Source organism: Globicephala melas, chromosome 4 (assembly GCF_963455315.2).
Source record: "Globicephala melas chromosome 4, mGloMel1.2, whole genome shotgun sequence".
In the NCBI taxonomy this organism is placed as follows: Eukaryota; Metazoa; Chordata; class Mammalia; order Artiodactyla; family Delphinidae; genus Globicephala; species Globicephala melas.
The window spans coordinates 68,057,627-68,343,859 of NC_083317.1; the positions used below are offsets into that span (position 1 = coordinate 68,057,627).

Sequence of the window (286,233 nt, forward strand, 5' to 3'; positions counted from 1 at the left end):
GTTTGAACATAAAATTAGCAGCTTTCACAACCATTGTTTATTATTGGGGCATTTGACTCTTACAGTACTAAATATGCATATATATAGTTCAACTGACTAATTGAATTTTAACATATGAAGCATAAAGAGATTTTTCACTTCAAGATTCATCTAGACATTTATAGTGAGTGTTATCTACTAACAATAAATCTAAATTGCATGCCCTGTGCATGTCACCAGAGTTGATGAGCTGATTGAAATACCGGTAACCTATGTAACCATGGCTGTAGCTCAGGTACAAGCTCGAGGGTGCTCTAAATGATGAAGTACACGTTCAGCTATTTATGTTACCGAACGAAGTCTGTGTGCCTGATGCACAGTGAGGGCAAACACCACCAAAATGTTGGAGTCTGGAGCAGACAAAGGTTTACGGCAGGGCCATGCAAGGAGATGGGTGACTCATGCCTTAAAAACCCAGAACTCCACGAAAGCTTTCAGCAAAGCCTTTTTACAGGAAAGGTGAGGGAGGGGAGTGGTTTAGTTGTTGCAAACTTCTTGGTGTCAGATCCTTTGTCCTTGAGGTCAGGTCACGGTCAGGTCACGATGTTCCTGTAAACCTCCACCAAAACAAATGTTATTTCTCTGTTTCTCTGTTCCGACGAGAAAGGGCAAGGTCCCTTCAACCTTCACCCTCCGAGGTCCAGGTCCTGGCTAAGAGGACGGGGTCCCTGCGGGGGCCGGCTACCCTGCCCGGGAGCATTCATCCAGCACCCAGGCTGGGTCCTCCCACCAGTGCCCAGGCCCGGCCCACCAGGCAGATCTCAGCTTGTGGCGCCCTCAAGGCCAGGTCCCCAGACCCTGCCCAGCCATCACCACTGAGGACGCCGGGCACCCAGGACCCAGCCGGCCCTCAGGCTTTTCATTTACACTGGAGAGAATCATTTGTGTAGGATCATTTGTGATCCTACACAAAATCATTTGTGAAGGAGTACATGTTGCGGCAAATACCAACAAGGCGAATTCACAGCTCACCGTCGCCCTTCTTTGAGAACAGCCCACCACAGAGACGGACCTGAAGAAACGACGGGTGACGTCCTTGCAGCCTAACCCTGACCTCTGGCCGCCTCCTAGGGGTAGACAACCGGTCTCAGCGTATCAATTTTTGAAACTTGAACGGAAAGACTGAAGCTGGTTGAAGCTGTTACCTTAATGGCAGTGTCCATATACTCCAGTTGCTGAGGCCTCCATGGACTGCGACCCATGGAGACTGTCACCGTTATCAGGTCGCAGAGCTGGGTCCTGGGCCCGGCCAGTGGTCGGCCGTGGCGAGGGCTCTGGAGCTCTGCGGGACACAGCCCTCAGCCTGTCCCCGGGCCCCCCAGCTCACCCACAGGCCCCGAGGCCAGGGGACACGGAGGGCCCCAGGTAGAAGGCCGGGATCCGCCTCTCACCGCACTCTGCCAGGAGAGCCCTGCGAGGCTGACTGCTGGCGGAGCCTGACCTCTAACTACTGCGCTAAGGTCTCACCCTAATGTGCGTGCACTCCACCCGTTACAGTTGAACTTCCAAAAGCAGAGGCTGAAGGCCAATTCACAGATTTTGGGCTGAATAGCAAGGTCAAAGCCAAACTTCAGTGACACACAAATACACATCATATGCATGTGTATCCACTGTCCACCTCTATCCGCCTCAATGAAGGGGAACTTGGGGCCCAGGAATCAAAAATGGGAGACTCTGAGGAAGACATTTCCCCAGGTTCCTGTGTGAGGACAGCGGGTTCAGGGTGCCTGGTTTCCCCTGAAGATGACCCAGCCCTGAGTAGCACAGCCGACTCTGAGACAAGTTAGAGGTGGCAGAGACAGGGCCAGAGTAACACTGGAGCATTTGGCTAGCACCAAAGAGGAAAAAGCACCACGTACAAGAATTTTTCCCAAAGCTCTAGGAATCACAGAAGTTGGTAGAGACTCTGGGCCCAACCCTGACATGACATAGGCCAGAAAACTGAAATCCAGAGAGGGAAGAGATTTGCTGAGGTCACACAGCTGGTGAGCAGTAAAGCTAGAGACTGAGCCATCCTCCCACACAATGAATAGGAAGAATGGCTACTGGAGGAAGATTGCTTGTCCAGCTGTCAAAGCAAGTTTGGTCAATATCCTCTCTCTCCAGACGATAGGCGCTAAATCAAACTAAAATTTAACTTTGAATATAGAGGCTTGAATTGTGCCGTGTGACTTTGGAACCAGGACTTGGAATCCAGCCTCTAGTCGGGGAAGCCCAGATCCTCACCCAGGTGTACTGCCTCCTGTCAAGGCCACCTGCCTGACCATGTGGGGAGATGATCTCTTTCATTGTTAATGGGCTCCTAGCCATCGATGCTTGAGGGTCATATTTGACCTGCTCAAGGACTGGGCTGTGAGACAAGGACCCTGTACTCTGGGTCCCAATAACTGTCTACCACATGGCCAGTGTCTGCCACCAGAGAGAGGAGCCCAGTTTTTGTTTGTCTAGATTTCACCTGCCCTGACAGGTAGAGGGGACCCAGCTCTACTTCCTCCTCCCAGAGAAATGAACCTCTCAACACACACTCTGTTCTTTTTCTCCCTCTAAGGCACCCCTTCCTCTGGAGTGCATAAGGCTGTATGCTCCCCTAAGTCAAGTCCCAAACCAATAGATCCCCAGCCTGGATCCTGTCTTTGTTTAGAGTAACTGACACTATGCAGCATATGCAGAAGGAGAGAACTGTGTCCCCTAAAGCCTGCATCCCTGAGATTCATGGTGGTGACAGTGAGAAAACTCATTACTTCAGTTTCATTCAAGCAAAATCCGTATAGTTTCCTTTAAAAAAAAAACACAAAAAACCAGTAGTTCTATGTGAAAAATTCAAATATCTATGTATCAAAACAGGCATAGGATCAATTAAGGAAATATTTAAATCTTTTTTTTTTTTTTTACCAAAGGTTAATATCTTTTAACCAAAGGTTAATATCTTCTACAAAGCAATAGGGAAAAGATGACCACCTAAGAGAAAAGGTACAAAATATCCTTCTTAAAAATAAGAAATGCAAATGGCCAATATGTAAATGGAGGGAAATGGTCACTCAGTAAATATTTTAAAAACTTAAACAATTACGCTTTAAAAAATTATCAAGTTGATAACAAGCAGTTGGACTGCCTGGGTTGAACCGTCACTGACTAGCTGTGTGACTTTAGGCAAGTTATTTAAATTTATTAAACCTCAGTTTCCTCATCTGTAAAGTGGGCATGGCAATAGTACTTTCCTCTCAGGATTGTTGTGAGAACTGAATAAGAGAAATGATCAGCACTTGGTATGGTGCTTGGAGGTGACAGCACTTATCAGAGTTAGCTACTAGCATTAGAAATAATGCAATGAGAATGTGCTGCTGGTGGCTGTGTACTCCCATCGGCAAGAGATTTGGCCACAGAGGTTAAGGGCAATCGCTTCTGGGAATTTACCCTAAGGACATAGAGATACGGATAAGAAGGTCCATAATAGCGTTCTTTGGTAAAGAAAAATTTGAAACAAATCATAGTGGTTTAAATAAATTATGATTAATTCATGTGAAGGACTGATACTTTTATGTAACAGATGGTGTGTGTGTGCATGCACACACACGCGGTGTGTGTTTTGCCATGACACACATGGGTTTCCACTCCACTGATGCCATTCCAGTCAAAAGTGGCTGGGCATGACCCGGGAATTCTTCATGACTGCTTGCTACAGACCTGACCAGTGCCTGACATATATGAGTGGCCCCTGTGAAGCAGGCACCCTGGGCCCTAGAACACTCTTGAACTTCATTGGCTCTACCAGGTTCAAGGGAATCCAAAACCCCAAGATCTAACACAGGCCCCTACAGGCTCTGGATTCATGGGGTGAATAGAAACTCAGTGAGGAATCCCCAAACTGCAGAAATACTCATTATGTCCCCTGAGCTCTCACTGACTGGGCTCCACCTTGGACTGAGGACACGGCTATTGCAGTTGAGCCAGTAAGCACAAGGGAGTCCAAGACACGAGGTCCAGGAGTGCTCCTTTCTTCCTCCTCCTCCCCTCCCCAAGATCCTCTACTTCCTCTACCACCGGGATCTCACACTTTACAGCCTGACCTACAAATAGATTTTGCTGCAAATCCTGTAATTGATCCAGCCAATTAAGTCAGGAAATTCCTCTCTAAACTTAACATGTCCATCAATCTCATCCAAAATGGTGGCACGGATGTGGTGGGCTGAGGCTTTGAGGCTATTTTGATTTAATCCAGCCAAAACTACAGAGGGCTTCCCCCACCTCACAGATTTACTCATTTCTCAGTCAGTTCTGGTTTTATTAAACTCAGCAATGTAAGCACCTCATAAAATAATCTTCATCAATACTCCCCTGCTGGACTCACACATTTCCACTGTGGAAGTGCTGCCGATTAGAGCTGCTAAGGCAATGGGCAGAAATCTCCCGTTGTATTGCCTTTGGTGTACTTGTGTCCCTACTTGTGAATCTGTGATCATCCCTCTTTTCCAACAAGGGTTTAGGGCAACGTGTGTATGTGGAGATTTACTCACAAATGGAAAGTTATCCTCTATTAAAGTCAAACTCTACTGGGGTCATCTCCCCCACCCTGAGAAGACCATCTGTCACCCCAGTGCACTGCTCTAATTGACCAGACCGGGCCAAGAGGAGCCCACACACATATGCACGAAGACGACGTTACATTTGGAGACTGGATATCATCTTTAATAATGCCACAGCCCAACATCCTTTTTGTTGCTGCGGCAGATTGTGATTGTGTGTGTACATGTGTGCGTTCCTGAACAGATGAGGGCCCAGCAGAGACTCCCACGCGGGTCTCAGCCAACAGCTCTGTTGAGCAGCAACTGGAAAGCCATCTCCACTGGCCTCCCACCTCCCTTCCTCCTGGGTCACCTTTCATGCACTCTGATTGAAAGGCCGAGGAATGTGCCAGCCCAGATTAAAGGACTTCTCAGCACAGTTCAGTCTCCAGCCCCCCGTCCTCACTGCCTCTGACCAGAGGGATGTCGCTGGGTAAAGCACAGACTGCTAGGCAAACGTGGACAACCTGCTCCAGCCTTGGTCCCCATGTCACACTGGGGCAGCACCACAATGACCCAGCCCTGGGCAGAGAATCCAGAACTACTGGGGTCATTTGACTAGTTTCTTTCAGAGATAATCAGGATGTAGCCCAGGCCCTTCCTGGGGCCAGCCAAAGAGGGGCACACTCGGCCCCTGATAGCTACACGGGCTGTCATTTCCAACCCAAACCTAAAAGCCTGCCCTCCTGCCATCTCCACTCTCCAATTCCCTCACACGCCTAGTAGGTCCACAGCCCAGACATGGCAGGGGAGATCAGCATGACGGTGGGTTCCAAGGAGGCCATGAGAGACCCGGGCTGAGCTGGAACTGCAGCCGTGTGCCAGCCTGAAGCCAGCCCTCTCCCCCATGGTCACCGCCAGCCAGAGCTCTTTGAAGCCAGATGGGACCCCACAAGGCAAGGCAGCAAGTTCTTGGCCTAGTGCAGAGGGAGAAAACCAAACTGGCTCCACCGTCCCACCTCCACCTGCTCTGTGCCTTAGGAAGGCAAGGAGCCCAAGTCCCCAGGATAGTGGTATCAGCTGTTGGGGAAGCACCGTTGTCCAGGTGAGGCCTCAGGCCGGAAGCTGTGTTTGTTCAGTGGACTCGGGTAGTAGGTGGTCGTGTACACATTGGTCTGCTGCAATGGGTAGAAGTTGGCTCTGTCATCGGGGATCAGGTTATTCTTATTCAGGGTCTGTGGGAGAAGGAAAGAACAAGAGAGGAAGGGGTGAAGGGAGAGACGGGGAAAGAGGACAGGCCAGAGCAAGGAAATCAGGAGCCAGTCAATGAGAGAACGTCTGGCTCCTGACACAGTGTTCTGCCCACCATGCCACTGCTCTCTCCCGAGTGCCCAGCCTAGTTATGTCCAGCGTAGGGCCAGGACCACTGCACCCTTCACCCTGCCCTCTGCTTCTCCGAGAGGACTCCCACCTTGAATTCCATGGGTGTGTACTTCTCATTCTTGGGGGCACCCCCGCCCTTGTAATGCAGGTGGTTGGGGGTGGCGGGATGGACGAGCGTGGACTCCTGGGACTGGTGCCGGCAGTGCTGGCAGTACAGGTACACCGCCAAGGTCAGCAGCCCAGAGCCCACGAAGCAAGAGATGCCTGTGGCCACCAGGTGGAGGAGACTGAACTCTGGGAGAGGGAAGAGACAAGAGGTAAGGAAAGGGCCACTGTGAAGACCCCCAACTGCCCCCCAATAGGAGGCTCTGAGACATAAAGGGAAGGGCTTTGAAGCCAGAGTCATCAGAAACAGGAAGGCTGCGTGGCCTGTCACCAGGGGCCTGTCTCACAGGACCACCTGTGGCTTGGGTCGGAGGAGGCAGCCAGTGGTGTGGAGTTGGGTGACTCTTCTTGAATACAGACTTGACCACCACTTCTTAGCTGAGGGGCATGGATGGAATTGCCCAGACTCTCCTACACGTGGTCTAAAGCAGTGCGGGACCTCAACAAGGTTTGTGGGTCTGGAGCGAGAAGTGGAGAGACTCCAGGTTTCAGAGTAGGTGGGTCTCCTCCTTGGGGAGGGGGGGGCGTGGATCATCATGAGGTGGGGCAGGTTCCTTTTACCTCCACAGCCAGTGGCCTCATCCACACTGGAGGCAGGCAGGATCACTGCAGGAAGACAAGCAGAGTGGGTGTAAGAGGCACGGAGGAGAGGACGTGAGTCCCTCCAGGGCGGTGTGTGTTGGTGTGTGTCTCGGAGGACCCCTGGGTCAGCGCCGACCTGTGGGACTGCACCTGGGGACCTTCATTTCCCTTGGTCTCCCCCCAGGCCCCACCTCTGAGAAAGGTAGGCCCATCCGTCAAATGAGGACGTGCAAAGGCCCAAAGTGTGTGAACCTCCCGCCCCGGTATTTCATCCTGCCCCCGCAGGATGCTTCAGAAGGGGAAGGAAGCTGGGGCTCAGGGCAGGAAGGGTTGGTGTGAAGGCGCTGGCTCCAAGACCTACCGGGCATCTCCCTGGAGGGGCAGGGGCGGCTCTGGCTGCTGTTTCCAGCACAAGTGCTGGGCCCGGGGACCAGCTCCTCGCAGTACCGGCCACGGCTTTGGACTCCATCCTCCGTGCACGCACTCCACTCAGACCATGGCGACCAGCCTTCTGTGTATTGTGGGTTGGGATGAGGTTAACCACCCAGACCCCCTCAGTGGGGATGCGCAGGCTCCGCATTGCTCCCCAGGCCCTGCCAGATGCACTTCGTACCTGGGCAGGCCTGTGTGGCACACAGCGCCTCCTCCGTGTGCAGCCCGAGACAGATGTCCTCGCCCGGAGAGGGGGCGGGGCTGCTGCAGGAACGGGTGCGTTGATAGTGGCCGCCACCGCAGGAGGCTGAGCATGGGGACCAAGAGGTCCAGCAGGACCAGGCACCCCGCACTGCAAGGCGATGGGGTGGGTGAAGAGGGGCTGCAGGTGCAGGCATGGCCCAACCCAGGCTAGGCCTCTCAGGGCCACACTGCCCTCAACATCCGCCCTGCCCCAGCCCTACGGTCCACTGTCAGGGAGTCCCCCTCCCCTCAGGGGTGGCAGGAGAAATGCAGGCTGCAGAGGGGACACCAAAAACCAACCTCGCCTCAAATCAAGCTCCTTGTTTAGCTAACCCATTAAAGGAGAGAAAACAGCAACTCGGAGGGTGAGGAAATGCCCTGGTCCCTGCGAGTAGCTGCCGTGTCCATGTTCAGGGCAGAAAATTGCTCTGGGGGCCCTGTACAGAGTTGGCAGGGAGTAGAGGTCTCCAAGCAGGAGTTAGTTGTAGCCTGGGGAGGCCTGGGAGTCTCCCCGATGGGGGTTCCCTGGGCGAGGGGTTCTCTGGGCCAAGATTCCTTAGTGGAGGGTTACCTGGACAAGCTTGGGGGTTGCAGTCCTGGTACTCGGCAGCGTCACCCACGCACGGCAGGCCCCCGTTGCGGGGCTCCGGGTTTGTGCATGTTCTCTTGCGGACGCGGAAGCCCAGCTCACAGTCTCGGGAGCAGGAGGTCCACGGGCCCCAGGCGGCCCAGCCCCCGCTCACCGTGTGCGGGGAGGTGCCCCCGCTGCGCAGGAGCTCCTCCACCAAGGCTGGGGGGGATACAGGGGGGCTGGCCTCAGCCACAGAGGGCTCCCACGGCGGCCCAAAGGCCTCCCGCCTTCTTCCAAACCGCACATCCCCTCCCTGCCCCCTCCTCCCCCAGCTCTCACTCCCGGCCCCGCCCCATCGCTCTGGGCCTGGGAGGGAGGGTGGCGGGTGGGGAGACGCAGGGCTGTACCGTCCGTGTCGCAGGCTCCAGAGCCGTCCGCGGGGCAGGTTCGGGTCTCCGTCCTCCTCCGGCCAAACTGCAGCCCGTGGGGGTCGGCCAGCGGCGCGCGGCACGTGAAGCGGAAGCGCTGCTCCTGCCGCGCCCCGCCCTGGGTCACGTTCACCGGTAGCCAGGGCGTCCACGGCGTGTTGCGCCGCACTTCGGGGCAGCCTTCATGGTTGCAAGTCTTGAACTCCTTCGGGAGGACGACTGGTGCTGTTGCACAGCCTCGCAGCCCCAGGCCTGTCCCGCGCTCCGCCCCCCGCCCCTTCTCTGCACTCCTCTTGGCTCGAGGTCCAGGCATCCCGCGCCCGCCCCCGGCCCGGCCCTCACCACGCCGCAGCCTGGGCAGGAGTTGCCGTTCTCACAGGCCCGACGCCGCGATTGCACACCGCTCCCACAGTGGCTGCTGCACTTGCTCCAGGAGCCCCAGGATGCCCAGAAGATGGGCACCGGGCAAGGCGTGTTTTCGTTACAGAACCTGACGGGGAGAGGGGGAGGAGTCGTTACTCTAGGGAACGGGCACCCCTTTCCCTATGAGAGGTCACTGAGATTGCGAGACTGGGAAAACGAGGGTCCACTGGACCACCTGGAGAATCCAGGCCACCTTCTAGGGGGCCCGGGAAGTCGGCGACCTCGGGGCTGGCTTGTCGCAGAAACCAACAGCCACGCCCTAGCTCACCGTTCCTCCCGGCTCTTGCCCACGCAGATGCGGCCCCCGTGGCGTGGAGCAGGGTTGCTGCAACTTCGCTGGCGGACCTGGAATCCAATCCCACAGGAGGTGCTGCATAGGGCCCACGATGACCACGGTGTCCACGCCCCGTTCCTGGTGGGGCCGGAGGGGATAGAGACAAATGACCCTCTGAGCTCTAGCTTCTCAGATCTAATCACATCTGCACAGGTGGATTTTGTATTGTTGTCAGGAAGTGCGATTGACAGGAGATAGTTCCTAACCAGGCCTTCTCAGGAATGACTTATTCATTCATTTGTTCACTCCTCAAACATGCATTGAGAGCCTTCTTCCATATATCAGGCTGTGCTTAGGGTTAGAGCACAAAGATATACCCACATGGCCTCTACTCGCAGGGGAAAAGGACATATTCTCTAGAGAAGGCCTTTGCCATCTGCAACCTTTGTTTCAGCCTTGTTGGTTGGCAGACCCTGGTATTCAAACCCATGCTCTCTCCCCCGTTCTACTACTGCACATGCTTTGCTCCAACCTCAAGACACCACCCACTCTTGTCTCCTTTGCCCCTAATTTTCAAATTTTGGCACTACCAATTACTGGCTGTTTAAGGCCGGGCAAATTACCGAAACCTTCTGTGCCTCATCATACTCTTATCTTTAAAGTAAGGATAATGATTGTATTCCTATCCCATGAGGCTGTGATGGTTAAATTAATAAATGTAGTGTATATAAAATTATTTTAAGAGTGTCAAGAATTATGGGTTATTTCTTTTAATCACTTTAGGGAGTCCTCAGGTAGTAGGCAGTGTGCAAGCTCTCTCTCTCTCTCTTTCTCTCTCTTTCTAAATATATATATAATATGATCTCATTTAACCCTCCCAACAACCTTCAGGGTGGGCACTGTAACCCTCATTTAGAGAAGCTCAGAGTGGTTAGGTAGCTACCACCATCCCATGCTGTCCCTCCTGTTTGGGACTGCAAGGCTTGTTGAGGATATGATCTGGCTAGGGATAACTCCCACGCCTCTTTGTATGAAGAGCACCGCAAGGCAGAAAGTTCTCTCCCACTGGAGTGGAAACTCTCCCAGGGCTCATGTTTCCTGCCCCAGACATCAGCCACCTGTCCAGTGCCCTGCACAGCCCTGAAGTGTTTTCTGTCCCTTAGTGCAAACAGCTGGCTGGGGATGCCCCGTTCCCTCCATCCCCCCCTCCCCCATTCCAAGGCCACCGCCAGCAAGCCCTGCATCCTCACATACCTGGAGCAGTTGGCAACGTGGATGGCTGGCCCCAGGCAGTCACAGCCCCCACAGCGGGGTCGGGGGGAGTCACAGGCCCGGGCCCGACACAGGCAAGAACCTGAGTTGTCCCCATCTAAGTGCTCACACGGTTGCCATGGTGACCATGGGCCGAAGCCCCCATCCCGAGTCACATTTCGCACCTGAAGACACACACCAGGAGCAGGACCCTGTCACACAAGGCAGGGGCAGGGAAGGTACAAGGTCCCAGGGCTGTGGGGACACTGATGGAGAGTCAGGGCCTGAATTCGGGGGAAGAGGTCCCTGGTGGGGGGTACAAAAGGGTTCTCACAGGACATGCTGTGATGTTCTGGGTCCAGAGGCTCATGTTGGAGCTGTCCTCAAGCGTGCTGCAACGTTGCTGCTTCCCGTCCCAGCCGCAGTACGGGTCCCGTGCCCCCAGGCATGCCCTGCCAGACAGAGGTCCAGAGACTCAAGTCCACTGCACTCCCACCATCACCTGCATCCCAAGAATACACCTGGACACTCTCCTCTGGGCACTTCTTTCATTCAGTTATCCTCCACAATAATAACGAAGTTCACTGAGTACTTACTGTGTGCCAGGCATCGTTTTAAGCACTTTAGAAGCATGAATTAACTCAATACAACAACTCAATGCAGAAGGTACTGTTATTATCTTCATGTTACATGGAGGAAACCCAGAGCCGACCATGGACTCACACTATGGTGCTCCAGAACCCACACACTTAGCCAAGAGATTACTGCCTTCCCTGAGTCTGGGTGCCCCACAGTCCTCATCTAGGGCCACAGGTGAAGATGCGGTGAACAGAAATCCAAAGAGGTAGTTCCTCCCTGCTAGACACCATGATTACAGTGATGGAAAGGCCCTTACAGATGAGCTGGCCCAGTGGTTCTCAACCCTGGCTGCACGTTAGAATCACTAAAGGAGCTTTTTAAAAAAAATTTCCTTCATTAAAAAAAAATAGTAGGTATTTATTTATTTGGCTGCGCCGGGTCTTAGTTGCGGCGTGAGAGATCTGTTGCGGAATGCGGGCTCTTAGTTGAGGCATGTGGGATCTAGTTCCCTGTCCAGGGATCGAACCCAGGCCCTCTGCACTGGGAGTGCAGTCTTAACCACTGGACTACCAGGGAAGTCCCTAAAGGATCTTTTTAAAAAATACTGATACATGGGCCCACCCCAGACAAGAATTTCTGGGTGGGTGGGCTGGGGATTTAAAAGCTTGAGTGGGGTGGGGGGGCTTCCCTGGTGGCACAGTGGCTGAGAGTCCGCCTGCCGATGCAGGGGACGCGGGTTCGTGCCCTGGTCCGGGAAGATCCCACATGCCGCAGAGTGGCTGGGCCCGTGAGTCATGGCCGCTGAGCCTGCGCGTCCGGAGCCTGTGCTCCGCAACGGGAGAGGCCACAACAGTGAGAGGCCCTCGTACCGCAAAAAACAAAAATGCTTGAGGGTGATTCTAATGGGAGCCAGACTGAGAATCACTGGGATCCACAAAACAACCTTTTCATTGTACAACGGAAGAAACAGTCACAGAGAAGGGAATAGGCGTTTCCCCAGGATCACGCAAACTGTACGTGGCAGAGCTGAGGCTAGAACCTAGACCTCCCCACCACACTCTTCCCCTCATGCACCCGCTTCCCAGCTGGAGGCTGTGTCTTACTTCACACACTGAGTGAACGTGAGCCCGTGCCTCAAAACACAGGTGCAGGGTCAGGGGACACCTGGGCATAGTCCAGGGTCACCTGGGCATCCACACGTTTGTGCTGCTCAGTGGTAGGACCCAGAGGCCAATGCACTGGCATCATAAGAACGAGCTCAGGCTGGGATGAGCCAGGGGTCACATCCCAGGTCCCCATTATTCCTAGGCAGATCTATCTCAAATGAACCCGGAGAGGTAACGGTTCACACGCTGATGCATGTCCCAAAGCCCCCACTTCTCATAACCTAGGCTCCTCTCCTCCCTTTTTACTTCTGACTTAGTCATTGTATCCTCTACAGTTTTTAACAACAACAACAAGAGTTAAATCTCTACTGGTAAGACTCCAAGGAGGGGAAAAACAATATGGGAATTGTGGAATCGGGATTTGCTGTCCATTGCTAAGTAAACAGAATATCAGATTCTGGAGCCTGAAGGAAGTTCCCTCCAATACCCAGAGAGCCCACTGCCAACCTCAGGGGATTCGCTGGGTCCCTTCTGCCTCCTTTCGCCAATTTCCACCCTCTCTGGCCAGGTCTGGCTGCTCTACAGCAGTGGGCCTGCTGCAGAGGGTCTAGGAGAGCACTGAGAGTGAGAGTGAGGCAGTAACTGGAGGTTAGAAAGCAGAAGAAGTTTGGGGTTAAGGAGGTGCTGGATGACAAAGAGGGTGGGGGAGCCCATGCGATGACATGAGTCTGCAGAGGGATTTTCCTTTGGCCAAAGGGGCTAAGGCTGCCCAGGGCTAAAGGGATACACAAAGGAGTCAAGGGGCTGCCCCTTTTGGTGTCTTCAGGATAGAATCTTTCTTTTCTCTTGAAACTTCAGGCAAAGTCACCTGTCAGGTGAGTTCTTTATTTTCAGTGAGTTCAATAGACCAAAGAGAAAAGAGGTTATACAGAGACCTTATAAAGAAGAGGGTGGGGCTTCCCTGGTGGCTCAGTGGTTGAGAGTCTGCCTGCCAATGCAGGGGACGCGGGTTCGAGCCCTGGTCCGGTAAGATCCCACATGCTGCGGAGCAACTAAGCCCGTGCGCTACAACTACTGAGCCTGCACTCTAGGGCCCGTGAGCCACAACTACTGAGCCCATGTGCCACAACTACTGAAGCCTGCATGCGTACAGCCCGTGCTCCGCAACAAGAGAAGCCACCGCAATGAGAAGCCTGCGCACCGCAGTGAAGAGTAGCCCCCGCTCATGACCTCGGATGAAGGAGGTGATGCGTGGGGTTTCAGTGGGTGACAGCCTCGCTGGACCCCAGTAAACATACCCTGGCCCACCTGGGAATCCAGAACACTCATCTGTTTCTCAAGACTATGTTTCCATTTTATTCTCTCAAGGACAATTTGTGTGAATTATACAACGTACGGGTGCTTGTATTTTCATTTGGGATCAATGGTTTGATTTAGGTGTGTTTCGCCAGCAAATACATCAAACTAGACATCATAGGACTGAATACAATACATGTGCAAAAGTAGTCTCAGCATCCTGTGGTTTTGAGGTTCTGCTTACTGGCTGACATTTGGGTCAAATTTGCTGCTAGCAGATTCAGCCAATCAGAACTCAGTAAAGCCCACTCCTGAGTGTATTTCCCTCAGTTCTCAGAAATGGGCATCAAACTCTAGAAGCATTGATACGGCACTTTATAAGCAACATAGATTAAATAGCTTAAAAAAAAACTAGCCATGACGAGTGATTAATAATAATAATACATACATACATATATATGATTCTATCCATCAAAAACAAATGTCTGCCAGTAGGGAGAATGGATGAGAGCAGATAATTTGAATTGATCTACACAGATAAAAACAGAAGATTCTGGAGGAATGCAATTTGCCTCATGCTACTTCTTTCATTTAGGGCCTAACCAGTTCTAGAACAGTTGTTCCCAGTCTTGACAACAAATTAGAATCTCCTGGGGATCTTTTAAAAGGCTTAAGCAAACGAAACAAAAATCCCTCCTATTTCCGGGCCTTCTGGACTGGAGTAAGTCCAGGCACCAGAGTCTTTGAAACACTCCTCAGGTGATTGCAATGAACAGTATTAGAACTGTTCCAGGGCCACTTTTGTCAGGGTTCTCAAGCCAAGAGATGAAGTGCCTTGTCTTTCCAATCCATGACAGGATAAGAAAAGAGTGAAGAAAAACACAGAGTAGATGCTGGCCCCAGCCCCTCACTCAGGATCCCTTGCCCTCAGCCTCTCCTGCTCACAGTTCTCCCAGAGAAGAAAGAGGAGACCAGATTCTCCATGGACACGCCTGCCCTGCCCTGCCCCAGTCCTGGCCGCCTGAAGGGACCTGCGAGACCCCCCTGGCACCAGCGCCTGAGCTCTTTTCTTCTCCACATTTGCTGCTTTTGGCCAAAGGCCACTCCAGAGCTTCGAGAGCAGAGAATATTCTTAAGAAAATTAAAGCTCCAAGCACAGGAGAGTGAAAGTGTCTCTGACTATAGGAGTGGGTGGCAGTTTAGAGTTCCTTTCATAAAAGCAGCCATCAGACCAATAATATATCATCATGTCTTTTTTACTGCAGTGTCTCAAGCAGCCATTACAAAAGGCAACAGGTTCATTTCATGGGCTCTAAAGCAGGACAGAGATGGATGGTGAAATGTGCAAGCAGGCGGATTCCAGCACTGCAGTAGCAAGGGTTTCACAATGGGAGCTGTCCAGGGTGGAGCTTGGGTGGAAGTGGCCATTACTTAAGATGGTAGTGGAACGGGGCCCAGACCCCCTGCCAGGGAGGGAGGTTGGGATAAGCTGGCAATAAGGGGCCCCTCCCTCCAGGGCAGCATGAAAGGCGTGCTGGAAGGAGGAAGGGGGCAGTTCTCCATGCATAAAACACCTGCTTTGTAGAGCCAGTCAGCCATTCACTCGCTCTGCTCGTCCTCCTGTGAGCACCAGTCTCTCTGGCCAGGCCAGGGTCCTGGTCGTGCCCCATGGGGCTGAGGTTTGCCTGAGTGAAAGGAGGGTGCTGGAGACAAGCCCCTGGATTCTGGACAGAGGAGGGGGCCTGAAGGGGCCTCTGCTTAACCACCCTCAGCTTCCTGCCAGCTTTGGAAGAAATGAGGATAGACGCAGGAAAGGTCTCTCATGGGACACAGTAAAACCCCGTGACAAACTGCCTCACAACAGCATACATTCTGATATAGTGTGATGGGCAGTTGGCTCCCAGACTCCCGGAGCGCACAGCTTGCTGGCAGCACGGGCTTACTCTGGTCATTTTAGAACTTTGCAGTAACGAGACCGCACATTTTAGATCCACCTATAGCTTTATGGCAGGGTTTCCACTGTACATATCAAGGCCTCTTATCCCAAACTCAGGAAACCAAAAGTATCAGACGCCGCACTGACCTCTGTCTACCTTGCTGTTCCACCTGGCCATGTTTCGCGAACTCCCTGTCCCCTGTCTGCAGCACCACGTGAATGGGGAAACGTCCGGCATTGTCCCTCCTCTCGTTCCACTGCAGACCCCATCACGTCATATCTGGCCTAGAGCCACAGCAGCTCACGCTGGCCAACCATCTGTCCCGAGACAATGCTGCTCGCCACTGTCTGATTGATCTTTGTAAGACACCTATTCACACTGCCCATCACACCACTCCCCCGTTCAAAGACCACTTCAGTGCCTCCAGTCACAGGATTCAAGTCAAAATCCTCCCTTGGCATTCTCAGCTGGCCTCAATCCACTTTCCAGTCCCATTCCCCACTCCTCTCCTGCACCAGCCTGCTCTCAGGCCAAGCAATCAATCAACTGCAGGATCAGTCATGTGTAGCAGGCCACTTTGTGGCTAGGGCTGGGCATGGCCCCCTGGTGGAGCATAAAAAATACTGGGACATTGGACTTGCCTTCGAGGATTTACAATCTCTTAAAGAACACGGTACATGTGAAAAGTTTAATAACGACACAGCAGTTAAAGAAGCACATAAGAGAGAAATGCCGTGCTTCATTGCCAAGCAGTGCTGTCTGTATTCAGCGTCACAAATCCCGAGACTCCAGAGAGCCCAGGAGACTGGAGGGCCCCTAAATGCATTGGCGGAGATAAAAAAGGAATAAGGACACTAGCTACCAATGATGACTCGCTGGACTAGGCACTTCGTGAGCATTATTCCCGATCCTTACAGCTCGTCTGCCAAAAGTAAATACCATCTGCTTTGTCACATTTCCCCCTATTTTCCCCAGAAGAAAGCCACAGCTCAAAAGGTTAAGTAAGTAACTTGCTCAATATCATATAGCTGGCAGATGACGAAGCTGAGATGGGGTCCCAGGTACATCCAATTCCACCACGCAAGTCCCTCCCATTATACCCCATTCTCTCCCCACATGTCAGATTCAGGCCAAGGTCTCTCTCCCCAGCCAGACATCTAGAGCCCTGAGGGAAGTGAGAGTGTTCCAGACCTATTTCATCTTGCCTCCCTCTTCTCACACCGACAGCCCCGTGAAGTGCTCTGAGCGTGGGAGGGCTTCGCAAACGTTCGGTGCTTTGCTGATGGAGCCCTGTGCTGGGGCTGAGGGAAGCTTGGGTATCTGCCCACTGCGCTCGCCTCCCCCCAACTCCCCGCTGTCACACCATGACCTTCTAGCCTCCTCCCTGGCCCTCCAGGCCTCTGATCAGATCCCAGCACACTCCGCCGGGGCTGGAAAACAACCCTTGGCAGCCTGGACGCCATTTGTCTCCCAAATCTTGAGGACAGATGGGCACAGCCAGGAGGTCCCGGTGTTGCAAAGGCCACAGAAGCCCACATGGCTGTGGCTATGCCAGCTAAAGGCCATTTCTGAATTATCTCCGAAGTGAACGGGTGCAGCTCAGGGTAGCCTCACATGCTTAGGAGTCTGAGATACATGTGCATTTGGCTTTGGAATAGGCTTTTGTTTCCCCCTTAAACGTCAATGTCATTATTGCCAAATTTGTGAACCCACCTGAAGCTAAGGTATGGAGAACTGATTGCAGAAGCTGTTGGGAAGACAACGTCCCATCTCCACGTGTTTCCTCACCTCCAACCCACCCATGCCAGGCCTTTCTGCCTCTTCTAAGTGGGGAAGTTACAGAAGCAAACTTGGGGCTGACTCAAAGTATCATCTCCTATCTGCCCTCACATCTGCATAGCAAGTGCTGTGATTTCAAAGATAAAGACCACTCTCTGAACTGAAGGGACTGAGAGTAAATCACGTGGTCTAGAGATGGCCACCAGGCCCTAACTGTGGGCTTGACAACAGGGATAACGACAGCCACCACCGCTTGCTCAACACATATATTCCCCAGGTGAGTGCTAAGTGGTTTCGGCAGATTATCCCACTTATCCTTCACAAAAACCCTGCAGAGATTTTATGAGGAGGAAACCAAGGTTCAGAGAGGTTAAATGACTTGTCCAAAGGCACACAACTGGAGATTGCGCCAGGAACGCCATCCCAGGACGACCTGACTCCAAAACTCCACCTCTTAAGCGCCAGCTCCCAGTGCGATCGGCAGGCATCTGCGTCTGGAGGCGCACCCGCCCGGCCGCCTTCCCGGCGGCGCCTTCCCGCGGCGCCCGCTCGCCTTCCCGCGGCGCCCGCTTACCCCTGGCTGCGGTAGGCGGCACACCTCTCCAGCGGCACCCGCAGCACGCCGTCACTCAAGCCCACGAAGAGTGCGCGGGCGCTGTGCAGGATGCGCAGGCTGCGCAGCGGCTCCCGGCGCCCGGGGGGCAGCACGTGCAGCTCCTCCAGGTAGCAGCCGCGGAGGCTGCGGCTCGTCGTGGACAGCGCCTTCAGGATGGTGCCGGACTCTGGAGGGGCCAGATCAGGGTGGCCTTAAAGGCCCCGGAACCTCGCGGCCCAGACCCTGCCGCTCAACCCCCTCCCACCCCAAGCGCCGGCGGGGCGGGGCGGGGCGGCCTCACCCGTGCCGATGTAGAGCACGTGGTAGAGCGTATCCTTGGCCTGCACAAGGTCCACCACAAGGTGTGAGAAGCGCACGCTGTCCTGGGTGACACAGGGCTCGGGTGTCACCGGCTGCACGGCCTCGCTCATCAGGAACAGGCGCTGTGCGTCCTGCAGGCTTCGCTCTGTCAGGTTCTCGTTGGGGCCCACCTCGGGCAGGGTGCCGCACTGCGGCAGGGAACCGGGTCACGCGTGACCAGCCGCCGGGCTGCCGCGGTCCCGTATCCCTCCTTCCTCGCAACCCAGACTCTGATTCTCCAATCCCTTCTCCCTGCCCCACAAAATCCCCCGCTAAGTGCCCTGCACCCTCTTCCAGGAAGATGTCTCATCTTTGGGAACTAAGGGAAAATGAGGCTGGGAAGACAGGATGAGGGACCTACCAGGGATGGAGAAGAGGACAAGGAAGATGAAAGGGGGGCTGGATTATCTAGAAACGGATCATATGAGTGTGGATAACAAGTGTCCTGTTATTTCATGCTGTCGCTGTAGGTGCCCCTCCCCCATGTTGGGCCAAGCCCTGCCTTCCTTCTCCCATGTCCCTATCAGCTCAAGGTTCTTATGCCTTCTAAACCAAAGCTGGAAGGCAACTACCATTTATTGAGCACCTACTACATTCTACAGACCACCTCAGGTGCATATCAACCCTCCAACGTATCTATGAGGTCGATGGTATTATCCCCATGTGCCAGATAAGGGTAAAGAGGCTCAAGGAGGTTGAGTGACTTGCCCAAGGTGACACAGAGAGGGCTAGATCTGGGTCAGGATTGTACTACTGAAAAGCCTGAGGTCTTACCCTGCTCCATTCTGCCTCCTGGTCAGGAAGTTGGATGGATATGCAAATCAACCATCTGCAGTTTTCTCTGTCCCATGGCTACTTCCCCTTCTCCACACTGGGGATGCTCACACCACCCATGGCTAGGCTCTGACCACTCCTGGCACTCAGAGATCCTCCAGGCATTAGTACCCATACTGGGTAGACTGCAAGCAAACTCCAGCTAAAAATCCCTGAATTCTGGCCAGATAGCTTGTGATTGCTCTCCTGATTCCCTACACTGAGTAGAGCTGAGGTCCACCCTCCCTGCCTCTCTGGAGGTGAGGGGTCATATTTAGAGATGGCTCAGAGCAGGCTCCCTTGTTCTGCATCCCACCCACTCTCCCTTCCTTGCTCCACAGTCTTGAGGTTACCACCCTCTTAGGGAACCATCGCAGACCCCACAGATGGGCATAGATCAGCAGGGACACATTTGGTGGTTGCACTAAGTAGTTGGGAATCAGCTTGCGGTTGGTAGTCTGGGGGAGGGTGGTATGTGAGGAGAGGGAAAGGGGAGGAGAAGCTGTACCTGGAAATTGGGGATGGGGTTGGTGATGGGGAGCCAGGCAGCCCTGGGGTTCTCCTGGTAGCGAAACGGGCCATTGAAAGCCTGAGAGATGGCACTGAGGTTGAAGGCGCAGACAGCAGATGCGGCAATGCTGTTTCTGAAAGGCAAGAGATGGAGGCATGCTGCCTTCCCTGGAGGCCTCGGCACCTTCCCCTTAAATCCCATGGCCAGCTGTCAAATCACAGCATGGCACAGCTCCAAGGCTTACTAGGCACCTATGATGACTCTGGTTCCTTCCGCACCACAGGGGTATCACAGAAGGAGGAACATGGTTTTCACACCGTGGAAAGCCTCCGGTAAAGAAAGACCCACTGATGAGAAGCACTGGTAGATCCTTCTGTGCTACCTCCTCATCCCCTTCGTTTATTCAGTGGGAGGGTCAAATAAAGTCAATGGTTTTCAAACATTTTAGTCCCTGGCCCACTGTAAGAAATATATTTTATATTACAGCTCAGTAGGACACATACATACATATTTGCAATGAATTTTCATGAAGCAGTATGTACCCTTACTAAATACATTATACTCTGATATTTTTATTCCGATCGATTCTGCTTTATTTATTTTATTTAAAAAAAAGAGGGCTTCCCTGGTGGTGCAGTGGTTGAGAGTCCGCCTGCCGATGCAGGGGACACGGGCTTGTGCCCTGGTCCGGGAGGATCCCACATGCCGCAGAGCGGCTGGGCCCGTGAGCCATGGCCGCTGAGGCTGCGCATCCGGAGCCTGTGCTCCGCAACGGGAGGGGCCACAACAGTGAGAGGCCCGCGTACCGCAAAAAAAAAAAAAAAAAAAAAAGAAAACCCAACAACAACTTCGTTGCCAAACCAGTAATCTATGCTGCAGCCCACCACCCGCAGCCAGATGACCTCTCAGATCCCTTTCAGTCATGGATTCAGACGTTTCTATGAGTCTGATGTGGGCAGTTCGGAGAGAGGATACCACTACACCAAGTGTTTCCAGGGCTGTTCTCTGCACTCAGTCCCTCTCCCAAATGTGTGCATTTCGCTCCCCTCTGCCTGGTCGCAGTCCCCACTGTCTCCTCCAGGATGCTGCACTGTCCCTGCAGCCCGTCCGGTCTCCTCTGATCCATTATCCACACAGCAGCCGGAGTGAGTGTTACAAAATGCACATCTGAGCTAGTCCCTGTCCTCCTTCAAACCCTCCAATAACATCTCCTTACTCTTAGGATAAAGATCAAAACCCTTAAAGCAGTCTACAAGGCCCTTCCAGGCATAATCCTCCCATGCCCACCCCTCGGCTGACTCTCCCGTCTTCACCTGCCAGGTTCCTGCCACACGGGTCTCCTCTCAGTTCCTCCAACATTTTTTCCCACCCCAAGCTTTGCACATGTTGTTCCCTCGGGCTGCAACGCTCCTCTCCCCTAGCTACAGGATAATTCCCAGTCATCCTGTAGATGTCACTTTCTACAGGAAGCCTTCCCTGATCATCGACCCTCCACACTGATCACAGCTTCCCTGCACACTGCCCTTTCCCTCTGTAGGATTTATTACAGTTAAAACTGGCCCTTCTCGAGAATGTAAGGTCCTTATGGGCAGAGTCAGGGCTGCTCTTGCCCACTGGTGTGTCCCCCATCCCCCTGACCTCCACCATGACAAGAACCTGGGGCATGGTGAAGGTGCACAATATATAAACAATTTGCAGTCTACACTAATGCTATTTTCCCTTGATGCGTCTGCAGTGACTCCTGCCCTTTGCTCACGGCTGCCCACCTTCTGCTGCTGACAGCGGGCTGGTCACTAAGTCCCCGCTGTCAGCTCATGGCCTGTGTGGGCTGTGCTGCATGTCTGTCCCCTGGCTTGGATGGCTTCTCTGCTCCAGCTTCCCGGCTTTACTCTCCTCCCTGTCCATCCCCTTAGACTATCCTTCCTGTAGCTAACCTGGCCCTCATCCAGTGCCTGCTATCTGGGGCCCTAGGTAAGCAAACTCCACTCTATGCTTCATATGTTTCTGTCCTTACAAAGAACCCAGCACAGCATCCTGTACAACAAATGTACTTCTTGGTCTCTGCCGCCCATTCAGCATTCTCTATAAAAAAATCACCTGAATGGGTCAGCCTTTAAACAGAAGAGGCTGTGGAAGGAGGGTCTCATGATCTCCATGAGGGTTACCCTTCCTCACACTTAGGAAACAAAAGGGGCTCTAATTCCCAGTCTGGGTTTTCCAGGGCAGTCGGGATTGCCAGAAGACTCTGATAGATTTAGCAGGATCATGGAGTCCTGAGGTTGGAAGGGTGAAGAGTCCCCTCTGAGCCTCCCCGACGGGAAGCTGCTGGACCCTCCTGAGGCTGCCATCCCCTCACTGAAGGCAGCCTATTTCCCTTTCATCACCAGCAAGTTCTTCCTTCCCGGAGCCACAATCCAGCCCCTTTTACTGTCTTCATATCTGGCCTAGGCCTGCCCGTCACAGCAACCCAGAACAAGGGCTCACCTCTCAGGAGGCAGCGAGTCACAAAATCCTCAGAGGACCCCGTGCAGAAGGCACAGCAATCCCCATTTTACAGAAAGAGAAACAAGGGCTCAGAGGGGGACCTGCCCAAAGCCATCAGGCTTCGAAGCAGTTCAGAGCGCATTCCTGACATCCGGGGTGGGGGGAGGGCAGGGACTCACACATTAGTGGTGAAGACCCCGTAGATGAGGTCCTGCTCCGGCAGGTGGAAGGCACTCTGCAGCTCGTTGTAGTAGAAGGGGACCTCACCCGGGCGGGAGCAGTTGAGCCGGGCCTTCATGAACGTGGTCCAAGTGTCCTCCAGCAGGAACCGGCCCCCCATGTCATTCTTGCACACGCGGGCCACCCGAGAGTACACGGTGCGTCCACAGTCATGCTCCACCGCATTCTCCCGCAGCAAGAAGTACGCGAACAGCCCGATATCATAGGCTGCTACAAAGTTTGGCTCTGGGGGCAGAAGAGGAACAAGGGGTGGGTCAGGCCAGGAGGGAGGAAGGGGCAGAGTTGGGAGTACTCGACTACTTCCATTTCCTCAGATGGGCATCCTGACAACCCCCCACCAGCTTGGTGACCTGGGGGCTCTAACCCTGTTCCCACCTCCAACGCAAAGTGCAGTTATAATAATAGTTAACATGGATGACTGAGCACTCACTGTGTACCAGACACTGTTATAAGTACTTTATATGCATTAACCCGTTTGGTCCTCTTAACAAGCTATGAGGTATATACTATGATCGTCCCCATATTACAGATGAGACCATTGTGGCACAGAGAGGTCAAGTACTTGCTCAAGGCCACACAGCTCGTTAATGGAGAAGCAGGGATTCAACTCCAAGGGGCAAGAAACTCAAATCACCCTCCTCCGATCTCTTCTTTCCCATAACCTTTCCTCCTCATCAATTCCTAACTCTTTCTCTCCCTTCGTAGCCTGCGCTCTATCTGCTCTGGGTCCTCAGGACATCTGTGATTTCATCCACAGTCCCTCTCCAACATGCTGTGGTCCTTGGGCGACCATCTGCCCCACTCTGGTTGGGCAGGAAGGAAACTGATGGGGGTCAGGGTGGGCTGGCTGGCTTAGGACCAGGGGAGCCCCCCGGGGCTGGATCTCCTTACCATTGAGCCACTTGGAGTTATACTGGGCGGTACGAAGCGGTGGCCTGCTGCCCAGGCTGCGGTAGATGGCGGGGTCCCGACCTGAGAAGTCGATGACCGTGGCTGCGTAGAGCTCCCCCTGGGAGGAGATGACGGCTGTGGAGTTGTGGCGCGGGTCGTAGGGGCAGCGGGCCACACCGTTGATCTTCTCCACGGTCCGGCTGAGGTTCCCCACCTGGGGATAATGGGGAGATGGGGCGCTTTTCCCCGAGACCCTGGGGCTGCCTGTTCTTTCCCCCCCAGAGTTTTGTTTCCTCCTGGGTCCCTGGTCTCTCTAGGCCTCTGCTTCCCTCCCCCTCCTCCTCACTGCCCACCCCACAGTCCCTCTGAGGGAGCAGCCGTCATGGAGGGGAAGGTGTGCCAAGAGTCAGGGCAATTGCCATAATTGCCTCACCTCTAAGGTGAGGTTGAATTTTGATGAACAACGAATAATTTTTTAGTGTAAGGATGCCCGCAATCTTGCCTGGGACATACTGATACTAACATACTGTTTGTTTTTTACCTGAAATTCAAATCTAACTGGGCATCCTTTTCGTTTTGGTTTTTGTGTTGAACTGACAGCCCCATTCCCAGGCTGTGCGCCTGAGTGAGGGAACCTCTTGGTGTCCCCCTCTGTCTGCCGGACGCTGCACAGCCCTCACCTGTCTGCTGGAGCACACTGGCGAAAAGGCATTTGTCCCACACATGAACACTTTCCGGCCAGTGACAATCAGGACTCGCACGTAGTTCTGACACTCCTCCTGAAGCAACAAAGGGGAAGTAATAGAGGGACGCGCTCTCCAGCTGCAGAGCTGGGTGTCTTTCCGTCACGCCACTGCACCGCAAATATTCGAAAGCACTCTGCTCCAGATCCACCGCACTCTGAAGCTGAGGTTGCACCTGTGGATGTCTCCCCTCCCCCCACCTCCCTCCCAGGCCGGCTCCCTGCCTCACCACCCACTCAGATGCTCAGGCTGCATCCTCGCCTGCACCAGGAGCCCCTGGCTCCTCCAGGCTGGGCCTCTCATGCAGGTGGCCTCGTGCCCACACGGTGCCCCTCCACCCCTACAACCACAAGCCTCCCGCCGGCTCTAAGCCAGGCCCCTGGCTGCCAAGGCCACGTACCTCGGTCTTCCCTTTGCTTTGGCAGGAGCGGCGCGTGTCCTCGTTGGAGGCCCACTCTGTGGCCTGTGGGAGGAGCACACAGACATCACACAGCTGTGCCCCTCACAGCCAGAGCAGGCAGCAGCCGTGGCTGGAGAGGACAGAGAGCTGGGAAAGGGCCAGCCACGGCCTGCAGGGTAAGGTTCCTCTCACAACATCCACGTGGACCCAGCAGGGCTGCCGGACTCCTTACCCCTAGACAACCCCTCAGCCCAAAACCCTCTACACCTGCTCGGGTCGGGGAAGCCTGGAGTAAAAACCGCCTTAGCCCACGTCGTCCCCATGCGGCTCTGGCCTGGGACCTCCCCACCCCTTCCTTCCCCAGGTTAGCCAAGGAACTTTGAGTGGCCAAGGACCTTCATTCCCACCCCAGGCCCTGAGTGGGAGATCGGAATTGTGCCTCCAGTATGTGCCAGATGTCCCTCGAATGAATGGGAGGCAGGGAGGGAGGAAAGGCTAGATCGGCCAATCTTAGATACAGGAGATCGATTTCACCTGCCCACTACAACGCTGCAAAGTTCTGCATGACTTGCCGCTGGTATGTGGTAGAGCAGAGATTGGAACCCACATCCCTGGTTCAAAGGCTACGTATTTTTTTCCTCTTCATCCCACTGTCTCAAGGACCTAGGACTTCCCCTTTCTTACTTGCTACCCTCGCCCCACCTCTGTACGGGCTGCTTCCTTGTTTCCCTGTAGTATCACTCATGCTCTATCGTGGGGTCATGTTTTGGGGACACAGCTTCCACTCAGGGACTCAAAGGACATTGCATGTTCTCCAGTGCCCAGGGCTTTAGGAGAGGGCTGTCCCCACCAGAAAATGCTGTTCCCCTTCATCTGCTCTGCTATACTCTCTGAGAGCCCTCCCAGTCACTGAAGAGCAGCTGGAGGGAGAAGTGCTACCCTTCATGTCCAGGCAGTGGAGGGAGAAGTGCTACCCTTCATGTCCAGGCAGTGGAGGGAGAAGTGATACCCTTCATGTCCAGGCAGTGTCAGTGACATTATATACTTCTGGGTCACATGTATAAACATGAACTGCCCACCTGTCCTGGGAGAGGGAGCCCTGAGCAAGCAGCTCCTCTATCCAAATGGGCAAACAAAAAAAAAAAAAAGAAAAAGAAAGAAAAACAACCCACCTGCTTTTAATTTCTAACAAAGCTCCTTCTAGGCGTGCAGTCACTGCCTGCCGAGCTCCAGGACCCAGGATGTGGGAGGGGAAGAGGTGCTGGGAGCCGGAGCGGCTGGGCTGCTCTCTGCAGTCCAGGCTGCAGCTCACCCACAGCCCCAGGGCGCCTGCCTGGTGGGGCAGTGGGAGGGCTGACTTCTGCAGACCCTGGATTTGGGAGCTGGGTGGTGAGTTTGGTCATGCCTCCATCAGATCGATGACCAGGCTGGGCTCATCCTGCCATGCCAGGCCTGGAGCTCAGGTCTCTGCTCCCAGACCTTGGAGAAGGGCAAATGACCCCTGGCATCTGGCCACAGAGCCATGGGCTTCTGGCCAGGAACAATGGAGCCATTGTCATACTCAACACCACATCAGCTCCAAGACTGAGCCTGATGTGAGAAGAAAGAGGGATATGAACAAGCAAACTCAGGGCCTCTGGGGGCAGAAAAGGGCAATGACCCACATATAATGCCGATGTCCAGGCCTAAAGCTCTGGACAGTGGGTGGCTGCAGGGAGACTGTGTGGACAAAGGGGCCTTGGGGTCCCTGAGCACTGGGGCACTTTAAAGGGGTCAGCCTTATTTCTAAGGGGGTGGGAAACCCATTGTGAGGGTTGGGGCTCATGGGGGACAGCTGTGTACAATCAAAAGGTGTAGACAAAGTCACATGGAGCTGAGCACCAGGACAGGCACTTGACACACCTCTCTCTTCATTTTACAGGTGAGGAAAATGAAGCTCAGAGAAGTTGAGCAATTTTCCCAAGGTCACAAAGCTAGTAAGCAACAAACCCAAGATGCAAACGCAGACAGCTGACACTAGAGCTAAGCTCTCTCTGTTACATCCTGCAGCCTCTCACAGTGAGTAGATTTCTCAAACCAAAAGTTAGAACATATGGCCTGAAAAGAATATGTATATTTATAATGACAACAGCACAGAACAGGCTTGAGTCATTTTATTTATTTTTATTTTAAAAAATATTTTTATCAAAATAATGATGCGCAGAGTTGAAAAAGTTAAATAGTATGAAAAAGTAATTTAAGAAGCCCCCAGCAACCGACTCCTCCCACACCCCAGCCCCATTTCCCAAGGAAACTACTTGAGACTCCTTTAGCTATTTTTCTGTATGTGTTTTTTTAAAAATCCAATTTCTCAAAAATATGTGTCATGGGCTTCCCTGGTGGCGCAGTGGTTGAGAGTCCGCCTGCCGAAGCAGGTGACACGGGTTCGTGCCCCGGTCGGGGAAGATCCCACATGCCGCGGAGCGGCTGGGCCTGTGGGCCATGGCCGCTGAGCCTGCGCGTCCGGAGCCTGTGCTCCGCAACGGGAGAGGCCACAACAGTGAGAGGCCCGCGTACCGCAAAATAAAAGAATATATATGTGTCAATCTCAGACTTCATCTTCTGACTTCCTGTTACGGAGGTGAAGATTTTTTTCCACTTACCCATCCCCATTTCTCCCCACCCCAAAGCACACATACATTTCCCCTCTCCCTGTCCTCCCATTATAATTATGTAATATTAATTATTTAATATTTTAATATAATTATTTAATACTTTAAAATCAACACCGGTATTTACTTTATTGTGAATGTGTGAAAATTGTTCACTGCTAGAACCCCAGACTAGAACCCCAGAGTTCACTGAATGTAAGACACCATCTATCGTAATAGGAACCATGAAGAAAGAAAACATACTGCCGAACTCCTTCATTACTTATATTTTTAAAGTAAGTTTATTGGAAGTGCTCTTATTTAGATATATATTTAATCAGATATTAATCTTGTGCACACAAGAAAGAAAAATGTAAGCAAAATTAATTAAATATTCTTAAACCTTCTCTGAATTCAGAGTTCATCTCTTCTGAATCACTTTTCTATTGTCATCAGTGCTCATTTTCTGTTGTTTTGTTTGTTTGCTTGTTTTAGACTATCGTTTTTTGAACCACCCAGGAGGCCAGTGATGCAGCAATTCTTCAAGAGTATTCCTCTCTGGTTTCCAGAATTTTCTTCCAAGTCATGGCCCCCATTCTGCAGGTTGGATGCTGGCACCTTCTTGATCTTACCAGCAGGTGTCCACAGAAGGTTTTCTGACCAACCAGGACTCCTAGTTCCTCCTCATATGATTCTAAAATGGTTTGTGGGCTGAGATATCAATGGGTGGCTGTTGCTGGGTGAGAACACCAGGAATAATGACCAAGTTCACACCTTCACAGGTAGAGACAACTCCATCAGGACTGTGGTCTGGCCAATGGTGACTGTAAGATGCCTTTGACAGAAAGACATGGCCTGACTTCAGACTCAGTAAAATGTGAAAACATATGCCTCTGAGAATCAATGAAATATACCTATTCTGATGAGGTATCCTTTCTTGACCAACTTTTTGTTTTTCCTGGACTGAATAATTGTCTTGATTTTCTTCATTGGCTTGTTTTACAACGTACCTATCACTGATTTTTCCCTAATGCCCAACAGTCCCTCTCAATATCATCTGCTAACTGTACACACAAATGGTTCAGATAACCTATTAATTCCCATTCTCTTCCTCCTGCCAGCCTCCAGCCTCCTGCCCCAGTGTGACCTGGTTGCTCTTGAGGTCTCCTGTTTGGCTGTTAACCTGGGACTTACCTCCACTCCTCTCCTGTTTGCTGAATCCTGTGTTTCCCCTTTCTTGAGTTACTTGCTTATTTTGGTAGAACACATCTCCAGTATCTTCCTATGAAAAGGAACATGGTAGATAAATTTTTTTAAAATTCTTGCATGTCTGATTCATTCTATCTTCATACTTCATTGATCATTTTGGTATAGAATTCTAAGTTGAAAATAATTTTCACTCAGAATTGTAAAGGCATTTATTCCTCCATTGTCTTCTAGATTCCAGTGTTGCTACTGAGAAGTCTGGTGTAATTCTTATTCCCAATCTTTTGTAGTGATCGTTTTCTTTTCCTTTTTCTCTTTAGAAAAAAAAGCTAAAAGCTTTTAGAATCACCTTTGATAACAGTATCCTGAAATTCACAGTGATGTGCCTTAGTGCAGGGTCTCTTTTGGGAACTCAGTCAGCCCTTTCAATGTGAAGACTCATCCTCTATTTTGGCAAATTTTCTTATGTTATTTCATCCATAATTTCTTCCTCATTTTTTTCTCTGTTCTCTTTTTTGTAACTCTTATTAATCCAATCCACTGTTGGCCCTTGTGCATTGATCCTCTAGTTTTCTGTTATTTCTCATTTTTTCTCTGTTTTTCATTTCTTTTTTTTGTCGTTCTAATTTCTGAGAGATATTTCTTCAACTTTATCTTCTAATCCTTCCATTCAATTTTTATTTCCCCAATCACTTTTTAAATTTTCATTTTTAATTTAATGTTTTATAAACAAAATATATTCTTATATCTCAGAAGATTCTAATTAGTTTTTAAAATTAATTTACAAAGTGTTTTCTTGTATGTCTTGCATTGTCCCTGTTTCTTACAGCTTCCTTCATTCTGTTTGCTTGTTTGTTTTGATCTTTCCCTTTCACTGTAGAGGCTTTCCTCAAATGTCTGGTGATTTTTGGCTATTGATATTTTAAAATAAATCATTAACCATTTCCCACTGAAAGGAGCCAAGGTTTCTTGGAGTAACGACTAATTCTAGGTCTGGGGCAGGAAATGTACAAGGTGAGCCTAGATATCTCCTCACACCAAATAGTAAGGAAGCAAAGACCACTAGGGTCATAGTGTCACAGGGCCAGGAGCCAATTTGAAGAGGCCCCCTACTGGCGAAAGATGGGATAGTCGTGAGAGATAAATGTAATAGGTTGCAACACCCACAATGTTTAAAGCCATGAGTCTGTAATAATAATAAAATTAAATTAACTGATCATCATTGACAGATACTTCCAAGCCAGTTCATTATTTGAAAACTGGTGAATAAAGACAGAGTATCAAAATATTTATCCTGCCTTTTCTATATGACTGTATCATTGGGTAATCAAATAGGAGATGAGGAGAAGTTTCTCCTTGTAGAAGTAGTCCGGCTAATATACTGTAATACCTAAAGAATTAATGGATCTGGGAAACAATCATCAATGGCTGCTAACATTAAAAAAAAAACAGAGAAAATCAGATACTATGTACCACCTAAAAAAGTACACAATAACACCTCTGAAGTAATCTTGCCAGAATCTAAACTAAATAAAGTCTTTAAATCTAACAATCAATTCACAGATGATACAGGGAACAGAGGAATACATTAAATTGTACCATTTGGATTACAATCAGCAAAGTCAGGATTGTGGGAAACACTATAGGACAAATGACCAGTTTTCTTCAATAAATAAATTGCACAAAGAGAGAAAAAGAAATATTGTTCTAGCCCCGTACCCCATCAGTGCGATTTCACCTTTCCTGGAATCTCCAAATTTGGAGGCTCACCAGTTGGGTCTTTAAAGAAAGGGTCTTAAAGCAGGAGGCATAACCCTCCCAGACTTCAGACAATACTACAAAGCTACAGTAATCAAAACAACGTGGCATTGGCACAAAAACAGACAGATGGATAAGTGGAACAGAATAGAGAGCCCAGAAAAAAACCCACACCGTAGGGTCAATTAATCTTTGACAAAGGAGGCAAGAATATAAAATGGGAAAAAAGTCTCTTCAGCAAGTCGTGCTGGGGAAATTGGACAGCTGCATGCAAATCAATGAAGTTAGAAGACACCCTTACACCATGCACAAAAATAAACTCAAACAGCTTAAAGACTTAAACATAAGATATGACACCATAAAACTCCTAGAAGAGAGCATAGGCAAGACATTCTCTGACATAAACTATACCAATGTTTTCTTAGGTCAGTCTCCAAAGGCAATAGAAGTAAAAACAAAAATAAACAAATGGGACCTACTCAAACTTACAAGTTTTTGCACAGCAAAGGAAACCACAAACAAAATGAAAAGACAACCTACAGACTGGGAGAAAATATGTGCAAATGATGCGACCAACGAGGGCTTAATTTCCAAAATATACAAACAGCTCATGCAACTCAACAACAAAAAAACCCAAACAACCCAATCAAAAAATGGGCAGAAGACCTAAATAGACATTTCTCCAAAGAAGACATACAGATGGCCAATAGGCACATCAAAAGATGCTCAGTATTGCTAATTATTAGAGAAATGCAAATCAAAACTACAACAAGGTACCAGCTCACACCTGTCAGAATGTCCATCATTAAAAAGTTTATAAATAACAAATGCTGGAGAGGGTGTGGAGAACAGGGAACACTCTTACACTGTTGGTGGGAATGTAAACTGGTGCAGCAGCTATGGAAAAAGTATGGAGGTTCCTCAAAAAAACTAAAACTAGAGTTGCCACATGATCCAGCAATTCCACTCCTGGGTGTATACCCAGACAAAAGTATAATTCAAGAAGATACATGCACCCCTATGTTCACAGCAGCACTATTTACAATAGCCAAGACATGGAAACAACCTAAATGTCCATCAACAGATGAATGAATAAAGAAGATGTGGCATATATAGACAATGGAACGTTACTCAGCCATCAAAAAAGAATGAAACAATGCCATTTGCAGCAACATGGATGAACCTAGAGATTAGCATAATGAACAAAGTAAGTCAGAAAGAGAAAGACAAATACCGTATGATATCACTTATATGTGGAATCTAAAATACGGCACAAATGAACATATCTACAATACAGAACGACTCACAGACATAGAGAATAGAGTTGTGGTTGCCAAGGCGGGGGAGGGGAGGGAAGGAATGGGAGTTTGGGATTAGCAGAGGCAAATTATTATATACAGGATGGATAAACAACAAGGTCCTACTGTATAGCACAGGGGACTATATTCAATATCCTGTGACAAAACAAAATGGAAAGGACTATGAAAAAGTATATATATATATATGTATAACTGAGTCACTTTGCTGCACAGAAGAAATTAGCACAACTTTGCAAATCAACTACACTTCAATAAAATTTTTTTTTAATGAAAAAAAAAGGGTCTTAATCTCCCTTTATTGGGGGAGGGGGAAATGGAGGAAGGGATTACTGTGTGGGATGGGACAGGAGATGTGGGTTCTGACCTCTCAATTTAGATAATTTCAACCATTTCCCCCTTTTAGCCTTGTACCTCATCCTCACATTCCACAATATCCAACACCCCAATTTCTGAGGCCTTCTGGGGAGTCATCATGCTTCTCTGGCATATCTCCCTCTGTAAAACTGTTCTGCTCTACTAAATTGGTTATGATTTGCTCCATCCATTTTCCACCTTCCCAGAATACATTTAATCTCTTCTCTACTGACATCTCTTTTGTTCTCTCTGTCATTGCAGATCTGTACCTTTTAAAATTTCTCACTGTCCTTTTAGTGAATTTTGTGAAGGAGTGGAGATAAGATGTGTATGATCAATTGGCCATGCAGAATGCCTTAAATTAGGACTGTCCCAGAAATTCCAGGACGGCAGTCTCTAGCAAAGAGAAACTGCATGGTTTTCTGGTATGGGGAGAGCAGTTGAGACAGCCAGGAATTGGATAATCTCCTTACAGACTCAGCAGCACCCCTGGACACCAGAGACGATGGCTGAACATTAAAACAGCTGAGCATTAAGTCCACCGCTCATCAGAGTTTAGATTTCAAAAAACTATGGAGCTGCCAGCTTAGTTTGGACAATGTGGAGACAACTAGAAAAGAGCTCAGGATCAGCCTCACCATCTGCCCAGGCGCAAACAAAGCCCCATGTGCATCCTGATGCGTATGTGCAGAACAGTCCCCATGTCTGCACATGCAGGACACGTGGCAGCCCAAGATCATACATCCATTGCAATTAGGCCTCCAGCCACGTCATCCTCTGGAACTGCTGTGGCACAGGTGGCTCATGAGCGCCTGATTGACCAATCCAAGTAAGCTTATCACTCAGCATCCCCCTGACACTGTCGACCACTCGCCACCTTTTCTTTCCCACACCAGTTTATTAAGTTACAGTGATAAATGACAATCACTGGTGAGCTGATTTGGTTTCCCCTCCCCTTCTGCAAGCACGGGCGTGCGCGCGCGCGCGCACACACACACACACACACACACAAACGCAGGCACGCATGCACCCTGCCCCCTCTGCCGCTACCTGCATCTCTCCTCTCTTGTTGCTTAGAGACTTGGAAGGAAGCTGGGTTTTTCTATTTTCCTTAAGGCAGAGTAGTTTACACAAATTATTTAACAGGGGTTAGGTACTTAGAAGTCCTTTTAATGGACACTGGTTTGCATAAACTGTTTGCATTTAGATTTTTCTTTAAGGGATGTTAATTATTTAAACTATCAATAAGGCACTGAGGTTTAAGTTTGGTTAAATCATACCCTGGGGCCACGTGGGAGGATCAGTTGTCTGTAATGGAGATTTATAACTGCGTGTGTGCACCAGGCAGGACGGAGAGTAAAGGAAGCTGGGCTGGGGAGCAGGGAGGCCTTGACCCTGTCTCCTCTTTTCAGCAAAGGGGTGCAGCTCATTTTTAGCACTTAGTTGCTGTGAGCCAATTGTGATAGCAGATGCTGTGGACTGAAAGCTTATAAACAGGAACCCAAAGCCCCAGACAGGGCAATGGAGGAGCGCTCAATGAAGTCCAGCTTTCATGGTCAAAAGGCAGGGCTTTCTCATCAGAGTACAAACCAGGAGACCAGAGGCTGAGGTCGGCCTCCTGCCTGGTCGAGGGGATGCTGGACAGCCCGCTCTAACTTCTCTCTCGTTCCCTCCTCTTTGTGGCTAGGTGGTTCCCCCTATGGTGGGGAGGTGGGGATGTGAACCTGAATTATATTTATTTATCTCCTTAGCTCTGTTACAAAGAATCCAATCTGAACTCCTGGAGTCAGGCCCTAAGAGACACCCTGGGAAGGTGGTAAAACCAATTCCTGGTGCAGCTGTGGCTGGTCTGCAGAAAAGCGTTCAGAAAAGCCCCAGAGGCCCAGCTCCTGCCTCAATCATGAGTGATAGAGCTGGCAGAAGGTACCTTCCCATGGCTGAGACCAGATCCACACGGAGCAGAATGAACCAAACGACAGGCCTCAGCTTCAAGCCGGAGGAGGGTCCTAACATCTGTTAAAGGACGGGACCCAGGACCTGCAGGTCAACTGTCAAGGACACCTGGGGAAGCCTAACCAGTTGGGCAGCATCTACAAAAAAGGCCTTAACATCCTAGAGCAGTGGTTCCTATATCTGGCTGCACAAAGGAATCACCTGGGAGCCTTTAAAAATCCCAGTGCCCGGCTGTACCCTAGAACAGAACCTCTTGGGCATCAGTGCTTTGTAAAGCTCCTCTGGTGATTCTAGCGGGCAACCGAGGGAGAACCAGTGTCTAGAGTCAGGCTAGCTCCAGTCCCATCCTGATTTATGCTACCCAGCTCTGCAAGCCAGAAACCTAGATGGTACCACTGTAGTCCAAGCCTTCGCTAAGCCCTCCAGGGCTGCCAGCTTCCCAATTCTAGGGGTCACCTTCACGCAGAAGACAATGTGCCTGGTGCTCTGTGGAGCCGCGTGATGCTATGATTCTGCCACCTGGAGATCATTTCCTTTCTTCTCTCCACCCCCACTCTGCTGCCTTAATTCAATTGTCCCCATCAATCACCGGGATTGTTGCCGTTTCTCCTAACGAGCTCCTCTGCTAATGCATTCTCTGCATTGGGCTGGGTGATCTGAACGCCAAATCTGTTCATGCCACTTCTCGCCTTATACCTCTTTGCCTTCAAAATAAAATATGGACCCCTCTGCTCAGCCATGAAGACCCTCTGTGATGTAGCCTCTCTCTCTTCCTGGGCCTCATCTCCTACATTTATCCCACTCCCACCCCATGATCCTGCCACACTGGCCCCCTCAGTGCTCCGTGCTATTTCACACCTTGTCTCCTCCTTAGCTGCCTGGCCAACCCCCATCCTTCAAACTGCTGCCCAAGGGCAGCTCTCTGGGAAGACTTTTCAGACCCTGCGGAGCCTGGGGGTTCCTCATGCCTCTGGGCACCTGGCACCTGGCACGCACCCCTTCTTACATGCTTCCCACAGCACTGCCGTTATTTCTGTGCATCTGTCTCTCTTTCCCCACTTTGGCCACTTTACTGTTCCAGAAGACTTTCATTTGCTGACCATGGGAACTTAATAAAAAGCCAACTTTCTCCTGAGCATAAGGCAGGACCCTTGGATCCACTTCCTCCCACCCACTTTGGACCATCTGTGCACTGGCTGCCCCCAGGCCCTGACCTGCAGGGTTTGGCATCTTGGCTTCATTTCCCATGGAAGTCACTTGGAAACTAGGCTCTGGCTGGGCTGCTTGTGACCAACCAAGCTGGCAGGACATGGGATGCTGCCTCTGGGAATTTACTCCACCTTGCTCCAGCCCAGGCCCCAGGAACATGTCCCATCCAGGAAAGGGAATCATTTATGAACTCTTATGTGCTTGCTCCTTCAGGCAAGACACAGAGCCTGATTCACCTTGGGATCTCAAATGCCTAGTACCGTGCCTGGGACAGCACCCAGCATATAGTAGGTATTCCATAAATGTTTGTTAATGTTTATTAATGTTTATTAAAAATGGATGAATGGAATTTCTTTTCAATTTCCCCTAGTTCTTCCTGGCTCCTCCTTTCGGATGGTCACACCTTTTCTGCTCCCTGTGGAGCACCTCCTCTGTGGCAACCAGCTGCAATGGCCCCTGGGGGTCTAGACCCAGGTGCAGCTAGAAGAAACTAGACCAGAGTGTCACACTAGCTCACCAAGGAGGTCTCCCCTTCCCCAACTGCCCTTTGTAGTGAAACACGATACCAAATAGCCCAGGCCCTGACAAACTCCTTGTACCATTCTCTAATTAGGTTCTGTGTATCACTCATCATCTTATCCTGGCTGTGCTGTGAGCCCTAGCGGCCAGACACTCTGCTTGTCTTATAGCCCCTCCTCCCCCAGCTCACTTTTTTTTTTTTTTTTTTTGCGGTACGCGGGCGTCTCACTGTTGTGGCCTCTCCCGTTGCGGAGCACAGGCTCCGGACGCGCAGGCTCAGCGGCCATGGCTCACGGGCCCAGCCGCTCCGCGGCATGTGGGATCTTCCCAGACCGGGGCACAAGCCCGCGTCCCCTGCATCGGCAGGCGGACTCTCAACCACTGCGCCACCAGGGAAGCCCCCAGCTCACTTTCGATACACAGCAAGTGCTCAAGGAACACTTGATCGCTGGAGACCAGCAAGCCTCCCCTGGATGCAGGAACTGAGGCCCTCCCCTCATTGACAAAGAGATGGCCTTCCTTTCTCTAGAATGTCCAGCCTCTGCAGAGGTGATATGGCATCTGTTTCTCAATCTGGGATAAATGTTCTGGATCCAGGAGTCCCATCAAAGTGCCTCCCAAAGCACTCAGGGAATGATGCTGGGGGAGCCCTTCTTGGCAGCAGAGAACAAATCAGTCGCAGCTCAGTGAAAACGCTGAGCTACAATGGGATCACTCAGACCAGGCTAAGAAAGGAACCAGGGCCACCCTTTCCCTCGAGGCCCAAACCCAGAGACCCTCCTGTGGATTTAGCAGCTGGACTTAGCATGACCAGCCGTTCCAGTTTGCCCAGTACTGTACTGGTTCTAGTGAAAGTCCTGCGTCCTGGGACCCCTCAGTCTAGGCAAACAGGAGCACCTAGCTCCTGTCCTCACAACGCAGGAGCCGTGCGTGTGCCCCCGTGTTTCTGTGGCCACGCCCCCACTTCCAAATATCTTCCCAGCCATTACCCCCACTGCCAGTGTGAGTCCACAGCCAGTGAAAAGAACACAGGGCTCCTGTTTTCAACCCTGGGGGTTGAATTCTGAATCTCACTCCTTGTGCTGCCCTGGCCCCAGCCCCCAAATACCAGGGAAATTACAGGGAAGGGAAGCAAATGTACCTGAAGGAGGGAGACATTGGCAAGGCTGAGTCTGAAGAGGTAGTTCCTGTGAAAACAGAAACAGAGATGGTAAGTCAGGCTGGTTCTGCAGGTAGGTCTCCAGGAACAGCTTCCTGGCTCCTGCCTCATGGGGTGCCAGGACTGGGTGCCGACTGCAGACGGCTGACAGTGGGCCGACCCCAGGGAGAGCTTCACCTCCATTTGCTCATTTAACCTGCACTGCCACGCCGGGAGTAGAGAGAAAACTCCATTTTACACAAGAGGAAACAGTTTGGGTAAATGGCCCAAATCACAGAGATAGTAAGTGCAGGATGTGGGATTGAAACCCAGACGCATCTGCTCCCAAAGCCCACACTGTCTCTGTTCCCCGCCATCCCAGCAGGCCCTGGGCACAGCCTCCCACACCCCCTTCCCAACCATGGAACCTGTTTCTGTTCAACATAAAGCCTCATGGAGCTCTTGTGGGGACCCAGGCAGGTCATCTTCCTCCTTCCCTCGGCCACCTCCCTGGCCCAGCCTGTCTCCTCTTGCCCAAACTGCCCCTCTGCCACTTCGTGCTTCCTCTCCTCCACATCGCCACCTGCACGGGGCTGCCAGATTCATCCTCCTCAAACACTGCTTTCATCATATCAGCCTGCTGCTCGAAAACCTTAAATAAGGAAACTTATATCCACACAAAAACCTGCACACGGATGTTTATAACAGCTTTATTCATAATTGCCAGAACTTGGAAGCAACCAAAATGTCCTTCAGTAGTTGCGTGGGTAAACTGTGGTGCATCAAGACAATGGAATATTATTCAGTGTTAAAAAGAAATGAGCTATCAAGCCATGGAAAGACGTAGGGAAGCTTAAATACATATTACTAAGTGAAAAAAGCCAATTTGGAAAGGTTATATGCTGTATGATTTCATTATATGATATTCCGGGAAAAGGCAGAACTATGGAGACATTAAAACGATCAGCGGTTGCCAGGGGGTGGGGTGGCGGCGGGGATGAACAGGCAGAGCACAGGGGACTTTTAGGGCAGTGAAACTACTAGGTATGTTACCCTAATGATGAGTACATGATAGTATACATTTGTCCAGACCCACAGAATGTACACCACCAAGAGTGAACCTTAAGGTAAACGCTGGGCTTTGGGTGATGATGATGTGTCAGTGTAGGTTCATCAGTTGTAACAAATGCACCTGCGGTGGAGGCTACTGGTGGTGAGGGAAGCTGGGCCTGCGTGGGGCGGGGGTGTCTATGGGAACTCTCTGTACCTTCCTGTCAAGTTTGCTGCCAACCTAAAACTGCTCTAAAAAAAAAAAGTCTTAATTAAAAAAAAAAAAAAGTATAGCTTATACTCCATTTAAAGTTATTATAAAATATTGGCTTTATTTCCCTGTGCTGTACAGTTTATTCTTGTGGCTTATTTATTCTATAGATAATAGTTTCTCTTAATCCCCGACTCCTATCTCGCCCCCCTCCTTTCCTCTCCCCACTGGTAACCAGTAGTTTGTCCTCTATATCTGTGAGTCTGTTTCTGTTTTGCTATATGAATTCGTTTGTTTTATTTTTTAGATTCCACATATAAATGACAACATTTGGTGTTTGTCTTTCTCTGTCTTATTTCAAAGGCATCAGGAGTCTAAAAACTACATATGTAAAGCTGGTGGACTCTGAATCAGGTGGAAGGATGGCATTAATGTCAGCTTCCTGACTGCAGTGTTGTATTATGGTTATGCAAGATGTTACCACTGTGTGGGGGGGAATGGGGTGAAGGATATAAGGATGCGATCTCTGTATTATTTCTTACAACTGCACGTAAATCTACCATTATCTCAACATAAAAAGTAAAACAATGATTCTCTTTGCTTGGAAAATAAGGTCCACACTCTTGTATACTTGCATATGTAGAGATTACTTTTGAGAGGACATGCAAACTCACCACAGGGCACGCCTCCAGTGAGGGGTCCTGCTTGGTGTATAGTGGGCTGGCCCTGCTTTTCACTTTTGTACCTTCTGAATGTTATACCATAACACATATCACTGATGCAAAGTAATAAGTTAATTTCAAAATTAAAAAAATAAAATGCATTCAGCCCAGCTTCTTAATAGCCCTGTGATGTTGGCAGCATCACATAACCCAGACTTTACGGATGAGGAAACTGAGGCTCACAGGTCAAGATTACCCAGGACAAGAATGCAGCTCATCTGGTCCAGAGCTCCGTCCTCGACTTGCCTCCTTTTCACGTGGCAAATGAAGGGGCGGGGTCACTCAGGAAAGCCCAGAAGTCAAGGATGGTCAGCTACACAGTGGAGCCTGGAGGCATCCAACCCAGTGACCATCCTCCCTCACCCCAGACCTGCTGAATCAGAACCCCTGGGGCGGAGAGCTTCTGAAAAACAGCAGTGCAGTTGGAGGTGGTAACGTGGGTTGGCAGAAAAAACTCTAGCCCTGAGGTTAGGGGACCTGGGTTCTCGTCCCCAGACTCTGTTGTCATCTTGTTTACGTGGTCTTGGGAAGGTCACCTTCCCCACTCCAGCCTCTGCTTCCTCATGTTGAAATCGAGGACAGTTGGATTAGGCCAGTGATTCTGAAACTCCAGTGTTCATCAGGCTTACCTGGAGCGCTTGTTAAAACACAGGTTGCTGGGCCCCACCTCCAGAGTTTCTGACTCATCAGGTCTGGGGTAGGGCCCAAGAATTCGATTTCTAACAAGTTTCCCAATGCTGCTGATGCTTCTGGTCCCACTGGAACAGACCATCTCTAAGCTCCCTTCCCTACCAGAGCTGAAGGTCTATGATTTTGAGGACTCTCTCCTCCTACTCTGCTCTGTAAAGTCTCTACAAGTCCTCCCTAGAGTGTATTACCCCTTGCATACCAGATCGGGGCAGTGGGGCTAACTGATATCAGGCAACAGGGAGGTGAGGTCCTTCATAAAAGAAGCACATGGCCCGTGTCCCATGTCCCAGGTGCAGGCAGCCAGCCAGCCAGCAGGGGGCTCCTGGGCACCTTCTCTGCATGGGGAGGACACCAGCTAGGTAGGTCCTGGCAGGATGGCAGGGACAGGGGCTGGGAGGTTCCAGCAGGCATTCCTGCCCTTGATAACTGCCAGACCCTGAGGAATGTGTCTTGCTGAGATCTGGAGGTCACTTCCTTCCCACCTCCCCGCACCCACCCATCCACTGCTTCCTTTTCTGGGGGACTGACATTCAGACACAGAGAGGGCCTGGTAGGGCGGAATAGGAGCCCAGGGTGAGGGTCTGCCCACAGAGGGTCATGCCAAATGATATTCCCTCCACTCAATTCGCTTAGAATTGATCCCCCAGTCCTGGCCCCAACCCTCCTGTACCTCATTACCTGGCTCCCACGATGAGCTGGTTTCTGGAAGGATCCAGAGCGAGCTGGGAGAAATCTTGGGCTCCAGGGTAGGTGAAGTTAGAGACCCATGGCTTCAGATCTGGGGGAGGGAGAAGCAGCCATTCGGTTACTGTTGGCCCAGGGGCTCCCAGCTGCACCAGCATCGGACCCAAGAACGGAAGGGCTGCAGTGAGGCAGAGGCACCCCGGAGATCTGGGTTCTGCCTGCCCACCTCTGTGAGCAGCTGGCTGGGGGACAGGGAGTGCGGGTGGCGTCACTGCTCCTGCTTTGTTCCCTAGCTCAGAGAAGGGCTCCACCCACCCCCTAGCTGCACAAAGGGACACCTGTAATCATCCTTGACCCCCCGAGACCCTCACCAGCCACGCCAAACATACTGGCAAATCCTGTCCGTTCTCTGAAATCCATCCATCTCGCCCTCTGCACCCTACTCCCCAGCCAAGCCACCATCATCTCTTGCCTGGACTGATGCCAACAGCATCCTAACTGGCATGGCTTCCACTCTTGCCCCTCCAGCCCATTTCCCACAAGGCAACAACGTGATCTCTCTAAAATGCAAATCTGGTTATGTCACTCTCTAGCTGAGAACTCTTTAATAGCTCCCAGTTTCCTCCAGGAAAAGTCCCAACTCCTTTGGTTTCTGGTCCACTGTCCTCCCAAGTAGAATGAATGCCTGGCACATTAGTGATCTAGTGATCCACTGAAAGAATGCAGCTTCTGCTTATACATTCCCCCTTAAACCCTCCACTCCAGTCACATTCAACCAGAACACAGTGCACATCTCCAGATCTATCCCACAAGAGCCCGCAAACCTTTGCAATTCTATTCTTCCTCAGTGGAACAGTTCCTCTTTGTCCCCGTCCCCACCCCACCTCCTCCAAGAAGCCTTCCTTGACTCCCCCACGCAAGGTGACGGGCTCCCATAGACCTCTTCTTGACTGCCATCAAAGCTCCTATCTCACTGGGTGTCTAATCTGGTAGTTTGCCCTGGGGGACAAGGAAAATCTTGCTTCTGGGAGCTCTAGCCTCCTCCCAGCAGCTGGCAGTATTTGAATGAATGTATGAATAATCGTCAACTCCCTTTTGTACAAGAAGCCTCAGGTTTTCAGACAAGACTCCACAGAGGTGGAAGGAATGGAGGGTGGGTGGGCAGTGCCCATCTCTGTCTCCAAGAAGACTCTTCCCAGCCAAGGCCAAAGTCTTTCATGGGGACCAGGTGGGCAGAGGAGACCTCGAAGCCCTCTGGATGGATGGGGCAGTGGTCTGGAGAGGGTACACCTGGGGAACAGTGCCCAGCTGACTTTCCCTCCAAATGGAGAACCACTTCCCCCATCTTGGCTCACAGCCCCTTAATAGCTCTCCTTCAGCTCCTTCTTCATGGATGTGAGGGAACTGACCAGTAAAGAGAGAAAGCTGTGGGGCAGAGGAACTTTCCCGCCGATAGGGTAAAGATGAGGGGAATGTGAGGAGGCCCTGAGATTTCTTCCTCACAGTGTATTAGTAACTGGCTCCCAGAAGGCCCAGAGTAGTGTGTGTGTGTGTGTGTGTGTGTGTGTGTGTGCACGTGCGTGCGCGTGTGTGTGTGTGTGTGTAATCCAAGGGAAATAAATCAGTGCTCATTATCCCTCCACTACAGAGTAAAAGCAGTGCTTCATTTCTGCACGGCAGGCAAACACTTAATCGCTCCCTGGAGAACTGAAGGTTTTGCGAGTTGGATGTTTTTCAGAAAACTGTGATATGGACGATTAAAAAAAAAGAAGAAAGAAAAACTGCAGCAAAATGAAGCAAATCCTTTGTGTCTGCCTCTGCCCTCAGCAGGTGACTATAGGTTGGCAAGAACCATCACGAAGTTGCAATGGCATTTGGGTGATCACAGTATAAGGAGTGGATGTGGAGTCGGGTAGGCCGGGTTTTTAGCTGACCTCAGGGCTGCTCTCAGAAATCCTGATAGGATGTCATGGTACCTTAGAGACTAAGCCAAGGGTCCTCCTTCTCCAGGAAGCCTTCCTGGATTATAACCTCTCCATCCTGATCTTATTTTGTTCCATATTCTCTCCACCCTTCGTGTTCCATTCATACTGCATGTTTTTGTCACTCTGAATGTGCTCATCTGTTTTCCGGGTGGGGTGTGTGTGTGTGTGTGTGTGTGTGTGTGTGTGTGTGTGTGTGTGTGTGAGGGGTTGCCATCCCCAGCATACTGGGTGCTCTCCAATAGTAGCAACTGGCTTGCACTTTAATCCCCTTCTTCCATTCTGACAGGGGTATTCCAGATGTGAGCAGCTGAACAGGGGAAGACGTGGCATGACTGGTCTGCGGCAAACCAGGAGAAACTCCATCTGGAGATGGCTCAGCTCAGCCTTCATTCCAACCCTTTCTTGGGGAGAAGGGAGAGGAAGAGGAAAAAGGGCAGGAGCCAGGAAGACAGTGGGAGGTGGGGGTGGAGGAGGGGGGGGCGGTCCCTTCCAGTTTCTGTCCCTCTTCCTTACCCCGAAGTGACTGACAAGGGCAAGGGGGAAGGGGCAAGGGGGGGAGATGCAGGGGGCACAGCGTGGTGATCCTGGGGGAGCTGTCTTTGGAAGGGAGCCAGCTTCCTCTTATTACACAGGCAAACAGGACCAGAGGGAAGGCTGTTGTTAAAACACCGAGCACGTTCTGAGCTCCATGTGCAGTGAACGCTTTGGACAGTGACTTTAAGAGAAAAATGACATTCTCCATGACGTGCCTGTGATTTTAATTATAGTCAATTCAATTACCCACTTTGTGGATTAACCACTGCCAGTGTGAACTCCATACTGGCTTCTCCCCGCCACCTCGACAGACCAAGCTGTGGCAAAAGGAATAACGTGCAGGCCGGAGAGAAACACAGGTGGATTCCCTTAAAAGAAGCCCATAGGAGAAAATTTAACCTTACAAAACAGAAGAACGTCTGTCAGATTCTGCAATTGGCAGCTCCTCTGGGGTATTTAGGGGTTATTCACAGATCAGCCAGGTGTCAGGGGAGAGGGAAACTCACAGCTACAGGGTTAGAAGCCTACTCAACTGTCAGAAGTAAAATGTAACATCCGGAAGCTGGGGGTTGGTGCCGGGCTGGATTATGGCAGCTTCTCTGGAACACGGCATCACCCAGAACATAGTCACCCAACGTGAATGGAGTCTCTAGTGTGTGCCCAGCAGAACTAAAGGATGCGGGGAGACAAGAGGACAAGCCCTCATCCAGGACTAACTGCACTGGGGGACCAAAGGGAGCGACATTTAAGGAACAACAGGGACATGAGTACTCAAAGGAAACTTCTTCACCTCTGAGGCCCCGCAGCGTCCAGCTCCGTGCCTGGAGTCAGGTATTGGGTCAGGGGCCCAAGAAAAATTTGGCCAATAGACAGGAAAACCCAAAGCCAACAGAAAGAGGGAACGGGTGAATTTTGGGGAGGCCAGGAGGCCTGAGGAGGAAAAACAGATATGACGCCCGTCTTCGGGGCTGTCAGTCTAGGACGGACCATCTCTGCTCACCTGGGGCTCAGGGGATTTCTTAGTCACTCTGTGTCAACTGCCTATGTCACTCTGGGCCTCATTCCTTCCTTCTGAAAGGGGGCGGGGTGGAAAGTCAGTTTCATTCAAGTAATTTACAGCTGAAGATCAGAAATGGTGTCAAGGAAGCCAGGCTTTCAAGGAACACATCCTCCACCTCTCCACCCTCCTCCCGTCACCAGCCAGTTTGTTCCAGTACAGATCCGCCTGGCTGGGTGACAGGGGTTTCCCTGCTCTCCTTCCATTGTCCATGGCCCCAGGATCAGCCAGGCCAACTGTGCCCCAGCAAAGCCCCTGAGAAGAAAGGGCTCATTAGGAGCTGCCGCAGGCGGCCCCCGCATGAGGACACGCTCAGGATTCTGCTCCTTCGTCCCTCCCTGCAGTGACAGCCTCCAGAAGCCATCAGAAGTCGGAGGGTGTGCGTGCGTTTTGTAGGTTTAAGGACATTACTAATTTGCTCTAATCCACTTAAGCCTTCGAAGCCTCAGATCCCAGCTCAAACAAGACAGCACGGAGAAGACAGCTGGAAACCCTCCTCCCGGAGACAGGAGCCAGCCCACAGAGGCCAGGAGCCAGATGTGTGGGAATCCCACACATCTGAAACGCCCCCAGTCTCCCCACCTCGCTGCCCCAACTCCTATCCATACTGCCTTCCCCACCCGCCGAATCCCACGCCCGCCTCGGTCTTATGGATTCATTTCTCCACTCTGGTTTCCATCTTGCCTCTCTCAGCTGGCTGTGTGGAATCACAGAGGATGGGCTGCCGCGCATCTGACGGTGGACGCACCTGGTCCCTTTGCGGCGGAGAATGGGAAGAGCCCGGGATGGAGTCAGGAGGGAGACATGGAGATCTGGCTCTGACAAGTCGCTCCAACCGTCTACACCTCAGCCCTCCCCATCTGTAAACAGAGGTGACAGCCCTTGCCCTGCCTCGCTGCCAGTGTTATTGTGAAGAGGAAATAGGATGGGTGTTTATCACTTAAGAACATGGGGACCCCTGAGACCACATCTGCAGATCCCAGTGTGAGCTCCATCATGGAGTGTCGACGTGGTCCTAACACCCCCGGTGACCACCAAACTGGCTAACAGGCTGAGGGAGAACGTGCAGGATGCGCCAGGATGTGTGTTTTGTTACGATTTTAGATGATCATCAAATGTATATACTAATTTTAGAAACTTATTGAGAACGTATGGACCCCTCAGAATATGTCCAGCGACTCCCAAACTCCAGTCTGGGAAAGACTATGATAAGACACTCTCATGCCCTTCCTTGACAGAAGGAGTTATTTGTCATCAAGGCCCCTTTCCCTGGGGGCTCCCAAGGCGCCGAAGACAGGCATCCCTGCAGCCATCTTAGAGCACAGGGAACCTTTCCAGAGATCTCTAGGCACTTCCTAATGAGCGAGTCAGCTTCATTCTTTCCCAGGGTAGCCAAGAAATAGAGCTTGTGCTTCCAGAAGAGCTGGAAGCACAAGAAGACCAACCAACCCTTGGCTACAGCACCCTGGGCATCTATAACCTCATTCTCCGGCAAAGGAATTCCAGAGAAAGACCACCTCCTCCCCCAGGGAAAAATGGATGAAGGGCCTGAACAAATTGTCTGGAGACTAAAATCAGATCCCTCGAGCCCATGGCTGCCCATCCTTCTTACATCTATCCCCAGAGGAAGAGTCTCCCGTACCCTACAAGAAATGACTTCCAACAGCCAGAGACACAAAGTCCTTCAGGACACAGTCATTGCAAAAAAGGACTGAGAGGGAAGTGGCTCTCACCTGCAAAGGCCACGATGGGGTGTTCCCTCAGGGAGCACAGCTGCTGCTCACTGCTGGGTTCACTGGCGACATCCTGGGAGCTGGCGAGGTGCACCACCAGCAGTGTGAGGCTGGGCGGCAGCAGGGTGACAGCCAGGGGTCCCGGGAACACCATGGTGGGCCCCTCTGTACTCCCAGCTCCTGGAGGCGGGCTGGGGGGAGACCTGAAATGCAAACACTCACTCTCACCACACACTCCCTCAGCAGTGCCCACCTCTCCCGATCTCCTCCGTGCCTGTCGGTAGCCCCACGGGATCTGTTTGTTTGTCTGTTTAAATAAATTTAATTTTTTTTACAATACTTAAGAGTTTGCTCTGCTCTAGTAATGTAAAGTTATAGATCATACCTTGAAAGCTAATTTCCCTTGTAATGGTATTCTGGACAAAACTGACAAATTATAGAGCTTTTTCTATTATGATCCCAAATGGCTTAAAATTTATTTTAATGATAAAGGTGGTATCTTAGGGATTTTAATAAATGGAGTTAGGACAAGTGGGTAGTCATTTGTAAAAAGATAAATTTAGATCCATAACTCACATCAACTAGGAAAAATTCCACTGGATGAAAGGTTTAAATGTTAAGGATAAAACCAGAAAAATACTAGAAGAAAATGTGGGCCGAATTCTTCATAACCTTGGAGTGGAGAACCACGACTCCAAATCCAGAAGCTATTAAAGAAAAGATTGACAAATTTAACTACATAAAACCCACAAACTTCTGCATGCTCCCTCTCTCCCCAAAACAAACATCAAGCAAAATCAAACGGCAAATGACAAGAAAGGGAAAAAGATTTGCAGTTCATGTCAGAGACAAGGGGCTAATATTCCTAATATACAAAGAATTCCTGAGAATTAAGAGGAGAAAGACCAACAGTCCAGTAGAAAAATGGCAAAGAATATAAATACAAACAGGACTTAAAAATATGAACGACGCTATTCTCACTCATAATAAGAGCAACACAAATGAAAACTTGGACTGAGATATCGTTGTTCACCTGTCAGTTTAGCACATATCCAAGTGAGATGACAGCTCTTGGTGAGGCAGTGGAAAAAGGGGCGCTCTCATATACTGCTGGTGGGTGGGCAAAATTGTACAACCCGATGGAGAGGGATTTGGCAACATCTGGCAAAACAACAGAGGCGTCTACCCTTTGACCTAATTCCTGGGAGTAAAGCGGTCACCCGATCCACAAGCTGTGATCAGTCTGAGATAACATAAATGAATTTGGAGAGTGGTTTTTAAAACCTTTATCGTAATTTGACAGAGCAAATTTTTATTTATTTATTTTTTTTGCGGTACGCGGGCCTCTCACTGTTGTGGCCTCTCCCGTTGCGGAGCACAGGCTCAGGACGCGCAAGGCTCAGCGGCCATGGCTCACGGGCCCAGCTGCTCCGTGGCATGTGGGATCTTCCCGGACCGGGGCACGAACCCGTGTCCCCTGCATCGGCAGGCGGACTCTCAACCACTGTGCCACCAGGGAAACCCAACAGAGCAATTTTTATGTCTATTGGATGTAATAACAAAATATGTGGACTTGTATTTTGCCTAGATTTTTTTTTTCAATTCACTCCTCAAGGAATTTGCTTTTATTGAATTTTACATAAGTATCCATCTGCGACAGATTGTAAATTGAAAGGGAAAACCTGCTCCTTCACCACAGTTAGTTAAGAAACAAAAATAGACTATAAGCGCACCTGCACACAGGCAAAGTGACTTATGCACAAGATTATTCCTTGTGGTATTTTTTGAAATAACAAAAGACAGGAAACAACCAAATATCCAGCAACTGGAGACTGCTTAAATAAGCCACGCTATGTCTTTGGAAGGGAATATGATGCAGCTCCAGAAAAGAATGGGGGTTTGCACCAGATCTTGCTATGGAGGAATCTCCAGGTATATTAAGTGAAAAAAGAAAGGTGCAAAACAGTGTAATAGCACCTTTTGTGTAAAACAAGAGGGTAGAGGACTTCCCTGATGGCGCAGTGGTTAAGAATCCGCCTGCCAATGCAGGGGACATGGGTTCAAGCCCTGGTCCGGGAAGATCTCACATGTCGCAGAGCAACTAAGTCTGTAGGCCACAACTACTGAGCCTGTGCTCTAGAGCCCATGAGCCACAACTGCTGAGCCCGTGTGCCCAGAGCCTGTGCTCCGCAATAAGAGAAGCCCCCGCTCACCGCAACTAGAGAAAAACCCGTGCGCAGCAACGAAGACCCAACGCAGCCAAAAATAAAAATAAATAATAAATTTCTTAAAAAAGAGGGTAGAAATAAGAATATATATTTATATTTGCTATATTAGCATTACGATACAATGGAAAAATAAACCAAAACTAATTCTTTAAAAAATGGTTACTTAAAAGTAGCAAAATGGTGATCCAGTCTTCTCAATATATACCTTTTTATTTTATTTTCATTTTTGAATATTAAATATGTTTAATACCTATTCAATAAAAATTTTAAAACCTTTTAAAAATTAGTGTTGGTTCCCTGAAACTTCTAATATGGAGCTGCCCAACGGTTCCTCTGGAGCCTGACCCAGACCCTCTGAATCAGTTCCCACCTCTTTCCTTCCCAGGGCCATCCAATGTGTCACCAAGCCCTGTTGATCCCACATCCCTCACATATCCTTAACCCACTCAGTGACCTCTTTGATGTCACTTTCATTATTTGTGAAGTGAAAGGTTGAACTAGATCAGGGATTCCCCGTTGGGATAGGAGCAAATCAGAATCACTTCCACTGGGGGCGGAGTCCTGGGGCCAGCAGGTAAGTGATCCCAAAGGTGATTGTGATGAGCCTCCCCAAGCCCTAGAGGCCCCTGGGTTTCCTTCATGCTCTTTTTGCTCCTAACCCCTCCTCTCTCTTCCCTCCCTACTGCCACTACTTACTCAAGGTCTGGAAAGCTACAGCAGGATGATTTTCTTCTTAAGTTTCTCACTTGTGTGTGCAACGGTATTAAAACCTATTACTGCATTGCTGCAAGGCTTCCAGAAGTACCCCAGTGACTACACCGTCCATGCACCCTTACCCTACCGCATCCTGCACCCCACGGGTCATTAGTCCCCAGAGCACCTCTTTCATTCCTTCATTCTCAGGCTCAATTCTGTCCCTCCCCAGGAGAGCCTGGCCATCTCTCTGAGCAGAGACCCTCTGGGAGGGAGATTTGGCTCAAACTTATTCCCTGAAGCGATGTTTCACACACTTGCTCACTAGAACTTATTCCTCAGTCCTAAGCTGGGTCCTTCCTGCTGCAAAGGGCTTGGCACTGCTGTCCTGTCCTGGGTGCCCATCATCTCCTTTCCTTGACTCTGATTCCTGGCCTTGGGGGAGTGTGGAATCAACAGGCAAGGCCAACCCTCTGGAGCCAGTCAACCTGAGTTTAAATCCCAGCCTTCTCCTTACCAGTTGTGCGACTCTAGGAAAAAATACTTAACCTCTCCCTGCCTTAGTTTCCCCGAATTGGGAGTGAGCATAACAATATCAACTCCCTCAGCAGTTGTAAAAGTTAAGGGAGTTACAGGTGGCTGTATCTGCGGGTTCTGCCTCTAACCAACCATGGATCGAAAATATTTGGGGGAAAAAAATTCCAGAAAGTTCCAAAAAGCAAAACTTGAACTTGCCATGCTCCCAGCAACTATTTACATAGCATTTGCATTGCATTAGGTATTATAAGTAATCTAGAGATGATTTAAAGTATATGAGAGGATGTGCATAGGTTATATGCAGATACTACACCATTTTATATAAGGTAGTTTTGGTATGGGGGCGCTGTTTCTGGAACCAATCCCCCATGGATACTGGAGTGTATTACCTTTTTTTGTTTTTTTTAAACATCTTTATTGGAGTATAATTGCTTTACAATGGTGTGTTAGTTTCTGCTGTATAACAAAGTGAATCAGCTATACACATACATATATCCCCATATCTCCTCCCTCTTGCGTCTCCCTCCCTACCTTTTAAAGGCCTAGAACAGTGCCCGGCAGAGAGTGAGCATCAATTAGAGCTATTCTGGTGCCCTGAAGGAAGAGAAGGGGAGGGGGGAAACACGGGACTGGGGAGGGACTGGGGAAATCCCCTTGCGCCCTTGCGGTGGATGCCTTTTATTCTTTCCTCCACTCTCCCTCCCCCTCCCTGTTCTGTGTCTGGACTGCATGGGGGGGGCCTCCTTCCCTCTGGTCAATGGGGGAAACTGGCAGATGATGGGGAGGGGGAGGGAGGGAGGGAGGAAGGAGGCAGCAGAGTGGGCCGCTGCATCCCTCCACAGAAGGTCAGAGCTCATTCCTGCAGCTTCTCGGCCTCCAGGTTTCCACAATCGCTCCCCACTTCCTCCCTTCAGGGTGGGGGTGTACTGCCCCCTGGTTATCAGCCCGAGGGTATTGCACAGTGAGCCTTCCCATATGGTTCCCCAAACCCTTCCCACACCTCTGTCAACAGTTCCTTTATTAAACTGGCCTCACATTTCCCAGTTTGCATGTGCCATCTGTTTCCTATGGGGACCCTGACTGATATTAACACCTAATTGTCAATGTTCAATGCATATGCAAGCATACTCTTTTTAGACCTTAGCCGGGGCTTTTCTTCCTTTGGCCTCTCAGGACATGGAAGGCAGTAAGGCAGCTGCCCTCCCCCCATTATTCCCAACCCTCCCCCTGCCCTACGCTTCTTTCCCAGGCCTCCCTGCCACTCCCAGAGTCCCCAGGTCTGGCCCTCTGCGTGGCCAGATTCTGAGTCCCCCCCCAGCCTGAATTAGGAGCACATCCTAGGCCCCTTCCTCTCCCCCAGACCCCAGGCCTAAAAATACCTAATTTCCGCAGCAGAAGTTCTGCTCACATTACGGTTTTCATGTAAATATGTCCTCCAGGTCCCTCCTGAATCAATAATTGCTAGATTAATATCACTCTGTCCATCTGGCCCCAGCACAGCACATCTGCGGCCTGAGGAGAAGGGAAGGGTACACGGCACAGGAATGAGGGCGGGAAGGACTGAGGGCAGAACCTGGATTCCCATCTCCGCTGCTCAGGCGAGGGAGGAGAAAAGAGGGAGAGAGAGCCCGAGCAGTCGATGGACATGGAAGCGGCTCGCAGACCACAGTCACCCAGCGACAGGCAGACTCTGATCAGGGAGCAGACAGGAAGAGTCTTTGTTCCGGTGAGGGTTCTGATCCTGATGCGGGGTGGCGGACGTGTTGACTTCGCAATGCCACAGGGGCCGTGCCCAGCCTATTTGACCACCACCTTCAAGGACCTCCTCTGCCCTTGGCAAAGAAGCCGGGAGATCCTAAGAGGGGTACAGAGGAGGGACAGAAAGAACCGGGTGGCAAGGGATGGGGCGGGAGCATGGGGTGCAGATGGCCAGGGCTCCGTGAACCAGGGCCTGGAGATGCCAGCAGAGCAGGGGCTGCCATAGTGAAAAAAGGAGGCAGTTAACCTCCACATCACTGAGAGGGTTACAGGGTCTGACCTCTTGAACCCTTTCTAGATCCTTGGGGTGGGCCCTGACTTCCCAACTCCCGAGAATTCCCCATCTTTGGAAATGATCTACGCCCCCATCCGCACGTTAAAGGGGTGGACCCTCAGCAGCCTTACACACCTTATCCCCGCCCCCCCCACCATAGCTGCCTGCACCCAGGGAAGTCACGTGGTCAAAACAGACCAATCAGATGCTCTCCCTGGCCATTTGGGTGTATGCTTCCCACCCCCAACCCCAGGGTCAAGTCAGTCTTTTCAGAGGAACCTGGAACACTAATGGCCCCATGGGGGCGCTGTCTTCCACCTGTCCTGTGGGCTGAGGAGAGGAGCAGAAGTCAGTGACCAGTGGCAGGAGAGAGCAGTCTCCCTGGGACGCTGCCAGCCTTCTAGTTCCCAGTTCTAGCCCTTTCCTGAGGTCTGACTACCTTCTACTTCCGTGAGCCACCCGCTCCCAGATCCTTGTAATCAAAGTCCCTGTTTTTGCCTAAGCTTGTTGGAGTTGTGTCAGACCAGGAGTCGCCTACACACTATTGCCTCTTGGGTGTCCATTCTTGCCCTCCTTCTTCCTAAAGGCGCCTGTGCATCACTGGGGGTGAGGTGGGGGCAGCTTGCCCTGCTCAGGGCCTGTCCTGGCCTTCAGACCAGTGGCCAGTGAGATGCGCAAGGAAGTCGCTTGGGGCCTGCGGGGACGTATCTGAGAAGGCTCCTTTCCCGCCTGGCCTGAAGATAGGACAGCCTTGCATCTTTAGGTGACCTCTAGCCACATGATAAGGATCGTGGTGCAGAAAGACAGGTGGAACCTGGGCTGTTGATGACAGAATCAGCTCTGCTCTGCCTACCGCCAGGCGTCTCTCTCATGTTGGACCATCACACTTCTGTGTCTGTTCCTTGTTTGTAAAATGGGGAGAATAATAATACCTCCCTCACAGAGTTGCTGCAAACATTGAATGAGTTATTTTGTCTAGTAGGCTTAGATAAGCACCTGCCACAAAGCAGATGCTGTATAAGGGTTGGCTATTATTATTATTATTGCATAATTCACTCCTAATTTAAGCCCTTTTTTTCAGGCCTCAGATATCATTAGCCAAGCACGATTCCTATTCCACACAGTTTGGTTTCTCATACCTACAACCAACACGCCTAAGACAAACAGAAATTTCTATTTCTATTATGTTTTTCTAGTCTGACGTGAAAATAATCACAGCATTTCTCCACTAGCAGTGCATAGCAGAGGTCATCCCACCTTCTTGAGGCTAGTAGAGTACCACGGAAAGTCTGGAGCTTGGGAAGCTGCAGGACCTGAGTGCAAATCTTAGTTCTGTCACCTGTAAAATACGGCTAATATGTCCTTGCCTTGGACAGAATGATTGTCACGCTCCCAGAACTAAGTCTAGCACAGAGTAGGTCTTTTATGAAATCCATTTGTATGAAAGTTTCATGTACATAAAACATTCAACTAGTCACTTAAATGTCTTCCCAGGTTCACTCATGCATTTGTTAATATGATACTTTACTGAGCATTTGCTGAATACCTACTATGTGCAGGTTCCTATATAGATAAAGGATGTGAGGGAGGTGGAACGTCACAGGATAAAAGTTTGGCCCCTACCTTCAAGGAGCTTACGGTTCACTAGAGGAGCGGAGACAGTTGCCCATGGCACGAGAAGTCACTAGGCAGAGACAGTGACCTGGACCTGGGGTCTGGATGGTAAGGGGTCACTGGAAGCCTGTACTTCACCCTGTCTCCAAGCGCTTGGCACTGGCACTGGGGCGGGGTGCTCTAGGAGAGGGGGAGGGAGAGCAGCACAAGCTGACTCTTGCTATTTTCGGAAACCCTCAGTGACAAGGAAAGCATTTTCCCAAAGCCTTGGCCAGAGCTTCTGTTGCCTTCTCTCCGGCTGCTGCCCCAATTCCCTGTGGTCCTCAATATGGGGTCACTGTAATGGTGCCTGGAGCCGTGTGAATGTGTGTGTGTGTGTGTGTGTGCGTGTGTGAGAGAGAGAGAATGCACACCCACGCGGACCGCCCCTTGAGACTCCTCGCCTCTATGGGACTTGTCCAGGGCTCATTTTCCCAGCTCAGATAGTGGGAGGAGGATTAGCTGCAACTGTGGGAGGGGATGAAACTGCTGACAGAGAGTGAAGGAGAGAGAAAGAAGGGCAGAGGGCCAGGTCTGGGGCTGTTGGAAGGCCCACAGTCCTAGAGGGACCTTTGCTCCTGTCTGGCTCTCTGGGGCGAAGGAGGAGGGAGACAGGGGTGGAGAGAGAGAGAGAGAGAGAGAGAGAGAGAGTGTGTGTGTTTGTGTGTGTGTGTGTGTGATGTATAACTGGGCCCTCCCTGCTTGCCAGAGCCCACTGCCCACACCTGCCTCTGGCAGGAGACGCTGAAAGGCCGCACTGAGGACCATCGGGTCATCCGCCATTCCATTCAGTTTAAGGATGAACGAGGGGGTGTCCCAGTTCTCCTGCAGGTTATGGTCCCACAAGAGATTGAAGCATGAGGAGAGGATGAGCAGGAAGCAGATTCCAAGGTGCCCTGGGAAAGGGAAGTGAGAGGATGCCAGTGGGATGGAGGTCTATATCCTCATGTAGAAGGTAGAACTCAAATAGGGCCTTGAGGGAAGAAGAGGAGCTCGCCCAGCCGTCGGGGCAAAGCGCATTCCAGACTGTCGGAATGGTAAGTGCACAGGCAGAGACTTGGCCCTTGTCCATCCTCGCATAATCTAGCGAGGCTGGAGAAATGGGCAGCAGGAGATGAGTCTGCAAAGGAAGAAGGCAAAATCATGGAGACTTTAGCATGAACCTGAAGCATCAGGAGGTTTTCTTCTGCTGAAAAGGAGGACATGTCGATGGTTTGGGGCAGGGGAAGGATGTGGCTGGATCTGTGCTTTGGAAAGTTAGGGGGCAGCGGGCAGAGGGTGGGATGGGTTAGAGCAGGCCACCTGTCTGCAGGACAACTCTGAGAAGTGGAATTAGGTGCACTCAGAGCACAGGTGGATCTCAGCCCCCACTGGCACCCAGTGGAGAACACAACAGCCCAACTGCAGTGGGTGGCCCTGCATAGAAGCCGGGAGGGTCTGGACGACCAGGTAGGAGGGACATGGGTCACAGAACTGAACCAAGGCAGCAGTGGAGACCACTCAAATTACTGCTGCAAGGGGGTTGTCTCCAGAGCAGCCAGGGCTCTCTTTTCATTTGACTGATAAAAAAAAGGTATAATGAGAAAGGAAAAGACAACCTATGACCTCGAATAAACGTGGCTGCTGCCTGTTGAGGTTGTGCCAGGCACTGTGCTAAGCTCTTTCCCTGCAAGATCTCACAGCAGTTTGGCAAGAAAGCTGAGAGGTGCCAAGAGATCACCATTCTCAGCTGCTGAGAGGAAACAGAGGTGAGCAAAACTGAGGAGCATGCCCAAGCTCCCAGCACCAGGTGATAACAGAGTGGGGATTTGAATCCGGGACTGTGTGCTGCAGAAGCCCACTTCTCGGCCACTCCACACACCGCCCTCCCACGAGGAGGACTGGCCCCAGCCCTCCTGGCACCTGCCGAGCCCTGGCTGCGTACACTCTCTAAGCAGCCTTTGGAGTTTCATTTGGTTTCCTGAGTCGGCTTCCAGACCAGGGAGAGCGCTTTCCGGCGATTAAGCCGACTTCCGGCCGCAAATCCGTCTCCTGTGAGTTTGGCTGTGGAGGCCAGTTTTTCCAGGTCCTGAGCGGCTCTGGAGAAAGACATTCCAGAGGTTGGACGGTCAGGGCAGGGTCCAGAGCCCCACACCCAGGGCACTGACAGTTGCTTGGCAGCCCTGGGCTCCAGCCTAGACTGGACAGCCAGGGGCCAGGGTGGGTGGGAGAGAGTGAGATGCTCCTTTCCGTCCCCACCTCAGCTCAGCCCTCGAGCCCTTGGGGACCCTCAGGGAAGGGGGCTCAGCTGCTTCTCCTTCCCGGGCCCCTCCCTCCTTGCTTGATTCAAAGTCTCCACTTGGCTGCCTGCCTGGGAAAGGAGAAAAAGAGAAGGAAAAGAAAAGAAGAGGAAATAGGGGGAACCAAGAGCAGGAAAGAATGCAATCTGCCTGCGGTCTGGTGGGGAGGGAAAGGTGTGGGGAGGGGGGCGCTCCTCCCTCCCCCTCCCCCTGCCCCTGCCCAGGACCAGGAATGCCATCTTCCCACCCACCCATCACTCACCACTTGGGGGGCAAAGCTTAGCCAAGCTCAGCACAAAGATAAAATTGAGATGCAGATTCCTTCCCATTGCTCTGAATAGAGCAGATTGGATACGGATTTCTCTCTTTTCTTCCCATCTAGACCATCTGGTCGACGGGGCCCCAGAGAAGGTTGGGACCAGGTGGGGGAGGGGCAGAGGCTCGGAAAGACTTCCCAGCACTTTCCAGCTCTGGAACCTGAGGGTGAGGGTATGGGATGCCACCCCCACCCCTACCCCCTTTCCCAGGGGCAAGTTCATTCCCTGTCTTTGCACTCTGCTGTCCGGGCTGGGCCGGGCTAGGCTGGCGTCTCCTCTCCTTGGTCTATTCCTAGCAAACTCCAAGTCATGCATCTGTCCCATCAGTGTTTGGCATGCTTCCTGCAGTCCCACCTGCATCCCCCTAACTGCAAGTAAACCTATGGGGAAGATAAAAGGAAAAGTGTGATCACAGAAGGTTTAATAGGAAGGGCTCTTAAAGATCATTTGGTTCAACCCTGTATTTTATAGATGAGGAAAGTGAAACTTGAGATTGGGCAGGGAGCTGGTGGGAAAACCAAGACTAAATAATAACAACAAAGACCATGTTATTATGTATCAGGCAGTGCTCTACGCTCTTTATATTATGCCATTTAATCACACAATAATCCTATGGAGCAGGTACTATTCTCATCCCCATTTCATGGGGAAACTGAGGCGCAGATCAGCTAAGTAACTCACATAAGGTCAAACAGGTAGAAGTCAGACCCAAACCCAGGCGGCCGAGCTCCAGAGCCTGCCCCTTGCACAGTCTCAGTGCACCACACAGGAAAATGGCATTATTGGACAAAGCCTTGTGAGCAGAGTCCGGGCCTGGAGGGCTTCTTGCCGGAGCTCAGGCTGCTCCGGCAAACATTTGCAGACGGGGAAAGCTTAAAAGTGCAGTCCACAGCCATTCTGCATTTATCATCAGTCTGGACTTGCTCCTATGAACAGAGTATGTCAACACGAGGTCAGGACTGAAAACTAGAAAGGGAATATTTACATCACTTTGCACAACAAGCAAGTGTGAACCTGGTGAGGGCAACTCTGTAGGGGACGGCATGTGGGTGGAGGCGGGCGGACCAGACACAGGAGGAGAGAACCTGGCATTCAGGGACACGCCACGGATCGGAACCAGGACCCTGCCTCATGGTTGCAGCGCAGCTTAAATGAAATAAGGTGAGCAGCATATTTGGTTCATACCTTGTCGGACAAGTACTGTGGACGGTGGTGGCGGTGCTCACCCTAAGGTGGTATGTCCATGAGTAGGAATTTTTTTCTGTTTTCCAAACATTCTGTAATATTTAATTGTTTTGGCAAGGAGAAGGAAACAAAGGAGACTTGCCTACTTTAATTGCTGGAATTAAATGCTAAGTATGTTGCCAAACGCAAATCAAGCTTATCTATTCATTAGAGCAGCCTCCTTTTTCTCCTCCCCGTGGGCAAGCTCCCCATGGAAATATTTTGCTATCAGATAGGCAGTTTCTGTATAAAATGACAACTGCATTTGAAAACATTCCTACAGCTCAAAAACAGCCCACGAATCCAGCTAAAGGCCTGGGCTTCCTTGGGGTTTCAATGACAGATCCGCTTGCTCAAAAGAAACCTTTGTGGGGAGGGTCCATTTCTATTCACTCACCAGAGCATGGTTCTCAACACCTGGAGAGGCAGTTCTAGAACCCAAAGAACCCCTACAGGAAGGTGTGGTGCTGATGGTCACCCACAGCGTGAGTGTTCCTAATCCCACTGACTTTAAAATGGTTAAAATAGGTTGGTGGGACTGTAAAACGGTGCAGCTGCCATGGAAAACAGCATGGCAGTGCCTCAAGAAAAATATAAATAGAATTACCATGTGATCCAGCGATTTCACTTCTGGGTACAGGCATACGTCATCGTATTGCGCTTTGCTTTGTTGTGCCTATCGCAGATACTGTTTTGGTTTTGCTTGTTTGTTTGTTTGTTTGAACAAATTGAAGGTTTGTGGCAACCCTACCTTGAACGAATCTATCCGTGCCATTTTCCAACAGCATTTGCTCATTTCATTTCCTCTGCTCTCTGTCACATTTTGGTAATTCTTGCAATATTTCAAACTTTTGCATTATTATTATATTTGTTATGGTGACCTGTGATCAGTGCCCTCTGAGGTTACTATTGTCATTGTTTTGGCTTTTTTTTTTTTTCTTTTTTTTTTCCGCTTGTGCGGCTTGTGGGCTGTTAGTTTCACACCAGGGACTGAACCCAGGCCCTGGCAGTGAAAGCGCTGAGTCCTAACCACTGGATCACCAGGGAACTTCCTGTTTTGGCTTTTTCTTTTTTTTTTTTTTTTTTTTTGTGGTACGCGGGCCTCTCACTGTTGTGGCCCCTCCCGTTGTGGAGCACAGGCTCCGGACGCACAGGCTCAGCGGCCATGGCTCACGGGCCCAGCCGCTCCGCGGCATGTGGGATCCTCCCGGACCGGGGCAGGAACCTGTGTCCCCTGCATCAGCAGGCGGACTCTCAACCACTGCGCCACCAGGGAAGCCCTGTTTTGGCATTTTTTAGCAATAAAGTATTTTAAATCAAGGTATGTACCATTTTGTAGACATAATGCTGTTGCACACAATAGACTACAGTATAGTGTAAACGTAACTCTCATACCCACTGTGAAACCAAAAAATTCGTGTGACTTGCTTTATCGCAATATTCACTTAATTCCTGTGACCTGGAACTGAACCCACAACATCTCCAAGCTATGCCTGTATATACCCCCAAAAATTGAAAGCAGGGACTTGAAAAGATATTTGTACACCCACGTTCATAACAGCATTACTCTCAACAGCCAAAAGGGGAAGCAACCCAAGTGTCTATCAAAAGATGAATGAATAAACAAAATGTGGTATAAACATACAATGGAATATTATTCAGCCTTACAAAGGAAGAAACCTTTATACACGCTACAACATGACAAACCTGGAAGACATTATGGTGAATGACATAAGCCAGACACAAAAGGACAAATATTGTATGATTCTACTCATATGAAGGGTAGACAGATTCACAGAGACAGAAAGTAGAATGATGGTTGCCAGGGGGCTGGGGAGAGAGGAGAGTGGAGAGCTGATGTTTACTGGGTACAGGGTTTCAGTTTGCAGGATGAAAAGAGTTCTGCAGATAGGTGACGGTTGAACAACAATGTAAATGTTCATACTACTACTGAACTGTACACAAAAATGGTTAAGATGGTAAGTTTTATGTTGTGTGTATGCTACCACAATTTTTTAAAAAAGAGCTCCTAAGATCCACGGGATTGAGGACCAGGAGATCCCAGGGGGTGTGTGGCTGACCCCCCAGCCCCACCCCAGAGGATCGGGTCTTCTCCCACTCTCCCCGCAGTGTGGCGTCCACTGCCAGACCCTCACTCCCCCGCAGGGCGTGCTTGCTACGGATCAGTGAGTGAAGTGAGCCCCCTACTGTCCATCGCACCTTGGCTACCTGGCTGGGGCATCACGCAGCCCAGTCCTAGGCGTGGGCAACAGGAGTTAGATGCAGACCCAGGACTAGCTGAAACCACAGGGGGCAATTCTGGGTGAGTCCCTGGATATCCAGTGAACAAGGCAAAAGAGACAGGTTAGGTGTGAGGCCTGACGTCCAGGCGAACCGTGCGCTGGCCGCTGTCTTCATTTCCTGTTCCTGCTGTAACCAATTACCATGGACCTGGTGGCTTCAGAGAACACACATTTATTCTCTTCCAGTCTGTAGGTTAGAAGTCTGCCATGGGTCTCACTGGACTGAAATCACGGTGTAGGCAGAGCTGCATTCCTTTCTGGAGGCTCTAAGGGAGGATCCATTTCCTTGCTTTTTCCAGCTTCTAGAGGCCGCCCACATTCCATCTTCAGAGCCAGCGAAACTGCCTCTCTCTAACCCTTCTTTGGTAGTTACACGGCCCTCTATCACAGCTGGGAAAGCTTCTCTACTTTTAAGGACCCTTGTGATCACAATGGGACAACCTGGATACTCCAGGATGCTCTCCCATCTCAAGGTCCTTAACTGAATCACAGCTGCAAAGCCCTTTTGCTACATAAGGTAACATTCACAGGTTCCAGGGATAAGGACAGGGATGTCTTGGGTGGGCCATTATTCTGCCTCCTACACCCACCACACGTACTCCCACCCAGTCATTCAAACGCAGCGAAGATTTCTGGCATCTGGAGACTCATCTGTGCCTGAATTTCTAAAGAAGGAAGAGAAGTAGCAGGTAAAAGATCACCATTAAGTCACCGCCACAGTCTTGGGGAGGAAGAAAGAGGCTACTGCTGAGGGGACGGCCAGGGAGCTCAGAGGCTGAGGGGGTGGGGAGAGAGGACCAGAGATGGGAGATGACAGCGCAGGGAAGGGGAGCAGTGTGTCCCCTGGGAAAGAAGGAGGTCACAAAATGCAAAGGGAACACCGCGGGGAAAGACCTTACAGGTGAACTGCACTCCAGACAAAGAAATTCATGAACACTGGCACAAAAGTTTTACCAAAGGGTGATTATTATTCACTTCCCCAAAGAATTTTCTAAAGCATTCTTCAAGTAATGAGTTCCACTGTGTTCTTAAAATAGGATTTACACCCAATTTTTCAGTAACACATAAAGGGATGCTTGTAAATCTATGGAAATGAAGTGAAACCAGTAACATCTGCTGCCTTCTGTGCTGGTGGCGTCTGAGGGAGCAGGAAGGAACTGCCGGTGGGAGGGACGGGCCCAGACTCCAGCCTCCACTTAATCCTCAGGCAACCTTCCCTCATTTCACACATGCACGACCCAAGGGTAGAGGTGAGGGAAGGAAAGCCACAGGTCAGGCTCTCTGACTCCAGAGCCTGGTTCCTTCTGCCTTTCCTTAGAGGGATTTTTTTGGAGCAGTGGAGCTGTGTGTCTGTGGCAGCAGCAGAAGCTACATCCTTCCTATGTGCACACAACCTGCTTCCCCATTTCTGGGATGATACTGAAATTTCCAGTTAGGGAAAAAGCCTTTCATTCTAAAGTTATTAGACAGAAGGCTCCAAATGGCCTGAAAGGGGTGAAACTGCCATGATGTAAATGGCTGACTTCCTGTCTCTTTGGGGAGTCAGCAAACACGCCACACCAGCAGGAACAAGGTCTTTGGCCATAGAGCCTGCTGGAAACACTCCTTGGGCTGCACAGCAGATAATATAGATGACAGTGCCATAAAAATCTTGGACCCTGGGCTTCCCTGGTGGCGCGGTGGTTGAGGGTCCGCCTGCCAATGCAGGGGACACGGGTTCGTGCTCCGGTCCAGGAAGATCCCACATGCCGTGGAGCGGCTGGGCCCGTGAGCCATGGCCGCTGAGCCTGCGTGTCCGGAGCCTATGCTCCGCAACAGGAGAGGCCACAACAGTGAGAGGCCCGTGTACTGCAAAAAAAAAAAAAAAACTTGGACCCTGTACCTACTTTTCTGTCATGACACTGTCCAGGTTCTCTGAAACCTCTCACTTGGCCGTAACTCTCATTTCTAGTTCTTTCTCCCAGATCTGTGATTCTCCAAGGCTCTCCTCTCAATCCTCTCTTCTCTCACTCTGACTGCTCTGGGAGGTCCCTGCTCCTTCCTCTCCAGGGTTTCCACTTCCACCCCAGCTCCATCACCTCCACCTCGGCAGCCCTACTCTTCTGGACTCCAGACCACAAGGCCATCTCCATCTCAGTGGCACCCAGACATTTCTACTGCAGCCTGCCCGAAATGAAACTGTCACCTTTCTCCCTTAACCTGCTCCTCCCACATCCCCCATTTCTGTCAATGGGACCTCCCCCAGCCCCACCCCCTGCCCCTCAGGTATCCTGACTCACATCTCAGCATTCCCAGATCCCCTCTCCCTCATCTCCCATGTCCAACCCATTGTCAAGTCCTGGCACTTGTACTTCAACACTGGATCCCAAACCCAGGGATGGCGGGCAACACATGAGCTAAGTGCACGGGGTGGGGTGGGGGTTGTGGGGGGAGGGACAGGGGCAGGGGAGGGGGGACAGGACATCCCCATCTGGACAGGACAGCTGGGACTCAGCTCTCCTCTTCTCCAGACTGTTGCCTTCCCAGGACAGGGGCCCAGATCCATGCACTTGTAAAGAAAGTCTGTGCTTCTGGATTTATGTGAAATTCCTTTATTTTTAAGTGCAAGCAATTACTTGCATTTTCGGAAATCCCGATGTGTGCAAAACAAAACTTGTCTGTCTGTGACCTCAGGGCTCTTTCCCCTTCAGTCTCTCTCCCGCTCTTCCTTCTCTCCGTCCCCAGTGCCAGTATGCCAATATGTCCTCACTACCTCCCGGCCAAGGGGACCACCTCCTCAAGGTCTCCCTGGGCCATTTTCTTCCATCTTCCCTCTGCTGATCTCAGGCCCCATTGAACCAATGTTGGGCTTTTCAGCCTTAGGGTCAGGCCCTCCAGAGGCGGGGAGAATGGTGAGGGTGAAAGAGACAGAGAAGAGGAGGCTGATGCCACTCAGGGTGACAGAGCCATTAATTAACAAAGTTAAACATCTGGTGTTTAATTAACACCTTCCCTCCTCTTTCATCCTCCCTCCTGTCTTCCTTTTCCAGGGACTCCCTGGTGGGTGAAACTGAAGCAGAAACCAGGAGGGCAGACTTGGGAAATGGGATGGGTGGTCCTGGCTGGAGGCAGGGCAGGGGAGGGGAGAGGAGAGATGGTCCCCGTGCGCTGAAGGGGAAGAGGACAGGCTGGGAAGAAGCAGCTTTGTGCTTCATCAGGAGTCACTCCAATTCATCCAGAAGTCTCTTTCTTTCTTTCTTTTCTTAAATTTATTTATCTATTTTTGGCTGCTTTGGGTCTTTGTTGCTGCGTGTGGGCTTTCTCTAGTTGCATTGAGCGGGGGCTACTCTTCGTTGCAGTGCGTGGGCTTCTCATTGCGGTGGCTTCTCCTGTTGTGGAGCGCAGGCTCTATCTAGGCGCGTGGGCTTCAGTAGTTGTGGCATGTGGGCTCTAGAGCACAGGCTCAGTAGTTGTGGTGCACGGGCTTAGTTGCTCCGCAGCACGTGGGATCTTCCTGGACCAGGGCTAGAACCCGTGTCCCCTGCATTAGCAGGTGGATTCTTAACCACTGTGCCACCAGGGAAGCCCCATCTAGAAGTTTCTTGAGCAGGAGCTCAGTGCCTAGGATTGCACAAGGAAGTCCACAGCTCTCCTGCAGCAACACTGCTGGTTGCCTCCCTGATATTCATTCCCCCATCGTCCTCGGTAACGAACCCCATGTTGCACAGAGTGGCAACGTTCTCAGTGCCAGGTGAGATGCTTCCCAACCTCTCCTGCAGTTAGGGGTGGCCATGTGCATAGTTCTGGCCAATGAGAACTAAGCAGGCAACTCCAGATTCTGGAAAAGTGCTGCTTTCTTTACAAGAGACTAGACTCAGCTGTCTCTAACCCCTTCCTTCCTGCCATGCAGAAAAATGCGATGTCCTGAGCTATAGCAGCCATTTCAATACTATGAGAGACAGACCAGGAAGACAAAAGGCTCCCCTGATGCTGCTGAGCCGGTGAGCGAAGACCAGCAGCTGCTGCCACCTCCAAACCTCTTGTTAAGGGATTAAATAAGTCCTTATGTCTAAAGTTATTTTAAGCAGTGTTTTCTGTTTCTTGCAGCCAGAAACATTCCTAAGTGATACACTCCCTCCTGCAGAACCTCTGCTTTCCGGAGAGATATCGAACCAACCCCTTGTTTAATTAGAGTTGAGTGAAGTCAAGAGCAGACACTGGTGCTCAGAGCATTTGCCAGCCTGAACTGCCCAGGACCTGGGATGAGGGACTGGACAATTGACAGCAGTGTGGGCCATGTCTGCATTAGACTGTGAGCTCCGAGGGGAGCCCTCTCATCACTGCCTCCCCAGAGCCAAGCACAGAGCTTGCCATGCAGTGGGAGCTCAGCTGACATGTGTTTGTGAATGAATACATAAATGGATGGATGTGCCACTTCCTGGCACAGGTGTCCCAGTGACAACCAGCTGGCAGGAAGGGACTGTCTAGCAGCTAGCTTGAATCTAACTGATTCAAGACCCATCCTTCTCCGAAAGCCAGCCTGGAATCCCTCTCCCCTTCAGAAGCTCCCCCATACCCTGTTCCTACTATGCCCACCTACCGTCTTATTTGGCAATAGATCAAACCTCCCCATTTGTTACATATTTGGCTCCTAGATTAGACTGAAAGCCTCTTAGGCATACGCCGCAACCCTTTTAAAGCCCCCACAAAATACCAGTGTCTTGAACACAGAAGATTGTTGATAAATATTTTCATTTGAGGTTGATGCTTTGGAAGGGTGCTAAGACGTTGATGATTTAAAGAGTTGTTCAGAAAAGAGTTCCCTTAAAAGGAATAGTTCCCTGATATCTGTAGTACACCTGAAATTTTACTATTAGAAATGGACTACTTTGACTAGCTAAGTCACCATAAAGTAAAACACTTAACCACCTTAGCAGCAGTTTGTATAATGGTAATAATAATAACAAAACGGGTTCTTAGTGCCCTCATGAGAATCCAATTAACATGAAAATTCATTTTAAGAATGCTTATTAAAATAAGCATTTAATAGTCAAGGAAGAATTATCCCAGCAATTAATCACTTTTATTTAAATAAATGTACTTATTTTATTTATTTATTTTTGGCCATGTTGGGTCTTCGTTGCTGCACGCAGGCTTTCTCTAGTTGCGGCGAGTGGGGGCTACTCTTTGTTGCGGTGCGTGGGCTTCTCATTGCGGTGGCTTCTCTTTGTTGCAGAGAACAGGCTCTAGGTACTTGGGCTTCAGTAGTTGTGGCACATGGGCTCAGTAGTTGTGGCGCATGAGCTTAGTTGCTCTGCTGCATGTGGGATCTTCCTGGAGCAGGGCTCGAACCCGTGTCCCCTGAATTGGCAGGCGGACTCTTAACCGCTGCGCCACCAGGGAAGTCCCTATGAGGAATTTCTTGAGTTTAATTAATGTGATATTTCATGGAGAGAAAGAGGAGAGGACAAATGTGGAAGTGGAAGAGCTCTGTAGCAGGTGCTGTTGGTGCCCTGCCAGACCCCCATTTCTGGGCCAGCGTACCCATTCCCCATCTCCTAGCAAACTCCTCCAGAGGCCAGCCCTTAGCCTAGGACAGTCTCCTCACGGAGACAAGCCTGGGAGACTAGTGGGCAATCACTGACTGATGTAGGAGTATAAAAGCCCAGCCCCGTCTCCGTGTAGCAACTTCTGTGGTGCAACTCTCACTTCAGGGCTCCCAGTCGGATCAGGCAGTCTTCCTCAATAGCACATCTTCCCCTGGCTTTGTCCTCTGCTCTGTCCTGCTTCCCTCACGCCCTCTCAGTTTCTTCACAAACACACTCCTAGCCAACCACTTACATGAGAATCTCACTCAGGCTCTGCTTCTAGGGAACCTGCCCGAAGACAAGCCCTTAGGAGGCCTTCGCACAGCAAGGCCGACAAGGAGGTAGGGGAAGAAGTGAACCAGGGTCAGGACCAAACTGAACATTTGTTTGGCCCAGGGCTCTGCCCCTTCACCATGTATGCAAAGCACAGTATGGGCCGGGCCAGCCCTCAACCCCCTCCAGGGCTGGAGCCTTGAGCAGAGCTGCCGTCTGCACCTTCATGGCCCCATGCTCTCCTGATCTCCAAGGCCCCACGACGTTTTCCTGGAAAGCTGTAAATCCAAAAATCAACTGGTCTCCACATCACCAGATATCAGGATGGGTCCCCAGGCACGTTTAGCCGCATAGACTCACACAGGATTAGCATAGAAAGGGCCTTGGGAGACAGTGTAACTCCCCTTCATACTTTAATCTGGATTATACGTCTGCATCCGTGTTCTCCCCTCTCATTATAATTGTGATAATTATGGTCTGCTTTATCCTGCTCTAAACCGTTTACACAGCTGGACAGATTTAGAAATGCACGGATGCTAATCCCCCTCCCTTGGCCCTTTTCTCAGGGCTTATCTCCCCAGAAGCAATGAACCTGAGTTAGAAGGGATGGTGGTCCTGGGGGTGACTTGCAGTGCAGTGGGGTGGGTGTTGAAAGGGCCCAGGTGCTCTGCCTCTTAGCTTGGAGCCGGGGAAGGTGGCTGTCTGCGTCCCAACCTCCCCTCCAACACAACTGGAAATACCAAGTTTTGTAAGAGAGGGCAGAGGGAAATCAGGTAAATTTGGAGCTTCCTGAGGTTAGTAATGCCTCGTGAGGACCTCTGAGGTCATCCTGTCCGTTCCCCCAGGCTCCAGGTAGGACAGCTCCTGCCCACGGCGGGGCAGCTGGATTTGGGGATGGGAGGGGTCACTTCACATCAACCGCATCTCTTACTGACCGCATCAGTGTCTGGCACTCATCAGTGTCAGGACATTGTCTTTTCTGCACCAGGAACCAATGCTTATCAAGGGCCCTAATAAATGCCAAGGGCCTCAAGAATTGGTGGAGGACACTTTCTGTCTCTTTGGGGACAGATAATTCCATGGTCTTCTGCTCACTGGTTAATACTTACATCTGAATCCATTTTCCTCACCAATGACCCGCAACCTGCCAAATCCCAGATACCAGATCTTCTGGTGATAATACCTGATTTCTGCTCTCTAATAATTATAATTATATCTAAGCTGTATTGTTTTCTTTATTCTATGACAGTGTGCTAATTGTTTTACAAATGTTATCTTATTTGATCCTCACCATATGCCTATAAAATAGGCTTTATTAAATAGACCTTTCACCAAAGAAGATATACAGATTGCCAACAGACACATGAAAGAATGCTCAACATCATTAATCATTAGAGAAATGCAAATCAAAACTACAGTGAGACACCATCTCACACCGGTCAGAATGGCCATCATCAAAAAATCTACAAACAATAAATGCTGGAGAGGGTGTGGAGAAAAGGGAACCCTCTTGCACTGTTGGTGGGAATGTAAATTGATACAGCCACTATGGAGAACAGTATGGAGGTTCCTTAAAAAACTAAAAATAGAACTACCATACGACCTAGCAATCTCACTACTGGGCATATACCCTGAGAAAACCATAATTCAAAGTCATGTACCAAAATGTTCATTGCAGCTCTATTTACAATAGCCAGGACGTGGAAGCAACCGAAGTGTCCATCAACAGATGAATGGATAAAGAAGATGTGGCACATACATACAATGGAATATTACTCAGCCATAAAACGGAACGAAACTGAGTTATTTGTAGTGAGGTGGATGGACCTAGAGTCTGTCATACAGCGTGAAGTAAGTCAGAAAGAGAAAAACAAATACTGTATGCTAACACATATATATGGAATCTAAAAAAAAAAAGTCATGAAGAACCTAGGGGCAAGACAGGAATAAAGATGCAGACCTACTAGAGAAGGGACTTGAGGACACGGGGAGGGCGAAGGGTAAGCTGGGACAAAGTGGGAGAGTGGCATGGACATATATACGCTACCAAACGTAAAATAGATAGCTAATGGGAAGCAGCCACATAGCACAGGGAGATCAGCTTGGTGCTTTGTGACCACCTAGAGGGGTGGTAGGGAGGGTGGGAGGGAGGGAGATGCAAGAGGGAAGAGATATGAGAACATATGTATATGTATAACTGATTCACTTTGTTATAAAGCAGAAACTAACACACCATTGTAAAGCAATTATACTGCAGTAAAGATGTTAAAAAAAAAAAAAGAAGAAGACTTTATTGTCTTTTGACAGGTGAGAAAGCTGAGAGGTTGGGTTGCTTGCCCAGGGTCACAGGATCTGGCCTCAGATCCATTCAAGGCTAAAGCCCATGTGCTTAGCCAGCCTGCTTCCCATCTCCTTACAGGGCTACTGGAGAGTCAATTCCCTCAGGAAGGAAGGAGGGGGGCTTGGTGCTCTGTCCAGCTGTGGAGGTGCAGAGCTGGGAAGCTTCCCGGGCCTTCTCCTCACCTCTGTCCCCAAGGCTGCACCCAGCTCAGCTCCTCTCCCACTGCCCAGAGCTTCTTCCCTACATCCCATCCCGTGCTGGGTTCTGGATCCATTTTCTTTAGCTCTCCTGGATGGGAATGCCTGCTGCTGTCAGGGCAATTGATCATTATTTTCTGTTCCAACACCTCTGCAGTGAGAGCTCCCATCTTGCTCCACCCCCAGACATCACAGCCCCTGGGTCCTCGCAGCCCTCCCGGAGTCCACCCGTATTTACACTTGTGGGGTAAGCAAAGTCCTCCGTGGCCTCCTGAGCTGCTTACTGCTGCAGGACCTGGTGCCACTGGCCCCTTCCGCTCCTCCACGTTAGCCATCCCTTTCCAGTCACTGCTCATCAGCTGGCCAACTGCGGAGGTGGCAGAGAGCAGCGAGGCAGATAATCCAAGGTAGCAGGGAATGTAAAAAATCATCTCTCTTTGGCTGTGGAGGGTATTTTTGGACCTACAGTTAAATGTGGGTGTGTGTGATGTGCTGGGAATTCACAACACTTCAAACCAAATCCTGAAGTGAAATCAGCAGAACCTGACTGCTGGGTTTAGGAATTAGAAAATCATCTACCCTGTTCCTATTTCCTGCTGGGCTGGGTAGCTCAGTGTCTCAGCTGACGTTCAGGATCAGCTGAAGCGGAGCTGCTGACTCTCTGGAAGACAGACCCACACCGTCCCCTGACCTGGAGCCGAGCTGCAAACTCGGATGCCGCTAGGGGCTGGGCAGCCACGTGAGTGAGGCCAGCTGGGGTAACACGGGAGGGCGTGGCCAAGTGAGGACTGGACCCCTCAGAAGGGCATGGCCACTCCTCAGGGCAGCTGCTGCTCGTCTCCAGCTGATGACAGGAGCCCAACAAAACACATCTGTGAAAGCATTTGGCCCACTGACAACCGGTTTGCAATCTCTAGCCCCATGGTCTCACACTTTAGCATGCATCAGAATCTCCTGGGGGGGCTTGTTAAAGTCGATTGCTGGGACTCGTGCCCCGAGTTTCTGATTTGGTAGTTCTGAGGCGGAGCCCAAGAATTTGCATTTCTAACAAGTTCCCGGGTGATGCGAGTCCAGGACCACACTGTGGGAATAACTGTTCTAGCCTAGTAGTTATATAACAGGGGAATCTTACACTTCCTTACCTTTAATATTTAATATCCCTCCTGTGTGAACTCAACAGGTAACCATGTCCTTAAGAAGCTGAAAGTCAGATGTACGCTGAGGAAGGATGGGCACATGTTTATGAAATGTCAACCATGCCTCAGAAGGGTTCTTCAACAATACCTTATTTAATCACTGCAGCATTCCTGCAAGGGAAGTGTTACTGCCCCACTTCCCTGCTGAGGATCTAAGGCATAGAGATGTTCATGACTTGCCCAAGGCACACAGCTAGTAAGTGACAGTTCTGGGACTAAGCCTAACTCCAGTGCCCATGCTTTTGCCAAGCCATCTAACTCCACAGAGAAACAAGTTCCCTCTTCAGGGCACGCCTTCTTTCTGGGGGTGGAGCAGAATAGCCTCCTCTCTGGGGGTCCTCTAAGTCTGTCCACTGGGGCAACTCTCACAGGAAGGGCTGGAACAAGAGGCAGAAGACACTATAGGCATCCTCTGCCTCCTTCTAAAGGGAAGGATCAACAAAGACCTGCCCAGTGGCTATGATTCCCAGAAGACAGGATGGGCCAACTCTGGGGCAGCAGTGGCCCTAGGAATGCCGTGCCTGAGGAAGCCACTCTTCAACAAAGCACCTTAGTCCTTGGCAATACAGCAGAGCAAGATGGGGCAAGTGTCTGGTTAATGTCTGTAAACTCCTAAGGAAAGGAACTTTGTCTGTTTTGCTCAGCCTATATCCCTAGCTTCTAACACATCACCTGATGTGTAGTTGACACTGAATTATTTGTTGAATGAGAGAATGACTGAATGGTGGAACAAAGGGTAGGGAATCTTTGCTCTTAGCCAAAGGGACTTTGGATAATGTGCCCACTCATGGCTGAAAGTCTAGACACTCATAAAGCAGCCAGCCTTGAAAAAGAAGATGTGGCAGGTGACAATTCTACTCCAAGTAATGGACTGGAAATGTTTTCCAAATCCAGTGTGGGCTGAGAAGCAAAGACATTAAGAGGTCCGCCAAGAGCTGACAAGAATAATGTCATGTTCACCTTTGGATCCCCAGCCCCTATGCGTGTTAAATGAATGAGTGAGAGTCTCCCATGCTGAATGCCCCAATGGGGACAGTTCACACAGTGCTGCAAGAGGGTGGCATGCCTCTGCGGAGGAAGCTTCCCCGAGGCTTTCGGGAGGGCGAGTAGGGCGTGGACTTGAGTGCAAAGGCCTGGCTCTCCCTGAACTAGTCAACAGTCACCCCCAGCGGGAGCAGTGCCTGGCACTGTGCTCTTAATCACCAGGCCATTGCCTCCCTTCTCTTTAAAAGAGGGATAACAATAACAATGACAAACACAACAATAGCACCAATAACAACTACTTCATAGACTTGTGGTAAAGATGAAAAGCTTGTTGACCCTATGAATTCACTGAGGGTCAGGCCAGGTCTGGGTCACTTCCCAATCTGCGTAGGTTTGAGAAGAGTCCCTCCCCCCTCCAGGCAGAAAGTTCTTCCACTATCTAACTTGCCTTCCTCTTACAGCAACTTCAACCATCTTACTCCGCTGTCCATGGTGACAGGGGCTAGGATGGCAGTTTGTGGGACCTTTCTACAATACGGGTTCTCCAGCACTCCCAGAAAACCAGCAGTAGCCGCCTGGCCGGAGTCATGCATTAATATCGTGTGTGCGCTGACTTAACGTACGATTTGTGCAAATCAATGCAACTCTAAACTACATGGTAACATGGGTTCGTTGCCCAGTGTGCAGCATGCCAGCCCTTTTCCATGCCATCCAGCACACTCCTGATCAATCCCCTCATTGTGTGCACAAAACTCAGCCTGGGCCAGTCATCCCCAGAACTGGAATCAAAGAAAAGTTGTTCTTGGACTATACACTATTTGGCATTATCTGTGCTGTGGTTTGACTTTATTCAGCTCTTCGTTTAATCCACTAGTTCCAGATGATCCCATTGATGCTCTTGGGCAACTAGGTCCAGCACTGGGGAGAGAGGAGTCAGTGAGAGTGGTTGGGATGCTGGGTTGGGTAGGTTGAGATGTCTCAGCAGAAAGGAGAGTGTTAGGGATCACGCATATTCCCTTCCCTGGATGGGCTCTTGCCATTCCTCACAACCAGGACCCCATCAGATCCCCTGTAAATTCTGCAGGCAGGTTGCCATCGCTTCCATTTAACAGATGAGAATTTGGAGGCCCTGAGAGGGGCCACAGATCCAAAGGTTCCGAGTGGGAAGTTGACCCAGATCTGCCCTCCCCACTGCATCCAGCTCCTGGACGCAGAAGCCTTTTCCCCAAGTCAAGCACTGATGCCTCACACTGGCTTCAAGCAACTTGGGGCTGGGAGCCTGAAATTAAGAGAGCCCCTACCGACCGATGACAGGTAATTCAGAGTGTCTACATACATTGTTTCAGAAATCTGGGAGCTAGAAGGGACTGAATCCCAAGGTCCCCAGAAAAACCACTCTTAACACCCTCTTTGGGGAGTGAGTGGCATTGTGACTAGGACAGGAACAAGAATCGATGGCTACTCACTCCAGTCTGGGTCCCAGTCTGGCCTCCCTGACTCCAGCCTGTGTTCAGGTTACATTTTGTCCTTCTCTCCCCTCCCACCCCCGGCTTCCCAGTCAGGGATGCCAAGCGGGCCTGGGCCTCCAGACCCCTGAGAGAGCCAGCCGATGAGCTTCCAAGTCCAGGGTGCATGAGCTGGTCCCGCTCAGCTTCTGAGATGCAGCCAGCTGAGGACAGGACCCCAAACCTCTGTGCTGCAAGTGTGTCTCCTCCCCTACCCCAAGGTGAGGAGGGAAGAGAAGGCCGGCTATAGAAGGTGCTGGAGTCTGCCCCTTTCTCCTTGTAGAGAGGAAGAATGAAAAGGAGTTGGGAGTGGTGGAGGGAGAAGGAGGGAGGGGTGAATAAGGACAGGGACTAGAAGAGAACAAGGAAAACAACAGTTCACCGTTAAGGAGCTTTTTTCCTTTTGGTTTATGTTATTGCTCTTATTATGGTGTTTGGGCAACAAATAAAACAGTGAAGGGATAAGAGGCTAGGGTCTGTGTCGGAGTCCTGTGATGCTGCAGACTTGGTGGGCTGCAGATTCCCAGGGTGGGCAGACAGCTTGGAGTCCAGTGTGGGGATGGAGGCAAGGAGGCAGGGAGTGATCCCAGGATTCCTCAGGTCCCCTCTAGGGTGTCCTACTGGTAGCCTGAGAGTTTCCATCACCAGGCTGTGTCTGGTGATCTGGGTCCTGCCAGCTCAGATTCCTGAACTTCCAAAACATAATTGTGTCCCACCTCCTCGGGATAAGGTCAGGGGCTATCTGGGAGACAACTGTCATTCCCCGAGCACACTACATCAGCGCCCAGATCCACCCGGCAGCAAACGTTGGCTGAGGGAAGCCGGGAGAAAGGGCTCGGGCACACCATCCCCCTTCTGTTCGCCACACATGCCTCGTGCTGCAGCCCGGGGAGGGAGAAGGCTCACAGGTGGTTGAGTGATGGGGCGGGTCAGCTGCCACAGAGACCAGGGTCCCGCAGCCCCACTGTCCAGCTCCAGCGAGAAGCCTTTCCGGGAACTGCCCCCCCCCCCGCCTCGCCGCGCCTTGCCAGCCAAGCCCCATCTCTCCTGCACAGAAGATGGGTCTGAATAAAGACAAGGCCTGAGGCTGCATCCCCACCACTGCCCCAAACACACCCTCAACCTGCAAGTGTGCATGCGCTGACCTGTGCACACGCACACCCGCTCAGAGGCCTGAGGTTCAGCTTCATTCCCATGCGGCTTCTCCTGCAGGTGCAATAACGGAGCCTCACTACTGCCTCAGCCCTTGGCACCTACGAAGCAGGTGACTGGTCCTTCTAGTTTGGGGGTGGGGGTGTAGGGCATGTGCTCGGGGACCTTTTAGGTGCACAGGCCGTGGGGCCTGGTGAGGGGCAGAACAGAGCTTTCGCCTTGGGCCAGCGGATGAGAGGAGAGGAGGGGGTTCTTTAAGAGAAGTACAGTGAGCTCTTTCTGACCCAGTATGAAAGCAGCCCTTCTTAGAGACAGAAAGATGGTCAAGCTCTGACAAAGCCCTTCTGGTGCTTAATGAATGTCTCTCTTTAAACCTGGTCATTGGTGCCAAAGCCCCTTAAGCTCCACATTCATGGAGCCCAGTTATAATAAGAATAACAGCTCACAGGCTTACTATTTGCAGGCATTTTTCTATAAGGACTTTATTACTCACTCTGCAGGTCTTGCCCCTCCCAAACCCCCATCTCCCTTTCCATCATGGAACTGCCTGGGCATAGACTGGCCACGGTCGGGGCCAGTTGGAGAAGCATCTGAAATGCAGGAATTTGGGGGAGGTGCCTGGAAGTATCCTCTGCTCAGGCCCAAGGACAGCAGGGACATAGAAGGGAGCAGGAAGCAATGCCATTTTTCTCCTGGAAGCTTTAGTCAAGTGGCTGCAGGTGTGGTCTGCAGGCAGCTGTGGCAGCAGAGCACTGGTCGGGGAGGGACAGAGCGTGGGTGCTGGGAGGGGGCAGGGGTAGGGGGTGTGGAGGGAGGCACAGCTGAGGCCCTGCCTGCCAGGAAAGCAGCCTCTGCCGGCCGGTGGGGAAGGAAAGTGGTGAATGCTCCCTTGTCCAGCCGCTCCTCTCCTGGCTCAGGCCTCAGCCCAGCAGGGGAAGCGCCGGGAACACTGATGCCTACCCGAAGACGTGGGGACCAAAGCAGGGACCTGCTGGCCTCCTCCTCCAGGCCACCCTCCCTGCCTTTGTGTGCGCACTCACACAAAACGCACAGCCCTGCGTTCACGTCCCAACCTGGGCATCCCTTAACCTCTCCAGTCAGTTTCCTCATCTGTAAGACCACGCAGGGCAGTGTGAAGATTAAAAAGATAATGTTTGCAAAAGCACACGGCACCGGCTGGCACCTAGAAAGCACTCGATAAGTGTCTGCCATTACTTTATCATCATTATTAGTGCTGTGATTATGCGCACCCTCAACATTGCTCACTCCAGATGCTCACAATAGCCTCCCAAGTACGCTCCCTATATCTTTCATCTCTCCTCTCCAATCCAGCCCACACAGAGCTGCCGGAACAACAGTGAACAGTGATGATTTGGTCCCATTATTCTGCTGCTAATAAGCCTCCACCAGCTCCCCACTGCCTACATGATCAAAACCAAATGCTCTTTCCATCTGGCACGAACTACCCTTCCTGGCTCCTCTCTGGCCATTTCCTCTCCATCCCCGCCTCCTCAGCTCATCCCCAAACTAGCTATCCCTCACGCACTTGCCCACCCCTGCGCCTGTGCTTCTACGATTCCCTCCACACAGAACGCCTTCTCCTCCAATGAAAACCTCCCATCCTTCAAGGCTCACACAAATACACACTCTCCCACGAAGCCTATTCTGACCCTGGCACAGCTAACGAACGGCTTCCTCTGCTGACAGACGCGGCACATGGTTTATACTACTCTCAGCACTTACCCACCCTGTGTTTGGCTGTGTATGCGAGGGAAGTGCTTCTAAAAGTGTGGTCCCTGGAGCAGCAACATCTGCACCCCCTGGAAACTTGTCAGAAATGCAAATTCTCATGTCCCAGCCTCGACCTACTGGATTAGAAAGTCTGGGGAGGAGGCCCAGTAACCCAGACTCTGATGAACTCTCAGTTGGGGAACCATTGGTGTAGGGTACCCATACCCTACAGGTGGTGGCTGGTACACAGAGAGAAGTGATGGGTTAGATCAGATCACCTGGGTAGCTTTGAAAAGATACTGCTGCCTGCAGAGATCCTGATTTAATTGGTCTGGGGTGGGACCTATGTATCCATGGTTTTTGCCTCCCAAACTTTTATAAGTATTTTCAAATATATAAAGCAGTTAAAAGATTGTACAGTGAACACCTGTATACCCACCACCTAGATTCCATCATTAACATTTTGCTGTATTCGCTTTCTCACATACCTATCCATCATCCCTCTATCCATGCATTCATCCATTTTATTTTTTGATACATTTCAAAGTTGGAGACATCCTACACATCATCCAAATACATGTAAGTGATTCAAAAGCCCTCCAGGTGTTTCCACTGTGCAGCCGGGGCTGCTCTGACCTCGGCTGGCAACCTCTGCCAGCCTCATAGCCTCAGCTGCCACTGTGACATGAAGATGATGATGGGTCATGATGATGCCTGCTCTGCCTCCCCATCGTTGCAGGATAGAAAGAGATCACACCTGAGAAAGCCCTTTGCAAAGGGCTTTGTAATTAACAGGAAACAACTGCTGACTCCAGGCTGGAAAGAGCTGTCATGGGTTGTCAAATAAAATACAGGATGTCCAGTGAAATTTGAATTGCAGATAAATGACAAAGAACTTCTTTTAGTATAAGTATGTCCCAAATATTGCATGAGATATACTTATGCTAACATATGTTTCATTGCTTACCTGAATTTTAAATTTCACTGGGCATCCTGTATTTTTTTTCTTTTTTTTTTTTGCGGTACGCGGGCCTCTCACTGCTGTGGAGCACAGGCTATGGACGCGCCGGCTCAGCGGCCATGGCTCACGGGTCCAGCCACTCCGCAGCATGTGGGATCTTCCCAGACCGGGGCACGAACCTGTGTCCCCTGCATTGGCAGGAGGACTCGCAACCACTGCGCCACCAGGGAAGCCCAGGGAATCCTGTATTTTTACTCGCTAAGTCTGGCAACAGGAGCTAAACCCTGTCCTGTGGAGGGTAGCTGGGTTGGGACCCTCCACCCAGAGCAGAGTCAGGTCTAGGCAATGGCACCTACTGGTCTGCCCAGTCAGCCTCTCTGGGCCTTGGAGCATGTGACTGCAGAGCCAGGGCTGGTGGGCAGGGCCAGGCAGGGGTCTGCTCTAAGCTGTCATCTGCCCACATGTGACTGTGGTAGCCAGAGCCTTGCATACAGCAAACCAGTGTATTAGCCAGGATTCTCTAGACAAACAGAAGTAGTAGGATCTATACCGTTGGCTATCTGTATCTATATCTATAAAGAGGGAGGAAGAGAGAGAGGTTGATTGATTGATTTTAGGGAATTGGCTTATGTGATTATAGAGGCTGGCAGGTCCAAAATCTGCAGGGTGGGCTGGCAGGCTAAAGGCTCAGGGAAAAGCAGATGCTGCAGTTCAAATCTGAAGGCCGTCTCCTGGCAGAAGTCCCTCTTGCTCGAGGGAGGTCAGTCTTTGTTCTATTCAGGCCTTCAACTGATTGGAGCCCATTCACGTGATAGAGGGCAATCTGCTTTATTCAAAGTCCACCAAATTAACAGTTTTAAATTAAAACTGGATGTTCTTGTTTCATCCAAAAACATCCTCACAGAAACATCCAGAATAATGTCTGACCAAATATCTGGGCACTGTGGCCCAGTCAAGTTGACACAAAATTAACCATCATAGTCAGCAAGTCTCAAACATTAGGGCACAAAAGTATCACTTGGGGGAAACTCATTAAAATGCAGATCCCCAGGCTCCACCCAGAGATTCTGATGCATTAGGTCTGCCACAGCACCCAGGAGGCAGCATTTTAACCATCATTCCAGATGGTTCCAATCCAAAAGCTCCATGGGCCCACCTTGGGAAGTACTGCAGTTGGACTCAATGAATATTTGCCAACTACAGGAATGCTGAAGGCGATAGTTGGGTGGGAAGGCGTCCAAGCCCGGGCTGGGCCACCCCTGCAAGACTATCCTGGGGGCTCTGGTGCGGGTGCGGTGATGGCAGATGGGGAGTCTGTCAGCTAGTGCTGTCCCTGAAGGGGATCCACAGCAGTGTCTGCAGACAGACACGGCAGATGTAGGGCAACACTTGTGCCTATACCAGCCCTGGCGCTAACCCAAAAGGCAAACCTCTCCTGAGCCCACTCGGACCCTGAAGTGCCCCTCTCTCTCCCATGTGAGTGGAGCTGGTGGACGTGCTCAGCCTCTCACAAGCCGATGAGGTCATGGCTCAGGAATCTGTGTGCAGTCGGTTGCCCCTGAAAAGAACCGCTCACTCAGCTGGGGAAAGGAGCAGCTGAATGTTCACAGGCCCGCGGGGGAGGCAAGGCACGGGCTGCGGGGGACCCACAGCATCCCAGACACCAGCGGGTTAGCACCCTTCCTTTCCTGCGGAAAGAGGAAAATCGATCCAGGACAGAAGCTTATATGACATAGCTTGTTTGTTAATGGACTCCCATAGACCATGGGTCAAAGTTATGTCCTTGAAAACCTTAAGAGCTAAATGGTACCAGCCTGGGAGTGGAGGGAGTTAGGCAGAAAGAGAAACTCAGTGGTTGATTAGGCTTATTTCCCAGCCCTGGCATCTCCCCGTAACATAGGGTTAGCAGGATGGAGGCCTCCGCCAGGTGGCCCAGAGTGAAGCTCTGCAGGGGTAGATCGGAAGGACGGGGCTTCATGCTGGAGGACTTATTCATCCTCAGTACTGTGCACGTGCCTGCTGCAGAGAATGTATGTGTTCCGTAAATGCACGTTTAGCTCAACTGGGCACAGGGCAGGAGAGGAGGCTGATGGCTATTCCTTCTTCCAGACTCTTGCCCCCTGATACTGTGTCCCGCAGCTCTGGGCTGCTCTGTTTCAGCCACATCAGTGAGATCACAAGGCTACCGTGCTCCCTTCACTCCTGTCATCCTGACCAGGTCCTGCTGACCTTCTTCAGCCAGCCCTGCAATTGACTGCACAGTGGCTGGATGGGGGTTCAGAGGGAGATGTGGGATACAAAGAACATCTTGAAAAGAAAGGCTGAAGGACGGGGACTCTGCAGCCTGGGAAAAGAACATCAGCGGGATGGGGGAGGCGGGGCGTGGGGTGGGGACTGGTGTCAAAATTCTCAAGACTCTGAAGGGCAGTCACCTAGAGGGGATGACCAGAGATGCCCATCACTCTACAGACAAAGCAAGCAGAGAGCGTGAGACAAATCAGAGCCGAAGCCAAGGGCAGGCCCGGGTCCTCCATCTCTTTTCTCCATCGGGCTGCCTCCAGGAGAGAACAGAAGCCCGCCCACAGCCCAGCATCCCCTGAATACCCATTGTGGCTTGTCATCCATGAACATTTCCACACTCTCCCTGAGTCTACTCCTATATTTAGCTTATGCCACCTCTGGGGGTTATGAGTTCCATATAAGTTTACTACCTGCTGTGTAAATAGCACTTACTTTCATTTGTGCTAAAGCTGCCTTTTGCCAGCTTCAAGGGCTGCCTGCCACCTCGTTCAGATTTCAGGGACTTTGGAGATCAAGTCCATATGTCACTTCAGCCACAGCCTTAATAGGCAGAGGAGATTCACAATCGGGATGGCCCCCACCTCACGCTTCCTTCCTGCTGGAGTCCTGGTAGACTTTCAATCTCACCTCAGACAGACGATCCCTTAAGAAGGAACACGGACCACATGCCCCATTTTGCCCAGGTCAGAACCAAATGCCAGGCTGTTTCCAACACCCTCAACCGTAACCGTGGCCGTTTGGCTGGTCTTTCTGTCCAAACCAGCGCACGGGGACAGAGCCGTTAGGGGAGGGTTTCCAACAGCTCCTGAGATCTGCTGGGCTGTGTCACAGCATTGGTAACTCCCAACTTGTGGACATGACTTTATGTATTTTCCCTGAATGTGCGGCCTTACACACAGGGGTAAAGCGAAAGTGACCCTTTGTTGGGCCCTACGCACCAGCTGACCTGACACTGCATCAGTTGGAAGTTTTTGATGTCATCTACCTTTTCTAGTGGATTCTGCCATCAGCTCTCCCACCCCAACCCCCAAGCAAAAAAGTATCATTTCCTTTCTGTTTTGTTCTTAAGCCAGCCTCTGACTCACGACACAAACCCTTGCGGTCCCAGGACGAGTTACTGAGGCACGGATCCAAGGGGCCCTGGAAGGTCTCCCTGTCCTGGGTGGGGACGCTGGCAGGGCAGCGGTGAGTGCACGCTCACCTTCCCTGTGAGCTCCGAGGCCAGGACAAGGCGAGCCTTCTGGCTAACAAGGCTCCTCCTGGAGGAGGGGCAGTGGCTCAGATTACTATAATTTTTAAATTGTGGTGAAATGTACATAACATGAATTTACTATTTAAACCATTTTTAAGTGTACAGTGGCATTAAGTACATTCACACTGCTACCATCACCACCAGCCATCACCAGAACTTTCATCTTCTCCAACTGAAACTCTATACACGTTCCACACGAACTCCCCGTTCCCCCTCCCCCCGGCCCCTGGTGACTACTATTCTACTTTCCAGCTCTACGAATCTGGCTACGCTGGGCACCTCGTATGAGTGGAATCACTCATTTATTTGTCCTTTTGTGACTGGCATATTTCACTTAGCATAATGTCCTCAAGGTTCATCCACGCTGTAGCATGTGTCACCAAATTATTTTTTAAGGCATGCCACCAGGTAGCATTTTGGGGGCCTGGTGAATTATGAATGGACACAGTTTCAGGAGCGGCCCCATCAATGTGGGCACATGCACACACTCGGCTCCTGCAAGTTCAGGCGTGTAAATGCCCACGTGCTTGCACACGCCCCTCCACATGACCTCCGCAAAGCTCAGAGGGCCGCCCCCCCACCCTTTAGGAGCAGATCTCAGACCTCCTTGTGCAGTAGAGACACCTGAAGATCTGGTCACACTGTGGAGACTCCCATTGGGCAGGGCACAGCAGGCGATGCTGGGCCAGGGGATGGGGCACCTCACAGGGCTGCTGCGTGTGCAGCAAGGGAAGGACCTGATGTCAGCCCGAGCTCCTGTGCAGCCAGCCTGCCCTGGACCACTTCTTGTGGAAACCAACAGGGGAAGGCTCTGTGGGGAAATTGGGTCACCATGACCCCGAGGGTACACCTGGCCTGTGAAAGTCAACTCTAATCCCTACCCCCTGCCCATCCTTCTCCCCCTGACTGACCCCTGGACAGTATACGCCAAGGGCAAGACAGTGTGCTGGGGGTCTGCTTGGAGGAGAGGTGGCCAAGCAAGGAGTTCTGGGGAACGAAGACAAGAACTCCAAGGCTGTCACACAGGCAGAGCCTGACATCGGCCACTGGGTTTCTGAGCAGAGACAGAGAGCACTTCTGGAGCAGGGAAGGCTCCTCAGAGGAGGTGGCACTTGGTCTCAACAGAATTATGACAGTAGATACAGAAGACGCAGGAAAGAGAGGTGTGACTTTGCAAGTCAGCCAAGATGCAGTGTGACATGCAGGGACGGAGAGACTCCGAGTCAGGATTCTGGGTACGATGCCAAGTGCTTTGCATTTAGCCATGTGACTGGCAAGTCACCAGGCCCTGCAGGCTGTTGTTCCTCATGTCAGGAGCAGGGCTGGAGTGATGGGAGAGGTGGTTGGGACCATGCTATGGAAGGCCTTGAATGCATTTAATTCAGGGAGAAGCTGGGAGCCATTCATGGCTCTACAGAGACTCGTACTCCCTTTAGCCACAGGCTTGTGGGGGCCAGGGGTCTCTCTTGACCTGTGCCTCTCCCATGAGTCTGGCCTGGTTAGCCTGACACCTCCAAGCTCCTCCTCATTTCACACTTTGGGAATTCCCTCCAATGAGTATATAACTCCCAGAAGAGTGTTTCCTCTGGCTCCTGGAGGGACTTATAGCACCCTCCCGGCACCGATTCACAAAATCAGGAACTGTGACTCTAAATAATTTATAAACATGTTAAATAAGACCAGTTCTAGCTTTGATCCCTGGGGAGCTCACTGTTAATACTTCCCTCTTTTAACATCAGCCTGAGCCAGACATCATTAGGAAGGGAAATCTCCGTCTCTCGCTTTTAAAAAATCATGTAGCTTAAATGGTTCGGGATTATTTGTGGCTTTGAATCATTCCTGCCACTGCTCCTTCCCATTACGGGGATAATTAAGAATTGACTATGGTCGGCAAAAAGTATTCGACAGCCAACTTTTTATTTGGTTTTTCAAGTGCCCCAGCCCTCCCTGCACCCCCCCTCAGTCTTCCCTTTCTCGTCCCTGCAGCCTTGTAGCCCAGGTCCCCAGGGGCTCCCCCCATGCAGGTCTGCTGCCTGTAAACACACTGGGGGCCCCATGGAAACCACACACTGAATGGAGGGAAAGCAGGGACACCATTCACTTTCCTCTTATTCCACTGCCCCATTTCCTCCAGGCACCTTGCCTGGTGTCCCTTGGGCCCGGGGCCAGAGTGTGTTTGTTCGGCTGCCCTGGTCACCCGGGAATGGGGTGGGCTCACAGCCCAGGCCTGTCCCCCAGCTGGTCATTCTTTCTTTCGAGAGTCACTCTCTCTGACCGGCTCAGGCAGGATTAGAGGCTTCAGGAAGAAGAGTGTGCCTCTGATGGCAGAAGGAGGGGTCCCCGACACTGGGTGACCTCCAAGGCTGGCCAGTCAGGGCGCTGTAGGATGAGGGGTCACCTGTCTCCATCCCCCCAACCACAGAGGCCCCTCAATCTCCTGCTGATCAGAGAAGGCCAGGGGCATCCCGCCAGCCTAATTCTTTGAAGGCAGCGCTAGGACTGGGGTCATCTTCATTTCCCTGCCTCCAATCAGAACTGCGTCTAAGTAGAGAATCCTAGAAATGCTTTCTGCAGCCTGACTTAAATCTCTTCTGCTGCAGGTTTCATGAATCATAGTTTGTTCTGGGTTCAGAAAGCTGAGGCCCCACCTCTTTTGTATAATAAATCACCATGGAGGGACTTCCCTGGTGGCGCAGTGGTTAAGAATCCACCTGCCAATGCAGGGGACACGGGTTCGAGCCGTGGTCCGGGAAGATCCCACAGGCTGCGGAGCAACAAAGCCCGTGCGCCACAACTACTGAGCCTGCGCTCTAGAGCCCGCAAGCCACAACTACTGAGCCCGTGTGCCACAACTACTGAAGCCCGCATGCCTAGAGCCCGTGCTCTGCAACAAGAGAAGCCACCACAATGAGAAGCCTACGCACCGCAACGAAGAGTGGCCCCCACTCCGCGCAACTAGAGAAAGCCCGCGCGCAGCAACGAAGAACCAACACGGCCAAAAAATAAATAAAGTTATAAAATCAATCAATCATGGAAACAAATGCACACCATAAAGGTGCACAGGAAGTCAAGCTACCTTTCGGGGGGGATTGAGATTAGCACACAAAGAAGCTTCTAGAGCAGCTGCCAAAGTCCTCTTTCCCGACCTGGGTGGTGGTATAAGGCACGAACCTTAATATAACCCATGACTAAAACAGCTATTTTGTGGTTTTCTATATTCGTTTTATAATATCTCAATTAAAATTAGAAGGAAAAACTACATCATCAGAGTGTCAAAACCTGTCAGCTGTGACATCATTCAGGGTCCCCTCCCCTGAGCCCTTCTTTGGGGTGAACAACCCCACCTCCTTCAACATCTCCTTCAAGGTTCAGGATGCCTGTACCAGATGGTTAGTCAAATCCTGTGACATTTGTCTCAAGGGAACCTTTCAGGCCAGGTGCTGCTGGGCCACTTAAAAGGGCAGAGGGCTGGGACTGCCTTGAGCTTCCGGAATAGGCTGCACAACTGTTTTCTGCTGGCTTACTAATAAAGTCTATACAGAGAGAGAATTTGGCCTGAGACTGCCTTTCATGGTAACCTGTAGTCAGGTGGGAGGAGGCCCATAGCCCTTACCTACCCCTGATGGTTGCAGGTACTGACGTTTACCAAAAAGAACCTAAGAATCTGGCAGGACCTGGTTGGCCAGGGTCAGATCATCTCAGCCCGGCACCAAGTAACTGCTCAATAAATGTTAGCTTCTGTGATGCCCTCCATTACCACTGCTGTGAAGGGGAGACAGGGGTGGTAGGGAACATAGCGTATGAAGGGAACAGAGGAAGGAGGAGAGAGAGACAAGGGCGGGTCACCCTCTGGTTTGGCCTTTAGTGAGACATTCATTCATCAGCCTCATAACTGGTCCTGCTGTGAAGAGGGATATAAATTAACAGCTGGCAAGGCTGATAGAAGCCACCCTTACCATCCTACAGTGTTTTGCTATAGAGGGGTTGCCCATAATTCTCCAATAACTTCCCCCCCTCTTCTCATTGGCTGCCTCCTCATGGGGCCCCCATAGGTTCTTTCAACACAGGGCCACCCCCAGGTATCGAAAGCTGCAGAGATGGGCCCAAAGCCTCAGAGTGGGCCCTCCCCTTGGGTCTGCTTCCCAACCGCCCCACACCCACAGTTAGTGAGATGCCGGACAAAGTGCTTGGACATCCCCTGACAACTCTCATTATGGCCAGGGGACGGATTCATCATTAGGAGGGTGTCTGGGTTTGCCATTAAAGTCCTCTTTCTTTGTCACTTATCAGTTGGGGACTGCCAATCTGCCCATGTCTCTTTATGTCCATCTGTAGTCTTCAGTTTGGACCCACGTCTGTATCGCTTTGTTCTCTCTCTCTCTCTGACGCTCTTGGGCTCCCCTGATCCAACCAAAAGCCATGGTGGAATTCTGGGCACATCATCAATGTTTTTCTTTGAGAATAATGACAAGGGAAGCTACATAGGAGAAAAGAGAAGGTAAATTTTATTCTAGATTTGTTCAGTACAGAAGATTCCCCAGGGACAAGACTGAAAACGTGAAGGCCCTAAAAACACATATAAGGGAAAAGAATAATTTTCTCCTCTGTTTGGTCCCAAGGACTTCTTTGAAATATATTATTTCAAATATATCTCTATATTCTGAAACTTTTTCAGAATGAATAACGTGTTTAGGATGGGGTGTTTGTACGTTCCCAAACCGTTTCTAAAAATTATGCAATAAGATTTTATGTTAAAGTGACATCAATCTTTTTGTCTGCATATACTGATGCATCTTGTTTGACATTCCTTTCTAAATGACCTACAGAAAAATCAATCGTTCCTAGGAATCCAAGTACATTTCCACTTATAAGTGCAGAGGAAAGTAAAATAAATTACTTCAGTCAAGTATGGGAAAAATTTTGTCCTCAGCAACTCAAGTTGTTAAAGTATTGGGTCCAGGGTTCGGAGGCAGATGTGTGGAGGGGTGAGAGCGTCACAGCGTTTAACAGAGCTACTAAAACACACACAAAACATGGCCCAGAGGCTCAATGCTGCAGACAGCAAGCATCTTTGGGGTTTGGGTCTAGAGGATGCTGGGGGGGGGTCTCCCAAGCAAATCCCCCCCGCCATGATGGCCATGCCATTGTATGGCTCCAATCTGTTCCCTAAGTCTCCTCCTGCATATGAAAGAAACAGACCATATTTGGGAAAACAGGGTGCAAATCAAGAGACAAATTAACATGTGAAAAAGGAGAGAAGCTTGTCTCAATCTAGGCAAATCTTCAGTTTTTAGGTCTCTGGAAAGATGATAAAAATGAAGTGTTAGAAGAATCAAAAATGACTCAAGGTGATGGCTCAGAGAATGGGGCTGATTAGATAAAGTTCTTCAGAGCAAATTGTGTTCAATGAGATTTAAAGATTTACCTCTCCTTTCTTTCCACGATTCCTTTTCTGAAAATAAGTGCTTTTCTGTTTCTCGCCAACACCAAGTCCAGAAAACATAATACTGTCCTTTGTCTTACTCTAAGTGTATTGTAGACGGATTCTTCTGTCAAGGTTCTGCCTACTTCTTAAAAACTGTCTGAAGAGAAGAGACGCTAGACTTCTGAAAGAGCAGGCGCTCTTATAAGGGGAAACTTGGAATTATTAGCAGAATACACTGTAACATACAATTTGATATACTCAACAAGCTAATTTCATTTTTTTTAAATCAATTACTCACAACTATTTTGATGTTTCGAAACAAAGGGACATCAGGTCTTGTGAAAATCACCAAAAAGAAAAAAGTGTTATACCTACGTTCATTTTCTTTCTAGTATTTGAAAAATCAATCTCTTTTCCCCATACCTCTAAATTTCTGAGAATGTTTAAATCCAAGATAAGACACTCCTGGTGCTCTGCAGAAGGCAGGAGGGGTAGGATGGGGCAGGCTTCAGACACATGTGCATGTATGGGTCCAGCTGTGCGTCTGTGTGTGTTGGCCCTCCCCCTCCATCCTGCAGTGCAAATGGTGGGTAGAAGGGAAACAAGGAACACACACACACACACACACACACACACGCGCGCGCGCGCACACACACACACACACACACACACACACGAAGGGGCATCCACTCAACCAAGAAAAAACCTCTCAGCTGAGGTTAACCTCATAACCCTGCATTTACTCCACCCTCTTCAAAAGAGATTTGAAATTCTTTCCCAAACTTTGCTGTGTTTTCCATGAGAATGGGGATGTTCCTGCATAAAACATGAGTTTGGGAGGGCACGGAGCAAGCAGGCTTGGGAGAGCCTTGGGGAGTTGGGGGGAGTGGGCAAGGAGAACAGAGCAGTGGGGGAAGGGAAGGCAGGCTGTTTTCTCAGGCTGCATTTCTTGCAGGCTCCTTGGAGACCAGAGAAAGGCCGGGAAAGGTCTCAGCTGGGGCCGGGCCACTCACAGAACCAGTGGAAAGCGGGATGCTGAACCTGACCTGATGGAGCTGGAGCGGAGATTTGAGGACCTCCAGGAAACTGATGCAACCATCTGCACCAAGGAAGGAGAGAGGGTTTGGGTGAGGGGAAAGGTCTAGAGGGGAGAAAAGCAGGAGAAAGGAGGAAGGCAGGTCCTCGTTGCTTAATAAAGCTTTCTTAATAAGGGAGAACGCCCTTATTAAGCACTGAGGATCGTGGCACTGTACCCGCTCTGGACCGCTGGTTCACGGAGGGCAGGGACAAAGGTTCCGTTTCTTTTGGTGTCATCACACAATCCAATCCAGCACTGGGCCTTTGCCATGCTGTTTTGTGAATGACTGCAGGTGGCCAGACAGGATTCTTAGTCTGTTATCAGCACCCCAGCGAGCAGGATTTAGGGGTCTGCAAGAGGTCTTCTCACTGGCAAACCAGTTATTAGTATTGCTTGAATTAACTCAGCGATGGGCTAAATGCCAGCAGCGGGAGCGAGATGTTAGGGCATTCTGCTCCTCTGGGGGGAGAGGCGTTGTTAAAGTCTCTGGGCAGTGCTCTCTCCAGAGGCTCTGAAAAGGCAGGCCCGTGTACGCTGCTGAGGGAGCACGTGGGGAGGCTCAGAGCAGGCATTCTGTGAGGCGGCTCGTTCTCAGGTCCGCGGTGATACCCTGTACAGGTCAGTAGATTGCCGGCCCACCTCTGCGGGCTCCTCCCTACGGGGACTGGGGTGGAAGCCACCTTGAGTCCCTTTCTGGAAAAAGCCAGGTATACATAGTGCATTTGTTTTTATTTTGTATTGTTTTTGTAATTTTGAGATGATGCCTTCAAGATAACTCGGCTGTGCTCCAGAATGTGGCTACTACATCTTTGCAAGTCACTAGTTAGTGCAAGGTAGGTAAGGATGAGATCAGCCATAAAGCTGCAGTTGGAAGGGGGCCTCCCTGAGATATTCTAGAGCTGTGGTCCTCAAACCTGAGCTGCAACGGCATCACCCAGATGATATGGTAAACACAGGTTGCCAGGCCCCAACCCCGGAGTTTTTGATTTTGTGGTCTGGGGGGAGGTCTGAGGACCTGCATTTCTAACAGGTTCTCAGGTGATGTTACTGCTGCTGGTCCGAGGACCACACTGTGCTTCCCCTGTTCTAGAACACCCCCTCCTTTTATACAGGTGGAACAGGCATCGGGGCTTTAATCGTAGAGCCAAGTACAGTCGTCCTTCAGATCGTATATAAATCAAGCACACCTCTCTCCATCCCCCATCTGTCCAGGTAGGGTCTACAGAAACGCCAGCCACCTGGGTCCCACTGGAGCGTCCAAATCGGCAACTGGGAGGAAGTGATCAGTCCCACAGAAGGACAGGCAGACTGCAGAGGAGGAGGAGGGGTAGGGAGCAAATGGACTGTGGAAACAACCCAGAGCGGAGACTCGGGGCACTGGGGAGCCTCCTGCCAGCCCTGGGGGACAGAGATTAGTGAGATCCTCCAGGACCTGGCAGTCTGGGAGCAGCCCTGCTGCTTCCAGCTGTGACTTGACCCCCCACATCTCAGTCATCTCCTGAAAGCTTTGGGGTGAAGCCTGGAAAGCTCTGCTGGGAGAACAGCCAGAAAGCCAATTAATGTGGACCTGGACTGGGCTCCCACAGCTGTATGAGGGCCACCGCGTCTCAATCAGCCTCCCCTAGACTGGAGCTCCTCGAAGTCGGAGGTGGTGTCAGCTAGCACAGGGCTCGCAAGAACTCGGTAAAAGTTGCATAAAGAACTGAATGCAGCCCTCCTGCTCCTGCGAAAGTGGGCTCTGCCTTCAGTATACTCCTCGCCGGGAGCAACATCTGCTTACACTTTCAGCATGAGTCTCCCAGGCTGGGAATGGCCTGTTACTAATTGGCACAGTATGGGCAGGGGTCCCCTTCTCCAAATGCCCTCTCCACCTCTCTCTCCTTGCCCCACTAGGCAAAAAATCTTTTCTGACCAGCACATGTTCTGACAAACTCAATACCCCTACTTGGGGGCCTGGGCTGGGGACACCCAGCCCTATCAGAAGTTCTCTTGCCCACCCATCCGGTTCCCAGGCTCAGAGCCCCCCGTTTCCCGGCAGCCACACAGGCTGCTGGCGGGCCAGAGAGAGCTGTGAGTTGGCGTTGCTGCCTGATGCTGCCCAGGTTCAGGTGGTGGGGAGAAAGGCCCCTGGTGCAGAGCTGCACTTGGCTTCTCCCTGTAAGCTGACCTTCAACTGGCCCAACAAGGCCCCTCACGGGCTTCCTGGTCTGTGCCTGGTCTCACGTACACAGATTTGCACCCTTTGTGGGAACACACGAGGGCTTCCGGCCCACTGAGTGACCTCTCTGTCCCTGTTCCACGCTAGGTGAGTCTCATGTCAGTCCCGGAATTTATATAAACCCAGGCCTGGCTCTGTGGGCCCTGTGCTTCTATATGACCAGCCAGCCCAGAACAGAATAGACATATAGTAGATGGGGACCCAGCTCTGTCCAGGGACCATGAAACTGCAAACCTCAGAGCATTGTCACAACACTCTAGGTTCAAAAGCTGCAGATCACAGAGCTGTTTATTGCCCCAAAGCTGCCCGGATCATGAGATTTCTCTCCCCTTCTCGAATGCCCTTCCAGTTTTTCAGAGAAAACTGGCTCCTTGAGGGAGACGGAACCAGGAAAAGTGGGGAAGGTCAAAGGCTCCCAAAGATTTGCTGGGGGAAGCAGATTCTATGTAGTTAGATGAGACCATGGAGACTCAGGGCCTAAAGACAATATGCTGGGGCTTCCTTGGGGCCCCAGGAAGGGGGCCTGGAAGCACTAGGTCCTGGAAGCACTGTGCAGCCACCTCCCCATCCCTGCTCTTTACAGGCCGTTCATTTGGGATTGTAAATTGACTCGCCGGCATCAAGCATCATTAGGAGATAAAAATTGCTGCAGATGGATCCCAGAAGGCATTTCAAAGCCCAGCAGGCTGATTAGGCGATGATCTGCTGCTTTGTGCCACCTGAAGCACCTCTCCGCTCTCTTCCACAAATCAGAATTTGCCCATAATTCCTCTGCAACATGAGGCTTCCTGTAAGTCCCTCCTCTGTGCTGGGGGGGCAGCGGAGCCTGACTTCTAGCTCTGAAGACAAGTTTCTGCCGAGTAGAGGGGAGGCATGGCCCTGCCTACTCAAGGAGAAAGGAAGGGCACTCCTTAGCCAACTTCTTCACCTGCCCCCCAGACTCACTGTCAGACAAAGGGATCCGAGGGTCTTTCTCTGTCTCCTCACTCTGGCTCCCATCTACACATATCAGGTCCTGAAACATCTCTCCGTGAAGCTCTCCTGGATTGGTGACAAGAGGTTGCTTCTCCTCTTGTTTGCTCTTCCTCGTTGCATTGGCCCAAAAGTTCATTTGGTTAGTGAGTACATTGTTCAATAAAATTCTTGGTGAAAATGAAAAAATATCATTTATTTTTACTTAAAACCGAACGAACGTTTTGGCCAGCCCAATATTTTTGCCTAAAAGGATGAGACAGAAGCCTCCAAGCAAGGTACAGAAGCCTCCTGATTGGCTTATTTCTTTACTGGCGCATAGCAGGATGTCTGTCTCACTCTGCATGCTCCCCAAGGCCGGGCTCATCTCATTCACTTGGTGTGGGATCCAGGGAGCTGCAAGTAAGTGCACGTGCATCACACACACCTCGGGTGCTGAACCCGCCCTGGCCTTCGGGGCAAACGTCAGGAGGGAAGAGCAGCGCCCTGCGGTGGGATGTTCCTTCCCAGACCTCATCCCCCACAGGTGGAGGCCTAATCCAGCACCCGTGAGCTTCACCACCACACGTGAACCGGGAAGATCTGGAAGCTGGTGGAGGCTGGAGAGGACTAGACCTGATCCTCAGCCTAAATTGGATGGGAACATGAGTGACAGCACAGAACCCAGAGCTCAGGTGTCTGCACTCCCAGGCCGAGGACGGGTGCACTTCAGTTGGCCATGCTGAGATCCAGTCCCATGAGGCCAAAGAAGAGACGGCAGCAGCAGCAGCATTAATGGGAACTAACATTCTCAACCGAGGTAATTTTGCCCCCATCTAAAGATTTTGTTTGTTTTTTGCAGTACGCAGGCCTCTCACTGTCGTGGCCTCTCCCGTGGCGGAGCACAGGCTCCGGACGCGCAGGCTCAGCGGCCATGGCTCACGGGCCCAGCCGCTCCGCGGCATGTGGGATCTTCCCGGACCGGGGCACGAACCCGTGTCCCCTGCATCGGCAGGCGGACTCTCAACCACTGCGCCACCAGGGAAGCCCTAAAGATATTTTTGGTTTTCACAAATGAAGGTGCTACTGGTAGGTAGAGGCCAGGGATCCTGGTAAACATCCTACAAGGTACAGGACAGCCCCCCCAATAATTATCCAGCACCAAATGTCAGTGGTACTGCTGTGGAGAAACCCTGCCCTAAACCCTACTGCTCCCCAGCCCCCCACGCCATGATTTCCGAATAATAAGATCAGAATCTCAAACGAGTCAAAATCACGGTCCTCCATTCCTGCCTTGGACTTTGGCAAGCTCCAAAGGATCAGGATATATTGGAAAAGTGGGGTGCACAGTTGTCCCCTACACGAACCTCTGGAAAGTTGGAGATATTCCCCAAAGAGAACTCAGAAGTCATCATGTTCAAACATACTCATTGTATGAAACTCATGGAGATATAAGCAAAGACTGTACAATCACAAGGGAGCAGAAAACATGATCACAGACACGTTTGGGATGCTACAAAGATGGGCATCCCTGTGAGTCAAAGGGAGAGTTAAGGGCCCCGACGGGAATACAGGAAGCATGACTTCGACCCGGCGTGCAGTAGCCTCACAGCCCTTCTTACTTCCACAGGAGCCCAAACTGAAAACATAGCCCTAACTGCTGAGGAGGACGGCTTAGACGGGGACACAGGGGACAAAGCTATGAGAGTGTCCCTGCGTCCCACGGACTGCGTCTCCCCAGCCTCATCGTGTTTCATTTTGCACATTCGAGGTGGGGACCTGCCACTGTTCCAGTGCCCTTTCCTGGCAGTGCTGGCAGTAACCTGGCCCTCAGGAGCCCAGCAGCCCATGGGTCCAAGTAGAAGGACTGAAGGGCCCTTTTCAGTGGCTCCAGGATGGTGATGTCAGAGTGGGAGGAGGTGACGAGCCATATGGCAGGGAAAGAGAACCAGTAGGGCTTTGGCAGCAAGAGTGCAGGTTGGCCTGAAAGCCGGAAACACCTGTGAGTAGCGGGCATGTTGGGGCCGCCATCCCTCCACATGCTCTAAGGCACGTCTCCCAACCAGGAGAGGGGAGCCATGAGAGAATTTGCTCCTTCCAGGGTGCCCTCACTCCTGAGAAAAACACCTGCAGTCTCAGTTCCCTGATGCCCCACCTCCTCCTCCAGGCTGGCCCTGCTCCCAAGATCTTCCACCCCACGCAGCCGGCATGGGGTGGGGCAAATTAATGTCTAGTCTCTGAAAATAATGCCAAAGAGCTGGTCCACTCTGGCTCACGTGGGCACGGCCAGTGAACATGCAAAGGGACATCTGTCCAAGTACTCACCACTAGCAGCTCCGCCGCAGGCTCCCGGAGCCCCAGACGTGGTATGGGGAAATCAGACAGTGGCAGGAGAAGCAATCCTGGGGAAGCCAGCACCGGCAGCCCAGCAGTCCGGCAGAGCCCAGGGGAGCAGCGGGCTCTCCCACACCTCACCCCCAGCGCCAGCCTGAGGACCCAGCCCCTGCCTGGGATCAGGACTAAGGCCACAGGCACACCCAGCTCCCAGGTCTCAGAAAGGGGCTGGGGGCTTCCTTGGGCTGATGAGTCCCCACTAGTGTTTCTCAGTCCAGGGGACCAGGACTGCTGTTACTGCGTTCAGAGAGAAAGCACTTCCCTGTAAAATCAACCCAGGCTGCTGCGTTCAGGTCAGCAAGAAAACATCTCTGTCCTGCCCGGTGGCGGCCGCAGCTTGATCCGGCTGCAGGGAAAGCAGGACACGGCGCAGCTGCCCACCCGAACGGCTCTGACCGTCTCTCGCACTGCCAAGCCTCACTCCCAGCACCAGACAAAAGCACTGGAAACAGCTCGTAGCCCCAGCTGTGACACACCAATCAGCAGCGCCCAGGCTGTCCTCCGGCCAAGCCCTGGTCACCCCACTGAAGGCTGGCTTCCTCTCCCCAGTTTCCTCAAAGGCACCTGAGGATGCTTTAGGATGCTATATCCTCATGGAATGGATTGCCCATTCCAGAAATACTCCAACTTTGGCTGGACCAGAGAGCAGTGGTGTAATGCTGAAGCCTGGCTTAGGGAGACAGAGAGACCTTCCAGAGTTTGTGTGTGGGGGTGAGCAAGAGGGGGAATGGAAGAGGATTGTGTGTGTGTCAGAGTGTGCGAGGCTGTGTGTGCGTGCATGCATGTGAGTGAGAGAGGAGCATGAGAGGTCTGGAGAGAGAGAGAGAGAGAGAGAGAGAGAGAGAGACTGTGTGTGTGTGTGTGTGTGTGTGTGTATGTGTGTGTGTGTGTGTGTGTGTGTGTGTGTGTGCAGGAGGTGGGTATGTGCATCTTCCCAGGGTGTCTGTCCCTCTCTCTCCTCCTGGGTTTTGAGACGGAAGGGGTGGGGGGATGGGTGGTGAGAGACTCAGATTCCAGAACAGGCGGGAGGCACCATCCCTTCCTCCCACCCTGAGGGTGAGAATGCCACCCCGCGCTCCTGCCGCCTCCACAGCTGCTGCTGTCAGCAGTCGGCTGGCTTCCTCTGCCGAACACTGTCGGGTAACAACTTTGGAAGCAGCAGCATTTCACAAGAGTCGGCGGCACGATCCCTCCTTTTTCCAGTCCAGGTCCTTTCCTGTCCCCATTTGGGTCACTGTCCTCCCTGCCATGCTGTCCCAAGGCACATTCTCCAGAAGGTGGACAGCCCAGAAGCCTCCCCTACCTGCTCCCCTCTGAGCCACCTTCCTGGAAGTCCTAGCTATGGGAGGAGAAAGAGGAAGACAGGAACCAGGGTGAAGGATCTGGTAGAGGGATGAGTGTTTTGGAGAAAGGTCACCACCAGGCTCCGCCACCCCAGACCAAAAAGTCATCCACTTGACCACACAAGGTGACCACCTGGGCAGCTCAGTGTTGTGGGTAACACCCAGGCTCAGGGTGTAGGCAGAACCAAGACTTTAAAACGCATTAATTGTGTGATCTTGAGCAAACTGCTAAACCTCTGAGATTGTGTCCTCAAATGAAAACTGGGAATATTAGTGTCTACTTCATAGGATGGCTGTGGGGATCAAATGAGGAATGAGCAGAGAAAGCAGAACACAAAACAGGGAGAGCCAGGCTGGAGAACAGGACCCCAGCAGGGGCTGCAGGAATCATAGGGGAGAACAGGGCACAGAGCCTCGGGGGTGGACGGAGCTCAGAACCCCAGAATGTCAGTCTGAAATGGAATTCAGGCACCACTGCAGAGTGGCTGGATCAGTACCAACATTCAGGAGCCAAACTGAGGCCTAAAGAGAAGAGAGCCGAGTTTCTCCAGAGACCAAGAGGGAAGTAAGGTCATGGCCACACTCCACCAGAAAATCCTACACAATCACCAATGCCCATGGAGATGATGGGGGGATGCGGTAGAGGGCACAGCCCAAGGATCTGGGCCTGGAGTCAGCCCTGGGGCAGGAGAGGCTTAATCACAGTTTGCCCTGAAATGGGCTTGCCTGGGCTGCACACAGTTTACATCCTGAAGCCCCCTCTGGCAGAGGAAAAGCTAAGAGAGCGTGGCACCCAAGCTTAAGAGGTAGGCCTGGCTCTGCTGGACAGCAAGGGGGAAGGGGGAGCACTGGCGGGGTAGAGAAGACGTGATGGTCATGAATGCTCAGGCCAGAACCTCAAAAGAGGCAGCCCAGTACCATGGAGAGATCCTGGCTGCGGGCGCAAGGAGGCTTGCGTTCTAATCCCCATTCTGCCAACAACTGGCTGGGCTGCTGGGCCTCTGGGTCTTCCTCTTTGAGGAAGAGCATATTTGTGGTCTTCAAACTTTTTTTTTCAGCAGCAGCAGAACCCATTTTTCAAATGAAATCTCTCCAGAACGTCTACAACTAGATCGGATAGAAGCAGAAGTGCACTGGTGGGCAGGGAACTGGACCCTGGAGCTCAGCCTCTCTCAGCAGCTCTCATGGGAGCTGGGAAGTGCTCCCCAGAGCACAGCATGAAACTATAGTACTAGCTGTCTCTGAGGGCCTTTCACCTCCCTAACGTCAAGGCTTTTTATCCTCAGGGGAAGTTAAATAGACACCAGCTTGGATGGGCACCAGCTGGAGGGCAGAGCACAAGAGGGTCCCAGGGGAGGGAGCAAGCTACTTCCCCCCCACTCAGAGCACCTGTTGGGTCTGCAGGCCCTGCAGCAGAGGCTGCGGCTACAGATGGCAGAAGGGAGGCCAGCCGGGGCCCAGGCTCCAGGGTGACAAATGTACCACACAGCAAGGCCAGATGGATACCCCTGCCTTTGGCACTGTGGCTCTTCGAGGAAACACTGGGCTGCTTTTCATGACGTGGATCGTTGCAGGCTCCCTCTCTCCCCAGCTCAGCCAAACCATAAATCTAGCCTGCCAGGGGCGCCGGCTGCCCTGACCCCGGCCCTGTGCATCCTCCGTCTTGGCCTTGCCTCACGCCAAGCTGGAGATCCAGGCACGAGCAGCAGAAGGAGGGGCCGTACGTGGAGCTGGGCCCATGTGGGTTGAGGGTCCCGTCTTGGCTTGGTTTTCTAGAATGTTCTCCATCCAGATTTTTCTTTTTCCCTCTGAATCCTTTCCTCCTGTCCAGGATTCTGCCAGGGGCTTTGCCCACACAGCCCCCCCGCCTCACTCCAGCTCCTCAGCCCTTCAAGAGTTTTAAGTCTGACAGAAATTGGGAAGCTCTGTGAGAACTTGAAGTCCGAGACTGCCTTCTCCCTGCCCCCAGCCTCCTGGAAGGAGAGGGACAGTCCGCCTGCACCAGCACCCATGCACTGTTCTCACCAAGGCAAAGGCCCCTCAGCTAGAGATGCAGACACAGTCGGCCACGGGCAGCCCCCGGATTCTATCTCCCATCTCCCAGAGGGAATGCAAGCAGCCTCACGGTGGGAGGGTTTTATTTCTTCTTTGGTCCATCTTCAGTCATTTATTTCCCACTGCCACCCACTGTCCTCTATCCACACTGTCCTCTGTCCTCTACCCACATCCCCAGGAGAGGGAAGGCTCAGAAAAGGAGCTCCCTGGCTCCCCACCCCCAGGCTTCTCTGCTGCCTTCTCTGCTTCTTATCCATGCTTTTCTTATGAATTCAGCACATTACTCTGTGGCCCTTTATGGCTTGTAACCCGCTTGTTTACCCTCCACAACCGTGGGGTGGGGGGCTGTCCCCAGCTCCCTTTTTCAGGGGAGGAGGCCGAGGCTCAGAGGGTCTGACTTGCTGGCGGTGGGTGGAGACTAGACCTCCAAGCTCCGTTTCTCACTTTATCGTGGCTCTCTTCTCCTCGCTTCTCTTCCGCTCTCTCAATTTTCTCTCTTCTCTATCTCTACCCTCCTCTCTTCTCCCCTTTCTTTCTGGCATCTCTTCTCAACCACTCCTCTGCCCCCCAAAAAGATCTCCTCCAGACCTACCTGAGGTCGGAGCAGAGGGGGCCTCAAGACCACCTTGCCCCATCACCTTGTTTACAGGTGAGGCAACTGAGGCCACATTATTTGGCTGGGTCCCCAGGCCTCTCCCCTATCCCCATCGGGGCACAGGGGCAGCTGTGGGAGGCCAAGAGAGGTAATGGATTTCTTAAGTCATCCTGATTTGATTACTTGGAGCATTTCTAGGGCAGAACCCAGACAAATGCTCGCTGGCGCACTCCCTCCCTTCCTCCGCAGCAAAGATGCTGCATCTCTGAATAAGGCTTGTGCCCTATTTCACTTAGAAGGAAAGGTCAAGCTCGTGTGTCTCTGCAGCCAAAGTTACCAGCAGGCAGAGTCTCTGAGAAGTTCATCTGCTCCCGGCTTTCACTCCCAGGCCGGGAGGCCCTGTTTCTCTCCTTGCTGGGTCTCATTGTCACCTGGGGACAGAGATTCCCCCAGGCTCTATGGATCAGTCTTTCTCGTCCTCACACTCCCGCTTTAGGGCATCCCCCCCTTAGATGCAACCCTAAGCGGTCAGCACACACTGTCTGGGCGCCGCCGTGCTGGGCACAGTGACAAGCTTGGCTGTGCCCAGCTGTCAGAAGCAGGGCCATGGTCTGTCAGGAAGGCTGCTCACAGGAGCCCTCCTGGGGCCCTCGATCCCTGACCGCACAGCTGCCTGATCTCTCTCTCTCCCAGGGCCCGGCCCCACAAAGCCATGCCCCGGGGTGGCTTTGCAAACCCTCTTGGAGTGTTCTGAACTGACAGTCCTGTTTCACCTCATGGTCACTCAGAGCAGCCAGCAGATGGGGCCTGCGAGGCAGGAGGGGCTAGCCGGGGAAAGCGGAAAGGACATGGGCTTTGGAATCAAAAGGCAGGGGCTGAGTCCTGATCTATCGTTCCTTGGCCTCACCTCAAGCAAGTCATTCCTCTGAGCCTCCATTTCTCATCTGTTAAATGGGGGAGAGAAAAGTTCCGGGCTTATCTATTTCACCAGGTATGAGAGGATTAAACAAGAGCGTGCAGGTGAACGTGCTCTGGAAATGGATGTTAAGTCAGGAGTACGATTCCCCGTGTCTGTAGAGCTGCCGATATTCCACTCCATCCACAGGGCACCAAGCCTACCCTGTAAGGTGACTCATTTTGTTTTAGGACAGTGCCGCCCAGCTTCCTCTATGTGTAGCTTTGTTCTTGACTCCTGGCCTCCTCGAGTCCCCAGGTAGGAGCCTGTGGGTGTATGCTCCCTCTTCCCAGGGGCTCCAGTAGGTGAAAACACACTCCAACTCTCATCCGCTCAACTCACTACAAGAAGTGGAGAGATTTACTCCCGAGGCCTTCATTATCACTTAATTGTGTTCCCACTGAAAACTCATTAATTAGCCATTCTAAAGCTGTCAGCACATTTAAATAGGTTCACAGTCTTAGAGATGTTTCGGGCTGGAAGAGAACTTTGGCAAGTCCAACCTGTTTAACCCTCTCATGTTAGAAGTAAGGAGAGTGAGGTCCAGAGAGGTTAACTGACTCAACCAAGGTCACACAGCAAGCTAGTAATGAAATTGAGGCTAGAAATCCACGTCACTGAGTTCCAGCCCAGAGACCCTCCTTCCCACTACAGCGCTTTCTGAAAAGAAAGCAATGTCACCCTTCACCTTTCATCATCTATCCTTCTCCCAAAGGAGCAATTCTAGATTGAGGTATGACCCCAGTTGGAAGAAAATATAAATGTGGAATTTCAAGTAGACTTAAAAAAATAATGCTATATGTACCTGAGCCAGATGATAATCAGCTGTAACATGGGCACTGTGTCTCCTGGGGGTGAGGACAGCAATGACCCTCCCCTTCCTGGGGAGGAGCAGACATATGAACTGGACCAGGAGAGCTAGAGGCTGGCTCTGTGGAGACCAGCAGCATCAGGTTAATGCAGGTTCTTGGCCCCCACCTGGACATCCTGGCCCAGAATCTCTGGAGTGGGACCCAAGAATCTGCCTTTTGAGTACCACAGGCTAAAAGAGCTTCTAAAAAAGAAACAACAACAAACATATACAACTATGGAAACTTGGAGAGGAAAGGAGAAAGTGTGGTCGAAGTAGACTGCTGATAAAAGGAGCAGGGGAGCAGCCCTCCAGAAGGTCCTGACGGAGCAAGGGCAGGAGCTGGGCTGAGAGCAGCGTGAAGGAAGCGCAGGCACCCAGGGAGGCTCAGGCCGGGGAACCTGAGTGCCTACCCTGGGGCCAAGGTTCTCAGGCACGTGGCCGCCAGCCCAGTGGTCATGAGATAAGTATTTTCCAGGACGACGGTTTCAACCTGAGGCCCAGGCAGGAACGGCGAGTGGCTCCACAGCCCTCAGTGTGCAGCGGGCACTGTCCCGAGTCCTCATGTATGTTAACAAATCCAATGCTCTTTAAACTCTGTGAAGTGGGGGCACTGTTACTACCGCATGCCACAATGAGGAAACAGGCTAGGAAACTGGTCCCAGGGCCAGTAAGTAGCAGAGCAGGGACTTGGACCTTCTCCGACTCCCCCATGCTGCCTCCTGCCTCAGGAAAAGATCAGAAGCTCGCCGTGTGGTCTGAGGTGCACAATGTTTCCCGACGGGGGGTTTATGGCTTGTTTTGAGGGATGCACTTTCTCTGTGCACTGCATCCCTGGCCTCTGCCACCAAATGACAATACGGTTCCCAAGTCACCTGTGTGTGTGGCAGTAGGTCTGACCCAGGAGCACCACCTGGGTGGGAGTCAAGGATGGCGTGGGAAGATGCCCTGAATCTCACAGGCTTGCTCTGCGAGGGACTGCACTGAGAAAGGAGCTGGCTGGACCACAGGAGGGAGTGCCTGGGAGAAACAGGGTGGATTTTTGTATCCAAGACCCCCTCAAAGCTTAGGCAACTGGGCTGCTGCAGGAGGGGTGAGGAAGGGTGATGTTGAAGCAAGAAGGGAAGGAGTGAGAAGAAGCCGTAAACTCAGACACCCAAGGCGTGAAAGGGAAAGCCCAGGTGAGTCTGAGTGTGGGATTCACCTCTCTGCCTTCAGCTGCCCTCATGTGTCTGCATTCTCTCGCACGGTGGCAAAGACTGGCCATGGCTCTCAGAATTTCGGAGGGTGGGTTTTTCTGCAGAGGGCTGGGTAGCAGTAGGAGTATCGTGGAGAAACAAAAGAAATGAGTCTGAGAACCAAGCCACAGACTTTGGAGAAGAAACAAGAAAGTATCTGCCCTCCTCCTCATCACCATTTCTTTAAACCCTGGATGGTGACAGCAGAAAACTCACAAAGAGCTGCAGCCGTCCTGAATGGGCTGGGAGAGCCCTCTGTCCCGTTTCGTAGGGCCCCCCCACCCCACCTCCTCATCAGACGTGGCGTCAGGGCGGTGTGGGGAACCTTCAACCCTTTCTCTCATAGTATTCAATATACCACTGCAGCCAACTCTTCTTTTCCCACCTCTCTCTCCTGCAAAATTCCCAAGGACCAAAAATCCAGCATGTATTTGTAATGTACTGAGGAACGTGTTCACACAATATAAGTTAGGTTCCCATCCACTCACCCACTTAGGAGTCCAGGCCTGACACCCCTGCTTTCAGCCTCACGGTGAGTGGCCAGGAAAGGTACTTAAGAGGCAGGAGTGAGCACAGATAATCATACAGCAGAACGCTAAGAGGTGAGGACATTCCTCAGGTATTTATTGGGTAACACACTCCTTTGAAAAGTCTGAAAGTCTACCCCATGAGGTAAATTCTAGGTGTTGTGCATCGTACAAGAACAATGTAAAACATACTCCTTGCCCTCCAGGAAACGAGATATACACACAATGTCATTTCCAAAACAACATCAAAGTCAGTGTTCTACACAATAACTTCTATTGATGTTTGGAAGTGAAGGAGAGACAAGCTCAGTAACAGAAGGCAGAGGAGAGGGAACGGGCTGTGCATCCCAGCATGTCAGGTGTCGTTAGCGAGGCGCCGGTGGGAGAAATCCAAGTGCAGAAAACGAAACCACAAAAATGGGTTAGGTCCATGGGGCAATGGGGAGTGAGAAGGGAAGGGCAATTAGAGAGCATCATTCTGGGGCTCTGCGCTGGGTTCAGGCAGAGGGCATCACAGACGGGGGCATCTGGTGGAGCTAACTTCTTAACTGTTCTATGAAACCAGCGCTTTGTATACTGAAGGAGTCCTTCACATTTTTGATATGCGTGTTTTTTTTTAATATTTATGAGGGGAATGCATTCTCTCGGAAGCAGACCTCCCAAACGCCTGTATGTGGATAACCATCGTGAGGCAGGTCCCAGGCAAGGAACACCCAAGTTTCACACTCCATTTTTAGCTGCAGAACTGGCAAGTCCAGGCGGACAGAGGCCAATTCCTGCTGCTCCTCCACTGGAAGCTCGAGCTGTGAATCCTGAAGAGCTTTAACCTGATGGCAAATCACAAACCTTGGGGCAGCAGTGGGAGGTAAAGGCAGTCCCATCCCGAGACCCGACCCCCAGGCTCCGATCGTTACGTTCCTTACAGCTCTCAGTGACCATCAGAACACCCGTTTAGACGTCTTATAAGAGAGGTTCCTTTCCGAGCACTTATTTCAAAAGAAAGTGCTTCGGATGCCATCTCAGAATTGAATTCGTTAAGAATTATAAACTTCAGCTTCATGTAAGTTCACTGACCTTCGGCTTTCTTATCTGTAAAATGATGATGATCCCGGCCCTACTTATTTCCCGAGGTTAGGATGAGGTGACGTTTTGTAAACTGGGGGAAAGCACCCCTAAAAAATGACTCGTGTTGAGAGCGCGTGGTAAGTCTTTAACAGCCCAAGAAACCCGATAGGCACGTATCCTTGCCAACAGGAAGGAGAAAGCACCTGCCGACGCGCACAGACTGCTGAGCTTTAGTCATTTTAACCATTTTTTGAATGTCCAGGGAGGCACTGTGACAAGTACTGGGGACACAAAGGTAAATGAGAAGCAGTCACCATCCACCTGGAAAGTCTCAGGAAGAAATAAGGCCCCACGTCAAAATCACAACCGAACTTCTTAGAAACCGAAAGGGTAACAGAGTGCGAGTACCAAAACCCTCAGGCTTCACCCAGAACCCACTCACTGCGGTTCCCTATATTCGATATTTATCCCCTGGTATTGCGTGTCATTCCAAGTATCCCAGAGCCCAACTCAATTCAAAGGGGCTTAAACACAAGAAAATATAATAATTCGTGAGAGGAAGTTCAGAGGTTCAAAGAAACCATCCAGTTCACGGTTCCTTCCATCTCTCCACTCTGCCAGCCTCTGTAATTCTACATCCCTCTGCCATCCCCAGTAAGAATGTTCTGGAAGTTATAATTCAGCTGCGGAGCAATCAGCTGTGTGTCTTCTCATTTACACCCATGAGGAGAATGGCTTCTTGTGGGGCTCTGTTGCTAGAGAGGAAGAACTTTCCCAGAAATCAGCTGAGAACCTCTCTTCAACTCCCATTAGTCAAAATTTGGTCGTTTCCATTTATGACTCAACCACTGACAAGGGAAGACAGCGTCCCCTTAAACCCATCAGGCCACTTCCTTGGGCTGAGGTCAAACCCAAATTTCATTGCTGCTACTCAGGGAGGGTTAACCACGAATTAACTACAAGGTGCCCTACTTGGCTATAAGGACTTTAGTTTTCATTTTCCGTTTTTCCAAGCCTATATAATGAATGCAAATTAAAAGTGAAATTTGCTTTAGGCAGGTACATTTTGTCTAGCAAAACAGGATATCAGTCAGCAAGAAGCACAGCTGGAAAAACTCAAAAGCGGGCACAAAAACACAAAACCTCAGGGGGCCATTTGGTATAAGCAAATCGTCCCATAAGCCCCACTGAACTATAGCCCAGTACATTAATTAAGGCTCCTAACATACCCCTGGGACATCAAGAAAAGGTTACATTTGTGCTTGCGTGACTCTGTTTAAAAAGGCAGAGACGCACATAATGCGTTTTATAGAGGATCGCAAACCCAGTGGCTGACCATTTTTAAGTGTTGTTGCTTAAAGGGACAAATCTTACACTAGCTAGAAAACTCTGAAATTTGGAATGACCCATCCCAGCTTCTCTGAAGAGCAGAGATTGACCGTGTAGACTGCAAATATGACACACCGCATGCAGCGAGGTGTCACGGCTGGCCTCCCCCCCACCCCCAGGCTCCTACACACTGATGGAAATTGATTGCCCCTCATCTCGGGACTGAGTGGCTGATTGCCACAAATACTGTAGCAGGTATTTCTGTTAGGCTGGTGCTCTCCTAGAACAAATATTCAGATTCCCAGCCCCACCTAGACCCAGCAAATCAGAATCTCACAGGCGTGGCCCAGATTCTTTCCAGAACGTTCCCACAGAACATCTGATGATCAGTCAGACCAAACCTCTCACTCCCTCTCTGAGAATCCAGCCATGTCCCGCAAGAAAAGCCCTCCGGATGCGAGAGCCAGGCCTCTTGGACCTTTCAGAGGTCCTGCCTTCAGGAAGCCCAGCATGGAACACCAGAACCAGCGGAAGCTCTGGGCGCTCACCCCTGCCGGGGACAAGCACCATCCTGCCTGCCACCTCCCCAGCAACAAAGCACAGGTCACGAGCCGCCCAGCAAGACCACAACCAATCCGCCTCTCAGACCCAACTGCTCGCTACTCAACCTCTTCCTGCCCACAGCCTTCTACCCCTACCCCAGACGACAGCATCAGGGTCTGGGCGGGGTGGGCAATAATGGCTTGACAGACACAGTCCCTCCCCAGCCAGGAAGGACTTTCTCTGTCGCCTATTAAACGACACCACTGCCAGCTTCTACTTCACACGTTTTTTTTTTTTTTTTTTTTGCGGTACGCGGGCCTCTCACCGTTGTGGCCTCTCCCATTGCGGAGCACAGGCTCCGGACACACAGGCTCAGCGGCCATGGCTCACGGGCCCAGCCGCTCCGCGGCATGTGGGATCTTCCCGGACCGGGGCACGAACCCGCGTCCCCTGCATCGGCAGGCGGACTCTCAACCACTGAGCCACCAGGAAAGCCCCACACGTTCTTTTTGTGATTGACTCCCCATTCCATCCTGTCTCTCTCCTAGATGTTCTTCATGTTATGTCTGGCCCCAGACTGTCTCACTGCAACTGGCTGAAGGTGGAGGATGGGAGGTAGAATAGACTCAGGACTCCTTGGTCAGTGGAATTGACGCTCCTCACCTTCTTCCGGACAAGGGAGAGAGCAGTGTCCTGACTTGAAACACTCCAGCCAGGGAGACCTTGGTCCTGGGAGCCTGCCCTGCCCCGCAGAGGTCACCACCTCCTGTAAGCTGGCCTTAGCTTCTTTGACACTCTGTCTCCACCTCCTCAACTCCCGTGACCCTCAGTTACCAGCCCCTGTGTGGCCAGAGGTGATGGGCTTGACCATTTCCCAAAAGGGCTCTTCCGGTCCTGGCTCCACCCAGCACCGTCTGTGTGACCTTGGAGATGGCGGGCAACCTCTCTGAGCCTCAGCTCCCTCTTCTGGGATGGAAAAGGCTTGTCTAGGCTCAGTCTCCCCAGTTCTTGTGAGGCTTTGAACATACAACAAAATGTGAATGTCAGAACGCACTGTTCACTCGTGAAGGATCCACTTCATGGATCCACAGTTCACGGTCCACTGGGCTCGGAGCACCTCCAGCTGGGAAAAGTGTCCCATTCATCTTTGAGTCCCCAGTGTCTGGTGCTGGCAAATGTCTCCTGAGGAATGGCAGGGGGTGCTGCTACACAAACTGAATGAGGAGGGGGAAACAAAGGAGGACGGGAAAATGAAGAAAGTCAGGGAGAGAAGAAATGCCCCCCTCTCCTGCCACCCTCCGGTCTCCAGGGACTAACGATGCCCCTCCGCCCCTGATTAGACGGGTCACTCTTAAACGTTACTCTGGCTCCAAATAGAAAAGGATGTTATTAAAACTTTTCTGCGCCTAAATTAAATAAAATATTGAACACATCCAACCTTTAAACTGAACCGAAAATCCCTTTTTGTTAACAACCCTCTAAGGTGCTTGCTTGTCCTGGCTGGTGCCACACTGAACGCTGAGACTGGGAGATTTGGAAGCTTGGAGTAGGGCCTTGGAGGGCAAGGCCTTCCTCTAACTCCTCGTTGCTTTGGTTTCCTGGACGAACAGGCACGTCGGAGGCTGAGAGAGCCAGGATGGCAACTGAGTATTTTTAATTGAAGCAAGGACTTTTTCTTCCACACTGAGCAGCCCTCCTGGGAACCCACAGAACAATCCTACCCTCCCACCCATCAGCTCTGTTCCATGCACAAAACCCTACCACCACCCCCGTTCTCAGACAGAAACACAGCCTCTCAGAAGATGAAAAGGGAGCTGTTTTTTCCCACACACGAGCCCTGCCACTACAGTCCCAGCTGCATTTTCAGGTATTCCTCCCTTTGCATCCCAAGCCTAAACTGTTATAGAATAATTGGGATGAGATATAAAGGAGAACTCCCCACCCAGAAAAGCATGAGGAATCAGAGGGTGGTAATTTTTAGACATAAAAAACACTCCCATGATGTTACTCTTGCCTTCTGAGCACGGGGGCAAGTTGGCAAGCCAGCATACCCTCTTGGGCACATACATCCCCACCACACACACACACACACACACACACACACACACACACACACACATACACACACACACAGAGGTCTTGCTCTCGCCCCTTCCTTCCTTCCCACTCAGTGTCAGGGCTGGAGCAGGGCTTTGCTCCCAGGAGCAGAGGGCAGACAGGTGCGCTGGGGATGGTCCCACATGCACAGACTCTGACCCTCCCCTTACTCTCCAGGGGCACCAGCCTTGAGCACCTTCACCCTCACGCCAGAGCTCCGTGATATCTGCTAAGCACTTCTCAACTTAAAACCTTGATTCTTCCCCTTATAACAAGACACCAAGTCAAGTATCGATCTAATTTCACAAATGTCTAGTCTGTGCCAGGCAGTGGACTAAACTAAGGAAAGATAAAGAAAATGTACAGGCTACTGTCAAAGTGTAGTTTTCAAAATGCTCTCATTACATAACTTAATTCATTAATGAGGGATGGTAAACCTAGCTCCAAAAAGATTTTGAAGAACAGGGGTTTATATAATCAGTAAGAGAGGCATGCAGAAATGAGTTTGTGAAGTAGAAACAAAACTGGCTAATGTCCTACAGGGCAAGAAACCATAACTTTTGCAGTTATCTGCTCTACTGGACAGAAATCATTTGCATCTCTTCTACTGGTTAAAGATCTGGGTTATCAGTCTATGTTAACATCTAACCTCATAAAATCTGGCCCCTAATCAATAATAAATTGAAAGTCAAGCAAAAGTACATCCCCCCTAGAGAGTTAAATAACCTTTGGGGGGACCTGTTAGGCTGCAGTAGGAGGTCACCAGGACATGTGGTCATCCTTTTGCCTTGTTTCCAAGCTTTGGGTGCTTTTTCTTATCATCATGATCCTCGCCCTCAAGGGGCTTCCAACACCTGGTGAGGCAATACTGCCCCACACAATAGAGTTAAACAGTCCCAGAAGAATTACTGTTCGTTTGCTTAGGCTTGACAATAGCACTGTGTTTATATACAATGTAAATACATCTTAATCAGTTGAGATGCACACTGAAGTATCTACAGATAAAATTGCATGATGTCTGGGATTTATTTAAAAATACGCCAGGATAAACAAAAGTTGGGGGGAGAATAGATGAAACGAGACAGGCAAAATATTGGTGACTGTTGAAGCGAAGTAAGGGATATGTGGGAATTCGGGTATTGTTCTCTATGTTTGGGGATATATTCAAATTGCTGTCCTGCTAATAGTAAAACAACAACCTACCACATGTTTATCAGCTTCTCACACATTATAAGATCTACTCTGTTCATTGTTTTTCCTCTGTCTCCCCTGCTTAGAAAATAAACTCCATGGGGGCAGGTCTTGTCAGTTCTTCCCCCTCCCAAGCACTGGAAGAGCATTCTGCCCCTGTAGGCACACAGTAGGTATCTGTTAAAGCAGCGGTCCCCAACCTTTTGGGCACCAGAGGACCGGTATCGTGGAAGACAATTTTTCCACGGATGGGGCGTGGGGCAGAGGTGGGGGATGCTTCAGGCGGTGATGCGAGCGCTGGGGAGCCGCAGATGAAGCTTTGCTCGATGGCCCACCGCTCGCCTCCTGCTGTGAGGCCCAGATCCTAACAGGCCACGGACTGGTACCGGTCCGTGGCCCAGGGGTTGGGGACCCCTGTGTTAAAGGATTGTTTGAGGTCCTCCACCGCTCAGGGCCCAGGAGAAAGGGCCGCATGCATCAGGCGGGCTCATCCTGGCCCTGATGCGGGGGTGGGATCAGAATGGGAGGGGACAGGGTTGAGGGAGAGCAGAGCAGAGCACGAGGAGGAGGGGGAGGCGGGCAGGATGGAAGCCAGGGAAGGGCAGAGTGTGAGAAATGTGGAGGATCCTAGGGGCCGAGCACTGAGAACTGGCCACTGACTGAGTCGCCAGAAGCCCGCAGAGAAAGCCACTCGGGAAAAGTGACGGCGGCAGAGTGTAAGAGACTAACTACGGTGGGAACTGGGCAGGGAGGTTACACAGAGGCCCCAGGCAGGGACCACACATTCGAAAACCCAGCAAACGAGAGAAAAAGCAGAGAGTAGCCAACCTGGTTGCAGGGTTTTGGAGAAGGGCCAAACTGGGCCTGTTTAGAGACTGGGGGAGAGAGGCGTGGCCATCGCAGCGGCAGGTGGGATGTAGACCCACTGGGCGGGGGTCTCCCTGGGCCCTGGGTTCAGGAGCCGTGGTACGGGTTGAGACCCTCCAGCTGGAGTGGGTGGCCTGCCACGGCCCAGCAATTTGGGTGGGGACAGCCTGTGGGGAAGCTCTCTGGCCCCAACCGCAGGTGTGACTTTGATGTGGCTCAAACCTCAGGGCAGAGGACACCCGAGCTTCCCACAGCTGCCCACTGCATCAGTGCCACCCAGTTTTCAAGGAGGCTGCAGGATATGCGGGCCGGTGGCCGGGCGATCACTCTATGGACAGAGTGGCTGGCAGGCAATCAAGGTGCAGCATTTCAGCCCCAGATGAAACGGAGTTTTCACCCGGACGCCTATCAATGCGCCCACACTCCGTTCTCCACTCTCTGGGAGGTGCTCCCAGTGTGCGGAGCAGGCTTACAGACTTCTCCGACTTTCTTTCCCGTTTCCTCACTTCCCCAAGGTGAAGAACACACAGCAGAGATGTCTGTAAGAGCGGGACTGCGGGCTAAGGGAAGGGCCCATGTTATCTGCAGGTTCCAATTATCCAAGCTTCTTCTGCAGGACCAGGGTCCTGTGAACAGATGAGGTATGAACCCAGAGCCTGACATTTGTTCCCTCAACCCTTATACATCACAACCTCCCACCCCTGTATCTATAGATTTACCACCTCTGTTCACACTTATAATCATATGTGTGAGAGAGAGAGAAAATAAGAGAGAATGCAGGGGCTTCCCTGGCGGTGCAGTGGTTGAGAGTCCGCCTGCTGATGCAGGGGACGTGGGTTTGTGCCCCGGTCCGGGAAGATCCCACGTGCCGCGGAGCGGCTGGGCCCATGAGCCATGGCCGCTGAGCCTGCGCGTCCGGAGCCTGTGCTCTGCAACAGGAGAGGCCACGACAGTGAGAGGCCCGCGTACCACACAAAAAAAAAAAGAGAGAAAAGGCAGCCCCACAAAGACTCTGCCCATGTCCCCTGCTCCATTTCCAGCCACTGAGACTCACCAGTGACCTTGAACCCCTGCAGGGGGTCAGGACCCTGCTCCTCGCCACCCACTGGGAATAGAAAATCAAGGACCTATTTTTGAGAACATGCAGCATCCATGCTTTGAAAGAGAAATCACAGGAGGGGAAACCAGAATGTTTTCTGACTTTAGTTCCCTTATTAACAACTGAACACACATGGACTGAGGCCTAGGTGTCAGGCGCTGGGCTGGGCAAAGGACACAAGACTAACTGGGCTCTCTCCCTGCCCTGGGAGTGCAGCTCACAGCAGGGAGGCATCATGGGACTGAAGCGACACAGGCAGCACCAAGTGCTGAAAGTCAAGGCAGAGAGGTGCCCTGGGCTCTCTCCCTGCTGTCCCCGAGAGTCACCTTGGGAGCCCTAAAATCCAGGGATTCCCAGGCCCCACCTGGACAGATGGAACCGCTCTTTGATGGTGGGGTCTGGGCTTCAGGAGTTTGAAAAGTATCGCCAGGTGATTCTAATGTGCTGCCAGGGAGGAGAACCGTTAAACCATACATCTCCTTTCAAAATGGGCACAACGAAGGGAAATAGGGGTCAGGGCCCCAGGGGAGCGCTACCAGCTCCAATCTGTGCCCTCCCACAAAAGCATGGCACAGCAGGTATTCGGGCAGTAATAGCCTCCCCCAGTGGCCACCCTGGCCAGTGCCAGGACAACCCAGAGTGAGAAGGGAATGGCTTGGGCTCCTTTCCCGGTAACCTTGACCTCAAGGCTGGAGAGGACCAAGAAGTTTTGCTGACCCGGAGCCCTGGAGCACCGTGTCCCTCTCTTTCTGAAACTCCTTCTGAGTTCTATTCTTGCCTTTTAAAAAACGCCCCAGTATGCTGGAGGACTGGGAAGGGACAGCACCCCCGCTGAGTGCCCCAAATGTCCAGGGAAGGGAGAGACCACAGCCGCTGATGGTGGGCACTCTGGGTGGGCAACTTCAAGTCCAACCCCAAACAGGTCTGGAGAGGAAAGTCAGAGCTCACCCTGGAGGAAAAAGGGAAGTGCCCAAGGTGTCTAGCTCTGCTCGATGTGAGGAGAGAGCACTCAGCAAGTCCAGAATTCCAGGGCTCAAGGCCAGGGTATGGTGGCCAGAGTCTCCCAGGACACCCACACTGATAGCAGGTGCTGTGCGGTGTGACGGGACAGAGCACAGACTTTGGAACTGGACACAAGGGTTTGCAACTGCCTCTTAGTAGATGCGTGGCCTTGGACATGTTCTTTTGGAGAATTTCTTCATCTATAAAATGGGTATAACAGTACCAAATTCCAAATTTTTATTGGTGTAAGAATTAATATGATAACGTACAAAAAGCAAGTAGAACAGCATCTGGCATGGAGTTCAGTAAAAAGAAGCCACAGTTGCTGGGAGAAGAAAATAAGGATGTGAATGTTCTTTAACAACAGCACTCCATTAAAAAATGGGTTTTGTCAGTATCATCACCATCATTTAGCCCAGAGCAGGTGAAGATGAATCACCGAGACTATAAAGAGTTGGTGAGCGGCCCAGACTCTTCCTAGGGAATGGCCCCTGCAGGCATGGCAGGCAGAGCTGTGGCCAATGCTGGGAGCTCCTAGACTACGGGACTAACCAGCATCTTGCCTCCCCCAGGGTCTGTTACCTCCCTGAAGGCAAGAGCTGTGCGTCACACACCCTTATCCAAGGGGTCGAGTCTGTGAACTCGAAGAAGGTCCCTGTGTTCCACTACGGTGAGAGCTGTTAGAGCCCAGAGGACCGAGCGGGCAACGCCGCAGACCAGCTCGATCTTGGGCACCGCCGCCAGCCTCTGCTCTCTTTCCCACACCGGCTCTTCCCCGTTGCACATGGACACACACGTGGGGTGGATCGTAACACAGAGATGCTGCCATTTCCTCACCTTTCAGCATCCCCATCTGATCAAGGCCAGGTATCCCTGGTTTCTCACCTCTCACTTAGAAGTGTAAATATTATCACCAGATAATGAGAATACTAGAGGCCTGTCTCTTCAAAATCCTGAGAATGACTGTGACCTCCCCACACCCAGAGGAGTCCATTGTCACTCAGTGAGGAGGACCAGCTCGGCCATGAAGCCGAATTCACAGTGTGGCACGGCTGAAACTCCAGAACCGCTGCAGCTCCCGCTGCCTCTGCACTAAATGCCATCCCAGGTCCTTCTAAGCCCTGTGAGTCTCCAGTTCACTGCAAACATCTCCACTCACAACGTAAACAAGGCTTTAAATTGAGGACCAGGAAGAATTCTGGCGCAGTCCTATCAGAGCAAGCCCAACAGGAGAAACGTTGGTCTCTCTGATGCCTCGAAGGCTAGACCGTCTACACATGCAGGCCACCCTGCAGTCTAAAGCCCAGCCTCCCTCCCGTCGACCTTCACACCTTCATGAAGGGTGCCAGGTTGTGTCAGACTCATGAAATGGGTCTCCTCAACACAGATAAAATCTGAGACCTGCGGTGAGTAGAGCTTGATTTCTATCAGAGCTTCTGAGATGCGAGCCTCTCCAAATCCCCTCACCGGCCTCACTACTCCAAACCTCTAAGACAAATATGGGGTGTGACTTGGGCTGAACATCTGGGCTGTGCAGCCACGGGGCTGTCACTGAGGAGACTCCCTCGAAGATGGGGGGCAGGGGCACCATTCACATGGACAGCCTGTCCTGGGAGCCTACCCTCAAGTGTACAGGCCCAAGGGCCATTGTTGAAAGCACAGAAGTGGGGTGAGGGGGTGGTTAGTAAGCCCCTTGACTGAGCTGCTGAGCCCCTTCCTCCTGCAAGCCCTCACCTGTCAGGGCTGCAAGGGAACTGAGAGAGCCAGTGAGATAGAGTGTGACCTGGGGCCAGTTACTTAACTACCAGAGCCTCAGTTTCCCCAGCCATAACATGAGGGAACAAGTCTTAGGCTGGTCCTCTGCGGATCAGGGAACATGTGTTTAGAGAGCAGAATGTCAGGCACACTGAGCATCCAAGATGTGGTTGCCCCGGTTCAGCCTCCTTGCCACACATGAGGAAGCACAGTGCTGTATGGGTCCAACATGGGGGACTGTGGGACATCTGGGGCTCACCCTGGGCATTGATTTACCCAGATGCCCTGTGCACATGGGAAGATAGGAGATGAAGTCTGGAGTTTGGGCAAGAAGAGTGAGACTCTGCATTCACACTGGCATGGGAGGTGGGGCCTCCGTAGCGTGGCAGACTCTGCCTCAGGCCTCTGTGGAATGAACCCTTCCCCACCACCAATACACACATGCACACACCGCCTGTGACCGAAAGTTCCATCCTGGAGTCTCAGAAAGTACCCAGGACACAGGCTTCTGACAGAAGTGCAGGCCAGGGAGCAGTCACTAGAGGGCTCAGGAAGACATCCAGGCTGCTGCCCTACGGAGGTCACAGGAGAGGGCCAGCCTGGGAAGGAAGGGAGGGAGGGAAGGAGGGAGGGAGGGACAGAGAGAGAGAGAGAGAGAGAGAGAGAGAGAGAGAAAGCACTGGGGAGGAGGGGAGAGAGACCACAGCCATGCTATGGAAGGGTAGGACGGCTTCCCATAAAAGCCTCACCATCACCTCCGCAGGACACAGAATGACCCAGAGAAACCCAGAGCCCTGGGCCTCCCAGCAGTGACAGCACTTATGGACAACGTTCTAGCAGAAAAACACTGCATACCCCAAATGCTTGAACCCCCTCGTTTCCAACCTCCCCTCTACCACCAAACGCAGCTCCCTGGTTCTGTCTGGTACTCCTGATCCACAGGAGCCGGTAGGCAGGTTCCAAGCTACCGGGAGAAGGCCATGATCAGGTGGAAAGAACACGTGATTTGGGTTCACTGTGGCCTGGTTACCTCACCTCTGTGAGTTGTGGGGTGTTAGGTAAGCTTCTTAACCTCTCTGAGGTCTTTTCCTCATGTGTAAATTGTGGGCTAACCTCTCCCTTATAGGCCTCCAGGAGTACTGAAACGAGAGAGCGGTTCATGGTGGGGCGTCACACATGGTAGCTGTATTTGAGCACACAAAGAAGATCCCCCCCAGAGTTAATCCCTGGGGCTGGAGGCATTTATCCACCCCTAGGGCTACCTGTGCTTTCTCCCCTGTGTGCCTTTCCGCCCCCCTCTCCTCTTCCCTCTGTCAGAGCCCCTGCATGAGGCCACAGCACCAGTCTGCCAGCAGAAGGCTTAATTCAGTCACGAAGGTTTCCCCAGATAGGTGACCAGGGCAGGAAAGAGCAGGGGACAGTCACAGGCATGCCCGTCCCCCCAGTTCCTAACCCCCCCAGGTCCCAGACCTGGGCGGAGCCTCCCTGGCCCTGCCCTCTCAAGGAGAGGAGTTTCTGAAGCGGAAAGCGCTTCAGACATTTAGCCCAGTAGGACAATCTCAGAGCAATCCTCTCTCCCAGCAGGACCAGGCTGTGAAGCGTAATTAAAGCCATGGGTTACTGAGGAGGGGCAGCCATCTTGCCAGGAGGAGCACCCCACCGCCACTCATCCTGCATCTGGAGCCGTGGGTCTCAGTGGTCCAGGACACAGCAGCCGCACCACCTCCCTGCATCCTCTTCCTCCTCCATCCCTCCACCCTAGCCCTGAAGATCTCCAGCTAAGTCATGCCACAGTCGCCTTCAATCAGCTGTTGTAATTTCTCCTGCAGTTCGTATTTGAGAAGCTTTCCCTGTATCAAACGTAAATCCTCCCTTCTACGGATTGATGGTGGGACTGGGGAGAACGGACATGGATGTGAGTTAGAACCTCATGGAAGGTGCCCTGAGAAGTGTCTTTAGAGAAGGGCAGAGGCTTGAGCCCCACGCCCTCAATCGTGAGGAGGAGATGCTGTGAGGATCCTGCAGGATGCAACCGGGGATGGGGTCATCATGATGGATGAAGGGAAAGGGGGAATAGAAAAGCATGTGCATCAGACGGAGGAGAGTACGACGAGCTGGGAGACAGCAGCCTGCCTGGGTTGGAAGCCTGGGGACTGGTTTACTAGTTACCTAATATCGCCGCGTCTCAGTCACCCCATCTGTAAACGGGGGTGATAAAGTCATACCTACTCTTAGGGCTTTCATGAGTTAAGATACATACCAGAGCATTCTATTTTATTTTATTTTATTTATTTTTTTTTTCATACCATTTTAAATGCCCTGGCACAACGAAAGCTCTCAGTAAACTCTAGGAAATCCTCACGACCCTCCATCCTCTCTGCAAATTGCTCAGTCCTGGGGCTTCTTCCTCCCCCATTTCTCTCAGGCTCACTCCTTCTTCTCCATTCCAATGGCCTCACTGCATCCTGGCCCCCATCCCCACGTGCAGGGCCCAGGCTGTGACCCCACCTCCCTCCCACCCGCCACATCAGGTTCCAGCTGGCCAGTCCGCTCTGCAAAAGGACCGGTTTGTTTGGTACTCTCAGGCCCCAGATACTATACCAGGTGACCTGCTTTAGTAAAAGGAACTCATTTAATTCAATCCCCACGACCGCACTCTGAAGCAGGTATGATAGCCATTTCACAGATGAGGAAACTGAGCCTCAGAGAGGAGAAATACTTTGCCCAGAGTCACCCTATGAGTGAATGGGAGAGCCGGCGCCTAGCACCCCTCCCCTGCCCCCAGCCAGTCAGCCCCTTGGTCACACACCCCACTTTCGCCCATGCACTTACCCCCACGGAGTCACAGAGCAACAGAGAGAAGAGAAGGAGAGACTTTAGGAATGAGAGCAATGTGGGGAAGAGGAGCTGGAAGGGGGAAGAATGCTGCAAGGGAACTAACGTGGTGTCCAGATTGGGGGGCTTCTCCGGCAGGCCCTGCACTTCTGTCTTCAGCTCGTGTCTTCTCCGTCTTCACCATCAGGCTGTGGGGTTCCATGGAAGGGTGCCTCGGGCACAGGAGGCTCCCCAGCCTGAGGCTGGCGAAAGGCCTGTGAGAGCTCCAGCTGCTCCGAATGAGTTCAGGCCACTTGGCCCAGCCTCGCATCCCGGGGAACGTGCAAATGAGGCTCGGAGCAGCTGTGGCTCTCGCGCGACCTGGCAGGCACTAGAGGGGTTCACTTCCAGAAAGGGGTCTGCGGTGGCTTTTGCAAACCACAGAGAGGGAGAGTCCAGGTGCCGCCTGAGAAAATTCCTGCAGAGATGATAAAGGCAGGGTGGTGGAACTGGGGAAAGGCAGCTGAGACCACGGGCAGACAATGTGTGTTCAGTAAAGAAGTCCTGTCAGGCAGAGCTCAGCTCCTCCGCTGACAGGGCCACCAAGCTGGTAGATGAGGGAAACGGGGTTCACCTGTGTAGCTGATCTTGAAAACATGTGACAAGCTCTCTGTGAAATTGTTGCAAGCAAGCAGAAGGTGGCAGAACTAGTGGGACATGTAGCTGGTTGCACGATCGTAAGTACACAAGGGTACTTACCAATGGTTCAAGACCTCTTGGAGGGAAGGGTCCAGGTGCGTGCTGTAGGGCTCTGACCTATCCCACCCCATTCCACATCTCAAGTCCTTGGATCAATATACAAAAAGCACTTGAAGCTGGGAGCAGCAGCAGATATACTGGATGTCAGAATTCAAAACATCTTAATCAGCTGGAGCGGCGGACTGAATTCAGACAACATAAAATAAATGAGGGGGAAATGTAGAGTCCCAAACATAAGAGCAAAAAAGCTACAGCGCTGTCATGGGTGGAACCATGCCCCCCTCCCGCCCAGAAAACCTCGTATGTTCAACCCCCAGGACCTCATGTTACCTTATTTGGAAACAGGGTTGTTGCAGATGTAATGAGTTAAGATGCAGTCATATTGGAGTAGCGTGGGCCCTTAATCCAGTATGACTGGTGTCCTTACAAAAGGGGAAATTTTGAGACGGACAGGCACACAGGGACAAGGCCATGTGAAGGTGAAGACAGAGATTAGAATGATGCTTCTGTAAACCAAGGAACACCAAAGACTACCGGGAAACCACCAGAAGCTAGGAGAGGGGTGTGGAACAGATTCTCCCTCACAGCCCTCAGAAGGAACCGATACTCCCAACACCTTGATCTCGGACTTCCAGTCTCCAGGACTATGAGACAATTCACTTCTGTTGCTTAAGCCACCCAGTTTTAGTACTTTGTTATGGCAGCCGTTGCTAATGAATGCAAGCGCAAAGACAAAATTGGGAGATGGGGCTGAGTCGCAGACTGTGGTATAGAAACCTGGAGGTATTGACTGACTGTTACGTTTAACAAAAGTCAGCAGGGCCATGTGGCTTCTAAAAACAGCCAGGGCAGATATGAGGCTGCGTTAATGGAAGGTATGGTATCTCGACCCATGAGGGTGTGCTGGCCGGGCCTCACCCAGAGGACCAGACTTGGTTCTGGTGACCTCAACTTAAGACAAGTCAGAGGATGTTCAGAGTCCCATGCCCAGAGATGAAGAGACAAGTCAGAGAAGGACTAATGGAAGTATGGGAGAGGTAGAAGGCAACTGGTCTCCAGTGTTTGAAAAGCTGTGCAATGGGAGTGACTGGGTTTGCCTGGAATAGCCACATGTGGAAGAGATGGAGCCCATGGGGAGAGACACAGACTGCAGAGAAATAGAAGAACTTTCTATCAGACGTGTTGATCAAAAAATCAACTAGGCCACCCTGTGGGGAGATGAGCTTTGTCTTCGAGGAACTGAAGACTCCACCAGCTGGTCACCGGAAAGGGACCTGTAGAGGTGACCCCAGAATCTCCCAGCTCCAAGAAGGGCCCACTCACGTTCCCTGCCTGTCTGCCACCAGCAACTCAGGCTTCTTAACCACTTAAAGTTAGAGGCCGCCATGAGATGTTTTGGCCCCAAGACCTTTCATTGATGGCTTTAGTAGATAAAGTTGCATGCTGAAGGCAGAGAGTCTAGACTAACAGACCTCATGACATCAAGTTTGGCAACACCCAGGTCCACTGGAAGGATGCACCCACACGTGCTCTCAAGCATAGGGGTCTTGGATAGGGGTGGGAAGGAGAGTGGCCCTGGCTCTCCATTGTCCAGGAGGGAGGGAACTGGCAGCCCAAGAGTTAACTGACCCCTCACTTGAGGGAGACCCATGCTGGTGGGCGCTGTGAGGGGATACAGAGGAGGCTTCTCTCTGAGGGGCTCGAGGTAAGCTCACTGGGAAGATGGACTTCTGGAGGAAAGGCAGCTGATGCTGATGAGACTCCTCCGAAGATGACCTGGCACTAACAGCCAGCATCTACATGAGCTATGCCACTTCCTTTAAGCCTTTTTTATTTTTTTTGCGGTACGCGGGCCTCTCACTGTTGTGGCCTCTCCCGTTGCGGAGCACAGGCTCCGGACGCGCAGGCTCAGCGGCCATGGCTCACGGGCCCAGCCACTCCGCGGCATGTGGGATCTTCCCGGACCGGGGCACGAACCCACGTCCCCTGCATCGGCAGGCGGACTCTCAAGCACTGCGCCACCAGGGAAGCCCTCCTTTAATCCTTTTTTAAACTAGCCCTCCCTCGTTTTCCAGCACAAAAAGGAGGCTCAGAGAGGGAAAGGAACTTATGTAAAACTCACAACACAAAACCAGTCAAGCTGGGTTTGAACCCTAGTCTGTCTCATCCCCAAGCCCACACTCCTTCCAAGGTTCCACACTGCTTCCCCAGCTGAGGACTGCAGGCTGTAGTGCCACAAGCCTCCAGCGACAGAAAGAACCACCCAGGGTGGTCTAAAGCAGTGTCCCAAACTTCAGCACGCATCAGAACGGCCTGGAGGGCTTGCTGAAGGGCAGGCTGTTGGGCCCTACCGGGGAGTTGCCGCATTAGTAGGTTGGCCCCAGAACTGTTGCATCCCTAACAGGGTCCAGGTGCTGTGGGTGCTGCTGGTCAGGGACTTCACATTGGGAACCACTGCTCTGCAGTATTCAGGAAAGGAAGCGGGTACCCTCCAGCCGCAGAGCCGCAGGGAGACAGAGGTATGCTGCCAGTCGATCCTCCGTCTCTGGGCCAGGAGTTCCCCAACGGCGTTCCAGGCAGGACTGCCAGTTGGTTGCTGCTTCGCTAGAACCCATCTGGTTGGGAAGATGCAGACTGTGAACAAATCCAGCTTCCTGTACTTTCCACTCTGGAGTCTTCTGGTTCTTCCAGGCGGATGAACTGTGTTCTCTTCTACAGGAAATCCTATTATTCTGCAGTCAGCCACCATGACCCCCAGGATTTTCACCCTCTCTAAACAGACGGGCTCCCTTCACTAAGCCTTTTGTGGCTGGGTTTCCCAATCCCCTTCTGACCCTGGATGCCCTCGACTCATCACGCTTGAGTTGGCCAGGGTCCTCTCTAAAATCCATCTGCAGAAATGAGGACATAATGACCAGAGAGAACACAATTTGGACCCTGCCCGTCTCTTAGTGCCCATTAAGATGGTACTGTTCTGAGCAATCCCATCACCCCGTCGGCTCCCATGAAGCCTGCGTACAATTAAACCCCTCAGATGTTTTTCTCAGGATCTGCAGCCTGATCAAGTCGGCCCCCACCCCCCCATCATGAACTTGAGTAATTAATTTCTGCTATCTAAATGCAACTTCCCATCTGCCCCTGTTAAATTTCATGCTGTTGGTTTAAACCCAGCATTCCAGTCTGTCAAGATCATTTTGAATATCCTGTCTTTTATAGGCGATGCCCATCACAGCCTTGTCATCAACAAATCTGATAAGCTCGCTTACTCCAGTTTCACCCAAGTCATGGATAAAAACGTGAAGCTTCCTTCTGCAGAATCTCACGTGTCACAAACCATCATCCCTTTTGGAATCCCTAATCATGCGATCATACTTCCCAAAATCGGATTTCTTACAGACTAGGGAAGGTCTGTGGGCACGTCGTTTCTTTCCTTGGCCGTCATTAACGCCAGACTGATGTGGTGTCTGTCATCTAAGCCCTGTCACGTCACCACCTAGTTCTTGGTCATGGTCCGAATCAAATCAGAAGGACAGTTTGGGCTGCTATTTCTGTGCCTTTTGGGCACAGACAAGGTTACAGAGGCAAGAATGCTAAAGTGAATCCAATCCTCCACTTTAAGCAGTACTTGACATCCAACAGAAGTCAGGCTGCCTCTCCCCCATCATAACTATAGCATGCCCGCCTCCCTGACAGCTTTATAAGCCATACTGCGAAAGTAGCATCCAAATTCTTCCAAATGGGTGGGGAAGCTATAATAGGGGTATGTTATAACTTGGACCTTCTCAGCTGTAAGACACGCTGGGATATTGGCAACCGGTCGGTGAGGAGACAAGAAATGTTTTCTGGAGTGGGGTACTTGGAGAGAGGCGTGAGGACAGAATCAAGGAGGTCAAAAGGAAAAGGGAGACTTGATGAATAGCAACCCCACTCTTCTGCGATTTGTATGTAAGAACTGCCCTTCTCCTTCTGGAGAAAGTCACAGTATACGTACACGGGATGCTGATGGAGCATTTGTGAACAGCTTGTTGACACCATAAGCCAAGAACGGAGAAAAGTATATGTAGCAGTTAAGTCTGTAGGGTCTGAAGTCGGACAGTCTAGGTTTAAATCCTAGTTCTACTACTTATTAGCTGTGTGACCTTGGGCAAACTGTTTTCTCTCCCAAGTTTTTTGTTTCCTCTGGTGGAAAGTGGAGACAAAAATAATATGTGCACATAAGGCACATGAGGATTAACAGAGATAAAGCATAAGTTGAGCTGACTGGTACATAATAAGAGCTCAGTAATAACAGCCATTATGGAACAGTAGCTTGAAGGCAGTGCTGAGCGCTGAGAGTTCCGGGGCTGGAGGTGTGAAGAAGAAAATGCTAAGAAGGTTTAAGAAGAAACTAAAGATGCAGTGGGTTAGGGGCAGGAGAGACTTGGAGCTCACCTGAATGGTGAGGCAGCAATCTGTGGAACTGACCTGGAGGTGGAGCCCAGGCACAAGGCTAGGTCAAGGATGCTGACCTTCAGCTCAGATAAGGGTGAAGAAGCCAGGCTGATGCCTCAGAAAAGTTCAGCAAAAATAGTTTGTTTTTCCAGCTGTGAATATGAATGTTTTTTTATTGCTCTAGGAAGTCAGTTAAAAGTTGTCTAAATGGTCCATGTTAAAAAGAAGCATAAATATTCCACTTCTAGAAATCTGCTCTGAGGAAATAATCATCAATAGGCACAAAGATTTATAGACAAGGATGTTCACTACAGCATTATTTATAACAGCGAAAAGTGGTTTACAATCTAGATGTCCAGCCCACACAGGATTCGTTAAATAAATTATAGCACATCCATGAGATGAAATACCGGGCAGCCAGTGAAAAGCCCATTTGAGAAGAATACTTAAGACATGGGGAAATTATCACAATACGTGATTAAATGAAAAGGGTTGGCTACAAAACACAGTACAATCACAATTTTGTTACATATCTAGAAGGAAATACCCCAAAATGCTGAATGCATTACTTTTATAAATGCTTTTTAAGGAAAAAATGATCACAAAGGAGTTACACTAGAAGGAAGCTCCCACAATCAGCCTATAATAAAAAGTCATTAAATTCAGAACACAGGAACACAAACAGTAGCTATGATCTGAATGCCAGGAGCTCTAGCTGGTACCTGGCTGTTGTGAAGGGCTGAGGGCAAAGAGGATCTGCATGCCATTAGCGTGTGGCCAGGTAGAACCTAGGAAAGATTTAGGTCAGTGGCTCTCAACCATGGTTGCATTTTAGGAGCTAAAAAAAAAAAAAAAAAAATCAATGCCCAGGCTCCAATCTCAGGGATTCTGACTTAATTACGGGCTGGTCGTCTATATTTTTTCAAAGCGTTCCAGGTGGTTCTGAAGGAGCCAGTGAATTAGAGTTGAGTGGGACCAAGCTACTGTTACCTGTATACAGAGTTCCCTTGAGCCTTGCTCTCTAGACTGAGCCCAGCGTGTGAGGAGAGACCCACTATGGAAGCTAGAGAGATGCTAAAAGGGAGCAGACAGCCCCAAGGCACCTGGTCTATGCAGGAAAATGACCCTCAGCCTTGGGGGACATTCACAGAAGTGTTCCTTTGAGCCGACCTGTTTGGGAGCTTTTGCCACAAGGACACTGCTCCTGGCTCAGACTCTTGGTGGGGCCCAGGTTACTAGCTGACTCCATAAAATCAAGAGCAGGTGGCTCTACAAAAGGGAGAGGGAAGAAAACCAAGACGCTGGGAAATCTACAGGGATCTGACTCTGCAGAAGCCGGAGCTAGTGGTATTTTCCTCTCTCCTGCTTTTGGGCAGAAACACACCCCAGCCAACAGAGCAAGGTGTGACCCTTAATGGCAGTCTGCTTTGGGCGGATGAGGCCTCTCAGGAGGGCTCCTAGTTTCCCTCAGGTGCCTTGAGGAAAGAGGAGCAGAGGGAAGAGGCTGCTAGAAACAAACGTTTGTATTAAATGATAAGATCTCCCCAGCTTCTCACTACAGGTATAAAGTTACTCAAGCCACCAAAAGAAGGGAAATAAGAGTCCTGAGTCAGGTGCTTTACCCACTGGATCCACCTATCCCTGAATAATTAAGAGCCAACTGAGGCTCTTTTGTACTCCTTGGAGCAGGGCTCCTTGGGGGGCCTTCAGGACAATGACTAGAGCAGTAAGGAGGGAGTTTTGGCTCAGGTGGACCAGTGGGGATGGCAAGTAGGGATGGATCTAAATTGCTACCCTACCCGCCACTTCCCTGAAGTTGCTTCCCTAGAGGCGGCCTCCTGTCAATTCCGGCAGAACAGTGCCGCAGGTAACTCAAAATACTGGGTGATCAGACTGTAACATAGCTTTGCAATGCACTGTATCTGTGTTTATATGTGAATGTATATGAGTATATTTACCTACACACATATACCCGATACACAGCAGATTTACCTTCCTAATGATGTTTGGCTCAGGTGGAGGCTAAAAGGACAATGCACTTTCCGAAGATACTGGCAATCAGGTGGGTTTCCAACAGTGGGGCTGGCTGTAACTAGAAACTGGCCTGAGACTAAATATTCCCCACAAATAATTAACAAAAAAAGAAATGAACCACTCCTGGAAAATCAAGAAGTGACGGTAATCTCCATTCAAGATGGAGAAGCCTCCCTTGTTTCTAACCCTTTTTCTAACCCAATTCCTTGGGGAATTTAAACCTATCTCCTCAGGGGATAGCAGAACAGATGGTCACCAGCCATCCTCCAGTACCAGCCCTTCCTATCACAGAACAGGCCAGAGACATTCTTGGTTCAAATGCAAAGACATTCTGATGATACGGACAAGGCTTCAAATTCAAACAAGTTCCAGGTGCAAGTCTGATGAAGTCATCCTTATTTTTTATTTTTTATTTTTTGCGTTATGCGGGCCTCTCACTGTTGTGGCCTCTCCCGTTGCGGAGCACAGGCTCCGGACGCGCAGGCTCAGCGGCCATGGCTCACGGGCCCAGCCGCTCCACGGCATGTGGGATCCTCCCGGACCGGGGCACGAACCCGTGTTCCCTGCATCGGCAGGCGGACTCTCAACCACTGCGCCACCAGGGAAGCCCTAAGTCATCCTTATTAATCGCAGATCAATGAGGGAAGTGTCACGGTGGGACTCAGCACACAGCATTGCCTTTAAAGCTCAGGGAAAGCCTAACGGAATCCTTGTTCTCCTGTTTCAAGTCAGAGTAGAGGAGGATGCGAAGCCCAACTGTTGGGAAGTGTGCTCAAGGTCAAACCCTCCCATGCCCAGTCACCATCCCTCCCAGGTCCCTCGTCCTGCTTTCCCCACTGTTCCCAGCTGCAAATTGGATAGGAAGCCATCTTTTTTTCCTTTTCCCACTCTGGAGGTACCAAGTGTAGTCACTGCTCATTGGTGAGTCCCTGACTAATGTCAGGATTAAAGACTGCATTCTGCAAGGTTTGGTTTTCATCTCTCATGCTCACTAAAGCAGAGGGAGGGAAGCAGACATGGCAGAACCACAGAATGTTTGGCACCCCCCTTCCCTTTCAGAACTCTGCTCCCAGCTGGTACTTTCTAGCATTTAAGCAGGTTATAGGGGAATTTTTTTCAGAAAGCAAATCTTGGAGGAGATTCCTCCATCTGAGATAGAAAGTGACATACACAAAGATCCCCTTCCAGACTACCCATCAGAGAGCCATCTCCTCAGCTAAGGCAGATGTCATCAAACCAAAAGTCAGAGAGAGGGAGGTCCACAAAAATACAGCAGTATGCCAGTGAAATCCACGTGTTGCCCCCATAAGCTCTAAAAGAAGAGCTCAGTTCAGTCAATTCAATGAAACTCCATTAGTCAAGACACTTGCTTTGGCTTCTAGTCATACATTTAAGACAAGTTAGTTAAGCTTTGTCATAAATTTAAGACCAACTTAGTGATGGCTAAACTCAAATGCAAAGATCTGAATGTGAAGAAAACTCATTCATTATTTCCAACACACACACAAACACACACAGAGTCACCAGGTGATGAAGACAGGCCAGTGATCAAGGTGACTGGATGAGGCAAAGGATGATCCCAAGACTCACTGAGGTTCAGACACTGATGTATAAATAACCAAATACTCCCTCCCAATAGTTCTCTTCCTCAGATCTTCAGGTACCTGGCTTTGCCTCTGTCCACACCACAGGTACAATGTAGGTGTTCAGCCCCACTTGATGAGTGAGGAATCTGAGGCATGGAGAGGGGACTTGGTGCTGAGGGAAGAGCTAAGGTGGTGGAATCCTAGCCGTCTCAGCCCTCCCCCAAACTCTAGACCCCAAGTCCTTTGGACAACTCCATATTAGCTGTCAGGTCACCTGAACAAACCCACATGGGAAAAAAAATCCACAATAAATTCTATCACAGCAGTGGAGGCAATGCTAGTAACTGTGTTTTCCTAGTCACGCTGATTCACCTCCATCCTGGAGATCAGAGACATGTCTTATCTACTGTTGCATCCATAGCTTTTAGTACCTGGCACATAATAGGTGCTTGATAAATAGTGAACATGTGAGTTTAGTCCCACTGTTGGTCTTATTTACCTTGCGTCCACTCAGTAATAGAGCCAACACTTGAGGACCATGGGGAACATCTAGCTGCTGGGGGTGTGGGTGGTGGGGCATTGAAACTATATATATGAGTCCTTTAAGGCTATGTAACAAGGAGACATGCACTTCTAACCAGGGATCTTGTCCTTTGCCTTCTGTGTCCATTCTACCACCTCAATCCTCAATGAAAGTAGTGAATTTGTTGACTCTATGGCATTGACCTGAATTGATATCTTCTGGGCTTTCCCTGTGGGATAGAGGAGGGTGGCCAAGATTAAGAACTGGAGTATCATGATCAATGTTCAAAAGAATTGGACCCGAGAGCATCTTGTTCCGAAGTGTACGCACTCCATCCGCCAATCTACAGCCTTGCCAGGCTGATCCTCTCTAAATGCCTGCTAGCCCTCTGCCCCCTTGCTGGGGCTCCCCTTCCCCTTTTCAGACCCACACTCAGGGATCAGGGCTTTCTGGATATCCCTTGGGATTCCTGAACATCCTATGTGAGCTTCCAGTTTTTTCTCATCCAATTCCTGCATAAGGCTTTACTACATCAGAGGAAGCAAAAAGTCATGTTGGATTTTTTTTTCTTTTTTTGTAAAGAATAAAACTGGTTCATACCCACTGGGCTGGGTGGGGAGGGGCAGGAGACCTGAGTTCCAGTCCTGCCTCTGAGTCTGGTACCTTGTATCAATGTAAAGTGCTAGATTTGTATAAGATAAGATGGCCCCCTGACCTCAAGGAACTCATCATCTCACAGTAGAATCCTAGTGGGCCCTGAGAGTCAGGGTGAGTAGGGGGCCAGCAGGTGACAGGTAGGACCAGGCTGTGGGATGTTCCAATCAATCCCCAAAGTACAGGATAACATGCACACATAGAGATTAGATCACTTAAAACTGTAATTTCTAGATCTGTAGTCTATAGAGTGATCAAGTGGCAAACTCCCTCTCTCTCTCTCTGATATTTTATCCCCCTTCCTCCTCGGTTGGTAATCTAGATTTGGGGCAGGGTATCGGCGGGTTTTTCCAAGCTGCTTCTTAATCTGCCCCCCTTTTCCTAGTTGTGAGGTCCAGTTCTCAGGCTCAAGTTCCCCTCTTCCCCTTCCTCAAGGTCATCTATCCTGGTTCAGAAAAGGTGAGAGCCCACTTTTGAAGGTCAGGAAGAACTGGGGCGGGGGGGCAGTGCGGTAAATGAGAAGGAATGGAAGAGAACAGGCTAAAAGATGAGGGAAAGTAGAGGCGGGGAGGACAGAGAGGCGGGCCAGAAGGGCCTGGAGGGAGACGCCGCTGCCGCTGACGAAGGAGCCGAATGAGGCCGAAGTGGTGGGGATGGGAGGGGGAGTGGAGGTGCCTGAGAAATGTGGAAGGAGATTGGACTCAGAGAAGGTAGGATCGTGGTAGGGTCTAGACACAGGCGAGCTTCCAACCTCCCAATCCCAGTTCCGCTCAGTCAAGGGGCCGGGAAAGAGCGTATCCCGAGGGCGGGCAGCCCTTCCCCGCTCCGGCTGCTCTCATCACCACCGCGGAATACCTGGAGAGGATCGCAGGGGTGGGGGCAGAGGAGGGCAGTTACCTTTCCTCCTCCCAACTCGGGGCCCACTGCAGCCCGGCGCGGCGGGGCAGAGGGAATAACCCGAGGACTGGGCACCGAGGGAAGGGGAGGAGGCAAGGAGGGCGCTTCAGGTGGCTCCTCCTGGTTGTTTAAACTTTGCGCTCGAGAAGGGGCCGGCTCTGTCCTCCCTCCGCCGCCCGCCCGCGGCTCCGCTCGTCCGGGTGTCCTCAGCCTCGCCTTCATCCTCTGCGGGTCCTACGCCCACTTCCCTCTCGGCTGCCGCCCGGCTCGGATCCCCATCCCCTCTCCTGTCTCCATCTCTCCCTGTGCCGGAGCGCCCCCCGCTCCTCCTCACTGGATCTCCCGCAAGACGTGAGCGGAAAGTGAATGGGCAGCCCAACCACAAAGACAAATTACCATGAGAAAAATAAATCAGGAAAGCGCCGTTCGCATCCCGCGTTCCCGCCGCCGCGCCCCTCTCCGCCCGCCGAGGCGGGAGCGCCGGGCTCCGGGACGGCTGCATCTGGGGCCTGGCGGGGCAGAGTTTGGGCTCCGCAGGGCCCCGCCAGGGCAGGGGGTCTGGGAAGAATCCGGTGGGGACCCCCGCAGGCGGCGGCGGAGCAGGGACGTCCCCGAGCGCGAGATTTCACACTCCGGGCGGGCCACGCGTTCCCACGCGCCTCGCCGCCTGCGCTCTGCCTCCACCGGGTTTACTCGTCCGCCCTCTCGGAGCCTCCATCTCGGCGCCACCCTCGGCGCCTCAGCCCGGCTCTCTCCCAGCCTTTCAACCGTCCGTCCCCTCCTCCAGGCCCGGCCCTAGGTCCCCTTCGCGGCGTGCAGCCCAGACGCACCGACAGCGGCCGGGCCAGGGCCCCATGCAGCCCGGACCCGGAGCCGGCTGACGGCGGGAACGCGGCAGCACGAAGGGAGCCCAAGCTGAGGTGGCAGAGGGCGGCGTGGAAGCGCGGGGACTCCCTCCTCTCTGCCCGCAGCCTCCGCCACCTGGTTCCAACTTGCCAGCGGCCCCGGGCCCCTACCCCTCTACCCACCCGAGTTGCTGAAGTTTGCAACTTGCAGCCCAGCCCGCGCAGGGGAAGCGTCCTGTGCTCCCGGGACTCACCTCCGGGCTGCGGGCGCAGGTGCCCGGTTCCAAGCGGCTCCCGACTCCCGGCTCCCGGCGGCGGGGAGCGGCGAAGGCGACCCAGGAGGGCTGGCGGCCGGTCTGGGAATGAGGCGGCCGCGCAAGAACGGCCCCCGGCCCTCACTCGCCGCTCCAGTGCAGACGCGACCCGGGCCCGCGCCCGCCACCCTCGGGTTCCGCCAGCAGCCGCCGGACGCGCCGCCGACCCGCCCGGCTCTGCGGAGCTGGGCTCAGGCGGCAGCCCTCGCGCTCCAACTAGCTCCCGACCAGGCGCGCGGCTGAGAGCGGGGAGGAGAAGATGAGGGGGCCGAAGGAGGGAGGGAGAAGAGGTGGGGGAGGAGTTGGGAGCGAGCGGAGAGAGGGAAGGGAGCGGGAGAGAAAAGGAGGAGGGTGCTGGAGAGGACCTGCCGCGGCTGGCGCGCCACCCGCCAACTCGTGGCGCGCGGAGGAGCGCGAGGGGGCGCCCTGCACCTCCGCGTCCCCGGGCTTCGTCCGAATCCCGCCCTTGGCTTGCCAAGTGTGTTTACACGGAGGGTAGACAGAAGTCCCGCCCCGCAGCCGCCGTTCGAGCGGCGAGACCCAGGTCCCTCGAGCACTTGCTGCCTTTTTGCCACGTCCTGCCTTACCGTCCTCGGCAAGCCCCGTCTCGAACCCGGCTTTCTGCCGGGGCGTCAGCGCACCAGAATCCTGCCTACCCAACCGCTGGGGCCCGAGGAAATTCTCCCTTCCCCTCGGCTCCCCAGTGCCCCAGCCCTATCAGCTAGGGACGATCTTCCTGCCCGTGGATTTGAAGGGGGAAAGAATTGCGTACAAAACAAGGGAAATCCGATATAAATTGCAGTCGAAGGGAATGAGATGAGGCTGCTGGGCTGGACTGGAAAACCAGAATCGGCCGGATAAGGGTTAACTTTACAAGCTGCACGACCTTGGGTGAACCTCTCCAAGCCTCAGTTAATTCAGCCGTAAACTAGGGTTGCTGATAACCTACCCTACTGAGCGATTGGAATAGGGGCTACAGTGAATAACATTAGGAACGTTGGGAGGGCATCCAATAGATTAGTGAGCGGGGCAGCCGGTGGAGGGCTGTCAGCTGAGGAGGGAAGGTTTAGCGCGACCACACCGAACAAGGCTGAATTGTTTACAAGTTTAAGTGTCTAATGCTTCTGATGGCTAGAAAACCTGAGGGAAAGACAGCGGGGACAAGCTGCTTCAAATCCTATCTGCCCGGCTGCAAGAGGGATGGGAAGAGAGCCCTCTGCTGAACAAAGAATGGTATTTTAAAATTTTTTTAAAAGGTGACCTAAGAAAAGAAAACGAAAGAATGAAGGATACAGACAAAGGACCTGAAATATTAAACCAGGAGAAGTATGATTATAAGAGACAGCTAAAGAGAACTGTGAAATAAAAATAGGTAAGTTGGAAGAAGGAAAACATTAAACGACTTTCTAGACTATGCCAGAAATTGAAGAATTAGAGTGAATCATTTTATGCAACAAAATTCTGGATAAAGGAAATCCTAGATAAAACAGAGGAATGGAGATGGTAAGAAACCTAGAGAAGCACCCTCCTACACACACACACACACACACACACACACACACACACACACACCCCTCTGAACCAAGGTGAGAAGTAGTTTGGCCGGAATGATGGGAAAGAAAAAAAAGAAAGAATCCAAGAAAGGAGTTTATGAGATGCTGTAAAAAGGGAAACAGTGCACAATCTCAGAAATAATGCTTTTCTAGGGCAACAGGAATGCTGAGATTCATAATGTGCAGAATGGAGAGGAACTTGCAAAGGGAAGACACTCTGAACAAGAGGAGAGAGTTGCAGACAAGAGAGAAAAAGGAAGGAAACGGGTATGTTGGGCATATAAGTCTGGTAGACCATCCATTTAATAAGGGGATAGAAATCAAGTTGGAAGAGGTAGTGCAGGGCATCGAGTCCAAACCTATCATTTTACAGATGAGGACAATGAGATCCAGAGGGGAAGCATTTGTCCCAGAGTTGCAGGCTGGGGTGGGAGCAGGTCTCCCGATCCCCAGTCTGGTACCCTTCCGCTGCTGTGAGTGTTGCCTGGCCCCCCCTCCCCCCCCGCCCTCCCCCATTCCCATTCCCTACAGAACCGTGGGGACTGTTTTGTTATTGCAAAAATAAAATGTGTATGAAATATAGACACCTTTTAATTAATACAAAAATCTGAAAATATTCTATATATATAGCAGGGAAAAGGTATGAGCGGGAGAGTTTCCCATTTGTTTGGTTGGGACAGTAGACAAAATGCCTTCTGAGTGGTTGTCGGCAGCAGCTCTCTCTTGAAAGGCTATAAAAACCTTTTCCATCCTTCGCCATATTCTCTCACTCTCCCTCTCTTTTTCCACTATGTTTTGATTGTCTTTTCCTTCTTCTCTTTCCACCATCACTTCATGCCCCTTCCTGGCTCTCCCCCTCCACATTATGAATGAGTGTGGGAGAGAATTCAGTGCAGGAAGAGAAGAGGGGGAGAGACCCCAGTCTGGGGACACAGCCCAGGAACGCTTCCTTTTCAGGCGAAGCAGGAGCCAAGAAGGCGAGACACCCAAAGAGACACAGACAGAGGAGCAGACATGCTTGGGATGCTAGGCTAATTAAACCTAATTGCATCCTACAGTATTCTATTGACTAACAGTGATTACTCAAGAGCTCTCAATACAAGAGAGCTTCAGAAGTCCAAACCTCAGGAAGGGACAGTTACTTTACTAGCCTGGCTTATCACCTGCTTCAGGCGTCCCCAGAGTTTGGCAAACCCTGAATCGTTTACTAGGAACAAAACCTGGAGCGTTGACCCCATCACCACAGTGTCACCACCACCTTCTGTCACTTTCACTAAACCTCTGCAATAACCTGTACAATAATTACTTCTATTAGGAGCAATTCTTCACCTACCAGAACAGTGTTAATTAAGCAGAATGTAAATACAGTAATTAATACAGAATTATCCAAAAAAAACATGCTAAAGAACAGCAAACATAGAGGGTGGGAAGAAGTTCTTGGAATTTACTCTTGATCTAGAAATTCCAAACTTACCTTCAGCTAAGGTACCAAGAGATTAAGAAGGCCAAATTCTCATGCTCAAAGGTGACAAACCTGGGAGCCCACCTGAGGGCATTTTCTGGGAGATCTAGCTGCCTCTGAAAAACAAGAGTGCAGCCTCTCCCAGGAGTTTATGTAGGTGTGTGTGTGTGGGGGTGGGTGGGTGGGTGTGTGTGTATACCCACCTGTGCATAGCCCAGGCACAAACACAAATCCGGCCTTGCAGCAAAAGGCAAACAGGCCACAGCCACTCATATATCAACAGGAGAGAGAGAATTGGAAAAAAGAAGGCAGCAATCACTTATAATGTCCAAATCGTTTTCTATTTGGTCCCAGAATCACCTGCTCATTGTGCCTGGGGATGGAAAAGAAAAAGGAAAACTCCCACCCCAGAAGTCATTGTCAATTTGTGAAACAAAAGCCCCTTAGTTTAGAGGAACTGAAGTGTCACTAAATGACAGCTTTGCCATTGTCCTGAGCTGATGTGAGAGAAGAGGCCTTCCTTCCTTCCTTCCTCCCCAAACACTTAAGTGCCACTCAGTGCGCTCGCTCGTTGGAGAGGTCATAAGAGGAGAGAGCCAGAGCCTCACAGTCAGCCAGCGAGGCAGCCCGAGTCACAGCAAATGCAGGACCAGAGCACTGCGGGCACGTGGAAAGCCAACAACCAGCTCCACCCAGCAGGGCAAGGAGGTCTTCACAGCCAAGGGCCCTTCTAGCTGAGAATGGAGATGGGGCAGGAACTTGCCAGACAGAGAAGCGGGAGGAAGCAGAGTATTCCAGGCAGAGGGAATAGCATGTATGAAAGCATAAGGCGATATAATTAGATTTCTGTTTTGGAAGAATTACTTGGCCCTGGTTAACAGATTCGGAGAGAGCTGAAGCCGTAAATGTGAGCAGGTGCGCTGCTGGAGGAAAGAGCACCGCACCCGCAGTTAGGGCTCCTCAGTTCTGAGGCCAGCTCGTCTGCTGGCCACTAATGAGATGGGTGTCCTTGCACAAGCCTCTTAACCTCTCCAACCTCAGTTCCTCGTGGCTAAAACGAGAGGGGTCGATTGGCTGCTTTCTAAGGTCCTCCTGGTACAACATTCTATGATTCTGACTCTCCCTGCAGACACTTCTTTAAATTACGTCCTTTACTATGTTGATGCACTGAGTCTTTTCCACGCGTTTAGCACTTCACAGTTTACAAAAGTCTTTTCCATACAATATCTTTTGGCCTTCACGCCATGTGAAGGAGGTAGTCACACTGCCGCCTGGGATGGTCTTGTCCAGCCCTGGGGGCTGTAAACACCATCTCTCTGCTGATGACATCTAAGTTTCCATTAGCAGCTCTGACCTTTCTCCTGAAACCCAGATGCAGAGAACCGACTGCCTGCTGCCCTCCATGTAAACATCTAATAGGCATCTCGAACTTAACTTCTGATTTTCTTTCCCCAAAGCAGCTCCTCCCTCAGACTCTTCCAACCTAGTAAATTAAAACTCCAGTCTTTGGGCTTCCCTGGTGGCGCAGTGGTTGAGAGTCCGCCTGCCGATGCAGGGGACGAGGGTTCGTGCCCCGGTCCAGGAAGATCCCACATGCCGCGGAGCAGCTAGGCCCGTGAGCCATGGCCGCTGAGCCTGCGCGTCCGGAGCCTGTGCTCCGCAACGGGAGAGGCCACAACAGTGAGAGGCCCACGTACCGCAAAAAAAAAAAAAAAAAAAAAAAACTCCAGTCTTTGAATTCCTCAAGGCCAAAATCTTGAGTTCATCCCACACTCCACCCGTAAACCGTCAATAAGCCCCATTGAAATATGTTCAGAATCTGGCTACGTCTCACCACCTCCTCCTCTAGCACCCCAATTCAAACCACTCTCTTCTCTCACCTGGATGTCTGCTCTGCCTGCTTCCACCTTTGTGCCTACAGTCTGTTCTCCACGCAGTAGCCATCCGCAGTCAGATCCTCGCCCTCGTCTGCCAAAAAAAACCCTTCCATGGCTCACCAGCTCCCTAGAGGAAAAGCCACATCCTCCCCAAGCCCACGAGGCCCTTTCTGACGTCATCTCCTACTGCTCTCCCCTCCTTCACCTCTCGCCAGCCTCCCCAGCCTCTCCACTGTTTCTGGAACACCTGAAGCTCCCACCTCCAGGCCTTCGCACTTGCTGTTCTCTCCACCTGGAAAGCTCTTCTGTCAATGTCCACATGGTCGTTCCCTCTCTTCCTTGAGTCTGCTCAAATATCAGTTCATTAGCAATGCATTACTATCCTTTCAAAAAAGACAAACCCCTGTCACCCTTTATCATCACCTGACATTGTACATATTTATTATCCATCTGCCCTAACCAGGATATAAATTCCACGACAGCGGAGGCATTGCCCACTTTGTTCATTGCTGTAATCCTAGCCCACAGAATGGTACTACGTGAAAACAAGTGCACAATAATGATTTAAGAGTGAATCATTATTATTATCCCCATTTTACAGATAAGGAAACTGAGGTGCAATGTTACAGTTTTTAGAGCCGAGATTTGAACTTACATTTCTCCATATCAGTGTTCTCTCCAACTGATTATCAGTTAACATCTGCATTTGCACTTAAAAACTTGCAATAGAAGATGCATATCAGAATAAAACATATACTAATTGTTTTCCACCCAGTTCACTACATGTGTCCATTGACCCACACAGCAGCTCTCCAAGTCAAAGCACAGTGGAGCGTGAGCTCTGAAAACCCAGACCTCTAAATGGTCACCAACCCGACATGAGCACATTCATTCTGGCGTCATTTTTGTTTCTTGTGTTATAGTGCTAATTTTTCTTCTCATCTCCTGAGAAAATAAATTCCCTTCCAGGCCTTCACATATTTACTCTCACACATTCTCTCAGGCAGCATGAAGATCAGTGTGTACATGCACACACACACACACACACACACACACGCACACATACACCATTTTCATGTCTCCTAAGTCAGGGGTGTGGTGAGAGAAGGCAGGCTGACTTTGTAGTTTGTCCTTGGGATGACACCCAGGGATGATCACATCTGGCTCCCCAGGCGGTCAAGAGCACCTCTTCGCCTTCCTCTTTCCTGCTTTTCTGACAAACATGTCAGACTGGGGCTGAGGATGAGTCAGGAGGAAGTGAGGTATAGGAGATCAGAAGGAAGGACAGAGGCAGGGCTGGTCCCCCGGATGACACCAGGCTTCCTGGTAGATGCTCCAGATAAAGGGCCAAGTCAAGTTCTCAACCCCAGGCAAGGGGGCAGGGGTCACTCTCCGGACATTTGGACGCAAGGAAGAACACAAGGTGTGGCCACCCTTCCTGAAGACATTTGAAACAAGAGATCTGTGTCTGTGATTATCTCTGAGGACCATGGTGAAGTCACAAAAGTCCCAGATGGATCAGAAAGGATGGGTGTTGGCCAAGAAAACCTAACACCAATGCACTTGTTTTCACGTAGTACCATTCTGTGGGCTAGGATTACAGCAATGAACAAAGTGGGCAATGCCTCCGCTGTCGTGATCTGAATCTTGTTAAGAAGAGAATCCCAGGTTGTAACCAAGAAGAGGCCCAAGCCTGGCACTTAGAGGACCCCAGCAGGGCCAGACCTCTAGACAGGATGTAGGGAGGCATCTGAAGGAGAACTTGCTGCCTGAGGTGGGGTAGAACACCTCTAACATGGTTGAGAGGTCCAAAAAGACTCCTTTACTCTGGCCAAAATGTCTCTCCTCTGGTGTTCCACAGCCTGTGAAATCCATGGTGGGGAAAAACTAGGTTGGCAGATGCCTTAAGCTGACCTATAAATTAACAACCCCTTAGCAGGAATGGGCGGTAAACAGTAATTCCCTCCAAATTACCTACCGAGCACACCACTGTGCCGGCACCATACGACGCATCCAGAATCCTGGCCCGTGGAGAGCAGTCATTCAATACTTTATTATTGATTGAAGGTATGGAGGGATAGTGGGAGATGATGCTGAACTGTGAGCAGAGCCAGATTAGGGAGGACTTGAATGCCATGGAAGGGGTTTGGATTTAATCCTACAGGCCAGGGACTTCCCTGGTGGTCCAGTGGGTAAGACTCTGCACTCCCAATGCAGGGGGCCCGGGTTCGATCCCTGGTCGGGGATCTAGATCCCGCATGCTGCAACAAAGTTCCTGCATGCCGCAGCTAAGACCTAATGCAGCCAAAAAAAACCCAAACCTACAGGCCAGGCAAAGAGAATCATCTGAGGTTTGGAGCAGGAGCCTGACATGGTGAGATGGGAGACAGTGGGTGGGCTTGAGTGAGGGAGGCCAATGAGAGACCATTACAACAGTCCCTGCAACTCCCTGAGACCTTGATTAGGGCAGACATGACAAAAATAATGAAAACCCTTAGGTAGGAATCTAAGGGATTGGAATACAGAATAGGAGGCTGAGATGGAGAGAAGTAAAATAATAATAATAATAATAAGAGCAGGGATATGGATGCCCAGAAAAGTTTGGACTGTGAGCCAAGTGAATAATAAGGGAAGACATGACGAAGAGAACTTTGCCCCTGTCAATACGGCTTAGCGCTGGCTCTGCCCCAAGTCTGAGAAATGAAGGGGGTTGGGATGTATCCTTAACACATCCTGGTGATGCTGCAGGCAGCTCAGATCTCAGATGTTAGGTGAGAAGCACCACCGATTCTCAGGAAGAGGCAGTATGCTCCTTCATTTCAATTAAATACTAATTTTCCCACTTCTGTTATCTGCTCTGCTCTGCACTGAGGCTGGAGAGGACACAGAGGATGAGCGATGCTTAAGGGATGGTCATCATATTAGGAATGCGAGGTGCACATAAGAAGTAAATATCAAGTGAATGCCAGATTGGCCGCTTCAGGCAATAAACACCAGAAAAGTTCTGGGGAAAGAGAGAGCCCACTGGAGCTGGGTCCAGGAAGGTTTCTTGCAGGAGGTGGGAATTGCCCTGGACCACACTGAAAATGTAGGTGTGGAAAGGCACAGGGGAAGGAAGAGACACACAGTGGAGTTCTTTGTGAAAGTAAAAAAGGAGATAAGGGAGAAACAGCTATAATCTACCTAGGCTTTTAAAATCTTTTGACAAATTTCTTTAAGGAACGCTTTTTTTTTTTTTTTTTGGCGGTACGTGGGCCTCTCACTGTTGTGGCCTCTCCCATTGCAGAGCACAGGCTCCGGACACGCAGGCTCAGCGGCCATAGCTCACAGGCCCAGCCGCTCCACGGCATGTGGGATCTTCCCGGACCAGGGCACGAACCCGTGTCCCCTGCATCGGCAGGCGGACTCTCAACCACTGCGCCACCAGGGAAGCCCAAGGAACGCTTTTTTAAAAGGTTAAGTCACCATGGGGCTAAAGGAGGGAATGATGTCTCTTTTATCAAGATTAACAAATGGTTTAGATACAGAATAAGAAAGGTAGGAGCGAATTTTGGCTTCTCTAGATGGTGCACATTTAAAACTTCCTCCTAAAGAATCTGTGCAAGGAGTGGGTAAACAAACTGTGGTGTAGACATACAGCGGAATATTATTCAACCTTAAAAAGGAAGGAAATTCCAACACATGCTACAATATGGATGAACCTGGAAGACATGCGAAGTGAAATAAATCAGACACAAAAGGACAAATAGTGTATGATTCCACTTACATGAGGTGCCTGGAATAGTCAAATTCATAGAGATAGAGAGGAGAATGGTAGTTGTCAGGGACTAGGGTGATGAGGAAATGGGGAGTTAGTGTTTAATACGTATAGAGTTTCAGTTTGGAATGATGGAAGGTTCTGGAGTTGGGTGGTGGTGACGGCTGCACACAATGTGAATGTAATCAATGCCACTGTACACTTAAAAGATCGTGAAGATGGAAAATGTTATGTGTATGTATTTCACCATAAAGAAAAAAGAAAAAAAACAATATATGTAGAAAGATCCATTTTATATATGAAAAAGTAATATTAAAAATAGTTAACATGCGAAATGTTCTATTATGTATACTTTACCACCACCACAACAAAAGGATCTACTTCAAGAACTGATCAGATTTAACATCTTTCGAAATGTTCTGGACGGGAAAGTCCCCTGACAAGCCTCCATGTTGCAGATGACCAAACGTATTCCAGTTATGGTAGAAATAAACTGACAGGCTTTGACAGTAGGAGGCATCAGAGCTGTGGTCCTCAATCCTGGGTGGATAATAGACTTGCCTGGGGGAGCTTTGAAAGCTATCTGTATCTGGACCCCAGCCCCCAGAGCATCATATTTAGCTGCCCTGGGGTGGGGTCTGGGGAACTGGTGTTTTTCCCAAGCTCCCAGGTGATTCTAATCGACAGCCAGGGTTAACTGCAGAGAACAGTAAGGTTGAAAATCTCAGCCTCCCTGGGCTTGAGTCAAGGGTCTGCCATCTGCCAGCTGTGTGATGATCAAGTGACTTAATCTCCCTGTTTCTTAATATTCTTGTCTTCAAAACTGGGTAACAGTAGCCCCAACCTCAGAGGGTTGCAGAGAGGATTAAGAAAGACACTGCACACTTAGCACAGTGCCTGGGGCCTTTTAAGAACTCACTAAATGTTAATTATCATTGTTATCAACTGAGTTTGTTTAAATTGGCAGAAAAGGAGCAGATGGGTTTAAGGTGGCATGTGCAAATATGCTTAAAAATAAACAAATCCAAACTCTGTGCCTAATGTCTCTGTCAAAAACCAGGAAAAGGCCTGTGTCTTTGGAGGCATTTTTGACTTCCAGTGCGAGTTGGAAGTACTGCTTTGCTCCAGAGGCCAGGAAAACACATACCGGGCATCAGCAAGGGGTGGGGAGAGACGGAAAATAACTGAGCCCACGCCCTTGCATTTCTCTCAACACCGTACATCCTCCCTTCCTCGATTTGTGGAGAGTTCTAGTCCCTGAACCTCTGAAGGACTGTACTGACTGACAGTGAAGAAGGAACAGAGACAGAACAATCAAGGGCTGCAGAGGGAAGACAGGCCATAGAGGCTGGGATTCTCCAGCCTGGAAAAGGACACAATGGAAAGCAGTAAACTCATGAATAACCAGGAGAATGTGAACAAGGACTCATTCAACCCAAACACTTGCTGGAGGGGGAGATGAGTGAGGAACACTTAGAACAAATAAAAGAAATGGGTGATAAACTCACGAAACACATTATGCCAAGATGTAGAACCTGAAGGAAATATAAATGGATCCACAGAAGGTCTGGACAAATTAATGTCAGAAATGTAAATGGATGCCCAGGGGAGCTGATATATACCTACCTTGAAGGTCGGCCTCAGACAAGGCAGTGGGCATGTCCTTTCCAACAACGGACTGGAGAGATCACGGTCTGACTAGCATGTGCTTTCATTCCAATTTCCTTAGTGCCGCTAGGGAGGGAGTTGGCAGAGGGTCAGGAATGAATATGAGTGTGCTGTGTTCAGGGACAGTAAAAAAAAAAAAAAAAACTGGCTTGGCTGGAGTAAATGGGCCATGTTAGGAAGTGAGAGGGCTTTGTCTGGATATGCAAGACTGGGTTAGATTGTCAAGGGTACCCAGAACCAGTGCTGAGGGGCCAAAACTAGTCCAAAAATCACAGAATGGGGACTTCCCTGGTGGCACAGTGGTTAAGAATCCGCCTGCCAATGCAGGGGATGTGGCTTCGAGCCCTGGTCCGGGAAGATCCCACATGCCGTGGAGCAACTAAGCCCGTGCGCCACAACTACTGAGCCTGCGCTCTAGAGCCCGTGAGCCACAACTACTGAGCCCGTGTGCGTGCAGCCCATGCTCCGCAACAAGAGAAGCCACCGCAATGAGAAGCCCACGCACCGCGGTGAAGAGTAGCCCCTGCTCGCCGCAACTAGAGAAAGCCCGTGTGCAGCAACAAAGACCCAACGCAGCCAAAAAATAAATAAATAAATAAATTTATAAAAAAACCAAAATCACAGAATGTTGTAGCTTTTCTAGTCCAAGCCCTTCTTTTAAAATATGATAAACTTCCGCTCAGGGAAGTAAGTTAACTCTTCCAATATCCTATAATGAATGCATTAACAGCAGAGCAGAGATGAGAATCCTGAGGTTTTCCAACCATGTGGGGGACTAGGTCTGGGAAGGACTTTGCAGAAAGACCATTCCTAAATCAATAACCTTGAGCAAGTGTCTTAACTCGTTGGAGCTGCTGTGGAACAACTCCTCTCCAGGCTACATTAGCCCGGGTGTAGAAGTAGAGACTTGGCAGAAGTCATAAGCTGTATTTCTCGAGCTCCACGCCCATTAGTTCTGTGGAAATTTAGCTTTCCCCAAATTCCTCCCAGTTAATCCTTACAAGCCCCAGCATGGATCTCAGTCGAGTCCTAGACCCAGGTTCTATCAGCTGCCCTTGCTTCATCCCTCCTCCTTGTTTCAGTTGTTTGGGGTAATGTCCCCCGCCTCTCCTGATGTCCCATTTGAGTGCCCTTCTGGTGTCTAACAATGTCTCCAAGTCAAGCGTTCTGGTATTTGTGTAGAAGGCATGGGCTCCCATGGTGCAGAAACTATGGGCCTTGGTTTTCCTCTCACTGTTCTTTTCTATTATTTCTTGAACATGGAATTGAAGCAACGTTTGGTGTTTGCTTTGTACCGCAGCCATCATGCCTTAGGACCGAGGTGAGGGACAGAGGACGGTCTGAGTGGCACACTTGCTGTTGCCCTGAAAGCTGGCCCTCACCCCTAAAACTAGTTCATTGCCCTTGGGTTTTTCACAGCTGTATCCCTGGTGCCTAGCACAGTGTTGGATACACTGCAGGTGCTTGATAAAGGTTTGTTGAATGAATAGTGAACAGATTTCTCTCTTCCAGTGGATTCTTTCTTCAGACTTAGAAGATTATTTTTTTCCCAGAAGGCTCAAACCAGTCCTTGCATCCTTGTCCGTCTCATTCTCCCGGAAGCTTCCAGATGGTTTTGTCTGAATGATAGGGTAAACATGGCTTAGGCTCCAGCTAGGATCCTTTAAATCTAGGATGCATGCAATGAGACAATGTAGATAAGCGTGTCCAGCATGGAGCCTGTGATATCATAGATTACTCAACACCATTTTGTCTTTTCTTTCTTTTGCCTGACTTGGATCACTGGCTCAGAAGGAGGGAAAACATCAAAGCCTTCACACAAAGAAACTGATTCCAAATGAAAGCAATTTGGAGTCAGGAAGATTATGGTGTAACCACATCTGGCATAATGTGGGTTGTTCTACTCACTGAACATTAAAAGGGCTATGAGGATTTTATTTATTACAGTTTTACTTTAAACCTCATCTATTTCCAAAGAGGATTGAAGGCAGATAAAAAAAAGTTAGAAAACAAACACATATAAGAAAAAGAAAGAATAGAAAAATCAATATATCAACCAGCTGCTGGGGTACCTGTGATAAAAGAATGGACAGTGAAAAGTGAAGATGGGTGGAGGCTGCAACTGTCCGTATGAGCACAGTGACAGGTCCCAGGGGCAGGAACCAGTGGCTGCGGAGGGCGGAGATGGTTGTCAGTGGATCAACGTGCACAGGTTTGTGTGTTTGGGGTGGAAACCAAAGAGGTACATCTGTGGGAGTTTCTGGGTGAGGGGGAAGTGATTGGTGTTTCTTTAATCATTCAAAGAAGTAGAAACCTGATTAAAATAGATATATTGGTAGATTTGAACCTGGAAATGAAAAATAGTAGTGTTTTGAAGGAGGCAGCTTGTACAGAGGCGACAGAATGATATTTGAGATGTTAACAACTGTTCTTTTCTTCTCCTCTTTTTCCTCCATCTCATTCTGGCCCAAGGCAAAGGAAGAGAAAGGCTCCTGTATCTTCTAGACCTTGGGAATGGCATGAGAGGGCACGTCTAGGTCCTATGAGTGGGACAAGTTAACTGAGAAAGAGCACCAGACCAAGCCTCAGCACTGGAAGTGGTGTCTCTGTAGGCTGAGGGGACATGCATCAAAGGAATGTGGTCTGCACTGTTCCCAAAGCAAATCTGATGGGGATGTGACCACAACTCAGGGGGCCCCAGCACTTGCACCGTGCAGTCTCCATTCAGAGGAGAACTAAACATTACCCCAGCCAACCCAACTCTGAGGCCTGTAGAAGACGCAGACACTGACTTCCACCTCACCACCCCACTGTCGGGGGAGCATTTGCAGGATCCCATCTTCCTCCAGGAACTCAACACCATCCCCAAATGGAAAGGAAAAATCATGTTGAATTAACTAAGTATTCAATAAAAAGTGGCTAAGAAATACTGAGTCTCATTGAATTTACTTGAAAGTGACTAGAATACATTTCTTGCATCGAGCAGAATAGGGGCCTGAGGTCAGAAATGAACTTGAGTTATAAGAAAATGTAGTTACATGTTTGCACACCCTAGTCTGTGGATGTGAAATTTGTACCTGCTATTCTGGTTTTTATTGGCACTGTTGCTATAGTAATACATCAATGAACCAGAGAGCATCCTTCCAGATGTAAGCTCTACATGGAGATGAAAGCTATTTCTAATGACAAATAGTCCCTGGACATGGAATGACAATGACAACTGTAAAAGTAGAAAAGGTCTACAGAGCTCACACAGAGACTGGTTTTGTATGCCAGAAGCCCTTATATTTTCTTCTCTCTTCCATCACTTGTGAGTTGTATGAACTTGGGCAAGTCATTTAACCTCTTTGAGACCAAGAACTGTGGCGAGAGAGTGGTGAATGTGCTTGGAAACCGTGATGAGCTGCACATATACAACACGTGATTCCCTTATTAGATGACTACTTCTGGTCATGCTGGGTTGTATTTGCCTCTCAGTCCCTAAGACAGTGTTCGGCATGTGCTAAGTGTTCGTTCTATGTGTGTTGAACTGAACTGAACGGGTTGACAACAGCTGGAAAGGTCAAAATGCTCCCTAGAAAAGTGACTGGAAGAAGAGGGAAAAGGAGAGAAAGGAGAATAAAAAGGTCAGGATCCAGAGCAGAGCAAACAGAGCAGGGAAAAGGGGGAAAGCCAGGCAGAAGCACTTCAGAGCCAGACCCACTGGCTGTGTGACCTTGGGCACGTTAACCCATCGTTCTGGACCTCATCTGCCAAATGGGGATAATAATAGCACCTACTGCATAGGGTCCATGTGAGGATTAAATGAGTTAGCGTAAGTGATGTAGCTGGTGCATGGGAAGAGCTTCGTGTTAATTATTTCTATTATTCGGTGTGTCATAGGGAATAAGAAAAATGGGTACTCTCACTAATAATTAAAGAAATGCAAATGAAGACAAGATACCATTATCACCTGTTGGCAAAGAATTTTTTAAAAAATTATTTGCAGTTCTTGAACTCTTCACATTCTATGAAGATATAAAAGAAATTGGGGGATGGCGACTGGGGAGGAAAGATTAAGAGGATTTCTTGGGAGAGAACTGTGCTGAGAATCACACACACGCACACACGCACACTCACACATATCATCAAGGGTAGGATGCCAGTGCCCATCCCGCAACTCAAGCCTGGTGAAGGGACATACCACAGGACTGATCTCAGGGGGCCTCGGCCTGCAGCAGCTTAAAGTAGGATTTTAGTTCCTGGCCAGAGATTGAAGTCAGGTCGTGGCAGTGAGAGCGCTGAATCCTAGCCACCAGACCAGTGGCCAGTGACAAGGCCCTGGCCCATCAGCTGTGTAGAAATGAATTTCCACACAGAGGTGGAAAGTAATGAAACAAGTAAAGTGTTTATTTGGAGGAAAAAGTGTACGTGTGGATAGACACATGGGTGAGCTCAGAGAGAGAGTCTTGCCCTCGTGGTAGTGTGAACCGCTATTATATGGGGCATTCCTTCTGGGTCTCATTTGGCCAATCATCTTGCTTCGCCTGGTTCTGAGTTCATATTCGGTTTATCTCAGGGTCCTCTCGTGTGTGCACGCGCATCTCTTAGCCAAGATGGATTCTGGCGAAGAGGCCTGTGGGTAGGTTCTCATCACCCCCTTTCTGACCTCCTAGGAGCCTTTCTGCACATGTGTAGTCAGGAAGGTCTCCTTGACTTGGAGAATGAGGACCATGTGGTCTCTTCTCTCTTATCTGGGCAGAGCTCAGCTCCTTCTCCTCTTCATCTTGGAGTATCTGTCCACAGGGGACAAACTCCAGCTGTTCAGCCAGAGGTCCATCTGTCTCCTGCCTCGGGACCACTCAGAAAACTAAACATGGGACCCCCTACAGTTGGAGGAGGGGAGCACGGGAGACTGGTACCTGCTCCCATGAACCTAGAGGGCAAGAGAGGGAGGTTGGCTGCCTGGGAGGCTGAGAGCAGGAGAGTTGCAAAGAGACCCAGCAGGGAAGCCTCAAAGCGTCCATGGAAGTGCCCACAAGAGAGTCAGTTTTACATACGTGCTGTGCTATGAGAGCACAAAGCCATCTTATGACAGTACCCGTTAAAGAAAAACTTTCTTTTCCTCCTTCCCACTCCTTCTTCCTCTGCTGCAACCACGAAGGGATGAGAAGCAGCAGCTAGTGAGAAGAGAAACTAGGCTGACCACTCTCATGGCCAAAGGCAGGCAGCTTGCTTGCAACTGATCCCAGCTGGGAGAATGGGGGGAAGTCTTATCTTTGAATGAAGATGAAAGTGCTAAGAGAATTAACACTCCATTACTGACTTTAAGAGTGTGTTTGCATCTTAGAGTGATCAGAGGCTGTTTCATTATTTAAAAGTGAGTAGAGTTTGTACATTCAGACACGGGGAATAGATTTCCTCTACTAAGCAGGTGTAATGAGACATACGGAGCAGGCAAATAATTGTTTTCTCATTACATCCAGTGAGTCCTCTTTACTGATTGTGCATTGTTTTCCGGCAGTGCTCAGGTGGTGCTGTGGATGGCTGCACTGGCCTGCCCACTATCCAGCTCCCTCTGGTAGCAGCACCCTGATTTCCCTGTAGGGAATGACTCTGCTCCCTTGCTGCAGTTTTGGTAGACATGTTAATCAAGGTGCCCACTCCCTCCGGCTAAGAGAAAGGCATGTATCCAAGCTAAGCCAATTAGACTTTCTCTCTAGACCCTTGGACCTTGAGGACAGAACTGGCATGCTGGGGTTAATTCATCCCAGCAGCTGTGATTAGTTTCTCTACCCAGATCTCTGGAACTTCCCTTGACTCTTTGAGCTTCCCCATGTCTGTCAAATAAATTCCTTTCCACATAAATTATCCATTGCCAGTTTCTGCTGCTTGCAATGGAAAAATCCTAAGTGTCAAACTGAAGGGAAACCACATGTGCCAGAACAGAGCTGGCGACGTGACAAGTGTCATCCTGTGAAGGATTCCCACGTTCCTCTAATGAAAATGTCACAAAATGTCTCAGCTTTTGTGGAATGTGGAGAGTTTAAAGGGTGGCAGGTAGGTAGGTAGGTCGATAGCCAGGCATACAGGTAGACATGGATAAACTTTTTATTTTATGTATCATGTAGTCATCCTGTCTCTGGCCCAGTGCTAACTGCAACAGCAAACGGATTTGAATGAGCAAGTGTGGTTGATGGAGTCATGTATTTATTGAGAGGCTGCTTTAGTGTTTCAAAATGAGATACAGAATTAGAAGGTTATACCACGTTAGTGAAAAGTAACCACTGTCCTGAAGCTATAGACCAATTTTGTGGCTTCTTGAAGGAACTCTTTTCTGAATACTGTCTCTCTTGAGCAGTTTTATAGTGTTTCTGAAACCAGTTTATTGTGTGAGGCTTAATGATCTCCCTCCCAGTACATGTCAGTGAATCAAATGTCCTGGGGTTTAAGAGAATAAAATAGATTAAAATCAAGAAACGTGTATTGAGCCCTGTAGCAGACACTGTTGGTGCCCTGCCCAATAGCATCCCCCCACCCCCACTTCAGTTTAGATATCAGGCAGTCATGTATTTTAGGGATAGGTCACCCCAACCCCAATCCAACAATCAGCCTTAGTCATTCAAAATGATTCTATTTATTTTGTTAGTGATTGTCCTTGTAAAGGACATGTGACTGAATTTCTGTCCAGTGAGATATTAGTATCCATTTGCTGAGGAGAATATTCCAAGAGAAGTTTCTTAGTCTTAAACAGAGGCACAGGAAAGAGATTTCCCCTTTTCTGCCTCTAAATGGTGATATGTGAGGATGTGATGCCTGGAGAGAGTGCGGCTATCTTGTGACCATGAGGAAAGCTAGCTAGCATACTTAGGTGGCAAAAAGGAAAGATAGAAGTTGGATCATTGATAATTTAAGCTAATTAACTGATCAACCCTAAAACTGCCTTACCTCTAGCCTTCTTGTTAAATCTCTTTATTGTTTCAATCATTTTGAGTTGTTTTCTGTTATTTGAAAGCCTATTACCTTGGGGAGTTTGCAATCTCTTTTAAAAATGTCACAGACTGGATCTTTCAAATATATGGCAACAGTTGCTCTCAAAGATATTTTTCGTAACTGGTACTGTTAAAAAACTAAATTCAACTAAGTAAACTTTTTCTATTTGGCTTTATTCAATGATTCATGAAGCAGGCAGCATCCCATCTAGCAAATAGAAATCTCTGAAGAGCTACAGAAAAGGAAAAGTTTTTAACATCAGAGAGGGGGTGGGACAAGGAAGTCATAAATGAAAAAAGGATTTTTTCGGGCAAGGTCACCTTCCTTGGGGGTACAAAAGGATCTGTTAAGCAGAGTACCTCACTCACTGGTGCTGACCGGGAAATTTCAGACTGATGGGTTAAGATTACACTCCCGGGGAAAGTAGGGACTGCAGTTAGGTTAGGTATTAAGCTTTGGTGTGGTGACATGAGCTTAGCACACGTGATTCCATTTTGGTACCTGTTGTTTCTTTCTTTCTTTCTTTTTCTTTCTTTCTTTTTTTTTTTTTTTTTAACAATTCCCTCTTTGCGATCAAACTCTCAGCTTAACTGAGAGATGTGAACAAAATTTAAGCTATTGGCATCACTCCCAGCTACTACTCACAGCTTTTGTTGATCCTTTGTGTGTTATCTATAGGTCATGACATCTTTGCTTAATCTCTGTGACATTCACAGCTCATGGCTCCGGTTTTACAATCCTTAAGTCGGTCATTCTCTTGGCTTCTTTTCTAATGTTCTAGTCTTAGGGAGATCATTTCCTGGGTGGTCAGTGGTTGCAAACATGCATTTAAAGCCTTTGAGAGAATACAAAGTGCCAGAGAGAGCCCTATGATTATTTATTATAAGCAGGATAATAACCAATGTTTAGAGTGTTCTTTGGAGACAAGATCCCCATCACCCAAACCAATCAAAATCGAATAAGTCAAAGAAAGCCCCCATTGAAGGAGTCACCTTTTAAAGCCAAGTGGCTTGGTCAGTGATCTTATGTAAATGAGCCTTAACTTCCCCAGAAGAGTTAACCCAGGTACAGCAGGCGGTGGTGGCCACAGCACAGATACCTCCTTGCTCAGCTCAAAGATAATCAAGGGCTATTCTATTATCAGGAGCAGCTTGGCCACAGAGTCTAAGGATTTGGGGTGGTGGGGAGGCAGCTATTGCTTTAACGGTGGATGCTGCAATATCTTTAAGAATTAAGGAGATGTTTCCGATCGTAGCCTCATGTGTAGTCATTCCTAAACAGGGAAGTAGGGACCTGTCAAAAGAAGTGAATTCTGAATTATAGAAGCCTCCTAGTAGGTCCTTTCTAATTTGATGATGTAAATTCAGGGGAGTTGACCAATGATGTGTCTCTGTGTAAACAGGGACATAATTAGATAACCTAAGAGGCGTGGCCTGGTTATGCACCAGCCATCGAGGCATTCATAGACCCAAGGAGAATGATAACCACCACAGACAAGGATAAATCCTGTCAGGGTACAAACCACTTTCACTTAGATGGCACTGTTAATAGATTCATTTGCAGAGACTGTTGCATTTACCTATTCAAACCAAAGGTCAGTTAGGTTTTTCCTAACCTGAAATAAAAAGTTGTTCTAAATTCCATAGGTTACCCCCTTATTGTTATTATTATTATTATTGCTAAGGGGGGTAGTCTATGGAATTTAGAACAACTGTTTGTTTCAGGTTAGGAAAAACCTAACTGACCCATATCCCCTTAGATATGGATGATGGCATTATACTTCCAGGCCAATACCAGAGTAAAGGAAAGAAAGGGAAGAAAAAGTGATTTCATGTTTAGTTTAGATATGAAGTCTTGATCTGGCACCTTGGAAGGAAGCAGTCTACCTCGACTATTTCTCTTCCTAGTTGATTTGATATGGATGTCTCTTAACATTTGTGCAGGACCAGATGACAGGGGGAGCCTTCTTCAGCTGTGAGGTGTACATCCAAGGTTCAAGTCCCTGAAGTCTAGCTGCCATCTGAGCAGTGAGGATAATCTGGCTTAGTCCCTTCCAAGAAAATTCAAGGGCAGTCTTTGTTTTTACTGATTACAAATCAGAAGGGTGGGAGAAAATTGGAATCATTAGTTTGGAGAGTCATAGCCTGATATTTGAGGAAACTGGATTTCAGAATCCAGTCCAACTTATAGATATATAACAAAACCTCAAAGACAATTAACAGGACTAGAATCTAATATAGACAAAGATGCAAACACAATTTTTCTCTCTACAATTATCCCCATTTCTTTTTTCCAAGGACAATAATAGTAAAACAATTTGTATGCATTAAATTTGGCTTGATTATTTACATAAATACAGCAAGAATATTGATTGACCGTATAGGTTATTTTTAAGATGGCTTTGCTGGAACCTTGTAAGCAAGGTACCAGGTTGGTTTTCCAAGAGGCTTTATTGGCTCCAAAAAGTCAACTTTAATTCCTTAAAGCTGAATTGACCATATCTGAGTCTATGCATGTCTCTGTCAAATATCACAATCCAGTCAAAGCCTTGGTAATATAGCCAATGTTCCAAATTGTGTTCTGTTACAAGGAGAATAGATTTTTATTTGAACTTATGCAAATGACTGTGTTGCCATGAAAAAAATATGTAAGAGTTTGCAAATTTTGGCAAGATCAGGTAGGGGAAAGTAGTAAATGTTTCATCATTGTTCACAGAGGTATATCTTATCGAATTGTTGCTAAGCTTTAAGAGAAAAGAGAAAAAGGTTTTGTTAAATCTGGAAAAATAAAATGTAAAAGAATCAGCAATGTTTCAAACAAAAAGTCATTAAAAATGATGTAATCCTCCTCAATTTATTCAGTCCATGTTATTAATTCTTGTTCTGCTTGAATTCATTTTTCCCGTTAGTTCTGGAAATTTTTACCCAGCTCTGTTTTATGATCTTAAATTTATCAGAAACTTGTACTTGTCAAAAGTCCTTTCCTTAAATTTCCATGAAGATGAAGTATTTTTGTAGGAATGCTTTTTGTAAAGGCATCAGAGTAAGACAATAAATGTCTGTAATTGACAAAAGATTTTTTTTTAAATACCCATTGTTAAAGATCTGATGAGAGTTAATTATAATGGAATTGATGAGGAAATTTGTTGTTTCTGTGACACACAACACTTTAAAATGATAACTGGAATTATGTTGATAACATCATACCAGGTCATATCAGACTTTTGGAATTTTACACAATGTCTGGAACACTCATAGCATATAACTATACAAATACAACATAAAGAAGGCTTAGTATTACATCTTATTTGGCAATGCTTCCCATGTAATTTTACATATCAAATAAGCTGAATTCAAATTATCAAGTAAGTTTAACATCTCCTTTCCTATAAGGAGAGAACAAATCTTTTGAGATGTTCTGGGGCCCTCTGGAAAATCCCAAAGTTAGTTCAAGGTCAGTAAGATTTCACCTGGAATTTGATTTGGGGAAGTTTGTCAAAAATATCAAAAGTTTTAAAATACTTACCCAGGACTTCCCTGGTGGCGCAGTGGTTAAGAATCTGCCTGCTAATGCAAGGGACCTGGGTGTGAGCCCTGGTCTGGGAAGATCCCACACGCCACAGAGCAACTAAGCCTGTGCGCCACAACTACTGAGCCTGCCCTCTAGAGCCCGCGAGCCACAACTACTGAGACCATAAGCCACAACTACTGAAGCCCATGCACCTAGAGCCCATGCTCCACAACAACAGAAGCCACCGCAATGAGAAGCCCGCGCCCTGCAATGAAGAGTAGCCTGCGCGCTGCGACGAAGACCCAACGCAGCCAAAAATAAATTTATATTAAAAAAAGGATAAATAGGAGAGGGTTGGGGACTGGTAAAAATGAACTTTGAATTGCTTCTAGAGCTGCATTTCTATTTTTGTAAATATTTGTAAGGTAAGGACAGTAGCTTTTAATTCCTCAAGGAATTAGGTTGTAACTTAAATGACATCATAGGGGATTCCATTCATAAATCCTTTTACAAGGGCTTTAAAATTTTTTTGTTTCCCTACAGGTACATAGTTTCATTTTACCTTAGTGGAGGAGGCCTTAAAAAAATAATCTTATCAGACTCAATATCAGCTTCCAATACCTGGCTAATTTCTGACTGCAGAGCTACTTAAAAATCCTTTTAAGTATAATCTTGTCAGTTTTCAACCAGGATAAACAGTAAATATATCTGGCAGTATTGAATAACCCCTTGGATTAAAGAGGGGTCCCCAAAGAGGGTGCAAAAGAAATTTTATTTTTCTCTTTATCGGGTACTACAGACAGTGTTTCAGGAGAGCTGACTCTGCTAAGAATTCTTATCCTTAGCCAGCTTCTGCCAGTTCTTGCAGGATCCCATCTACACATTCTGAGTGGGGTTTAAGTGGAGTGTGCAACTCTGATGCTTACCAAAATTTGGAAAGGTTTTTTATTAATTTTAATGTTAGTTTCCCCTTGGCTGTTTAAAGGGAATATCATAGTAAATTATCAGCAAAATCCCTCAGAGTCTTGTGAACTCTGGGAGAGGCCGATACAAGAGCCCTCCTTTAAAGGAAGATATGAGGACGTCTGTAAGACCATTAACTTGGCTGACTTTTGTTTATGGTCTTGCAGTCTCTTCAGAGAGGAAAGACAATCCGGACAGAGATTGCTAGAACAAATACTCAAGTAAAGGATGATAGAGGGGAGCAGTAGGAGTTGCAACAATCTTATAGTCTTTTACTTTAGGTACCTCTTGTATCTTTAATTTTTTATTAGCCTTTTGCAACAAATCTTTCAATGAAGCTATTTTGGAATTTTGAAGCCTTTTGGAGCCTTCTGTATACAAATTAAAACATGTATCCCATTCTGTTAGTTTGATTTGCAGGCTCTTGCTTTAAAATGTACTTCTTAAATGATCTTACCTACTTGGAACCTTCCTCAAATAGTCACTGTAGTTCTAGGTTGTAATTCCCCTGAGGGCTGGCAGCAATTTGGTAGGACGCTTAGCCACAAATGAAGGTCAACCCACATTTCTGTCAGCCATATCTAGCTGCAAATGGGGTGCAGCCCACATTTCTTTTTTTAAAAAAACATTTATTAATTTGGTCGTGCTGGGTCTTAGTTGCAGCAGGCGGGCTCCTTAGCTGTGGTATGTAAACTCTTAGTGGCGGCATGCATGTGGGATCTAGTTCCTTGACCAGGGATCGAACCCAGGCCCCCTGCATTGGGAGTGCGGAGTCTTATCCACTGCACTACTAGGAAAGTCCCCACAGCCCACATTTCTGCCAGCCATATTTTGGGGACCCCAACCTGACGATTACCAAGCCAAGTTCTCAGGACACAAAATTCTAGGTTGTCTTTAGTAAGATTTTAGTCATTTTCTGTAGTTATTTATAGCTTCCAGGACTGCAGTTCTTAGACATAAAATAAGCAGGTGTGCTGAAAGGTGGCTCACTTAGCTCTTTGGATTTAAAGATTCCATTTCTTAAAAATTATTTATTTATTTATTTATTTAAGCTAAGCCTTTGCATCTCTTGAGCCAAACTAATACCTAAGAGGGGTATGCTGAGGGGTTGGGGATTATGTTGTGTTTTACAGTGTACTTCTTGCATGGACATTTTCTTGAGATTGGCAGGTGACTTAGCGTCAATCTAACCTGTTCCATGACCACTTATCCTAACACAGGAGTCTTTGGGCAAGGTGGCAAGTGCTCTAACAGCTCTTAAATGCTTGACCTGTGCCCATGAATTTTTGCAGCTTCTTTGACTTCTGAGATTCCCATTAGCAATTAGCCTTTATCTACATAAAACCACAAACAAACATGTGCACCTTAATATATTGGCAGTAACCGAGAGATGTTACTACATCCTAGTCAAGAAAAGGACCTGTGGGTACCACTACCAATTCCCCCCCTTGGAACCTTGGACTGGGGAAAGGACTGAACCAGCAGATTTCAACAAATGGGAACTGCAGACTAGGAGCGCCGCATAAATGGGGAACTGTGCACTGTCATTAACAGTTCTTATGTGGATCTTGGGGCAGAATTAAGCTCTGGGGTTTCTACTCAAAAACCTGGGAACTGTGGTCCGAAATAAATGGTAGGGTCTGAGCTCCAGGTAGAACTGTCTACCAGCTCAAGCTGACCTGCTCTACAAAGGAAAACCAGTTAGTTAGATCAGGAGCTCAGTGCAAAGATAGTGGAGCTCAGAGCCGAGAGGAACTTACCCCTGGCTCTCAGAAATGTCAAGAAAGACAGGGACCTCAAAAAGAGGTTTGAGGGTATCACATCTGTGTTTCTCAGTATCTCTGAACACCATCAGATGTTCACTTTGCTGCCACCAAGTTTTTGCTGAAAAACAAAATTCAACGGAGTAAATTTTAAAAATCTAATTGTCTTTATTCAGTGATTCATGAATCAGGCAGCAGCCCATCTAGCAACAAAAAGGAGCTCCAAAGAGCTCCAGAAAAGGAAAAGCTTTTAAAGGCAGAGAGGGGGTGGGACAAGGAAGTCACAAAGAAAAAAAAAGAATTATTTCAGGCAATGTCACCCTTCTTTGGGGGACAAAAGGATCTATTAGGTGCATTGCCTCACTGGTGCTGACAGGGAAATTCCAGGCTGAGCAGTTAAGATTACATTCCTGGAAAAGGTTGAAACTGCGATTAGATTAAGTATTGTCCTGATCTGGTGACATGGGCTTAGCACAGGTGTCTCCATTTTGGACCTGTTTCTTTTTTTTTTTTTAAACAGTACTAATAACCTTCTGAACCTTTTATGAAAGATTACTTGAGAACCACAGAGCTTTCTAGGTAAGCAAAGCTATCTTACTGCTAGATAATTATAAAGTGCTCTCTGAGGTTATCGTCTGATGATATTTTTCCCAGCTTCCTGCCCTCTCCGTCACCCCCTTCATGTTACTTCCCTGATCTAACCTATGGACCAGGGGAATATTCTGAATGTGAAGTATTATTACAAAGCAAATGTTATGAGCAAGCTGCTCTAACAAGTAGACACTATAGAGGATTTCTTCAGCCTTGTGACAAGATTAAAGATATGGCTTTCATATTGCTTGTGCCTAAGAGTCTGTTGAAAGTCAAACATTAAAAAGAACTAGAGGAGGGCTTCCCTGGTGGTGCAGTGGTTAAGAATCCGCCTGCCAATGCAGGGGACATGGGTTCGATCCCTGGTCCGGGAAGATCCCACATGCTGTGGAGCAACTAAGCCCATGCACCACAACTACTGAGCCTGCGCTCTAGACCCCGTGAGCCACAACTACTGAGGCTGCGTGCCACAACTACTGAAGCCCGTGTTGCCTAGAGCCTGTGCTCCGCAACAAGAGAAGCTGCCGCAATGAGAAGCCCACGCACCACAAGGAAGAGTAGCCCCCGCTCACAACTAGAGAAAGCCCGTGTGCAGCAATGAAGACCCAACGCAAGCAAAAATAAATTAAAAAAAAATAATAAATAAAGGTACTTTAGCAAAAATAGTATATTAAAAAAAAGTACTTGAGCAGTATTAAAAAAAAAAAAGAACTTGAGGAAATTGTGACCAATGGCATATTTGGAGAAAAGTGACATCCGATAAAGAGGAGGATGATAATAGTGATGTTTTGAATAAATTTGTGTCAAAACACTTCTGCACAATTTCTTGGCAACGGTGAAAGATAATCTTCCTTCACATCCAAACACAAACCTCCTACACGTGAAGGCACAGTGGGTCCCAATCCAGTTCACGATGGTAGAGATGCAGAAATATCTGATATGGTTTCCACAGCTGCTGAAGGGTTAAAAGACATGGATGGCCACAGTGAAGAGGAAAAAGCTGTTCTGGAGGCCAGAGCGATCACTGGGGAGAAGGCAGCTCTGACCTTTGATTCGCTAATTAATTTTGCAGAAAGCAACTTGCAGTACATTGCCCCCAAGAGCAGGCAGGATACAACCTTCACCTAGCTTTATGAGAGAGAAACAAATAGCCAAAAAGCAAGCTGACTTTGGGGCTTTTCCAAGAGAGCAATTTACAGGGAGCTTCCTGGGGTCAGTGAGCATTCACCTCTATGGGCCATCCCGTCTGCCACAGTTACCCCAGTGCAGGGTGATGACCACAGTTTGGGTGGCTGACCAGAGACTTCACGGCATGGAGAGACGCCCAGGCTTGGAAGGCACCTAGCTCCCACCACCCTGCCTCCAGTCTCCTCCACCTTTACCTAGTTGTGTGACCTTGGGCAAATTCTGTATCTTTTTTCAACCTTAGTTTTTTCACTTAAAAAGTGCAGATAGGGCTTCCCCTGGTGGTGCAGTGGTTAAGAATCCGCCTGCCAATGCAGGGGACACGGGTTCGAGCCCTAGTCCGGGAAGCTCCCACATGCCACGGAGCAACGAAGCCCGTGCGCCTCAACTACTGAGCCTGCACTCTAGAGCCTGCGATCCACAACTACTGAGCCCACGTGCCACAACCACTGAAGCCTGCGTGCCTAGAGCCCATGCTCCGCAACAAGAGAAGCCACCACAATGAGAAGCCTGCGCACCGCAACAAAAGGTAGCTCCCGCTCGCCCCAACTAAAGAAAGCCCACGTACAGCAACGGAGACCCAACGCAGCCAAAAATAAATAAAAGTAAAAATAAATAAATTTATTTTTTTAAAAAAGTGCAGATAACAGGCTCACTCACCTTAAAGGTTATTGTAAAGATTAATGGAGATAATGTGAATGTTGTCAGTGCCTACTGTTTCGTGAATCCATACTCCTTTATCTGGGGATCCCTCCAACTCCACCTATAAAGTTTCCAGGGTGGTCATCCTATTGTTCTGAGATACACACCAACCAAACTGGGCCAAATGGAGTCCTGTCCCCGGAAGTTTAGGAACTGAAACAACCGAAAAGAAGGGCTAGTCTCTTTCTGAAGCTGAGGACCTATAAACTTGAAGATGAAAGTAGTGCTGTTCTGCAGAGCAGAAAAAGATGGTCAACAATGAGAGAGAATATGAAAGGAGGAGCCCAAAGATGAGCGGAGAGAAGAAGGAACTTTCCTTGGGTCCCCCCCAGCCCCCAGGACTCCAGCCTAGTCCCAGTGAATGCCTAGTGCTCAGACTCCAGATAGAGACCCCATAAATCCTCTATCTCCATTTTTGCCTAGCTTAGCATGAGTCCTTTTCTGATACTTATGACCAACAGAGTTCTTCTTAATACAGCGTATTATACAGCAAGGGTTCTCTCTCATTCAACAAACGTCTTGAGTGCCTGCTCTGGGCCAGGCATGTCCTAGACAGTCCAGTGGGGAATACAGGCATTCACAAATAATCACCCCCCCAAATATATAACTGCTGGTTCCATTCCCTTGTGTTATTAGAAAAAGTCTAAATTATGTTCCACACAGACACTTAAGAAGATCGAGAAGCATTCTAATGGGGTTAAGGGTCAAGTCCTGGCACTCGGACAGTTAAACTTCAGTCATGTGGAAAACGTATGAATCCCAGCAGCATATTCCTTCCTACCAGATGAGTCAAGCCTCACTGTGTATCCCTGGGCCTCACATTTCCCATCATCCCCTTTATTGCTCTCTTTAAATCCTGGGATTTCAATTTCTCTTCCCCTCAGAGTGATTCTGCTTTTAACAGCTCCAGACCTTTCTCCCTGTTATTCTGTAGCCTCAGGCTGGTGCATCCGCATCTTATAAGAGAGACGCCTCTTCGGAGCAGAGGGCTGCGCAGCCCCAGTGAGCTGTGTTGTCACTGATTTATGGCTCCCCGTCCTCTGCCTGTTGAGGAAAATCACTTTATCAAGATGAAAAGTCTGTGTGTGTGTGTGTGTGTGTGTGTGTGTGTGGAACAGGGCTTCCTGTTTGGCTTCACGCAATCTCCTGCATATTCCAGAGGCACTTACACTTACAAGTCATCAGGACTGTATGTGAGTGATGTGGAGAGAAACTACCAAATATTGAAGAGAGGTGTGTGATTTGCCTTACATTTATTCAGTTACGCTTTTCAGGATTTAAATGTGGGGCAGGGGAGGGGAGAGATTCTGAATGTGGAAATAAGAAACAGAGGTAGCCTGCCTGCAGAGGTTTTAGGGGAGATACTTTTCTGCCTCTTAGTTTGCCATTTAATGCTGCTGAATGCACTTAGGGTTCATTAACATCGTCTTCATTGTCATCAATACCACGCTCACCACGTTTCAGAACCGGAAGGTTGAATCTTCTAGTTGAATCTGTTGTTTCACAGATGAAGGAACTGAGGTTCAGAAAGGAGGAATGATTTGCTCAAGATCAAATTGTGAAACTGGGGCAGGGGCTAAAAACCAGATCTTTTGTTTTGTTTCGTTTTTTCTTTTTTGCAGTATGCGGGCCTCTCACTGTTGTGGCCTCTCCCACTGCGGAGCACAGGCTCCGGACGCGCAGGCTCAGCGGCCACGGCTCACGGGCGCAGCTGCCTCGCGGCATTTGGGATCTTCGCGGACCGGGGCACGAACCCGTGTCCCCTGAATCAGCAGGCGGACTCTCAACCACTGCGCCACCAGGGAAGCCCAAAAACCAGACCTTCTGACTTCTTATCCACTGTTATCAGGCTTTTGTGTTGGGTGGCTTTTGTGTTGGTTGAAGTGCTGGGGGAAGCCTGAAGCACTAGATTTTGGTCTCAGCATGGTAGGTGAAGACCTGAACATTAGGATGCCCCAAGTCTCAGATAGACATGAACAAATACACAAGGCGGAATTTTCTTACAATTTGTTTCCATCTAGGTAGCAATGTAAAAACTTCGAAAGTTGTCATCCTAACACAATCTATGTTAGCATTTTGTTCTTTTCCTTTATAATTTTTTCCTTTACATTCAGTTTCCTCTGCATGCAGTTGTGATCAAAGTGTATCCACACGCTTGTACCCCATGTTTTCATTTAACATTATGGCACAAGCAGTTTCCATATTATTGCTTTGTCTTCATAGCAATAATTTTAATGATTACTTAATATTCTAGCAAATAGCTGTACCACAGTTTACTTACCCATACCTGTATCACTGGACATTTAGGTTTCTCCAGTTTTCCATTAATATGAATAATGCTGCAATGAACATCTTATGCATATAGCCTTTCCCCCATATTTATGTTACTTCTCTAGGATGGATTCCGAAAGTGGAATAAGTAGGCCAATGATTTTGAACAGTTTTATGGCTCTTGATACATATCACCAAATTGCCTGCTAAAAGATTCTTACCAGTTTACATAAACGATTTTGAATGAGTCAGTGACCAAATAAATACTCAGCAAGGAATGAATAAGAACCACTTCCCGGGGAGGGTGGGAGGGAGGGAGACGCAAGAGGGAAGAGATATGGGAACATATGTATATGTATAACTGATTCACTTTGTTATAAAGCAGAAACTAACACACCATTGTAAAACAATTATACCCCAATAAAGACGTTAAAAAAAAAAAAGAACCACTTCCTGTATGCATCATGCATGCATGCTGGGTAAATGCATTCTAGGCTGTTTGCTGTGGGATAATCCTACCTCTCTCATAGGGTTGAAACAAGAGGAAGAAAGTAAAGGCCCTCAGGTTTGTCATGCCATTTTTATCTCCAGGCTTCTGGGCTGTAGTTTTTGTGACTGCACAGTAGAATCACTTGAAATAATTATCATACTGGATGTCTTGGGCGAGATCACAGAGATTTTGGTTTAATTGACCTGGGGTGTGGTCCAGCTCTGAGATTGTAAAGTTCTCTAGGTGATTCTAATAAGAGAGTGAGCTTCCCCGCATAGACCCAGAGACAGGCAGGGAGGCTGAGAAGGTCAACAGAGGCAATGACCCTGAGAGATGTCCCCAGACCTACTTCCTTCTCTGCTTCCTGTGCCCTAGGGAGACCTCAACCCACGCCACTGCTCCTCCCATCCTGAGGGCGGATGTGCCTGGCTGCATTCAGCTCCCACAAGCCCTGACTTTGGAGGCCCAGGAATTCCTGTGAGGAGGGACCTCAGAGGAACACAATGTTAGGGACAATTGTGGAGTCTCCAATCTGCCAGCCTGAAGGGCCTTAAATGGATGGGAATCTTGAATGTCTAACTTTAAGGGATTGATAAACATGTCATAGTACGTTCAGACTGGAGTATCACACAGCCATTAAAGAGTAGATTTGTGCTAAATGCAAAGATCTGCAAAATACTAAAGGGAAAAAGCCAGGTACAGAAGAGATGTACAGTATGTTCTGATTTGGAGATAAAAAGAACCTATTGCATGCATATTCCCTTGCGTGAGCACAGAAGGTGTCTAAGATAGATAAGAAATGAACAGGAGTGGTGGTCTTAGGAGTCTGGGATTGGGGCACTGGGAGAGAGAGGATGAAGGGGAATTGCACTGTTCACCTTAGGCCCTTCTCTACTGCTTGGATTGTCTGCTTCAAGCATGTATCACTTTTAATTTTATTTTTTAAAAATATTACAAGGTTTTTGAATAGCAAGAAGGAGAGACAATAGTAAAGAATAATAATCTCATACATTCCTCATAGCAAAGTACACTTTAAAAAGTGCTACCACTAACCCTTTTGAGATGAGTTGGGTCAGTATTATTCCCATTTTATAGACAAGGAAAATAAGCTCAAAGAAGTAAAGAAATAGCAAAAGCATCAGGGCCTGTCAAGAAGTGGACTGATGTCCAGGGCTCTGGACTTCCAGCTTCTGACCCCCCAGCATCCTTTTTACATTTCCATACTTCAGAAATAAATCCCAGAGGAGCAGGATTCTGATGTCCCAGAAACCACTAATTTCCATTGGCCACGGTTTTTCCTGCTTCCACCCTATACATAGTGAAGCCCAGAGTAGGGATCTAAGTGTGCCTGAGGACCCATCTCCCAGAGGAGATGGGAGGTCAAGAAGAGCTGAGGAGCTCACCTTCCAGGAGACCAATGGCAGAGATGAGCCTAAGAGGCAAGCAGGGCTCTACCCTGGAGGTTTTACTGTTACAGCTCCTCTACTTCCAAGGGTGTGGGTTGAACAGAGGAGAGAGGCAGTCTGAAGGTGAACTGGCTGGAAGTGCACGTGGGGAAAGGAGGAAATACAATCATTGAGAACTGAAAATGCAACACGAACCATGAAGCTTACTGGTAGCACTTCAGGGAGCCACGACCCGGCTTCCAGCCCAGCCCCATCCAAGCACCACCTGAGTCTGGGCCTGGATTCCCCTAGGCCAGGGGTAGAGCCCTTCAGAGCAGGGGAGAGAGACAGAGATACAGAGAGAGAGAGAAAATAGGTCACAAATTCCTTCAAAGTCCCATAAAACACCACACCTAAGAGAGAATCTTCTAAGGATTATCTGTGTACCTGGCTTCCACACTGTACCTTCTTCACCTCTCCCCACTATATCTGGAGTGCTTGGGGAGGTGGGAGAGATGCATCTTCCTAACCTCTGTGTCCTCTGCGACACCTTGCCAGCTGGTTGTATAACACTCCTCTATAGGGAAATCCCTGGTGGCGCAGTGGTTAAGAATCCACCTGCCAATGCAGGGGACACTGGTTCGAGCCCTGGTTCAGGAAGATCCCACATGCCGTGGAGCAACTAAGCCCGTGCGCCACAACTACTGAGCCTGTGCTCTAGAGCTTGTGAGCCACAACTACTGAGCCTACATGCCACAACTACGGAAGCCCACATACCCTAGAGCCCGTGCTCTGCAACAAGAGAAGCCACCACAATGAGAAGCCCGTGCACCAAAATGAAGAGTAGCCCCTGCTCACCGCAACTAGAGAAAGCCCGCGTGCAGCAACAAAGACCCAACGCAGCCAAATAAATAAATAAATAAAATATAAATAAATATAAAAAATAATAAAACTCCTCTAAAAATGTATATCAGAGTAAAATGGAATGGACACCAACAAAGATGGTGATGGCCAATATTTACTGCATTTTATTAATCAATTTATTAATTTTATACATTGTATAAATTAGATGTATTATATATAATAATGTTGTTAATTGTATCAATTTTATAAATTTCTATAAATTATAGAAATTCTAGAAATTATAAAAGAAGCTAACCATTATTGACTCCATTTTACAGATGAAGACTTAGCCCAACAGAGGTAAGGGAACTTGCCTAAAGCCACACCAAGAGCAAGGGGAGCCAGGCCCAGCTGGACAGGGTGACTCAGAGTCCTCCAGCTCTGCCACTGCCCATACCACTTTCCAAGAGCAGCTCAATTCTCAGAGAACATGTTCAATCATAGTTAAGCAGTAGGAGATTTCCGACTGCAGGATGGGGTAGTTAGAGTGATGGTTTCAGAGGTGGCTTTGATAGGGAAGGATGCAGGATCATTAAGTGAAGAATGAACCTAAGGGGTATGTTCATCTGATGAAAAATCAATCAAGCCACACTTCTGAGTTGTGCACTTTTTTGTATATAGGTTATGCTTCGATAAAAATTAAATTGAAACGAATGAGCCAGTAAACAGTCCCTGGTGCTCCTGGTGCTGTCTTATACAGAAGGATGACTGGTTAATTCTTCTCCCCCGTGGGGTGGGGAGATGGCAGGTGCTGGCTTTTCTGGAACCTCTCCCTGCTTCTCAGCATCCTCCACACTGCCACCGAGCTGTCATCCTGAAATAAAGGCCCAATCAGGTCCTCCTCTGCCTACTCCTCTGCCTAAAGTTCCTCATTAGCTTCTTGTGTCCTCCAGAATAAACCCCAGATTCCTTGGCAAAACTGGCCATGTTTTGTGCCTAATCAACTTTCCAATCTAATCTTTCAGAGGAGACGAGGCATAAGACCCTGGGTTCTACCATCTCCTGGCTATGTGACTTGGGCAAGTCACTGAGCCTTATCTGTAAAACAAGAGTGATGGTAGTGTACAGAGATCATAGTGAAGACAGCAGAGATTATGCACGTGGAATGCATAAAACAGTGTCGGGCTCCCAATTACTACTCGGTAAATGTTTGCTATCACTTCTCATTTTTCACTTGACTACCCAGACACAGTAGGTTATTTCCCCACTATTCTCTGATTGCTTATTGCTCTCTCACCACCCCTAAATTTTCTTTACTTATCCCAGTTCTCCTCTCTGAAGAATAGCTCAGCTGTCACTCCTCCAGTGGAGCTCCTTCTGGCCCCCTCCACCCTACTTCCAATGGGGGACTTCTCAATCCTCTCTCACACTCTCATGATGCTTTTTTTTTTTTTTTTTGCGGTACGCGGGGCTCTCACTGTTGTGGCCTCTCCTGCTGCGGAGCACAGGCTCCAGACGCGCAGGCTCAGTGGCCACGGCTCATGGGCCCAGCCGCTCCGCGGCATGTGGGATCTTCCCGGACCGGGGCACGAACCCGTGTCCCCTGCGTCGGCAGGCGGACTCTCAGCCACTGCGCCACCAGGGAAGCCCTCTCATGATGCTTTGTCTGTGCTTCCACTAGAGCACTAATTCTGTGGTAGCTGCCATTAGTGCTTTCATAGGGGACCTTCTCCCTTGCTCTAGTGTAAACACCCTCTTGCTCATCTCCAGGAACCTCCCAGAGACTGGCACTCTGCATGTTGGAGTGGACAATGTCTGAGATGTTTGTCCAGCAGGTGAGCCAACATCCCAGCCCTTTCTCTGAGGCATGCCCACTGTCCCCAGCAGTTATTTTGGGCAGTGTGACTCCTTGTCCCCACTGTCCCCTCCAGCAGCTGTTGATAGGACCAGGGATGAGCAACTGACCCAAGCTGGGCTGATCAGAATGTTTGGTCCTAGGAGTTAGAAATGGAGGGGACATTTACTGTCGGTCTGCCCCAGTACTGCCCCAAATCTGTTATGAGTTGAATTGTGTGTTCCCACCCCATCCCTGCTAAAAAGTAATGTCCAATCAATGTCCAATGTCCAATGACCCAATCCCCAGTACCTGTGAATGTGACCTTATTTGAAAATAGAGTCTATGCAGATGATTAAGATGAGGTCATCGGTGTGGGCCCTAATCTAAAACACTGGTGTCCTGGGACTTTGCCGGTGGTCTAGTGGTTAAGACTGCACGCTTCCAGTGCAGGGGGTGCGGGTTCAATCCCTGGTCGGGGAACTAAGATCCCACATGCCGCGTGGCCAATAAAATAACTAAATAAATAAAGGGAAATTTTTTAAAAAAACACTGGTGTCCTTATAAGAAGAGGAAATCAAGACACAGAGACAGATACATACAAAGGAAAGATGTGAAGACACAGGAGAACCTGCATCTACAAGCCAAGGAAGGCCTAAGGCTACCAAAAGTGAGGAGGGAAGCGTGGAACAGATTCTCCCTTGCAGCTCACAGAAGAAGCCACTCTGCCTACATCTTGACTTCAGACTTCTACACTCCAGAGCCGAGACAATGAACTTCTGTTCTAAGTCACCCAGTCTGCAGGACTTCGTTAAGGCAGTCCTAGAAAACTAACATACACTCCTTTGGTTGAACTTCTGCTCCTGTCTCAAGCATATGGTTCAAGAAGAGTGAATCTCCTCTCGTCTTCCCTTGCTGTGGTTGTCGTCATCATCGTCATTACTGCTGACACAGAGCCTACTTTGTGGTAGGCACTATTCTAAGCACTCTAAATTTAATCTTAATAACAATCTCTGAGATGGGTCCTATTGTTATCCTTATTTTACAGACAAAGAAACTGAGGCACAGAGAGGTTAAGTGCCAAGAGTCACACAGCTAATATGTAACAGAGCCAGGATTTAAGCCCAGGCAGTCTTATTCCAGAGTCTATGCTTTCTGCTCTACCCTTATCTAGTGCCCCTCCCACCTAACCCACGGATGGAGACATGCCCCAAGCTGGATCAGTTAGAGCCCACTCTAAGAATTTCTCTTGAATTAGAATTTGTGGAGAAGAACCAACCTTCTCAGGTGGCAAGATTAATCAGGTGTCGTTAGTGTCCTTTAACATGTGGAAGGAGCGGGTCTACCTTAAGCAAAGAACACTCACAGGCAGACATGGGAAATGGAGAGATAAATGACATTCAGTCCCTGTAATCTTCTGTCCAGAAGGCCTTGCCCCAGCCTGCCCTTTCCAAGGCTTGTTTATCAGAGCCCATAAATTACACTTTTGCCCAAGCTAGTTGTGTCCATTATTTGCAAGCAGACGATTCCTGACTGGCACACCGGCAAACTGGAAACAGGGACTGAAAGACTCCATTTCCACTGGGGACTGGTCTCTTTAGTGCCTTGGCTCCTGGGAGGCAGGCATCTTCTGCAAGGGACTGAGTACCCGGGAGAGCTGGGGTCTGCAGGGGAGGTAGAGGAGCAGATGCTGAGAAAGGCAGAGTGCGGATGGAGAGAGAGCACATGGAGTCCTAAGAGTTTTTCAGGTCTGAGGCTTGGCTGCATTCCTGCCTGTGGGTTCTGTGAGATCTCCCCGTAGCCATGTCATCAGCTCCCATTTTCAGTTTAAACCGACACATGTTGGTTTCAGTAGGTTGTATGCAAAGAATCATAAATAATTCACATGCAGCTGGTACTTAATACTGTTGAATATAATAGAAGGTTTCTAAGTGAAATGATAGGATAAGGACTGTTCCTTAGGAATACTGCTCTGGAGGCTGTATGTAGGAACAATTCCTTTTGGGGAACATGGATGGGAAGCAGAGATAATAATAGAGAGGTGCCCGCAGAGGCCAGTCTGAGAGCTGAGTAGAGCCTGAGCGACTGGAGAGAGATGTGGGGAATACCAAGGGAAGGGATGTGGTGGACTCAGCCTCTGAGGGGATGGGGCAGTAAAGGAGAAGGACCTGTCAAAGGGGATGGGAGTTTAAGCCTGGTTTCCAGAAGGAAGGGTGGTACCACTAATAGAAGGAGGGCAGTCAGGAGAGAAGATGAGTGGCTCTCAAACATTGACATTGAGCTGAGGTGCCAGTGACAGAAATAATAATTAGGTTCAGGAGAGGAGCCAGCTGTAGAAGCAGAGGCTGGGGGTGGGTCACTCTCAGCTGAGGGCCGGAGCTGCCAGCGATGCCAAGGCAGCTGGAGGAGAGCACGGAGGAAGAAAAGGCAGCAGGCTCCTTACTCAGGAAGTGAGAGCATGAAAACCAGAGAAGGAGCAGTCAGGAGGTAGGGCAGAAACACAGCATGGGCAAAGTTGAGGAAACTGAGGAAGGAGATGGTTTCCAGAAAAGAGGAAGAGATCACAGGAAACCTATAAGGGAGCAGGGAGTGGATGATGAGGGGAGAAGGTGGACGGCAAGGCTTGCAGGAGAGGTGGGCTGGAAGTAATTGAGTGCCACTGTGGTCTGCAGCTGCGTTTGCCTTCTCAGGGAGTGGTGAGGCTGATTTTGCAGCTAGGAAGATGTTTGGACAGCCTGCTTGAGTGAGGAAGGTGAACGCTCCAGGAAATAAACTGGGTAGGCTGGTGAGTTCATGAGAAACCCAAATCTGAACTACCCTGCCTGATAAAGGGGGAGGGTGAGAGGCTGGGGCTGTGGATTGGGGTTGAGGGCGAAGATGTGAAGAAGTGGTTCCAGTCATGGCTCTTGGTTGTAAACAACAGAAACTGGCTAATTTATGTAGAAATAGAAATTACTGGAAGGCTTTTCGGTGGCTCACAGAATCTGGAAGTATAATAGCTATTTATGCTCCATAACAAATTATGCCCCCCAAAAGCAATGCACATGTATTATCTCCTAGTTTCTATGGATCAGGCATTTGGGAGCAGCTCAGGTGGGGCTTCCGTTAGCTGAAGTTTGACTGGGGCTGGGGAGCAGCTTTCAAGACGGCTCACTTGCTTGGATGTTGGCAGGAAAACTCAGTACTTCACTGGCTATTGGTAGGAAGCTTTTTTCCCTTATATATGGGCTTTTCCATGAGACTGCCTGAATGTCCTTATGGCATTGGAGCTGGCCTCCCCCAGAGTGAGGGATCCAAGCAAGAGTGTGAGGAGGAAGCTGCGATGCCTTTCATGACCCAGTCTTGCAAGTCACACATAGTCACTTCTACCATATTCTATTCATGAGAAGAGAGTCACTAAATCTAGCCCATCCTCAGGGGAAGGGGAATTAAGTCCCAGCTCTTGAAGAGCAGAGTATCCAAAAATTTGTGGACGTTGGAGGACATTATAGGACAGTTGGAGGATTAGACTTGAAAAACAGGCTGGAAGCTGGATATCCGGGACCCCAGCCAAGGTCACACCAAGGAACACCTGGTTAGGGATGGATACTGTGGGACCTGCTGCCCAAGCACGGGTCCTCCTCTTATAAATATTCCCTGCTTTTTTGTAGCACTTGCTCCAAAGACAAAGTCACTGGCTTAAGCAGCTGATTGGCTGACTTGGATCACAGAGCCCACACCCTGCCTGCAGTACGGCCTTTGGGGCTTCCGTAATATGATGCAGGACCTGACTCTCACCAAGACCTACGTAGTTGCAGATCCCCCAAACACACACACCCCATAAGAGCAATGCCCATCACAGAAAGAATCCTGTCTGATTCTCTAATGGGGGTCCAATAAGTCAATTCAGAGTTAGCATAAACCCCATAGGTTAAGGGCTCAGTCCCATAAGACTGCCCCCATTTCAGATGCCAGGCAAAAATCGAGTCTCCAGGAGACCCACAATTCTGCCTGGCTGACTAAAAATTTGGGGGTTCCCACAATCACCCTCAGGTTTGCTAATTCACTAGAATGCAGGAAAACACTGTACTTACATTTACCAGCTTATTATAAAGGATACCACTCTGGCACAGCCTAATGGGCAAGGTATTTATGGGGAGAGCACAGAGCTTCCACATCCTCTCCAGGTACACCAACCTCCCAGCACAACAATATGTTTGCCAATTCGGAAATCTTATTGTTCAAGAGTTTTTATATCTCAGTCTCCAGCTTGCTACCCCTCCCTGGAGCTAATCAGGTGTTTGGTCTTTCTATGGACAGGTCCTATTCAGAAGCTTTCTAAGGGTTCCACCCTGAGTCACTCATTAGCATAAACTCAGGTGTAGTCCAAAGAGGCTCTTTGGGAATAAAAAAATGCACTCGCGTCACCACTCAGGAAATTCCAAGAGTTTCAGGAACTCTGTGCCAGAAACCCAAGACAGGTGATGCAACAGATTGGTGGGGGGGTGGGACGGGGTGGTGGTGGTGGGGGGTGGTGGGCAGGGACTCTGAGGAGAAGCCTTAACCAGAGGAGTTCCCTGGGATGGAGTGCTGCAGGCTTTTAGTATTTATTCCATTTAGGTCATTTGCCATCTGTGGTGTTGCCTAGTAGTTGTGTGGTGATGTAACTGTCCTCTGTAATCAATAAATCCTTCAATAAAACTCTGCTATATCCTTGTGTTTGTGCTTGCCTTGGAGAATCAAAGGCAAGGGGGCTGCATCATGTTCGTGTCAGCACAGGGTGGAGAGAAACCAAAGTGCCAGTGAGATTCAAATGCTTCAGTGGAAACCAGACACTGGAGCTCTTATCTTTGACACTTCCCAGAATCCCATCCTGGATTGTTCCAGGGACTCTTCAGAGGTATCTGGCGGAGGAAGGTGTTGGGTTTCCCATCACATGTGGGACGAGGTTTTGAGTCATTTACGTGTGACTATCAACAGAAGGGTGAGCCCACAAGGTAGAGGATGAGAGGACATCTTGGCTTTTGGCACTTGGCTTTAAATACAAACTTGAAGTCGTTAGTAATGTGAATACTATTGTTAAGGGAGAAAATGGTATCGTCTAAGGTCAACTCTGGATTTAGTTTTAGCAAGCCAAATTTTTTTTTTAATGAGCTCGAGCCTGGGGCCCTGTAGTTGAAGCCATTTAGAGAGCTAAATCCTGAGAAAAAAAGGAGAAGGTGAAAAACATACAGAGACATCAGGGATATGGCCCTCTAGGAGACCTGACCAGAACAAAGAAGTGAAAAGCACAACTTCAGGCTGCCATGGTCTCACTCCGGGGGTCCAGGCCAGGGGGACATGGCTAGGTAGAGTGCTGGAGGCTTAGGGGGAACACAGTCACATGGGGAAGATGACTGTTCTAAGTGAAGGCCAAGGGGTTGGCTTGGGGGGCCTCAGGTTTAAGCATCCTGCTAGCTGGAGCCAGGACAGACAGGTGGAAAGGGGTGTGTGAGACAGGTGGAAGAGCTAAGGATCAATGCCGGAGAGGACAAGCAGGAAGCGCTCTTACTGAGTTGAGGACTGGGCTTTTTAACGTGATATTTTCTTAATGAAATGTCAGAGGGAGGCCCTGCAATGAGTCTATGATGAATGTTCAATCAATGCCCAATAATGAGTTATTAATTATTACTCAATAACCAAGCACACTCTTTCCAGGCCTGCCGTAGAAACAAGGGGCTGACAGAGACACCCTTAAGCTGTCTATTCTATACCCCTGTTTTTATTTTCATTTATTTATTTATTTTTAATAAATTTATTTTATTTATTTATTTTTGGCTGTGTTGGGTCTTCGTTGCTGCACACGGGCTTTCACTAGTTGCTGCGAGCAGGAGCTACTCTTGGTTGCGGTGCGCAGGCTTCTCATTGCAGTGGCTTCTCTTGTTGCGGGGCACAGGCTCTAGGTGTGCAGGCTTCAGTAGCTGTGGCATGTGTATTCAGTAGTTGTGGTGCACGGGCTTAGTTGCTCTGCGGCATGTGAGATCTTCCCAGACCAGGGCTCGAACCCATGTCCCCTGCATTGGCAGGTGGATTCTTAACCACTGCGCCACCAGGGAAGCCCTATACCCCTGTTTTTAGAAGGATGTACTCTAACCCAGGTCTCTGAGGATTCTTTTTTTGGTCTTAAAATAACTTGACCTGTTCTGCTGTTTGTCCATATTAATGTTGAGAAGGTTTCCCTTCTGCCTTGTCAAGCCCTCTTGTTAAAGTTTATTTTAAACATTTAAGGAGCTCCTACTATGTGCTGGGCACTGGCCTGACCACTGGGGGACACAAAGAAAAACAAGGTAAACCAGATGCAGTCTTTGTTCTTAAGAGTTCATATCTAGGAACCTAAAAAAATGGTACAAATGAACTTATTTACAGAACAGGAATAGAGTCACATGTAGAAAACAAACTCATGGTTACCAGAGGGGGAAGGGTGGGGATAAACTGGGAGATTTGGACTGACATATACACACTACTATATATAAAATAGATAACTAATAAGGACCTACTGTATAGCAGAGGGAACCCTACTCAGTACTGTATATGGGAAAAGAATCTAAAGAAAGAGTGGATATATGTATATGTATAACTGATTCACTTTTTTGTACAGCAGAAACTAACACAACATTGTAAATCAACTATACTCCAGTAAAAATTAATTAAAAAATAAAAAGAGTTCACATCTAGTGTGTGTGTGTTGAGATGCAGGGGTTAGGGTGGTTGAGGAACTAGACACTAGAGGAAATTATATTATGAACAGGGATATCAAAGAAGAGAGACATATTTATCCAGTACAAATGCAAGCTAGATATTTTGCATATATAATCTCATTTAATCCTCAGTATAGCCCAATGGGGAAAGTACTATTATTATCCCCATTTTACAGAATGGGGATCTGAAGTCATGTGACTTCTCTAAGGCCACACAGCTAGTAAGTGGCAGAGACAGGACTCAAACCCATGCCTTTCTAAGGTCACAGCTCATATTCTTTTGTGTATGTGTGTGTGTGTGTGTGTGTGTTTGTGTGTGTGTGTGGTAAAATATATACAACATAAAATTTACCATTTTAACCATCTTTTTTTAAAAACTGAAGTCTTTTTTTTACTTTATTTTGAAATTTTCACATTTTCTTTTTTATAATTTAAAATTTTTAAAAATTGTGGTAAAATATACATAACAAAATTTACCCTCTGAACTATTTTTAAATGTACATTCTAGAGTGTTAAGTACATTTTCAACCAATTGATTGATCGTTGTGCAACCAATCTCTACAACTCTTTTCATCTTTTAAAACTGAAACTCTGTATCCATTAAATAACAACTCCCCATCCCCACCCTGCAGCCCGACTCCTGGCAACTATCACTCTGCTTTCTGTTTCCATGAATTTGACTACTCTCGGTATCTCATATAAGAGGTCTCATACAGTATTTGTCATCTTGGAGACTGGTTTATTTATTCACTTATAATGTTCTCAAGATTCATCTATATTGTAGCACGTGTCAGAATTTCCTTATTGTTTAAGGTTGAATGTATGTATATACTGCATTTTATTTATCCATTTACCTGTTGATGGACACTTGGGTGGCTTCCACCTTTGGCTACTGTGCTGCTCTGAACATGAGCGTACAAATATCTCTTTGAGACCCTGCTTTCAATTCTTTCGGGTATATTCCCAGAAGTGGTATTGCTGGTTCATATGGTAGTTTTATTTTTAATTTTTTGAGGAATCATCATACTGTTTTCCACTGCTGCGGAACCATTTTGCATTCCCACCAAGAGGGCATAAGTGTTCAAGTTTCTCCACATCCTCACCAACACTTGATTTTTTCTGGGTTGGTTGGTTTGTTTTTTTATAGTAGCCACCCTAATGGGTGTGAGGAGGTAGCTCATTGTGGTTTTGATTTGCATTTCCCTGATGATTAGTAATGTTGAACATCTTTTCATATGCTTGTTGGCCATTTGCATATCTTCTTTGGAGAAATGTGTATTGAAGTTCTTTGCCCATTTTTAAATCAGGCTGGTTTTTATTGTTGTTGAGTTGTAGGAGTTCTTTTTATATTCTGGATATTTACCCCTGTCAGAAAAATCCAGAAAGCTTTACTTGATATGAATATTTTATTGAGGGAGAAATAAACTGATCAGGAACAGGGAGACTTCAGAAGTTTGCTTTCAGCAGTTATGGCTCAGTTTATAAAGCGTGAATGAGGGGTACGTTGTTTTCTGTTGTTGACTGGTTCCTAGAAACTCATGTTCCTTTTCATTGCATTAGCTTGTTTGTTTGTAACTAATTGGCTAGGAAGCCATAAGATCACACTGACATGAAGAAAGCTTAAGTTTTGTTTTTGGGAAAATCAGGACAGTCTTAAGTTTTGGTTATGTGACTATGAGTGTTGTGTCTCTGAGTATATTCAAACTGTGGTCTCTGTTTTGGTTTTCTTCACTGCCTCTTATTGGATATACGATTTGCAAATATTTTCTCCTATTGTGTGGGCTGCCTTTTCACTCTGTTAATTGTGTCCTTTGACGTGTAGAAGTTTTTAATTTTGATGTAGTCCAGTTAATCTATTTTTACTTTTGTTGCCTGTGCTTTTGGTTTCATATCCTAGAAATCATTGCCAAATCCAGTGTCATGAAGCTTTCCCTCTACGTTTTCTTCTAAGAGTTTTATACTTTGGGCTCTTACATTTAGGTCTGTGACCGATTTGAGTTAATTTTTGTATATGGTGTGAGGTAAGGGTCCAACTTCAATCTTTTGTGTGTGGATATCTGGTTTTCCCAGCATCATTTGTGGAGAAGACTATCCTCCATCTTAAAACATTTTAAAGTCCACAGTTCAGTGGTACTAAGTACATTCATATGGTAGGGCAACTAACCCCACTCTCCATCTCCAGAACTTTGTCATCGTCCTACTGAAATTCTATAACCATTAAACACAAACTCCTCATTTCCCTCTCCCCTCAAGCCCTGAAAACCACTATTTTACTTTCTGTCTCTATGAATTTGTCACAGTCCATGATCTTAAGGACCACATTCCATACAGGAAAGTGTGGGAGCACAGAGAAGGGACACTTAGCCCTGGACTGCTGGGGGTGTTGGTGGGAAAATGATGAGTATCAGAAGAAGCTTTTGGAGGAGGGGGTGCCCAAGCTGGGTGGGTATCAGCCGAGTGGGAGTACGGGTGTAGCGGCATGCCAGCAGACTTGATGAACAGAGGCAAAGGCTTGTGAGCAGCATGGGGTGTTCTGGTGGGACTAGGTGCTCACCCAGGTGTAGGGATTACTCATGATTTCCCAGCTGTCTCTTCTTTAGAATTCTCCTCTCCTTCCACCTTCCCTACTCAGAGCTGACTTCTCTTTCTCTCCATCTCATTCCTCCTCTTTTGTTTAAAAAAACTGTGAACTTCTTACTCAAATATAAGTTAAGGACAGCATAACCCATGAATGTGTGTGATGAATTTTTACAGAGTTAACATACCCAGGTACCCTGTACTCGGGTGGAGGAGAAGAACCTCAGCACCACGAGAGACCCCTTCCTGTGAGTACCCACACCCTTCCCTCAAAGGTAACCACGATCCTGACTTCTAACAAAACAGAGACCTTTTGCCCTTTTCGTAGCTTATGTAAGTGGAATTATACAGAACATATTCTTTTGTGTTTGGACGTAACATTCCTCCCATTTTGTTCTGGCCAATCCTCCTCCATGCTTGAATGTCAGAACACGGTCATTGTGCTAGTCCTCATCTCAGTTCAGATGATGGAGAGGAACCGGCCACACAAATATAAGGTGGCTTCACAATTCACGATAAACCGCAGGACGAGAAGTTTCTCTGGCCGGGCCCCGTGGGGCTGCTGCTGGAGAATGGATGGTTCCCATTGAGGGCTGTAATGGAGGAGGGACAGCACTTGCCCTGTGCTATTCTCCTAATATTTCAAAGAGAGTGAAGCTTAGAATTGTTAAACATTCCCAGAAGGGCCATAAATCTCATTTTAGCTAGTTTCAATTGCAGGATGAAATGGCTTGTTTTCTTGGCAATTTTTATTTTTCCCTCTCAGTCCCCTGCCCTCTGGTTCTCTGGCTCATAGACCCATGGCTTCCTTCCTTCCTTCCTCTCCTGGACTCTTTCCCTTTTGGCAGTTAACTTCTGCAGAGTTCAGCCCTCCTCTGGACCCAGGAGCTTTTAGCCAGTCTTGGACTCAGGAGATACATACAAGAGTTACAAGGGATCCTGAAGATTAGCTGATTCACTCCACCCTTCATTTATTGAACTTTAAAAAAATCAAGATACGATTTATAGACAGTAAAGTGTACAAATCTTAGCATACAGCTCAACTAATTCAGCTCAATTAATAAATTAATTTTTATACATGTAGACTCATGTAACCATCATTTAATCAAGATCTAGAACATTTCTCGCACCCAGAGGTTTGCTCCTATTTCTTCCCAGTTGATCTCTCCTCCTCCCCGCCCCCACCACGGGAACCCCCATTTTCCTTCTATCACCATAGATTACGCTTACCTGTTCTTGAACTTCAGTTAAATGGAATCATACAGTATGTGCTTTTTTGTGTCTGGCTACTTTTGTTCAACATCAGGGTTTTGAGATTCATCCATGTTCTTGTATATATCTGTAGTTTGTTCTTTTTTGTTGCAGAATAGGATATCATTTACTTATCTACTTTTACAAGGACATTTGCATTGTTTTCAGTTTAGCCACTGTATTAGTTTTCTAGGGCTGTCATCACAAAGTACCATAGAAGGAGTGGTTTAGACAACATAAATTTACTTTCTCACAATTCTGGAGGCTAGAAGTCCAAGATCAAGGTATCAGCAGGGTTGATTTCTTCTGAGGACCTCTCTCCTTGACTTGTAGCTGGCCATCTTCTCTTTGTGTCTTCACACAGTCTTTCCTTTTCTTTGTGTGTCCTAATGTCCTCTTTTTATAAGGACACCAGTCATATTGGACTAGGGCTCATCCCAATGGCTTCATTCAACTTAATTACTTCTTAAGGCCTTATCTTCAAATATAGTCATATTCTAAGTCATATTCTAATATAGTCATATTCTACTGGGGGTTAGGACATCAATATATGAACTTGTGGGGGAGTAGGCACAATTAAGCCCTATTATGAATAAAGCTGCTGTGAACATTTTGGTACATATTTTATACATATACTGTTGTCCAAAGTGGACGAACCAATTTACATTCCCATCATCAATGCATGGGAGTACAGGTGCTCTATATCTTTACCAGCCACTTCATTTTACAGATGAGAAACAGAAGGAATTCCCTGGCCGTCCAATGGTTGGGACTCTGCGCTTTCACTGCCGAGGGCCGGGGTTCCATTCCTGGCCTGGCGCAGAGTCACCAAGAAAAACAGAGAGGAGGAGCTGAAAGGCCCCCTTTCCCATATGCAGATCATGAGCTTGAGGATGCAGAGCATGCAGAGGAAGCCCTGTCTCCCGCCTGATTCAGGAATTTCTGAAACTCTCCAACACATCACTTCATTCAATCAGTTAGTTATCCAAAAGAACTCTGAGAACCACCTGAGGCTCAGGTCCTACGCTAGGCTCTGCAGTTAGGTGGCTAACAAGAGAGACATGAACCTACGTTCCACTTGTAGCAGGAGACCATGGACACACCAACTAAACAAGTAGTGGCGGATTGTGGCAAGGGCTGGCAAGGAATCAGCAGAACCTGAGCTAGAGGATAAGGGGCTTGGGGGTGGAGATCCTTTAGATGGGTTGCTCCAAGGGCCTTTCTGAGGATGTACATGTAGGAGAGCCCTGAAGGGATCAGAAGGTGGCAGTCAGACCAAGGACCAGGGAGAGTGTTAAGGCAGAGAGAATAGGAAAAGTACTAGCCCTGAAGTAGGAACAGCTCTGATGGTGGGGGATGGGCAGGAAATGATGGTTTGTGTAACTGGAGCCAAGTGGACAGCATAGGGGAGAGGCAGGAGATGAAGTCTAGAGGCCAGGCCCAGACCATGCGTGGCTCACAGGTCATGGGGAAGTGTTTGGATTTCATTTTATGGGCAATGGGAAACCATTGGAGGGTTTCCAGGAAATGGCTAACAAAATCCGACTGACATTAACAACTGCATTGTAGGGGGTACAAGGAGGAAGGAGCAGGCAAATGGAAGGCGCAGTCTTGCCCTTGAGTGGCTGAGACATGTCAGTGACTTAGACTTGGGAGGTGGCAGAAGAGTTATATTTTGGAGGTAGAACTGACAGGATGTGGTGATGGGTTGGATGGGCCTGTTGAGAAGTGAGGATGAATCAAGGATGACTTCTAGGTTTTAAGCTTGGAACCTCCAGACAGTGAGCAAAGATCTTCCAGCTATAACCTATCAATCCTAGACTGTGCACTTCCTTGTCCATCTCACTACTATATATCTTGAGCCTCAGGGTGTAGTAGGTATTTAATAAAAATTCTTGAATGAATAACTGATTCCACACATGAATGTTTTAGCACAAGGAATGGATTCAATGATGGTTTTTTTTCTTTAAAAATTTTTTTATTGAGATAAAATTCACATAACATAAAAGTAACCATTTTAAAGTGTACAATTCAGTGGCACTTAGTATCTTCACAATGTTGTGCAATTATCATTTCTGTCTTTTTCCAAAATCTTTTCATCCTTCCCAAGGAGATCTTGTACCCACTGAGCAGTCACTCCCCAATTCCTCCTCCCCCCAGCCCCGGGCAATCACTAATCTGCTTTCTGTCACTATGAATTTGCCCATTTCTGGATGGTTCATATAAATGCAATCATACAATATGCATACTTTTGTGTCTGGCTCCATTCTTAGCATAATATTTTCGAGTTTCATCCACATTGTTGCATACATCAGTAGTTCATTCCTTTTAATGACTGAATAATATCCCACTGTATGAATATATCACATTTTGTTTATCCATTTATCTCTCAATAGACACTTGGGTTGTTTCTACCTCTTGGCTATTGTGAATAATGCTGCTATGAACATTTGTGTACAAGTATCTGTTTGAATACCTGTTTTCAAGTCTTTTGGGTACATGCCCAGGAATGGAATTGTTGGGTTATAAGGTCATCTCTGTTCAACTTTTTGAGGAAATGTCAAACTGTTTTCCAACAGCTCAATACAGTTTTCTGAATGAAAAAAAGAAACAGTAGGAGGGACGCAGGGACGACGGCTTTTCCTATCCTCCACAAGCAGCACTGGACTCTGCCATTTCCAGGCTGTGTGATCTGGGTCGTATTCAGTTCTCTGGGCTGCCACCTCATCCTCAAAGTGTGGAAAATAAAACTTACCTGAGCTGAAGGAGATCTTGTTTCTAAAGTTCTAGGCACAGAGCAAGCCCCCCAAATTAACTGCTTTCCCTTACTCTTTGACCCTGACCATGTCGCACTCCACTCAGACTTCTACCTGGCCTGGGGGCCAAGTTCACACCCGCTGACCCCTGCTCAGCCATGCTGCAAACTACAACTCCCAGCACGCACTTCTCCCCGGCAGGCTCTGCCAGCGCGGTGCGCATGCTTTGGCAGACGTGGCACCGGGAACTCGGAGGCGGGGAGCGGCTGGGAAGTGGCGGCGGTGGCTGCCCCCGGCGGAGCTGCGGTCGCGGGAGCCCGAGTGGGGACCAGAACCGGCCGTGGGCAGCTGCGGCGGGGATGGCGCGGGTCGTGCCGGCGTGGTTGCTGCTGCTGCTGGCGGTCTGGGTGAGGCGGTGGCGCTGGGGTCCGGGCCGGGACGGCACGTGCGCCCGGCGAGGGTCCAAGTTCCCTGCTCCCGGCCCTCCCGGGACGTGCGGGGAGATAGATGCCTCCGGGCGCCTGGTTGGGGGTGTGCGTGCCGCGCAGGCGGGGACCCGGTGGCTGCGGGGGAGGCAGCTGGGCGGTCGCCGTGCACTCGCAGCGGGGTGCTCCGGGGCTCAAAGGTCGAAAGGAGCCCGGGGTGGGGGACCCCGGGGGCGCTGGGCGATCCCTCGCGGGGGTGGGGGGCTTACGCCGCGGACACAACTTTGCAGGGGCGCAGGTCAGGGGGCGGCCGCGGGCTAGGGCCGGACGCCGGCGGCTTGCGGGGGTGCTGCACCCCAGACTCCGGGCCCTGTACCTGTGTGAGTACGGGGTAAGAAGGGGGTGCTTGCCACCAGCACTGCCGGAAACCTTGTTCTGGAGCCAGCCACCTAGTTCTTGGTTTCGGCTCTGAGCAGCCGCGAACCTCCAGTCACCACGTGGATCTCCGCCAGCCGGCCAGGCTTGGCGGGGCCGGGTGGGGTCACCGCGGGGGAGTTAAGCTCCTTCACCCAACTGAGGCTGGCTGGAACCTCAGCCACTTTCTGGCTTGTGACGCGGCCTATCGTTTAATGTACCTGACTTAATCTTCTCATCCATGAAATGGGGACGCTTTAAATACCACTCTAACAAGGTTGCCAGGAGGGTCGGATGAGAAATCGGAGGACGTAGCTCTAAACTGCAAAACCGTACAGGAGTGGAGAAGGGGTGGGCCAGGGTGATGGGAGTGCAGGCTCTCCGGAGGAGTTTGCTACCCTTGTGGGGTGGGGGAGGAATGCCGCAGGGCATCCCTGAGAGAGGTTGGAATGGGTGTGTCCACAGCACCCAGGGCCCCAGGTTTGGCCTTGGTGTTGCTGTGGGTGTGTGATAGGATAATACGGCCTCCTTCCACACCTCTAGTATAACTTCTGGTCTGCCTTATTTTAGGACAATCTTGGCTCCTTTTTTACCTGAAGTTCCTGAAGGGAACCTCCTGCTGCTGGCACTCTCTCCAACCCAGATTTTACAGGTTTTTTCTTTTGGGTGTGGCGAGGATGCTGGACGAAACGTGAGGAGAAAAAAATGGAGTGTGGCTTGAGTTGCTTTAAATACTTCCATCTCTCAATACCCTGACCTTCTGGGTTCGCCAGTGAGGAGTGACCCTGTATTTTCTAGTTGTATGAAAATGGGTGGGAAAGGAAGGTCCTTGCTCCTCTAGATCTGACCATTCTCTTGGAGAGAAACGAGGCTGGAGTGGGGCAGTGTCACTTCCTGAAATCTAGGTGTGTTTGATCTGTTTGTATTCTGTTCCTGCTGCCGGTTGGTCTGGACTGGTTTCTAGGCCAGGCAGGACTGCTGGACTGTGCAGAGGGGGCCATCTCCAGTGCCACCCGCTATCAGGTCTTTGCACTTGGGCTGTTTTAGGAGGTCCTACTTTCCTCTCTTCTTCCCCTTTCCTCTCCCTCCTGTGAAAATAAAAGGCTTGAGACTCAGACCAGAAAGAAGTTTCATTCAGCAAACATTTATTTATCAACCCCGTTGTTTGGCTGGCACTGGGTTGGATTTTGGGCAGGGAGCAAAACACACATTGTTCCTGCCCTCTGGTGTTGCCCTGCGTTGGGCAGGGGAGTCAGTCCTGTGAGCAGATAAAGACAGAACGGTGAGTGCTGATACTTGAAGTTCTGGGAGCACGCCTGAAGGGGAGCCATACATTAATTTAGAGGGAGGTCAGCCATGACTTTCCTAAGGGGTAGGTTGAGCCCTCAGGAGGGGCTGTGGGAGTCCTCTAGGGAATTGAGGTCTGCTGATGCCCTCCACTTGGAGGTGTGGAGAGTGGGTAGGTTTGCTGAGAGCCCTAGAACCTGGGAGGCCTCAACAAGGAATTGACATCTTCTCCTTTCCCCAAGCCCAAGATTGACTTAGCAGGTGTGAGCCTGAGGTGTAGGGTCAGTGATGAGTGGCGGGTGGACACCAGGGTGGGCCTTTGTAAATATAAACTCTACGTCCATCTGATAAGGGTTCCGCAGCTCCTGGGAGTGGATTGGATTTCTTTGTCCACTCAGTATTTACTGGGGGCAGATACACGCAGAGCACTGGGCTGTGACCCAAGAGATACAGAGAAGTGTAAAGGGGTCTACAGAGATTCATGGACAGGGGTGTACACCCACCACGTTTTTTACAATAGCAAAAATATGGAAGTGGCTTAAATGCTTAACAACGGCAGCATGTTTAAATGATTTCTGGCCCTATCCATACCACGGAAAGTCATGTTTATAAAGAATATTGGTATTTACTACAATGCTGGGTTTATTATCAAAATATGTTATGATGCTTATGAAGAATATCTAAGGACATGGAGAAGTATTTGAGTGTGATAATTAGGGGAAAAGCAGGACACAAAACTGAATCCCAGGGTGGCTGAAGATAGCTACAAAAGTGTTTGAGGGATTAGCAGTGCATCAGAATGTTTACAGTGATTGTTCTGGAAGGTGGAGTTGTGGGTGACTTTTGCCTACTTCTTTGCTTTTGCTTTTTTGGTACTTCCCAAGTTTTCTATATGAATGTGCATTAGTTTTTGATCAGAAAAAGTTAGTAAAGGAACTTTTAAAAAAGTTTCTTTGGGGACTCGCAGGCTTCCACACTCTGGGGTGGAAACAGCGCTAGTCAACACTTGGGACAGGTTAGTTCCAGCCCTTCCAGGCTGGGTGTCTCTGCCCTGGGCCTGCGGCTGGGGAGGCCAGGCTGTCCTGTCCCTACCCCTGCAGCCGACTGCCCCTTCCTGCTGTCCCACTCAGCTCCTTCCTGCAGCTGACCCTTGCCCGGGGCCATCCATGCTGATTGTTGTATAGTCTCCATCCAGAGCTCGCTCAGAGTGGAGTAATGTCAGAGCTGGAGAGGACTCAGCCTCACCCAGCTCAAGGGTTCCATCGTCAGGCTGAGGCCTGGAGCTGGGCTGTGATGAAGTTTGCACTGGTTCACGGACAAATTGGAAAAATAACAATGGTGAATGGCTTTTTTTTTTCATGATTCCAGATATTTCCGGTTTTAAAACTTCATTTCTCTGACACGGTGTCCATATTGAGGGAGGGCATGTGGGGGGGGGTGGAGGAGTGGTTTATAATGTCCTTTTGAAAAAAATGAAAGCAGTGATACTATATTGTGATTTTATTAAAAAGTCCTTTAATTGATAAAATTTATTTTAAAATATATATGTAATACACACTATATATTTTTAAACATATACTTTAAATACATGTTTAAAAATATATCCTGCCAATCTGTGAGCTTCAGAGGTCTGAGAACTACTGACCTAACTCAGCTCCCTGATTTTAAAAGAGAAAAGTAAGGCTTTGAGAGGGAAGGGACTCACCCACTTGAGGCCTAGTTTGTAAAGACAGAGTGGGGATGGGAGCCAGGCCCCTGAATTACACATCAGCGTTCTTCCCCCTCCATCTCTGTCGTGCCAGCTCCCACCTGCTTCCCTCCTCCCACTGCTCAGGCCTCTGCCCCAGAGGGTGGCGTGAAGCTCAGAACTTGATGGCACAGTGGGTAGGGGTGCAGGAAGCAGCAGACGTTTGCCCTGGTCTCTCCTGCAGAGCTTTTAAGGTACACGTATTTAGGTTCTACACCGCTATATATTTAGTAGGCTTTTGTGGGCTGGCATGAGAGCCTAACTGCCATTGATAATGCTGCTTGGAACCTGGAGTGCACTTTTCCCACAGAAGTAAACACATTACAGAGGAAGTTTTAAAACAGAACTGGCACACGAGTTGGAATGACTGAGTGCCGTAGGAGTGGCAAACACAGTGCTGTGGATTCGGACCAGGGTCATGCTCTGGGGCACCAAGGGGCCAGAGAAGGGCCGCAGCTCATGCCTCACAAGGAAGGCAGACTCTGAGCTCTGTGACAGCGGGGATCCTCCCTGTCCCAGCACCTCGCCCAGACCTGGCGCGCAGTCACCCCCAGTCTGTGTTTGGTTGAAGAAATTAGTGTTGCAGGCAGGGAAGCCAAGACAGAAACATGGGCAATGAGGAGTGATGGGCCGGGCTGGATGGAAGGGAGGATTTGAGGGTGGGGTTGGGGAAACGAGGCTGGAAAAGTGAATTGGAAAGAATCTTAAATACCTGACAAAGCTTTAGGGACTTGATTCTTTAGGCAATGGAGAGATATGATGAAAACGGCCCTTTCACTAACAAGAGCAGTTATGCCACAGTGGAGGGTTGGGTTGGAGCGGAAGAGACTGGATTAGTTTTCCCAAAACAACACTTTCTTCCTCTTACTTTCTTCTCTGTTATCTACAAGATGTAGTCCAGTGCGATGGTATAGAAAGAACATGGGCTTTTAGCCAGCCAGACACTCAGGAGCTATGTGACCTTGGGCCCTGACTGTTTTCTTGTTGTCAGTGGTGGTAATGATACCCATCTTGCAAAGCTGAAAGGATCAGAAATAATACAGGAAGCACCCAGCACACTGTGTGGCACGTGGACGTGCCCACTAAGTAGGAGCCACAGCAGTCACCTCAGATCGTTGGAGAAAGGGCGCCCGGAAGCCAGTGAAGGGCCAGAGCGGGTGTGAGCGGAGGCTGCGAGACACGGCTGGGGGGCCCGTGCAGCCAGGACTCTCCCCGGCACAGTCCCCTGGAGCTGAGCTCCTGATGGCTCCTTGCCCCTCTGCACGGGGCCGCTGCAGAGCCTCTGGATGGGGGTGTGTGTGTGTGTGTGCGTGCGCGGGCACGCGTGCATGCGGACAGAGGAACTGAGGATTTAAGTGCTCTGTGTTTCCCCTTTCTTCTGAAAGTGGATCCTCTCTTGAGAATGGAGATACCAACCACACCGCCTCCCTGGAAGGTACGCCCCGCTTTGTGGTTTTGTTCTGTGGGGCTCTTGTGTCTCCCTTGGTGATTGTGGTAGGTTTTGGAGGCTAAATGACAGTGGACCAGAGAGTGCGCATGGGGTGTAGGAGAGCCTAAGTTCTCCTACGTTGCCGGACTTCCATGGTTTGCTTGCCCCCCGCTTCCTTTTCCCCCACACCTGGTGTCCTAGGTTTCAGTGGGAGAGGCAAGGAGCTCTGTTCCTCCTGCCTGGCCCATCCTGTGGCCCTGACCCAGGCCTCTGGCTACCCATTTGACCTGGCAACGAGAATTAGAAGACACCTGGCGCATTTGTAGAGGGCTTTAGAGTTTGCAAAGCATTTCCACTTATTTCACACCTGTGTAGTTTCGAGTCCCACATGAGCTGGGTGAGGTAAGCTGGTTGAGTACTGTTACCCCGAAAGAGAGATGAGTAGGTTGACAGAGCAGGAAGAGAGAGACCACTGATGGTCATGGCCAGGAAGGGGAGGACATAGGCAGATGAGTGGGTCGCCTGAATGTTTGAGCAGCCTCCTTGGCACGCGCTATTTTCTGAAATCGCAGCACCAGCCATTTACCTGGGGAGTCCGTGAACCTTGCTCTTTAGCTCCCTGATGGCCTGAGTAGGGGCCGTAGCCAGGCCCTCACTGACCATCCTTCCTGCCCTTCTCATCACCCTCCTGCATGGCTCTAGATAGCTGTCCCCTCTGACCACCTACGTCCAACAGGGCCTCCTTCCACACACCAGTTTATGACCACTTCTAAATGATTAGCTTTGCGGTCATGCAGTGCGGGGGAGTCGGGGTTAGACACTCAGAAGGAGTATGGGATTAGAATAGCCTTTTTGTGTCTTTTTATCCCCCAGGGTCATACTGAGCCCCCAGGTGGATGTGCGCTCTGTTCCCAGATGGCCTGATGGTGAGCCTGTGCCCCGCTTCAGAGTTCCCCACTCCTCACAGCTGGCTGGGGCAGGGGTAGAGAATCCATCGCCCCAAAGAATCCCACCATTTGTCTAACCCCTTGGCTTGAGCAGATGTCTTTAATTCGTGAGCAGATCCTTTAATCCTTCGCGTGGAAGGTATTAATGGAGATCTAGGTCGAGGGCCTTACATTGGGGCTTAAAACATTAGGGTGATCTAGCTTCTGAGCCAAGATGTGGGCTTGGCTGGAAAGCTCTGTTCTAGGGCCAAGTAGGGCAGGCTCCCGAGGAACAAGCAGGTTTGCTGTCATCAAGGGGTCTGACCCGCTGGGCCCTGGGCAGAGTGTTGTACATGCTCCTCATTTCAAAGAAACATGGACCACTGTCTGCATGTTGCACATGTCACAGATGTTCATTTATTCCACAGATCTTTCTTTTTTGTTGGTGTTTTGTTTGTTTTTAATTAATTAATTAATTAATTAATTTTTGGCTGCGTTGGGTCCTCGTTGCTGCGTGCGGGCTTTCTCTAGTTGCGGCGAGCGGGGGCTACTCTTCCTTGCGGTGCGCAGGCTTCTCATTGCATTGGCTTCTCTTATCGCGGAGCACGGGTTCTAGACGCTCTGGCTTCAGTAGTTGTGGCACGTGGGCTCAGTAGTTGTGGCTCACGGGCTCAAGAGCGCAGGCTCAGTAGCTGTGGTGCACGGGCTTAGTTGCTCCACTGCATGTGGGATCTTCCCGGACCAGGGCTCCAACCCATGTCCCCTGCATTGGCAGGCGGATTCTTAACCACTGTGCCAACAGGGAAGCCCCCTTTTTTTTGTTTTTAACAGATACTTCTTGAGAGTATTTTATGAGCCAGACATACTATACCAAGGCATTTGGGACAAAATATAACTAAGATGGACACCATCCCTTCCTCCCATTTCCTAGTGAGAGAGCCACTAATTTATTATTTAATTCAGGTAGTAAGTGCTGGAAGGAGGAAGATAAGGTGGTAAGAGAATGTGTAACAGGGGTCCCTGTCCTACTGCAGGGAGTCAGGAAAGGCCTCTCTGAAGACTTATGGACCCTTTCTTAGAAAAATATTTTTAAATGTATAAAACAGAATGCATAGGATTACAAAAGAAACCAGTGATATTGAAATATAGTTATTAAAATATAATAAATTGTGACAAAATAGTATGTATTTTTTAATGCGTCATATAAGAAGATCTAGTGGCAAGTTTGATAATTTCTGTAATTTTAAGTAGTGATAAGCATAGACAGTGTTTCAAGATACCTGCAGCAATCCTCTTGTGATGAGAACATGTGATTTCTGTTGATGGCAAAGTCACAGACACTGTAAGTGCTACTGTAATTAGTTACCTACATTCATAATAAAGGGAAGGCTAAATTTTAGTGAAATTAGTGAAAATAGAGATGTGATATTTCCCCATCCAAATTCATAGACCCCAGCGTAAGAAAAATTATCGCCAAACTTGGAAATAAAAGATGATCTAGTGACTTTCTAATGTCACACTGGAGTATTGTCTAGGAAGCCCACCTCAGCGGCTTCCAGTACTTTAGGGAATGTCACTTTGTTTATTATTCCTTAGGACCCATACTCTGTAAAGTTAGAAAGGATGCAAATGATTTCTGTTTGGTAGAGAAGAGAGATCCTTCAGGACATTAACCGGCTTGGTATCTCATTTAGCAATCATATCATACCTGTTTTTCATCGACCACTTGTAAGTTTCTTATAACTACTTCTTTTTTTTGGGGGGGGGGCGTGCTGCACTGCTTGCGGGATCTTAGTTCCCCGACTAGGGTTTGAACCCAGGCCCCCGGCAGTGGAAGCATGGAGTCTTAACCACTGGACCGCCAGGGAATTCCCTATAACCTCTTTTTAAAATCTTTTTATTAACCTTTTTTTTCTTATATCCTCTTTTGACCAAGCTTTGTCATTTTAGTGGGTCCCTTATTAATGAGTTAATAACCCTTTGAAATATGCTCAGTCTTTGTTTGTATGAGAATTGGGTTTTTAACGTTTGAGAATTATACTTGACCCCGGTTTAAGAGCCGCTGAGTGAGCAGGATGTGAGGGTGTGGCGCTCAGAAAAGAGGTCTGGGCTGAGGATGTTAATTTAGGGGTGCTGCTCAGGTGGGGGACCCCAGGGGAGGGTGTGGGGCAGGAAGAGAAGATGGACTGAGTGAGTGAGCCCTGAAGAACTCCCGCATTTGCAGGATGGTGGAGGTGGATTTACAAAGAAGATAGGAAGGGTGGCTGGAGAGGTAGAAGGGAGACCAAGCGAGTTCTGCCTAGGTTCAAGAGGCTGAGCAAAACGAGAAATGGAGGTGCCCGTTGGGTTATCCATGTGGAGGTCATTGCTGGACCTCCACCAAGAGCCTCTTTGATGGTGGGGGGCTGACAGCTCTGACAATGCTGAGGAGTGGGTAGAAGGCGGGGAGGGAGATGGAACATTCTGGCTGTGAGGGAGAGGGGAGTGGTATGGAGTCCAGGGAGGGGGTTTTTAAAAGATGGAATAAGGGCCCTCCAAACTGGCTGTGAATCCAACCGTCTTAGGGAGGTATGCGTAAAAATGGATTCCTGGGCTCTCCAGATGCACGAGGTGATTTTCTTCAAGGGGAAGGCCCAGGAATCTGTATTTCCAAACAGCTTATACTTATTGCTGTTGTGCAACTACAAACTGGAGACATTTACAAGTTAACATTAATTTTACGTGGTGGACAGTATTTTGCCAGCCAAGGTTGCAGCTTTGGGCCGAGTGGTGTGGCACAACTTCTGCCCATGTTACAAGTCACACACACTGGTGACACTGTGAGGCATCACTTGGCTGAAGCATGTGCCGTTTTTGCGTTTCTCTGCAGGCGTTTAGGGAAGTGTGCACAAGCGGGTAGCAGAGAAGATGGCTCAGGCAGTCGTCGAAGCTCTTTCTTGTTGGTTGTGCTCAGTAGCTAGATTGGAAGGGAAAGCAGACTTGCTGGCCTTTCAGGTCTTGTTCTGGGTGGAGCTCTGGGGAGTGGAGAGACCTCGAGGGATACCAGTGGGAAGTGTGCACATTGATGGGCAAAGAGAAGAGGTTCTAATCTGTGCCCAGAAGACCTCTGAGTCCCGGCTCTGCCCTTTTACTTCACCCAAGTTGAATTCCTTAAGTTCTTTTTTTTTTTTTTTTTTTTTTTTTTTGCGGTACGCGGGCCTCTCACCGTTGTGGCCTCTCCCGTTGCGGAGCACAGGCTCCGGACGCGCAGGCTCAGCGGCCGTGGCTCATGGGCCCAGCTGCTCCGTGGCATGTGGGATCTTCCCGGACCGGGGCACGAACCCACGTCCCCTGCATTGGCAGACGGACTCTCAACCACTGTGCCACCAGGGAAGCCCTCCTTAAGTTCTTTGAACCTCAGTTTTCACATCTGTAAAGTGGGGATGGTACCACCTCCCACACAGATTGTTTATAGCAGTTTTTCAAACATTTTTACTGCAACTCCTGGAAGAACAATTTTGCATTTTACATTATAATCAAGTACATATATGTCTATATGAACATAACAGATGCAGATTTTTCACCAAAAACAGTCTTGCTGCTTATGGTACAGACTGATGTTTCCTTTTCTCTTTAATTTTTAAAAATTAGTTAATTAATTTTTGGCTGCGTTGGGTCTTCATTGCTGAATGCGGGCTTTCTCTAGTTGCGGCGAAGAGGGGCTACTCTTCGTTGTGGTGCGCAGGCTTCTCGTTGCGGTGGCTTCTCTTGTTGTGGAGCACGGACTCTAGGCACGTGGGCTTCAGTAGTTGTGGCTCGCGGGCTCTAGAGCGCAGACTCAGTATTTGTGGCACACGGGCTTAGTTGCTCTGTGGCATGTGGGATCTTCCCGGACCAGGGCTCAAACCCATGTCCCTTGCATTCTTAGCCACTGTGCCACCAGGGAAGCATGGATGTTTCCTTTTTAATGTTATTTTTAAAAATGCTGGTGGTAACCCACCGAAGTGATTTTATGACTTGGCTCTTGGGTTAAGGCCAGAGGGGTAGAAAATGCCGGTTTAGACCCTCAGCTTTAGGGGACTGAATGATATGCTGTATGTCAAAGCACAGATTTACCTCATGAGTCATGAGCACTTGAATTGTTATTTTCAATTAATGGAGCTTTGAGGCAGGGTTGGGTTTCCGGAGTGGGAATTCACCTGCTCTTCCTTCGTCCCTGCTACCTAATTCTCTGCTCCCTCCACCAGCTCTTCCTCGTTAGCAGGCCCGGCACACCAGGCTGGCAGCAACCCAGAGCCCTCTTGGCTCTAGAAGAGGTTTTCCACAACATTAAAAGCTTTAGGACTTAAGTCCTGGTTAAATGCACTGCAGTTGCAATTTCAGGATAAGAAAACCTGTTTTCATAAGCTCTCAGATCAGTTGTCCTGCCTCTGAACTCTCCCTTGTTGACAGCCACGTTTGTGCTGTGGAAACAGGTGGGAAAACTGTGTAGCCCATGTATACGGTGTGGCTTGTAAAGGAAGCAAAATATAAGACGTGCAGCTGGCTGTGCATTTATAGGAGCAAGCGGTGAGACGTGTGTGGCTCTAGGAATCGATCTTTCCACTTCATCTTGGGTCTGAGTCACAGCTCTCTTACCTACTTGCCGGTGACGTTGAGCAAGTTTCTAAGTGTTCTTTGTCTCGGCTTCCTTATCTATAGAATAGGTATAATGAAAGTACCTACTTAATTCACTTGCCAAGAGAATGAACTAGATGAACTAGTCACATGAGCAGCTTAGCTGGCTCCTGGTCACGCAACAAACACTCTGTACTTGCAGCTCTTATCATTATCATGGCCGCATCCCTAGGCCCTCGATGTAGGGATTAAAGAATCCTCTCTTGGGTTCTGTGCCAGCCAAGCGCTTTCCTACTTCTCTGTCTTTCTTAAGCACATTTAGCTCCTCGGCTGTAGCTAGTCAGGGGTCCACATCCCAGGGCCAGGCTTCTGTCTTTCTGTCACTCTCACACACACACAGACACACGCACACAGACACACACACACACACACACGCCATCCAGGCGGTGCTTGTTTTTATTTCAAAGTCTGCTGGGTGGTGGACATTTATTTGAACGTTGGGAAATATCAGTGGCGAAATCTTCAAACTAGGTTTGAGGTTAGGCCTTATTAGCTCCTTGTGAAGAGGGTATTTAGCCATAGTGCTCAGTGACAGATGCTTAAAATTTGCCCATTTAAGGGGCATAAATTACCTATATTTAAGAATTAGCATTTCTCCCCCCCCACCCTCACTCATCAAAGCCATTCTAGGTACGTGTTGCATGCAAAGTTCTTTGCAGGTTCTGTATAATAGTTCTTACTAAAAAAACTACACAATGTCAGGTGAGCAGAGGAGTGAACAGTCAGTCAGCTGGAAGTGAAGAAGGGCAGGTGAGCACTGCACTTACATGGGAAAGTGCCCGTGACACTGGATAGATGGCCGAGGATTTCGGGAAGCCTGTGGAAGAGGTGGGGGCAGTATTTGGTTGTATTCTAGGCATCTCTTTTTTTTCTGTCTTATTTTAGGTGTTTTCCCCCTAACTCTAAGTTTGAAATAGCCTTAGAGAAGAGCTGCAAGAAGAATATAAAAGATTTCCATCTGCCCTTCGGCCAGATTCCACAAATATTAACATTTTATCACATTTGTTTTATCATATTCTCCCTCTGCATATATAAAGTTTACAGACATGACTCTCCTTTGCCCCCATAAACACTTCAGTGTTTCCATTCTCTTACATAACCAGAGTACAATGATCAAAGTCAGGAATGCAGCGCCTGGCTCGGGACTTAATCCAGAATCACATGTTGAATTTAATCGTCATATCTCTTTAGTCTCCTTTAATCTGGGCCAGTTTCTCAGTCTTTGTCTTTCGGGACCTTGACATTTTTGCTTGTTTGTTTTTTGCGTTACACGGGCCTCTCACTATTGTGGCCTCTCCTGTTGCGGAGCACAGGCTCCGGACGCGCTGGCTCAGCGGCCATGGCTCATGGGCCCAGCCGCTCCGCGGCATGTGGGATCTTCCCGGACCGGGGCACAAACCCGCGTCCCCTGCATCGGCAGGCGGACTCTCAACCGCTGCGCCACCAGGGAAGCCCGGGACCTTGACATTTTTGAAGAATGTCCCTCAATTTGGTTTTGGATGTTTCCCTTTAGAGCATTGTATCAGGAGACATAAGTTGATTTGACCCATTACTGGTGGTGTTATTGTTGGTCCCTTAGTTGAGGAGGTTTCTGTCAGGTGTCTCAACTGTAAAGTTATATTTTCTTGTGGTGGGGAAATACTTTGAGATTGTTAATTATTTCCATGACGGTAATCAAATGATGGTAAATTTTGTTTCTTTAAGTATTTCTATTGGACATGCCTATTATGATAAGTTAGAAAAATATGCACAAGGACGAAGCCTTACTTTGATGCATTTTTTCTTCCAGTTATTTTCTGAGCATAATTTTGTGTATAGTTGTAATCATACCATGTACAGTCTGAATTCTATTTTTAAAAACTTAACATTAAAAAAATATCTTTTCATTGCACAGTCTTTGAAAACATCGTGTAAATGCACGTTTTATTCTGTTGAGTGGTTTACTCTAAGTAGTCACTCCCCCGCTGTTGAATATTTAGGTCGTTTACAATTTTTGACTCTTATGAGTAGGACCGAGCAAGTCATGTATGTGTCAGAATCTCTGCTGATTCCCTCGGGACACATTCCCCAAAGTGGAGTTACGGAGTCGAGGAGCGTAAATACTTTTAAGATACTTGATTAATTGTGCCAAATAGCTTTCCAAAAGAAATGTACTGGTTTAGGCTTTTGCCAGCACTGTATGGCAGTTGGCTGCCATATTTTAAGAGATTCACTAATGGTGTTTCTCAGTTTTTTTAAGAAAACCATGATCCAAAAATCAAGATTTGTGTTGAGATTAATTTCCTGTATTGTGAATTATGAAAGCATAGGTATTTATTTCCAAAAGTAAATTATAGTGTAATATGGCACGTTACCCTCTTCAGGCTCTGCCACCGTGCTCCCAGCCTTGGGGTCAGTCACATTGGGAACCAGGAACATGGCGGTGTCTAGGGCAGATCATTCAGGACAGTGAGGGGCTTGGGGGCACATGAGGAGTCGGGGAATTTCCCCTACAGAATCCTAAGAGGGAATGTGTTTGCTGTCTTCAGAGTGTGATAGGCTGGCAGAATGGCTTGGGAGGGGGAGGAACTTGACTTTCTAATGACTGGAGCCATCCAAAATGAAATGGTGGGACACGGATTTCTATGTATTAACATGTTTAGTTTCCACAGCCTTCCGGGCTCCTCTGTACTGCGCAGCCTCAGGAGATTTTGAGGCCTTGGCTCTGGAGGGCTACCTGGAGGCTGGAGGTGGCATGTGAGGAACGTTGAGAGGAGTCTTGTATCTGGGAAACCAACCAGCCCAGCTCAAGCCTGTGAACTACAAGGAATGTCCTGGCCTTCTGGTTGCCTGCAGTGGTCCCCTTACTAGTAAAGGGCTGAGGTTGTGGGGAAACTGGAGAGTTACTAGCTAATTTTCCTTTCACTTGTGGGTAGCTGTCACCAGGTGACCAAGATACTGTTAGGAACAGGCATAGTGCAACTCGGGTAATTAGGAGGAACACAGTAAATCAGATCCTTGATAGTCTCGCTGTCTCCTTCCTTGTAACAGTTTATCTAAAGTATAATGCATGATTCAATGATTTGAAATATCCCAACTGGAGCAGATGTTGGTATTTCTTTCTAGTTAAAGCTTTTGTTTCAGTAGGCATACAAGATCTATTTGCATGTGTGCCAGAAAACCCAGAATGATAGTGCCTTAAAGCGACTGTTTATTTCACTCACATAGAAGCTGGAAAGGGGTGTTCTAGGGCCAGTATATCCCTCTGTGGTATCAGGGTCCCAGGTACGTTCTATCTTGATAACTCCACATTTTTAGCAAGTCCTTCTACCTCATTGTCTCAAGGTGGCTGCTTGAGTTCCAGCCATCTTTCCAAATTCTAGCAAGCAGGAAGCAGGAAGAGGCTAAGAAGACTCATACCAGGTGTCTATGAGGGACAGTTCCTAAAAGTTGCCACATAACACTTCTGTTTACATGCCAGGGGCACTTGCTGCAAGGAAGACTGAGAGGTTTGACTTTTAATGTGGGTGGCCACATGCCCAGGGCAACTCAGCAGTTCCTTCATGAGGGGTAATTACCTCACCGTACTTCTCTGGTAGTGGTCATGAAACTAGGTTTGCAGAATATCACAATTGGAAGGGACTTTGGAAATCACTTTCAACCCCTTCATTTTACAGAGAAAGGAGAGAGGAGACATGGCTTGTCCAAGGTCACATAGTCAGTAAGTATCAAAGCCAGCACAAAACTTGGGTCTCTGACTCTTTCTAACAAACCTCTAGCTCTCAAATACTCAGCCAGCTGGAGTTCTCTGACCTTGGGTTCAAGTCATCTGTTTTTAACCTTATTCCTGGATCCCTTTACCACTAGCTTCCTAGGAGTCTAGACTTAGATTCTGACATTTCAAAACTATTTTGAGCAAAATGTGGGCTACACTAAATTAAACCAGTTTCTTCACAGCTCCCAACATAAGAAGGGTATCTTTTTTCAGGTGGCAGAGCAAAAAAGGTCAAGTCCCACCTCCACCCTTTTTCCGTAATGTTAACCTTCTGTCTTCAACTCTTTTTCCTTTAGCAAGTTGCTTTTACATAATAGAATACCTCTGGCTTCATGATCTGCATTGAATAGTGAATCTATAACGACAGACAGCCTCCCGGGCTATAGAGAATGTGAGGGTGCTGGCATGCGCCCCAGAGATCTGGAGCTTTTTAAAGCTGAGGGTGTAATGTGGCAAGGACTGTTCTCCCTGTTATTTTCCAGAATTGTATGACTCTTTATGTCTAGGCTGGTGGTGATGGTGGGTGAGGTTAAGTGAAGAGAGGAGCTTGTGAGTGTGGTGTGTTAGAGGGACAGCGAGGCAGAAGGGAGCCCGGACCCCTGTACTCACCTCTGATTAATGGCAGATCTGGGCTGACTGCCCCAGGGTCCCGAGAAGGGTGGTCGACAACAGGGTGCTCTAGGCTTGCGGGGAGCAGAGGGTTAGTGTAAATCCCTGCTGGGACTCTCCTTGCCAGGGGATTCTGGAAGATTTGGGCTTTTCCTGGCTGCTTTGATGGGCCTGGCTGGGGAAGGAGGTGCTCCTGGGAAGGAGGTACTTCTGGGAAGGTGGTCCACGTGGGTCGCTGCGAGTCCAAGGAGCTTGTGGGGTGGAGGGAAGCAAACACCTCTGGCCAGGACCCGAGAGGCCCGAGCTCTAGTCCGAGCTCTGCAACTTGACCTACTGTGTGTGACCTTGGTAAGTAAGCTAACCTCCCTGAGCCTCAGTTTCCTCATCTGTAGGATGAGGCTAGTGCCCACTCATCAGGTTATTGTGAGGGGCAAATGGGCACAAAACCTGGAAGGACCGTCCTCCATGTGCTGTGTGGCCCGATGGTTGCTGTGCTGACGGGTGATCACTCGAGGTTTTGATGCTGCATGTGTGTACGTGCACGTTTCTTCCTGCCTGGATGTGCTGTTTTGCCTGATTGCCGGCAGGGCCCTGGAGAGGAAAAGGTGCCGTTTCTTCTGTTGCCCTTGCTCTGTGATTTGTCTCACTAATGGTACTAATACAGATAATTACCATGATTGTGTACTGTGTGCCAAGCATTATGTTAGGTTCTCTATGTACTTTTCTCCCCCTCCTTTAATCCTCAGCCAACCCCGCAACCCTGCAGATATCAGTATTATCTTCTCCACTTTATAGGCAGGGAAATGACACTCGTAACATCTGAGATCAGTTAGCTATAAGTGATAGTGCCTGGCTTTGACCCCAGGTCTGTCTGACTCCAGAAGCAGTGCTCTTTCTGTGGTGTCTGAGGGGTGTGGGGAAACCACAAAGGGAGGAGAGGAGCGTGAGGCTCCAGGCTGGAGGACCATTTGTCTGGTGGGCCCTGAACAGGGCAGACACCTGTTAGGAGAGCACTGCAGGGAGTCTGGAAGGTGAGGGGGAGACGTCAGTGTCCTCGACCTCATTGCCTGCAGCCGTGGTGGAGGGTGGAGGTGAGGACTTCGTGCCAGGCACCCTGAGTGGGCTCTGCAGAGCGCCTTGCGCTCTGATGGGGGAAGGGGCTCAGGGTGGAGGGGGCTGCTTCTCTGTTGGAGGGGCCCAGTGTTCTGAGGCGGGTGTAGTACTATGACAGGGGTTGGAGGCTGGAGGGACCGGTACTTTGATGGCGGGGTGGGGGGGCGGGCACTGACTCTGATGCAAGCAGGACCTGGCTTTGGGGGCCTGTATTCCCTAGCAGTAGCGGAAGGGAGCCGTTCTTCCTGGCAGTGTTCTGCCCTGCACCCACGCAAAGGTTTTATGGATCTCAGCCCAGCCCATGGGGTAGCTCAGCCCTGATGTAAGTACTGTTAAGGCTGGGGCAGAAAGAAAACAATTATTGGGGGAAAGAAGGAGTTTGCATAGGGCACAAAGGGGATTTTTTTCTCTCCTCTACCTCCAAAGGGAAAGACTTAGAATGTAAAGAGCCTGCGGAACCCAGGAGCAGTTCCATGGCTGGCTCCGAAGGTGGCTGGCTTCCTTCTCAAACATTGCCCCATCCCCGCTGAGGGCTTGACAAAGCAGAGAGTTTGTGTATCATTAACGTTGTTATAGTTGCCTTAGTTATTGTTGTTAGCAAGGTTTGTGGCTTGTGCCTTATGAAGTCTGCAGGAAGGCTCTTGGCAAGGAGACCCAAGGCTTACTGGAGCTGTATCTTAAGGAAAGGAAGGAGCGTGCACACTGGAAAGGTTAAAATCGACTGAAGTGGAGGAGAAAGGAGAATGTTAAGTGGCCGGAGGAGAGTCCCCTTGGGGTTAGGGGAGGGAGGAAAGGGCCTCGCTCCCTTTGCCCCTGTGGTTGCTTGCTAAGGTGAGGGTCTGTCTAAGGCCAGACACAAGGGCCTTTCCCCCTCCTCTCTCAGGGATCTTATACTGAGCATCTTAGCTCTTTGCACACCAAAGTCCCCTGGTTCCCCCTAGTTCCCCCTGGATCTACCTATCCTATTTTCCTCTTGTTCCCAAATTTTCAAATCCTCTCCCTGCAAATCCTGCCTCTCCAGTGCCCACAAACGTCCATGCAGCTCCCTGTCTTAGGTGGAGACAGCCCATCCTTCTCCCGACCCTGCGGCCGCCTGTGCTCCCCGCTGCGTGGGGTGTGCTTCTCTCTGCAGCCTGGCTTCCGGCCGCCCTCCCATCACCAGGATGCTCTCGGAACATCCCTGGGGACTTGGCCCTGACCTTCGCCTGCACATCACACCTGATTTCCTGTGTGTCTCCTCCCTGGTCTGTGTTGACCAGGTACCAGGTCTGTGGTACCTCCTACCTTCTTCCCACGTTTCTCCTGGTCCTTCCTCCTCCTCCTCAGCTGAGGGTTTTCCTGACTTCTCCCCCTGGACCCCGACCCCTGAGACTTCACTGACCTCACTCTCCAGCCTGGAGGACACCTGCATTGGGGCGTCTTGTCCACATGTCTGCACCCAAGCTTATTATCACCTTCCTCAACATACAACAGAAGCCTCTTCTGCTGCTGCTGCTTCCCAGTTCTTCCAGTTTTGGTTCTTGTTCCATTTCCGAGCACAGAATCCTTGGGTCATTTTAGCCTCTACTCTCTTTCTTCCTTGCTTACATATGAATAATCATTGAGTTCTGTTGTTTTTCCCTTGAGGCTCTTGGATTGACCCATTTCGCTCCACTTGGGCAGCCACCCAGCAGGTCCCTTCACTCCAGCCTTCTGACGACTGTCCAGTCTGAGATCGGGCCAGAAGGGGCTCTTGAGCCAGGCTTTGAAGACCCCACCCTCCACCCCAGCCTGGCCCCATCTGCCTTCTCCCACCCCTCTCCAGCCCAGACCCTCTCTGACTGCCCTAGGTCTGTCTGGTTTCCGTGGTCCCTCTGGGTCTCCTGAGAGCTGTCATGGACTTACCTTGTAACATGCTCCCAGCAGGGTACCTCTGCAAAGCTCAAGAGTGTGGCAGCCAGTGTGTCTGTCATGTTTATTATGCTGGACAAACAGGGCTTTCAAGGGGCCAGGTGCTCCTAGTCTAGGGGCTGGAATAGGGATGGGACGAGATGAAGAGGAGATGGACCCTCCATAAAGGGTTCTTAACCAGGCCGGCCGCAGACCGTGAGTTTAAGCCCCAGCATCATTGTACTTCTGGCGGAGCTGAAGCTCTCTGCTGTGTGAGGGTGAACGCTGGCTCAGCGGCTTTGGTGGCTGGCTGCAAAGTGGTTTGTTTACTCTGAGAGTGGCTGTTGGTTAGAGGACCTGAGGGACTCGCCGGGCTTTCTAGGAAGGAAGCTGTGGATAAGCCTTGAAACTTGGTGCTCTTGTGGTTTTTGCTGTGGACACTTTGCTGTCGCTTGGCCCAGCTGCACCCTGCTGTGCTACCCAGGCAGGTGGGCACTGGGCCTGCCCTCCCTTCCCCTTTCCTGCTCCCCTGTCCAGAAGTGCAGGTGCCGGCCAGCCTCAGGAGAGCTGGTCTTCGGGTCAGAGTCCTGAGGCACTGGGCAAGGGTAATTGTTTTTCTGACTGGCCAGGTTATTTGAGGATTTAAAACAGCAGTGTCCAACAGATTCTCTTATTTTTTTCCTTTACCCATGCGCACTGTGCTATGGACCTTTTAGTCTGAAGTGCGTTAGCTCCCTGGGAGCAGTGGAATAACGTGATAATAAGGTGGAATGAACTTTTTGGTGAGCTCTCAAGGTCGCTGCATGAGGGCAGGGGGTCCTCAGGCATCATGCACTGCCCTGCTGGGGCAGAATAAGGGAGAAATCATTCTTGGACAGCTCCTCCTGATGGTTTTACCCTGGGGAGGGTAAAGTTGCATCCAATGGCAGATTATATTTAGAAACACTAAAATATGGCCACATTTCCATCTCCTACTCTGCTGAGATGGAAATTTGTATTAAATATTACGGTAACTGATCCTATTAGAGTGCTTTATGATTTATAAAGCATTTTCGATAAGTTACCCCATTTCATCCTCACAGCTGTCCCACAAGGGAGGTATCATTTTCTCCACATCAGATGCGAAGCGCTAAGCGTCTAAAAGATTGAGTGATGTTGCCCAGGCATCTTAGCTATTGAGTGGTAGAGCTCAGACTCAATGTGAGACTTCTGGCTACAAAGAGGCAGTGGCATGAGAGGGCCTGGGGTCAAATAGAGAGACTGGGGTTCAGATGCTGGACCTGCTTCTTATTAGCTGTGTGACTTTCGTCAGATTATTTAACTGATCTATAAGATCAAGCATATAGGATAATCTGTAGTTGCCACTTCTTATTGACCACGTTCCTCTGTCCTCTGTCCTTGTTCCATTCTGGGCTGGTTGCTCCGTGGGGTCAGGACATTTGTTCTGGGACTTCTCTTCACCATCAACATGGTACTTCTTGCCTCTCTCCTCTGTTCGATCCCTTGTTTCCTAGGTTCCATGTCTTTCTCATTTTTTATTTATTTCTTGTTTTGGTAGAGCATGAGTTCCAGTTGCTTCCTGAGAATGGGAAATTTGGTGGTAAATTTTTCACATCTGAGACCTTAAGTCTGTCTGAGTCAATCTCTACTCACAATTGACAGGTAGTTTGGCTGGTTATAGAATTCCAGTTGGAAATCATGTTACTTGGGGAATTGTGGAGGCAATGCTTCATTGTCTTTTGGTATGCTGATGAAATGTCCTATGCCAGTTCTGACCCCTGATGTTTTGTGTGTGGTGGTTTTCTTGTTTTGTTTTGTTTTGTTTCCCTTTGGAACTTTCAGCATCTCCTCTTTGTCAGCAGTGTTCTGAAATTTTTCAATGATGTACTTGGTGAGAGTCTTTTTTTTTATTGGTGATGTTGGGCCCTCTCACCTGGAAACTCAACATCCTTCAGTTCTGGGATATTTTCTTGAATTATTTCCTGGATAATTTCTTTTCCTCTGTTTTCTTCTTTTTCTTTAGTTCCTTTAATTTGGCTCTTGCACTTAGTGAATACCTATTATTTGTCTTATCTTGTTCTTCTGCTTTTTATTTCTTGATCTTTTTGTTTTATTTCATAGGAGTTTTTTCAGTTCTACCTTCAGCCCTATGGAAATTTTTTGTTTCTGCAAGGATTTTACTTTCTGAGAGGTTTTCATCATTCTCTTTGACTACTCCTTTTTCATAGCATTCTATTCTTGTCTTATAGATGCACCATTTTATTTCTCTGAGGATAATAATTTTAGTTGTTTTCTTCTGTTCTTTTTAAGTTTCATCTTTCCATTGTTTTGTTCTCATCTCTGTCTTTGTGTTGAGGGCTTCCCTCAGACGTCTGGTGAATCTTGGTTATCTGTGTGTAATGAAGATCAAGACATAGGCTGTGGGTTGCAGACTCTTGAGTGTGGGGAGGGGGTGGAGGGTACTTGTTTACTGGGAGGGCCTCACAGTGGGTATTTGAATGGGAAGTCAGCTGTTTCGTTGGAAGAGTCTCCAAATCACTATCTTTTGGTTGTTTTTCTTATGCTCCTCAGGTAACCTAGAGAAAAATTCTCTAACCTACTTGGGGGGATCAGATTGGCAACATTCTGGAGAAGGGAAGGGAGATGCTGGGGGGTAGGGGCTTAGGGGAGATGGGTGATCTCTAGGTTCAATTTGTCCATACTTCCTCCCACCTTTGCCTGGTGTCTCCTGGCAGAGCTTTTCTTATTCAGTCTTTGTAGATGGTAACCCCTGTGTTTTCTGCCGGCTAGGCAGGGGGCTGTGTGGGTTGGGTGAGGGGATCTGCTGTGAGACAGCTCTTTGTTCAAACATTTAACAACCTCCCCTTCCCTGCCCCTGCTTTTCAGCCCACCTCTCTTCATGCCTGCGGAGGTGCCTGGTACTTCTAGGGCCCAAGGTTTTTCAGGGTTCTCTCTGGGAGAATTGGCTTGTTTCTTGTTGGCTGATCTCCTGAGATCATTGGCTAAGTGGGGAGAGTGGAAAACCCCTCACGCATCCATTCCCACCCTAAACGGGATCACATTAAGAGGTGATCATACTTCCCTGTGGACTTGGGGCTTTGGTGCTGCTAGGTGGGATGGAGTTTTCACATTGCTCCAGTGTGTGGTGTTTGGGTGCAGTGTAGGGTACAGACATTGACCTCCCAGGGAGGTCGTGATTGAAAGGATGGCAAGAATGTCCATGCAGTGTGCTTATGTACCTGTGCAGTCCATACGGCTTCATAAAAAAGATGAAGGGTGAGCTGGTGACTGGAAGTGGTCTGGAAGAGTCCCTGTGGGAGGGGGGGCGATTTGGAGAGGGGATGAGGCGAAAGGCAAGTGTAGAGTTGAGAGAAGGAGGGGTGAGCCTTATCCCTCCCAAGGCAACTGTGCCTAGAGGCAGCACCTCTGGGGCACCCCTTCTTGCTCAGCCCCAGCCGGGACCTGAGACTCATGGTCCTTGGCTCCTTGATCCCCAGGTGGTCCTGCCGACGTGGCTGTCCTCTACAAAGTTCTCCTCACTCGTCGAGAGAATCTCTGACCCCAAGGACTTGAAAAAACTTCTCAGGACCCGGAATAACGTGCTGGTGCTTTACTCCAAATCTGGTGAGTGCCCCTCCTGGCCTTGGGGCCATCGTCAGGGATGCGGCGGGATGGAAAGGAAGGAACGGGGACAGAAGTGGGAGGCAGAGACCCCGGGACTAAAAACCTCTCAGGGAAGGTCCGTCAGAAGATGCAGGGGTGTCAGTTCTGCTGCTTTTGGATCCCTAAGAGGGCGTTTCAGTTCCCTTTTACCAGTGTTTCTTAGGAGAAGCCTTCTGGAGTCCCTTAGTACCTCAGGAGGGAGAGGACGTGTGTGTGAAGGAGGACAGAGGACAGTGACCACCCGGCATGGACGCTCTGGCTCTCTGGACAGCACAGCCAGGCCTGCCAGGGCGTGCTTCGCCAGAGCTGTTGATTAATCGACTGGGCCAACCTGTCGCCAGCTGAATTGGTCCCAGGCTTGGGGGAACGCACCCAGGCTGGCAGCCCTGGCCCCGCCTGGCCCCAGTCTGTCCCGCTCTGGGGTCAGAACAAGAGACTGAGTTTGGAGTGGGCTCCACGCTCAGGACAGGGTGGCTTCAGCGGGGGTAGGACTAGTGGTTTGCCTCTTCTGACCTTGAAGCTGGCGAGGGCATCACGGATGGAGAGAGGTTTGCTCAGCTCTTGGCCGCGACTTTGAACGTCTGACTGCTGATGCTGTTCCAGCAGAGTTAAGTGTTTTCGCTGCTCCCAAGGATGCCAAGTATTCTGTGCCCTGAAGGAGCAGCGGCCAGTGGCGGGGCTGGTTCCGGGCACAGCTCTCCCTGGCAGCTCATCCTCGACTCCCATTGGCGTGGGGCACCGATGGATGTTTTGGATATGTGTCCCTCGTGAACCTGCATCCTCCAAGCACCCGGGCACGTGCTTGCCCTTCCCAGGGCCTGGCACACACTCCCTGGGGTTGTTGTTGGGAGCCCGGCATGTGACTAGCATTCCTTTCCTGTCGAGAATAGGGGGAAACCAAGGCAGGGGGAAAGCAGAGTTGCTCCTGAGGCCTGGGGTCTAGGGCCCTGGACCAGCGTGGCTCAGCCCCCTTGGCTGCTTCCGGAGCTGGGGGGTCGTCAGTGCCCTCCAGGGACTCGCTCAGGTCCTTCCCTGGGTGGGTCCCCTCACATAAGCTCATCTTCTTAGAAGGACTCTGACAGGAACTTGTGTGACACACTCTCATTTGCTGCTTTGCTGTGAGGTTGCGGGTAATGTCCAGTTGAGGGAGGAATTAGAGTTCAGGGAGAACAGCTGCCTGATCTGAGGTCTACCAGCCAGTGGGCGGTAGAGCTGGTCCCGCTGCTGCCTCCGCCTCGCTTCCTCTGCTGGAGCGCGCGGAGAGATGTTCTGAGTCTGCAGCGACAGGAGGCTCACCACCAGGCAAGGATTCGGAAAGGAGAGAGTGGGAAGGCGAGGTGTCCAGACCAGGGCTTGCAGGGGCCGGAGGCAGGGCTGGGAGCGCTCTTGTTTTCTCTCGGGCCGTCGCCCAGCCTCTGTCTCTGCCTCTTGGTAGTGGAACTCTCAGTGCTGCCCGTGTGCCCGGCTCCTCCCTGCTTTGGACCGCTGGTCGCGGGCCGGGTGATTTTGCCTCCTTGCCTCTTGCCCAGCCCTGCTCCTGAGACTTGGGGACCTCCCGGGGCTTTGGGAGCAGCACCGGGAACTGGCTTCTCTCCCCGCCACGCCACCCCTTCCAGCCAGTGCCTCCCCTTCCACGGCTGAAAGGCAGGGTTGGGAGGGCCTTCACATGGCTCTACATTCCCTCCCCTGCCTCCCAGAGCCCAGCTGGAAGGGTGGGGGGTGGCCTTTCCCACCTCGGCTGCGCCCCCTCCTCCTGTGGGCCTGGGGGGTTCCTGGGAGGGCCTCCTGCAGGAGGCTCCGTGCACGGCTCTTGCGGGATGCTTTCCGTTCGCTGCGTGAAAGGCTCAGCATGCTTTGTGTTCACAAACAGCTTCCGTTAGCCACACTAGAAGAGGAGATCTGAGGAGGTAGCTAGTTCGCATATCATTTCTGCTTGGCTGTGGAGTGTGTCCTGTGGTTTCTGCTGGGGGAAGGCAGCAGGCAGCCTGCGCTCTCCTTAGCGTCTGCGTGGAGGCCCTTGCCAGGGAGCTCACAGGGGTGACGGGGCAAGGTGACAGCCTGGCCACAGCCACCCAGCAGTGGACCGCTGCAGGCTGGCAGCGTGGAAATCCTGGCCACAGAGGCTCCGTTTCTAAGCACCCGCCCTCCTAGTTTCCACGGGCTTTGCCCAAAGCCTCTTCCTTTCTCATGTTCATCCGCCCGGCCCCGAGGCGTAGTCCACGGTCCTGCGGTTGTCCCCCGAGGTACTGCCAGTGCTGGGAAAGAGGGCCGTGGAAGTGACTTGTGTACATTTAGTATCAGTCCATCAGAGACTAGTGTCACACGTAAACCTCGTTAAATCACCACGTTGTACCGAGTCCCTAGGTGAGTGTGTGACGCACAAGTGAAGGAAGGGTCTGGTCCCTCCCTTGTCAGCTCCCAGGTTGGGCACCAGGGCAGACCAGTGTGGAATCAGCAGACTCGGTCCCCGCTTAGTTATAGAATTGTAATTGTTCGGTTATAGAATTTTCAAAATGTTTCCCAGAATAGTAATGAGTCAGAGAGTCTACTGGAAGTTGAGGATCCGGCCGAGAGATTCTGGGAAGAGTGAGGCGTGAGGTGTGGCTTGAAGGCGGGTTAGGGTTAGGGTTCTGGGTCTGTGAGGCTGGCGGGAGCAGAGCTTTCTGAGAAGAGCTGGGCTGTTCTTAGAGAACCGTTGCCGCAGGGACGACGTTCTAACTGGTGCTCAGGACCTCACCTCTAGGACTGGTCTCCGTCCTTCCCTGCCCCTGAGGGAAGATGGCAGGGGAGGCCATGGTGCACTTGGGTACAGATGTTTACTTTTTTGTTTTTTCACAGAGGCTGCAGCTGAAAGTCATCTCAGGTTATTGTCTACTGTGGCCCAGGCAGTGAAAGGACAAGGCACCATCTGCTGGGTGGACTGTGGGTATGTCCTGGGGATGTGGGGTATGGTGGCTGGAGGGCCGGGCGTGGGCTCTGGTGGGTGGGGTGGGAATTGTTCCTGATTGATACTCTGGGAGAGGGGATGTGATGGAGAGATGGCTGCAGAAGGCCCCCCCCTCCCCGGCCCAGCAATGCTGCAGGACGCTGTGGGCTGGAGGAGGGGCAGGTGTGGCTCCGCTCCTGTCTTTCCGGCCCCGCCCCTCTTCTTCCCTCCTCCGTAGTGCTTTTGCTTTTTACTCTGTTGTCCTGTGTCACTTGATTTTGCCTTCTCAGTGGGTGGCAGAGGGGGCCTTGGTGCCCAAAGAGGCAAGATGATTTCCAGGGCCACTCGGGGGGCTTGCTTATTGGGTGGGGGGGTCTGTAGCCCGGGCCCTTAATAGAGGACTCCAGTGCCCGCGGTGCAAAAGCGGTGGAGCCAGCTGACGACCTGTCTGTTGCCTTGGCTCCAAGGTGGCTCCATTAGATGTGTCAGTCCTGGACAGGTGGCTCAGTCCTTCCGGCTCTCTCCTCTGGCCTGCGTCCCTGCCCCCACGCGTCCTGATGATGATGCTGTGAGCTACTTCTCCTCCTGCCTCGCCTGCCCCTCCCGGAGACTTCCTTGTCGGTGTTGCGGTGGCAGAAGCAAGCGCCGGCCCGTGGGAGGGAGAGCTGCTTCTGAGTGTGGCGAAGGGGGCTCTTGCTCGAATTCCTCTGATGCTTTTGAGTTTGGGAGTTTTGAGTCCACGGTGTGCTCAGCTTCCCTTTCCTTTCAGTCATTAGGAGTAATTGCCACATCTCCCTGTGTTCAGTGCTTTTGCTGCTGGGATTTCTATACACACACCTTTTGTCACATAATTAGCTCCCAGTTGGGCATAGATCGGCAAAAACAGAGCAAAGACACATAGACAGTGAAACATACGGAAAAGGTCGGGAAGAATAGGTTTATTCTTTGCACGTTTGTTGAGCACTGGCTGCACGCAAGGCACTGCGCTGCACTTGGTGGATGCCAGCATTTACATGTCCTTTTGACAAGGACAGGAGGTGTTTCCAGAGCCGCTGAGTGCAGCCACTCCTCACCTGGACTTGGAGTTTATCGGGAGTGCGGGCTTGGGAAGAGGAGAGGAGAGGAGCATAGGCGGTATTTCAGTCTTGTTAGTACGGGGACGAGGTGGGCTCTTCTGGGAAGAGAGGCAGTTCTTTTCCTGCATGGCCCATAAAGATCTCTGTAACCTTTACTGTCTCTGTCTTTGCCCAAGTCACAAGCTCTGCCGCTACCCTGTGGGGTTCAGTGAGCTTTTATGGGCTGCACTCCAGTGCAATGTTCTTCCGCTTTATTCTGAGTTCTAAGTGGCTATTTTGCAAATGAACTTCTGGGACACAACAGTTTTATAAGTTGATAGCCTCAAGCTGGTCCTGCCCATCGTTGGAGAGAATTGAAGGAGATTCATATTTTGACAAAGCACTGAATGAGACCAGGAGAAGTCTTAGCCAGTCGGTGTTTGCTGTAGGGTGTGTGAGTGTGTGTGTGTGTGTGAGTGTGTGTGTTTGTGTATGTGCGCGCATGTACACACACACGTGCCTGTCTGGCCTCACGCCTCCCAGTTGATTCAAACACCAGCGAAATGGAACAGACGGCTCACTAGACAGTTGGCGAGATTGTAGCTGTTGGTTACTTCTAGTTCATAGTTGGGCTGGAAGTGTTCTTATCTTCCAGGTGTGTCTCTGTCTCCCGTATTTTACCAGGCGTGATCTGTGTGACTGGCAAAGTACTAAAGCCTATTAGAGGAGACAGGGTGCTTTGGAATCTCCACACCCAAAGATGACATCAGTCCTGCCAAGCTGACAGAGCCTCATCACAGGGAGTTCTCATCAGGCTTGTAGGTGGCAGAAGTGGGCAGAAGAGCTTCGTTTAGCTGCGCCATCCATCTGGGTCCATTCATCAGACATTCCCGAGCACTTACTCTGTGCTTTGAGGGACACACATGGCTAACAGTGTCCTCGAGGAGCGCAGTGTGCAAGGAGGAGAGGAAGCAGACACCTAGCCAGGTGATTAGTCACTTCGTTCTGCCTGGAAAGGTTGAGGAAGACTTCACAGAGGAGGGCGAATTCAAATTTGGGGCAAAGACCTCAGAATAGCAGGTCTTTAAAGTGCCCTGGCTTTCCCTGCAGGCAGCTCCCTGTGGTGTGGGCCCCTCGGGTCATCTGGCCCTGGACAGGCAGGACTTTATGGGGCCAGGGTTAGTGTGTGAACACAGACCAAGAATAGAATTCAGGACTCATTTGGAGACATGCTGTCTGGAATCAATAAAAGTGCAAATGGGAGAAATAATCCTGTGACTTTTGATGTTCTAAAATGAAAATCTGGGGGGGCACCTTAGAGCTTAAAAGAGGTAACCTTAAGACAAAAGGATTGACTGTTCGCATAATTGCTACTCACTTTATGCCTCTAAGAGGAAGTACAAACTGCGATATTAAATATGGGTAGGTGGAATATGGAGCTATAACGGATGATGTTGCAAGCAGGAGTACCTGGGTTCGAGTTTGAAGTCAGAGGCAGGATACAGCTAAATCTTCCCAGAACAGCCAAAGGGATAGAACTCGGAGCTCTGGTCCGTGCAGGCCACCCTGGGTGGCAGTTCACGGATCACCGTTACACAAAGAGATCCCCAAGGACATGAGCCGGTTCTGCCCGTCTGCTCAGCCACTCCTGCTCTGAGACTTCTGAATGTGCCCCGTTAATTAAGGGAACCCACCATGTGCACTCCGGACCCTGTGATGACAGCCCTCAGCTGTTGTCCTAAACGCACTCAGTCTGTGTTTATGAGTCTGAATGAGACGCCCTGGGATGGGCAGAAGCGCTCCGGTGGGTGCTCTCTGCGGGAGAGTGAGCAGGGGAACAGCAGGTGGGCAGCCAGAGCACAGCTGCCCTCGAGTAGGCCCTGCTGTGTGTGGTTCCCCATCTCTGCTTCCTGCCCTGCCAGTGAAGGGTCGGAGGTGGGAATGGGGATGCCAGGGCTTGGGGTGGGTGATGGCCCCTCTGCTTTCCCCCCTTAAAAGGCAGGTGAGGGGGACAGAGGGCATCCTAGGGGGAGAGAAGACAGTGCTCCGGGGTGAGGCGTCTGTAGAGGTGTGTGCAGTAAACACAGGCCCCGGTTGAGGGGTCAGCTCCACTACTTACTAGCCCCATGACCCTGGACAGGTCGGTTACCCTGAGTCTGTTTCCTCATCTGTGAAATGGAACAATAATACATATTCTGCCTTCTTACCGGGTCTGTGTTGAAGATCTTTGTAGAATAGAATTTAATGTGAGATCCCATTCTACTCTTGTTGTCTTTCATCTGGGCCAGACTGTCAGGACATTCCAAGAAGCTGGAGGGAGGGAAATGCTGTGTTTGTCTTCAAGAGCTTTTCCTTGGGTGAGGACCCCTTGGTCATTGTGAGGATGGTCCTGAAGAAGCTTTTGGGTGTGAGAGTCAGCCCAGTGGACAGGGTGTTTTGCTTTGGCCCTTAAGAGCTATGCAGTGCTGTGGAACTTGCAGGACTGCAGGTCAGGAGGCCTGGCTCTGAGTCCAGGCTCTGACAGCAAATAGATGTGGGACCTTTGGCAAGTCACTGCCCCTCTCTGGGCTTCAGTTTGCTCTTGTGTGAAATATGGAGTTGAATCTTCCAAGTTGCTCCCATCCCTGCATAGCCTGGTTCAGAGCATTCCAGAAGCTGCCAGGCTCATACGTGTGTACACATACGTGCTCGTGTGTATGCATGTGTATACAGACCCATGTATTCATGGAAATGTGTGGGAGGCTGTGTCTTCCAGCCTTCGTGTCTCTCCCCACCCTGGGTGTCTGCCTCGTGCGTCTCCGGTCCCTCCCTCCCAGCATCTCTCCTCTGTCCCGCTTTGTTCCCTCTCCCTTGATAGTTTCTGTTGCTCCTTCCCTGCTCGGGCCCCTGCCTCCCCCATTCTTTTGGTCTTTTTCCTCCTCTCTTCTGTGTGTGGATATCTCTTCTCTTTTTCTTGCTTTTCTGGTGCTTTCCTCCCCGCTCCTGCCTGCGTGCTGGCTGGCACACGTACCCCTCTCCGCTGGGCCCCGGGCCCCCGTAACCTGTGGCTCTGAAGTGTCCGTAGGGTTTCTGGCTTCTGTCCAGGGATTTGTCAGCTCTCCCTTCCCCTCACTCCACCTCCTGGCTCACATCTCAGCAGCCACGCTCGGGTTGGCTGGTGGTAGTTGTCCAGCTCTTAAGTGGGTTGAGTGTGAGGGAGTTGGTATTCCCCACGTGCCCTGCAGCCTGGCATCGGGGCTCGGCCTTGGCACGGAGGGCTGCTTTCTGGACGGCGGAGCCGGAGCCAGCAGGCGGGAGCCATGCCCGGGGTGCTAATTCCTGGGGCTGGTTCTCACGGGGCTGAGGCTGCCCGATGGGGCGCCTGCTGCCTTCTTTTCCTGAGGGTTTAAGGTCATTACCTTACCACCTGCTCTCATTCTCCCATCTGCTTTCTTTCCCCTGGAGCAGTGCTGGCTTCCCAGATCCAAGACGTGGGGCCTGCCAGGGCAGGCATAACATATTTTGAAGCCCATGTTTTCTTCCAAAAATGATTCGAACTTAGCATTTGCTCCTTTACATGTGAGCGTGTTGAAATTACCATGGGATAAAGCAGGCTTCCAGAAGAGACGCCGTGTTTTGTGTCGTGGCTTCAGACACCTTGTGGCACACTGCTGTGCCCTCGTGGGGGTGACGTGTCCCCCCTAGGACTGCTGGGCCGCGGAGGCAGGTGGAGGATGAGAAGGCACGCTCTTTCTCGTATTCCCATCACTCTCATGAACTCTGCTACATGATTCGTGTGCCTTCGTGAGGTTGGCACCAAGGAGGACAGCCAGACTCCTGTTGTGGGAGTCCCTTCGTCATCAGGGCTAGTGACCAGCCACCCAGGTCCGGGCAAGTTGAAGGCCCAGCTGTTCTAGGCTGTTCTGTCTCCTGCCTTTGCCCTCCGGCTACCTCCTTCCACATTGTCCTCTGCATGGGGCACCTTGCAGGCATGCTGACGGTGTTGTTTTGCTCACTCGCTCCTTATCTTGCATTTTTTTCACGTCTCTGAAGTGGGGGCACGTCCCACCTCTCCTCTGCTACCCACCCTCTGGGGTCACAGGTCCATCCACTCAGAATCCCGTGTTAGACCCGAGCAGATGGAAGAAAGGGATTTACCCCTTCTTTGCTGGGGAAAGGAAGGCTGAGTTGGCCAAGGCACACAGTGTCCAAGACAGGCTGGGGGCCTTGCCTCTGGTCCTCAGTGTAGTCCGCTTTCTACCCGCTGCCGGAGGCGGCCCAGTCTCCACCCTCTGTCCTGGCTTCTGGCTCCCGGTCCATCCGTCAGGATACAGGCAGCCTGCCTTGATGCTTCAGTAATACTTGACCCTGTAGGGAAATAGAGAGCTCCATCCAGCTCATGGACAACTCCCGCATTCTGCAGCTCGGGAAGCCAAGGGCCCTGCCAGAGGCCACAGGCTGGCTAGCGGCAGAGCCAGATCTAGAAGCCATCAGTCACTCCAACTGACAGTGACTCCGGGGAGGGTTTGATACTTAGGCTGCGACTTCTCAAAGTCGAGTACCTCCCCTTCCCGAGCCTCCAGCACCTTATTTCTTCTCTTTCTTCCTACTCTTACCCCCCACCTTTCATCCCTGGGTCTGACTCCCAGGAGTGTGAGTTGCCAGTCTCTTGAATGATCGCCACTGCACGTGTACATCTAGTAAACACAGCACCACGTACCTGCAGCCACTCTGCCCTGCTGGCCAGCAACCCACATCAAAGTCAGACGAAAACGCCCATGTGTATGTGTCTATCTGGGTCAGGGGTGGGGAGGGAAGTGTGAAAAGGCCTCGGTGACCTTTCACATTCTCTGTAGAGGAGAGCCCAGGGAGGTGGGGGAGGAGGGGATGTAGCAGGTCATGGGTGAGTAAATGGGCAGAGGGTGTTGAGGCTCCAGCCTCCCCAGCAGAAAAGGCTGGTTCCTGCAGGACAGTTGGGGGTGGCAGATGAGGACCTCTGCATGGCCAGTCCACTCTCTGTGGTTGTCCCCTCCCTCTCCATCCCCGGCAGAACAGCTCATTTTCCTGCTCACTGCCTTTGTCTTTCCCCCCCAGAGCCTCAGTCACTGGCTAGAGAAGGGCGGCAGCACAATTAATTGTGCATAATCTATCAACCCAGATCCTTTTAAGTCCCTGAGCTTGGGTAATTTCTCCCCTTCCTGAACTCTTATGACTTTTATTGTCCTGTGCAATTAGTGCGCACACACACGCGTGCGCACACACACACACACACACTCTGAGAGACAGAATCGTAGGAGGGAGGGGAGCCAATCTGAGAGCGCACTGTCAGGAATTTTCACCTGGCAGGATTCCTGGAGCTCAGTAGGCAGAGCCCAGAGAGCCAGCAGTGAGTGCCTCATCCCAGCGCAACAGCCGGCATCATTCACTCGCTCACTCAGGCTATTTATAGAGCGCCTGCTATGTGCCAGCAGCTGTTGGAACCCTGGGGAACCAGCTATGAACAAAATAAAGCCCTCGGCTTGGTGGCGCAAACCTTTCTGATGGGGGCTGACAGTGGACATGCTGGTCAGGTGTGGAGACAGCGGGGAAGGGCATGTGACAGTGCTGGATGAGGGGGGCTGAGGCTCTGGGGTCTGTGCCAGAGATGCTCGGAGAGGACGGGAGGCTGGCTCCCCACCTACCCGTCTGAGAATGTGTGCGTGTGCGTGTGCGTGTGTGTGTGTAGGGGGCAGGGAAGAGGAGAGAATCATCGGGGAGTGTCCTATAACTTAAGGAGGGGAGAGGGTTGCACAGAGTCTGCCACAAGGAATCGTGTGGCAGTGACAGAGCTGTGGTCACTGGACAGCTGTGGGGGCCATAGGCTGCGGGCTGGGCTGGATGTGCTCTCGGGGAACTCCGTGCCCCTCCAGCTTTACGCAGTGTCTTTGGAATGTTGCTCCTAAGCCTGGCCTGGGCTCACCGGGAGAGTGACACTTTTCCATGGAGTGGGTTCCCACACAGCCGGCAGGGATTGCAATGATGGGCCCCATCGCTTCTCTCTCTGCTTTGTAAAGTCATAGGCAGAGGCTGCCAGCCAGGCTCAACGGAGGAGAGAGCTGACATGGGGCTACCTTGCAGTCTGGGTGCCCCCGCTGGATGCCAGCATGGGGCGAGGGGGGCCGTGGGCACCTGGACCTCGTTCCTGCTGCAGCCACTATTTGATGTCACATTTGGGTGGACGGTGGGTGGTCACAGAAACAGGTGCACGCAACAGAACAAAGCCGGACAGGGAAAGTGCCAAGGGAACAGTTACAAACATCTAAGTCGAGCCCTCCTGTCTCCCCTGGGGCAGGGAAACGGTGCCTCAGACGCAGTTGTCACACACAGACCCTCTGCCTGTCAGTGTGGCTTCTCCACAGAGCGCCCTCGGGACAAGGCAGACAGAACTGTAATCGCCACCGTCAGTGGAGGTGAGCCCAGCAACCCCACAGGGCTCTAGGGTAAGAGTTCAGCCACTGGCTGCGTGGGCTGCCCTTGTAGGGCCTCCTGATGCACGCTCTCAGCCCTTCTGGGTCCCCTCCGCAGCCCAGCTTATCCCTTCTCTCTGGACTCCCTATCTCAGAAGGCCCTTGCCAGCCTGAGGGAGAGGCCACAGCCTTTCCTTTCTAAGTGCTTCGTGTGTTTCTTTAGTCCCCTGTTTGCTGGGGGTGCCGATGGGGGGTGCTGGAAGCTGCAGCGGCTGCAGTGATGGCCACCACAGGTAGGGCTACGCAGGGAGGGAAGGCTCTGGGCCTGGGCTGGGCTGGGGGGCCCCTGGGAGTGCCTGACACTCTCCCTCTCCGACCCACACACCTGTCCCGCAAGACATGCTTCTTGAACTGCAAATGGCACATTTACACTTAAAATGAGGTCCCATAATTTTGCTTGTCCGTGGATGAGTGTGGCTTTTAGAATTGAGCTGAATGGTGTAATGAGTCCATCTGCTCTGGGGCTGGTGCTCAGCTGTGTGACGCTGGTGGCCGTCGAAGGTGCTGAGGTAGGTAAAACAGGTGGGAGCCGACAGGACTTCCCTCAGGTGGCTGTCATCCCTGGCAGAACAAGGTTTCTCATGCGGTGTAGACGCCGGGGACCAGTGGGTGTGGGTGTGGGCGGAGGTGCCCTCGCTGAGTCCATTGAGATGCGGGGAAGGGTCCTGCAGTGAGGAGCACGGCCCTGCGGGCACGGTAGCTGGCTGCCCCTGGCTGGCTGTCGGGCAGACCTGGCTGAATGTGGTGAGGTGGTGGGGAGGCCGTGAGAACAGGTGAGGTTTCTGGGGGCGCCGGCGTAGGGCACACGGGAAGCCGAACCTCGTGGTGGGGGCAGAGATGTCGGGGAGAGGAGGAAGAGCAGAGCAGGGCAGGGGCAGGTGTCAGAATCACCTGGGAGGCTCCTTAAAACACAGTCGCTCAAGGACCCGCCGGGAGTTTGGACTGAGCAGGTGTGGGATGGGGCTGAGAATTTGCACTTCTGACAGGTTCCTGGCTGGTGGTGATGCTGCTGGTCTAGGGGCCACATCTTGAGATCCCTGGTCTAACGGAAAGGGAGCCAAGATCAGAGGAGGTCGTGCATGAGCACTCGGTAAACGGTGAACGGCGCCCGGCAGACTCTTCGTATGAGAAGAGTTGCAGGAGTGTGATATTGCAGACGCTAGCACTTCACCAAACCTTTCCCCTTTGTCATTTCGGCTTTTGTCAATACCTGGTCAGATTTCATAACTCCTTCAACATCGCAGAACATTTCCCTCCTACTCTGGTTTGATGGTATATAGCAGGTGGCATGTGGCACACATCAGAGGTGTAAAAACAAAAACTTGCTGGGGCTGCAGGTAGAGCTTCTGAAGTCGTGATCTGCGGGAGGGTCAGGGAATCAGTATGCTTAAAAACTTCCCCAGGTGATTCTAATGAGCAGCCAGGACTGGGAACCACTGTCCTGAGCTTATTTTCCTTCTTAGAATGGATCATCTGCCTTCTAAGCTTCTGGGGCACTTCCTTTGTCTGGATCCATCACGTTGCCCCTTACAGGTAGTGATGTGTCCTCCCCACCTGCTTGCCCCTGTCTTTCCAAATCAGTCCAGATCCTGTTGGTTTCTCTACTTCCTCCTGTTCCCTGAGAGCCCATGCGTAGTGAGGGCCTCACTTGCTACTGAGAGTTCCAAGCTACCTGCCTTACTCTTGGGCCACCAGCAAATTTTACTCCGTTAGCACCTTCGTGAGGGCTTCAGATAACAAGTGTCTTTTTCCTGACATTTGTGTCTTTCAGTGACGCAGAGAGTAGAAAATTGTGCAAGAAGATGAAAGTTGACCTAAGTGCAAAGGACAAAAAGGTCGAATTATTCCATTACCAGTAAGTACGTGTGGGCATTTCCAATTTCCAAGTAAATGCTGAAAGCTTTCATTGGTATTCTCAGCAAACCGTGATTTTTAGTGAGATTAATTTTATTTCAGAATGGTTCTTTTTCTGTGTTTACAATTATTTCTTAAAAAAAAAAAAAACTTGACCTGTGTTCAGTAACTGAATCTTATTAAGATGCTGCGGGAAACCAAAGGTAAGTAAGTGTCTTCACAACCATTCCTAAAGTTAACACGTTTTTCTCCTCATTTGACAGGGATGGTGCGTTTCATACTGAATATAACCGAGCTGTGACATTTAAGGTAAATTTCCCTCCCTCATTCTCAGCAGAGGAGGAAGGGCAGAGTGTACAAATGCCCTTCCAAATGACCTGAGGGATTCTCATCTCTAGAACATAGATCAGCAGAATACCTGGAAAACTTTGTAACTGTTAAACGAGGGGGGATAACCGACCTTGTAGACAGTTTGTGACTCTATCAGCAGTTGTCCAGTGATACGTATGACGTCATGCCCTCCCCTGCAAAGGCCTGAGTCTCCCTTCGCTGTGGCTTCAGAGCCCTCCCTCACCTCTGCAGTGGTGTCCACAGGGGCCACCCACAGGCTGGAGGGGGCCAGCTGTGCCCAGGTGAGCACAGTGTTGTAGAACCCAGGCAAAGCAGCACCTCTGGGGCTGATGCAGCTCATTGCAGATGAGATGCCCATGTCAGTGAGATCGTTTCCTGCTACAAATGCAATTCAGAAGGAGATGGAAACGCATCAGTGAAAATAAATATGGAGATCCTCTGACCTGCAGGTGCTGTCCTGTTAATCACAAAGCAGCTCCCCCAGCCCTGAGTCCTTGCACTGCCCTTGGATTCTCCTCCTTCAACATGTGCATTCCCTTCCTCAAGTCAGTCTTCTTTTGCCTCTGGTCCAGGCAGCATCCCCCTGCCCTGGCTGGGGCCATGTGTTTCTTCTGTTCCAGCATATGCTGAACCCACCCTCTCTGACTCTCCTGCTTCTCAGACTGTGTTAGACCCTGGGCTCCTCTCTCATTGTCTCTCTCTTTCCATCTGTTTCCTTCCATTCTTTTCTGTCTGTCCATCTGTCTGTGCAGCTGTGCCCCTCTACCTCTGCCTCTCTCCCCCCACCCCCTGGTCATTTCTTGTTTATCCACTAACACTTGTTCTTTTTTAAGTTGCTGCAGCTTTTACCGTACACAGGCTCAGCCTGATTACTCATCATCTTAACACCCACTTAGCCACTTAGAGAAAACTCTCCCAACTAGAGTTACTTAACCCCTCTTATTCTGTGTTAAGCTGAAGTCCTTGGAGGGAACACGTGCTCCGCAGGAATCAGACTTCTCTGGGTGGGGTGGGGGAGGTGCTGATGGAGAGAGGGGCGGGGGCTTTCCGTTTTGTGTTTGGAGGTTGTGTTCAGTTTATATTTAGCTGGCCCTCTGAGGAGTCTGTCCTGGGCTTGTGGAGCAGAGAGCAGCAGCTGCTCAGAACTGCAGTAGCAGGAGAGGAACCCGGGTGGTCTGGACTTGCCTGGGTGAGGGAGGCCAAGTCCTGGCCTCTGTCTGCCTCCTTACAAAGACCAGGTGTGTGGGACCCGCTTGCTCCCGTCCTTCCTGTGATTTCAGCATCAAGAAGCTGGAGAAGTGGGCTGAGCATTGTACGGGGTCAGGGCCTTGGGCAGAGAGAGGGCATCCTTGGTCCCAGGGTCCCCGAAGTGCGTGGGGCCATCGAGGACTGGAGTAGAGCCCCTGGGGTTCTGCAGGGTGGGGGGCGATGGCGGAGCTCCCCGTGACCGCCCGATGGCTCCCGCTTCTTACAGGGAGCAGCCACGAGCAGAGCCCTCCTTGGTCACGGATCCGTTTTCCTTTCAGGGTTTCTCCAGCCTCTAACTCCGGAAAGATGCAGGAGGCCCCCAGCAGGGTGGGTGCACAGGCTCAGGCTCATGGTCTGGCTGTTGTTGCTGTCACCCTGTACGGTCCTGCGGGGGCCGGGTCACAGGGACTAGGCCAGGGTCCCTAGAGTCCAGAGGCCAGATAAGTGAGAGTGTAAAGAGCGGGGAACTCAAAGAGGGGGCCTTCCTGTATAAGCGGCCTTTTGCTTGTCAGCCGACTGTCCAGCAAAATCCTTACTGTATATGAGTGGTGAGGACCAGAGGTGCCTGGAAGGCGAAATTCGGGGGGCCCTCGGGTGACCTTCTCCCAAGGCCTGTGGCCGTGGGTGTGGTTTCCCAGCCATGCAGACCAAGGTGCAGGGTGTTGGGCAATCTTCCTGGGATTCAGAGCACCCAGAATAGGACAGCTGACGGCAGTGTCCCAGGTGCCCCTCCCTGCAGACCTTTCTACCCAAGGTCTTGTTGGTTAGACTGATTTGGAGACTAAGAACCTGTGGATGGAATTATTCAACTTCAATTAAAGAAGAATCACCTGAAAAGCAAAAGATTGGTAGTATGAATGTTTCAATTATTACATTAAAAGAAGTGATTTTTTTTCCTTTTTCCATCCACATTCGTTTTTTCCTTGATGCTGAGGCAGCGGTGGGGGTGGTAGCCCTTTAACTTAGCTCGTGCTGGGATGGGACAGGAGCCTCCCAGAGCAGTAGGTCCTACCTATTTTGGGTTCCTAATCCCACTGAGAATCTCCTGAAAGCCATGGACCTTCTCCCTAGAAACAGTGCGCATGCATACATTGAAGGAAGTGTTTTCCTGTGAGTCTGGGGCTTCACAGACTCCTAAAGTCCACTGTGTACCCCAAATTGAGAGCACCGGCACTGGATCTTCTGGAACAGCAGGCGGGTGGGCACTTATAAGCGTCTTTCTCACATGGCTCGTGGCTGTGAGTATGGGTTTCAGGACAGCCCTGCTGCTTCCACTTTGGCTTGTATTGTCACGGTGAAGCTCTCACTAGGGACTGAGAGAAGGCGATCTGCCTTTGCCTGGTGGAAATGGCCCACTTTTCTTGCCAGCAGGCATTTCACAGCTCTGTTTGGACAGACAGAGAGCGTTACCTGAATGAAATTCTGCGAAGTCCTGGCTGTCTCCCACTCTCCCATAGTGCTCTTTCCAAATAGGAGTTTCCAGAAATAACAAGCCTCCCAGGTCCTCTATGTGTGACCGGTGGGTGGGCTGCATGCACAGGCTCATTACGGGGGTGTTTCCTTTCTCACTGCAGACCTCCCTCCCTTCTCCACCCCAGCACACCCAGTTCCTCATCTGCTCCCTGGAGCTTGGTCAGAGTGGGCAGAAATAACAGAATCTTGCATCAACCTGGGGGACACTGAGGGGTCATCTGCTGACATGGATGGCCAGCAACTCCCTTCCAGGGTTGGAGGGATGGAGCCTCGGCTGGTTTCTGTTACCCGTTTCTGGCTCTCACAGGCTTTGAGCAGCATTTCCCACATGACTGTCTGAGAGGGAAGGGAATGCAGCTTCTGTCCTGGATCAGTGAACTGTGGCAAGTGGGGAGGGGAGCAGAGGGATGTGCCCCCTGTTCCCGGCTGCATGTGTGTCCTGCCCGAGGGGAGCAGAGATTTGCATTTGCTCACTTGTCCACAAGACAAAGGCTAAGTAAGCCCTTTATCCTGAAGGTCTTGGTCCGTCTAGAAGGGGGTCCTTAAGGAGAGAAATCCAGCACCCAGGGGGCCACAGCGATGAGCACCCTGCCCTGGGGGCTTCCCACCTGAGCCTCACAGGATGATCAGGATTTAACACACTCCCAAACCAGTTTAGATCATGAAATACCAAGCCGGTTACAAGCAGCTGTGATCACTTGCTTATGCGATTGACAGTTTTAGTGGCTGCCTGACGTGTAAGTATCTTACTTTGCACAGGATTGAAGACCTCTATTCAAATTGATCAGGGAGACTTTCTGGAGGAGGTGAGATTTATTAGAAGCACGTGCCTCTGTTTTGAATCAGCCAACTAATTGTCTCAGATTTCCTCTCTTGTCCATGAAGAAGCATCGTAGGTGTCAGTGGACCAGAGTTAGGTGTCATGTGGCTGAAAAATCCTGGTGGGGTGCATTTTTAGGGCCCTTAGTAAGCTGTCAGTGGGTGATAGTGTGGCACTTCCCCATAGGGCACAATGCATCCCGTTCCAGGCACTTGGGTCTCCAGGTAGGGAACAGGGCAGGTTCCCGATTCCCCCACCTCCCTCTTTTCCTGGCTAAAACGAGTTTTCCCTTCTCTCTTTTCGTCAGTCCGTAGTGGCATTTCTGAAGGATCCAAAAGGGCCCCCACTGTGGGAAGAAGATCCTGGAGCCAAAGATGTTATCCACATTGATAATGAAAAGGTAATTTTTCCGTATCAGTTCTGATGGGCTCTGGAAGCTTCCCCCCTAACCAGGGTCTCCCAGGAGAGATGCCCAAGGAACTGAGAAGTGGGAGTATTTGGGGGCCTCCAAGGGAGCTGGGCCAGGGCCCTAACATTTGGTTCCCCTTCCCCGCTCTGACGGAACGAACAGGAGGTTACAGGCTGACTGCCTGAGCCCTTCCCCTGTCCTTTGCTGCCTTATATAATGTATTTTAGCGTGTTTAGATTTTCCTTATAGGGATATTGTTTAAATGTTTTCTCCTCATTAGGTTATTCAGTTGTTGGAACTGCCTTTGTGTTTTTCGGGTTTTATTTTAAAGTGGGTTTTGGTTTTTTGTTTTAAGAATAATCTGTGAGGTTTGGGTTGGATTGCCAGAGCCTTGGGTCAGGTCTTCACAATTCTGGGTCACTGTGTTAACTTTGAACAAGTTATTTACTTCAGTTTCTGGATTTGGCTGGTGTGGGGGGCTGGGGTCAGAAGGGTGGTTCTGATGTACGGTCTCCATACAGCCCTGACCCTCCTCCTCTCAAAGCCTGCCCCGCCTGACCTGCACGTGCCTCTTTATCCATGTGTACCTGTGTTTGTGTCACGCACACACGTGTGCCTTACTTGCTTGGCTGTGCCTTTACATTAGGATGGGCAGGAACTTCTTTGTCACATTTCAGATGGCCTGTGAGACAAGCAGTGCTTTTTCGTAGATGGAAGGAGAATGTTCGTTTTTCTCTTGATAACATAAAATGTGCCTTTTATCTTCCTCTGCCTCCCCTTTTCATTTGAAATTATTGACTCTTGATGCTTGTTAGCTCAGAAGAAAATGATGCCATTTATACTTTCTGCAGGAGAGATCATGTGTGATCATCGTGGGCTAACCAAGTGGGCCTTTCAGCTGAGGGGTGATTCGATTTAGGGGGTGGGCATCAATGTTTCTGGGGTAGAAAGTGCCAGTGTCCTCAGCTTGAAGATGAAGCCTTTTCAATAGGCATGTTGGGGGAAAGGAGGAGGGGCAGGTGTCAGGAGGTGGCGGCACCTGTGCCTGTCGCCAAGAAAAGACAAACAGCCTGAACTGATGGTTTCTCCCGGGTAGATTTTGTGGTAATACGTGCTTTCAGCCTCTCTGGAAAGTGGTTGCCTGCCGCCTCACTCCCCCAAAATGTTCATGTCCTGAAACTCCTGAAATTGCTCTTCTGTAACTAGAAATATTAAGCAGAAATATTTTTTCTACACCTGTAGGCAATCCTCTTGTTATACTGTGTGCTGCTGCTTTTCTGCTAATAGAAACCCCGTAAAATAACAAGTTCCAAATTCACGTTTGAATTGCCAATTTCTGTTTGTAAGCTTAGAGTTCCACACTTAATCTGAAGGTAATTAAGCATCTGTGAATGTAATGTGATATTGTTACTGTTCAGGGTGTGAAACCAAATTGCTACAGGCTCAGAAAAACCTTTTCTTCTCAGATCTTGTACCGGTTTTAGCTCCAGGGATTCCAGAAGATCATTTTCAAAGCATCCTCCACCCCTAGTCAGGGTCAAAGATCTTCGTTACTAATTCTGTCTTAAAATGAGTGCCTTAACCCGCTAGTTATGAAAATAAGAGTAAACATTTTCAGAATTTGTTATGCAGTGTTATAAATTCCCACAAAATATTTGTAATCTTTTTTATCTAACTGAAAAATTATAAGTACTATATGTTTATTGTTGAAAATTTAGAAAATTCAGCTTAAGCATAGAAGAAAAGAAAAGAAATCATCCCATCCCTCCCCACTGAGAGATACCCACTGCCAGTATTTTCTGTAGCCTTCCAGGCTTTCTGCTTAATGCACACATAAATACTGTTACTCACAAAAGTGTCATCACATTGTACATGCTGTTTTGTAACTTGCTTTTCACCCTTACTTAATGTAACATGCATATCTTATTGTGATATTAAATATTCCTCTTCATCATTTTTAATAATGCAGTCGTATTCCATTGTGCGGGATGTACCATCATCTATTTACCTAATGCCTTGTTGCTGCCAGAAAGCTGCATTTCGAAATTTCCTCTTATTTCCCTTATTATTCAAGAGAGAAAAACCTCTAATTTTCTTCCATGGAAACTGGTTAGAGGAGCTTATTTGAATCAAAATATGCTCTGTCATGGTGCTACTCCGCAGTCCTTGACAGATTTGCTTTTTCCCAAACATCATTGACTCTGGTTGGGAGAAAAGTCTCCTGCCCTGCTTTACACTGAAGTATCTCCTTTAGCACTGTTGTGACCACTTGTCTTTTTACATTTATTATATTCATTTAACAAATGATTATATTATTGTCTGATAACGAGCCAGGCGCTGTTCTAAGGGTACAAACACAAATGATCCATTTAGCTTGTAGCCTCCTGGGAATGGGGGTGCATCTCATCCTTACGCTCCTGTGAGCACCATGGTCTCCTCGGGCCCTGGATGGTGGCTGTAGGGCTGGGCTGGGGAAGATTCATAGCGGTGGGTTAACCCCGTGTTATGTGATGAGCAGATCTGCACCTGGCCAAGTTGGGCCTCCGTGAATACAACAAGCACCACCACAACAGAGCCACTTCATAGATCGCATAAGAAGAGACAGCCTCATGGGACCCAGTTAGCTCCTTGCCATATTCATTGTTCAGTGGGAGCTGAAAGTAACGCTGGTAACCTGGTACCGACTACTTCATCCCACCAGGTGGCCTTTGGAAAGCCATCTGTCCCCTCGGGCGCTCAGTTTCCCCATCTGTAACATGTGAGGTGGCTAGAATAGATGGTCTCTGAGGGTCTTTCAGCCCCTGACATGCCAGGACTCTGCACTGCACCCCCAGCCCCCAAGTCAGACCATGGGATTTCCAAACCCCCGCCGCACTCCTCCCGCCACTGTGGTTCCCCCGGGAATGTCGTCTCCATTCCTACGTTGTCTGTAACCTGCAGTGTTCTCTGTGCCTCAGGACTTCCGACGGCTCCTGAAGAAGGAAGAGAAGCCGATCTTGATGATGTTTTATGCTTCCTGTGAGTGACTTTCTCCTTTGGGTTCAAGTCAGACATTCAGACTCTGGGTGGGGCCGCTGGGGGCGCAAGGGGGACTGGGAACTAGCCCCGGGCCTCCACTTAGAACGCCCAGTCACGGCGCTCACACCGTCTCCGCCTGCACCTCTTTTCCTTTGTCTTTTCGTCTGGCTCCGCCTCTCCTGCAGTCCACATCCGTTTTTCTCTTGCTGGCTTCCGCATCCTTCTAGCCTCTTCCCCCAGCAGCAGCATGGGCCTCTGCTCCAGGTCCCTCCGCCTTCCCCGCCCTCTGCCTCCTGCGGGCCTGTGGCCCTTTGCTGGCAGCCGTGTGCCCGGTGGAGCCGCACCTCGGCCCTGGCTCGCTCTCCTTGGCGGCGGCGGCTGCTGACCGCCCGGAGCCTGGCCGGCCTCGGGGCGGCTGCATGTCCAGCTCTGGTTCCCGCAGAGCCACCTGGGAGGGCCGAGGGATCAGGACCAGGGAGAAGGGGGCCCACTCTTGGGGCTCAGTCTCTATATGAGGCAAGAGGTCGTGGGAACAGCAGTAGGATCATTGAGATGACGACCAGGAGACGTGGGTTCTGATTCCAGCTGTGCCACCCAGCAGGCTGGGTGACCTTGGTCAAGTCCTTCACTACTCTGTGCCTCAGTTCCCATTTCTGTAAGGGAAGGAAGGGGTTGGATCAGTGCAGGGGCTTTCAAACTTTTTGACTGTATTTGTAGTATTAAACATATTTTACATGGCAGCCCAGTATATAAGTAAGCTGAAAAGTTTCACTAAACTAAACCATACTTACCCTTACTACTTGCCATCCACTCCACCAGATATAGAGCACGTTGATATTTTCTTTTTCATTGTTTTATTTAAACATTAATTGGTTTTTCCTACTACTTCGTAACCCTCTAATAAACGGTCAGTGAATCATGGCCTGTGGGCCGGCTGCCTTTTTTGTAAATTAATTTTTGTCGGAACACAGCCACCTCTGTTCATTTGCATGTTGTCTGTGGCTGCTTTCAAGCTACAACTGTGGAGTAGAGTAGTTGACAGTATGTCCTCAAAGCCACAGATATTCCCCCATCTGGGCCACCTCTGAAGTCTAACTGGTCCCCCCCACAGACTGAAAAACCTCGGATTAGAGCCTGTGTGTGGCCTTAGAGCTCGATCTCTGTGAGCTACATGCGCCTTCAGGAAGCCAAAGGACTAAAGGCCGGAGCGAGGTGGGGGTTGTATGTGATGGGAGGTGGGTGTGCCCAGGCATGTCTGTGGCTCGAGTGGGTATCACAGGCTGTGGCACAGGGTTCTGTTTCCTCTTAAAAGCCTGCCTCCAATCCCCCTTCCTGAGAAGTTCTCCCAGCACAGGTTCCTCCCATCTCCACCCTGCTGACCATGCCTCCCCAGGCTGGATGCCCTTCTGTGGGTTCTGCCTGACTTGGGCCTGTGGCTTGTTCACTATGACAACAGCCTCTCCCCAGCCCATGTTGATTGCTGGGTGCCCCCCACCCAGCCTCCCCCCACCCCTCCCTGCCCCAGGGGTGTGCCTGCCTATGGAAAGAGGCCCTGGAGTCCCACTTCCTATTAGAGCCGGCGCTGCCCAGGCGGTCTGCTCTTTAACCCCGGGTCAGTCTCTCTATTAATATTCACTTGTTGATTTCACCCCTTTTTGTTTCTCCTTGGAGGGATCTTACTACCTGCCCAGCTGTGAATTGCTTCAGGAATGATCCTGCCTGCGTAGTCCCTTGAGGACGGGCCTCCCTTCGTTTATCTTAGAACTCTTCAGGTCTCAACACATTGGTTAAATGAGACTAAAACAGTGATGTCAGTATACAGTACGTGTCACAAGGCAGGGTCATGGTATAACCGTGCAGGTTTCAGCGTAACGACAGTAGGTAATCTCGGGGAGAGGTTCACTAGCAATGTGCACCGAAGTGTGTCTGCCAGTCCCCCTGCCTCACCCCGACTCTCCAGGCTGTCAGGAAGGGCGACCGTCCTCCTCATCACAGCAGGCAGAGCTGCGAGCAGGCTTATTATCTTTGTAGAATAGGAAGCTGAGGCAGAAGAAGCTAGGATCCTGGTAGGTGTCATAGAACAATGAATAGTGGAGAGGGAGGGAGAAAACTCGGGGCTGTTAAGTTTACACTTGTGTGGGATCAGATTGGTTGGCCTCCTGGGTCCCAGGTATCCCCAGATTGTGTTGTTGCTGTTGTTTTTAATGAAACGAGCTTGTGCTTTTATTATACTAGTCCAACCAAGCAGTCATGGCCTCATAATTCAGCTTATTCCTGGGAAACACCAATTCCCTAACTGGGAAGTCTTTTAGGATTCTTTGATCCTAACGGATCAAAGATTGGGATGAAGGAGCCTAAAGGCAGTGGAAGCCTTCAGTTGTGACAAATCTGGGTCCCAAGGACCTACTGATTATTCAGTGAATGTTCGTTGACTGAATTAATGAGAAAATAAAAGGGCTGGTGCTCTAAGTTTTGGGGTTTGAGAGTGATAATTAGTCTTCTCTCTTCCCCTTCCTCCCGAATGAATCAGTTGAAAGATAAACTGAAATAGGGATCACAGTACGAGCTCTATTTTTGGTAAAGCTCAAGTGGCAACTGGCTTGGCCCAGAGCTTCCTGTTACTCTTCCATCTCTTCTTCCCCTCAATAACTTCTTCACCCGGTACTCCACCCATGGGGACAGCTGGCTGACTGACACTTGTTTAGGAGTCACGGGGGATACTGTCGTTGCAGGCTGTAGACCGGCAGAGCTGGGGGAGAGAGGCCACACCTGTGAGGATAGGCAGTAAACTCCTGAGTGTGACCCAGTGGGTGTCCAACTTCCCCCATCTCATCAAGTCACTGACTAAAGGGGGGGGGGTGAAGGGCTTGATGTGTGCCCCCTTCATCCTCTCTCCTGGGGAGTGGAGTGACATCCCCATTCCCGGTGGAAGTGTCACCCCACCGTGGATGGGGAGGCAGGTTCTCAGGCCTTGTGCTGGTAGAGGCCCCCCTGCTGGTGCCTAGTTCTGCCCGCCCTCCCAGGTGTTGGCTCTGCCCTCAGCCTGCAGGGCAGGTGTTGTCTCCATCTTACAGATGGGGAGGCTGAGGCTCAGACCGCTTACGTTGCTAGGCCGGGGTCACACAGGCAGCAGTGGTCAAGGGGTGATGCACACCTGGGTCTCATTCTCCCCAGAGCTGAGCTCCCTCCTCTGCTGCTGCCGTGCGGCATCCCATCCCTACCACGTGGCATCCACCTGGTGGAGCTTGGGCACCCCAGGGAGTTGGCATTGCTGTCTCTGTTTCCATTCTTCTCTCCGAATCCCCACAGAGGGAACAAGGCCCCCTGACAAGTGTCATATTCCTCCCTTCCAGTGCCTGTGGGGACCATGCTGTGGTGGCAGCTGCTGGGGAGAGGTGCTTCTTGTCTTCTGAGGGCAGATGCTATGGGATTGCGCTGCAGGCTGACCTCACAGCAGCTCCTGTGTCTCCTTGAGTCTGAGCCTGAACTAACAGCATGTACTTAAGCCCAGGCGTAATGCGCTGATGTGTGTGTCTGTGTCCATCTGTTTGCCAGGCAGGAACGTCAAGGAGGGGGCTGTGGGCATTTTGAGAGTTCTATGTCAAAATATCCTGCAATGCATCTTGTCTAGTAGACTTGGTGCTGGGGAGGTTCAGGTGGTCTCCGGGGAGTTTTGACCTGCTCACTGTTCTCCAGTGTCTGTATCTGGCCCAGTGGCTGAGAGCAGCTCTCTACCTGCGTTACTCTGCCCACAGCCTGCCAAGGCATTAGCTAAATGTGGGTTAGAGCTTGTTAGTCTGCTGCTGCGTGGCCCTGTCCCCACTGTGCCGTGTCGAGATGACATCCAGACTGACGTGGGTTCCAGGCAGCTTTGGTGTCTGTGGCCTTCAGAAGCATGTCAGAGCCTGTTTTGCAGCAGAGCGGCTGTCAGAAAGAGTAACAGCCTTGTGTGTCAGAATTCTTCCTGTCTGAGGAAACTGGGGCTCGTGTCCTGCGGTGTCAGTGCCCATGTGTGGCTTGTTCTGGTTGAAGGGAAGGGGTGGGTTTAAATCAGAGTCTCTCTGAAGTAGGAGTGGGTGTTTGAGGCCTGGCTGTCTTGGCCCTGAGCCCCCCAAATTTGGAGGTTTCACCACCCAGGAGAGGAGTGTGACCGTGGTGGACCAGAGAGGGTTGAGTCAAAGACATCACAGAGTTCCCCAGTGTCAGTGCTGGAAGGGGCCTGAGGCCATCTGGTCCAACACCCCTCATTTGCCGGAAGGGGCAGCAGCCCAAAGAGGTGACCTGTCGGGGCCCTCCAGCAGGTCGAAGGAAGATGAGAACTTGAGTGTCTGATTCTGGCCAGCGCTCGGCTGCCTCTAGCCGTGGTGTGATTCATTGTTAATGAAGGAAAAGAGGCAGAAAATCCTCAAAGCCATTGTATGTATGGTTGCACATTTTTCCTCCTAATAGCATTTGATTCAGGTTCATCTGCAGCCCCTGGCTGGGCAGCGAGGGGAGGCTTTTAGTTGCGCACAAGGTGGGTGCTTTCCTGGCACCTGCTCCGGCTCCCTGAATTCCTGTTGAACTCATCCTCAGCTCTAAATTATTCAGTGCTTTGCCCTCCCCCAGCTGCGTCACGTTTGCTTGTCAGTCCCGCGTTTATTGAGTGACTGCTGGGCTGGGGTTTGTCAGCTCTTGGGGGTCTGGGGCCTCTGCCTCTGTCCCCATGTGCTCCCAGAGCCTGGGGCAGTCCTGGCTTCTGGAGGTGGGATAAATGCTTGTTGGTGGAGGTTGGCCTGAGGGGAGAGAGGGCGGAGCATGGGGCCAGTTGTAACCGTTTGGTTTTTCTCCTGCCGGTGACTAGGGTGCAGCGTGTGCAAGAGGATAATGCCGCATTTCCAGAAGGCTGCGACCCAGCTGCGGGGCCTGTTCGTAAGTGAGGCGCCATGGGCCAGGCGGGGCTGCCTGCCAGCTCCCTACTTCTCCCTCTCTCCCTGGGAGATGGCGGAGGACGGGTGCAGGAAGAGGGGAGAGGGCAGGTTTTGAATCACGGGAAGGACTTATTCTATTACTGCTGCCCCTGCTGCCCCAGGCATGTGGTTCAGAGACCTGTCCTCAGTGGATGCTGAGAACTGGCCAGAATTGCTGGGACCAGGAGAATTTGGCGCCTGTCAAAGACCAGTAATGAAATAACCAGGAAACCAGCAAGGCACGTTCGGTGTCGCCGAGAGGCCAGGGGCCAACAGCAGACTGTCAGGGGCCTAGAATGACGGGGGCTGGGCTCCAAAGCAGGCCGAGGCTCCCTCGGTGCCCGGGGAGCCCAGTGGCAAAGAAAGGGGGGCACGGTGACACCAAGGTGGGCCCAAAGCACAAGAGGGTCCATGAGGCAGCCTCCTGCCCGGGCTTGCAGGGCTCTGTGGTTCCTGTGAGGCAGGAAGAACGTTGGAACCACAGCGGGGAGAGGCGGTGGGGAGCTGGAAACCTGGGCCCACGGGTTCTCGGAAGGAGAGTGTGCCGGGGAGCAGGCGGGAGACAGGGTTGTCTCAGGGATGCCCACCTTTAGCAGACAGGAGGGGAAGGGGAGCCACTGAGGAAACGGGCCTTCAGAGAAGTAGGAGCAACCAGGATGGTCAGTGAGGGAGGAGGGGAGGCCGGGGCAGTCAGACCTCACCCAGGGCTGAGCCTCAGTCGCTGACGGGCCTGGTCGTGTCTGTGTGTCCTTCGCCTTGCCAGGCTTGTCTCTTCTGTGCCATAGGTCTGTCCATTTTTGCACTTACCCCGAGCCACAGAGGTTTGGGGGTTTTTGTTTCGTTAGTTTTGGGTGTTTGTTCTTTTTTTTTCTTCTTGGTGGCAACAGAAAAATAACTGCTAGCTCCTCTGAGAGCATGGCGAAATCCATATTCCGTTCGTGAAAAGTCATCAGGTGCCATCTCAGTGGGGTGGGCCAGAGCCCCACCAAGGGAGTCCTGAGATCTTAAAACTGCACCGTGATCTTTATGGACCAAACTAAGTTGCTGATTAGTTCAGAGTCAATTAAAAAAGGTTTAAAGGGCAGCCCCTGAGCACGGTGACAGCCCTGCTAGCTGGCCCCAGGACTGGGTTGCAAAGAACCAGGTGCTTTCTCTTTTGACCTCATTTCTGGAAAGACACCAGTGTCCTGCTTGTTTCTCACTAATAAACTTTTAGCAACTTGCCTGGAGACATCTGGCCCTGGGGCACACATATATCAGTCTGGGGAAGTTTCACTTCACATTTTGGGGCCTCAATAGATACCATATTTTAAGATTATTTCGCCTGGAGAAGAGACTTAATTACCCACAGAGTTCTTTCTGCTGCACCTGTATACACTTAGACAACCGTTCAGCTCAGCCTCCGAACTCTGTAGTGCAGTGGAGGGTAAAGAACTCCAGCCCCATTCAGATGACAGATAAGCTGGCCAGCTCCGTCAAAGCAGGTGAGGTCTTGGTGCCAGTCTCGTGCACTTTCTGGAAGATTCTCAGCCAATGCTGCCTCTCCCTGCTGAACTCAGCATTCCTCCAGGCCCCTCCTGTGCTCCCCCAGAGCCTGTCCCTGCCTTGCATGGTCGTGTCTGCTCATCTTTGCTTCTGTTCCGGATCGCTTTACCCACCAGTTGATACTAATTATAATAAGGTTTTCTCACTGAGATGTGAGTTCTCGAGCGTTTCTTCAGCACAGAGCACAGGCCAAGCTCAGAGTAGGTGCTCAACACATGCTGATGAGTGAATGAATGAGCATGTGGCTTACTGGGTACATTTTATTTTAAGCTCTATATTTACATTAAAAGCGATATTCTCCTTTTAGAAAGGAATTCAGAGCATCAGTTCCTAAGGACAGAGGCAAAGTGGGAAGGATGTTTGTGGGACAAGGGCCCTGGGTTCTTTTCTGGCCCTGGGTTCACAATAGGTTCACTTGCAAGGTTAGCCCTGAAGATTACTTGTTAAGGGTACCTGCTTCCAAAAATGGAAAAAAAAAAAACCACCCAGTACCTGCTTCTCCTGCTTGGGCCCAGGTCAAGAAATAGAAAAAGGTGACCCTCCAAGTTCCCTAGACAACGTTATGGAAAAGTCAGTGGGATTGTTCAGGTACCCAATGAGGCTGGCCGATTCAAGCCCAGCTTTGGCCAGGTGTCAGTTACCTCTGTGTTACGTGAACTCATCCATTACTTTGCTTCTGTATTTTCTTGCTTGGGGTTTGTTTTGTTCTGCTTTCCCCTTAGTTTCTTAGGAAAGCACCTTTTGAAAAGTTCTCACCCTTTCCCAGCTCCATAAAGGAGGAAGGGTCTGAGCCACCGGGGCCATCACCTACTTCAGGAGGCCTCTAGAGGCCAGGGCTCATGGGGTGGCTCCCCAGGAACGGGGCAGCCAGAGGTGTGGATTCCTTTTTGTCCTTGCGCACGGGGCAGAGATGGGCTACTGGTCCCCTGAAATCAAAAGCTTGCTCCTCACCGCACTGCTGAAATCCAGCTGGGTCAGCACCTCCTGTTTCCTCTTCACCTCTGTCATCTTTGGGCCCTTTTTGGCTGGCCGTGTCTGTGGCAGGGGTTAGAAACCTTCCTCCTCTACAGATTTCTTGGGAGGTGTCCAACCTAATGATGTCATTAAGTTGGGAGCGAGGCTGGGTCAGGGATGCACAGCCTTTGCCATTTTCCAGACTCAGATCTGCCTCTTGTTTTTTGCTGTCGCTGACGTCTGGTGAGTCATCGGCACCTGTCCCACCTACTCCTACTAATGGACATCGTCATCAGCAGCCGCTCCTCGTCTCAGAGCAGAGCCCATCCTCGTCTGTCTCCTCTTCCCAGCCTTGCCAGTTATTGATGTTCACACTGAGTCTTTTGTTAACCTTGGCCGTGATGGGCCATCTGGGTGTAAACAGTGAAATGTGTCGGTCTTGGTGACAGATGTGTGCAGATCAGACTGTGGTGCTGGCTGTTGCTAACCACTGGGAGATCTTGGGCAAGTTGCTTTGGAGCCTTCACTTCCCCCATCCTTAAAATGGGGATGATAACACCAACCCTGCCCATCTCCCTGGGCTGTTGGGTGCGCGAATGGGCTGGTGCGTGGAGACAGCTCTATAGCCTGCAGACGCTTCACAGGTACAGGTGACTGACACCTCCACGCGGCTCCCACTGCCCTGTGCTTACTGTTCCTTCCACTCACTGAACGGGGTGCTGCCAAGGGTCTGCTTTGCACCCTCCTTCCTTTATTATTAACACATTGGAACAAGGGCCTGGCCCTGTACTCTCCTTGTCTCCTATGGACTGTCCCTCAGTGATTTTTATCTACATCTATAGCTCAACACAATGTAGCTCTGTGGAGCCTGAGTCTCTAAGCTCCAGTACCACATGGCAGACTGCTTGCTTCCCGTCTTGGGCTGCATTCTTCTCCCTGCATCCCAGATGCAGGGTGTCTAAAATGAAATTCAGTGTCGTTCCATCGGGCAGTGGCCAGCTTTCCTTCCCGACTCCTCCTGAGCACCGCAGGCTCCTCTGCAGTGTGCCTTTTTGCCGGGCCATTGTCATCCATCTGTCCCCCTCACGTCCTCCATCCTCTCCCTGCCCACCAGCCCGGGTCAGACCCTGGTTAGACCATACAGGGTGGTTACCAGAGACTGCTGACTTGTCTCCCCGACCTGTGACTTTCCCCTTACAACCCCTGATAGCTCTCCGGCACCTCCTGAATAAAGTCCTGGTTTCTTAGACCTTAAAGCCTGGTCCACAGCGGCCTCGGTGAACTCGCCCAGCCTTCTCCCCCTACTCCCTTCTGTGTGTCCTACAGTTAAACCAGCATGGTCTCGGTTCGTGAGCCACGTCTTGTTTTGTCTTGTCTCCGTTTTCTCTTCCTGGAATGTCTGTGGAAATCTTACCCTCCTTGACCACTAGCTCACATGCTCCTGCTTTGTGGAGTTTCCTTGATGGTTCCTGTCACAGCATGGGCTGGACACGAGGAAGATCATGTTATGTCAGCCGACTGGCCCCAGGCGCACATGCCTCGGTGTCAGGCACGGTGACCCTAACTTCTCCTTAGGTTGAGACCAGTTTTGCCTCATTTGGATTCACAGACTCCAAAAAGTGTTTGTAAGTAGTCGTTCAAAAACCAGTTATCTCATTCACTAATAAATGACCGCAAAGTAGTCAGAAGTGCTACAGAAACTCAGAGAATTAAGAGTTCATCACAAGCAAAGGTGGTTTAGAAAGGCCACCTAGGGGAGTGGGATGTGATTTGCCTTCAAAGATGGATGAGTCTTCGGTGGTAGCCGAGAGAGGGGGAGCGGGCCACATGGGCAAAGGGGGTAGAATACTCGAAGTCAGGGCCAGGAGAATACGGCATGGGTTCTGGGAGTGTGAGCGCATCTGCAGAGCTTCTTAGGGGTATCAGTGAAGACGGCTAACAGGTTTTGAGTGTTGTAGATACTTGTACCATCTCATTTAGGCTTCACTGCAACCAGAGGAGGGGGCTGCAGATGAGGAGGCTGAGGCACACAGGTAACCGTGACTTGCTCAAGGAAAACATCTACTGAGAGAGGAGTTAGGATTTAGACCCAGCATCCTAAGCCCTGAGCCCAGGCTCCTAGCCACTGTGGTATATTCCCATCTGCAAGGGGCCCCAGACGGCAAACAGTCCAACTTCCTCTCTGTGCAGAAATCTCAGACTGTCTCATTCCTGGGAGAATTAAAAACCTAGACCCTAGCAGGTGCACAATTAAGGCTTTTGTAGGAAAGAAGAATTAAAAAACGAGACAGGGACCATGTGGTCTTTGAGTGTGGAGTTAGACTTTAGCCTGCATTCAGTGGAATTGAAAGGTTTTGCACCGGGAAGTGATGTAATGAAAAAGGAGGATGTGGAAGATTAACCTCGTGGTGAATGTGCACTGACACTGGGGAGACCAATTAGACATTAAAAAAGAACTCTAAAGTAGACAATTATTACTGGAACAGGCTGCTGAATCAGTCTGGGGAAGTGAGCAGACGGGCTCTTAGAGTGTTCCAGGGCTTCTAGTAAGTTCTGTCTCAGGCTTATTTTCCCTGTATTCCTTGTAGCATTCCACAAGGGGGTGGGAGGAAAAAAAAAACAGATTTAGCAAGCATTTATTGTGTGTCTGCTGTATGCCAGGCACTGTGCTAGGTACTTAAAATGGTTCATAAGATACGTTTAGATGCCTGTAGGGATGGAGCTGCCAGAGGCACAGGCAGCTACCATTACCCAGGATTTGGTAGGAAATAAAGAACTTGAGCACCCGTTTTGTGCTAAAACCTCTGACTTGGGTCATCCCATTCAGTTCTCTCAAGAGCCCTGTGATAGGGCTCACCCACATCTTCCAAACAGGGAACCTCGGGGAGGGTGAGTGACTTGTCCAAGGTCACGCGACTGCCAAGTGGAAAGAGTCCTCTGAATCAAGTTCATTGTCCACTGAGACTGCTCTTTCCCGTTTTCTCTCCCTATGCCTCCTTACATATTATTCAGCAAAATTCCGCTTCCTGGTTTCTTCTTTCTGCTTCTGTAACTGCTGCTGACTTTTTTGAACTTCCTCTGCCTGCCCCTCTATGCCACCCGGCGTTGTGGAACAGCCCTCTTACATCTGGCCACACTGTGTTCTCTCATGAGAACAGATTCAAAGTCCTTTTTCCGGGCACCTGATCCTGCCATATAGAAAAAAGTTCCTGCTTCAGGAAAGGAGTTCTAGGGGACTCATTCTGGGTTGTTCTCAGTACATAGGCTTGTCATCAGTAATACAAGCTACTACAGTTTTCCTTTCCCATTCAGGGGTGTTGGATATGTGGACCCCTGCCACCAGAACATGTTCAGACTTCAGAGATGATGCTCAAATGATGCTGTAGGTGATGGTCACCCACAGGAGGCCTAACAGGGTTTGGAGGGAGGAGAGTTAGGCAGGTGGATGGTCATGAGAACCATGCAACCTCCTTGGCCACATTAACTGTGAGATCTGAGAATGTTGCACATGAAGCCGGGGCGGACAGACTGAGGTATCCAGGAAGGTGTCCAAGGGTGCCTTAGAGTGGCAGAGTGGCTCAGTGGTGATTCCATAACTTGGGAGAAGAGTACAACCTTAGTTGACATGGGCAGAGAAAAGGCATAATAGGTACTTGGGTGGCAGTGAACCCACTCTAGGACCTGGTTGACCTTGGTAACAAGGCCAGGTTTCTTCTTCAACCCTCAGAACTTTGTTTTGCTCTGGGATGGTTTTTCCCACAGGGCAGGCAGGAGGGAATGCCTGTATGGGGGGCAGTCCTTGGGCCCAGATGACTGCTTCTTCCAGAGCACTTGGGCATCGTTCCGAGCTGGCTTGGCTATCCTTGATCCCCCGCTGCCCTGGGCTGTGCGTCAGACTGTGAGGCTTCGTCCCCATCGTCTGTTTCTGGTGGGACAGCTGGGCAGGCATGGACAAGGTGAGGGCGTCTGTGGGCGGAGAGTGGACAGGTCTGTTCTCCCTTTGCTCCCAGGTGCTGGCCGGGATGAATGTCTACTCCTCGGAATTTGAAAACATCAAGGAGGAGTACAGTGTGCGCGGCTACCCCACCATCTGCTATTTCGAGTAAGTCCCCTGCTTCTCTGCTGACGCCCGCTCCCCTCCATGATGGCGTTTGCCTCCCTGGCTGAGCCCACAGTGTCTCCTCATGTTTCACAGGAAAGGACGGTTTCTGTTCCAGTACGACAGCTATGGGTCCACAGCTGAGGACATTGTGGAGTGGCTGAAGAAGTAAGTTGGCGTATGCCTTGGTGGGGCGGGGGAGGGGCATCTGCCAGGCCCCAGGGTGTCCCTGGGCACAGGGCTCCGTCTGGTGGTTGGGAAGAGAATGAGGAAAGAAAGGACCATTTTGTGCTGCCCACGCAACTGTCTGTGGGCTGCATCTAGGTGAGGGTGGGGATCTGTGCGTGCAGAATGTGCGAGTCGGGAGGATTTCATGTGACTGGCCGTGACGACTGCATTTCAGATAGGTTTTTTCCCCTTAGTCTACCTGATGGCTAGAAGTATTTCTCACCCAGGACGGCAGGTTTGAGAGAGGTTCCGCTGCACGTCTCTCTGAAAATAGAGTTGTCAGTCAGACGCTCATTTCAAACACAACACTTTGTATTATGTGCCGTGAAGCTAAGAAGTGTCCTCGTGCCTTAGATTTGCAGACTGCTTTGCCGTTCACCGTGCAGCCCCGCGGAGCTGCTTCGTAGCAACCTGTGGTCCTGTTTATAATGTGGTTAGATCCTTATAACCCAAACCGCCCGTGCACCTGGAGTCCCCCGCCCCCCATGCTAGGTGTGTGACTTTTGCGTGACGCTTGGACCCTGACTGGTGTGTTGGATGGGGAGTCTGTCTCCCCAACACCTTCTCCGTGGCCGGAGCTCTCCTGAAGCCCATGCCGGAGCACTCACCTGCTCTGGGCTCTGCCTGTCACCGGCCTGGCACTTGTCACCGCCAGTGTGTGTTTATTTGTGCACAGTGCTTAGAATAAGAACAGCATTCGGGAGCATTTTGGGAGCTCCACTTGTGGCTGACCCTGTTCTAAGCACCTTATGTCTCATGGAATCCTCAGGACAGCCCCATAAGGAAGATATTATTATGACCCTTATTTCCTGAATGAGGTAACTAAGCAGAGTGATGGAGTAGCTCGTCCAGGCTCCTGCAGCTGCCAAGCAGAAGGGCTGGGGTCGGCCCCCGGCAGCAGCTCCCCCGCGTTCTGGCCGGAGCCTCTGCCCTTTGCCCAGCTGCCAGCACAGTGGCTGTTTATTGACATCGTTACCACAGGGGCACGGGGTTAAAGGATTAGTTATCCAAAGCAGTGAGGTTGAAAATGTGTATTTTCAGAATGGGAAAGGAAGATAAATTTTGTACTAAAAAAAAAAAAAAATACCCCAAAACCCACAACAAACTGTTTGATTCTGAAGGTTGAAACTCTCAATCTTCTGTTTCGGGGGCCCAGGAGATAAAACACCATGGCAGAACCATGTTTGCATGGTTTCCTTTATTTCTTGGAAGCATTTTCACATCTCTGTCTCCATCTATTACCTCATTTCCAGCCCTTGCCCAGGAAGGCAGCTCCCCATTATCCTGTGTCTTAACCTGGGCCTTCGCACCCCCGTTTTCATTTTACACTTGATAATAAGCATGTCCTCTCCTCCTGCCAGACATATCTCGCTCTGCTTTGGGAGAAGGTTTCAACAAATGGCAGTCTCATTTGTCACCAGAGCATAAAATCTGCTTTCCTCCCCCTTCTCTAACCTTTTCTGGCTTCAAAATACACTCGTATCTTCTTGGAAGGATAAGGTTTATTATTTTTTTTAGAAAGTGTTCAGAATTGCTTGCCAGCCCTGGACCAGGGGAGCACGTCAGTGGCTTTTCTGAGACGGGGCATTATCTCCCCGGTGGACTCCGCCACTCCGTCCCCCACCCCACCCAGGCCCACCGCAGCTCCTCCACCAGACCCTGTCCCGGGCCCCACTCCTACCCCCAGGGCTGCCTCCTGATCCCTGTCCTGGGCTGGCCCTCCCCACTTCCCACCTCCGCCTTCCCCTCCTTACCCCCATGGACAGGAGGCCTTGTTAGCAGCTTTTGGTTCACCCTTGGTCTCCAGTCTCCAGGCGGCTGAGGTTGGTGGGGTAACTCCGGGGAAGGGAAGACAGCATCCGGGTCCCCCTGGGTAGCACCTCCGGAGCTGCCCAACCACCTGTGGTCCCTGTGCTGGAGGTGCACACATGGGGGCAGCTCCTCCAAAGGCATGACCATAGCCCACTCCCCCAGCACAGTCGGGGTCAGGGAGGACCCCCAGTGAGCTGCCTCATCTCATGCCTCAGCAAGATCTAGCAATGTCACTGTGCTGCCAGCTAGCTTCATTTTTTAAAAAGTCTTTTCTGATTTTAAGGCTATCAGTGAGCTATATCATTATTGAAAAACATAAATATTTTAACAAGGGGAAAAGTAGCCCCCTTACTCCACTACCCAAGGATAATGTGTGGTGATATTTGGTAAATTTCCTTCTAGATTCCCCCCAACATATAGCCAGCTGTGTGCGTGCGTACGTGCGTGCGTGTGTGTGTGTGTGTTTTCCTGGTGCCAGGTGTTTTAAGTCTTCACCAGGTTTCCACCAAATCCTGGTGGCTGGGTAGCAATGATCCTGCCTTTCCTGCTGCCCTGCACTTCTTCCTTGGGCCTCTCCATTGGCTGCTCGTGGCTTATGGTCACCAAATGTAGAAGGATGAGGGTGGATCCAGCCTTGCTAATTCTCTAGATCAGGGGTCCCCAACCCCCGGGCCGTGGATCGGTAGTGGTCCACGGCCTGTTAGGAACCGGGCCGCACAGCAGGAGGTGAGCGGCGGGCCAGCGAGCGAAGCTTCATCTGCGGCTCCCCATCGCTTGTGTTACTGCCTGAACCATCCCCCACCCCCACCCCACCCCCATCGTGGAAAAATTGTCTTCCACAAAACCGCTCCCTGGTGCCAAAAAGGTTGGGGCCGCTGCTCTAGATGACTTTCAGAAGCCCAGGAGAGAAGAGCCAAGTCCTGCCGTCTGACATGTGACTGGCGAGTGGGCCAGGCAGGGCATCCCTGGTGTCGGAGTGCCCCAGGGCTCTGGGGTAGATGCGACGATCCTGGCAGTGTGCCCCTTTGTGCTTCTGGCAGCTGCGTTTCTTATTCCACTCTCTGCAGATTTCTTGCTACTCAGCTGGGCTTGGCAGGTAGAGGGTGCAGAAGTGGCGATCCATTTTGACCTAGCTACCCATATGTACCTGTGTATTTTTATACTAACCAGAAGTGGACTGAAAACAAACACAAAGCATTCTTGACTTGTCATGTTTTGAGTTGCATCTTCTTATCAATGGCATGTGCACCTGCCTCAGGCAAGGACGTGCTTTGTGTGAACTTCCCAGTCCTGGAGAACCTGCGGAAGTCAGAGTTGCAGGATTGGAAGGGAATGTGAAAGTCAGCGAATCTGCCCCCGGCAATTCCCTTTCCGTGTCGTGTTACCTCTAGGACAGATGTAGTTACTCCATCCCGCTTAAACACCTCAGAGGACAGGGCCTCGACTCATTTTGAGGGTGTCCACTCATGTTTGAATGATTCTTATTGAGGTTATGAATGATATCTAGGAACATTTGGGTAGTACTTTGTACATTCACGTCCATTATCTGTCTAGATGTACCTGCAAGGCAGATGAAGAAGGGCCTACAAATATACTGCCCTGTAGATGTTTTAAGTCAGGCTGGTTGCCTAAGCCCCTAGAGCTGGAAGGTGGAGGAAACAGGACTCAAAGCCAGGTCTTCTGACTCCCAGACCGGCTCTTTCTCTCTTATCTGTTGTAGATAGAACATTCTTAGTTCTGCTGAGCTAAAGTTTCTTTCTCTGGAGCTTCCACTTGGTGTTGGTTCTCCTTTATGGAGCCATAGAAAATAAATCTTCGTTTCTCTTCCCAGTGCAGTCTGAAATGTTTGAAGACAACTGTTGTGTTCCCCATGTCTCCTCTTCTCCTGGTTAGACACCTCCAGTTCCTTCAACTTTTCTTCTCTCATTCCATTGTTGATTCAAAAAGAGTTTATTTGGTATCTGCTTTGTGTTAGGCGTAGGAGGTAGACAGATAATCTAGAGGGAGCCCCATTCTTTAAGGAGAGAGACAGTGAAAAGCATAGTTCATAGTGCCTCTTACTGCTGTGCCCAGCTCTGCAGTCCTCTCCAGAAAGCAAACTTCCTGCTGTCCACCGAGTGGGAGAGGGGCACCCCCCTGGCTGCTGGGGAGATGGACAGGATCTGAGGGCCTCCCATTCAGCCCCAGGCCACAGCCCTGCTTTAAGGGGGTCCTCCTGGTCCTTCGGAGCCTTTGCATATTAGGGTGGTTCTTGGGCCCCTGCCCCCTCTGAGCACCCAGCACCTCAAGTTTCCACCCTCTAAGAAAGGCAGAAGTTTTTTGCTAAGTCGGTTTTCTAGCTTCTAAATTTGCACTGACCTCTTTTTCTCTCTTTGCTGCTGTCTTCCTGTTCTTTTTGCTCTTGTGGGTTCATACTTTTTTTTTTTTAAACTCTTGTACTGTTACTTTAGTGGTTTTGGAGTATGTCCTCCATGTTTAACTAGAAATTTCTCAGGCACTTTCATATGCTTGTACTGCTGAGGCATGGCTTCTCCATTCTGTGTGTATAATCTTGCTGGATTTTTAAAAATTATTTTAACTTTAGAATAGATTCCTTTCACATAATTAAAATAATTTTTTAAAAGATACTTAAAAATTATACATTGAAGTTTTCCTTTTATCTGGTTCCTCCATCCTGTCCTCCCTCCTACCCCTTAGAGGTAACAACTTTAATTAGTCCTTATGCAGATAACACGCAAACATGAATAAGTATTTTTTATCTCTCTCTATTTTATGCAGAAGTTAGCACATTATGGCCTGTTGTGTATATCCCAGCAGTCTACCCACATCAGAGTGTAGGGGAGCTTCTTTGTCCTCCTTCACCACGCTCAGCCCTCCATCGTGCAGAAGGCCTGCAGTTTACCTACCAAGGGACACTGGGTTCTTCTAGTCTTTGCTATGACAAATCATCTACAATGAATACCTTGGAATGTACGTAATTTTGCATGTGTCCAGGTGTATTGGAAAGATAGATTCCCTGAAGTGGAGTTGGTGATGTTTTCAGGGATTGGTGTTTTGAGCCCAGGTTTTGGAACCTAGGTTTCTTGGTGTTGGTCTGGGACTGTTGTCTGGCTGGTGACTCATTCTGAAGCTTCATTTTGCCATCAGCGCTGCCTGACATTGGATGTGCACGGGCTCAGAGTGGTTTGCCCTCTCCCTGCCACTTCCCATTGCTTCACACCAGGGTGGCTGAAGCCACCGGTGGGGCCTCGTCCAAAGCACCAGAGAGGGCTTCTGAAGGTGCCGTCAGACCCAGGCTCTGCCGTAGGGTGGGGCTGGCAGGTTCCACTGTGTCAGCTGCGTGGGAGGGCTGCAGATTCCATTGCGTGGGCAACATTGGTCTCATGAATTCTCAGCCCTGGCTGCTGGAACTTTACACTTTTTTTTTTTTTTTTGGTAAGCTCTCAGAGGCAGGAAGCAATGGTTGTCTTTTCACATCTGTCATCCTAAAGCGTTTTCTCAAAGTAGCGATTAAGGTGCTCTGGCAAAGGTGTTCATAAAGCATCAGGGAGTTTGTGTCACGAGCAGCCTCATCCTCAACTCTGGAGCAAGAGAGGGCGGTTGTGAGCCTCCCCCGTCACAACAGCTGGTGACAGAGATGTCAGCACATGGCTGTCCCAGGTGGAGGCAGGCTCCAGGGAGGCTACGCACCAGCCCGAGGTTTTGCAGCTCATGGTGGCAGAGCGTGGATTTGGACTGACTTCTGAGCCTGGCCCTTTCTGCTCCAGCATTCTGCCTCTGGAGAACCAGATAACTTTGCTCCAGTCTCTAGGAAGGGTTCGTGATGTAGCCTGGATGCTGTCATAGTTAGGGTGCCTTGTTCCCCTGGGTCCCACCCTTCCTCATTACGACCCTCCTCCCACCCTGGTCGGTGAACGCCCTGCACCCGCCTCCCCGGCCCCCAGCCCTTCCCGGGTATTTGGTCTTTCTCAGACACCTGGCCTCTGCCTTTCCTCCTCACCACCACCCCTCCCCTCTAACGCCCTCTCCCCGCTCCCCGCCCTGTGGGCACCACGCAGCACAACGGTTAACTTTGCCAAAGGTCACTCTTTGCTGTTGCTGTTTATTCTTGCCAGTTGGCTGAGAGTTTGAAAGAGCTTGAGATGCTAACGAACGCCCCCATTCTAGGGAGGAAGTGAGGTTTCTTGATCTGCCCAGAGGGCTGCAGCTGAAGCGACTGTTTGCCACAGGCTATCAGCTGAGCACCTCTGGGCTCTGAGGGGACGGTGGAGGTGGGCAGGGCCGAGGAGTCCTGCTCCGCTCCTCCGGGGGGTCGCGGTGCGCCCCTGAAGCCGGCCGTGCGAGCCGCTGGGGGTAAGGGCTGCGCGGGCCCCGGCGCGTGCTCTGAGCTCTGCTTGTTTTTGGTCTTCCAGTCCACAGCCGCCACAGCCCCAGGTCCCCGAGACTCCCTGGGCAGATGAGGGCGGCTCCGTTTATCACCTGACCGATGAAGACTTTGACCAGTTTGTGAAGGAACACTCCTCTGTGCTCGTCCTGTTCCACGCCCCATGTGAGTGGAACCTTGCTCCTCTCTGCCACCGCCTCCCTCCCTCGGCCGCTGCAGGGCGGGCGCCGCTCTGAGCCTTTAGATATTACCTAGGACGGCAATCATCCCTCAGCTTACAGGTGGGGAAACTGAGGCCCCAAGAGGGCCCGAATCTTGCCCAGTACTTGCAAGGGCACAGTGAGGCCAGGGCTGGAGCCTCAGACCCCGCAGCACCTAGAACAGCTTCTTTCTGCTTCAGCTGGCGTCCGTCACAGCCTGAAGCAGCCTTTGTGCATCAAGGAAGAAAAACATGTGAATGCTGTAAAATGTGTTGGCCACATTGGCTGGAAAGCCCTGTAGCTCAGGAGTTTTCTAGGCCAGTGTCCTCCCCGTTCCCGTGGAGAACGGAAAATTGATTGTAATTCGTTTCTCAAAGGGAGAAGGCTGCTTCTGGAAAGGTGAGCAAGGGGATGACAGCCCCTGGGCACAGAGTTCCAGGGAGCAGCTCCTGGGAAAGGTGGGCCCATCCTGATGGGTGAAGAAGGTGGGTCCCCAGCACCCTGGGACAGAGTGCATGTGTGTGGGGTGCTCCTCTCTCATAGCTTCTTGCCAGCTCTTGGACCCAGTGATGGTGGGTAAGAGGGAAAAAAAAGCAAAAAGAACTACTTCATGGATCAGTGTCATAACTGCCCAGTCCACAGAGGCATCTTTAGTGAGAGGATGCTTTATTAATCATCTTTGTCATAGAGACCCTTACGCTATTCATTGTGTATTGCCTTATGGTGGCCAAGTGGCTGCCCGCAGGGTCATCTCCTTTTCTTACCCACAGTGCTGCAAAGCGAGTATGATTAGCCCCACTTTACAGACAAGGAGACTATTGCACGGAGAAATGGCACTGCTCTGTGAGTCCTGCACTGCTGAGCCCTGGCCTTCCCGTCCTCCGCTTCCCCTGTAGTATCACATGGGTTTGGTTAATCAGGAATTGTTCATATACAGACCACTACTGGGGATTTCCCCAAGTCCTCCTTTCTTATAAGTGCCAAATTCTTAAGAGAATCCAAAGGAAAATTATTTTGGGCCTTTCTTCTTCTGACTATCTAGAAAAATGACCGCAAATACCTAAAAAAAACCCCCAAAACATGAAGTTTCAAAGGGCCTCCTAATTAGTGGCAATGACAGAGAGGGCCTTAGGAGCACATCACGCCCAGCCCTGCAAGGGCTCAGTGAGGGCATCCGTGTGGTTGAAGGTACCTGATGAATGCCCGCCAGGCAGCACTGCAGTGCTCTCCCCGCTGAGGTGTGCTCTCCCGGCCAGTCTCAGCGTTGCTGATGGAAGCGCATCTGGAGCTGAACTCACCCTGCCTGCGTCCCTGTCCCAGCAGGAGAAGCAGATACCAGCTCACCGTTTTCAGTCCCCAGGGGGGACTGTGTGTCAGTGCTTCCAGTCTGTGTTGAGAGAGCCGTCTGGCTCCTGGAAGAGCGCAGAGTGGTTTGAGCAGTGCTTTATGCATCACAGCGTGAAGAGTACGTATCCCCTTTGATGAATCCTAACAACATGTACCTGATAGATTGGAATTGTTTAATAATTGTTTGTTAAGCCCTTTCTTTATAGAACCCTGGTTGCAGACCCACAAAAATTTTGGTCTGTGTTCTTTCTTGTACTCTTAGGTTGTAAGCAATCCATCGTAGTACCTGATGCTTGCAGGGTCTGGACCCCAGAGCCTGGCTATAGAGTTCTTCCCTGCCCCCTCCCCTTAGAATGCACCCTCCTCGCTCTCTGAACCAGAATGATCATCACTCCCCCCATCCAAGTCACCTATGGGTATAGAGTAAGGGCTTAATGAATGAGAAAACGAACAAATGAGGTTGTTGAGAGCTAAATTAGAGAACGAGAACTAGAAACCAGATAGCAGCTTTTGTTTTCCCCATTAGTCTTTGTTACTGAGTACACTACCCTTGTTGAGAGGGTTCCGACTCAAATTTAGGAAATGGAAATATCTGAGGCTTCTGTTGGTGGGTGTCTGCCTGTTAGGGACCCTGCATTCTCTGATGAGGTGTCTGTCAGCCCCCCGGCTTTGCCTGTGTGTGTGTGTGTGTGTGTGTGTGTGTGTATTTCTGTTGGACTGGCAGAGTGAGAGGGATCAGGGCAAAAGCCCGAGGTGAAGCTCCCTGAAGAACTGCCTGTTTAAATTCCCATCCGATGGGAGTGGCTTTTCGTTAAATAATCTCTCTACACAGTCCTCCTCCTTTATCTGGGAGTGTGGGCTTTAGAAGGGATGGACTGTACATGGTTTAGAGAGGAATCTGAGCCCAGGAGGGGTGAACTGACAGCAGGGCCCTCTTAGCTGCCTAGCTGGGCATCTCGTGCCAGAGTGTTCCCGAGAGCAAACACTGATCAGAAAACCACTTTTGTGGTGTTTGAGGGACGTAGAGAAAAGGACAGATGTCAGGAGGCCAGAGACTGGCAGTGCTGACTCATGTTTCCCAAGCTAATAAAATGTGAATTCCGGAAATTACAGTGTTACAGGTGCTGATCCCAGACCAAATAGGGAGTGGTTAAGAAACAGACCATTTTGGAGACCTAGGAAAACAAGTTGGGATCTATCAACATAGAAGACCATAGATTCTACTAAGGATTGCCACATGTGCTTGGTTTGTTTCTTGGGATAGGATTGCTAAGTTGATGAATTAGTGTGTCTTTCTTTTATCAAAAATGAATTGTTGTTTTCCTAAGTGCAGTAGGGAGAACCGGGCAGGATGCGGCCACCATGAGGGGACCATCCCCTTGGTGCTCTGTGACTGTGAGTCTGGCCTGGTTCTGTCTGGAGGGTGGTACTTGTTTTTTTATAAGCAGTTTTGTTGAAACTATAAAAAGCAAGGCAAGCTTTCAAATCTGCAAGGGTTAGAGTTGGAAGAAGGAAGCTAGTTAAAATATCGAACAATGGTATTAAGATTTTAAAAGATCCCCACAGACTGAAATAGTGGAGCTCAAACTAAAAAGCTGAATTTATCTTGATGCCTTTTTGATAATTAAAAAGGAGTGTGTGTATGTTTTTGTTTTTTTTGCGGTACGCGGGCCTCTCACTGTTGTGGCCTCTCCCGTTGCGGAGCACAGGCTCCGGACGCGCAGGCTCAGCGGCCATGGCTCACGGGCCCAGCCGCTCCGCGGCATGTGGAATCTTCCCGGACCGGGGCACGAACCCGTGCCCCCTGCATCGGCAGGCAGACTCTCAACCACTGCGCCACCAGGGAAGCCGCATGTATGTTTTATAAAGGGATAATATAGGAAAATATAGAGAAGAGGATTAACATTATTCCTGATACAGACTCCCAGAAAGAGCCATGGTCTCTCTTTGCAGTGTTATTTCTGTACAGAAGACGTGCTCAGTGTTCATTTCTTTCCGGGTCCCACTTGCCTGGAAACTTGTTTGGCTGCCTTCGGAGGAGCCGTACTCCTCGGTTCTTGGCAGGAAAGGCACCTGGGCCGCTGGTTGTTGCATATTAGTAAACATCTCCATGGGCCCCCTGCTTCTTTGCCCTCTTTTCCAGCTTTCCTGCCACTTTAATTCCCATCTCAGCCTTTCCTCCCTTCCCCTCCCAGCTGGAGTCCCTTAGAAACCCCACACAGATTCTTCTGCAGCCTGTACTCCTGGTGCCTGAGTTGTCATTGAACAGATAAGCTCAGCCCCCCAGCACAGTGCGGGGCCCTCCACGTACGTGAGCTCCAGTCCCGGCCCCGCTCACACCGAGGGAGCAGGGAGAGCCAAGATTCGCAGGCAGGTGTGCCCTCCAGAGCCCACTGTCCAGGATCCTGGGCCTCCTGGGAAGGACAGTGTGATGCAAGCAGTGGCCTCCTAGAGGGCCGTGGGCACCATGCGGTGTGAGGACAGAGCCCGGGCCCCTCTGCCGTCCATCTGGCCCTCGGCGCGGGGCCCTGAGTGGGTGAGGGAGGCCACGGCACCAGGCCTGGCCCCCTGATCCCACAGAGCACTAAGTGGTGTCCGAAGAGGGCGAGGCAGCAGGCCACCGCCCTGTGGTGACTTTTGTTTCTTTCCGCAGCGTTCTGAACGAGAAGAGTCACTGTACATTGTTACTCGTCTTCTCTTGTCACTGTCCGTTTTGCAGCAGTAATGTCTACCTGCTTCTCCCTCTCCCTGTACCTGCAGCCCTGCGTTAGGCCCGGAAGGACATGGTGCTGTAATGACCCCCCCCTCCCCCGAGTGAGTGTCACTCGCGTGGGGAGGTAGAAGGGACAAAGTGGGGCTTCCAGGAATGGGGACCCTGAGGAGCAGCCTGTCTCTCCCATGTGGGTGCTGACGGGGCAGACAGGGGCCTAAGAAGGAGCTGCTGGGGCACCAGGGCACCCCTGCTGCCCCTTCCTTCCCCAGGGCTACGGCAGCCCGTCCACAGCTCTGCCCCTTTCCTTGGCAACGGGCCGCCTGGGATGAGATGTTTCCCTTGCCATAACTCCCAGCAGCAGGAGTGTGCTGGAGGCCACAGGGCCTGACCTGCCTTCCAGGGCTGGGCTGCCTCTCTGGATTCAGCAGCAGGTCCCTGTCAGACTCCAGAATTTCTGCTTCTTACTTCATTTATGTCTTATTCCCAAGTAATATGTGATCTCTGTAGACAACGTAGACGGTACAGAGAAATATAAATGATTAAGAAAAAAACTACCTATAATCCCATAGGTAGGAACCACTTTCCATTTTTTGTCATCATTCTTCCTAGTTGCATTTCCTTTTATCATTCCCTCGTTTTTAACTTTTATTTTTTTAAATTACCGTAAAGTTAAATTGATTTGTTTTCCTAACACGTGGAGACTTGTGTAACCATCTTGCTGTAAAACTCCTTTGTGCTACCACTTTTATTTTTTAATGACGCAGATAATTTAAGAACAATATTAACAACATTCCTGTTATTGGCAGTGCAAGGTTCAAGGGATGCATAAGAATATGGTGTAAAGAGTGAGAGTCCCCTCCGCGCCCGGCCTCCCTTCCCAGGTTTGACCAGTGCTGCCAGTTGGTTATCCTCCTCCTCCTGTGCTTCTTCCTAAACAACAGGAATCATTTCTTATCCATTTTTCTGTGATTTGCATTTTTTTCACTTACCAGTAAGTAGGTCTTAAAGATAATTTTGTGTAAATGTAGATGTTAGCATATAAATCTACCTCAATCTTTTAAACTAACAAATAGTATTTTATAATTTACATATGCCATAGATTTTAAACCATCCCCGTCATAGACATCTATTTCCAGTCTTTGTTCAAACAATGCAGTGAACATTTGTAAACATATGGATTTGGGAGTTTAGGCACGTTAGCCTCCCAGAAGGGAAGGTGCTGCGCCTTGGGGTAAGTGTGCTTGAGCCTTGATAGATACCTGCCGACTTCCCTCCAGAAAGGGCTCACCACACCTGGCAGTGCATGGCGGAGCCTGCATCCCCGCCAGTCGTGGATGCTATCAGCTGTCTGCATTCCTGCTAAAAAGGGCAAAGGGGCAACTTGTCCACAGCTCCCTGGCTTCCAGGGGTGGTGAGCATCTCTTCATGTGGTAATCAGCCTTCCATGTTTCTTCTGTGAACCACCTGTTCATTCCCTTTGCCCATTTTTCTACTGGGTTGTCTTTTTCTTCTTGACCTAGAGCTCCATACTTATGGATATTAATCTTTATCTATTTTCTGGGTTCCAGATGTTCTCTGTTAGTCTGTTGCTTACTTTAACTTTCTTTATGCTGCCTTTCAGTGTACAAAAGCATTACATTTTCGGGACTTCCCTGGCGGTCCAGTGGTTGAGACTTCACCTTCCAACGCAGGGGTGTGCGGGTTCGAGCCCTGGTCGGGGAGCTAAGATCCCATGTGCCTCATGGCCAAAAAACCAAAAACATAAAACAGAAACAATATTGTAACAAATTCAATAAAGACTTTAAAAATGGTCCACATCAAACAAAAAAAACTTTTTAAAAAAAAGAGCACTACATTTTTGTAGTCAGATAAAAGCTAGAATGTTTATTGAGCACTTGCTGTGGATCAGACATTGTTTGAAGCACTTTCCATATATTAACTCGTTTAATCTTCACAGCAAATCCTGTGAAGTGGATATCGTGATTATCCCCATTTTACAGGTTAGGAAAGGGAGGCACCAAGAAGTTGAGAAGGTTGCGAAAGGTCACATAGCCAAAAAGGTAGAGCCAGGATTAAAACCCAAGTTCTAGAGGCCACAGCCTCATCACCAAGCCCTCTGTGAGCCTGCCTTTTCCCATCCTGACATCCGGGATATAAAAATAGTGCCCTGCATTTTGTGATAATATTTTTGTTTTTCTCATTTTGCTTAATTCATCTGGATTTTTTTTTTTTTTTTTTTTTTTTTGCGGTACACGGGCCTCTCACTGCTGTGGCCTCTCCCGTTGTGGAGCACAGGCTCCGGACGCGCAGGCTCAGCGGCCATGGCTCACGGGCCCAGCCGCTCCGCGGCATGTGGGATCTTCCCAGACCAGGGCACGAACCCGCGTCCCCTGCATCGGCAGGCGGACTCTCAACCACTGTGCCACCAGGGAAGCCCCAATTCATCTGGATTTTTCATTTGTTGTGCCACGTGGGAGGAAGGGATTTCATTTCATTCGTTAAGTTCTTTTTTCCTTGCTTTTTCCTTTACATTTTTCTTAACATTATCTTGTAAGTATTTTCTTATGTTATTAAAAATGCTTATTTGTACATACTTTTTGTGGTCACATAATATTCCATTATATAATGGCACCATAAATTACCTAACCAGCACCATAATGTTGAAGGTTTGAGTTGTTTACTGTATTTCCCCACTATAAATCAGGCTGCAGAGAGCATTTTCACGCATAATTATTTGTCCACATGTCAGATTATTTCCTTAGGGTAGAATCCTGGAAGAAAAAATTTTAAAGCTTGTTATCTACATTTTACACTAACGTAAAGGAAGAAAAAAAAAATCCCAACTTTCTCTTCGTGCAAGAAGAGGGCTGCATGGTAGATGAGGCAGTCATCAGTGTGTGTCTGCCCCAGAGTGTCTGAGTGTCTACAAGTCAGCTTTGGTGCATATACAGCGGGAAGCCTCGAAAGAGCCCAGAGGTTTCTGGGGGGCCCCTCACAATGTTACAGCATCATTGTTTCTGCTAGCATCTGTAGGAGCCCCACCTCCCTGGCACACCCAAGCCAAGGTCCAGGCAAGGCAGCAGGAATGTGGGTAGGAAAATCCAGGCTCCTCTTGAGAGCCAGATACTAGGGAGCTTTCCAAAGTAATCTGGTCTCCTGGAAAATTCTGGTTACAGGAGCCAGGAGAGTCTCCATAGCTGGCCTGCAATAAAATCATAGGTGTAACTGAAGTTAACGGAATCCAGAGGGATCTGAAGGTTTGGGATTGACGGGAAGCCAACATTCCCACAGCCAGAAAAGAGTGTGGTCAAGGAACTGACGGGCAGCCTCTTTGCCAGGTCATGAAAGTCAGTGTAAGTGCACTTACAAGCTGATAAAAACCCAACAAGGAAGTTTGGCAGTAAAACTTAACGGCCCATCAAATCACAATCAGGACAGTAAAACGCAGTGGGCTGGAGTCCTGCTCCGGCATCTGACCATCCTCCTCTGGCTCTCCTGCAGCCCACACGGCCAGGACAGCCTGAAGGCCAGACCCGGAGGCTGGGGTCAAGGCACTCACTGCTCATGACCCACAGTTCCCCAGGCCAGGCGGGTGCCAGCGAGGGAGACGTTTGCTCCGCCAGGGCCTCTCTCCTTGGGGCCTGGCTGGTCTCATCGTCACAAACTCTGTTCACAGAGGTTTATTGCTTAGCCTTAGTATCTTGTTTAGGGAGCAGAGGGAATTGATGTTAGTAGTGAAAACCATAATGCTATCAAGAGAACTCTTGGGAATGTATGGTAACTTCAGAACAACATCCAGAGATGTTGGAGATTTCCAAAGATGTTTTCCAGACCTAGTAAGGATTGGGGGAAGTGTATATAAATGGTGGTGTGGAGAGGAGCGTATGCACATAGTAACTGGTTTGGCTCCTAGTTTTACTAAGTAGAGGTGTTTAGTTAAACTAGCAACTCTTTGGTGTGACTTTTGCCCCAAAAGGATTTAGTTCAGTTAAACCTTGTGTGCACAGGTATAATCTGAACAACACAGCCATGAGGTTCCTTCATTCACAAAGTGTGTGGGATGCCATCCTCAGTGGTGAGTGAGACGGACGTCCAAGCCTGTAGAGAGCTTATATCCACTTGGGGGATTGGAAGTTTCAAGTAAGCACATTACACCAGCTGTTTTGAGTACAGTCAAGGAAATAAGCAGGCTATTAGAAGTGAGTGTGATGGGTTGAGGCTTCTTGGGGTTAGGTGGTCAGGTGGTCAGGGAATTTCTCTAAAGAAGTGAAATTTGAACTAAAGCCTGCGTGATGTGAAGTGATCTGCCACGCAGAGTCCTGAGGGAAGATCGTGTTCCAGGCAAACAGCCCGATAAGAGCCGTGGGGGTAGAAATGAGCTTGGTGAGATAGGAAAGCAGAAAGAGGCCACAGGCTGCAGAGTAGAGGACAGGAGGGAGATGGCCTGAGTTGAGGTTGGAGGGTAGGAAAGTCCAACAGTGTGAGACTTGTGGCTGTGAGAAGGAGTTTGGATTTCGATCCACTTGTGATGGGAGCCATTGGAAAGTTTTTTGTGTTTTTTTTTTAATTTTTATTTATTTATTTATTTTTGGCTGCATTGGGTCTTCGTCGCTGTGTGCAGGCTTTCTCTAGTTGCAGCAAGCGGGAGCTACTCTTCGTTGCGGTGCGCGGGCTTCTCATTGCAGTGGCTTCTCTCATTGTGGAGCATGAGCTCTAGGCGCACGGGCTTCAGCAGTTGCGGCTCGCGGGCTCAGTAGTTGTGGCTCACGGGCTCTAGAGTTCAGGCTTAGTAGTTAGTTGTGGCGCACGAGCTTAGTTGCTCCGCGGCATGTGGGATCTTCCCGGGCCAGGGATCAAACCCTTGTCCCCTGCATTGGCAGGCAGATTCTCAACCACTGCGCCACCGGGTAAGCCCCATTAGAAAGTTTTGACCAAGGGAATTTGATATGATTTATGATTTGAAAAGGTGCCCTGGCCGCCCCTAAATACCAAGAGACAGCAATATAATAGTCACAGGGCACTACAAAATGAAATGCCATAGGAGGATATGAATAAGATGTCTTTTGTGAGTAGAAGAGAAATAGGTAGTTTGGTGGGGCTGGAGTGAACTGGAGACTCAAAGTAGGGGCCAGAGCCCAGGTGGACACTCCGCATGGAGAGGTCTCATCCATCAGGGCAGGGGCTGTGATGAAGTGAGCTGGGTGCTGGGGGACAGAACTTCAGGGAAAAGGTCAGCTCATGTGGTCACAGCTCCAGCCAGAAGATCCACCTTCTAATCCCATCTTGTTTAACGGTGGCCCTGGGATCCCCAGTTTATCACTATCTCCCAGAGCCGTCATTTCTGATGATCCCTGCCCTGTGTCTCATGGGGCTGCTGAGATAGTGTGTGGAAGGCCAGTGCAGAGAGCGAGCGCTTTTATTACTTGGCAGAGTCCTGGGAGACGGGGCCAGAGGTTCAGGAGAGAGCTGTGAGTACAAGCCAAAGAATCTGGCGCCTCCTGGCATGTCCTCCAGCCACCCCTCCTGTGTCCAGTGCAGACATCGTGAGTCGATCACAGCTCTTCTTCCCAGTGAGCCAGTTCTCTGTCTTAAGAGGCCATCTCCCGCCCGCCACCAGTAGAAGTTGGCAGGCAATGTGGAGTCTATTTGCTTCCCCAGCGGGCAGTGGCCTCAAAGGGCTGAGCCTGGCAAAGGTATGAAGGTGAACTCCCTCATCTTCAGGGGTCCTGCCTCATTGACTGGGACATTTTGGAAAGAAACTGGTTTTCTATGGGTGGGTTTGTCTTCTTTCCCCCCATTCCCACCCAGTCCCACCACCCACCTTGACCGTGGGGCCTGCTAGCACTGGCCTGACAGCACCAATCATAACGTGGTAGAGGAGAGGGTGCTCAGGGGAGCATCCCCTTCCTGCCCCTCCCGCCTGCCATGGAGACCACTTGCAGCCTGAAGCCCGGGTCTCCTGAGGCCTGCCCGGGCATCCTCCCTTGTGCTCTGATGGGCTGAGCGGCTCTCACTCAGGCCGCTCACTTCCTACTCTCCAGGGGAGACCGAACTCTTGGGTGACAGACCCTCCATCAGCAGGAGAGCCTCTGAGCTTCCTTTTCTCCGTGTCTCTTCGTGCAGGGTGAGCTCCCTCTGCCCCTGTCAGGGGAGGTCACCTCGGGGCAGGGTTCAGGGAGCGGTCAGCCTGGAGGCAGGCCTGGGGGTTCCTTTGAGAGTTGTAGAGCCTCCTGACTGTAAGCCCCAAAGAGTGATTTATTCTTTTTATTTTAGTGAGAATCAAAAAAAAAAAAAAGTTTAAGTCTTAATATATGTCATGTTAAGTCAGTAGAATCCTCCTTAGGATATCCAGTTTACTCCAGACATGCGGATCTTCGTGGAAGGATACCTGAGCCTGGACACCTGTGGGGACAGCGCGTTGTTCTTCTACGGCCCCCCGCCGGGAAAGTGACTGCCTCGCAGTCAGCCCTTCGTTGCCTTGGCCTCTTAACCAGGGGTCTATGAGTGGGTCAGGGCATTCGGAGCCCTCTGAAGTTATTCATCAGTATGGAACATATATGCATCAGTACGGGAGAAGTGGGGGAGAAGCTTAGATTCTCAACAATGTCAGGGACCCAGAAAAGCCCGGAGTCTGCCCCGAGCTGAGGAGGATGCTCTCCCTTTTGCTGTTGTGGGCGGCTGCTGCCTGCAGGGAGAGAGGCCCGCTGGGAGTCCCGAGCTAGACCACGGTCTGTGTGCTTTCCATCTGGGGCACGGCTCAGTGAAACAGAAATAGCACTGCGTGCTCTACATGCTTCAGGTACATCCTGTTAAATGGACTTTTGTGGTCACTCTCGAGACTCTGCATAGCATCTGTGTATAAGATTGGTTCTGTGGGGGAATCACATTTTCAGTTCCAAACAAACAATTTACCAAAACAAAACAAAAAATGCTTTTGTAACTCAGTTGTTTAGAAAGTGCAAATGGGTTGTGATAACACTAAGTGTTCATTTCTGGAAAATAATGTTCTTACATTTTAATATCATGATGACTTTGATACCTGTATGGTTCATGGGGGTCCCAAGTGGGCTCTAGTCAGACCATGAGCCCACGGGTGTCCCTCCCCCTTGCTTGGGCCCATTTGAGAAGGACCAACATGTTGGTACGGCTGAGAATTGTAGCCACTCCCTGGGCTGGATTCCATCAGTGAGTTTTCTCCACCGGGTCATCTCATGGCTCCCCCAGAGCACTCTGTCCAGAGGAGGGCTTGACAACACTGGCCAGGGTTTTCTGTTATCAGCGTGTGTGTGTGTGTTGAGGGGGGCAGTTAGGGTAGCCACTGTGAGGCCCCCTGTCTCTGGGGGGAACAAGTTGAGAATGGACTAAGGAAGTTGGAACAGGCAGGAATGGAACGGACCTGTTTTTGTCTCAGTGCCATGTGGAGCTGAGCTCTGCAGGAATGACCTTGGAGGAGAGAGGAATTTTTGTCCCAGCCAAGTGCTCAGATGGAGGCAGGAAAGCTGTTTACATGGCCCAGTGGCTCCTGGAGGGTGTGGGAGGTCTTCTCTGATAACACTGGTATGTGTCTGTCTGCCTTCCTTTGTTTCTTTTTCTTTTTGGTCCAGATTCTTTTTTTTTAAATTAAAGTATAGTTGATTTACAATATTATATTAGTTTCAGGTATACAACATAGTGATTCAATATTTTTATAGATTGTACTCCATTTAAAGCTATTACAAAACAATGGCTGTATTTCCCTGTGCTGTATCCTTTTTGCTTATTTATTATATACATAGTAGTTTGTATCTCTTCATCCCATACCCCTGTTTGGCTCCTTCCCCCTTCGCTCTCCCCACTGGTAACCACCAGTTTGTGCTCTATATCTGTGAGTCTGTTACTGTATCATTATATACATTTGCTTGTTTTATTCTTTTAGATTCCACATGTAAGTGATAACGTAGAGTATTTGTCTGTCTCTGTCTGACTTATTTCACTAAGCTTAATACCCTCTAGGTCCATCCACATTGTTACAAATGGCAGAATTATTTTTATGGCGGGGTAATATACCATTGCATATATGTATCTATCTTCTTTATCCATTCATCTGTTCATGGACACTTAGGCTGCTTCTGTATCTTGGCAATTGTAAATAATGCTTCTATGAACATTGGGGTGCATGTATCCTTTCAAATTAGTGTTTTTGTTTCTTTCAAATACATACCCAGGAGTGGAATTTCTGGGTCATATGGTAATTCTATTTTTAGTTTTTTGAGGCACCTCCATACTGTTTTCCATAGTGGCTGCACCAATTTACATTCCCACCAACAGTGTACCAGGTTTCCCTTGTCTCCACATCCTTGTCAACATTTGTTATTTGTAGACTTTGATGAGGGCCATTCTGAAAGATGTGAGGAGATAACTCATTGTGGTTTTGATTTGCATTTCTCTGATGATTAGCGATGTCTTTGGGAAAATGTCTGTTCAGGTCTTTTGCCCATTTTTTAATCAGGTTGTTTTTTTGTTAGGGTTTTTTTGGGGGGGGTTTTGTTTTTGTTTTTTGGGTTTTTTTTTGATATTCAGTTGTATGAACTGTTTATGTATTTTGGATATTAACCCCTTACCAGTCATATCATTTGCAAATATTTTCTCCCATTCAGTAGGATGTCTTTTCATTTTGTTAGTGGTTTCCTTTACTGTACAAAAGCTTTTAAGTTTACTTAGGTCCCATTTGATTATTTTTGCTTTTGTTTCTTTTGCCTTAGGAGACAGATCCAAACAAATTTTGCTACAATTTGTCAGTGTTCTGCTTGTGTTCACTTCTAGGAGTTTTACAGTTTCAGGTTTTACGTTTAGGTCTTGAATCTGTTTTGAGTTTATTTTCATATATGGTGTGAGAAAATGTAATTTTAATTTCATTCTTTTACATTTAGCTGTTCAGCTTTCCTTGCACCACTGCTTGAAGAGACTGTCTTTTCTTCTTTGTATATTTTGCCTCCTTTGTCATAGATTAATTGACCATAAGTGTGTGGGTTTATTTCTGGGATCTCTATTCTGTTCCATTGATCCATTGTGTCTGTTTTTGTGCCAATACCATATTGTTTTGATTACTGTAGCTTTGTAGTATACTCTGAAGTCAGAGAGAGTGATACCTCCAGCTGCTTTGTTCTTTTTTCTCAAGATTACTTTGGCAATTCAGGGTCTTTTGTGATTCCATATAAATTTTATGATTATTTATTCTAGCTCTGTGAAAAATGTCATGGGTATTTTGATAGGGATTGTATTAAATCTGTGTAGATTGCTTTGGGTAGTATGGACTTTTTTTAAATTTTTATTTATTTATTTATCTTTGGCTGCATTGGGTCTTCGTTGTTGCGTGCAGGCTTTCTCTAGTTGCGGCCCGTGGGGGCTACTCTTCATTGTGGTGAGGAGGGCTTCTCACTGTGGTGGCTTCTCTTATTCTGAAGCATGGGCTCTAGGCGCACAGACTTCAGTAGTTGTGGCACGCAGGCTCAGTAGTTGTGGCTCGCAGGCTCTAGAGTGTAGGCTCAGTAGTTGTGGCGCATGGGCTTAGTTGCTCCACAGCATGTGGGATCTTCCCGGACCAGGGCTCGAACCTGTGTCCCCTGCATTGGCAGGCAGATTCTTAACTTCTGCGCCACCAGGGAAGTCCCAGTATGGACATTTTAACAATATTAATTCTTCCAATCCATGAGCACAGGTTATCTTTCCATTTCTCTGTATCATCTTCAGTTTCCTTTATCATTGTTTTATAGTTTTCAGAATATAGGTCTTTCACCTCCTTTGTTAAGTTTATTCCTAGGTATTCTTTCCTTTTTGATGCAGTTTTTAAACAGGATTGTTTTCTTGCTCTCTTTTTCTAAGAGTTCATTGTTAGTGTAAAGAAAACAACAGATTTCTGTATATTAAGCTTCTATCTTGCAACTTTACTGAATTCATTTATTAGCTCTAATAGTTTTTTGGTGGAGGTGTTAGTGTTTTCTATATATAGTATGTCATCTGAAAATAGTGACAATTTTGTTTCCTTTCCAGTTTGGATGCGATGCCTTTTATTTCTTTTTCTTGTCTGATTGCTGTGGCTAGGACTTGCAATACTATGTTGAATGAAAAGGGCAAGAGGTGGGCATCCTTGTCTTGTTCCTGATTTTAGAAGAAAGGCTTTCAGGGCTTCTCTGGTGGTGCAGTGGTGAAGAATCCGCCTGCCAAGGCAGGGGACATGGGTTCAAGCCCTGGCCCAGGAAGATCCCACATACCACAGAGCAGCTAAGCCCATGCGCCACAACTACTGAGCCTGAGCTCTAGAGCCCTCAATCTACAACTACTAAGCCCGTGTGCCACAACTACTGAAGACTGCGCGCCTAGAGCCCGTGCTCCGCAACGAAGAGTAGCCCCCGCTCACCACAACTAGAGAAAGCCCGTGCACAGCAACGAAGACCCAACACAGCCAAAAATAAATAAATAAATTTACAGAAGAAAGGCTTTCAGCATTGAGTACGATGTTAGCTGTGGGTTTGTCATGAATGGCCTTTGTTATGTTGAGCTGTGTTCCCTCTATACCAACTTTGATGAGAGTCTTTGTCATGCATGTATGTTGAATTTTGTCAAATGCTTTTTCTACATCTATTGAGATGATCATGTGATTTTTATCCTTCCTTCTGTTAATGTGTTATATCACGTTGATTGATTTGTGGATACTGAACCATCCTTGCATCCCTGGAATAAATTCCACTTGATCATGGTGTATGATTCTATTACAAATTCAACTTCACTACTAGTGATCAGTCTGTTCAGATAGGCTGTGTCTTCCTGATTCAGTCTTGGAAGGTTGTATGTTTCTAGAAATTTGTCCATTTCTTGTAGGTTGTCCAGTTTGTTGGTATATGATTGTAGTATTCTCTTATGATTATTTGTATCTCTGATATCAGTTGTTATTTCTCTTCTTTCATTTATTTGGGTCCTCTTTTTTCCTTGATGAGCCTGGCTAAACGTTTATCAATTCTGTTTATCTTTGCAAAAAACCAGCTCTTGGTTTCACTGATCTTTTGTATTGTTTTCTTGGTCTCTGTTTTATTTATTTCCTCTCTGATCTGTATTTCCTTCATTCTGCTGATTGTGGGGTTTGCTTGTTCTTCTTTTTCTCACTCCTTTAGATGGTAGATTAGGTTGTTTATTTGAGATTTTTCTTATTTCTTGAAGAAGACCTGTATCACTATAAACCTACCTCTTAGCTGCATCCCATAGATTTTGGAAAGTTGTGTTTCCATTGTCATTTATCTCGAGGTATTTTCTGATATCCTCTTTGATTTCTTCATTGACCTGTTGGGTTTTTAGTAGCATGTTGCTTGGTCTCCACGTGTCTTCCTTTCTTGTCTTTCTTTTTCCCAATAATCAGTAGTAGAATTGTGATGCTCTAAGCTCCCAAGCAGTAGCACACCCCATGAGAAGGCCAAGTCACATGTCCACCATCCATTTAGCCTTGTCTGTGCCGCCCTACCCCCCACTCCCAGCCAGGTTTCCCTTTAGAGTCATCTCCAGCCTCAGCCAGTCTGGTCCTACTCGCCTCACAGCCCCTTCAGCGTGGATGCCAGAGAGTACTCTTTCTACTAAAATGAAAGCAATTTACAAATGTCCTGTCATCACTGACACAAAGTGCTTGCTTCCTTTTTAAGGTATCAAATGTCATTATTCATAACATATTACTGCGTTCAAGTGTTGTAAGGAGAGGAGGGCAAAGCAGTCTTTGTCCCAAGAAAATACCATTTATTTGGGAATGACAAGTCAGATCACTGTGCCTGTCATATCATCCCTCTTCCCTTATTGGGATAATTGGAACTTGACGTTTTCCCATACTCTTGCTTATGTGAATTCTTATTCCCAGTTCAAGGCCCCGAATCCCTTCTGCCCTGGAGAAGATGATAGTGGTGACAGTAGCATAGTGCTGGGAAGCACACGCTGCCAGTGGCTGTGGCCTCCAACCAGATTGCTTGGGTTTTCAGCCCAGCTCTGTGACCTGTGGCTGTGTATGTAGCCTTGGGCAGTCATCCACCCTCTCAGTGCCTCAGTTTTCTCATCTGTAAAATGGAGATAATGTAGTTCATACCTTGTAGGGCTGTTGTGAGGGTATAAAGCACTTAGAGCCACGCCTGGCACACAGGACCTATATGCATATGACCAGTATTGTTGATGTAATTATTTCATTTTTGCCTCTTGTACCCCTCCCACACCCCCACCCCCAGTGGATCAGGCAAAAGATTTCTTTTCTCTGAGCTGGTGCTGTTCTTCTTTTCTCCTGGGTACCCCTGGTAGCTGGGACTAGGACCCAGCTCTCTTACGGAAGCAGAGGACATCCCTGGAGCCTCTGTGCCATGGACATGGTTTCTCTTGATTTCTTCCTGCAGGGTGTGGACACTGTAAGAAAATGAAACCAGAGTTTGAGAATGCAGCAGAAGTCCTCCACGGAGAAGCAGATGTAAGCTTCCTTTCCTTAACTCCTCCACCGCTCTCTCCTAAAGAGTCAGTGATAGGAATCATTACAGTGACTTTCCCCTGCAAGCTCTGTAGCAGCTCTCCTGGCCCCTGGAGGCCTGCGGAACTTCTGTGTCCCCGAGTAGATGTGTCTTAGACAGGTGGGGCCCCTACCAGGGATGGAGGGGTGCAGAGAGATTAGGGTCACATTCTCATACCCTTCCAGGTGACCTCTGCCAGGTCATGGCTCTGGAGTGAAGCCCCAAGTTTCTCCCTCTTTTCTGTGGGAGCCTGCCGATTGGGAACAGCTACAGTCTACACAGCCTGGTTGGTGGGGGGGATTAAAAGGCTTCGTCTCAGCCCACAAATGAGAATGATGGACATGCCCATGTCCAGTTGTTCCCGGGATGTATGAAGTTCCCGCCCTGTGAGGTTTCGGCAGGCCCTCGGTGGGTTGGCGGCTGGTGTCCGGGCTCCTCTTCTGCCAGCACCGCATCTGAGGCTGTCATGCATGGTTGGCCTCTCCCCCGTCCCAGAGCTCTGGTGTCCTTGCAGCTGTTGATGCGACCGTCAACAAGGCCCTGGCAGAAAGATTCCACGTCTCCGAGTTTCCTACACTCAAGTATTTTAAGAATGGAGAGAAGTATGCAGTGCCTGCGCTCAGAACAAAGAAGAGCTTTATTGAGTGGATGCAAAAGTAAGTCTGCTGGTCTTGATAGCACATCTTGGTCCCTGGCTGTCGGCCACTGGAGAGGGCCTTGAGGAGATGAAGTAAACCTTAGGGGCCGCTGACCTTGGCTCAGGGCCTGAACGCCAAGACAGCTATGACTTCCCAGTCCTGACGCCTCCTCTGGTGTGCTGAGCACGTGTACTCATCCAGCAGGGCACGGGTAGCCTTTCTGGGTGCGGTTTCATCAGCTCCAGTAAACCGTGTATTTCTATTTTTAGGACTCCTTCCCCAGTGTCCTGGCCCCAGGTTTCATCGTCTACATTTTATTCCATTCCCTTTGAGTGAATGAAGGAAACACACAGCTCTTCACATCCAGAGCTGGACTCACAGGGACCCGGGTCTGGGCCTTCAGTAGCGTCCACAGTGCAGCCTGTGGTGGTTTGGGGTTGAAAATAAAGGTTTGAAGAGCTCCCTCAGCCTGGGTATTAGTTTGCTAGGGCTGCCACAACAGGGAACACAGAACCGGTGGCTTAACAGCAGAAGTTAATTTTTTTCACAATTCTGGAGACCAGAAGTCCAAGATAAGATGTCAGGAGGGTTGCTTTCTCTGAGGCCTCTCCATGTCCATCTTCTCCCTGTGTTTTCACACGGTCTTCCCTCAGTGTCTGTGTCCTAATCTCCTCTTCTTAAAAGGACACCAGTGTGAAGTTGGGTTAGGGTCTACCCTAATGACCTAATTTTAACTTAATTACCTCTCTAAAGACCCTATCTCCAAATACAGTCACCTTCTAGGGTAGTTGGCATTAGGACTTCAACATATGAATTTGGGGCGGGGGACACAGTTCAGCCCACGACAGCCTGCAAGTCCAGAGAACACGAGGAGCCTTGCAATTGCTCATCCAAGGACCGTGGAACCTGCAGTTCTTAGCATTTCCCCCTCCTGTGAGGGAACTAACTGGGCCACCACACAGGTGCTTTCTCCTGTCCACACCCCTCCCCCGAGACACACACACACACACACACAAACACGCGCGCGCACGCACATCCACACATAACTTGAATATTTGAGAATACTGCCTTATTTCAGCACTGGGGGGAACATGAAGTAAAAGAAGACAGACTCCAGCCTTTGCAGAGGCCCCTGGTACGTGGCATAATGATGTCCACGTGAGAACCAAGACTTTAGAGTCACAAAGTGACGTGAGAACTGTGCAGAACAGCAGCATCCCGAAGGAGTTACTTTGTTAGGACATCGGTCCTCGAACCTGGGTGGACGTAAGCGTTACAGGTGTTGAGGTGCTGCTTAAAGTGCAGATGCTAGGGCTGCTGTCCCTGCAGCTTTGATTCAGGAGGTGTGAATGAAACCCTCAGCCATGGGGTTTTGAGAAACGTCCGCTTATGGAATGGGATGAGCCACTAGGTTCAGGAGAGGCCCTGGCAAGAGGTGAGTGGGCTGGCCAGGTCCAGGTCTCAGCTTCCTGCTGATCACTGCGGGTAGATTCTAAGAGTAGCCAGCCCTTGCCTTAGGGACCAGAACGGAGCAGTGGTTCATCTCCAAGAGGGGCGAGGTGCTCTCTCCTCCGGGCCTTTGGTGCAGGAGGCAGGTTGCTCTTCACACCCGCCTCTCTGGCCTCGCTCTGGTGCCAGTGCTGGTTTACTGGGAAGGACTGAGCAGGGTGGGGCCTCAGGTGAGGTCCCTGGTGCTTGCACTGCAGTTAGAGATCTGGGGAACCAGAGCATTTATCGTTGCTAATCCCCGCTCCAGAAGCCTGGACACAAATAGCGAGCATGGAGGGTCTCTGTCCTTCCTGTCCATAGTCACCACTGCTGAACACCTGAAAAGCACTAGGGTAAGAACATGGACTTTTTTTTCTTTTTTTTTTTTTTTTGCGGTATGCGGGCCTCTCACTGTTGTGGCCTCTCCCGTTGCGGAGCACAGGCTCCAGACGCGCAGGCTCAGCGGCCATGGCTCACGGGCCCAGCTGCTCCGCGGCATGTGGGTTCTTCCCGGACCGGGGCACGAACCCGCATCCCCTGCATCGGCAGGCGGACTCTCAATCACTGCGCCACCAGGGAAGCCCAAGAGCATGGACTTTGGAGTCTAAGAGCCCTGCACTCAGATCGTGACCCCAGGCCATTTACGTGACCCTGCTAAGCCCCAGTTTCCCATCTGTGAAGTGGAGACTATACTTTTCCCATAGACTTGTCCAGAGAATTAAATTGGATTATTGTGCTTTAGCACAGTGCATGGTGTGTGGAAATACTCAAAGAGAGGAAGCTGTGGGGACGTGGGTTCGTGCCCCGGTCCGGGAAGATCCCACGTGCCGCGGAGTGGCTGGGCCCGTGGGCCATGGCCGCTGAGCCAGCTCTCATGCGGCACTGTAACTGACAGCACCGCCCCCTAAGTGCTAGAACCTTCCCAGCCTTTGCAGCGTGCTTTGATAGCTGTTGCCCCACTTCATACTCAGATCCTACTGAGGCCAGAGTTTTTATTCCTATTTCCTTGGTGAAGAAACTTAGGTTCAGAGAGGTGAAGGGCCTTGCCTAGGGACAAATAGTGGTTCTTTGGGGAGCTTGGAAGGAATCCTCCAGGCAGAGCATAAACAGCAGATGCTCTGAGATGAAGGGCTGAGGCCACCAGCAGGAGGGCAAGCAGACAGTGTCGGGGGAGGCTGATGGTACTTCCAGGCTTGTGCACACGTGGCCGCGCTTGGGTGACTGAGATGTGCCCACCAGCAGGCCAGCCCGGGGAGGCAGGATGCAGAGACAGGGCAGAGCAGAAGGTTGGTGTCAGCCGAAGAGTCCAGGGTGTTTGACAGGGCACCTGGAGGGCAAAGAAGTGGGGGAGACAGGAAGGGTGGGAGGGGCCCGTCTTGGTCACGAGAGCAGGGGTGCCGTTAACCAAAACGAAGAAGTTGGGGAAGAAAGCTGTTTTGGGAAGTGTGGACGAGAGGGAAGAGTTCTAAGTCTTGCTGGGATTGGGGTGACAGTGGGACCTCCAGGTGGAAATACCTGAAAAACACCTGGAAATAGGGGGCTTGGGTGAGAGGCTAGGGCTCGAGTCATCCTCAGCCTAGGGGATTATGGAAGCCACGCAGAGGGATGAGATCTTACGAGAATTGCAGGGGCACGGAGATAGAACCAGAAGAAGAGAGAAGGCTGTCGGGAAGGTAGGGAAGGGGTCTCTGGTAGGAGGGCTTCTGAAAGGTGAGAGAGGCCGTGGGGTGCCCGGTGCTGCGCTCATGCTGCCCTCGCTGGGTACAAGGCCTGAGGCCTGGTGGTCAGAAGCCAGGTGGTGCTGACGTGAAGGAGGGAGTGCAGGGGGTGCGTGTGGCAGCACGGGGTCCGGACCACTCCCCAGAGACACTTCTCAGAAGGGAGAGAGAAGTGTGGTTGTAGGGAGGGGGACAAGGGCAGCAAAGGCTTTAAAAGACCCTGGAGATCTATACTTTTGTGAGGCAGAGTGGAGGGAACCAGTGAACAGAAGGAGACTGAAAAATGATAAACTCTTATCGAATGCCTGTCATTTATGAGAGCACATAGGCTCTTAGCAACTGTCAGTTGCTTGACCGACTAGGTGCTTCATATACACTGTCTCTGCTCTTCATACGGAGCCCAGGAAGTAGGTCTCAACTCTACTCATTTAACAGAAAAGAAAATGGAAGCTCAGAGGGGTTCGGTAACTTACCTAAGGTCACACAGGTGATCAGTAATCTGGATTTGAACCCAGACCCACCTCACTCCATGGCGCATGCTCTGTCCACCAGAACAGAGGCTCAGGAGCAGAAGATAATGGAGAGTGCTTCAGGGTCCCAGAAGAGGCAGGAGGGAGGGGAAGGGAGCCCAGGTGCAGGGGCTTCTCCCCATGGCAAGGAGACGACTGGAGAGGTCCTAAAAGCGACTCAGGTCTTCCACACCTTCACAAAATGGCTTCTTAATAGGCTCCTTAGAGGGGATCTTTGCAGATGGTTCACACTTCTTCATGTTTAAACTGAGGTTTTAAATTCAGTTTTAGAAAGGATGCAAAGTGATTTTTTTTCTCACGTGCTCTCCAAGTGTTTGGGGGCGGCGGAAGTGCTTGCCTGTGCACGAGCTTCTCCTAATGACTGTCTCCCCTCCACCCCCGGTTCTTGCAGTCCTGAGTCCCCTCCACCCCCAGAGCCCGCCTGGGAAGAGCAGCAGACCAGTGTGGTGCATCTGGCTGGGGACAACTTCCGGGACACCCTGAAGAAGAAGAAGCACGCCTTGGTCATGTTCTACGCCCCTTGTAAGTAGCTGGGGCGCTTGCTGAGGGGCGAGGGAGAGGGGTGGGCCTGACTGAACTGAGAAGATCCCCCCAGGGACCAGGGCAGCCGCAGGCCGACTCTGGGCTGTCTGCTGTGAGCAGGTTTCATTCCAAGCTGAGGTCCTTCAGAATCCAGGTCCAGCTCTGTCAGGTTCTGTCCTCACATCAGTCCTGAAGCCCTCTGCTTCCGTCTGTGCCAGGGGCCTGCCTTGTAATTATTCAGTCCCCTCAACTGCCTGGAAACTCCCACCCGGCCGCCTCCTCCCTCCTGTCTGCTCCCTCCATCCCTGCAGGCACTGACTTCACCTTTGAACCCTGCAACTTAGCAGCTGGGAATTCAGCCAGCCCGGTTAGGCCTCTGCTTCCCTCATCTTGCTGAGCACTCCCAGCCCAGCCTCCTTTCCCTGACCTTCCCAAGTGGCTCTGAAGCCAAGGATTTGAAACTGGGGAAAAGTACCGTCATAGTCACTCAGAGGTCCTCACCGTGATCCCCACTTTAATCCAAGCCTAAGTGGAAGGAATGACACGTCTGCTAATGTTGGTGTTTGTGGTCTCAAATTTTGTGTATTCCCATTTTCAAGTTGTTCATTGATACCTAAAGGAAAGGCTCTTGGATTTCTCACTCTTCTGTTGCCCTCTCTCTCCCCCAGGTTACAGCTCTGTGTAATGGAATGGGGATAATAAAGCTGGGCTCCACAGAGAAGCAGGCAGCTCAGTCGAGTCCTAACCTCCTGCCCCTACCTCTCCAGTGTCAATAATGTGTAAAGTCTCTCCTCAGTTCTCACTGTCTGGGCAGGTCGCCTCCTGGCCCAGCCTCAGACCCCGCCCTCAGGCAGCTGACACTTCCCTCTGTTTTTGCCTTTTCTTCCGCAAGTGGGCCTTGTGCCCTGTCGGTTCCTTACAGAGCTTCTTGCTGTCCTCCTCTGTCCTTAGAGTAAGCCTGGAAGACTGAGTGGATTTTAAGAAGTTGTCTTCCTTCTGGGCAGAGTTGGGGGTGCAGGACTGAGACTCAGGGGATGCCTGACTTGCCCAAGCCACGGCAGCAAGTCAGTGACAGAGCCCTTCCTGCAGCCTGGGCTGCTGCTCTCCTTTAGTCACAGTCCCGATTCAGAGGGCGATTACTTTCCCGGCAGCCGGCGGGAACCTGGCCAGAGAAGTAGGAGTCCTTGACCAGCCACTGGGTGGATTTGAGAAAGTCCAGACTAAATACTTTCCCTAGAAATGCTCCCCGGGCTTCCCTGGTGGCGCAGTCGTTGGGAGTCTGCCTGCCGATGCAGGGGGCGTGGGTTCGTGCCCCGGTCCGGGAGGATCCCACATGCCACGGAGCGGCTGGGCCCGTGAGCCATGGCCACTGAGCTTGTGCGTCCGGAGCCTGTGCTCCGCAACAGGAGAGGCCACAGCAGTGAGAGGCCCGCGTACCGCAAAAAAAAAAGAAATGCTCCCCGCTTCCCCCCAGACCTCAGGGGACGCCTACCCTGCTGGGGTGCTAACGACCTGCCTCAAGTAACCGCTGTGTGCTGGATGTTTTCGGGGACCCAGGATACGGGGAAGGAGGCCTGGTCCCTGCCGGCTTTAAGGGCCTCACAGACTGCCCTGAGAAAAATAACTAAACACGGTCCACACGGGGCCCCGTCACTGAGCGACTCACCTGTTGGCAGAGGACTTGGTGCCTGGAGTCTCCCATCTCCCCTGCTGCACTTTCCTGTCCTGAGCTCTGCTCCAGGCTCCTGAGACGTGTGTGTTCATCAGTGGGCAGAGGCAGGGAAAGAGGGAACTAGCTAAAGACAAAAAAATCTTTAAAATGTTTTCAATGATAAAAATAATATATCCTTATCTATAATTTATGTAGTATATAACATATACTTTTATATAAAGAATCTAAATACTACAGATAAAGGTAGGTATAAAGTAAAAAAGCAAACACCAACCCCCATTTCTCCTCTCCCCCCACTTCCTACCTGCCCAGTTTCTACACAGCTCTTCCTCCTGCTGTTTCATTGTTCTCTTCTGTTCCAAGCCCCCCACATTGCTCTGAATCATGGTCTGGTCGTGGTGACTGCCCTTTTTAGGCCAGCTTGGCTGAGTCTCTAGAATTGGAATTTTCTGTCCTGTCCTTGGTCTTTGTTCCTCTTTCCCCACTCTGGGAGGCTGCTTTCATTTCCAGTTACACAGAGGTGGTACCTTTTTAAAGAGCCCAAATTAAAAAATCATGCCTGTTCTGGCCTAACTGACACATCTGGGAAACATCTTCATGCCCTTTCTAAAACAGCCTCCCCTCTAGTTATTCATCTGCCATGCTCTTTCTTTTGGATAATGAGAAAATGAGATGTACCAGAAGGCCATTAATCTGAGACCTAGATGCTTTAAATTGATGGCAGCAGGAATTTGCACTAGGCTGACAGTGACCTTTATACTTTCAGTAAGCAGAGAGGTTAGAAAGGAGAAATGAGTAGTGACACCAGATTTGGGGGAAGGGAGTAACTTATTTCCGGCCAGCCTGATGTCTTAATGGGTGTCCATGTGCCACTCACAGGGGACCTCTAGGTGCCACAGGGCACACTTTGACGTGCTCTCAACCAGCACGTTGTGCTCTTTACACGTTTTGAAAGCTATATACCATCATTCCTTTGTAGTATGATGTTTTCATGAATTTGAGCCGTTCTTCCCTCTGTTGGGTCAAATTAGTACAGTGTTCTTATAATTGCCATTAGCACCTGCCATGAGTTCGGCTCTGCGAGGTACTTTATCTCAGTTCTGGTGTAACACGTAACCAGCCTAGCTGTCTTCTCTACTCCTGTGATGGATGCTGGGAAAATCCCCTGAAGCTGCCTCCCCATCACCATCCACGCTGCTCTGGGGCCAGCTGGCCACTCTGCCAGTCGGGCCACATGGGTGGTCCCGCCCATCTCAGGAAAAGGCTCAGGTGCTAAATTCACATGTAGCTCAGCCTTAATTTGGATTCACAAAGCCCTCTGAAACGCCAGTCATTATTATCTTATTTTGAAAAGGGAAAGAGCAGATGAGCCAGGCTGTCTCGGTTCCCTCCCTGCCTGGGTTTCCCCAAGGCCATGGGAGGGCTGTTTGTCAGGAAGCTGGCTGGAGCCAGGTCTGCCCATGGGGCATCTGGCCTCTCCCACCCGTGTTTTGATCCGAATTACTCACCACAGTCAGGGAATTCCTTCCCTCAAAGCAGTGCTGTTCTCTTGGCAGTTGGGTTCAGTGTCTGGAGGGTGGTTGGGAGGGCTGGGCTTGGGGTTTAATTGGCGAGCACTGAGGGAAGGGCCAGGGAAGCGGGTCTGGGACAGAGTGGCCTGCAGCTTCCTGGGCTTTCTGCTCAGTGGACGCTGCCCCGGGCTTGCTGAAACAGGAAGAGAAAGTGGTCCCACACAGGTCCCAGCCCCGGGCCTGAGACCTGTCACTGGAGCTGGAGGGGTTCAGGGCACCACATACACCTCTGTCCCATCCAGGGCCTCCAAAACAACGGATCCTCATCCCTGGGTTGGGAACCCAGGCCCTGAGAAGCGTCAGGGACTCCTGGCAGCTTATCCTCCTCTCAACCTGACCTTGAGTCTCCCTTTCCTGGATCTGGGGTTCGGGTGGCTTGTGGAGCAGGGAGGAAGGCCAGCATGAGGACCAGGGGCCTGGTTTGGCTGCTCAGTCTGGGGTGAGGGCTGCTGGGAATGTGGGAAACAGCGGCAAAGCATGAGTTGCCGGGGTCAGGCAGAGGGCCTGCTCCCAGCCCCCTACTTCCCCAGCCCCACTTTCTCAGTCATGAAGTGGAGAGATTTGCTACTGTCACTGGGGCGAGAGAAGGGACCTTGTGACAGGCTCAGAGAATCCCGAGCATGCGTCCTCCTTTCTAAGCCCAAAGCCCCCGCTGCACCCTGGATCAGGCTCTTATGGACCCTGAGCGCAGCCCTGTGTGGAAGGAGCTTTCAGGGAAAGACCACAGTGTCTGTCTCCCTGACCCCCAGCCTCGTGGGGGTGTGTGTGATGGGAGAGTGTGGGGTGGGAGGTCCTGGGCAGGAATGGACCTGACGCTGGCACAGGCCTCCTGCAGAGCCCTCTTGCCAACAGCAGATGCACAGTGGAGGGTCTGAGTGGTGGGGTTGATACGTGAACCCTGACAGTGGGGTACGCGGGGGGTGGGAATCAGATGAACCCCAAAGTCTGTTGGGTGGAGAGAAACTCCTGGAAAGGCTTCTCTGGAGGTTCCAGGCAGGGCCCCTGGCTCTGCAGCCTCCCTCACGTCTGTAACTCTCTCCTCCCCTCTCACGCAGGGTGCCCGCATTGTAAGAAGGTCATTCCACACTTTACTGCCACTGCTGATGCCTTCAAAGATGACCGAAAGGTAAGAATCCCCTTCCTCTTCACCTCTCGTCCCACCTCCAGCTTCCCCCTGCCACCAGTGCCCACACCTTCCTCCCTTCTGTTCAGGTGCCCTCCCTCCCCAGACAGGTTCTGCTGAGACCCGGGGATTCCTGGCAACCAGGACATCCTTTTCACAAGGCAGGATAGAGCAGGCTGCATTTATGCTGCAAAATCAACTAAAAAGGATACACTGAACTGTTACAGCCCTTCCTTGGAGGAGGGGGTGGTAAAGGGGTCATTTTGTTTATTCTTTAGTGTTCAAATCTTTTTACGGTAGGATTTGTAGTCATGCATTACTTGTATAATTAAAAGTACAAATAAAAAAAAATCCAACAAAAGTCAACTGCAGGCGGCCAAGGTGGAGGAGAGCACGGCCGTGTGTGCGAGCCTCATCCCACCTAAGTGAAAGGCTCCTGCAGCTGCTGACTGATGAAGCATAAAATTAACAAGCTAGAGCTGCAGATTGGATTAGAGAGCGGGGAGGGGGCCCCGGGCACATTCCCCCAGGCCGCTCCAGCAGCCAGGGCAGACTCCAAGGCTGAGAGGGTGTATGGCAGAGAGAAGACCCCGGAACTCAGACTGGTGCATCGGGGCTGCTGTTAAACTACGTGAGCTGAAGACTCTCCAGGCCTCGAGTTCCCTTCCTCTAAAGTCAGGGTGCTGGTCTAGATGGTTTCAAAGGCTCTTCCCAGCCTGGGGCTCCATCATAGGAACCTGTCCCCTGAAAGACCCCCAAAATGCGCTCACGCACACCCAAGGCCAAAGTCCGGTGCATCTCTGCCTGCTGCCTTATTTTCCCAGGAGGAATTGTCAGGTGCGGCCAGGGCAGGTGGGATACAGATGATGAGATCACCTTGCATCAGCCCTACGGTGGTGGAGATGGGATGGTGAGAGCTGTACAGGGACAGCGAGTCAGAGGAAGCCTGGGCAGGCCACGGGCACGTATGTGAAGACTTAGACTCCGAGCCCCTTCCCTGAACCTGGGGAGTCCCGTTGTCACCCAGAAGTCCTGCCTGTGCCCTTGAGGCACCCTTCACCATCAGGAGGGAATACAAGGACCAGAAACATTTTTCTCCTCTCCCTGCCACTTGGCCTGCATCGAGAGGGGCACGGCAAGAAGGGACTTCCTGTCTTCCATCTCCCTCACCACTCCAGCCGATTCTGCCAGCCGGGGCCTGAGCACAGCGGCTGCCTCCAGTCTGAGAGCTCCAGCACAGCCCAACCTGCTCGTCCCTGCGGGGCTGGGTGTTGGTTGGTGTGGGGAGGCCTTTACTCCCCGGGGCCGGGACTAGACTGGCAGTCTGTCCATATCAACTCCCATCATTCTTCACCCAGAACACTCGGTGCTCTGGACACACAGGAGAGTGACAGGTGTGGGGGCTTCCTGCCCCACGAGATGCTCAGGTCTCCGCGCTCCAGGGTCTGTGAAGGGAACACATCAGTCCCAACGAGGCCAGGCTGGCCGTGCCCACGGTAGGCAGCTGAGGGCCATTCCTCCTCTTCCCTGTCCCCTCTGCTGATGCAGAGGGGTCCCATTTCCATGGTGACCCCCTCCTTCTCTGAGATACTGATATGCCTTTGCTTAATTGTCTTAACTTGGGCCAGTAATGTCGCTGACCTTTTCCTGGAGTCATTCCCCCTGTTACTCCCTCTGTCCCTCCTTCCAACTTCCTTTATTCCAAGCCAGGCATCACTCTCACTCATTTTCAGGAACACACTTAACTTCTCTGTCCCAGGCAGCCGGCAGGCCTGGGGTTCCTAGAGGCGGCTCTCAGTAATAGCAGGGAAGCCTTCTGTCTCTGATCTGGGGTACTGGTGCCATGATGGCTGGGTGCCATCCTAGAACTATCAGCTCAGAGCCTCTGGGGGCTGGTTCCAGGAATGTGTCATTTTTAAGAGCTGGCTCTTCTGCTGGCCACAGGCTGGTGTTTGGGGACCACTGGCCTGTCCAGCCCTCTCCTTCTCCTCAAGCAGATCAAGGCCCAGAGAGGAGCTGCGTCTCTTGCCCAGGGACGCGCAGTGGGTCACTGACAGCCGGAACTGGGTCTCCTGACTCCTTCCTGACACCCCGTGCTGCCACCTCTGAGCCAGAACTGCATTTTTTTTTTCCACCCAAAAGTTGGTCCCTGTTCCTTCCCCAATCAATATGCAGTTGGTTGTTCACTTCCATTTTCATAGCCAAAGTCAATATTAGCTCCTGCAGAGATTTATTTTACTGAATCAATAAAGCTGTGTGAGGCAGCCCATATTTTAACTGGGGAGCCTCCCCCTCCCAGGAGGTTACTGGGGACTTTAGCAGTTGACATGCTGCAGGGGAGAAAGGGCTGCACACTGTTAGTGTTGGAACAGAAGCATTCTGGACGTGGCCATGGAGGACAAGGGTCTCAGGTGGGAAGGCTGGTGGGTGCAAGCGGGGGCCAGGGGATCACCGGGCTGGCAAAGTGGGGCCTCTCTCTCCCTTTACCTCAAGGTGTCCCAGCCTGGGGGTAGGGGCTGAGGGAACAGCAATGCAGCACAGCTCCCGGCCAGGTGCAAGGTCGTCCCAGGAATGGGCTCTGGGGCAGCAGGAGCCCCTCTGTGATTGGCTGACGAGGCTCTGGCCGTGTTGCGTGTGCTGTGTATGGTCCCCCGAGTTCCATCAGAAGGGAAAGCTCCCTGAAGACAGGGACCTCGTTTGTCCTTGAATCCCCCACAGTCTTGACGCCTGAAACCTCTGTAAACGTTGGCTAGATGAAGGAACCAGATGATGTGTTTGGTGTTTCCTGTGAGCGCCTCTTCTGCTAGTACTTTTAAAGCCTTACGTTGTGTTGTCCTCACGGTCGTTTAGTCAGCTAGGTATTATTACTCATTTTACAGATGAGGAGGTTGACTCTCAGAGATGTTAAATGATTAGCCCAAAGTTACCCAGCTGGAAAGGGGCAGCATCAGAACTGAAAGAATAGGCATCGTCAGAGGTCTCCCAGATGTGGACTCAGGGCCTGGGACTCTTATGCAGGGGATTTTGGGGGAGGTGATCTTAGGAAGCAGTTGAGGGGATGGAAGAAGGGAAGCCAGAGCAGGTGTGTTAATGAGCAAATTACTGCATGGGTAACTAGGCTCAGTCCCTGGAGACCTCAGCAGGGACAGAGCCATCCCCCTCAGAGGCGAGAAAGCCAGGGGACATGTCTGCAAGCCCCGTCCATTGTGGGCCTTACTTCTAGCTCCCTTCAGCCAAGAGTTGCAGGTGCCAGTGGCAAGTCAAGTGCTGGGCGAAGGGGACATTGCAGGGCACGACAGCCACCTACCATGGAACGAATCTAGAAGTCAGTGTACGTTTGGTGCCGTAGGTGAGTCATTGCAGATCTTGAGTGGGTATAAGGGGGGCAGGCGCTTAGACAGGTGAAATTGGGATAGATGTGAAGAGGTTTATTTGCTGCCTTCTTTCCAAAGAGTCCCAGTCACTTCCTGGAGAGGGGCCTGTGCTTGTCTCCCCTCTTCCTACAGAGACTGAGAGCAAAGGAGCCTTTGCAGCCAGAAGTAGCATTTCGTGTATGTGGCTGGCAGCTGTTCAAGGCGATTCAGAATGAGGACCCATTTTTATTTTAGTCGATTTGTAAAACTGTACACGACATTTCCCACTGCTTCCCACATTTCCCCATTTTAATGTATACAAATTAAATTCATAATTTAAACTGGATGCAGGGAGAGCAGCGGCCCGGAGCAGCGCTCATCAAACGCTTTCACAGCCTAGCAGGGGAGTGACAGCCCCTAGCCGAGGGCTGGACACAGAGGCTGCCCCACGTGCATGGTCCCCCCCTGGGCCGGCCGCTCAGCACCTGCCCCGAGAAACGGAACCCTGAGGACGGCCAGAGGAGGCTCTGCCTCACGTTTCTGAATAATTCAGGAAGGTCTTTGGAGGGCAAGCTGGGGTTCTCAGAAGCCTGCAGGGGCGCAGGCAAACGGCAAGTTGACCCTGCCTGAAGGAGACAGCCGCCCTTCTTTTCCAGCCACACGTTGCCTATGGGAAGGCAGGGCAAGGGCCCTCAGATTTGGCTTTTAAAGAGAAGCTGGAGAGCCAAGCTTTACATAAAATCTTCTGGCTGTTTTTCTAGGTTGGCAGCTAATTCAGATTTATGTTTTTAAAATATTCTGCGTGGGCCAAATAGAACAGGACTGAGAGCCAGATAGGGACTGCGTGCAGAGTTTGCAGACTCTGCTCTAAGAAGTCTCATCATGTAGAACGTAACGTAGCCGAAGAGGTAGAAGGGGGGCGTGAGGGCGGGTGAGGGAGGATGAGCGACTGGTAACCAGAGTGCAGGCCACAGCTCACTCTTCACTGCCTGTCAGTGCTGCTGCCTGCGGAACGGTAGCCCCGCTCACCTGGGCACAGGTAAGAGGCCGGTAAGCGTTGACTGCTGGCGGCCTGCAGGGCTCTCCTACCTGGAAAGGGGGCCTCCACCCAAATGGAAATAACCAGCAGCCAGAGAACTCTGTGAGACACGGCTGTTCAGTAGTTTTAAACCTCCGGCGTGGTAGTAGTTCTGCCAGGGCTCCTGCGTGGGTTCCAGCCCTCGGAGGCACGGCGCCCATTCCTCTCCCAGGCCGGTCCCAGCATGGGCTGGTCCTAGCTGGGTGCTCTCTCCTCGGGCCTTCACGCAGCTGGCTGCCTCCTCATCACTGAGGTCTCAGGTCAAATGTTATCTCCTTGGAAAGGCCTCCTTGGCCTTCGTGGCAAAAGCAACCCCTCTGGCCGTGGTCCTATCCAAGCACCCTCTTTTGATTTCTTCGGAGCGTCCCTTGGACTTTGCAGTGATCTCACTTGTGATGTGTCTGTTAACTGCCTGCCTGCAGTAAGAATGTCAGTCGCTTGATGATGGACTTTGTCAAGGTCACCACTGTCCTCTTAGCATCTAGAACAGGCTTGGCCCATAGCAGGACTTCCATCAATGCCTCCTCTCCTCAGAAGCTGCTGGCCCCTCTTCTGTAATGCTTGTGGATTGCCGTTGCCTTTAATTGACCCTCTCCCCTCCTTCCCTGCTCTGTGACCCTCAACAGGAGAAAAGTTTCCCATGTCTGCTTTTTACCCTCTTATTGGGAAAGAACAATAAATAAGGAAAAACTACCCTGCATGTGGAATTTGTTCAGTGGGCAAGAATAGGCCAACGGCCAGTTAACCTCCTTCTGACCAAAAACTGTTTGCTTTACTCATGCTGAACTCTGTCCCGGTTTCTGGAATGTGCTCCCCTGGCTGGAACGGGCTTCTCCTCCGCCATCAGGCCTTGGCCCACGTGGCAAACTTTGCAGAGCGCCTCTGTGCCACTCCGTGGGCCGTCTTGGCACCCTGGACCACCTCCACACACCTCCTGTCATGCCTTGGATTCACCTCTTTATCCAACTCCCTGACCAGATGCTGAGCTCCTACTGGGGACAGAGCTTGTGTCCGGGGCCAGGAGGAGTCATTCTAACAGCAGCTAACGTGTACTGACCATTCACCGTGTGCCAGGTCGTGTGCCCTTTCACCTCACCTGACTTCTCTCACTCAGTCTTCATAATGTCCTGACAGTCTAGGTACTGTTATCTCCATTTTACAGACGAGACGTTGAGGCCCCAAGAGGCTGGTAATTCTCCTCAAGTCTTCATATGCAGCCCAGCCAAGAGTTGCACGTGGGAAACTTGACTCCAAAGCTCTTATCCTTAACCTTGGTCCTACCCTGCCTCCCCCAGAAGGTGTTCAGGAAATATGAGTTGATGAGCGAATGAGTCCCACAGCGCCTCACAGAAAGCATCACAAAACTCGTGGTGTTTACAGATGCTTTCAAGTCATAATTTCCTTTACAGTCATTACACTCTTGATTTTAAAGGGTAGTCTGAGGGCATTCCAAGCTAAGTCCCCTAACCTCACCTGTCTGCCTGGGGGGTTGAAAACAGGCAGTCTCAGTCTCGGTGGAGCTATGGAATGGGGATGCTTTGCTTCAGCGTATCCCTGCTTTTGGGGAGGAGATCCAAAAGCAGATGATGTGGGTCTCAAGTACAGCCTGGTCCAGGCCTCAGCTCTCAGACTGGAGACCCCCGTGCTGACCCTCCCTTTCTTCGGCCCCACAGATTGCCTGTGCCGCAGTTGACTGCATCAAAGAGAAGAACCAGGACCTGTGTCAGCAGGAGGCCATCAAGGCCTACCCCACTTTCCACTACTACCACTACGGGAAGTTTGCAGAAAAGTACGACACCAATCCGACGGTGAGTTGCAGGGAGGCACCTGCCCCAAGCTCTGTCTGCTGACGGGCAGGGAAACAGCCACTGAGGAGGCTTCCCGGACAGCACAGAGGTCAGCTGCAATGCTCAGAGCTGAGAAGGCAAGACTCTGGCCGGGCTGAAAGAAAATCTCAAGGGGTTTTCACACAAGTCTTGGCCCCAGAACCGGGGGGTGCAGGGGTGTGGTGCGGATTCCAGGGTGCAGGGCAGTTTCCTCACCCACTTTTCAGGGCTTCTCTGTAGCCAAGCAGACCCTCCCCACATGGCCAGCCATCGCCACCCCCCATCGGCTCCCCCTGCCCCCACCTCCGCCCGCTCCCCCACGGCCCTGCTCCCCCACCCCCCGGCCTCCTCTCTGTGTCCCGAGGAGTGAGCACGCGGTGGCGGTCAGGGAAGGGGAGTAAGGAGGCGGGGGGCACACATCCGCATCAGGTTAAAGTTCCTTTTTTTTCTCTTTCCCTCCGCTACAGGAGTTGGGATTTACTAGTTTTATTCGAACACTCCGGGAGGGAGACCACGAGAGACTAGGAAAGAAGAAGGAGGAGTTGTAATTTCTGCCTCAGAGAAAGCTTTTCCATTACACTGTGAAGGATACCTGTTTTGTTGTTGTTTCTGAATTTCCACGTGTTCTGAAGATGAAGTTTTTTATAGCCGCTTACGGCCGTTTTGTACAATTTTGAAATAAAATTAAACCAGTTGTTTGGTGGTGTGGGTTATTTCCAGGGAGCCTGTTCTAACAGATAGATACTCGTGTTCTCCCTCCTTCCACGTCCTCTCCTGGGAGGTGGAGAGCCCCACGCCAGCCCAGAAGGGACTGGGGGGCAGGGGGCTGAGGAGGGAGGCATGGGATACGGGCCCCTGTCAGCCACTGGAGAGCAGGACAGCGGAATCAGACCACAAAATATCCTGTTGGAAAATGACTGATTTTGAGGGGAAACACGTTAAGATGATCAGGGAAAATGGGCTTGTGACGCTGACGGGAACCAAGCATTAGCTTTTTCTGGGTCATTGCGGTTTCAGTTTGGGCGTTTTCCTGGAATGCATTTACATATTTCTCTTTCTCTGGCTATTTCTGTCTTCTCTTGCTCTCTCCATTCCCTCCCAGCTCTCCCTTTAAAGAAAAGTAAGTCTCCACTTAGGGATGAGTGCAGCTGTCCAGCCCAGGCTGGAAGGGGCATCTCAGGTGGACTGGGGGAGGGGCCTTTGTGCAGCTGCTTGCTCGGCACACTGGCTGGAAGGGACGGTGTGTGGGACGTGGTGGCCTCTCCTCCGTGTGCAGATGCCGGTCTGTAAACCAGCTCCCCTCGCCCTGCCGCAGGAACCTCCACATCTTCGCACTGCGTTCTCATGGATGGGCGCCACCCAGGCCCCACTCTGTCTCTGTCACGTCTCTCTCCTGACTCTTTCCCACTAGGTCTGCTTTCTGCATCCCTGCATGACTAACACCGGGCCTGTGCCCAGTGATGCTGCCGGAGCCGTGGTCCTCCTCCATGGGGAGAGGAAGGGAGTAGAACAGCTTCACTCCCCTGTCTTGACTTCGTGGTAAGCGGCAGTCCTAGCCTTGGGCTCCTCGGGGAAGTTCAGAGGTGGCATTGCCGGAGCTGCAACACTGGGCAGCGCACTTTGGTGGCCTTACAGGGGAGTTGGCCTGTGGGCACAGCCCTGTTTCCTGGGCCGGCCCATCCCTTGCAGCCCCTGCCTTCTTTCTGATGTGTCCCCCGGGGCGGGGGTGAGAGCCGCAGAGCTCCCCATGGCGCCCTTGACGAAGTGCCACTGCGCACAGCTCCGTTAAGTGAGGTCAAAGGTCTTGAAAGCCCATGTCCCAGCTTCCCTAAGGTCAGCCTTCTCTTTTCCCTAAGCACCCACTTTTTTAAGTGGCCCCCTGGTCTCCCCCCAGGTGCATGGGTATGAAAGGAGCACACGTTTAGATGTCACGTTTACTGAGCTCAGCTGGTGCAGTCCTGACGCTGATTATCATGTACCCGCTCCTGCAAGGGGCTCATGAGGGAGTGTGTGAGCACATGGGCACACTTAATGGACACTTGGAGTATTTGTGGAGGAACATATTTATTTGTGCCTCCAAAAACGTTGCTGTTTTTTAACTGCATCTTTAATACCTGACAAAATCCACTTCCTGGCAGAGGACCATGGGCGCTCACATTCAAGGCACAGGGCTTTCTTTCCATCTGTTCCATAGCCTGGGTTGGCTTCTGTGTGAGGACTTGAAAGCATCAGGAAATGACATCCTTTTCACTGTTTATATGCAGGATTTGTTAATTATGGGGCCTTTGTCAGAAGGTCTAGTGTTTACCATGGCTTTGGGCATGACCTGAGCAAGTTCTTCCCAGCTCTGGGCAGCTGCCTTTGCAGACAGAGCTCCCCTCCTCCACTCCCCCCGACCCCCACCCCTCAACCCTGTGCCCCAATTCTGGAGCTCTGCAGATTGGTTAGATCATGGCCCTTGGTTAGTTCCATTCCCAGTGGCCTCGCTTGGTTCATTTGGGGTTCACTGATCTTCAGTGCAGACCCCGCCCTAGCCCTCACTCAAGGACCTGCCATTATCCCCTCGGTTCCCCTAGATCTTACCTCTGCAGGCTGATTTCTCTGCAAGAAGCAAGTGTAGAGTTAGGAGAGAACTGATTCCCAGTCTTCCTTCTGGTGGCTTTGGCATAACCTCAGTTTCCCCGCTTTGGGTCGTTGCTTCTGTTTCCATTCCCCATGGGTCTGCCTTACTCTGCGTCCCGCATACCTCTCGCCCACCAGTGATTCCCCATCACCACTAACCAGAGCTCCCAGAGCTGGCCCCCACAACCCTTCTCCTCTTCCCCACATGGTGCCCTCCCTTTCTAGAGATGTTTGGTTCCAGAAACTGTTCTGTGCCAGGCACAGAAAGGTGATGCTCTGGGTTCAGGAACTGATTTGCTCCACCAGTGTAAAAAGATGTGGAATCTCATCTGGAAAGCACTGGGCCCTCTTATGTATCAGAGGCGAAGCTTGTGGCTCACGTGACTTGCCCAAATCACATAGAATGGAGGAGGGGCCAGTCCTGTTCCCAGTTAGAGTGACTGGGCATTGCTGGTCACAACTGAGCTCCCTGCCGGTATGCTCTTACTGTTTACCATTATTTTATTATGTTAAGCCTGGAAAGATGAAACTGATATCCTTGAGCTACACGTGAAAATCAAATTATTGTTACGAGCCCACCAAATATACGCCTCCCCCCAAATCCTTTATTTTAGGCCTAGAATATCCAACACAGTGGCCATTAGCCACATGTGGCTATTAAGTATTTGAAATGTAGCTGCTGCAACTGAGGAGTGTGTGTGTGTGTGTGTGTGTGTGCCTTTTTGTGTTGTAAAATACACATAACATAAAATTTACCATTTTCAAGTGTATACAGTTCAGTGGCACTAAGTACATTCATATTATTATACAACCGTCATTAATATCCACCTCCAGGACTTTTTCAGCATCCCAAATTGAAACTCTGTATGCATTAAACAACAACTCCCCATACCCGCCTCCTCCCTGCCTCTGGTAACCACCATTCTACTTTCTGTCTCTATAAATTTGCCTGTTCTAGGTACCTCATGTAAGTGAAAGCATGTATTTACCCTTTTGTGTCTGGTTTATTTCACTTAGCATGATGAACAAGGTTCACCATGTTATAGCATGTGTCAGAATTTCCTTCCTTTTACGACTGAATAATATTCCATTGTTCGGATACACCCACATTTTGTTTATCCTTTCATCCGTCAATGGACATTTGGGCTGTTTGTGCCTTTTGGCTATTGTGAATAATGCAGCTGTGAACAAAATTGTGCCAATCATCTGTTCGAGTCCCTGCTTTCAATTTCAAAGTGGAATTGCTGGATCATACGATAATTTTATGTCTAGTTTTTTTAGGAATCATAATACTATTTTCAATAGCGGCTGCACCATTTTACATTCCTACCAGTGATGCACGTGGGTTCTGATTTCTCTACATCCTTGCCAAAAGTTGTTTTCTCTGTGTGTGTGTGTGTGTGTGTTTTAATAATAGCCATCCTAATGGATGTGAAGTGGTATCTCATTGTGGTTTTGATTTGCATTTCCTTAATGATTAATGATGTTGAGCATATTTTCATGTGCTTTTTAGCCATATGTATATCTCCTTTGGAGAAATGTGTTTAAGTTCCTTGTCCATTTTTGAAATGGATTGTCTCTGGTTCTTTTGTTGTTGTTATTGGTCCCATGTAGGAGTTCTTTATGCGTTCTGGATATCAATCCCTTATCAGATATATGATCTGCAAATATTTCCTTCCATTCTGTGGGTTGTCTTTTCACTTCCTTGATAGTGTCTTTTGATGCACAAAAGTTTTTAATTTTGATGAACTCTGATATTTCTATTTTTTTCTTTTGTCTCCTGTGCTTTGGGTGTGATTTCTAACAAATCATTGCTAAATCCAATGTTGGAAGTTTTTCTCCTATGTTTTCTTCTAAGAGTTTTATAGTTTTAGGTCTTACATTTAGGGCTGTGATCCAGTTTGAGTTAAGTATAAGGTAAGGGTTCAGCTTCATTGTTTTGCATGTGGATATCCAGTTTCCCCAACACCAATTGTAGAAAAGACTGTCTTTTCTTCATTGAACAATCTTGGCACGCTAGTCAAAAGTCATCAAGCTCTAGTTTCCAAAGATTTTCTTCTGTTTTTTTCCTAAAGTTTTACATTTAAATATATGATCTATTTTGAATTAATTTTTATATAAGATGTGAGACTCAAGTCAGGGTTCATATTTTGACCTGTCGATGTCCAATAGCTCCAGACCATTTGTTGAAGACTGTCTTTCCTCCACTGCATTGCTTTTACATTTTTGTCAAAAATCAGTTGGCTGTACTTACAGAGGTCTATTTTGGGGTTCTCTGTTCTATTCCATTGATCTATATCTATCCCTCCACCAACACCATACAATCTTAATTACTTGTATCTATATAGTAAGCCTTGAAATCAAGTAGACTGATTTCTCCCACTACCTTTCTTTTTCAGAATTGTTTTAGCTATTGGAGTTCCTTTGCCTTTCCATATAAATTTTAGAATAATCTTATCTATATATGAATTTTTCCTGGGATTTTAATATCCTTTCAAATGATTCGGAAAAAAATATATATGTGCAAACACACACATAGATAAGGCTAAAGAGACACAATGTAAATAACTGGTGAATCTAGGTAAAGGGCATATGTGACTTTTTACATGTGAAATTACATCAAAATAAAAAGTGCTTCTCCCCAAACCCCCACACCCCCCAAAAAATTACACATGCCCTAAAAAGAACATGCCCTAAATATATAAACTAAGTGACCCAATTTAGCAAAGTGGGCCTGACTTTTAACTCTCTCTAGGCAGCCCTGCTTCCTGTCTGGCCAGGACCCAGAGTTCCTCTGTGCCCACACAGAGGGGTGCAGAAATGGGCTGATAATCTAGGTAATGTGCTTACCAGAAACTGTCACCTCAGTGAGATCACAGGCTGACCTCGGGGGTCCACAGCACCAGCGGGAATGAGGTGGTGCCACAGCCAGGTCTAGAGAAGGAAGGAAGTGCATGAGCTCAGGCTTTAGGAACAGACAGCAACAGAATACCCCAGAAGCAGGAGGACCCTGTGACCCTCAGCAGCCACCACGCCAGGTGCAACCTTGACCAGCAGGGGGCGCTAGGATCTGCAGGGCCTGGTGTGAATCTAGGTCCCTCTCTCTGTCAGTTTCACTTTGTCCACACCTCGTGGAGAAGAGGGGCTTTGAAAAACTGGACCTTTACCTAGGGAGCCATCCTAGAGTTACCTAAAGAGAACTTTCAGTTTATTGGATCAGACTGAGGTAACCACTTCTACTAAATCAATTAATAGGAAAATACACACACAAACACACACACACACACACACACACACACACACACTTTTCTCTGTATAAATAGGCAGAGTGTAAATATACATCTTCTACATTCCTGATAAAATGTGATGGCCAGTCCTGAACCTAAGAGTCCAGGTAAGACCTGGCCAGCACAAGGGGGAGAGGACCATGAATCACTCATTCCAGATCTTATAGGCTATATCTCCATTAATGTAGTCTAAGATTACAGGCTCACTGTCAGCAAAAACCATCAAAACTTTTTCACACTGCTCACAGAAAAGACCAATCCTTGATAATTAATTTTCACTGAATATTTTTCTTTACTTATTTTCAAGGTAATATATGTTATAAGAAACTTTGAAAAATGCAGAAAAGCATGCAAAAGAAAATTTAAATCATTCATAGCCCTGCTACTCATCAATTACTATTGATTAACCTATCATCTTCCAATTTTTAAAAATCACACACAAATAAAATCTCTTAGTATTTTATAAGTTAAAAAGTTTACAAAATGTTTAAACACTCTCCCGTATCATTTCCTGTCATTATTCTTTCTCCACATAATTTTTAAGACCATACAGCAGAGTTTCTCAACACTATTTCTGGGCACTATTGACATTTTGGAACAGATAATTCTTTGTTGTGGGGAACTTTTCTACACACTATAGAATTTTTAGCAGTATCTCTGGTCTCTACCTGCTAAATGCCAGCAGCATCTCCCCTTCCCCACAGGTTGTGACAACCAAAACTATCTCCAGACTTTGCCAAATGTCCCATGGGAGCAAAATTATCCCCAGCTGAGAATCACTGCTTTCTAGTACTTTATCCTATGTAAATACTATCCTTTACTTATAAATTCATACCATTAGATGTATATGTTATATATAGTTATTCTCTATCATAAATAATGCTGGGATGGCCAGCTCTGGTTTTGTTATTTTATGCATCTTACACATTTTCAAAAGTGGCTTTCTGGGTCAAAGAATATACTTGTTCTTAAGGCCTGTTTTTTTAAGGCCAGTGATATATATTGTCAATTTTCCTTCATCAGTGTACCTATTTATACTCTTACCAAGAGTTTATGAAGTAACCTGTTTTCGTAACCCTTGCTAGCTCTGGGATGTATATTTTTGTAAAGATCTTGGCACATTTTATTTTTGATATACAGTTGACCCTTTGACAACATGGATTTGAACTTTGCACGTCCACTTATATCTGGATTTTTTTCAGTAGTAAATACTATAATACTACACAATTGATCCACGGTTCCTTGAATTCATGGCTACAGAACCATGGATACAGAGGACTGGAGGATGTGGGGGGCCAATTCTACGTTACACGCTATTTTTGACCACGCAAAAGATCGGTGCCCCTAACCCCCAAGTAATTATAAAACACAGTTATTCTAGTTACCTTTTATCTTGAAAATTCTTTGTTTTAGGCTGCCAGGATGTTTTAGATTGGGTTTCTGTCTCTGACAAGTTTTCTGTCTTTAACTTCATGTCCCTTGCAAATTTGATGAGAATTAAAACATTGCAAAAGATAGAGTGTAACCTAGACTCCTGTATTAGGCCAATAGAAATTTCCTGTCAGTCTACTAGTTCAGCTTCCCTAGGCACAGTCATTCCACAAGTTCCTCACTTGTCCCAGCATCTAACTCCTATTTTCCAACCTTTCCTAAAAGATACAGTGGAAGATATTGTCAGATGTTTTGTTGAGGTCTGGATATACTGTGTCTACCACATTCCTCTGATGAACCAATCTAATAACCCTGTGAAAAAATAATAATCCTTTACCTGTGCACAGCCCCTTACAGTTGGGAATCATTTCTAGGACCCTTTCGTACAACGCTCGCACAACTCCATGATGTTGCAATGAGGAGGCCAAGGCTCCGGGAGTTTAGGTAACTCATAAAAGTTGACAGAGGCGGTAAGTAGCGGAGCTCAGATGCAGTGCAGGTTTCCTTCCTTACTTCCATGACCAACAAAACTTCCTGTGGGTGATGCTTGCTTCTAGTAATTATTGCTTCCTTTCCAGGCCCCACTAGTCAGTACTGAGCTACCCAGCATAATGCCAGCTCGGGAAGTCTTCCCTTTCCTGGCCTATGACTTAGCCGTGTCTCACATTCTTTCAGGACCCCTGAGGGGAGATTTGTCTGGGTCAAAAAAATCTGAAATTATTGAGAGCATGCAAGTGCTTTTCTTCAAACTGTTAACCAGTGTTGATTTTTTACAGTTCTTAAAATTCTATATATCTTCTCTATAAAACTAAATAAACTAATACCTAAATACGTATTAAATATATATTATATATTTCTATTATATATAAAATATGTATTTAGTTATTAACTTAGCGTTTATATATCTACATCTACATGTGTATCTTTCTCTATATATATAGAGAGAGAATATAAATGGAGAGAGAGGAGAGAGAAACTGTTTCACTTTATTGCCCTCCAGTTTCATGCCCCAGAAATAACTTCTGTTAAGTGTGGTGTGTATCCTGCCAAGCGTTTTGTCTGGTGCTTTTTTTTGGTTCATAAACAAACATGTAGTGTGCTTTTTTTTTTTAATATTTATTTATTTGGCTGTGCCGGGTCTTAGTTGCGGCACGTGGGATTTTCGGTGCCGAATACGGGATTTTTAGTTGCGGCATGCAGGACCTTTAGTTGCAGCATGAAGGATCTAGTTCCCTGACCAAGGATGGAATCCGGGTCCCCTGCCTTGGGAGCATGGAGTCTTAACCACCGGGAAAGTCCCTGTAGTGTGCTTTTCATGTGTGTGTATGTATGTGTGTACATGTATATGTGTATATAGATATATAGATTCAGAAAATTCTTTTCTACTCCAAGATCATATATATATTTATTTACTTGTGCTTTTCTGGTATCTAAAAATATACCTCAAATTTATTTTGTTATAAGGAGTGAGGTAGGAATCCAGCGTTTTGTTTTTCAAAATAGCTAACCACTTGCCCCATCATCATTTTGATTAATTTACCTTTTCCCCACTGAAATGCCACTTTTATCATATGGTAAATTTCAAAATGTGTTCAGATGCCTTTTCTGCCCTGTTCCACTAATCTATCTATTCCTATTTTATTTTATTTTTAAACCCCATTTTAATTACTTTCTTTTTAAATAGAATTTTCTTAGCTGTTTTGGCTTTTTTTTTTTCCAGTTAAAATTTCTATCCTGGATCTCAGTTCTTTCTAACCAAAGACCATCCTGTTTTATTCAGTGATCATGTTCTTTGACAGAGTAAACAGAAATAAAAAGTTGTGGAGTTTCACTTTCTTTTCTCATCCATTAAAATGATGCAGTTGGCTCCAAATAGTGAGCCCAGATGTCCCTCCCTGAACCTCTTACTCTAGACTTAATTAAAACAGCCCTTTCTGTTGTCATAGCTTTTTTTTTTTAAACATCTTTTTTGGAGTATAATTGCTTTACAATGGTGTGTTAGTTTCTGCTTTATAACAAAGTGAATCAGCTGTACATATACGTATATCCCCGTATCTCCTCCCTGTTGCGTCTCCCTCCCTCCCACCCTCCCTATCCCAGCCCTCTAGGTGGTCACAAAGCACGGAGCTGATCTCCCTGTGCTATGCGGCTGCTTCCCACTAGCTATCTACCTTACGTTTGGTAGTGTATATATGTCCATGCCTCTCTCTCGCTTTGTCATAGCTTTTTGTTGCGAGCCTCAGTAGCTAGGCTTTCCAGGAACTCTCCTCAAGGCCTCTTACATGTGCCCTTCTTGCTCCCTGTGCTTTGTGATCTGTGCTCCTCCGCCACTGGATTCTTTTATGTAGATCCTCCTTTTCTTTTCACTGAACCACTTCCAGCAATAAAGTCTCAGTCACTTTGAGAATGTCCTCATCCTCTTGGCCCATATCTCTGACTCTGAATATTTAGCTGAGAGGGAGGGCATCCTTTCTATGACAGTTACCTTCACAGCCTGAGCTGAGAGTTGTGCCCCACAGACCCCAGATACCCTCCTATTTCAAGCATGTTGTCACTGGAAACTGGTAACCCCAGGGGCTGAGTTCCCTGCAGTCACCAGTATCGTCTGCTACTTTGCTCCTTGGGAGCAGGAGAGATCACATTCCTGCCCATCTTTTCCCAGGTGCAACGGTTCTCAATCCTGGCTCCATGATTAACCACCTGGGGAGCTTGAAAAGCTATCAGAGCCAGGGCCCCACCCCCAAAACAACTGAACCTGAGTGTCTGGGGATGGGGTCCTGGCACTGATATGTTTCAAAAGATCTCCAGGTTGTTCTGAACTGCAGCCGGAGTTCAGAAACGGTGGGCTGAGTACGGCAGGCTTCACCAGAGTGCGGTGCTTACTTGTATATATGGAACCAAGGCTGGGAAAATGGAAAAATGAAGGGAAAGACGTTTTTCCAACAACATTATCCTCCGAAAGGTTGGTAATTTTTCATTATGATTAAGTAATTAAGTTGCTTTTCATGTATTGCTGCCTTTAACTCTCCTGAAAATTGTTTCTAAAAATCATTCGCTAGGGAGCTATATATGTATATCCATCCACATTATCGTTGCAATACAGGATCTATTCAGCTGAAATAATCTTGGCTCTAATACTCAAAAGGCAGCAAAGTAAGTGACAGGAATAATACCCCCCTCTACTTTTCCAGACCACAGAATAAGCAGCACGTGTGGAACATGGCGTTTCAAACGCTGCCACATCACTGAGTGTTCTGCGTGGCATCAAGGGTGGGAGTGTGCCGAGCAAATGTCTCCTCTTACAGGACGTTAGAACCTCAGCAGACACAGACTTTAATTCCTTCATCATCTGACTGCTTTAAAACCTTCCACTTTCTGCAGCGTGGAAACAAATTGGTCTGGGTTTCAAAATTCTTCTGTCAAGAAATAAACGAACCCGTGAAGGCATAGAGGGGCTTATCTGAGTGCAAGCAGACCCTGGGTTTTCAGAAGACTTTGACATGTTAAAAAAAAAAAACAGAGGTGTCTGAAGAAGGTAAATTGCTGATAGCAATAGCTCAGAGAATGAATTGGAGTAAACCAAGCTCCATCAGCCAGGGTGATGCATGAGGTGGCGGTAGAATCTGGGCACATAACTTTTTGCTATATGTGTATTCAACCCATCCTCTTGTTTCCAGCATCACTTTCACATGTACTTGGGGCTCCAAATCCTTTTTGCCACGCCCCTGCAGCTAGTGGGATCTTTGTTCCCTAACCAGGGATCGAACCTGGGCCACGGCAGTGAAAGTGCCGTGTCCTAACCACTGGACTTCCAGGGAATTCCTGACCCAAATCTTAAACCTGCCCAGAACTATGTAATGTGAATCTGCTTCTGGGCTTTTCCACTGCCAGATTGGACTTCTGATCTGCTGAACCAGTGACCACCCATCAGTATGGTGGAGTCTAAGGACTGACACCCAACATCATTCTCCCTTTAAGAGTTATGTCTGCCAGCCCCCATCGCAGAGAGCACTGCCAGCCACAGATTCGCGATTTGTGAGCACTGATGCCTATTCTATTTAGGGGCCCTCTTTAAGAAAAAGAATACAAAATTTGGGATAAAGGCAGATATTTATTTAGAATGAAAAGGAGAGGGACTTCCCTGGCGGTCCAGTGGTTGAGACTTCGCCTTCCAATGCAGGGGGTGCATGTTCGATCCTTGGTCGGGGAGCTAAGATCCCACATGCCTCATGGGCAGAAAACCAAAACACAAAGCAGAAGCAATATTATAACACATTCAATAAAGACTTTAAAAATGGTCCACGTCAAAAAATCTTTTTAAAAAAAAGGATAGGGCTTCCCTGGTGGCGCAGTGGTTGAGAGTCCACCTGCCGATGCAGGGGACACGGGTTCGTGCCCTGGTCCGGGAAGATCCCACATGCCATGGAGCGGCTGGGCCCGTGAGCCATGGCCGCTGAGCCTGCACGTCCGGAGCCTGTGCTCCAAAACAGGAGAGGCCACAACAGTGAGAGGCCCACGAACAGCAAAAATAAATAAATAAATAAATAAAATAAAAATAAAAAAAAGGATAAAAAGGAGAAATTTCAAGTTAAACACTTAAAAAGCGGAAATCCACTACAAATAACACAAAATCCAGAAAAAATATATTGTATTTTTAATATTTTTTAAATTTGTTTCTTTAGATGTCTGCTCAGATATCATCTCCTTGGGCGCCCCTCCTTCTCTCACCACCCCATACAAAGGAGCCAACACCCTTTACATTGTTCTCCATCCCCTCGCTCTGCTTTCTTTTTCTCTAGCACCTGTCCCTCAGGATGTCATATCTCTTCTTATTTGTTTGCTTATTGTCTTTCTTCCTCACTAGAAAGTAAGCTGTATGAAAGTGAAGGCATTTGCCGTCTCCTTCTCTATATTTCCCAACAACCAGAACTTACTAAGTGCTCAATAAATGTTTGTTGAGGAAATGTTGAAAATTTTTACACAAAATTCAATATTTTATAAAATATATGTAGAGTATGATCCAGCTTTTGTAACAATATGCATAGGAATAAAGACCAGAAATAAACAGATCAAAATGTTAAAAGTGATTATCTCTGGGTGATTTTCATTTTCTTCATCTTGCTTTTATAGATATTCCAATTTCTTTTCAATGAGGTATTACACATTTTAGATAAATTAGAGGTGAAATGCTTGTGATGAAATATGAAGTGAGAAAAGTTAGATACAAAATGTATCTAATAAGATCCTGATTTAAGTTGTTTTTTTTTTGTTTTTTTTTTTTTTGCGGTACGCGGGCCTCTCACTGTTGTAGCCTCTCCCGCTGCGGAGCACAGGCTCGGAACACGCAGGCCCAGCGGCCATGGCTCATGGGCCCAGCCGCTCCGCGGCATATGGGATCTTCCCGGACCAGGGCACGAACCCATGTCCCCTGCATTGGCAGGTGGACTCTCAACCACTGCGCCACCAGGGAAGCCCTGTTTTTTTTTTTTTTTTAATGAAAAGAAGACAAAAGACATATAGGAATGAGTTAATAGTAGTTACTTCTTGGAATAACTGGTAGTTTTCAATTCTTCCTACATTTTCTGTTTTTGCAGTCTTTGTAATGGGCATGAATTACTGTGATACTCTATGAAAATTAGGACAACAAATATTAATATAAAAAAGAATAGGAGTTATGAAAAATGAGATAACTAGAGACACAGCTAGATATTTGGTGGTGTTCAAAGAAAGGGCAGGGCAAGACAAAAGGAGGGGCACCCAGAAGGAGGGAATAAAGTGGGAATACGGACCTGGATTAGATAAAGTTAAAAGAGTAATAGGGAAAGAAAGAAGGAACCAACCACAGGGAGGGATGAAAATAATAATGGAGGAGGAGAAGTGGAACAGAAAAATGCCCTCGTTTTGATTCAAATAAGTGCCCACCCTCAGAGCTTCCTAAATTTCTAAAAAATCCAAAGTTAAGTGGTAAGTAAATGGATATCATTTTGTAAAATTTTTTTTTTAATTTCTTTTTGGCTGCATTGGGTCTTTGTTGCTGCCCACAGGCTTTCTCTAGTTGCTATGAGTGGGGGCTTCTCGTTGCTGTGGCTTCTCTTGTTGCGGAGCACAGGCTCTAGGCACGCAGGCTTCAGTAGTTGTGGCACAAGGGCTCAGTAGTTGTGGCTCGCAGGCTCTAGAGCACAGGCTCAGTAGTTGTGGCTCTCAGGCTCTAGAGCGCAGGCTTAGTTGTTGTGGCACATGGGTTTAGTTGCTCTGCCGCATGTGGGATCTTTCTGGACCAGGGCTCGAACCCGCATCCCCTGCATTGGCAGGTGGATTCTTAACCACTGTGCCACGATGGAAGACCCATTTTGTAAACTTTTGATAGGCTCTTTTAAAAAGCAGTGAAGAAAAAATGTATTCTGAAATTGCCAAAATGCCTTCTTAACTTCGTTTTTTCAAGATAGACATCTGAATCGGGATATTCATGACTTGACTTAATTGTGCATTAATTTCAGGTGGCAATGATTGACTGTAACTGCAAGTAACTGGACAAATTCTTGTGGTCTCCAAGGACTACCTGAGTAATGGAATCATAATGATAATTAAGATGTGGTGAATCCACCTTCTCACTAAGAAACAGAATGCCAAATAGAAGTAGTTAGTATTCATTGAAAGCAGTGTGTGAATAATCAGATAAAAGAAAAGTACTTAGCGAAGGCACAAAAACACTTAGTGAAAATCCTTTAACATTTATTCTGTAGCACAATAAAATAAAATGTGGGTTAATTTTTAAATTCATAGCTTATCTAAAGGAACTCCTTGGGACTTATTGGCTATACTTAAAATTACTTTAAAGAGAGAAATAGAGGCCATATTACAAAATGGAAAGAATCCAAAGCTCCTTTTTACTAGAATACACACTGATATGTAAAAGTGCTTTTAATTGGAGATAATTAAAATAATAAGCTATATTTAAAATAATACATACTAAAAGATGTCTACAAAATGATGGGAACTTGGCTATAAAATTTTAACATGAGCAATATCAAGATATAATAATACCTTATCTAAATGAATTTTTTTTTTACTAATTTATCTTTTCACCCCACTTGCCCTTCTGCTTAGGGAAAAAAAAAGTCTCACTAATATATAGATTCAACAAGTACAGATTCAACAAGTACAGAAGAAATTTACTAGAATTATATCTCTGTGGCAAAGTTATAAACATAAATTTACCATTGAAATAAAACTTGAAAGTAGTGCATCCCCTGAAATATATATTCGTATTCATATATCTATAAATATAGATAGCTACATATTTAATATATTACAGGCTTAACTGTGTTCCTCGCATTAATAATTAACTTAAAAGGAAATGAAACCAGAACATCCCATCTATGTGGGCTGTTTAAGGAGTAATAAAATGAAATGCAAATTAAAACAAGAAGCTTTTTTAAAAACTTAAATTAACAAAGTATTTAAAAAATGATAGTACCCAAAGCATCATCATCAATCATCATCAATAGCATTTCAGAGTGATTCAAATCTTTTGGAAAGTAATCAGGCAATATAATATTGAGAGACATGAAAAAAATTATAACTTTCAATTTAGCAATTCCAGTTCTAGGAATGTAACTTAAGGAACTAACCCCAAGCATGGAAACAGTTATAAGCAATAAAACATTAATCTATGCATTACTCATAATAGGAAAAAAGAAAAAAAGGAAGAGGGAGAGATTCCAGAAAAAATGCCAAATATCTAATAAAAGAATAGTTATGTAAATTATAGTACATTCATTTGATATATTCTACAGCTGGTAAAAATGACAGTTATGAAAACTAGGGAGAAACATGGAAGAAATCTTATGGTGTGTTAAATTTTAACAGCAGAATGCAAATTTGTATATACTGTATGATTGAAATTCTTCAAAGATATGCTTAAAAAAAAAGTACCAGAAGAAAATACATTAAAATGATAATGATGGGGCTGTTATGGTGATGAGATAATGGGTATTTTTGTTTTCTCTTCTTTCTACATTTTTGTAATGTAATTATATTACTTTAAAAATGAATGTTATTGGGCTTCCCTGGTGGCGCAGTGGTTGAAAGTCCACCTGCCGGTGCAGGGGACACGGGTTCGTGCCCCGGTCAGATCCCACATGCCGCGGAGCAGCTGGGTCCGTGAGCCATGGCCGCTGAGCCTGTGCGTCCGGAGCCTGTGCTCTGCAACGGGAGAGGCCATAACAGCAAGAGGCCCGCATACCACAAAAAAAAAAAAAAAATGAATGTTATTAAATTTTTGGATTGGAGATTTGATTTGCTAGTTTGGGATTTTTTTTTTGCAATGTTTTCCAGCATCTTCTCCAATCCCACTATATCTCTGAAGCCTTGATAAAACTAAGTAGCATAACCTTAAAGTAAAATTTTGGGGAAATTTTTTAGGTAAATTACAGGTGAAAATGCATATGATGAAATATGATGTGAAAAAAATCTAGATACAAAATGTTTCATCTAATATGATTCTGGTTTGTTTAAAAATATTTTTATTAAAAATAAGGCATGACCTTCTTATATATGACATCATCAAAAGCACAAGCAACCAAAGAAAAAAATAAATTGGACTTCATGGAAATTAAAAACTTCTGTTCTTCAAAGGATACCATTAAGAAAGTGAAAAAACAACCACAGAATGGGAGAAAATATTTACAAATCAGATATCTGATAAGAGATTTGTATCCAGAATATTCGAGGAACTCTTATAACTCAATAATAAAAGAAATAACCCAATTTTAAAAATGGACAAGGGATTTAAATAGACTTCTTCTCCAAAGAAGATATGAAAAGGTGCTCAACCTTACTAATTATTAGGGAAATGCAAATCAAAACCACAGTGAGCTACAACGTCACTCTCAGTAGGTTGGCTGTAATGAAAAGACAGACAACAACTAGCATTGGAGAGGATGTGGAGCAATTAGAACTCTCATTCATTGTGGTGGGAGTGTAAAATGGTGCACCTGCTTTGAAAGAGTTTGGAAGTTCCTCAAAAGATTAAACATAGAGTTACCTTATAAGCCAAAAATTCCATTCCTAGGAGAAATGAAAATGTATGCCCACACAAAACACCTATACATGGATGTTCAAAGAAGCATTGTTAATAATAGCCAAAAAGTACAAACAACCCAAATGTCCACAACAGATGACTAGAGAAACAAAATGTGGTATATGCATACCGTGGAATATTATCCAACGAAATGATGTTCTGATACATGCTATCCAATGAAATGAGGTTCTGATACATGTTCAGAAACATCATGCTAAGTGAAAGAAGCCAGTCACAAAGGACCACATATTGTGTGATTCCATTTATATGAAATGTCCAGAATAGGCAAATCAATAGGGACAGAAAGTAGATTAGTGGTTGCCAGAGCTGGGAGGTAGGAGGGTCGGGGAATGGATGCCAAGCTTTTTGGAGACAAAAATAATCTAAAATTAGATGGTGGTAATGATTGTACAACTCTGTGCAGGTACTAAAACCACTGAATCTGTAGGCTTTAAATGGGTGAATCATGTGGTATGTGAATTATATTTCAACAACGCAGTTAAACAGGAAAAAGAATGACACCTTTATTTTGACCCAAAGCTGTTTTAAAAATGGTTGAAGGAAATAGAGCAATAAATTAGTAGCCATGACCTCTTGATAGTAGGATGACAGGTTGATTTTCATTTGCTTCCTATTTTTTGGTGTTAACCAGTATTCATAATGAGCATTGTCTTATAAAGTATATCAGTAATAACTGTTATGTAATATCAGAGGTCCAGCGAGGCAGTGCTGTTAAGAGCTTAAGGAAGCTCTGGAGCAGACAGACCTGGGTCACAGTCCTTGCTCCGGCTGCTGATAACTAGTTATGCAACCTTGGGCAAGTCACCTGGACCTCTCTGTGCCTTAGTTTCTTCTTCTGCACAAAGGACATCATGATGATTTCTCCATACTGGGTTGTTTTGAGCATTAACATAGAAGAGTTTGTGTAAGTGCAGAACAGAGTGCATGACATATGGCAATCTCAATAAATAAGTTAGGGATAGGAGTCGTAATAGTAGTGGTATTAGTACCAGTGGTGGTAGTACTAAGGGATCCACAATGCCAAAAAGGGTTAAGAACCACCACCCTCAGTGGCAAGGCCCTCTGTCTGCCAGTTGGTCATTCGTTGTAAGTGAGGAGGGCAAGGAGGGTACCTCCCTGACTCACAGGGCTTTTGCAGATTATGTTGGGAAAAGCATTCTTTTGGTGTCCTGGACATTTTGAATTCCTAATACTGGTTATTTTTTTCTGTGAGCTTTGTGGAATCCAAAGGGAGGCCAGGCAATGGTATTTTTTTCAGTTTTGCTGCTATGTACAATTAATTTGCTCCTTTTCTTTCTCTTTAAAATTCACATCCAAATAAATGGTTGAATTTTGAATTTTTTCAGCTAAATAAAATTACCTTGTTGGGTTCAAGACTATACTTCAAGAGATACAGAGTAGTGAACCTTAATGAAATACAAGTTTATTTACTTCTATCAGATCTGTCTCAACAGGAGCACCATAAATTCTACCATTTTACTGAGCTTCTGCACAACTAGGGTAAAATTGGGCTGGATTTTTGCTCTTTTTATTCTGAGACTTGCTGTCCAGATCAACCTGAAAAATTGGGATTAGTTGTTTTAATGACTAGCATTTTGTGTCTATAAATAAGCGGTCACATATTGTGTATTGTCACAAGCATCAGAAAGTAGCAATTTCTGATTTCTTCAATAATTTTCCTGATACCGATTGTCTGGCAGAGGCAACACAGGGCGTTCCTCATTCTGTTTGTTCTTGGATGCTGGGGAGCGGGGGGTTCTGCATTTCCCAGCTTTCCTTATAATTATGCTGTGGGGTCTATGACTGGCTTCTCTGCAGTGAAATGCAGGGGGAGCAGTGGAAACAACCTTCAGTCTGACTCTTAAAACATCCTGTAATGATCCTCCAGCTCTCTCTTCCCTTCGACGCCATGTGTTCTGGATGAAGGAACCGAGATCCCTGGGTCCCCCTTTGGAGAAGAGCTGCTAAGGGAGCAGCCCAAGACACTGGACCATGACATGAGTAATATGTAAAACTTTATTGTGTTGAGCCTACCTTGTCTTATCTAAAACAAACCTGCATTTTAACACAGAAACTCCCGAATTCTCCCATTAGACGGTTGGTGTCATATCACAGTAACTGTGAATAATTTTGGTTTATATATTCTGCTTTAGCAATGTAACTAGGATCAGATGTTCACGCAGTCTGCATCCTTACATGTTATGTGTAGCATCACTTGGATATTTGCCTTTACATTCTTTTCACTCCAAAACAAAAGAGGGGCTCCTGTTTACCCATGCCAGGGCTGTAACATCTTTCACCAGGCTCACTGTTCTCCCTATGGCGTCTCTCTAACCTGTGTGCCTTAGTTTTTCACTTGTAGCCAAATGTGACAGTTCAAAAGAGATGAATGCATGAAGAATGGTATAAACTATGAGATACCTTCCACTGAATGCATTATGATAGTCTTTTCCCCTTTTTGGAAGAAAATTGTTTTGGTAACCAAATTACTAATGCATTAGGGTAACTCATTAAGTGGAAGATTACTGTACTATTTCTTTTCTTTTTTTTTTTTTTTTCAGTACGCGGGCCTCTCACCGTTGTGGCCTCTCCCGTTGCGGAGCACAGGCTCCGGACGCGCAGGCTCAGCGGCCATGGCTCACGGGCCCAGCCACTCCGCGGCATGTGGGATCTTCCCGGACTGGGGCACAAACCCGCGTGCACTGCATCGGCAGGCGGACTCTCAACCACTGCGCCACCAGGGAAGCCCTACTGTACTATTTCTTTGGCTAAGAATCCAGAAGTTCTTAGCACCTTACAAGCTATCACATTTATATTACAAAATCATTTTTCCTCTAATTTATAAGCACCTTAAGGTCAAGGGAAGGTTCAGGTTGTTTTGTATTTGTTTTTTTGTATTTTGAATTTTTTTGTAATCTCAAGTGCTGAGAGCTGGATTAATCTTATTCTTCAATTCATAGCAAATTATTGTCAGTCCATATAAGGTCCCTTTCCTGTTTTATATAATTTTATTTTTACCCATTCATCTCTACTCTCCCCCAGATAGTCATCCACCAATGCACCTGATATATGTTTTTAAATATGCATGTATCCTTATGAAGTAGGTGTTGTGTTGTGTTGTGTGTGTGTGTGTGTGTGTGTGTAAAATCTTTGTTTCTTCTCCATGGGTATTAAATGACATTGTACAAAGTCTGATGCAAAAGTCTAGGCTAGTTTCTAGAATGTCAGATAGGCCACTTTCTCCACAGACTCTCAGATAATGTGCTGATAATTAGACTGGGCAACTTTATTACATTTATATGCTTTTCATTGCCCTTTGAAATGTGATTAGTTCTTTTAAGGATCAGGGACCCATATGACACTTAGCTTATAAATAATTAAATCCAATTAATATTCCAGACTGAACCAAACCTAATTTATTTCAAGTTCTGGTTCTTAGCTAAGGAGGCCTTGGTTCACTACTTTTGAAATAATTTCATCTTCCCTTCAATTCATATGAGTAGAAAAATACAGGTGACAAGAAAGGGGAAGTTATGCATGTACAGTTTATATTAAAATATGCTATTTTCTAATATGTCTTAAAATAATGGTACATTTCCTTGGATTAAAAAAAGTGTGGGGCTTCCCTGGTGGGGCAGTGGTTGAGAGTCCACCTGCCGATGCAGGGGACATGGGTTCTTGCCCTGGCTGGGAAGATCCCACATGCCGTGGAGCGGCTGGGCCCGTGAGCCATGGCCGCTGAGCCTGTGCGTCCGGAGCCTGTGCTCTGCAACAGGAGAGGCCACAACAGTGAGAGGCCCGCGTACTGCAAAAAAAATAAAATAAAAAATAATAATAATAATTAAAAAAAAGAAAACAGAGGGACATTTTACAAAGTAACTTGCTGTTATTTTTCAAAAGTATCAAGGTCATGAAAAACAAGAAAAGATTGAGGAAATGTCACAGATGGAGGAGACTAAGGAGATATGGTTACTAAATGTAATGTGGGATGCTAGATTGAATCCCAAGACAAAAAGACATTTTTGGGAAAACTTGTAAAATTCTCCATAAGTCTATAGTTTTTTAGTTATTGCATCAATGTTAAATTCTGTGTTTTGATAATTATACTGTAGTGATGTAATTTGTTACCAGTAGGGGAAGCTGAGTGAAGATTATGCAGGAACTCTCTGTACTATTTTTACAACTTTTCTGTAATCCATGATTATTTCAAAATAAAAAGTTAAAAAAGTCTAGGCCCCATACCTTGGGGGGGGGGGTCAATTTTTGATTATTGACACAATTTTTGAAATCAGTTATTGGTCTGTCTAGGATTTATATTCCTTCTCTAGACAATCTTAGTATTTTTTTCTGAAAAATTTTCCATTTCAAGGATGTTTTCAGGATTATTGATAGGATATTAATTTGTCTTATTCCCCAATGTGTTTTGAAATCTATATTGGGTTTATATTTATGTCACCCTTTCCATTAATTCATTATGACAATATTCATTTGTGATTTTTCTTATCCTGTTTTCCTCTTTGAACAGGATGGCAAGAGTTCTGTCTTTTATTCACCTTTCAAAGAATCTGTTTTGGTTTTGTTGATCATTCTATTGTATGTTTACTATTTTCATTAATTTCTGGGTTTATCTTAATTTTTTTCTTCCTTCCATTTTTTTGGTGTTCATTCTATTACCCTTTTTCTCACTTCTTGAATTGAACGCTTTGCTCATTAACTTACCACCCCTCTTTTTTTCCCAGCGTAAACCATCAGACAAATAGTATTTCTTCTAGTTCTATTTGACTGCCTCACTCAAGTTTTCATAAGGAGTGTTTTCATTGTTGTACAATTTTAATGGTCATAATTTATGTTATAATTTTTCCTTTAACCTATGGATTATTTATAAGTTGCCTTTTAGCTTGAAATATATGAAATAATAATTAATACTAAGTTTATCTTATTAAAACATAGGCATTCTTGTAGTCTAAATAATATCACTGTCATTTGCCACAAGGCTCACAATATAATTTTAATAAATACTGTCCATCTGCTGTTCGTCTTCCCTTCAAAACATTTATTGGTTGATTGAAATTAGGAAATAATATTTCAAAATAACAAAACCAATAATGTTTCAAAATAGAGTATATATGACTGACTGACCTAAAAGTTCAGATCGGCTCACTCTCCCCACACCTTTCTGACAATTTTGTATATTTACGAAGAGCAAAACACACCTTTAGCTTGATTTGTGATTCAGTTCATCATCCTCAAACAAATGATAGCCAATAAAAGTTTTCAAATTAGCATCTCCTCTCTGGCACTTGCAGGTATCAATGATATTTGTGTGTGGTTAGAGGTGATGAAGACTTGTGGTGGTGCCGAAGAATATAGGTCCAGAATCAGTACTCCTTATTGCTGGTGTTGAAGTATGACAAGCAATATCCTGGTGAATTTATATATTCCCACTGTTAGAAACACTGAGCTAAGCTGGAATCTGAAGGCAAGGTCAGGTAAGTCACTCTCTAATATGGAACCTAATGAGGTTTAATATATAAGAGAAGGGAGTTTTTGTAACATATCCTATTCTGTGGTTTAGAGTGCTCTTTTCTATGAGGCCAAGATGAATGCCCCTAACTCATACAGACTAAAAAGGGAATCTAGCAGTGGTTATCCATCACTGCCTGTGTTACTCAGGGTTGTCCAGAGATACAGAACCAATAGCAGAGATAGATGGGTGGATGGATGGATAGATAGATAGATAGATAGATAGATAGATAGATAAAGATATGTCTGTAGGGTGGGCTGGCAGGCTGGAGACCCAAGAAAGAGCCAATTCTGTATGTAGTTCAAGTCTGAAGGCTGTCTGCTGGCAGAATTCCTTTTTGCTCAGAGAAGGTCAGTCTTTGTTCTATTTAAACCTTCCAGTAACTGGATGAGGCCCACCCACATCATGGAGGACAACCTGCTTTTCTCAAAGCCCATAGATTTAAATGTAAATCTCATGCAAAAAACACCATCACAGAATAATGTTTGACCAACCACCAAACACTGTGGCCTAACTAAGTTGACACATAACATTAGCCATCATACTGCCCCAAGGGCACAGGGCTGTCATGGGTGGCTGCTAGTATTTTGGTCCCTGGGAGATAGGGTGCCCAAAAGGAAAAGTGCCTTGACGGAGACTTAATTGCAAGAAATAACCTATCCTCATTGGGAACCTTAAAATGAGTTACCTGCCCCATCTCTCTGAGGAGATATAGTCTTGTTCACTTCTCTTGGGCTTCCTTTGCTATGTTCTAAATGTCTGCTCCCCTGCGGCACTTCACAGACTCTCTGGCCCACCCTCTAAAAGACCTTGCAGCTAGCTCCATGCACGTGGCATCTGACCAACCCATTCTTTGTGTTTATTAGGTCAAATTCAGAGAGTCTGATTGATTGCTAGCTAGCTCCTTTGGCCACATGGTCCAATCAGCTGTGGCTAAGTGGGAATGAATCATGTAATTGACAGGCTAATCCTTCCAGGAATATGAGCCCAAAACTTAAGCTGAAAGGGAAAGTTGAGAGTAACTACAACTTAGTCTCTAGTATGGTTTCCTAGCTGGGTCAATCAATGCACCTCAAAGAGCTGTGCTTGCCTTCTGCTCCTGTATCCTCAGCTCAGTTTGCCTTTAACTCACAGCAGGCCTCCAGACTTGCACAGGCTGCCTTCTGCCGAAGTGAGAGAAGCCAAGGCTCCCATAGGCCTTTCTGCCCCCGGCTGCCATTTGTCTGGCCACTGGAAAAGCTTATCCACTACATTATGTGGCTCCCGATAGACTGCTATGATCCCTGGCATGGACTGGACATCTCTTGTCCTGATTTTGTATCCCTGTCTCCAGTCTCGGTGGCTTCCCTGGTCATTGCCTCCTCTTCCCTCCACAGACCTGCAGATTTTGAGTGTATTCACACTCCCCTTGCGTGATCTTAGATTTCTTCCCTCGGGATGCTCATGGCCCAGTGGTTTACTCCACTCCAGGGTGAACCAACACATAGATAACATTGGCTTTCTGAACTTGCAGAGCTGAGAGGCAAACCCTGACATGGCTGGATCCCTAAGACATGTGAAGTGTCCTAAGATGACAGGCCTAGCACAGCTCGTCTGTCTTCCCTGTTACAGAACTACCAGCTGCAAGTGGCAGCAAAGCATCACAGTGAAAAGAACCAGCATGTGAGTCAGCAAGCCTGGATTTGAATCCTGGCTCTTACATTCACTAACTGTGGGACCTTGGCCAAGTTTTCTGAGACTTACTCCTGTAAAATAATAATAATTATAATGTTCAACGCACAGGTTTGCTAGAAAAACTAAATGAGATGGGTGCAAAGTAATTAGCACAAAATAAAGGAATGGTAATAGTTATTTTTAATCATATTATCAGTGTTAATAGAACATTTCCTAGTCCCCAGGAAACGGTTAAAGGGGAGGGATTACTATAGCACACAGGCAACTCCTCATTTCTGAAATAGACTTTTCCCTCCACTCCGTCTATCCTACAAGGTCACTGCCGTATGGGGGCGGTGAAGAAATGACAGATGTATTTATAGCAGTTAGGGAAACGGTATTTTGGATTTTGAGAACTTCCCCCACCTAAAACCCTCTCCTGTAATAAAAGTTTAAAGCCCTTTCCTTGCAGCTTATTTTTTTTCTTAAACCTCAGCAGCAATGTCACATTGAGGTCTCTCTCTCTGAGCAATTACCGCTGTACTAAAACATATTTCGTACTGAATTTTGGCTGGAGTGAAAATTATTTCTAAGTCATTTTTTCCTTTAGCCAAGAAGTATACAGTAATTAAAACACTATATGTAAACAGGAGCAAGAAATGATTTATAGCTTATGTGCGATCGTTTCATTCTCTCATGAACTTACATACTTATGTATTTGAATAAAACCTATGAATACTAACTGCCTCTTTATTCCTGCAAACGAGACTGATGGGGAGTGAACTGAAGAAGGAAAATGTGGGGCATGTAATTGAAAAATAAGATGGAATGATGAACTTGAGATGCATGTCTGCCACTGAATCATTCTGTGACTCTAAATACTACACTTCGTGCTCCGAGTCTCCACCTGGAAGATTATGGTAATATACCTATCTGGAAAGTATGGCGTAAGAGTCTATTTTTTATAAACATAGAACATCAAAAAGATATTTGGACTTTTTGATCCAAACAGGCAAACATGCAAAACAAGAGTCTGGGAAATTAGAATCCTTGTTTAACCTGAAACATTTTATCCTTGGTTAACAGAGTTTGTAATATTTGAAGATGCTGCTTTAACTCTAGGGTTTCAACAGATTAATAGTACTCACACTTTGTTCAGCCAAAGACACAGATGAGTGGGCAACGTACAAAAGACGAAACACATAAAACAATTACCATCTCCACTAATAGTATAAAAACTGCAAGCTAAACAACGATGTCACGGTTTTTCACTTTCAAATTGGAAAAAAATTAAACAGTCTGATGATACAAGTCCAGCTTTGGTGCGTATTGGGGAAATGCACACAGTACTGATGAGAGTATAAGTTAGTATAGGATTTTTGACAGCAATCTGGTAGTAATTTTAAATCCACATGCCTTTGACCAGGAAATTCCACTTCAAGGAATCTGTCCTACCTAAACACATATGACAGTCTTTACGATATCAATGTTTGTAATGGCCTGAAAAGGGAACCTAAACATCCATTAGTAGAAAGTGATTCAATCACTTACAGTAATCCATATTACCATCTGCCACTGTCAAAAAGAATGAAGTAAGTCCACAGATACTGACTGGGGTAGAAAGAGGGACTGTGCATGAAATATTGTCATAAAAACAAGTTATAGAACAATATGTAGAATATCTCATTTTTTGAAAAAGCTTTGCATGGAAGACACTAAAACAGTAAGAAGAAGATTGTAAAAGAAGTTAAAAGTTAAAGGATG

The 286,233-nt window shown here is 49.3% G+C and overlaps 2 protein-coding genes and 1 non-coding gene across 6 annotated transcripts; 1 reads left to right on the forward strand and 2 right to left on the reverse strand.

Moving 5' to 3' along the window:
* Positions 1–3,002: 3,002 nt before the first annotated feature.
* SEMA5B (semaphorin 5B) lies at positions 3,003–123,109 on the reverse strand. Of its 4 annotated transcripts, none has more exons than XM_070045454.1 (22): positions 122,880–123,009; positions 44,780–44,982; positions 39,465–39,564; positions 36,117–36,162; positions 24,028–24,090; positions 23,565–23,663; positions 22,885–23,098; positions 21,933–22,218; positions 19,267–19,402; positions 17,887–18,094; positions 17,565–17,772; positions 10,628–10,745; positions 10,297–10,478; positions 9,037–9,180; positions 8,688–8,835; positions 8,325–8,550; positions 7,918–8,136; positions 7,285–7,455; positions 7,033–7,179; positions 6,651–6,695; positions 6,013–6,218; positions 3,003–5,776 (listed from the first exon to the last, which is right to left on the reverse strand). In XM_070045454.1, exons 2-22 carry the CDS (start codon positions 44,931–44,933, stop codon positions 5,618–5,620), a joined length of 3,279 nt encoding a protein of 1,092 aa, XP_069901555.1. In that variant the 5' UTR covers positions 44,934–44,982; positions 122,880–123,009; the 3' UTR covers positions 3,003–5,617. The 4 variants fall into 4 exon arrangements, with proteins under 4 accessions (XP_069901555.1, XP_030714243.1, XP_030714244.1 ...); XM_030858383.2 differs by having other exon boundaries at positions 3,004–5,776; positions 7,033–7,182; positions 122,880–123,109; XM_030858384.2 differs by lacking the exon at positions 122,880–123,009 and adding an exon at positions 89,503–90,327 and having other exon boundaries at positions 3,004–5,776; positions 7,033–7,182.
* A 46,203-nt stretch (positions 123,110–169,312) lies between these two features.
* Positions 169,313–261,544, forward strand: PDIA5 (protein disulfide isomerase family A member 5). Its single transcript, XM_030858388.2, has 17 exons — positions 169,313–169,472; positions 190,792–190,918; positions 193,796–193,883; positions 203,195–203,278; positions 203,541–203,586; positions 207,477–207,569; positions 210,536–210,596; positions 215,440–215,507; positions 222,055–222,146; positions 222,240–222,311; positions 228,596–228,732; positions 245,223–245,293; positions 245,826–245,986; positions 250,096–250,226; positions 254,525–254,595; positions 260,697–260,831; positions 261,317–261,544. Exons 1-17 carry the CDS (start codon positions 169,425–169,427, stop codon positions 261,395–261,397), a joined length of 1,566 nt encoding a protein of 521 aa, XP_030714248.2. The 5' UTR covers positions 169,313–169,424; the 3' UTR covers positions 261,398–261,544.
* Positions 261,545–271,935: 10,391 nt separating this feature from the next.
* On the reverse strand, positions 271,936–272,007 carry TRNAE-UUC (transfer RNA glutamic acid (anticodon UUC)). The gene has a single exon. It is a non-coding gene; the product is annotated as a tRNA-Glu (tRNA).
* Positions 272,008–286,233: the final 14,226 nt, after the last annotated feature.

What these genes read in the sequence shown, in the direction of transcription:
- SEMA5B (XM_030858383.2), bottom strand. Translation starts at nt 44,933, where the DNA reads ATGGTGTTCCCGGGACCCCTGGCTGTCACCCTGCTGCCGCCCAGCCTC. An exon ending in CCCCTCCAGGGAGATGCCCG is followed by an intron (nt 6,696 to 7,032) that starts GTAGGTCTTGGA and finishes GTCTTCCTGCAG; the next exon opens with TGATCCTGCCTGCCTCCAGT. An exon ending in ACACACCCATGGAATTCAAG is followed by an intron (nt 5,777 to 6,012) that starts GTGGGAGTCCTC and finishes CTTCTCCCACAG; the next exon opens with ACCCTGAATAAGAATAACCT.
- PDIA5 (XM_030858388.2), top strand. Translation starts at nt 169,425, where the DNA reads ATGGCGCGGGTCGTGCCGGCGTGGTTGCTGCTGCTGCTGGCGGTCTGG. An exon ending in CCTTCAAAGATGACCGAAAG is followed by an intron (nt 254,596 to 260,696) that starts GTAAGAATCCCC and finishes TCGGCCCCACAG; the next exon opens with ATTGCCTGTGCCGCAGTTGA. An exon ending in AGTACGACACCAATCCGACG is followed by an intron (nt 260,832 to 261,316) that starts GTGAGTTGCAGG and finishes CCTCCGCTACAG; the next exon opens with GAGTTGGGATTTACTAGTTT.